The sequence below is a fragment of the Equus asinus genome, chromosome 18, assembly GCF_041296235.1.
Source record: "Equus asinus isolate D_3611 breed Donkey chromosome 18, EquAss-T2T_v2, whole genome shotgun sequence".
NCBI lineage: Eukaryota > Metazoa > Chordata > Mammalia > Perissodactyla > Equidae > Equus > Equus asinus.
Window position 1 is genome coordinate 35571718 of NC_091807.1, and position 236767 is coordinate 35808484.

A 236767-nucleotide genomic window follows, 5' to 3' on the forward strand; every position below is an offset into this window, starting at 1 on the left:
TTGATAAAGAAAGTCGTGTGAGGAAAAATGAGTCTGCCTCTAAACAGGCTGTGTGTTGAGGTGATGGCTGGAGCAGCAGCAGCCGTCTTTCGACCAAGAGAGGACAAAGCTAAGGAGAAGCCAACTCAAAGAGGGAAGGGATCCCAGTCCTTGATGACATCCCAGAGCCACTGAACCCCAGAAGTGCTGCCTTTGAGCTTTACAATGTGGTTTTTTGGTATGTAAGGCTTTTTTTCACTACGATTCTCCATGGCTCACAGCCCAAAGCTTCCTAATGACAATGAACCCTTCCCAGCTCCTACGTGGACAGTTTCTTTTTTGCAAAGGGACTTCACATCTTTGTTTTTCCTGGAGAAAGCATAGGGAGGGCAAGCAGATCACCACCAAACATCAACATGCTTTGTGAGAAGAAATTGTCTCAGCAAGGATGGTTCTTTCAAGAGAGAAAAATCCTTGAAAGTACTGGATGAAACAACGGGCATCCGGGTAGACGGCAGCTCTGATGGAGGCAGCAGGGGAAGAGTAGCGAGGAAAAGAGGAAGAAACAGTGAGGATGCCCCGAGTACGCTGGCTCCTGAACTGAGATGTGTGGCAGACGTTGTGTCTCCTTCAGAATCCCGGCACCAGGATGCCGAGGGAGGCTGAGCAAGCGCAGCAAGCGCTCTGAGCCGCCACGTTTCCATCTCCAAATTGGGAATAATTACAACACTGGCCCTGTCCATGGCACGCGGGTGAAGAGACGTGAAGAGACATGAGTTTTCCCCAGAGCCCAGGGATGCAGAGCTACGATCACCGTCCACACCAACAACCGCCATCTAATAAACCAAGGGCCGTGGGGTGTTACTGCGCCCATCGTGACGAGGACAACGAGCTGGATGAAGAAGGCTCCTAGTAACTGCTCCCCAACACCAGCTGGCCACGCGCTGTCTTAGAGCCACCCTCCCAGTCATGCCCCTGCCCCCTACCTGGGGTCATGGGGCTCTTGGGAATGTCCCACCCATTCTGTGAACGAGTCTGGTCAGACGTCCACTCACCACCACTCGTGCCAACTGTTTCCTCCCTCGGCTCCCCCTCCGGGCCCAGGTCCAGGTCCCACTGCAGCCGTCAGGCCCCACCTTCCCCCGAATTCTTTCCTTCCCGCCATGTGTGCGAGGCCACACAGGTGGGACGTCTGCACTGCCCAGTGATTGTGCACATTCGGCACTGAGATGCTCTGATCTAACCTAAGAACTCATCTCAATATGCACAGCAACATGCCTGAGGGGAACCGGTTAAAAAAAAATCCACGTAGACTCCAAACATGGGTTGGTATTCATGCTACAGGGTGTTTGCAGGTGTTTAAAAACACAGTTGGAAAAAAAGCAACCAGCCTTCACAGCCCTTGGTCGGTGAAGCCAACAAGGACGCTCCCCATGGGTTTTGTTTTTAACTTTGCCGTGAAGATGGAAGCAATATCGGGTGCAGCGACTAACTGCAGCTTTCACACTGAATATTTTCTTATATCCCCCAAATTATAAATTCTGTGTTGAATCAGATATCATTCCTTTAGAAAATACCCCTGATTGATACAGAGAAAGAAAATGCACTGCCCAAGAAAATGGAGCCTGGGCAGTGCCCGACACGTGGAGGATGCTCAAGAAAGATGTGGTGTCAATTGCAACACACAACTACAGTCGTGCACCGCATAAGGACATGTTGGTCAATGACGGACCACGTGTACGACGGTGGTCCCTTAAGATCGGCACCCTAGAGCCTAGGTGTGCAGTAGGCTGGACCCTCCAGGTTTGTGCAAGCCCACTCTACGATGTTCACACAATGACAAAGTCGCCTAACAATGCGTTTCTCACAACGTGTGCCTCTCGTTAAGCGACTCATGACGACAGTGCCACCCTGAGGACAAACGATGGGAGCTACCTGGGGGTACATGGCGCCTGCAAAATTTACAACTAAGTAAGAAAAATAAATAAAACTAATACATGAAGACCATCCACGGGTCTTGCCATCCACCATCTCCGGCTCTCCAAGAAGACGGATGAGGTGGGCGCAGGAATAGTGCGTGGATTCATTTCATCCCAGCCTCTCTGCGTTTGCCATCTGAATAACACACACTGGTCTTGCAAGTTGCACAGGAAAGTCTGCAAAGCGAGAGGGACAAAGAACACCCTTGGACAAAACGCCGCCGCCGAGCTGAAAGGCTAGGCCGTAGGCATGTCTCTATGTGGGTTGAAATCTATTTTCTCCAGGTTCGATGGATTATTATAGCACCCAAAGTTTTCCCAAAAACGTCAGACGAGTTTACCACAGCAATTAAGCTGTCTGCCATCTGCAGGAGGCTTGGCTTAAGGTTTACTGAAGTTAAATATATTTTGAAAAGAAAAAATTAAGACTTTCAATGTTTTGCGTACCAGTCACGCTCTGCAGCTGAGGCCTTGGAGACCCACTTCAGAACCCAAGGAACATTCTGGAATTTCAGAACCCAAGGAACACTCTGAAAATTAATTATTCCTTAAGAAACGCTGTGCCCAATCTCGGGATTGGCAAAGTCAAACGTTTACTAGGAAATTCAGCCAAGCGACGGAGATTAACGCGCTTGATCATCTTCCCAAAGGGCGAGTTATTTTCAGAAAACCAGACTTGAATACGCACCGAATTTCACACTCCGCCCCACAGTTTCTTTAAAGTAAATAAGTGTCTAAAATGATGACAGTAAAACCTGTGGTTTCACATCGTGAGTGTCTGCAAAGTCTCATATTCTCTTGGTGAAATTTCCTGGCAGAAGCAAAGCTTTCCCGAGGAGGGGAGGAGGACAGGCCGTCTGGCTCCTGACTGCACGTGTGTCTGGGAATATTAGGATCATTTTCAACTGCCCATCTTTAGCCCAGAGCTACTTTTTATTCTTTCTTAAGAGAAAAAAACATTCCAAGAAGCGAAAAAGTATAGTCAAATCTTATCCTCTGTGCAAGGGGGCAAAATCAACGCGTCTTCCCCACTTTCCTCCGGGAACGAACCACAGGAGATATGTCTCATCTTCAAGCAGTGCTGTGCTGGCAAACCAGCTCTTGAGAGGAAGACCAAAATCCTGATCTGTAGCATTTGCCAATTTCCGTGGTATAAATATTCCTACCATGGCTCATTTGAAGGCATCCAGAGATTACCACCAGCTCCCCAAATTCCTGAATGTTTAACAATTAGTTCTCAGAAAATGGGATAAGCCAGCTTCCGCTTACCAGTCTCTTGAAGAAAAGTATCATTATTGGCCACAACATGCATTATTCGTGCAGTGTATGTAGATAGCTCTACCAGGCATTGATAAAGTCGCAATGGAAAAGATAAACAATAGAAATGATCTCTTCCATTAAGAAACTTACAATTGAACAAAAGGAAAAAAACCCACAACAACGAAGCACTGCAAAGACACAGCTGGACAGAGCCCTCTTTTTCTGCTACATCAGTTTGAAATAGTCTCTCCCTTCTGGACACAACTTTTCAGACAGTCAGGGTCTCCAGGAGAGGCCAGGCAGTGCAACCAAGATGGTGCCAGGCATTGAGACCACATGGTTTGGGGATGGGGGGGAGAACCAAGCGTGTCCGGCATGGGATCGAGGAGATATGGAGGAACAAGAAGCACTTTACAAATCCAAGGGCTCCCAAGGGGGGTGTCACTCGAAAGTTTGTACAAGTGATTTTCTCCTGTTGCAAAGCGGTGAACTAGATCTACTGGGTGTGAGCCACAAGGAAGCAGATCCCTGTCCACCCGAGGAAATCTTTCCAAAAACGGGAGACGTAAGTCACGAGACCATAATAATTCATAACTTCTTACTTATAACACTTCAATCAGTTGATATTATTTCACACACAATCTCTTGTCTAATTCTCCCAAGGACCTCATGACACAGGTATTAGCTACTCCTTCAGAGATGAGGAAACCGAGGCTTGGAGAGGCCACGTAACTTCCCCGAGGTCCTCCACGGCAGAAGCAGAATGCAAACCGCATCTCCTAATTCAAGTGTTTTTTCTCAGAATGATTTTAGAACGTGCCGCGTGGAAAGGCGAACAGCTGGTTAAAGAAGCTGAAGGATGTGCTTCTGCCAGGAGCCCCTGGGCCAGGCACCATCCCAGGCACTGGACTAGGGGTTTGAGCTGGACACAGAGTCCATTCTGTGCTACTTCAGGTTTCTAAATAAGTAAAAGAGTGTTGTCCCAGAGATGGTCATAATTTACCTACTTAGACACCCTGAGGGGGAAACTTAGAGTCAGAAATCATACATATGAATGGAGTTTGCAGACCACCTTGGACATCTTCCCTCTACAGAAGAGGACGGGGTGAGTCTACCAAGGACGGCTCAGAACAAAAGTATCCCGCTCCTGGGGAAATGTCGTGGTAAATGCTCTCTATGTAGTGGCACGTATTTTTCATTCAAAGCTCATAGAACATAGCTTGGGGGGAATGATGATTTCTTCCCTGGGGGTTGTTAAGGGTTGTCACAGATGCAAGGAGCTTCCAGATGAAGGTAGACATTCCCGTGTCTGCATTGGTCCAGCCACCGCCCTCCAACCACCTGAGTCCCCAGGCCTGCCCTTAGCCCGGGGTACAGATACAGGCTCTCGTCGTGGACCCACTGTCCCTGGATTTTCTCCCACAAACAACTATCACTTTGTGGATATAAATTGCAAGCCACAAACTCATCTGTAGACCTCATCATAAAACCTGAAGACCTTTCAAGTAGTTCTTTAAGCTGCACCCCTAGTTGGGATCATCATGCAGATACTGGACTATTTGAGTTGACCATGAACCCGAGACCTACCAGGCCAGCTTCACCAGGAGGTCATCTCTGTAGGCCCTGCCTCTCCTTTGACAGTACCACCCCCTTGGGATGCACAGCTTCCTCTCGGGGGTTGACATTCTTGGCTGGTGAGCGCTGGCAGTCAAGCTTGCCTACAGCCACGCAGCCCGCCGAGCATCACTCCCAGCATCACACTTCAGGGCCTCCCGCAGGCCTGCCCTGCTGCCCAAGGCTTAAGTGTGGAGTGAGTATCTTATTGTCTCAAAGATGACAGGCGTGATCGCCCACAGCTTGGGGAGCTCTGAGCCCTTTCGGACAAGAGGGGGTGAGTGGAAAATGGAACCTTGCCATGAAGAGATTGAATGGCCTCCAAACAACACAGTGGGAACCAACTCAGAAAACCAGAATGTTCTCTACGCACATGTGCAGACCCACAGCTGGCTCCTGGGGGAAACAAGCCCGCACCCCACTCCACCCTGGGCAAGCTTTTCCTTCTCTGTGGATTTGGGCGTCTGGAGGTGGTCCCTTGTGTGACTTTCTCGGGAGGATGGTGGGGCAGGAATGAGCCCCCCACTCAGGCCAGTATGCTATCAATCAATCCAATATTTTCCTCCCCTCCCCCCACCAGGAGAAGGCAGGAGAGCTGTCAGAAAGTCACCGGGCTTTGGGGCCGGGGCAGCTTTCCACCAGCCTTACCCTGACCTTGTCTCCAGCCGGGGCACACTATGTATCCAGGACGGATGTCTCAGCACTCCTGCGGTGAACTCACCCCGGGCTCAGGGTTCTGGAACCTCAGCCCTCAGTTCTCGAGAGCCCAGCACTGGGGCCGCTGTGGATTCTCTGTGCATAGCACCGCTGCACGTGGACCTGCGGGCCCCTCCCCCACAGCAAGCCCCAGGGTCTTTCTCATCCCCAGCTCCTCGGTGGCCCATGCCAGAGGTGATGGTTGGGGATGAAGGATGGAGGCCGGGAACCTCCTCACCACCCATCACGTGTCAGGCCTAATGTGAGGCACTCCTCCTCCAAACATCACCTCCTCTTATAAGCAGTTCTTCCCACTCCCCAGAGAAACTGAGTCCTTGGGCCCCCACGCACTCCCAGCCGATCATGCATTTGTTGCATTCAATCTTTTTGACGGTTACTGGTTGTGATGGTAAATTTCATGTGTCAACGACTTGGCTAGGCCACAGTGCCCAGGTGTTTGGTCAATCAGTCTACATGAGGCTGTGAAGGTAATTTTTAGACATGATTGACATTTAAATCAGTACCCTTTGAGTACTGCAGATTATCCTCCACAATGTGGTGGGCCTCATCCAATCAGTTGAAGGTCTCAAGAGAAAAAACTGAGTCTTTTTGAGGAAGAAGGAATCCTGCCTCCCGCTGCTTTGGGACTCCAGCTGCCACATCAACTTTTCCACGGGTCTCCGGCCTGCCAGCTTGCCCTGCAAATTTTAGATGTGCAGGTTATAGATCGATGATGATGATGATAGATAGATAGATGGATAGTTGATAGATGATAGAAAGATAGACGATAGATAGATAGTAGATACAGAGACGTAAAGATAGAGATACACACATCCCATTTGTTCAGTTTCTCTGGAGAACCCCGACTAACACACTACTAGACATATGGGCCTTTCCAAATGTTCTCTGGCTAGTAAGTCATGAAGAGGTGGAAGTTGAGTTTCTTCAGCCTCCATGACCCCCAGCAGTGCCCAGTCGATGGCCCTCAATAAACAAGGTGGATAGACAGAGCCCACGGCCTGGATGGGGACAGGGTGACATGCAGGAGACAGGGAAGTGGAGGTGGACCACCCCAAAAGGGAGGGCCCCCTCCAGCGTTGCATCCAGGCGCCCGGCCGGCCTCACACGTGGTCTGTGGGGAGAAGTTGTTGGTCTACATGTACCCATGGTGGCCGTCCCCACCTCGGCACCCACACCCCACAGGGCCAAGGGCCTGGCTGGCACCAAGTGAGCATCTTGACACGCTCGGGGGCATGAACGAGGACTAGAGGTCATTCGCAAATTGCGGTTAAGCACACTCTCCCACAGAGCCAGAATCTTGCAGACGCCTGGCCTGCACACTCTGTCCCAAGACTGAAGCTTCTTGCCGATGGCCAGGAGCACGACTGCTCGGCCTTTCCAGCTTTAAACATTTCTCCTCCACTGTTGAGGCCCAGCGTCCTTTCTCCCCAAGTCCGCTCCATCCTACTGATCTGGGAGGAAACAGCCCCTCCTGGATGACCGGGCTATAAAACTTAAAGTGTGTGAAACATTGGGTGGTGATATGACACCCCAGCGTGCCCAGGGCCCTGAAAGGCACAGCTCACACTGCCCCCGGGACGTCGTCTAGGCACCTCCTCCAGGCACACGCAGCCGCTCTTAGCTTTTCCCGTCTGAAACCCCAACAGTGGCCCCGGCTCGGTCCCCGGGCCTCAATGCTGGTTCTTCTTGAATCCGCGTCCATTGCACCCGCTGCTGTTCAGACAGAACCACGGAGTCTCGGGCAACAGATGCAAGAGCCACCCCTGCACACAGGACAGGTCCCTGCCCCAGTGCAGCCTTGGGACCAGCACGTGGCTTGTCCTGTATGTGAGCCGTCGTCCCCCTGCGCCCTCCCATCACCAGCACAGAAGAAACAAGGTCCAGACAAGAAGTACCAACGCCTCTGGCTGTCCAGTGTCCACACAGGCACTACTCAGGGACCCAGCACATCTCAGAGCACGGCGTCCATGAACGAGAGTCCCGACTTGTTGGAAGAGCTTTGTGGGCCAAGTGAAGTGGAGGACTGCGGGGCTGCCAGGCCCCCACAGAGCCCCCCCCCCCCGCCCCCAGCCGAGAGGAAGCAGCTGATGGGAGAAGTCGGCACAGACAGACCAGCCGGGAGCAGCCCCTGGGGACGGACAGTGGGCCGGTGTGGGTTGCGGGGCGGGAGAGGAGCAGGGTCTGGAGGGGCGCTCACAGGCCGGGAGTCTCACGTCGAGGCTGCGAAGGTGCTTTCGCCTTGTGGCCTGTTCTCCCCCAGGAACAATCAGGGCGGCCCCCTCCCTGCTCCCCATGGCACCTGCATTGCTCGCTGAGGACCACGGGCTGCACAGGGAATTCAGGGGACTCGGGACCCCGGAAAATAGAGGAAGTTAAGAAGCAACCACTGTGCAGGCCCAGCCTTGGAGCCTGGAGCCCCAGGATCCCCGGTCACCCTTGCCATTCCCCCTCAGGGACGAGGCCTCGGTGCCGGTGCCAGATGGGGCAGACCTGGGCAGCTCTGGGGTCTGACCCCAATGGAGCCCCAGCAAAGGCTGCCCTCCCCAGGACAGTTAGTTGGGGCTGGCTTCTCCAAGAAGAGAAGAGTGTAAAAGGAAGGGAGAGAGGGACTGGGGGTGAAAGAGGAGGCTGGTGAGCCCCGTGCATGCTGGAAGCTTCCATCTTGCTAAAACTCACCCTCAAAACCCCAGTTAGGCCTTTTATTCAACCCCCAGGAAGACAACACCAACTCGCTGATCATCAGGAGTGAGCGGATCGTCAGGGGCTCAAGAGAAGGAGCGGGAGGGGGCAGGACCAAACGGGGGAGGCTGTGGGCAGCTGGAATGCAGCTCTCACATGCTTACCTGGGCATCACTGGTTAAAGGCTGCCCAGGGGAGACAGCCCTAGGGGGACAGCCCAGGGGCGCCCTGGGAGCCATTAGCAGGCAGCTCTCTCGGCTCTCTGAAGGGATCCCATGGGGTGCCAGCAGCGTCTACTCCACAGACTAATGTGGAAATAAACTCCAGATGAAAACCATGCGTGGTGAGCAGTGTGGGGGTCTCTAGGGCAAGAAGCAGTGGGAAGGGGAGGGCGAGACCACAGGGAGGTCAGAGGACATTGTTGTCTCATTTGGAGAAAAGACGAACAAGCAATAAGCTTTAAATATTGAAAGAAAAAAAACATGTAGAAGGAGTGGTCTGAATAAGTCAGGGGTGACAGACAAAGGAGGAAATTAGGACGCATACCTTTCAAACCAGCTGCACGCAGGACAGCTACGAGCCAGTTGTCCGGGCCCCTGAGCGGGATCTCCCAAACCTTGACAAGGAGCAGGGGCCATGCTCCGGCGACAGGTGGTGAAGGCTGTGCGCAGAGAAGGGCAGGGGACACCCCTCCCCAGAGGGACCTCACAGGACCACGGACACCTGGGCTGGCATGCTCTCCACCTGTGGTCCAGAGTGGTCAAGTTGACCCCCGGGCTGTCTGCTCCCTCACTCCAGAGGACCCCTGAGGGACAAGTCGCCAAGGGCACTTGAGGACTGCAAAGAGGCATCCTGTTGAATGCCTCCTAAGACACGATCGTTTTTTAACCAACGCCTTAAATGTATTCACATCTTAGACCCAACAATTCTGCTTCCAGAAACTTCCACATCCAGAAACAGTCAGAAAGGTGCTCAAAGATTTATGTGTACAGAGTTCTGTCATAATGTTATTTATAATATTAAAACAAATCCAGCCCACATGTCCAAGAGCAGGAGCTTGCTTAGATCGATTATGTGAAGCAATGGAGAGGGAGGGCTGAGCGGGGCAGGAAGGGGCCAAGCCCGCCTCTGGGGAGGCCCAGCAGACCACGGAGCCCACCCTGGCCCGGCGTCCAACAGGCACCCCCCACAGCCCCGTGAGAGCCACTTGACATGTTCAGTTCCATTTTCTCATCTGTAAAATAGAGACAAAAATAACACCTTCCGGTTTTAGTCCTATCTTCCCATTAAATGCTGCTATGAAACCCGGACAGAATCATGGGGGCTCCAAAAAGCCAAGAGCAGCAGACGGATGACAGAACAGAAGGCAGGAATTCGAAGGACCACCAAACCGGTGGGGAGTTTACCATTTCTTTTTCCCACCAGTGGACTGAACTCAACTAGCAGCGTGGGCGGGGAGAGCTCCGGGGTCTCCTAAGGCTCGAGAGCATGGGAGAAAGCTCTCTGGGGTTTGCTCTTTTTTTCTTTTCTCCCTCCTCTAGGCCCTGGGCTCCAAGCAATTCCAAGTCCCTGACAGCAACGGGGCTGCAGGCGCTAACACTGAGTGGGAGGGACCAGAAAGCCACACCTGCCTCAGAGCTTTGCAGAGGCTGTTCCCCTGCCTACACTGCCCTTCCCCAGTGTCCCAATGGCTCCCTTCTGGCTTTGTTCAGGTCCCTGAGCAAATGCACTTATTGGAGAGGACATCACTCCTGTGCGGTGTAAAACCAGTCACCACCCCACTACCACCTGTCTACCCAGAAAGTCTCAATTCCCAACGTCCTGAGTCACCTGGGAGCTTTCACTTCCTTGGGCCTGGGCTTTGATTCGGCTTGTCCAAGATGGGGCCCTGGATGTTTCTGAAGCTCCACAGGAGTCTCTGACCTGTATTCAGGTTGCAAACCTCAGGTCCTCCCCTCCCCCTCACCCGTGGGCACTTACCACTCGCTGCCAGATCTGCTTATTGCTTGCTTGTCTATTCTCTGTCCTTCCCACCCACACATGAACTCTGTGGAGATGAGGAGCCTTGTCTATCTGGTTCTCCTCTGTAGCCCCACAGCTAGAAGGGCTCTAGGACCCAGCAGGCACTTAATAAACTGGCGTTCAGTGAATAAATACGGGGATTGTTGGCATTTTTAAATAAGCACTAATTGCTTTGGTGATAAAAAGTTATTCTAAAATAAAGATTTTAATCTCAAGCTGAGAACAATAATTAAAATAATGAAATCCAAATTAAAGGGTCATTGGGAAATGGACACATTTCTACATTCCGTGTGGCGTCACATATGTAACGTGCATGTCAAGCATGGTGGCAATGTGTAAGGAAAATTATAAAGGCATCCATACCATTTGCTCCGACTCCAATGAAATAATGGAATAAAGGAGAGAGAGGTTGTGCGAAGATGCTCCAGCAGTGGATTTGGAGGGTAGTGTAACTATTCTGTGTGATACTGTGATGGCGGATACATGTCATCGCGCATTTATCAAAACCCATAGAAAGTACAAGGCAAAGAGTGACCCTAATGTAAACTATAGACTTTAGTTAATACTAATGTATCAGTATGGGCTCATCGACTGCAACACACGTAGCACAGGAATGCAAGATGCTAACAACAGGAGGAGCTGTGGGGGGAGCCAGTGAAGGGGCATACGGGAACTCTGCACTTTCTGCTCATTTTTCTGTAAACCTAAAACTGGTCTAAAAAATAAAGTCCATTGATAATTTTTTTTTAATTTTTAAGCTACAGCATTGTTTATAAGCATTACCAGTTGGAAACAACTTAACCTAATGCTAGACAAATGATGCGGGACCCACTAAGATGGAATGGTAATGTTAGCTTTGCAGAAGGCACGACATGGTTTTTTCCTAACCTCATACATACTGATTTTATTTGAGACTCGAAGCCCCTGAGGAAGGTGGGGTTATCAGCCCTCACTCCCAAAGGAGGCAAAAGGCTCCAGTGGAGAATGGGAGGAGGGTCCCGTGCTGGTCCCCGAAGCCTCAAGGGGCTCGCACCAGGAGCCTGGCTCCAAGTCCATAGCTTTCTCCATTGCACCATATCGCACAAAAAAGGACCATCGAAGTGGATTGTGCTGCTGTGTGAAAAACAAGATAGCGCTGACATATAAGTCAATAAAGCGGGATTCAAGGAGAAAATCTAAACCGAGGCTGGAGGAGATTCTGAAGCTAGAGTGGTGAATAGAGTTCAGTGTTTGTCAGCTTGTTGGTTGAGTCTTACGAAGTTGGTCAAGTTTATGACGACCACCTTTTAAAGATCCAAAGCCAGGCCGGCACTCTGACTAGTGCTGGAAGGCCGACTCGCCAGCAACTTCTCTGTGGTCTTTCTTTTCTTCTCTGTTGAGCACATCCTCACAGGGCTGGCCCTCAGGCATGGGGTCAGGATCCTAACTCAGCAATTCTTCTGCAAGGATCGTGCCTCCCTCGGCGCACGTGCCTCCCCTCCAGGCTGGCACTACTGTACTTGCAGACTTAGATGAAATATTGGATGATGATGAGACTTTGCCAGTCAGAAGGGCTCGCTAAAAATGATTCAGTAGCTGGCAGGGGAAGCAGCCTTGTGACTCAGATATGCCTGGCTCTCCCGAGCGGGTCATCTGGGAACACAGCATGGATTTCCATGGAAGCCTGTTGGGGTTCCCCAGTCAATCCGGGAGAAGAACGGAGCTGAGGGTGTGCAGCTGCTGGCACTGGCCATGTCTCTGGGTCCTGCCACTTACCTTCGCACGCTAGCAGAGCGGGCAGGAACGAGCAGTTACAAAGAGGTGGCCATGATAATGTGGAGGGTCACCATCAGCCCCCTGTTAAAGATGAGGTCTGAGGCTCAGGGCTGTTCAGTGAGTTACTCAAGGTTACAGGCTTTTGAGCGGAGCAGCTCAGAGCCAAGATCCTCTCCCAGCTCTGGGGGCATGAGATGACCACTCTCCCACAGAAGCAGTTCCCCCTTGCTTTGAGGCCAGCACTGGGTTCCAGAGGCTTGTGAGACCCCCCAGATACCTTACAAGCAACACCGCCCTCAAAAGTTGCACCATGACGTGGCGCTGGAGCAGGGCTGGGGGGTAGCCCTCCTGGCAGCGGGTCGAGGTGTGGATGCCAAGAGACAACTGTCTTCAAAGTCTCTTATGTGTTTCATTGTAAGAAAATGGAACTAACTTGTTTCTGGCAACTTGAGCCCATGTAGACACTTCTTCATGCACCCCCGTCAGCCGATCTGTCAGAAGTAAAGACATTGGAGAAACAGAAGACTCGCCCCAACTTACAGCCAAAAGACGTTGTAGTGTGATCCAAAAAACGCACGAAGGGCTCAGACAGCATCACTCCTGGCTCACGGTCAACCAAGGCGGGGGGCTTCTTTCCCACCCTCGCTGGCAATGACTGCTCTCCCCTGAATTCTTTCCCCCAAATCGTAACAGACCTTTTAAAACACACGCACTCAGGTGCACACAGGCAGCAGATCTGTGTTCCCAGGAGAGCGTGTCCAGTGTGCACGGAGCTGGGTGGGGGCCATGCCTGCCAGCACCTGCCCCGCTGGGTGACGACTGGCGTGGAAAATGCCAAAATGGAAACTCTAATTAAAGAAAGCCCACCTTAGGTTCCTCAAATAATTTGGGGGCAAAAGTACATGCTAATTCTTTCTCTGAGTATATTTATGATATTTTTCCATTTGCAAAAGCATCAACAAAGGAAAAGGAAACAGTGCTAAGAACCAACCTTTCCATCTCCAAGGGTCCGTTTTGGAGGGACTCCGCCCAAATAAACCCATGAATCGCCAACCACAGAATAAACGCCAGAGGAACCCAGTGTGTGTGCCTGTGTGTGAGTGTGGGTGTGTGTGCAAGTGTGCATGTGGTGGGGGGAGGGGGAGCCTTAGCCTTCCAGAACGTCCCCCATCCCTGTTATGGCAGCCAGAACCCATCTATGGTGTGAGGGGCCTGCAGACCACCAGGACTCAGGTGGGAAGAGCTGCCCCGGGGACCAGGGAAGACCCTCTCCCAGCACCATGCGCGCGCACACACACACACACACACACACACAATCATATATGTTCCATTTCACTGTGTTTAAACCATTTCCCCTGCAGGAAAGGGACAGTAGAGGCTGGGGAGAGAATGGAACGGACACTTGCTTTACACTGTGTGTCTCTTTGTGCCTTTTGTACTTGAAAACATTAATGTGTGTGTCCTGAGGGTGAGCTGTTGACTCCTAAGCAATTTTGGCAGAACTTCTTAATCTCCAGCAAAAACCCACTCTCCTTCAGGGTCATACCACACCCTCCCCTCCCCGCCCACCCCCCACACACACACCACATACCACACACAACACACACACACAACTGCATACACACACTTCACACATACCACACAACACACATATCCAACACCCCCCACACTCCTCACACATACCATATACAACACATAGGCACACCTCACACACCACATACAATACACATACACCACGTATAACACACACCCCACACATACACACATCATACATGCACACGCACACATATGCGTGCGTTTGTCAAGGAGGCCTCTTTCACCCCACCCCCACCCCTGCCTCTCAGGACGCCTCCACAGCATTTCTGAACCCAGGTGCAGGGCTGGGCTCCCAGCCGAGCAGGTCAGAGTTGGGTCACGATGCCTGCATCATGCCTGTTTGGTCTGGAACGGCCATGCCCTCTAAACCTCCAGGATCCAGTGCCACCTCCAGGCCCCTCTGTGGCACTGTTTCTCAGTTCTGAGTAAAAAGGGAAGGCCCAGCGGTTGGCATCGTGAAGGGGGTTGGGGGAGAGGGGGTGGGGACCTGTGATGTACAAGGAAGGCGCCCACACTTCCTATTAGGACTTAGGGGCTGGGGCTGCCCATTCGAGCTGCTGGCCGGGCCACCAAGACAGTGGAAGTGCCCGGCCGCCTGTGCTTTAGCTACTCCACCCTACTCGCACAACACATCCCTTACATGCACCTACACACACACAAACATTTATGCACATAGATTTAATTTTTGCCTACTGGTAAAGCATTTGAAAAGATGCTAAACATCATTAGTCATCAGAAAATGCAACCTAAGATCATACACACCCACCAAGATGTTCTTATGAGCAATACCGAGGGTTGCCGAGACCGTGGAGTGACGGGAACCCTCCAGCCCACTCGGAGGGACGTGAGTGGGTCAGTCACTTGGGAAAACTATTTGACACTAAAGCCCTCTGCACTGCAGTTCCCTCTGGTATACACTCAACACATCCGTGGACACCAAGACCCTGCCCGACCAGGGGAGTGAAATAAGGGCCCAAGGCCCCCCGCCCCTCCACTGAGCCCTTCACGCTTGCGGGGACACTTACGGCACGTGGGCAGGGTGGGAGGTAGGTCACGGAGCCAGGGCTGCTCCCAGGTGCAGTGGCATGTATGGCGGGTGTGGATGGGCCCCTCCACCCTGTGCTTTCTCCAACAGCATCCTCTAAGCAGCAGTTCTCAACCAGGGACAATTTGGCCCCCAGGGGACATCTGGCAATGTCTGGAGATGTCTTTGGTGTGTGCAACTGGGGAAAAGGTGCTACTGGCATCTAGTGGGTGGAGGCCAGGGTGCTGCTCAGCATCCTACAGTGCGCAGGGCAGCCCCCAAAGGAAGGATTATTGGACCAAAATGTCAATAGCATGGTGTTGAGAAAGCCCGCCTTAAATGCTCGACTGTGGAGCAGTGGTGTAAATTATTAGCTTTTAAATAAATGGACGTTTTAGCTAAAAATTGAGAATCAAAAATTAAGTAAAGGAGAACTTTGTTATGATGTAAATGCATTCAGCCTGTATTGAAAAGAACAAAGGTGCCTGAAAATGTGAAGGAAGGAAATCACGTGTTTTCCAGGGCTTAAATGCATCTTTGAAAACTTCCTTTACCGGCGGTGGAGTCGCTCTGTTCTCCAGCTGACACGGCTCCGTCACCTATGGACTTGGGAGCACACCCACATCCAAATGTTTTTATGTGGAACCGTTCAAGGAGGTGAAAATAGAGTTCTACGTATTCTTTTCTCCCCTAACGGTAATGTCTTATTCAACATTCCTTTTGCCTAATTGGGTAATTTAATTATTTTTAACTCTGAGATTGAGGATTAAATGGCCAACATAGTCAAAATGAACTAGTCATATGATCTATTACCGTCAACATTAGCCATGAAAATTGTTTCTACCTACCATGGATTTATTAAACATTTACTTAACATTGCCTAGAATTTGCTGGATGCCATGGGATCACAAAGAAGTACCACATCTCTACAAATGAGGAATTCTATGTATCCATTTTTTGCCAAACGCTTTCTTGATTGTGGCTCTATTCGGGCGTTTCAGAAACACTGAAGTTCTGTTGACAAACTGGTTTGTTATTAATCCACATCATTCAAACACAATCCAACTAAATTTCAAAACTTACTCTGGCTGTTCTGCTTTTGAAGAATTAAGTAGTATCCTCTGGAAAACAGAGTTTTATAGAAGAAACCAAAACCCAACAGCTCAAAACATCTCAGCAGAAACCAACGTGTGGAGCCAGTACGATGCTCGGTGGCTGCCCCCAGAGTCACTTAGGGAATCAGTGTGGGAGGAAACCTGACCCACTCGTCAATAATTTGCTTTCAATTTAAAAAGTAAGACATGTACATCGTAAACTAAAATCCCAAACAGCACCAGAAGGTTTACAATGAAAACGCAGGTCTCCCTCTCGTCTGCTTTCCCAATCGCCCCGTGGTCAACAGTGTTTTTGTGTATTCTTTCAGAAGTTCCTTATGCACACAGCAAACAAACACATGCATTTTTATAAATTGGGATTGTGCTATATACACATTGTTTTTTCAAGTTGCTTTTTTCTCAATTTTTTTATTGTGGTAAAATACACGTAACATAAAATTTACCATCTTAACCATTTTTAAGCGTAGAGTTCGGTGGCATCAAGTATATTCACATTGTTGTGCAGCCGTCACCACCATCCATGTCCAGAGCTCTTTTCCTCTTGTGACACTGAAACTCTGTCCCTGTTAAACAACTTATTGCTCCTCCCCTAGCCCCTGGCAGCTGCCATTCTACTTTCTGTCCCTATGAATTTGATTATTTTAGATACCTGATGTATTCTTTTTTGTGACTGGCTTATTTCACTTAGCATTATGTCCTCAAGGCTCATCCATATTATCCATGTGTCAGGATTTCCTTCCTTCCTTTTTGAAGCTGAATAATATTCCATTGCACATATACCACAATTTGCTTATCTGTCCATCCGTCAGTGGACACTTGAGTTGCTTTCCACCTATTAGCTATTGTGAACAATGCTGCTATGAACATGAGTTTATAGATATCTCTTCGAGACCCTTCTTTCAATTCTTTCAGGTGTATACTCAGAAGTGGAATAGCTGGATCATATTACAGTTCTATTTTTAATTTTTTGAGGAACCTCCATGCTGTTTTCACAGCAGCTGCACCAATTTACATTCCCACCAACAGTGCACGAGGGTCCCAATTTCTCCACATGCTCCCCAACACTTGTTATTTTTTCACAGTAACTGTCTTTATGGGTATGAGTTGGTACCTTGTTGTGGTTTTGAGCCGCATTTCCCTAATGATTAGTGATGTTGAGCATCTTTTCATGTGCTTATTGGCCATTTGCACATCTTCTGTTCACATTCTGCGGATTCGAACTTAGTCATATGGCAACATCTGACGACAAGGAAGGCCGGGAGACGCGGCGTAGTTAGACTATGCATTAGCTATCTATCCTGCCTAACAATCTTCCCACTAACTTAGCATCTTAAAACTGAACGTTTCTTATCTCACAGTTTCTGCAGGTCAGGAGCTTGGGCACGGCTCAACTGAGCCCTTTGCAAGGCTGCAATTAAGGCATTGGCCAGGGCTGCAGTCTCGCCTGAGGATCAGCTGAAGAAGGATGTGCTTCCAAACTCACTCTGGTTGTTGGCAGAATTCAGTTCCTTGCAGTTGTTGAAAAGATGCCTTGAATTTCTTGCTGGCTATCCGTCAGAAGCTTCCCTCAGCTCCTAGAAGCCACCCTCAGCTCCTTGTCATATGGAATTTCCTCAAAGCCAACAAGAGAAGGACTCCAGCAACATGGGTGCCATAATCTTATATACACAATTACATACCACAATCATGCATGTCCTTCTACCTTTGACACATTGTATTGGTTTGAAGCAAGTCACATGTCCTGCCCACACTGAAGGGGAGGTGACTCTGTAAGGCCTTGAACATTGGGAGGCAGGGGTTGTAGGCACCCTATTTAGGCCTCCCAAAATTCCACGACAATGGAAGAAAGAAAATAGATTTCAGAGGACAACTAGCTATCAGCCTCCACAACACATTGCAAATATTTTTCTTAGCAGCAGCAAATTGCTAGGTTGAAGATTGGCTTCATATTTTAATTTGCTGATTATTTTGTGGTTGGTACTTTAAATTTCTTTATGGTATTCTTGACATACAGAAGCCTTCAATTTGTGTGAAGTCAGATTTATCAGTATTTTCCTTTTACAGCTTCTGAATTTTGTCATGACTAATGAAGGTCTTCCCCCTCCAAGGTTATATAAAATTCCATCCACGTTGTCTCCTAAGATAACTCATGTCATTATGGCCAAGCATCCCATTTTGAGGGGAATTTTTCTTCACTACGGGAGTAATTTGTTTATATAAACTATTTTGCTGCTGACTTGCCTGAAAAGCTATTTGTTCACAATTTTGCTAATCAGTGACTTTTTAAGGGGAAGAAGTGGGATTTCAGCAAATTATTTCACCCTTTAATATACAGTCCTTAGTATGGCTCTAAGCTAAGCAATAAAATTTCATGGAAAGCTCTTTTTTGGTGCAAAGTCAGCACCGTGCACATGTAGCCAATGATACAGTTTATTCCAGTTCTTCTCGGCCTTTCTTCTGCAGGGCATAACTTTTTGTGGTCTCAGATGTTTACCCTCCGAGGTCACTCTCTTGCTGTGTGTTTACTTCCAAATAGAAAATGATGATTGTGTTAACAGGATTCATTCACTTAAAGTCACCTGCCTCTCGAGAGGCTGTCATTGGGAAATCACAGAGTAACACAGCGTCCTTCTTTTCCTTCAGCAAATATTTAGTGCACCCCCTTCTCTGGGTAAAGCATCCAGTGCTAAGTGCACAGCTGCTAGAAAAAATTACTTTGCAACATCACCACCAGCTAAGGAAACCTATATTTTAGTTCTACAGATTCTACGCTTGTGATAATATTATAATATTCCAGAATTCTTCAGACAACCAAGTAGCATCAAGACCTTCAAAGACAGCCACTAGGGCCCTGGTGGCTGGAGCAGTGAGTGAAAGGATGGAAAGAAGGGACCCATGTCTATGCATCCTTGTATCTGCAACAGTTTTTGAATCTGCAGTTGTCATTATGTCACCAGGCCCGGAACTGATGCCCGTAAGCGTTTGTGTAGTAGACACAAGTCTCTGCTGATAAATGCAGATGTGTGAGAAACGTGACTCTGTTCACTTCTCCACAGCTAGGCACGACTTCCACCCGTCCAACCCGGGTCCCCTCCACTCTCCCGAGCTGCAGCTGCATCCTAGGGGACTTGCATGGTCCCTGGGTGTTGGGGAGGAGCCTGAGGTCATTTGTCCACGCTCACCCCCGTGAGGTGCCGCATGCCCATGAGTCCTGCTGGGGCCTCCCTCTCCCCACCTTGGGCCTCCAGGGCCCGGCTCTCTCTGGGTGTGTCTCTCTCCTGCCTGCCTCCCCACTCAGTGGCCTGTGCACAGGAGCTCTGTCTGGATATCAGAAGCCCAGACCGGACTCCAGTTTCTCCTTTCTGGGGTCCCATCCCTTTCCTGGAACAACAAAAACTCACCTGAGTGAAGAGTCGGAGGGTCAAAGGGAAGCGTGAACTGCTCTCTCCAAATACCAGCCCACCGCACGCGGCAGGCGGACCGACACGCCCCGGGGGATTCAGACTCAAGAAACAAGCTGGATCCCCAGCCAGTCTGGTGCAGAAAACTCCCTTTTTACAAAGGAAGCCGTAAATTGTTCCCTAACAACGCAAGGCTAAGTAAGCATTGGCTTAGTTAAGTATGATTAAAGCAGCTTTCAGGAGACACTAAAAACTTATTACTTTTATTTATAATATAGGCTGATAGCTTTAACAAAGCAGTAACCACATTAATACTGGTTTAGACAAGAGAGCCTTTTCTTCTCTCTCATACAACAGTCCAATGTGGAGTCTGCATTGGCCAAGACTGTGTCCCTCTGTCTCATTGCTTCACCACTCCCAGGGGGTGGCTTCCGCCATGTCTTCCAAAATGGCTCAGCACCACCTTGTCCGCATGCAAGTCAGTAGAAAGAGGAAAAAGGGAAGGGGCCCCAGAAATAAAACCACATCTACAGACAGCTAATCCTCAACAAAGGAGCTGAGAATACACACTGGAGAAAGGAAGGTCTCTTCAACAAATGGTGTTGGGAAAACTGGACAGCCACATGTAAAAGAATGAAGATAGACCATTCTCTTACGCTATTCTCAAAAATAAGCTCAAAATGGATCAAAGACTTAAAGGTAAGACCTGAAACCATAATACTTCCAGAAGAAAATATAGGCAGTACACTCCTTGACATCAGTCTTAAAAGGATCCTTTCAGACACCATGTCTCCTCGGACAAGGGGAATAATAGAAAGAATAAACAAGTGGGACTTCATCAGACTAAAGAGCTTCTACAAGGCAAGGGAAAACAGGATGGAAACAAAAAGACAACCCACCAACTGGGAAAAAGTATTTGTAAATCATATATCAAACAAAGGGTTAATCTCCATAATATATAAAGAACTCACACAACTCAACAACAAAAAATCAAAAAACCCGATCAAAAAGTGGGCAGGAGATATGAACAGACATTTCTCCAAAGAAGATATACATATGGCCAACAGGCACATGAAAAGATGCTCAACATCACTGATCATCAGGGAAACGCAAATCAAAGCTACACTAAGATATCACCCTACACCTGTTAGAATGGCTAAAATAATCAAAACAAAAAATAACAAATGTTGGAGAGGTTGTTGAGAAAAAGGAACCCTCGTACACTGCTGGTGGGAATGCAAACTGGTGCAGCCATTGTGGAAAACAGTATAGAGATTTCTCCAAAAAATTAAAAATAGAAATACCTTATGATCCAGCTATCCCACCACTGGGTATTTAGCCAAAGAACTTAAGTCATCAATTCAAAGAGACTTATGCACCCCTATGTTCACTGCAGCATTATTCACAATAGCCAAGACGTGGAAGCAACCCAAGTGCCCATCGACTGATGATTGGATAAAGAAGATATGGTATATATACACAATGGAATACTACTCAGCCATAAAAAATGATAAAATCGTCCCATTCGCAACAACATGAATGGACCTTGAGGGTATTATGTTAAGCGAAATAAGCCAGATAGAGAAAGACAAACTCTGTATGATTCCGCTCATATGTGGAAGATAAACAAACACATGGGCAAAGAGAACAGATTAGGGTTACCAGGGGGAACCTACCAGGGGGAGTCCTATAAGATGACTGACAAATAATAATGTACAACTGAAATTTCACAAGGTTGTAAACTATCATAACCTCAATAAAAAATTTTAAAAATTAGAACACAAAATACAAATTATATTATGATTATCGAATTTTAAATAAAAATTATTTAAATAAATCTACAATGTATATATATATATATAAAGGACTCAAAAAAAAAAAGGAAGGGCGCCCAGTCCCTTGGAGGGCACAACTCAGAAGTTCCATTGAATGCCTCCGTTTACCTCCCCTTGGCCATACCTCGCTGCAAGAGAGGCTGGACAGCGTGGTCCTTACATAGCCCAAAATTGGGGCTGCTATTACTGTAGAAGATGGGGCAAGTGGATATTAAAGGACACTTAGCAATCTTTGATGCTCTTATATAATCAAACATCTATTTTTTTAATTCTATCCATCCTCAATGCTTAGTTCTATCATCTCCTCCATCATCAGTTTTCTGAACTAACAGGGATTCCTTCTGCCTCCAAAGTTTATCCGTACCACTCGTGTGACAATTAATCTTCAAAGGCCTCCTCCCCACAAGCTCACTTCTGAGTCTCTTCTCCACCCCTAGATGCCTCCAGGGGAGCGAGTGCCCCTTTTCCTGACCAGCTCATTCCATTTCCTGCCAGGAAAAGGGTCTTTTTATTGACCATTTGGCCCACAAACACCTTCCATTACCTACTCAATGCCAATTCAACACACACACTCACACACTCAGATACATACGCACACGCACTCACACATATATATACACTCACGCACTTCTCCACTAATAGACCCCCAGTGTGTTCTGTAAGACCCCACCCGGCACTGGAGTGAGCCATGGATTGGTCTCAATCAGTCGTGGCAATTTCTTTCCTGTTTGCCATCCAGAGGTGGCCACACGACCCAGTTCTGGCCCATGAGACATACGTGGACACTCCCTGCAGAGCCTCCTAGGAAAGCTTTTGCTTTCCTGCACAAAGGGCACAACCTTGGCTGGCAATGCCCTTCCCCTCTGCCTTTCCCGCTTCCTCCTCCCTTAGCCTGGGAGGAACTTCCAGGAGGCGCAGCTGCCCCTGCAACCACAAGGGGTAAGGCGACCAGCTGGAGACGGCGGAACCCAGAGACTGGTGGGCCAGGTCTTTGCTGAGCCCCTGCAGCAGCCCGAGACCGCCCCACTGCAGGCTTCTCGACTATTATGACCATTCAGTTATTCAGCACTAGAAAGAAACGTGCTATCAAGCCACGGAAAGACATGCTTCTTGTTTATCGCTAAGTGACAGAAGCCAATCTGAAACGACTACATACTGTACGATTCCAACTATACGACGTTCTGGACAAGGCAAAACTATGGAGACAGTGAAGAGATTGGGCGTCTCCAGGGGTTCGGGAGGACGGAGGGATGAAAGGTGGAGCACAGAGGACATGTGGGGCAGTGAAACTGCTCTGTATGACACCACAAGGCTGGATGCACGTCTTTATACGTTTGTCCAAACCCAGAGAATGTACGACACCCAGAGTGAACTGTAATGTAAACTATGGATGCTGGGTGATATGACGCATCAACGCAGGTTCATTGATTGCAGCAAACGCACACTCTGGTGGGGGATGTCGATAATGAGGGAAGTTACGCATGAGCAGGGGCAGGGAGTATATGGGCAGTCTCTGTACCTTCTGCTCATTTCACTGTGAACCTAAAACTGCTCTAAAAACTGCTCTATTCATTTAAAATATATGCATATATGACTCTTCCTCCCAAGTTGTTTCCCCCTCTGCAGGCAGGTGTTCTGATACTCGCAAACAAATGCCCTTCCACCTGGTGCGATCGGCCACCTGCCTTCTCTCCGCCATTGTGAACTCACAGAGCCCCTCCGATTCCCCTCCCAGCATGCAGGTCTGGGAGACAACCCGCCTGAGGCCACGAGCCCGCTGCTTCCTTTGGCTGACCCACTCCTCTTCGTGGCCACGGATGGGATGGCCCTGGGTTTTGTGGACAAGAGCTGGGAGCCAGGTTGGCCATGTGCTGCCGACAAGAGCAGACCCGAGAGACCAGACAGCTCCCAAGCTACAGCCCCGGGTCTCCCAGGGCCCCCGAGTCTAAGATGACCCAGGACTTACCTCCCGGCTGAAATCTGAACTCTCTGGCCAAGTGGGCCACCCACCACCAGGATCCACTGGCCAGCCTGCAACTGGTGGCCCAAGAGGTGCTGGCCTTAGTTAAGGGACTGGAACCCCTGGACTGTGGGCCTGAGGGCAGGCAGGAGCTGCTCGTCTCCACCTGCAGGTCCTCAGGGCTCCACACTCAGCCTGGCACCACGTGGGGATTCCCTCAGTGTTCCTTAAACCATATGAAGCCCCTGTTGAAATCCTGCCATGGCCTCAGCCCACAGAAGAGCACTCTCAGCGGGCCATGTGGCAAACACCAGAGAGAAGGCAGGGCCTGTCACCTTCTGTACGGGACGCGGATTCGGGATGCGGATTCGGCTTCCTGACTCAGCAGAGTCTTTGATGGCTCGCAAGGTGGCCAAGCATGAGGTGGAAAAGCTGGCTGGAAGGAAGCCTGGTAGACGCAGACAATTTATTGCTCCCGGGAGGGCACCTGGAGGGCCAGCTTCTTCAGAGGTGGCCGCGGAGAGCACGCGGGTCACATATGGAAACCATATCAGGGGAGGGAGCCGGGCATCTGGAGCCGTGGCCCTGTGAGGGGCTGTGCAATCAGCAAAAGCGGGAAGCCTGGTGAATGGGGCCTGGAAACAGCACGGGCGGGCCCAGGGCTCCTGGACCCAGTGAACCACTTCACAGTCCACTGATTTTTAGGTAAGACACCTTAAAAAGGGACAGTGAAGAAACCCATGCCCTTTCAGTTTTAAGAGATGTCACAGGATAATAAGAGACTCATTCAGACTGATATCCATGAGGATGTGACAGGGCCCAGAACGCCAAGGCCTAAATTCCGGACAGGCGAGGTGGACAAGGGAAGCGGCAGCATTCTAGGAGAGCAGGACCTTTGGCTCTGCAGTCCCTTTAACTAGTGGCCGTGTCCACTCAGAAGAAACTGAGGCAACAGCTGAGACGTTCAAAATAACACAACATTGAGCTTCTAAAAAATAGGCTTCCCCACAGATCACTGTATCCTCAGACAACAAAAACTCCCGAATCTTAAGAACATCCGTGTCTCCAGGGCTGAAAGTTCCAGCATTGCTGATAAAGAACAGCATCTTCCAGAAAAGGGTCACTGTCTCATCTTTGTAATGACTAGCTTAACATGTCAAGAGAAAAACACATTCTTAAAAATATATTTAGGGGCCGGTCCGGGTGTGCAGTGGTTAAGTTCGCACGTTCTGCTTCTCTGTGGCCTGGGGTTTGCAGGTTTGGATCCTAGGTGCAGACACAGCACCGCTTGGCAAAAGCCATGCTGTGGTAGGCATCCCACATATAAAGGAGAGGAAGATGGGCACGGATGTTAGCTCAGGGCCAGTCTTCCTCAGCAAAAAGAGGAGGATTGGCAGCAGTTAGCTCAGGGCTAATCTTCCTCAAAAAAAGAAGATAAAAAAGAAATATATATATATATATATATATATTTAAAAACAGTCAATAGAGATTTTAAAGGTTTGATGCATACAGACTTTTTTGGTATGTTTTTAATTGCTTACGGGTCCTCGGAGAAAGAGGAACAAAGAGTGTTATTGATATATAGACATATTTAGAAAGAGCAGGTTCTCAACTCCAGGGTCACCAGCTGCAGCAAAGAATCTATGTGTGGCAATACTGCCCCCTTGTGCCCAATTTTTACTAAACTATTTCTGTAAACTGACTACAAAATGGCAAAGCTACCGTCATGACTGTGTCCTCTGCAGTAATGACGACTCCACAGTTTGCACCCCCTTTAACTCTCCGCCCTCCTGAAGGAAGTGTGCAGAGGCGGGACCCCTTCCAAGTGAGGGTAAATTTCCCTTAAGAACACTGCCATCAGATATGCACGATGGGGTTCCCAGTAGGACTTGGGAAAATGTGGGTCACGGTGCGGTGACAAAAGCTTCACTTCCATCCCATTTTTTTTTAACACTCCCCACAAAGAAGTGAGCTACAGATGCCCGAGGGAGGTGAGATGTAAATCCCTTCCAGCCCATAGAACTTGCCTGCTGGATTTTTTGCAGTAACAAGAGACTGCTGTTGGAAGATTTCCAGTGACTTTTAAGACTCTCCGTAAAGGGAAGTTCATTTTTTCCCTCTTAATGATGTGTGATCACTGGTACTATCCCATATTGCCCTTCATCCTAAGTCACCAAATATTGACCCGATTTGACAGGGACTTACTAAGCATCTACTGTGTGCCACACACCGCTGGGGCTCCAGGCCCTCGCTCCTCAGCTGACGTCTTCCCACAGCACCAGCAGCATCACCTGGGAGCTTGCGAGAGAGGCAGCGTCGCAGCCCCACCTGAGCCACTGGGGCTGACTCTACGTTTTGACAAGATCCTCACTGGTTTGCACTAGGGTTTGAGGTGCTGAGCAAGGGTTCTCAGACTCGTCCGGAGGGCAGGGTAACACACACTGCTGGGCCCCACCCCAGGGTGTCTGACTCGGGGGGTCCGAGGTGAACGCGAGAATTGGCCTGTCTGACAAGTCCTGGTGATGCTGGTCTGAGGACCACACTGGTTCTCAAACTTGCCTGCATGTTGGCATTATTTGGGAGTTGTGAACAATGCAGATACCTGGGTCCCACCTCCAGAAACTGGCTTCAGTAGTGTGGTGTGTGGCTTGGGCACTGAGCATTTGAAAAGCTCCCTGGGCGATTCTGATAGGCAGCAAAGTTTGGGAACCCCTGCTCTAAGGGATCAAAAGGGAGACAGTAGAGCTCCTTTATCATCGAGTCTCACTGATCTCCGTGATTAGTTGATGGAAACATCTTGAGCCCGTGGTAAGGGCACTGCGGGAGCCCACATACATCCTCTTTGAGAGAGAACACAGCATAGCAGGTGTGCGGAGTAGAGGGCAGGTGATGTCTGTCCAGCGGGACAGAATCAGCAGGCTCACCTGAGCTTCCAAGAAGGCTGGGATGTCCTAGGGTAGCGAGCAGACCGTCATGGTGCATGCAAACCCCCAGAGCCTCGAGCCGGGGCTGGATTCTATCCCAAAAAAAGCCAGTCGAGGAGCCACATCCGTTCCACGGAAACTGCATTTCAAACCACTCCTCTGAATCTTTGGTTTCCAAATATCTGAAAGTTGTGGTCCTCACCCTTTTAAGGTGGCAGCTGTACAGGTGGCTCACAGGTGTTACTGCTGCATTCCTGGAAACGCATCATCACCTGGATCTGTGCAGCCTTTTTTTCCGGAACCGAGGCATAATGGGCAAGGTTTGTTTTCCTGACCAAGAACCCTGCGACAAAGAAATAGATAGGACCAGCACGACGTCTCAGAAGAGATGCAGCCAGAACAACCATCCAGCATCACTTGAAACAGCAAGATTCGCCTGCAGTATGGCAGACTGGGCTGAGGGGTCGGGGACCGAAGGACGGAACGATGCTGTGGACAGGCTCTGAGCTAGCATCAGATGGCCGGCTCTGCGAGTCACCTGTACATTGAGTAAGAACCGTTGCCTGCCTCACCAGGCTGCTGTGGAAAGCACATGGGGACGTCTGTGCAAAGACTGTAAATTAGAAAGCACCAATAAAGTGTTTTCTTACCATAAAAAAGACAATTAAGTAAACAGACAATTCTTGAAATACAGCTGTGTGATAAATTTTAACTAAAAATAGTGCAACGCAAACACTGCATCGTTCCTCAATGATTTTTTTCTTAAAATTTAGAAGGGCTTTTTGGGAAATTTTTCAATGCAAGGTGTTTCCAGAAGGTTGTCCAGGAGACTCTGCTTCCGTACTTTTTTCATTCAACAGCATTTTATTGAATGGCGGCTTCGTGCCGACTGAAGCAATGTTTCCTTTATTCTATGTAAATTTCTTTATGACAATAACATTCAAGGTATTTATGGGGAAATAAATACAGAAAGTTCTGTAAAAGAACAAGACCGGTGACTAGGGACGCGCTTATTTTTCTCCTTTTCAAGAAGACATTGAAATGAAAGCACAGGATGTGTAAAAGCCATAATCCCAGAGAAGCAGAGGTGGGGAGTCACCCAGGAGCCCCTCCCTGCATGAAGCTGAGACCAGTCGTGGTGGAAACGAAGCAGACTCCCTAGGAGATCCTCATGAAAGGGAATTCTTAGGAACATACTTCACATAGGAGGGATGTGATTTCAGATAAAAGGTCTAAACAGTGCAACAAGGGGTGGAGGACAGGGGAAGTGGTGAATGCGTGGGTAGATTTCAATGAACACCCATTATATAAAAGGGTGATAATAATGGCCACTGGGTTTTTCAATTTGTGCACATAGACCTGAAATCCCAGTCGATAATTATATAAGTCAGGGGCACAATGAATAATGAATGTTTTCTAAGATCCACGTATTGTCTAGAAGGGTAAAGGTTTTAATTAACTTTAAACAATGATAACTTAATTTGCATGTTGTAATTTCTATGGAAACCACTAGAAGAATAAAAACAGTGTAACTTACAAACCAGTGAATGGAAAAAAATGGAATGACATAGAGAAAAACTCAGCAGATCCCAAAAAAGGCAAAAAACAGAACATTGACAGCACAAAATAAGATGGCAGAAATAACCCAAATATAGTAATTACATTCAGTACAAATGAAGTAAATGCCTCATTTAAAAGGTAAAGATGCCATTTTTTAAATCCAATTGCATATTGTTTACAAGAAACACAAGAGAAAAAATGGATATATACTATGCAAATACTAGCTAAAAGAGAGCTGATGTTGCTAATTAACATTAGTTAAAATATAATTTTAGTCCAAGGCATTTTTAAAGACAGATAAAATCACAGTGAGACCCGACCTTGGGGCATCCTTTTTTGACCCGGGTGGTCACATGAATGTGGTCACTTTGTGGCAGTGTGTTCAGGGTCAGTGCACGTGTCTGTGTATCAGAAGGGAGGGCTGCTCCGGCCACTCCTGCCTCAAGTCGCATTTCCCTCCCCAAGATGGCTAAAAGAGGACTCTAACTTAAGGTCAGACTTTGTGCTCTGTGAAAGGGCAGAATCTGCTGTGTATCTAAGGCCTGAGGGCTTGGGATCCTAAAATCTCTCCTCTGGGAGCCCCTCAAATGCCTTGTATTACCGCCTGTCTGGCTTTGCCTAATTAAGACTCTCCGGATTTATGTGACAGGTGCATATGGTAATGAAGTACATAAACTCTCAGAAAAGCACCAGAAGTCAGAAGTAGACTTTTCTAATAAGGTGAGACTTAAAATCCCTATTTATTAAAAAAAAAATCTTTTTAAAGAGGCATACATACCATAAACGTTCTAGCTCACTGAATTTATAAGGTGATTGAAATATAAGATGACTTCACAAATAGTTTATGGATTGGGCCGCTACCTGACTTGGTTCTATTCTCATTTCATGAGCAGGAAGAGTGAGATCAGAAAAACCAGGGCCTGAACTCTCCTTGCAAGTCCTTGGCATCAAAGCCTCATCAGTAAGCCCCAGCCCCACGTCAGCTCCCCAGGAGCATGAGCAACAGTCATGTGGTCCCGGGTGGAGGGGGCAGGGTCCTTTGTCTAGAACTGCAATACCAACATGTCAAATTAATGCCAATATCAACGTGTTTAATTAATACCAATATCAGCCTCTTTGTATTATAGGTGACTTTGTCTCTACCTGCCTGGAGACACATGAAAATGCTCAGACTTCACAACAAGGACCCTCAGGAAAGCAGCATGGACACCTCAGAGCCTACTGGTTTCAACCTGCTAGGAGGGAGACCCAGGGGTCTTTGGGTCTGAGGTCCCCTGATGGAGGGAACGTAGGGCCAGAGAGGGAGTGCAACCATCCTCTTCCTCCTCTAGTTCGGCCAGAGCCCAGGTACCCAGGAAGGCAAAAAGATGCTACAGAAAAAGCTCTTTGCACAGAACTAACTAAACTCAGGTTCAGATCCTGAGTCTGTCACTTACTGGCTGGTGATGGGCAAGCTACTCCTCTGGTCTGCAGTTTCCTCAGTCATAACAATGAGGAAATGCTTACCTGAGAGAATTGTTATGAGTGTTAAATACACCTGACACACCTAGAGATCGGCTCATAGCAGAAACTTGACTAAAGCAATCTTTCTCCTACTTGCTGATGACGAAGGAAGTGGGTAGACAGACAAACAACCAGCATTTCTGAGAGTCCCAACACCCTTTTGGGGATCTTTCAAGACTGAAAACCACTCCCCTCCCAACCTACCAGCCCTGCCTGCTCTCTATCCCAAAGCTAATGGAACTTTCTGTAATCCTGGAAATGGCCTACATTTCTATTGTCCAAAAGCCACATGGGGCTACTGAGCACTTGAAACGTGGCTAGGGCAACTGAGGAACTGAATTTTTAGTTTCATTCTAAGTAATTTAAATGGAAATAGCCATATGTGACCAGTGGCCACCACACCGGACCGCTCAGTCTTCACAATGTCCACTTGGACGCACATGGCTCGTTGGGAAGGTGGGGCTAATTCCAAGCTAGGGCAGCCCAACATGAGTTAAATTAAGCAGCTCATTCAGGGTGACGTCCACACGAAATGCTGGATTCTGTGGCTGGGACTGCAGAGTTAAGACGAATATTTATCTTTACACTTTTATAAAGCAAGCAGTCCTGATCGGACATAAACCCAAGCCCCAGTGGAGTCTGTTTTTGATTCCTTGGGTAATTATGTCTAAACCATTTTTTGTTTCTCTCTTCATTGTTTCATATCACACATGCCCCCCTGCACACACGCACACGCACACACACAAAACCTCACACACTCAGTACTTTGATGTTCCAGCCTCCACCATCTGCTCTTCAGCTGGTGGCCAAGGTTGTTCAGAGTGTGGGAGCTGGAGCTGCTGAAAACTGGAACTGCCCTTCTTGTGAAAGCATTCGGGGTGAGTCTGTTAGCCTTGCCTCCTTCTTCAACCCCAGAGCCTGGAAGGCCTTCCAAGACTGGCGTGGGGAAGGGTCTGCTTCTCAGGAACTGGAGCACAGTCATGTGCTGCATAATGATGTTCCGGTCAAGGAAGGGCCACATACAGGATTTTGGTCCCATAAGCTTAGTACCATATTGTCTAGATGTGTAGTAGGCTGCACCACCTAGGTTTGTGTAAATATACTTTGTGATGTTTGTACAACAACGAAGCATCTAAGGACGCATTTCTCAGAACACATCCCCGTCGTCAAGCAATGCATGACTGTAATTACAAGATTTCATTTGCTTTTAGAAGAAATCGGTTATCACTCTGAGTCACTGATGCATTCAGCAAATCCTATTGGGAGCTGAGCGTCCATAGGCACTGGTGTAGGTGGCAGTGTCTCATGGTGGGCAGCACAGACAGGGTCTCCCCCTTCATGAACTTTCAGTGGGGGAGGCAACAAACAAGCAAACAGATAATAAATTCAAGGTAGTGATGGAGTTATCATGAAAGATCAAGTGGCTGGTGTGATAGAGAATGACTGGGTGGGGCAGGCTCCATCACAAAATGCCACAGGCTGGGGGCCTGTGAGAGAAGACAAGATCTATTACATAGACCCTTGTAGGCCAGATTAGATTTTTTTTAACAGCTTTATTGAGGTATAATTTACATACCAAAAAAAATTTATCCACGTTAAGTGTATAGGTCGAGTTTTGATAAGCTTATACTCCATCATACAACCACCAACGCAATCAAGTTTTAGGACACTTCCACTACCCTAAGAGTTTCCATCCTGCCCCCTTGCATTCAGTCCAGATCCCGACCCTGCCTCAGGCCAGTGGTCTGCTTTCTGCCTCCATAGTTTGGCCTTTTCTAGAATTTAATAAAAATGGATTCATACAGTGTGTAGCCTTTCATGTCCAGCTTCTTTCACTCAGTGTAACATTTTTTAGACTCATCCATGTCCTTGCATGGTCAACAACTTGTTCTCTTCCAATTGCTCAGGAATATTCCATTGTATAAATATGCAGCCTCTCACTTGTGCATGCGCCAGTTGATGGACATTTGGGTTGTTTTCACCTTTTGGCTATTCTGAATAAAGCTGCTATCACCATTTATGTACAAGTCTTTTTTTTTGGACATACGTTTTTACTACTCTTGGATAGATACCCAGGAGTAGAATTGTGGGGTTGTATGGCAAGCTTAATGTTTACGGTATGTTTAACTATGTAAGAAACTACAAGACTTTACCCAACCATTTTGCATTCCCACCAGCAGTGTTGGAGGGTTCCAATTTCTCCACATTCCTGCCAACACTTGGCATTTTAATTTTAGCTATTCCACTAGATTTGTAGGAGCTTCTCATTTGTGGTCTTCATCTGCACTTCCTGAAGAACAATAATGTTGAGCATCCTTTCATGTGTTTATTGACCGCTCATATATCTTCTTTTGTGAAGTATCTCTTCAAATCATTTGTCCATTTTTTATTGAATTATTTTTATTACTATTATTGAATTGTAAGTGTTCTTCATACAATTCAGTGAATTACCTTGGCACCTTTGTCAAAAATCAGTTGACGTCTATGTGCGGACCCAGTTTCAGACTTTCTATTCTGTTCCCTTGATCTACATTTTTACCCTTATGTTGACCCCATACTGTCTCAATTACCACAGGTTTTTGGTAAATCTTGAAATCGAGTCATTTAAGTCCTCCACTTTTGTCCTTCTCTTTCACAATTGTTTTGGCTATTCTTTGCTTCTCCTATAAATTTTCGAATCGGCTTATGGTTTCTACACAAAATCCTGCTGGGATATTTATTGGGATTGTGTTGAATCTATAGACAAATCTGGGGGTAACTCTCATCTTAATAATACTGTGTCTTACAGATGAACATGGTATATCCCTCCATTCTATACAGGATTTAACTTCATTTCTTTCACTAACGTGTTTTAAGCTTCAGAGTAGATTGTTAGTAATATTTTCTTACTATCCACTTAACGTTTGTAAGATCTGTAATGATGGTCCCTCTTTCATTCCTAATTGGTGATTTGTGTTTTCTCTCCATCTAGATAAAGGTTTGTCAATTTTATTGATCTTTGCAAAGAACCAACTTGGTTTCCTTCATTCTCTCTTTTGTTTTTCCATCTTGTATTTTAGTGATTTCCATATTGATCTTTATAATTGCCTTCCTTCGACTTATTTGCATTTAATTTTCTCTTCCTTTTTTGCTTCCTAAATTGGAAGCTTAGTTCACTGATTTTAGACCTGTCTTCTTTCATAACATAAGTTCTTAAAGCTATAAATTTTGTTCAAACCACTGCTTTAGCTACATCCCACAAATTTGAGTATATTATGTTCTCATTTTCATTAAGTTTGATACATTTTTTAATTTCTGTTGTGATTTCTTCTTTGACTCATGAGTTATTTAGAAGTGTGTTGTTTACTATCCCCATGTTTTAGGATTTCTCAGCTTTTGCCTGTTATAGATTTCTAAGTTATTTCCATTGTCATCAAAGAGCTTGCTAGTGGGGCCGGCCTGGTGGCATAGTGGTTAAGTGTGTGTGCTCTGCTCCAGCAGCCCGGAGTTCACAGGTTCAGATCCTGGGCACAGACCTATACATTGCTCATCAAGCCACACTGTAGTGGCATCCCACATACAAAATAGAGAAAGATTGGCACAGACGTTAACTTAGGGACAGTCTTCCTCACACACACACAAAAAAAACATGCCATGTGTGATAGCAATCTTTTTAAGCATATTGACACTTGTTTTCTCATCCAGCACTTGGTTTGTTTTGTGAACATTCCGTGTACATTTGAAAAGAACAGGTGTTCTGGGGCTGTTGGATGAAGTCTTCTATAGAGGTCATTTAGGTCAAGTTAGTTGATAGCGCTCTTCAAGTTTTCTATATTCTTGCTGATTTTTATGGCTACTTGTTCTATCAACTACTGAGAGAAGAGTATTGAAATCTTCAGCTATAATTGTTGATTTTTCCGTTCTTTCAATTCTGTCAGTTTTTCCTTCATTTATTTTGGAGCTCTCTTATTAGGTACAAATAAATTTATAATACTTAATTTCTTTCTGTTGTATTGACCCTTTTATTATTATGAAATAGCCCTCTTTGTTTCCAGTAATATTCATTTTCTTAAAGTCTATTTTGTCTTACATTAATAAAAATTACTCCAACTCCCTTCTGATTATGGTTTGTGTGTTTGCATCATATATATATTTTTCCATTCTTTTACTTTAGTCCATTTGTGCTTGAGATATAGATATATGCAGAAAACCTACACATTTTTTATACTTTGGGTGTTCTTCAGTCCTTCTTGTGTCTCTGAGTTACCATCCAAGTTACTATCGATATCATTTCTCTTTAGCTGTTCTTTTAACACAGGTCTGCTGGCAACAAATTCTCTCAGTTTTCTCTTTTTTGTAAATCTAGAAATGGCTTTATTTTTGTCTTCAGTTTTGAAAGACAACTTCACTGGAGGCAGGTTTGTTTTCCCTTTCAGCATTTTGCATATGTCATTAAATGGAACAGAAAGCTACTAAAAAAAACAAACAAACAGGAAATCACTGTTCTTTCATGAAAAGTGCAGTAAAGGCACAAAGTCTCTTGGGCTTTCAGTGTCTTTTGGCTTCTACTGTTTCTATGAGAAGTTAGCAATAAGTCATATCATTCATTGTTCCCTGTATACGAGGTAACATTTTTCTTTTGTTACCTTAAAAACGTTTTCTTTCTCTTTGGATTTTGACAATTTGACTGTCAGGGGCTTTTCTTTTGTTCTTTGGATTGCACAATTTCTGTCTTTCTATCAAATTCAATGAGTCACTCTTCTGACTTCTCAACTCAGCTCGTGCCGTGAATTTTTCCTTTCAGTTAGTGTGATTTTAAGCTCTAGAATTTCTATTTGCTTTTTTCCATTTCTGTTAAGCTTCCTTACTTGTTTATGCATTGTTAACATATTTTCCTTGAATTCTTTGAACATATTTTTAATAGCAACTTTGAAGTCTTTGCGAGATAGAACCTCTGAGCTCCCTCAGAGTCAGTTTTTGACTAGTTTCCCCCCACTTCCCCTCCCTGAGCTGGGGAAATACTTTTTTCTTTGCATGTCTAGCAATTTTTTAATTTAAAACTAGACCTTGTAGGTTATACATTGTAGCAAGCCTGGATTCTGTTTTATCCTGAGTGTTGCTGGCTTTAGGAGACAACTAACTTGCCTGGACTCAACCTGCAAATCTCACTTTCGATGCACAGCCATTGATATCTTTGCTCATTTTTTTGTTTTAAGTCTGGTCCCTAGAGGTTTTCCCTTCACTTGTATAGTTTTGTCGTCAGGCAATGATTTGGGCAGAGATTATACTCAGACACTTCAAGCCAGTATGTCTTCCACCCTCTGCTGCCTATGCTGTGTGTGGATTGAGGGACGTTTGTGAAAGTGTGGTGAATTCACACATCTCCCAGACTTTCCACTTTTGCTGCACCCCCTGGGGCTCCTGTGTGCCTGCGTCCTTGAGCAGTCAACCAGGGATGTGTGAGAGTTCATCATCTGTGCTCTTCTTCGGCTCTCTCACTTACAAAATCTCACTCTTACATTTCTAGCTGCTCTGTCAACTCCCTGAATCAAATTGGTCACATCCAGCTGCAGGTTTTTACCACCCATGCTGGGTGAGATGGGAATGCCTCCAGGCCAGAAGGCCACAGACCCACCATTCTTACCCAAGGCCATAGCGGTTTTCATGAGTAAATTCTTCTCAAGTTGTTGCCTATCTGGTCACTTCTCAATGGCCTGAAATGATTCTCCTTAATAATTTTGTCAATTTTGCACTTATTTTCTACAGAGGGAAATCACCTGCCTGTCTCACACCACGATTACCAGAAGTAGTCTCTAGATTTTATCCTAAACGGGACAGGAAGCCACTAAAAGGACCCAAGCTACAAACTGGTATGAATTAGCTTTGTAATTTTTTTCTTTTTTTTTTAAAGATTGGTACCTGAGCTAACATCTGTTGCCAATCTTTTTTTTTTCCTCTTCTCTTTCTCCCCAAAGCCCCCCAGTACATAGTTGTATATTCTAGTTGCAGGTCCTTCTGGTTGTGCTATGTGGGATGCTGCCTCAGCATGGCTTGATGAGCAGTGCTAGGTCCACACCCAGGATCCAAACCGGCGAAACCCTGGCCTGTGAAAGTGGAGTGCGTGAACTTAACCACTCGTCCACGGGGTGGCCCCAGCTTCATATTCTTAAAAGTTCACCCTGACTGCCGTGTGGGAAATCAATTGGTGGGCGAGAGTTCCAGTAAGATGCATTTAGAGGCAGGTCACAAGAAACACAACACAATTAGCTAGAACAATAGAAGAGATCTGTTGTCAACTAACTGAAAAGTCCAGAGCTGGGACAGTGCCTTTAGGGCTGGATATTCATAATGTCTTCAGGACTGTACTTCCCTTTCTCTGGGACACCACTGGATCTGTCTCAAGCCCTCATGGTGATGAGCTGTCTGTCAGGAGCCTCCAGGCTCCGTGAGTCCTCATTTAGATCCAAAGAGAGGGATTTTCTCTCTCCTCAACCACTGAACAAAAACCCTGGGCTTTCCTCTGATGGGACCAATATGCTCACTCCTGAACCAATCACCACGGCCCAAAGATTTCAATGTACAGATTAGCTTCAGGTGATCAGGAGTGACCCCACCCGAACCCTAGAACTGGGTATTTCTGGGTCCTATGAGAAAGGGGGTACAGCTAAGTCGGGGCTGAGGAGGCAACCCACAAGGCCTGCTCCAAGACACAAAGTGGGGTGGCCCTGATTCCACTCCTCATTACCAGGTGTATTAGTCAGCTCGGGCTGCCATAACAAAACACCACAGACGGGGTGACTTACACCACAGACATTATTTTCTCACCATTCTGCAGGCTGAAGTCCAACATCGAGATGTCAGTGGCATGGCTTTCTGGTGAGAACTGTCTCCTTGTCTTGTAGGAGGCCACCTTCCTGTCCCCACGTGGCCTTTGCTCTGTGCACAGGTGCAGAGGAAGAAAGCTCTGGCGTCTCCTCTTCTTCTTCCAAGGACACCAGTCTTAGTAGATGAGGGCCCCACCCCTACGACCTCATTTAACCTTACTCAGCCTTAGAAGCCTAGTCTCCAAATACAGTCACTTTGGAGGTTAGAGCTTCAACATGTAAATTGGGCGGGGAGTAGTAGGGGGACACAATTCAGTCCAAAACACCAGACAAGGGGCAGGGCTTTGCACCACCACCTGCTCCCCTCAGTTCTGGGCAGCATTGCTGCAGAAGGCCAGCAAGGAGACCGAACTCCAGCCCCGACGGTTTGCAGTGGACTCCCAGGCCAGCCTGGTAGGGAAAAGAGGAAGAGACAGCCACAGAAACCAGCAATTCTATTAAATATTCCACTCAGCTAAGATTGAAGACTTGGGAAAATAAATCTCTCCCTGGTAATGAAGGATTTAGATAGTGGTTGTCGGCTATGACGCAGATGCAGTGGCCACATCCCAAGAGCTGTTCTTTTAAGCTCCAAAGCATCCATAAGTCAGGGGGAAAAATGGTAATTGAAAATGAAAATAAAACCATATCTAAAAAAATAACTCAATTTTTATCCCAGGGAAGAAGTTATAAATATAACTGAATTTACGCTCCTGCAACGCGGTGTTGGTGCGGCAGCTGGAGGGCTGCTCGCCACGCCATGGAAACGTGTGTCCTCAGCAGCCTCCATCTCCCTCTCCGCACCTTCTCCCCATTTCTCCCCAAGTGCTGAACGCCTTATCAGCTTCCCTGACCCCCCGGATGTCTCTCTCTCTCTCCTTATCCAGGACTGCCTGCAGGGCAACGGTTCTCTCTCCTTGCGATGGACTGAATCTTTGCGTTCCTCCCAAACTCATATAGTGAAGCCCACTCCCCATTGGGATGCTATTTGGAGATGGGGCCTTTGAGAGGTTATTAGGTCATGAGGGTGGAGCCCTCATGATGGGATTAGTGGCTTATAAGAAGAGACAGGAAAGCTTACTTCCTCTCCCTCTCTCTCTCTCCATCATATGAGGATACGAGGGGAACACAGCCGTCTGCGAGCCAGAAAGAGTCTCACCAGGAACCGAATCAGCTGGCATCTTGATCTTGGACTCCGCAGCCTCCAGAATGTTAAGACACACATTTCTGTTGTTTCAGCCGCCCAGTCTGTGATATTTTGTTAGAGCAGCCTGAGCCAACCAAGACATTCCTCAGCATTTCTCCTCCTCCTGCCCCACACAACCCCCAGTCCTCAGGGGACAGAACTGTCACCCTGTGAGATGTCCACCCAACAGGCTCCTCTTTGGCTGGAGACCTCCAAGCCAAGTAGAGTCGATTCTCATTCTTCTCATTAGTTAGAGTCCATAAAGTCGTCATGAACGCTGAATGAGTGGATACAGAACCATGCTCCTAGGGGAGGCAGGAACATATACACAGCATAATCATATCTCGCATCGATTGTAATCCTCAATCCTAAAAACGACTCATCCAGGCAGATCCTACTTTATTTTACAAAAGAAAAAGCAAACGAGGTTCAGAAGTGTTAAATGACTTGCCTGAGGCCGTCCCACTAACAGGTGCCAGAGTTGGGATTCGAACCCCATCCAGCTGGCCCCCAAGCTGGAGCTTCTTACTCTCCACTGCCCTGCCCCTCCCGTCTCCATCCTCCGGTCCTCTGTGTATGAGGCCAAGACAAGAAGGCAGAGTGTCGCCTTGCTCAACCTCAGCTGGAATCGTGTGCATCAGGCAACTCAAATTTTTGGCCACTCTGCACACGTCCACACAAATGATGAAAAAATTATCGGGAGTATTGATTTGGAGCTTACAAATAAACTTTAGTGAATAGGTAAATTGGCAAATATGGAATCCGCAAATAATAAGGATTGGCTGTACTTTTCTGCTACTGTTACATGTAATAGCATGGAGAAAAATTAGCCTCATGAGCATACCATCCATCATGGGGCTGTTCCCAGGTTTGCCTGTTCAGAACCGGGACTCCAGTGGTCAGGTCCAGACATCCACCAGGTTGGGCCCTCAAAGACCACAAACTCCACGAGGACAGAAACTATTTACCTTGCCGGTTGCTGCATTCCGAGTCCCCGGAAGTAGGTATACGCTGACTGGTGGCCAGAGGGAGATGAATGATCAGATTTGGAATCAGTTCTTCAACTTGGGTCTTTACGAAGATGAAACGAAAGATTGGATGGGCATTTCTGAATGCACACGCTGCAATCAGGTCCAAACCAGACGCACTGAAGAATGAAACACAGTGGGTCTTTTTTATAATTCATTGGTGTGGGGGTTTTTTTCCTCCTAATTATAAAAGTAATTCATGTTCAATGTTGAAAAAAATTTTTTTAAGTAAAAGACAAAGAAAACCAGATCCCCACCACCTAAAAACAAGTCCACTAAAATTTAAGCAAACATTCCCCCAGTGTTCTTTGCCCACGATTTTCTGCAGTTTGACTAAGCCTTGTTTTCTTCGTAGATCCCTGGACCCCATGGTCCCTCCAGCATCCCCTGCTTCCTGCCTCAGAGAACGGATGACACCACAGAGCTCAGAGAACAGGAGTCAGACTGTGGCATTTCAAGATCCAAAATGTAAGGTCTTGGCCTAAAGAGGAAGACGGAAATATAAGGTCAGTCTGAGCTGGTCCTTGCTGTCCCCAGAGATAAGATGACAGGGTATCTGGATGAGGAGGGGGAGACAAAGAGCATGATGTTGTTGGGGTCCCCGACTTCTGAAGTCAGGACCGAGATGGTAGGACACCAGGGTTGCAGGGCAGAGGGAGCCTCCCCAGGTAGGGCCCAGCCACGTGTCCACACCCAAAGTTTGTACCAGACATGTTTACAAGTGAACCACAAAAGAAATAGAGTGGGCCTCCGAAGGTAGGAGCAGAAGAAATGCCCCCTGCAGGGTCAGGAAGCCACGTGAAACAGCCGTCACCATCCCTGGACGCCCCAGCGAGCAGAGCACTTTCCACTGCATCCCACGTGGCTGAGGTGGCCCCAAGAGAACAGAGGACATGGATCAGGAAGAAGGCCATGTCCAGAGACACCAGCGAGAAAAGGTGGGGACAAGCCTTCCAGTGGGATGACTTCCCTGAGGCCCTGGCCCTGGGTCAGCCCCTGACATGGAGACACAGCCCAGGGACAGGGCCATCTCTGGATTGATGGAGATTTAGTTCCTGTCACTGGTGGAATGTGGGCCCAAAAGAGAAACTAAAGCCCAATTACAGCAAAGTAAAGAACGTGCACAACCACTCGGGTCTGGGCACTGAGATCTGACCCCACCATTCATATATACCTGCGACCTTTTTCCTCGTCAAAGATGCACCACACCTGCACAGTGTCTTCTGATATTTCTAATTCCTCCTCACCGATAAACTCATGGTGATCCTGAACTGCTGGGGCTAAAATTCTGCCTCCAAATGGTAGGAACCCCTGTGGCTTTTCTCCTGTTCTCTGCACGATGCTGGCTTCTGGCTGTAGGGCCCTAAGTCTTACCTGCAGAGAATTCTGATCTTTTTGTGGCTGCACGTTCAGGGCGGAGTCTTCCAGGGCCGAGTTCTAATTCTCTCCCTGTTACAGATATCTTTGCTCCCGCCCAGTGGATTCTCCAAAATCCTGATGGAGCATCACCCTGCCCTTGAAGGCCTTCAGTAGCGGCAATGCCCACAGATCGCTCAGTTTCTAGGTAGACAGTCGACCGGGCCGCACACTCTGTGAAAGTCCAGAGGCAGAGTAGACAGGTGACTGGCGGGGTTGGCTTTTGGACCAGGCAGCCTGTAGCTCAGTTTTGAGGAAAGGGGAGAGGGAAGGTGGGAAAGATGAATTCGATCTAGACCAAGAAGGAGCCTGAATGAGGATCAGATGTTTGGAGTTTATCTGATTAACAACAGGCAGGACTCCCAAGTTGATGTGCTGGGTGTCCTCTGGCGGCACGGTGAGCGGGGACAGCCACGCCCCGAAGCTGATGAAAAGACCCATGTGGTTATGAAATGAGCCTTCTGCTTACCTGAGACCCACTTCTCTACGAAGAGCTAATCTGGGAAGAGGCGATCGAGTATTTGGGAGGAGCTGGACCTGGTGAGCTGGGGTAGCTGGACTGCATCGCGCCCCCAGACACACTATCGTTCCAGAAGTGCCAGAGGAAGGAGGACCAGAGATGGGACAGTAGCTTCAAGGAACACCCGATCTGAAGGTTGACGAGTTCTAGAAGAGGGGAGAAATCAGCGTGTTTGTTGATGGAAGATTAGAATCCGAGGGAGAGAAACAGAAGGAAGATTTAGTCAAAAATCTAAGCAGAGTGTGAGCCAAAAAGCAGAAATGCTTTTGTGGTTATAAATAACATTTACACATTTTTCAATAAAAAGGACTTCATCTCTTAAACGTCCAAACATTTCTGTGAACTTGCAGTAATAATTGCATGGCTTTTCATCCTTTTCTCAGGATATCTTTAAAATTCACTGCAGTCATGAAGATTCAGATGTAAATCGCTCTATTTCCTTTGAAATAAATACACCTTGAGCTATTTTGGTATCAGTTTAATATCGCCTTCACAACCTATAGACACGAATATAGGAACAATTTCACATTTAATATTAAGAGACAGAGCAGGCAGCCAAGTTATTAATATGTGGTTCGAATCCAGTACTCCAGCCGTTTGAGAACGCGCTGCGGAATTTCTGAGTAATCGCCAGCAGTCTGGCAGCCACATGGCAACCCGGGATGCAGGTTGTTTTGTTACAAACATCAAAGGCTCACATTTGACCTGATGGACATACCCAGTGTTTGGAGCACTCGCAGAGCAAGACCACCATGCAGAGCTGGACGTCCGTGGCGAGAGGCCGTGGAGCTGCCCCGAGCCCAGCCTGGCCTGTGCACCCTGCTGTGGACCTGCACCTCATGGACGGGGGGCAGGGCCCTCAGCCCATTCTGGGGCCTCTGCCCAGCCCCAGTATCTCTTAGAGTTGGAGGCATTCTGGAACCAGTGAGAGAAACCCAACCTCTTCTGGGGAGAGCCCAGAATCCAGCCTGGACCACCAGGCCTGAAGGCAGGGTTTGTCTTGGCTGAGTGGGCTGGCACCAAGTGTTCGCCATCAGTTTATGCCAGGCCTAGTGGGTGACACTGTCTGGATTCTGACTCGATACGGCGGGTGGACATGCCCTGGGACGGCCGCCCAGGCACTTCAGCGGCTTCTGGCTGGGCCTCACCAGGCCCAGGAGGAGTTGACATTCCCAAAAGACAGGCTTCCAAATACCGTTTTGTGTCTAGAGCCCAGTTCTGCTGCCAGTTCTCCGATTTCCAGCGTATCCTGCCCTCAACACCTGCAGAGCTCTGGAGCTGACACATAGCTGAGCCACAGCCCACACGCCCTCTGATTTCCTCTCTGCCATCACTGGAGTCTAGGACCAGGGCCCTTGCTCTGCCCAGGCTCCTGCCCATGGTTTTCAAATGGGCACAGCAGTCTGACAGAGACTTTTGAATTCAGGCCAAGGAGGATGAGTGTCAGGAGGGCCAGGCCCAGAGTTAAGAGCACGGCATCCACAGACGCTTGGGGGGATCCCAGCTCGCCAGCCTTGCCGCATGTCAGTCTGGTCTGGCCCAAGGCTGCCGCTCTGCGCCAGGTCCACCAGCCGTGACCTGAGACGTGGAGGTGTTGAGCTTGAGAAGCAGATTCTTTTGGACCATTCGCCTCCCTACAAGGCTGAGCTCAGGCTCTGGTGGCCACAGGGTTTCTAGTCTTCTGGGTGGTTCCAGCTGTGAGGCCCCAGAACCTCGCATGCCCAGCCTCAGGGCAGGGCAGGGCAGGGCAGGGCAGGGCTACAGAAAAAGCAGAGCACAGCACAGAGCGGGGTTTGAATCCACTCCGCACCAGGGGCCAGCTCTGTCCTCCTCAACGTCCACGAGCCATGGTGTCTTCATTTGTAAATCAGGCTGTCCCTCAGCCTGTTTCAAGAATGATTTGAAACGACAGACACAAAACGGTCTAGACACCGTCAAGTACACTGTGTGGATTAAACAAGCACAGTCCCCTCCTCTTCTGGTTAATCACAGTAGCTTCTTTTTAGGATGGAATTCAGGTGAACGCATCTAAACGCACCTACAAATGGCGACGAAGATGGAGAAGGGAGAGGGGGTTTAGGTCACACTCTTTGTCCTTTGTCTAAATAAGTAAAACTGACACTCCTGGATTTTTAAATTATCATTTCACACAAGTAACTACACTGACCTGGCTTCCTGGCAAAGCTTGCCCTCCCACTCTCTCTCATGGACCTGACGCAGTGAAACCAAAGACGGCGCAGATAAATTTGCGGGGAACTTGGGATCGCCTTTGCGAGACGTGTTACCAATCATCAAAATGGCTTGACTTTCCTCTCCCCTCCTTCCCTTTTCTAAGGCTCTAATGAAGAGTGACAGTGCCATGGGACTTCACTAAAGATAAAACAGAACTTGCAGAGAATGCTGAGACAAGGCTCCTATTTGTGGTCGTAATGGGGTTTATTTAAGCAGCGTCAGATAGTTCTTAGTTAAATAGGTCACCAGATAGGGGCTGGTGAGATTTTTCATATTCGAAAATGCTTGTGGGGACCGTATTTAATTTAATGGGAGGGGGTGGACCAAAGATTGGATAACCAGCCCCGAGACAGTCTAAAGTCGGGTTATTAAATCAAGAAGCTACCCAGAATTGGATGGCATGACATGCAAACTGAGTTCCTCCTGTTATTGGAGCCTCTTGACCAAGCCTAATCTATCTGAGCTTTTCTTGAAACCTGACAGGACCGTCCGAATTTGGAATCCATGCTGAATGTACTCATCCGTCTTCCCTAAAAAAAGAACAGAATTCCAGGCAGCCATCAATGCAATAACTCTTTCTCTTTTCATCTTTCTGGGGTTTTTTTTGAGGAAGATTAGCCCTGCGCTAACATCTGCCGCCAATCCTCCTCTTTTTGCTGAGGAAGACTGGCCCTGAGCTAACATCCATGCCCATCTTCCTCTACTTTGTATGTGAGATGCCTACCACAGCATGGCTTGCCAAGCAGTGCCATGTCCACACCCAGGATCCCAACCAGCGAATCCTGGGCCACCGAAGGAGAACATGCTAACTTAACTGCTACGCCACCGGGCCGGCCCCTCTTTTTGTCTTTCTTGCACATCCTTCTCTCTGCCCCTCTCCCCAGACCAAACTACAATTGCAAGATTTGAATACAATCCAGAAATCAGTCTCCGTTGGCATTAAAAAGAGAATTCAGAATTATAGGTAACCACTTGTGTTCATTCTGCAGCTTACTTTTCTCCAGAAACCACCACTATTCAAATTAGTGATTTATCAGCATGAATATAATTACAAATTCTATACTTCTAAATTATTAATCCATTACTTTTTTTTTTTTTGCTGGGAAAGATTTGCCCTCAGCTAACATCTGTTGCCAATCTTCCCCTCTTTATTTTTTTTCTCTCCCCAAAGCCCCAGTACATAGTTGTATATTCTAGTTGCAGGTCCTTCTGGTTGTTCTATGTGAGCTGCTACCACAGCATGGCTACTGATGGACAAGTGGTGCGGTTCCATGCCTGGGAACCAAACCTGGGCCGCCAAAGCAGAGCAGGGCCAAACTTTAACCACCAGGCCATCAGGGCTGGCTCAGTCCACTACTCTTAATTAATCTCAGTGCAAAGTAGGGAATATACAACTCATTCAACCAACCCCCACACTGCTAAATCCAACCGTTAGGCATCGGTCTTCACTTTCCTTGATGTGTCAGCAGCATGAAGCCCAGACAGCAATTCTTCCTGCTTCAAGCACTGTCTTCACAGACTTCCAGGAAACCATGGGCCCCTGCTTCCATCCCACCTTACAGAGTGCCCTTCTCCATCTCCTGTCGTCTCCCTGACCACCGACACTACACGGCCTCGAGGCTCATCCCTTGGCCTTGTCTGCACCCATGCCTGGTGATCTCACCCAGGCCCAAGGCACTAAATAGTCCCTTTGCAGATGACTCCCATCTTTAACCTCCAGCTGGGATCTGTCTCCCAAACGCCAGGCTCTATGTCCAACTGCCTACTAAACATCTCCACCTGGATGTCTAGTTGACCTCTCAAACTTATATCCAAAACCACCCTGAGTTTCTCTCCCTAGCCTGCAGTGTCCCTCATCTTAAAGGATGCAACTCCATTCTTCTAGTTGCTCAGACCACAGACCTGGGATTCATCCTGGCTCCACTCTTTCATACCAACATCCAAACTGTTAGCAAATCCTATGGATCAAATTAATGAGTGGCCAGGAGGGTGGTGCAGATACAAGGGGTGAATGTTATTGGGAGACAGTCCCTCATGGGTCTGCACTTGTTGAAAGTGGAGGTGCTATCTTTTCAACACTGTAGAGCAAACAGTCTTGGAAGATAGTGATCAGGTCTCCCTGAGCAAAGGGCATATGTGCTTAATGTACACTAAAATAATGTCTCCTACAGAAAAAAGGCAGGTTTGCTTGCAGCCACCATAAAAGATTCAGATTCCCTAAGCTCGATGTTCCTCAGCTGTGACACAGACTTACTGCAAGCGTAGCATCCACCTGGACAGGTTCTGCATCATCCTCATGGGGCTTGGGGGACAAGTGGAACTGACGCAGACATGAAGCACTCACTTCTCGCTATGTTGTAATAAAGTCCTTTGTCTCTAACCTGGAAGTCTCATGTCTTATACCACGATCCATGAAATTGTGGCAGGCTTACCTGTAAGTTTGCAAGTCAGCAAAAGCCCAGACCCTTCGCAGTTCTTCACAGTGCTACATTTGGAGCACAGAGTGGACTATAATTAGATACATAGAAAGCCCTCAGTGTTTTTAAGGGTGTTGTATTTCAAGCACTCATCTTTCTACGGATCAGAAAGCTACTGAGCTGCTAACAAAGGTCATTCCTTTGGGAGTCAGCAAAGCATGTGATGAAAAAAGGACATCTTAGAGACGGGCCAAAAACGAGACTACAGACGCTTTGCCAAAGAACAGAAACTGGGCCACACCAAGGAACAGTTTTCACTCCCAAGGCAGGGGAGTCTGGCGCTATTTGCCCAATGGAGTATCAGAATTGGTACAGACCAGTAACACTCTTGTGTCCTCGTCTTCACCTTTGCAAATGGAAACATTTCTTGCAGATAGCCTGTCTCTGTCTCACCATCATGCATCGCGTGTGTAGAGAGCTAACAACTTGTCTCTAGTTTGTAGGCTTCTGTAGATGATGCATCTAGCCCTGATTACAAGATCCTGGACTTCAAGCCTGTTATCGTAACTGGATGAGACTTTGGGTGTGCTAGGACGGGGGTGCGCATGTTTTGCACGTAGGAGGGGCATGAGTAATTGTGGTCAGACGTTAGACCGGCAGACTGATTGTATTAATGGCCCCAGTTTGTCATGCCCCCTGTCCGTGCCTTTTGGTGGTGCCCTTCCTTACTGCCTGTGGATGTGACCATTGGGGCTACAGCAAACTTGGTACAGAAGCTTGAAAAAGCACTTGCAAGTTTACGTTCCTTCTCTTGCTCCCCTGCAATCACCATAAGAAATGCTCGGGCAGGTCTGAGAACATACCCAGGCTTGCCTGCTAGGGGGAACAAGAGTGACACATGGAAGAAAGCCAAATCATGCCAGCCAAGGCCATCCTAGACCAGCCAGGCCCCAGCCAACTCACATCAGACGCAGGACCATAGATGAAAGAGCCAAGACCAGCCATGCACGGCACAGACTGGCAAGGGCACCCATCCAACTGCAGATTCATGAGAAATGGGTGGTGGGTGCTTTAAGGCTCCAAGTTGAAGCGTAGTTATTAGGCAGTAAAGGCTAATGGACAAGTTTGTAACCATTTTTTCCTTATCTGCCTGGATACTCTGGCCTTAAAATTCAGTACATCTAGCTTTTTATGTCTTCTCATTCTGACAACTGATGGGGTTCTTTTGATTTATACTCTCAAGCGTATGATTTACACACACAGGTGTGTATACGTGGAAATATCTACTTTCTGCATTTAGGAAGACTCTCCGTTCCTTGTCATTAATAACTGTTTCTGATCTGGTCCCTTCTCCAGGAAACTCAATTACCTACATGTTGGGTGCACATTGTCTTGTCACCTTGTGCTTTTTTTTTTTTTTGCTGAGGAAGATTAGCCCTGAGCTAACATCTGTGCCAATCTTCCTCCACTTTATATGGGGGTCACCACCACAGCATGGCTGCTGAGTGGTATAGGACTGTGCCCAGGATCTAAACTCACAAACCTGGGCTGCCAAAGCAGAGCATGCCAAACTTAACCACTATGCCACAGAGCCAGCCCCACCTTGTGTTATCTTCCCATTTCTGTCCTGCATCTAAGGACACCACCTCTTTGGTTCTCTACATAACAGCTTTGTATTATATACTATATGTGTATTATACACACTTTAGATTACATACTGTATTTGTTCTGCTTTTACTACTATACAATGCCAATTTTAATTCTAAAGTTAAACTTTTGTTTCTTTCAAAATCCTCTTTTGGGGCCAGCCTGGTGGCAGTGGTTAAGTTTGCGCAATCTGCTTTGGCGGCCCAGGGTTCACAGGTTCAGATCCCAGGCGCAGACCTGGCACCACTGGTCAAGCCATGCTGTGGCAGCATCACACATAAAATAGAGGATGATTGACTCAGATGTTAGCTCAGGGACAATGTTCCTCAGACACACACAAAAAAATCCTTTTTTTCTGCAGTTCTTAAAATTTCCTTTCAGCTAGCATGTTTATCTCATACATTCTCATTTATACTTTTAGAAAAATCAGAAGTTCCTGCTTTTTAAAAAATAGTTGTTTCCTCTATTTTTCAATAGAATGAGCTTCTACCTTTTTTTTTTTTTTGAGGAAGATTAGCCCTGAGCTAACATCTGCCACCAACCCTCTTCTTTTTGCTGAGGAAGACTGGCCCTGAGCTAAGATCTGTGCCCATCTTCCTCTACTTTATATGTGGGACGCCTACCACAGCATGGCTTGCCAAGCAGTGCCATGTCTGCACCCAGGATCCGAACCGGCGAACCCTGGGCTGCTGAAGCAGAATGTGCAAACTTAACCACTGCACCACCGGGCCAGCCCCTCTTCTACTGTCTTTTTAATGCTGTTTTCTATCCTTTATGTTGCCAGTTCATTTCAAAGGTCATCCCACGTACACTGTTTCTGCTACTCCCTTTTCAATGGAGAACCTACCCGATCTAAAGTTTGCCTGTAAAAGGGTGTGTGATTCTCCCTCGCTCTCTTCAAAGTCCACGAGCTCTAAATCTGCCCCACACACACTCCCACTGCTCACAGTGGGGGCTGTGGTTACGCACACCCCAAACCAAGTTCCTGGTATTCCAGTTTTCACCGTGACTCCACTGCAGACGACCACTCTCCTGGCTCCTTAAACTGCTGCTTCTTGCAGGAGGCTTATCCCTAGACAGGCTAAGCCGTCTGTAATTCTCTCCTCACTAAATCAATGAGAAACCACCATCCCCAAGTACCTATGGTTTTCCAGGATCGCTCCTGATACAAAACTTCTTCCCCAACTATTCCATTCTTGGCCACATCATATTGCCAAGAATTGTGGTTCTGGAATTGGTGTGAGGCGTACTGAGAAGGAATGGGGAAGGAGAGCCCTGTCGCTCCTCCCTGGCTGCACCACTAAGTCTCTATCTTTGGGATGTGTGTACACAGGTGTGCTATGTGGAAATACCACTCTCCAAGGTCCAGACCCCAAGGGCCCCGAGGGCTCTGCAAACACATTTCTGAATGGATGCATACATTTTTGCAACGAGGAAAACGCTTCCATTTCCAGCGCCAGGGCATGGTCACATGCACCATGCACCAGGCTTCCAGCACTTGGTCATTCAGAGGAAACCAAGCTCACTCAAGAGGAGTTAGCAGAGTGTCCCACCACTCCACCTCCAACCATAACCAAGAACAGTAAATAAACTGAGTCTAGAAGACATAAATGGATAAGCTGTCTAAATCTATAATGTATAATATATAAATGATTCAATAACTAAAAAGGAAGAAAAAGAAGGGAGAGATGAGAAGCATTTCTCGACTCCAGCATTTTAAAATTTATTTTCATTAACGCAGTTTAGTTTGAGGTTTTCTGAAGTCGTATGGCTACTTCGAGTCATGACTCAAGTCACGCTCCAATGATAACATTCTTTCACAGAAGAGCTGGTGATATCCACACAGCTAACCTTGCAAAAGAGCTCGGAAAAGTCTGGATGGAGAGGCTATCTGTCAGATGTTACTGAAAAGAGATGAAATATAAAATCTCTTCCTTTCATTTTGAGCAAATACCGAACTTCGTCACCTTATTGATTTTTATCTACAAAACAAACTGAAAAACTCATAAAATAGAAACTTTCCACATTTTAAGAATCACCAACAGATCAAGTGATAAATATCATACAGAATTTTTACCCCAAAGTAACTATACTTTGCCATGTTAATAAAACCTGTTGTTATCTGTAGTTTTTAAAAATTTTAAATATATTACCTTAAAACATTCTAACAGAACAACACTCCCACCTAGTGGATAAAGAAAAACACCCAGCTTATTTCAGTTGTGAACAGTACCACCATGAAAAAGGAACTAAAACTACAATGAATTCAAAGTAAGTTTATTCTCTTCTTAACACCCTCAGAACACCCCTTTGGAAAAAAGCACCCTACAAAACAGGGCAGCTCCTCCCCTTAAAGGAACGGACGGATAACACACTTCACAAAACCATTTCTGGAATCATGTGTAAATGTTACTCTGAATCTCATTCGTTGTCATCAATCTCTTCAGTATCTCTGTGCTCTGGGGGATATTCTGGAAGCAGAGAAAAAAGCTCTTAATACAGTGAGACCAAGAATTCAGGTAGAAGCACCATACACACCCCAACCCCACACTCTCAAGACAGGGGGAAGCACGGCACCGCCTGGCACACGCCTGCCTCACCGCTCCTCTTTCAGCAGGCGAAACCCCCTCGCCAAAATGCCAAGGCACCTCCGGCCTCTGAAGGCAGTGTAAGCCCCCGGACGGACCTACCGCCCCAGCTTGACCTCTCTCTGCCACGTGAGCTCTCCCGTCCCCCCGCCAACACCATGCTCACCACCGTTCTCCGCAATGCACCCTGAGCTTGTCCCCTTCTGTGTCACATTGCTGCGCTCTGCACACGTCCACCCACGAGGGTTCATGCACCTTTCACACCCCGCTCAAGAGCCCCTTTCCCCGAGGGGCCTCTCCTCACACTAAGCTCTCCCCGCTTGGCTGGCACACAACTGTGCTCTTCTCGGGCGGCCGGGCAGGCCAGTCCCCTGCACCACCCGCAGGTTGTGGCGCTAACATGGCTCCAGAGGGTCCACACAGCGGGCACTCAAGAGAATTCCATTTTGTTGCCCAAATACCACTTTTAGATAGACTGAAACTATAAACTAACTGAGGAGGATGATATCTGATCACTAAAAAAACTGCACTCCTCAAACAGCCACTTCACCCTCCCACAGCTCACTGTTTAAAGCAAGGAATGAAAAGACTAAAAAACATTACTTCAAACTTCCCCTTCAAAGAAGATTCTTAAAAGCTGAAAGTTGATAAACTCGGACAGATGATGTACAATTCTCAGAACAAGTCCCAGTGTCTTTGGAGCGCCTGTGCACTTCTGGCCATACTACCCCATGTGCAAAACAGCCCTGCCTGCTCTCGATGAGGCGGGAACAGCCGGTCAGCCAGCTACAGAAGCAAACAAGGAATGCAAAGCAACTCAACTTGTCGGAAAGACTACCCATGACTCTAGCTAACTTGAAAGACGTACTTGAATTATACTATATTAGTTTTACGGTTTTACTCATTAATTCAACAAATGGCTGCAGATCTTCCGCATGCCAGGTACGTGATGAACTGGGGACATCAAAATGGAAAAACGCAGTGCGTTCCCACAGAGCTGACAATCTAGCAAGCAAATTTATGAGACTTGTGCAATGAGCTAACTCTAACAGAACTTATCAGAAAAGCCGTCTTAACACTAATGGTCATTCTAGAACAACAGAGGGCTGTGGAACAAGGTCATTACAACCTCTCCCCTTTAAGGAAGACGTTCTCAAACTGGGAGTCCCAGACTTTCAGCAAATCCCTAGGGAAAGGAGCGCTTCCTAACGCACCTGCAAGCACAGGCAGGACCGTCTGCGGACATGTTCCCACGTGTGTACTTCTGGGGAAACAGCCACAGACACACACGAACTGAGCGGGGAACGGACTTAGCTCGTCCTCACGTGGTATCTCAACTAACAGACACCTTCATCTAGTCCCATGTAAAATCAAGTGAACACACGTTACGATAATCCGATCCATACTGTGCTCAAAAATGCCTTCCCCAAAATTACCACCTTCCAAATTAATTAGATACAGCAACTTCTTCAACAGGAAAACACTTTCTACATAGACATCTGGGATTTAGATGCACGGCCCTGATCTATCGTGAACAAAACATTGCTCAAGTTACAGAAGCACATCTAGAAGGGAGGGTGACAGTCAAGTTCACACTGCCAGACTAGGGAGCTTTATTTTGAGAAAAAAGGATCTCTCAGTGTCGCCTGGGTTTTAAATTGCTACCACACATTTATGTTTGTCATTAAGCTCATTATAATAACTCGGCTAGGAAGTCAACGAGTTAAACCCTTACCTTAACCAAACCTTTCCAGCTTCTGGAAGAAAGTATAGGCTTAAACGCTTCAACCGTAACTAGGTCCAACTTCATCACGTCGGTGTAACACAAGTACAGCACTGCGGGGATTCCCCACACCTGACAGTAACTGAGAACTAGGAACGGACAGGAAAGAGCATTTAAGGTTCCTACTAAATGACTGTTAAACACCTCGAAATAACAAAGGCTGCTTATAAAAGCAGTCACCTCTGTTGCCTCTTTTAATCAAAGTATTTACTGCCATTTTGAACCATTTATAATGCATATTTTCTATCAAAGCCAGTTTATTCTCCTAAGTAATTTCTTGATTTGCAAAAATTATGTTTACTTTCCTGTGCATTACATGCATTTCCTGAACATACTGCTGAGATACATCTTAAGTAGCTCCAAGATTAAAATGTTGCTGACTATAATAAACAAAGCAAATTAAATGTAAATAATAAATATATAATGCATAATGTAAAATATTTAGCCACAATTCTAGTAAACTTAACATTTAAGGGAAAAAAAACCTTTTACTTATTAAGAAACAATAATTAATTATATGTTATAACATTAACTACTGGAAGGTAAATGACAATCTGATTTTGATTTAGTGCTAGGGTATAATTAGTAACATAAATAAAAATATTAAAGCAACTACCAAGATTCAATATCTGAAACTTCTATTTTGACAATTAAAACATACTTTACCAACCTTTCATACACCAACAATTTACATCTAACACTGGGTTGCACGACGGGTTATCAAAGACCAAAAAGAAAGAGAGCAACTGCGAGGCACAGCCGCCAAGAACTCTGAGCTGCTCTCACATAACTGTGTCTGGACAATTTTAAAACTCAAACCAAATATAATGCACTAGCAACTACAGATACTGAGGATTAACGGCAATACACTGGAATCATCATCAACAAACTACCTCAAAAAGCTCTCTAACAGTCAGGTAACAACTGTCAATAGGCACTAACAAGGTACAACGTAAACGCCACGAACTGTAACCCCACCTGCTGCAGGAAGGTCGTGCGCGATATTCGGCTGTTCTAGCAGCGAACAGCACGGAGGCTCTTTGAAATTCTGTGTTTTCAGGGCTTTCAGGAAAGGAGAATGAAGGCTGCTAGTGGATTCTGAAGTTTTATAGTCGGTAACATGTCGACATGTGAGAATAGTTACTTGCATGTTCTTCCTTGGACAAGAGCCAAAAACCTAACAAAATTGATTTCAAATTAAAAAATATATATATGATTTTGTTACAGACTAGAAACGTTCCTCTAGTTGTTTATCTAACACCACTCACGGTAAGATCATACCTTGCAGGGGTGGGAGTGTCCCTGGAAAAACAGAACACATGCTTTCCTGTCCCCTCACCTAATTCGATCTTGGATCTGCTCCCTTCTGGTTGGGTGACCTTCTCTAAGTCAGGAACCAAGGAGAGCACCACCTACCTAAGGCAGCTGCGATCTGGAGTCAATGCAGTCAGGAACAAAGACGGCCAGAGCAGCTGTTGTAGCAGCCAGCAATGGCATCCACAGCAAACGAGTGGTTCCACTATGAGCCCCTGTCAAACGTCGCGTTCCCTCCCCCTCCCACCTGCCGATGATGTCTGCAAATGATTTCTGTGTGTTTCTGTAAGCGCTACTCACAAGCTGTGCTGAGAACAGTGTTACATCAGTCAACGAAGATAATTCCTGTTCTGTAACGCATGTGGTGAAGTGTTTACAAACACTTGTTAGAAAGATGTTTCTCAGACGCCACTTGCAAGCAGTGTTGAGAACAGTGTTATATTAATGAATGGAAGTGACACCCATTCTTTAATGGATATAGCGAAGTGATTAAGATCTCTTCTAATACAGCTATTTCTAAGAATGCTACTTGCAAGCTGCATTCAGACAAGAGTTCTATTGGCAAATGGAAGTGACCCTCTTTCTCTAATGCATGTATTGATGCGTTCAAGACCACTTTAATACAGATGTTTCGAAGAAGGCTACTTGCAAGCTGCATTCACAACAGTGTTATATCAGTGCAAATGATTCTTAAGTTCACTTTTAAGTTACTTTGATTGTAGGCAAGTTTCAATCACGCTAGACTTCAATGCCCCAAGTTTGTATTTCATGGATTTCCAAGGACCCTTCCAGCTTTTAAAATCTATAGTGATGTAAACAAAGAAAGCAGATATTTTTTAAAGAAAAAAGTAGATTTTAGGCCACTGCACACTGTTTGAAAATATTTTATGAAGAGAATGACTACTTTAAATAACAACAGAACAGAAGATTTTATATTATGTGCCATAAATGATTTGTAAAACTAATTTCATTATATCCCAGCTTTGTAAATAAACAGGGAAAAGTTAACACCATATATGTTTGTGAGCAGGTACATACCATTTAAGAGCTACAACATTATCCTCCCTATAATACTTATAGTCTGAATCCACAACATTTGACAACTCTGCTAGACTGCGTGTGATTAACAGGATTACGTGGCTGACATGAACCAAACAGCAGAGAGACCCAAAGAGTGCTCCCAGGGAAAAAACGTTGATTAAAAAACTGTGTTTTGGAAATACATAATTGTATATTTTCTCAAGCCTAGAAGAGAAAGTTGTTCCACAGTACAAAAATAATACAATATTTTTGATGTAACAGTCATCCCACATAAATTAAAAAAACAAATACAAACAAGATCTGATGAAAGCTATGGACTCTCTCCCCAGAAAAACGCACATGGGTACACAATATAAAATCAAGTATACAATTATCAGAAGGGTCACAGACCTTCTTAAACAACTGCTAATTTAATAAAATGCATTTAATAACTTTCAATAAATATTTCTAAGTATGCCAATCTGGTTTAAAACAGGTATACACAAAATTTCTTTCTTTTTTTTTTTTTAAAGATTGGCACCTGAGCTAACATCTGTTAGCAATCTTCTTTTTTTCATCTTCTCCCTAAAGCCCCCCAGTACACAGTTGTATATTCTAGTTGTAGGTCCCTCTGGTCGTGGCATGTGGGACAACCGTCTCAACATGGCCTGATGAGCGGTGCCATGTCCACGCCCAGGATCCAAACTGGCAAAACCCTGGGCCACTGAAGCAGAGCACCTGAACTTAACCACTTGGCCACGGGGCCGGCCCCAAAATTTATTTCTAATGAATTTAATGGTAATACCTATATAAAAATATACCGAGGTTTAAGCTGAAATGTTGCTAAGATGTATATAAAAGGCCTACTTCATTTAAAAATAACACAACTGCCGAAATTATGATTATTCTCTAAAATTCCCAGTTGAGTTAAATTCTTCACTGAAAAATTTGTTTTATTGGGCACATACTATGTGCACAATTTTCTCACAAAATGAGGCCTAAATTAATTCATCCTAACGCTAAGAAAATGGATACAGTATTTGGCGTCTGGAGTGCGTGGCAGCTGAGTGCCAAGCGTCTGACTCCAGTTCACCCCTGCTCCTGCCTCGCACCCCACGCTTTTCCAGCCTGTAGCATCAGCACGGCCATTTCTCATCCTCAGCTCTGACCTTGTTCTCTTCCATGCGGGTAGCTTGTTTTTCTTCCAAAAAAAATAAGAAGGTGAATGGAAGAATCCAACTACGTTTTTATGCTTCCAGGACCTACAAACTTTAGCACATTGCTGATTACATTTGCTAAATGAGTTTATTCTTTATATTCTGTAATGAATTCCTACAATATTTTTAAGAAAAAGTGAATACTTCCCCCGCTTCAATATTTGACTACATAGGTTTAATAAAGACACTGACCCCTTAAAAAATGGCCACTCGTGGCCCTAACAATGTCTGGTCTTCATGTCTCTCTTACCTTTTCCAGCCACTGATACTGCTGATCTTCAGCAACGTAGCAAGTGCACTGACAGAGGAAAACCTGAAAATCACATTCCAAGTCCGCTGTCAGGTCAAATAAATTTTACACACACCCCAAACTGTCACCATATACATAGCATGTGAAGCCTAATAGGACACTTAGAAAACACCTGATTTCTTGAATTTGCTATCAGCTTATTTTCCTTTAAAATATAAAATTTAAGAATCAAGCCACTATTGGTGGTTACTATCAGAATACAGTGCACAATGACAGAGAAACTGGGAGAGCTGGCATGTGAGATACTGAGGTCCACTCCCAGTAAAGACTACCAGGATCCCCTTTATAAAACAGGGATGACACCAGTCCTGCTACCCTTCTGGGGGTCACAGATGGTGAAGACAAACTCAAAATACGCACTCTGTAAAACGTAAGCATTAGATAAACACGAGGTGCTATCAGAGGAAACGATAGAAGCCTGACAGCATCTCAGCCCAGTGGTATCCTACAACAGGCGAAGATGATACCGTCTCAGAAACCAAGTTCCACATGCTCGAAGTGAAATAACGTGCGATGCCACATGCCATAAAAGGATGAGATTCCTGATTATTAATGCTCACGAAATGAGATTATCTGTAGAAGTCAACAAGGTCTTCTCTTAAATACTGCCAGAATCGCTAACAGTTAATTACACCAAGGAAGCACACACGGGAAAACAGGGGCCCAAGGACAGGAGAGAAGAATAAGACTGGATATATAATTAGCTACACACATAGGTCCTGAACAACCAAGAGATGTCTAACCAATAAATGGTACAACGAGATACAGTAAAAGAAACTTCTACTTGACCTTCACAACCTAGTTTAAAGTGAAACCTTTCCACTAAGGAACAGATAAAGAACATGCTTAGTTTCTTTATTGTTTATTTCCTATAAGTAGTGGATGTTTATAAAAATCCTTATGTAAACTTAAACAACTTGGGATTACATGTTAGAGAAACAAACTGTAAGTATGGCAAAATCAAATTTTACCGTTTTCTCGGCTAACATTTGGTCCTTGCCTTTTGAAGCAAGCAACACTACAATATTATAGAACTACTGACTTCTTCCATTGTTTGAAACCCTGCCCCGGGCCTTTGCTCAAGCGGTCGGCAGCCGTGGAACAGTACTCCGTCACACGAGCAGATGCGGAGACTCACCTCACCTGCTTGACACCTCATCTGCCTGACTTGTCTCCCAAGTTGCTCAGGACACTGTGTTCTCTGAATGGACCCAAGATTAGGATTAGGACAAACGAATCCAGTGAAATCACTCAGCATCAGCTACAGAATGTCTTTTGTGACTTAAAAAACCAGGACAAACCAGGTTAGATGAACGCTGGATGTCAACAGAATTGTATTTAGAACGCATAAAGCACTCATTTGTTCAACAAACACTGACTGAGCTTCCAGCAGGTACCAGGCCTTGGCTAACTACTGGTATACAGCAACAAAGAGGACTCCCTGCTCCGTGGAGTGAACACTGGTGCCCGTTTAGAGCTGCCAGCTGAAATAACTGGTTGGATGAGGGCAAGGTTTAAACATGTAAGGTTCATGGTTTGTTTCTAACAAAGTCACTCCAGAATTTCCTAAGAACTTTACCCACACATTGTATATGCCGCATTAATATTTATATAAACAAAGAAGTGGTACCTGCAGACAGAATTCCTCAGGCCCAAAGTAGCTACTACGGAACGCGGAATTCAGATGGCGACTATATAAATGACGCCTAAATAACTACTTCTTAAACATGCAAGGTAAGACCCACGTACCGAGGGATTTGATTTTAGATGATAAAACACACAAAACGCCTCTGCGGGGGACAGATGAGTGGTGTCCGTTGTTCTACACCATTCATTCCAGAGCTTAGCACAACCAACTTCTTCCCAGACCCCTGAATTCATGACAAACGATGACAAAAATGCTGTGAAAAACAATTCACATGTTAGTGTTTGGTTCTGCAACTTGCAATTGCTATTCAATAAAAAACAAGTCCAAGTTACTCTCGAATTTTAGAGCTAAAAGAGCCATTGTGCAGAAAAGGAAAGTAAGGCCCTCAAGAAGTTAAAGGCCACACCAAGTACAGCTGGTATTGGAGCCAGGAATTGAGAAGACAGGTTTACTGACAAACTTCACCATACTCTCACAGTATAACACACTTCTGGAAAATTCTAAGTTAGCAGAACTTTATACAAATGAGTCAGTAGTCATTCACCATGTTCTTTCTATGTTCTACAAGCACCAGGGGTACCTGAGAGGGCAAGGAACCCTAACTGGAGGTCCCGAATGCCCCCCTCAGAGCCTGCGAACCCCCTAAAATTAGACAGGTTTGGGGGCGTCCTTGCACGTGTACATTGGTCTAGCTGAACTCTACTCTGTTCTAACTTTAAGTTGTCAAATGGATTCATATACATAAAGATCTTAGAACTTAAGTGCTCAAAAATGTTAGCAACTATTACCATTATTTTTAGAGTTCTCCTTAGGTTCTCAAAAGGAGTCTGTCAAATCAAAAACATTTAAGAACCACTGCTACAAGCCGGGGGGTGGTCTACAGCCTCCACCTCTGCCCCTCCAAGTCTGGCCAAAACAAGCCCAGGAGCCTAAGGAAAGCTGGATACCTCAACACACTAGAAACAGTTCCTCAGGTTTGTAAGTTCCTGAAGCCAAGAACATTTCCTTTAAATCTTACCTTTGTTTTTCGCTAGGAACGTTCACCCTGAGCTAAGATCTCTGCCAGTCTCCCTCTATTTTGCATGTGGGTCGCTGCCACAGCATGGCCACCAACAAGTGGTGTAGGTCCACACCCAGGAACCAAGCCTGGGCCGCCTAAGCAGAACAAGCCAAACCTAACCACTAGGCCACAGGGCAGGCCCCCTAAGCTTACTTTTTAAGTTTATCAAAAAGACAGACCCAGGAGCAAGGACAGATTTTACTCAGATACAAAGTTACTCTGCTACAACTTTTCCTAACAAAGTAACAGACATTTGAAATCTTGTACAACGAAAAAGAAATAAGTAACTTCAGATTTTGCTCTTTTCAACAAAATGCCTGGTCATCAGCATTTCCACTTACCTACTGCATTGTTTCCTATAGCAATTATAAACTTGGAGCAAGGATATTTTTCTAGCAGAGCAACTTCCAGAGATGTTTTTGTCTGTCTTCGAAAGAGCCGCACCTCCCTAACACGAGAAACAAAAGACGAAACTAAAGCAACTTGAACATAATTGGTACCATATTATGATAAAAACAATATTATAAGCATGATTTTGTAACAAGTAAAATGCACACTTTAATTTTGTAAAGAACATAATTATAATCCTAAGAAAACAACGGATTCAGACAATGATAACTAACGGATGAAACCACCGGATACAAAGCTCACGGAGACTCTACAACAGAGATCAGGCTGTCAGCATCCCTAAAAGTGCAACAGCTGGGCAGAGTGTGCAACAAGAAACAGCAAGCACCACCTTCAAGGCATTCTCACCTGCCAAACACTGAACCTGAATCTCACCAATCCTCTAGAAGGAGCTTCCATCCAGAGGAAAGGCGGGCGATGGACACACGTTAAATGACAACAGGAGGAAACAAGGAGACAAATCCAGAGTGTGGGATACCCTGCAGGACAACCAGTCTCCCCACAGGGTGGCAAGGAGAGGGGCTGCTCCAAGCGATATAGGAAGCTCAAGAGACAAGACGTCTGAATGCAGTGTGGGCCTTGTCAGGATTCTGATTTACACAAACGCACTCTAAAACGTCAAGTTTGAGACAACTGGATAAATTTGATCATGGACTGGCTATTAAATAGCGTCCAAAAATTATCAATAATTTTGTTGGCGGTGAGAAGAGCATACGTAAGAAAACGGCTACATCGCTTGAGATGCATTCTGAAAAATGTAGAGGTGAAAGGCCACGGTGACAGGGACTCGCTTAGGGGTAGCGGGAGAGAAAAGAACTGTGGCCAAACCTTCGTAATTGTTGACTTTACACGAGTGGGTGGCGGTGACGGGTCATTTTACTATTTTCTCCAATTTCTGTGCGTCTGGGAATAAGGCTCCTTACAAAGGACATATATTATCCATCTGCTCCTGACACACAACGCTAATTGAAGCGTGGGGCGGAGAATCAAACAAGTTTTAAGCGAGTTGTCTCAAGTCCGTGACCCGAACACCTGACACACGTGGGGCAGGAAGACAGCCCTGGAGAAGTCACAGTCCGCAGACAGCACCGCAGTCAACCTGAAGGAAGCCGGGAGGCGATCCTTCAAAGAACCTATCGGAGCCCACGCTTCCACCGAAACCGCTGCGGGCCGAGGCCCGGGGAGAGCGGGGCGCGCACGAGGGCCACGCCGGGGCCGTGACCGCCCGCTGCTCCGCTCGGCGGGGCCCGGGCAGCCACCGCAGCCGCAGGCCCGAGCGCGCCGCCGGGGCCCGCGCCCAGCACCTTACCTCTTCCGCGCCAGCTGCCGCCGCGCCTCCCTGTCCTCGGGAGTCTCCCTCCTCTCCTCTTCGTCCTCCTCCTCCTCCTCCGTCCCGGCTCGGCACGGTGCCTTCACCACCTCCCCAAAGAAAGTGGCTGCCATGGCCTCCTTCCCGGCCCAACCGCGGCCCCACAGGACGGCGCACGCGCCCCGTGCACTGTCACGCCCCCTGCCCCGCCCCCGCGCACGCGCGCCTAGGCACCGCCCCGCCCCCGAGCCCCTGAGCGTCCCCACACAGCCCACGCACCTCAGGCTCCGCCTCTGGGCCCCGCCACGCCCCCTGCACCGCCCCCGCGCACGCGCGCCCGGGCACCACGCCCCCTGCACCGCCCCCGCGCCTCTGAGCGTCCCTACACTCCCCACGCCCCTCACGCCCCGCCTCTGAGCACCGCCCCCGCGCCTCTGCGCGTCCCCACCCACACACACCCCGCCCCTCACGCCCCGCCTCTGAGCGCCGCCACGCCCCCTGCCCCGCCCCCGAGTCCCTGAGCGTCCCCACACACCCCGCCCCTCGCGCCCCGCCTCTGAGCACTGCCACGCCCCCTGCCCCGCCCCCGAGCCCCTGAGCGTTCCCACACCCCCCACGCCACTCGTGCCTCGCCGCTGAGCACCGCCACGCCCCCTGCACCACCCCGGCGCATGCGCCCTCGGCCCGTAAGGCCGCACAAACCCGGGGCGCTTTCTTCCCAGGCGTGAGCTCGGCAGGGAGACCGAGGCGGGATGACTGCGGGCTAGAGAGGCAAGAGGCGAGCTGAGGGCCGGGCCCGCGAGGGGTGCGCGGGGCCTCGGGTCCGGACAGGTAACGGACCCGGGAGTAGGGGCTCGGCCGCCGCTGCCGCAGTCTGTAGCGCTCCGGAACGAGGCCACCCCGCCGCCTTTCCTTCCTTCTCTGCGTGCCTGCTTCCCTTGTCCGGTAGGGGTGACAGGGTGAGCTTGGTTTATTGAGCACCGGCTCCACACCGCGACCGCCCCCAGGTAGGTGCCGGCCCGGGCCCGGCGCGTCCTCGGGACGAGGACAGAGGGCGGATGGACGGGCAGCAAGAAATACAGTGCTTCGTGGTGTTATAAAAGTGAGACCTTTACTCTGGCAATAGGAATTCACATTTCAAAAGCTGATGATTGTCAAGCTGATCTAAAAGACTTTATGAGAATGCAAAAATAGTTGTTTTTTAAAACTTGGCAATTTAAATACAAAATTCGCTTTCGCTTTAAATAGCCTTTCATTAGTAAGCAAAGTATATAATTGTTTTTGAATTGGTTCTCTTTAAAATGTGCTGGAAGACAAAGTTCACAGAGCACTGTTCTAAGCAGGAGAAAAAAGGAAAAATTATACGACAGTTTAAATGAAAATGAAAACATCCAGTATTGCAATGAAAAATAAAAATCCATTTACCTAGATTTAGTTGAGCTGAAAAGAGATGGCATGGCTTACATTCTGGAACCCTTTCAATAAATAGTCACAAAGTTAAGGACTAATTTCGGGTCAGGAAGAGCCTCTTGAGATAATCTAAAAAAATCTCAAAATTGGTAGAAACATCTTGTTTTAAGATGTGGAGAAACGATCAAAATCATTTACATAAAATTAGTATTTAGCAATTTTACACACTACTGCAAAATAAAAGATTGGGTTTTGAAGCAAAATGTGAACATTTACATACAAACAATAATAGCAAATTGCCATCGAGTAAGAGCTTAGGAAACTTTGGGTAGGGTTTGTGAGCTAGAATATACAAGATTACCAATGTGATATTTTAAAACTGCGTAAGACTCCTGCGTTAATTGGTTTTATAGAATGACTGAATTGCAGAATAAAAAGGTTGTTTGGGTATCACTTTGTCTTAGTCCTTTTGTTGAATAAAATGTAATTTTTATCAAGATCCTCCGTTTCACAAGTACATTATGAATAAATCATTTCTGGAAAGCTGATTAAAATTATAAATAGGGTAATGATAATACATTTGGCTGTGGTTTAAATTCTGCATACATTTCAGAGCGAGAGTTTTACAAGAATGTTAAGTTTTAAACAAATGGTAATTTCATGCGGTTACAACAAATTTAGGCCGAGCACTTAAAAAAAGGCATAAATATTCAAATTAAATACTAAACCGGAAAAGGGATTCCATTATAAAAGGTTGATGCTACAATCTCAAGTGCTGACAGAAATTAACCCCACCACAGTAAATTTTAAATTCAGAATTGAAATCCTCTCATTAAACTGAAATAGTCAAATTTTGCATACAGTAGTCTTGAGACAAATATTTTCATTTTATGGTATTTGTTGAGGATATAATATACCCAGTAAGAAATTTCTATGAAATTAAGTGTAAATATGGGGACTGGAAATAAGTTTACACATTTCAGTAGAGATCAAAAATCAAACCCCGTGCACCTAAAAATACTAGCCGTTTATTAGGAATTCTTCCCTTTCTCATCTATACTAGTAACAGGATACTGGTATCAGTGTTTCAAATGGAGTATGCTATACACAGAGCAAAGGACACAGCCTCTGTAGGTTAGAAATATTCTGGCTTATACTAAGAAAAAGAAAAAGACAACAAAAAGCCTTTTTTTAAGCAGACATGCAACCACAAATTTCTTAAGTAATCTAGACACTCGGTCAATCTGTATAACCAAAAAATATGCATTACATTAATCTTTTAATGAAAAATAGAAACCCTCAGGTTTCTCTATTTTACTTTTTCAGATTTACACATGCAAATCATATATTAATATTCACAGATATTTTTAAATGGGAAAGCAACTTGTTCTAACAATTCATTTTTCCAATAGCATGTTACTATATTAAAAAGGTTTGACAGTGCGTTCATTTAATCTGGTGGTTTTAATTTCAACAAATACCTATTAACAACGAATTAAACTTCATTGCAAAGAAATTCTTTAATAGTATCAAGACCAGATTTTCTAAGCCTAGTGAAGGCCACAATGAAACAGCCCAGACATGCTGCCATTCAAGTTTGTTGTGATGAGATTGTAATAAATTTGCTCAAAGTGTTCATAAAGTTCTAACTTTTAAGGTGCTGTAGAGAAACATAAGAGGATGTCACTGTATCATCTAAAAATATGATTGTTTTGATCTTAATTTATACTTTTATCCTAAATGATTAAAACTAAGACCTGCCTCATAATGAGGCACATTTTGGCATCTCTGTAAATGCTGCTACATGAAAGTAAAAATGAGGAAAAGAAGTTGTGATAGTCACATTCATAGCTTTCATAGAAAAATATATATTCCCTGAATAAGTCATATCAAGTGGTCATCATTCAGTATGAATTCCAATATTAAAACAAAATAAGACGTTGATAGGTTTTCTCTATATTGCTCATTCCAACATTCTGCCTCACAAATCGATTATCAACATCCCCATCACTGAATCCCTGGGTCCTTCTAGTTGTTTTTGACCTGTTATAGGGACTGGATCTTGTTAAAAATATCTGCTTCAGTCGAAAGTGAGATAAGCTCAGTGGCACTTACTCTTACAATGTACCTAATGTCTTTTTCTCATTTCAGTAATGATACCATAGTCATGGTGGTCCAAATTTTTATACTCTAATGCAGAACCCTTAAAATTAACAATAGTTTGAGATTTTGAAATTTTTTCAGTCCTTGAAGTTTTTGCTACAGACCCTGTGCACTTCTCAGTATTTTCTTCCTCTATGGAACCAAGAGATTTCTTCAAGGCCCTTCCTTTCTGAAAAGGAATAATCTTAGGACAGGCCATTTGTCTTTTCTTCCCGCCTCTCCACCTACAGGCTTCATGATCTATTTCCTCCTCAGAATTCTCTGTGGTGTGTGTCTGTACCACAGCTGACTGGGAGGAAGCCATCCTCCCACTTTGACCCACTGGATTATGGCTTTTAGAAAATTCCTCAAAAGGTGCCAACAAGGGATTAACTTTACAGCTAGGAGCAGAATGCAACTGCCAGTTGACTTGTGGCCCCTGACTGTTTTCAGTTCCACTTCTACATTTTCATAGTCACTACTGTGCTTTTTCTTTCCAGGATCTGAACCGCCTAAAAAAAAACATCTTGCTATGAATATCTTCTAGCTCTTTTTCACTTTCAGAATTTATGGTTGTATCATCCTCTTTATAAACATTCAGTAATTTTTTCTTAGCCGCAGCAGAAGCATTTCGATGGGGCAGTTTTCTGCTACTCTTCCTAATCCAGACATTTTCTGGTCCTGAAATCGTTTCCTTTAGATTACTCATTATCTTTATTTTATTTGCAGCAACAGTAGCACATCTGCGGGGAACTTTCTCAGGTACCATTTTTGCTTTCAGAGTGTCACTAGGCATTTGCACTGCATCCTTCTGATTATGCATACATGTTCTCATATTTGTATTGGGTTCTCTGTCTCTAGGAACAGATTCTGAAAAATGAGTGAAAGTTCATGTAAATGCAAAAATCTTGTAACACAAGATTTTACTACTAACATTCCTCAGCAGTACATTCCTAAACAGTAAATTTTAAAACTACTTACATTGCTAAAGAACATTAAGTGATCATCATCAATGATACTACACGTTTTTGACATTGATATAACCTTCCATTTCCTTTATCTACAAAAGGAAGTCTTAGGTAGAAGCTAAGGCCCCTCCCACCTGGCATATTTTATAATCTGTAGGGATAAATCACTTAAAAATAGTAGCAGACTTGTAAGAATGGGCTTAAGTACCTTAAGTATCATAAAGCCACTACTCTAAAAGCACTTTTAAAAATCTGAGTTTTAAAAACAGAACCATAAATTTTAAATTTTTGCTATCATTTCTAATACTCTATGTTGAACTACTTTAGAATATTCAATAGGAGTTCTGAAAGTTTTCCTAGAACCTGAACAAGGAAATGCCACCATGACTATGACGACACAGCATCAGCTCTGCTTCAAGATCCTTAAGATTTTAATTCCAACACCAGTATTTCCTTTAGTCAAAAACAAACCCATTAAATTGCTAATAGATAAAATGGAATTGTATATTAGTTTTATATAACTAAAATGTGGTTTTAAGCCTATATTCCTTTTTTTCAAATATTTGAGCATTTTATATAACTGGAATTACTAAATCCTAGTTTCATTATTTTTCAGGTATTTTTTGAGCCAAGTATGTGCAGAGCACACAAAAACTAATTCTGCACGTGTAAGCATAGTTGCTGTAAGGTTCAGGTGCCATGAGAACAGATTCTAGGAACTGAACCTAGCCTAAGGGCAAGGAAGGCTTCCTTTGAGGAAGTGCTATGGTAGCAGAGAGCTGGAAACTGAAGGGATCCACCATAGGACAGAAAGCACCTGGAGAGGCAAGTCCTTCACGAAGACTCAGGCAATTTTCCACCGTGGCTTGCCATGGATCACACTGGAGTTGTGCTGAAGAGCTGTGTGATGCTGGGCCTACAACCCCACTTTTACCAGCTTAAGTGGACTCAAATCATTTTTACGTCTCAAAGCCAGATTTTCAAATTTCAAATACAAGAATAATTAGTACTCTTCTAGGACATAAGTACTTCTCGATAAAAATGCACCTGAAGTCTATCAGCCACTGAATGTTAGGCAGGCCTGATCTGTTGGCAATCTAGTCTTACAGTCATTAAGAGTCAATCTAAAACTGTCTTAACGGTACACACATCTTGCTTGGGGGTGAATTTTTAGGACCCTGCCTCAAGTTTCCAAACATGTAGCAGATGTAAGGACAGTCTGTAGATCACTGAAATAACCACACCTGACATCTGAACACTCACTCCCATGATATCCTTTTCACTACGGATTAGAAAATAAGGGGTTTTGTCGGCTGTCAAGTAATGCTCTAATTCTGTGGCAGTGAAACTACCAACCACCAATCTTAGTAGCTTTTCCTTTCGTGAATGGAGATGTTTGCCCTTCTGTCACCAAGGGCAAATGAGTACATGAAAATGGCTTCTGTGGATTAACATGTTTGTTAACAACATAGCAAGAATTATGAGGAAAGCCTTCCACCCTCAAAGGAAAGCCCTTGAGATTTTAGTCTATGAAACTCACTTCAAAGGTGTGCTTGTGCTTTCGCTAAGACTATAAGAGTTCTATCAAAATATGTCAAGAACTAGTGTACTAGAAGCAACCCCTCCAAAATACATCAGTCCCTTTTGCCAATTATGTGATTCACATGCTTTTCCAGTGAAATTGTTTCTAAAGATATGTTTTGTTCAATCTAAGTCACCAGGCATTGCAAAAATGGCATCTTAGCAGGCTGAGCTGATCAGCATGGCTGCGCCCCATGCAGCAGAGCCTTCCCCCCTCCTACTTGGGCTCTGTGGAGTCACATGCACACGAAGTTGGGGGAGTGATGTAAAGTGCAGGGTTTTTACCACGTCATAGAAAGTTTTCTTAGGAATTTTTAAATTATGAACTAATGGCTCTGCAAACCACCCGTAGATCCAAAGTGAATCTTTAGCACATTAAATCAATGTTAGGCGAATGCTAGAATATGATTTAATATGCTACAACAGATAAATGAAAATAGTTTTTAAAAATATAAACTTTTTTAGTACATTACATTTGTACTTTATGGTAGGATGAAGATACACTAGTATCACACTCAACTAACCATCCATTTGCATGCTGAAAAACATTAAACAACTGGTTCATTCCCAACAACACAGCCAGTTAGTATAGATAAAGTCCTATTACAACTAAATATTTGTTGAGCAAAATGATTTAAGTTGCAGCAATTAAGTCCTTTTTGATGTAGCGATGGAAGTACCTATACTGACCATTTAGGAACCTAGTAAGTACTAACTCTAAGACATTTTAATAAATGCTTATTTGTAATCCAAAATAAGGGAAAATAGTTAAGGTTCTACAGAAGAAACTATAATTAGGCTTTTAAAAATGCTTTAAGGAAATTTGAACTTCAAAGAAATAACTACGTCCAGAGGGAGGAGAAATGGGAATAGATTATATTGTGTGTATCAACTCCAATTTGATAAAGTTGTATCTGTAAAGTCTTAGACCATAAAATGGGAATTTCATAGAATAAAGATAAAAACAGAATCTGAGGCAGATAGACAAGTGATAATGTAGGGAATTTAAAAAAAAATACATACATGTAAGTCAGTGTTAATTTTATTACTGAGAACTTGGTAAATTATAAAGTGCTTTATTCTCCTTGAGAAAACTACAAACAGTTTTTAGAAATATATACAGGATAATTCAGAGTTAGAAGTCCAATTTATGTGTTAGGGTACAAGGTTAAAAATCTTGGAGGATACTGGTCTAACAATACATTTGTGAACAGTGTCACGTAATACTAACAAGTCAGTACAATTCCACAAGTCCTACCGTCCCAGATGGTCTTGGGTCAGTCGTGTGTTACAACCGTCACTGAGTGCTTGAGGCATTGTTGCTTTCCTGTAAATGATTCCCTATCTGGGTATGGCGGAAGACCTCATTAGTAGAGTGAAAACCTCTATCTTTAATAGTACTCCATCATAGTTTACCTAGATGACCACTTTAACTCACAAATCACTGTATTCTAAGATGGTCTGTGGTGAATAGAAACTTGGATATAGACATTGCAGTTTTGATTCAAAGCAGTAATCTCTAGCTTCTATATTTTAGGGATTATTCATATTCCAATTATGATACTTCATTATACAAAACTGTTTTCCAAAATCCAAAGTAAACTTCACATCAATGCTAGAAGAGGCATAAAAAATTTTAATCTCATCAGCATTTTAACTGGAGTATTAAAAACAAATTTGAGAATGGAAAATGAGATGAAAGAATGTCAACCGAAATGAAAACAATATGCTAGCCTATTTCGTATACTTTTTAAGTACTGGCATTATTGCTTGCCGTGGTCGGTGGAGAAATCAAATCCACACAGAGGGAAAACCTTTTAGTTGCAAATCATAACCTCTCTCAAAAAAGCCTTTTTCAGAGCTAGTCTGAGATGTCTTTCTTCATTGTCTGCCCTTCACTGATGAGCAATGAAAAGACCAAAACTCAGGCAGCAAACAGCATTTATCACTGATACTGATCCTTCCTAAAGCCTACGTTTCCAAAAGGATCCCATCAACTGAAGTCTCTTTAGAGAATGACTGTGGTAGGATAAGGTGTTTTCTGTAACTTGCTGGGTTTAACATTTTTCTATTCTTTTCTAGGGGGAGTTAGTTACACTAACAAGTCAACTTCTACAGTATGGCACTGTCAGCTCAAGAGACTGTCAGAAATAACTGCATACTCCAGAGCTGTTCTTTGCCCGTTTCCTCACCGCTCTGGTTCAGTCGATGAGTTCAGTCCATCTATTAAGTCTCCAGCACACTCAGTGGTGGGCCCCAGAGCCTTCGACCGCTTTGTTTTGCAGCTGCAGCTAATCTAGCTCATCACTACACAGTTTTCTCTCATCTCTAGGAGACAGTTAATCTGTTACAGTCATTCTTAGGATTCTCACAAGATTTGTGATGGCTCTTGCAATTTTCTTCTAAAAATCTGATAAAAGCTCTATGAAGTATGAATTCAGGGATCTCATACTTATCTACTTAATGAACTTTTATTTTTTTAAAGATTTTATTTTTCTCCTTTTTCTCCCCAAAGCCCCCCAGTACATAGTTGTATATTTCGTTGTGGGTCCTTCTAGTTGTGGCATGTGGGACGCTGCCTCAGCGTGGTCTGATGAGCAGTGCCATGTCCGCGCCCAGGATTCGAACCAACGAAACACTGGGCCGCCTGCAGCGGAGCGCGCGAACTTAACCACTCGGCCACGGGGCCAGCCCCTACTTAATGAACTTTTTAAGAGATATTTCAAAGCATCTCAAACTAACCTAGGCAGGATAAGGTACAAGAAGTAAATAACAGGTTTTCAATCTACTTTATTACTTTACTAATGAAAAGCAGCACGATCACAGACAATCCAGTGACACCCCTTTTCATGCACACCTCATGACTCCCTTCAGTTTCCCAATTCATACAACAATGTGTGGCCCTGCACTCTGCCTGCATGAGAAGAAATCACAAATAGATAAAGGTTAGGGGGCAGCTTAAGACAAGAGGTAAAGATGAGTTGCATGAGAAATTGATTGCATACTGCAGACCTTACAGAATTAACCAGCTTTAGCTTTTTACTTGGGCTTAAGTAGTTTTAAAAAAAGCCTTTTGTCATTAGAATGACTATATTAAATTTATAATAAAGCAGTAATAAATTATTACTATATATTATGTAGTAATAAATTATTACTACTTTAGGTAGTAATGGACTAAAAAACGGGCTCCTAAGACTCAGATGTGGTAATGAGTTAATTTAGAAAATTAAAGTAGAGATCTTATGTGGGAGTGGAAAACTTCCTTTTGACAGGCTCCAGTTAGACTTTTACAGGTGAACTCAATGTGTACATACAGTGCAAGGACTAAGTATAGAGCAATACAAAAAATTACCTTCGCTATATTAAAAATTAAAGATTCCCTTAGCATTCGATACTGTACAAACTCATCATGGGTGGATCCTTTCCCCGTGGAAGCACGGTGGGCAGGGCTGGCTACGGCAATCGGAACAGTCTGTAATTGGGCCTCTCATTTCAGTTAGGTCAGTCAGAATGCCTCTTTCTCTTTCACAGTCCAAATGCCATTACAGGTTTTAATAAATGATAAAACTTACCTTAAGGTTAACTTTAAAACTAAAGTATGACCAGAAAATATGCTGTAGCACTGGTAATTAAATTCAATGAAACTATCAGTCTTGACAAATAAATACAGAGTCTATAGTTAACTTACGTGCTGCCAAAGATAGAGCCTGGAGATTTGTAGGACCCAAATGTTGTGACTGGTCCCCCTACCCATATCTCCCCCCTTCCATCAAATCCATAAAAGCAATCCTTGAGGAGATGCCAAGTAAGAGTCTTGATATTTTCCTACCAAATTAACAATATATTCAGAACAAGCTTGGCAGATTATGAGGGGCTGGTAAAAATCTCTTAACTTTGAGAATTCCCATGTATCCTTATGCAACATCTATAATTTAAGAAGACAGCTATAAAAACTTTCTTTAAAATGTGAGAAAAGACAACACAGCCCTCACCATTATACTCTTTACACTTCAATCCTTTCCATTAATTCCATTTTGAGCTAAAAGGATTAGCACTTACTAATCTAGTTGTACTAGATTTTTCCACAATGCTCCATCTTCTCCTTAGCTTTGACCAATTTATTTGGTTTGGTCTGTATGTTCCCAAATACTAGAATAGGAGACAGTCTTTAAACTGTTCAGTTGAAAATTCTTAGGGTTTCTGCTTTATTATTCCCTGATATCCACAGCAGAAGTTGAGAGGTATAACTTAAATAATAATCAACAGAAAGTTCTACAATGAAGGTGCTCTGTTGCACTCCATCATACTAGAATAACTGAATATAATTTCCATACAATATAAGAAAACTATTTAGGGACCACTACAAGATACCTGATAAAGAAAATATACTGACTTAATATCAACGAAAAGAACGGCACTGGTATTTCAGCTATAAAAGTGCAAGGCAAAAAGACCTTTTCTAGCCTTGTAGAAGTTACTCAAAAGAATCAACACAACTGAGTAAAAAGGAAAACCAACATTACTGCACACACCTTTAACAATGTTCTTGCATTCTGATACATAAACCTCTCTTTTTTTCAGGTGGCACAATCAAATTCAATTTGTACTAACAGAAGAGGTTAAAATCCTTTCAATTTAGTTTTTAATACCATACAGTGAAGTTAATAAATTCTTTGTTCTGATTATTAAAGGACAGAAGAGGGACAGGGAATGTAGTATGGACCCAGTGTTATTCTAAATAATAATTTTTACTTAAGAGTAATTAACCAGTGGAATGCGAAGGATTTAGTGACGTGTCTTATTTTTACTTTTGGATAGTAGTACCTTCAAACAATCTTTTTATTGGTTTGTTTTATGTCTCCTTTTTCCATGTGCACTTCTGGGTTTTGAAGTGCCTTTTCCTAAAACTAAGTTCTTTCTCCCTATTTTCTTATTATAAAAGTAATTTCCTTTTTAGGTGCAACTCTCCACTATTCAGAAAAAAGCTTTTGTGTTGTAACTTAAGAGCTGTAAGTGCTTTATCACTCTTTCCAAGGATTACTAAATTGAGAGAGGATTTAATCAGAGAGTTTCCCCTAAAGCAAAAGAGGGAGAATGATCAACCTAGGAATCATCTGAAAATGGGATAAACTTTTCCTTTTATTCAGAAGTTACTACACATTGTCAGTATACCCTTTTATAATAAGTAGGTTATGAAAAATATGCTTTTTAAACTTCACCTTTTTAAATGTTTGAAATCGTTTTTTTCTAATATGCTTGATAAAATTATTCTTTCAAAGGAATCAAAACTCAAATCTAAACACCTCAAACCTTTTTTAACCATAAATGAATAAAATCATAGGACTTTGGACATACATAACCACAGTAGTCTTTTTTTCACATACACCATTAAGTTACTTCAAGTGCAATGGAAAGCTGTAGCACTTACTTGTGGATCAGTTCACATTCAATGTGTAATCTTTTGTCTTTTTTCACAAGATACACACCGATCCCAAACATACTAAAGTACACCTGTGCATTAAATCCCTGCACGTTTCGCATAAAGTAGAAAAGAAGTCAAACATGTTCTAGTGCTCAATGTAAACATTTTGAACTATTAATTATTTATTAATTTTCCTTAAAGGTACTTAGGAGTGTGTGTCACATATTCAAAATTAACCTTAGGAATAGCACCATGACCAAAAAAACCCATAAAAATGAGTCTCTAATTCCTTAGTTTTACTTCAGAACTTGAGAAGCTACCACTGTCAACCATGCTTTCAAAGTCACCAGGTCAATTCTTGTTTTTTTCAGATGAAACCAAAATACTGCTTCTATACACCAGGGTCTAACCATTTTGTACAAAATGAAAACAGTAATTGGTTGACCAGCCAATCAACGACCAGTTAATTCAGTCCAAAAGATAAGAATAGTTCTATTGACGAAGCCTAAACGGTCAAAATATCATTTTACCAAAAGAATTTAGGTATTTATGAATGTATTCCATATTTATTTATGGATTTTTTTGGTACCTTTTTGCAGATGATGGTAAACACGGAGTTATAACCCTGAGAATAGATATAAAACAGAGAAGCTTAAGAAGCATTTAAATAAATTAATGGACAAGACATCTATTACCATTTCTTAAAATTAGGGAAGTAAAGAGTATGCCATTAATTTTTTCAGGTCAATAGTTAAGGACAATTATCCTAAATCAATCTGTCTACTATACACTTAACGTGAGCTTTGAGAAGAAGAGCATCATAGCTTTGAAGTGGTGATAGCTCTCTAAACAACCAAAGGAGAGGTAGGTATCCTGCTTATCTAAGTTGGTAATGTCCAAAAACATCCTTTCTCTTACATCAGAATAGAAAGAGAAAGTACCTTCTACCATGTCAAGTGGAACAGATAACTAAAAAGTAACAACGCTTAGGAACATTCTCTAACACTGATATCAGAATCTGATGCTTTTCCTTATCTGCCACCTGAAGGATACAGAGGAGAAAAGGGTTAATTTTGTCTGAAACCAAACAGTTAGGGCCAATAAATAACAAGGTGGGAGTACTGTAACATACTCCTTAGCTACAAAATATGTAAACCATTTGAATCAAGTCCATCTTCAGGCACAATCAAGCTAGAAACGGGCACCTATACTGTTTGGAGTAGCACAACCTATCAAGTAAAAATATTTGGCTCAAAAATAAGTGTACTATGGTATTTGATGATGTGACACAAGTTTCACTTTAAAGGGATTCCAAAATTATTTTCCCACAACACTTGACAGTTTCTTAGATTTAAACTAGAGGTCACTAAGAAAGATACACTTAGTTGCCCCAGCAAAGAATGCTTGGGATTGCACATGGCAGCAGTAAACTAAAACGAAGAGATGAAGAATGACATTGAACTATTTTCCTATATAGATGAGATTTGTGATTGCACTTTTAACAAAACTCAACTCTACAATTTCAATAGAAATTGGGGAAAACTACATATAATTTAAATACTCTTTTAGCCCCGTACACTCTATTAAAGAACACACTTTTCCTAAATCTAAGGCACACAAACTCCTCTATTTCACAGAGTAAGACTATGGAAGACCAAGATTTTGGTTAAATCCCTTATATGGAAACCAGGAGATCTTGGAAAGACAAATTATATAGCATTTTGTTAGTGCACAATTTAAAAAGAAAATGCTAGGACTATGGTCTGGCCTTAGCGGTTTAAAATATACAATCAAAAATATTAAAAAAAAATAATTTACCAGCACTTTATAAATTCAAGTTTATAAAATAAAAGTGATATTTTCCTTAAAAATAAAGAGAGAGAAAGACTCAACAGCATTTGGAAAGAAAACTGGAAACCATTTCAATGAAGATTACTAAATCTGGTATAATGCATTCTACTCAAGTAGCCAGGGAAAGAAAAAAAAAAAAAGTGGTAGGTACCTTGCCTACTAATCATGGTTACACCTCCCATGATTGTAATTATGCACATAATATTTATGGAGAATCTGTAAACATAGGTCACATAAAATTGTTACACTACAATAGAGCTGGGGTTAGAAACTACCACCTCTTGATGAATTCAGAAAATAACTGTGTGACACTTGCTACCAAGAAAGTAATGCTCATTGGTTTTGATAACCAGGATATTTAGTGTTTAACATATTTCAAAATCTTGCTATATGTAGTTAAATACTGTCAAAGTAGATCTGCCCCCAAAATGAAGCATATTTTGGCACCTGTGCTGAAAGCTGCTACAAAGGCAAGCAAGTGCAAATAAAAATAACAGTCATGATTTAGTCACATTCATAACTTTTCATAGAAAAATATAAATATATTCCCTGAATTGTAGGACACAAATAATTTCAACAGCCAACTTTCACCATAAATTCCAGTCCATTTCCTCTAAATGAACTGGTTTTCCCTCAAGGTCATAAGGTGCAATCATCAAAATCTAACACATTTTCTAAGCTTCTATCATCATCCCCATCATGGTATCTCACGGTCCTTCTACCCTGATTTCTCGTTTTTATTTTTGAACGTCGGAGAACTCTCTTAGATTTTGCATAGTCCAAATCCTCCCAGTCATTATCATCCAAATTTAACCTAGGACGTTTGCTTTGTCTTTGTCGTCTCACAGTTTTAGATATGTTAGCTGTAAAAGTTTTACCTTTTCTAACTACTTTTGCTTTTCCTCTCATTTTCCTCTTTTTGGTTTTTGTATCATCAGTACAGTCAACATCTGATTCAGTTACAGATCCCAAATCTGAATCAGATTTGGGACTAGTGTCAGGTCCACACTTTGAACTCCCTGTTGTTTCAGAAATTTTCACATTTTCCAATTCAGGATGCAGTCTTTTCCTTTTTATTTCCGTCTCGGCTGCTTCCTGAGAATCACGAATAACTTCTGTCTTACTGAAAGGAGCCTTCCCATAGGTCCTGAGTCTTCTGCCATTCCACCTGCGCAGCCCATAATTCAGTTCCTCTTCAAAGTTATTCTCTGCAGTAGTTTTTTGCACCAAAGTTGACTCAGAAGAAAATTTTCTACCAATCTCACCCCCTGGAATATGGCTTTTTGAATCTTCCTCTGAAGACCCAATCATAGAATTCTTTGTTTTAGAAGGTGCAACATTTGTTTTGTGACGACTGGTGTGCCTGTTCTTGTGTTCTGAATTTAAAATACCTTCGGAGTCCGAGTCTCCATTTAAAGACTGGTGAATACTTTTTGTACTACCTTCTGAGTCAGCTTCTGGTGGCTTCCTTTCACAGGCATACTGTTCATTTGGCACTTCACAGTTTCCATCTCCCTCAGAATCACTCACTATCTTCTTAGCTGTCATAGATGCAAAATGGAGCCTTTTCCTTCCATTTCTGCTTCTAGTACACACATTTTCTAAACTAACATCTTCCACATCACTCATGAGCTTAATCTTACTGGCAGCGGTGGTTGCACATCTTCGAGGAATCCTTTGGAGACCTGTTTTGGCTTTTGGTGATTTCTTAACCACTTTTGAATTGCTGTCTGAGTCACTGGAACAGACCCTTTTTCTGGAAACTTTTCTGCTTTGTCCATGGTCTTGTGATGTAGAATCTAAAAATTAAAAGTATTCCTTTAATCTTTAATAGAAGAGTAAGTCTAAAGGAATTAAATGTTCAACATTTTAAACAACTAAGTCCAGAATTCTTATTCACCTGGAAGGAGGATGGCAGTGAATGGGGTGGGTTCTTAATACTTTAGAGCAGTGATTTCAGCCTCGGTGTCACTCACCAGTATAACATATTCTCATCAATAATACCCCATGCCTTTCTATCTACGAACACAAAACACTTGACACTCGAGTATTTTATTTACATGAATACAGACTAAACTCTCGTTCCCACTGCACTAAGGTATCCCAACTAATCACTTACTCTCAGCCTCCCTGAAATGTTTCTTAACTTCACAAATTCCAATCACACCAACTACTTTTAAATCTCAGCTTTAGTTGCCTCCTGCTCTTTAATATTTTTCTTCAATTCCCATTTACCAGGAGTACAATCTTAATTCAGCAAGTTATTTCATCTCTCCATGGTCCAGTATCATCAGTAAAATGGCCAATAATAATAGTTCCTATCTCATAAAAGATATGAAAACTAAACTGATTAATAAATGTAAATCATTTAAAAAGACTTCCTGATACGTAGACACAGCTTGGTAACTGTTCTGTTAGCTGCTATTATTACTTACCACATTCTTTTCAACCAGTCCTACCCTTTTCTTTCCTCTTCTCAATCTGTTATCACCACAGCTTACAAATGTGCTTGCCTCTGCTCTTCTTAAACCCATAGCCAATACAATATTCCCATCACCAATACAAGGAAGTGAAATCTTTAGTAGAAATAGTCATTAAGGCCAAGACTTCCTGTTACGTGAATAAAACTTAACGTGCCCGACAAATAGGTAGGCATGCAAACAGGAATATAGAGATGCACAGAAAAGACTCATGGAGAATGTGTGGGGTAGAGAAAACAGCTGGCAAAGAGATGTTTCATAGAAAAGAAAAAGCATTGTTTGCTGTAAGGAAAGGACAGTGAGAATAATCAGTGAACCAGGGTTAAATGTTTTGAATTACCTTTCGTAGAACTGCTTGATTTTTGTTTTGTCTTGTCATCGTCTGAATCCACATCAGTTTCAGATACATGATCTGAGAAACACTGGGACCCAGCAATAGGTTCACACTTCAAATTCCCTGAAATCTGCTTTGTTTCCATTTTGTGACATGTGCCATCTTCTCTATCTTGTTCTTCAGATTCAGAGTCCTCTGAATCACTGAAGATCTTTGCTTTTTTAAGGAAAGTAGCGTTCTTGCGACTTGCGTTGTATTTCCTACCAATATATTTTCTTGGTTCAGAATCTGCTTCCTCCTCTTCTTCTGAGATGCGTTCTGCCTTAAGTTTCTGCCCAGACGTTGATGGGCCAGCAGTTCTATCATGTCCATTATCTGAATCATGACTTTTAGAGTCTTCCTCAGAAGACTCTATTTTAAGAAATTTTGTTTTAGAAGTTGCCGGAGTATAGGACTTGTAACCATTAGCATGCCAATTTTTCCGGGCTACCCGTAGATCACTTTCTGACTCTGAATCGCCGTCTTCAGATTCACTGCCAGTACTCTGGGCAGCATGAGAAGTGGACAATGGTGATGCGTGATTTTGATTTTTTAGCTCCTCTTCTTCAATTTCTGACTTTAAGCTCTGATCATCTTCAGAATTATGTAGTAACTTTTTTCTAGCTACGGCAGAAGCATTGCGGTGAGGCAGCTTGCGGCCAGAACAGACACTCTCAGAGCTAGAATTCTCCTCTACGTCACTCATTAACTTTATCTTATTGGCAGCCACAGCAGCACACTTTCGTAGAACTTTCCGGTTATTTCTAGCTCTGGCTTTTAAACTTTCAGCAGTCTCCACTGAATTGTTATCAGAGTCACTTAAATAGACTCTCTTTCGAGTGGCTTTTCGGCCACATCCATTTTCTAAAGAAACAGGACCTAGAAATAAAGTAACAGTAAGATTAAAAAGATCCTCATTTCAACATTTCCTAGTGACTTGATTATTTTAGTACTGATGTTCCTTGTTTTTTAATGCTGAACTAGATTTCCTTTCTAAATCCAAAAAGCCTAAAGGATGAAACAGAGAACCCAGAAATAAACCCATGTATATGGTCATTTAATTCATGACAAAGGAGGCAAGAATATACAATGGGGAAAGGACAGTCTCTTCAATAAATGGTGCTGGAAAAATTGGACAGCCACATGCAAAAGAATGAAACTAGACTACTGTCTTACACTATACATAAAAATTAACTCAAAATGGATTAAGACTTGAATGTGAGACCTCAAACCATGAAACTCCTAGAAGGAAGCACAGGCAATGAGCTCCTTGACATCGGTCTTGGTGATGAGATTTTGGAACTGACTCCAAAAGCAAAGGCAACAAAAGCAAAATAAACTAGTAAGACTACATCAAATTTAAAAAGCTCTGCACAGCAAAGGAAATCATCAACAAAATGAAAAGGCAACCTACCAAATGGGAAAAAATATCTGTAAGTCAAAGAAGACATACAGATGGCCAAGAGGCACATGAAAAGATGCTCAATATCACTAATCATCAGGGAAAGGCAAATCAAAACTACAATGAGATATCACCTAAACCCTTTTAGAATGGCTATTATCAAAAAGACAAGAAATAACAAGTGTTGGTGAGAATGCAGAAAAATGGGAACCTTTGTGCACTGTTGGCGGCAATGTAAACTGCTGCAGCCACTATGGAAAATAGTGTGGAGGTTCACCCAAAAAATTAAAAATAGAACTAGCATATGATCCAGAAATTCCACTTCTGGATATTTAGCCAAAGAAACAAAAACTAACTCAGAAAGATATATGCCCTCCCATGTTCACTGCAGCATTATTCATATAGCCAAGATAAGGACACCTAAGTGTCCATCGATGGATGAATGGATAAAGAAGAGGTGGTATAGCTACACAAAGTAATACTGTTCAGTCATAAAAAAAGAATGGAATCTTGCCATTCGAACGACATGGATGGACCTTGAGGGCATTATGCTACGTGAAATAAGTCAGAGAAAGACAAATACCATATGATCTCACTTATAAATGGAAGTCTAAAAAAAAAAACCCAAGCTCTTAAATATAGAGAACAGACTGGAGGGCGGGGGTGAAATGGGTAAAGGAGGTCAAAAGGTACAAAATTCCACTTATAAAATAAATAAGTCACAGAGGGGCCAGCCCAGTGGGTAGTGGTTAAGTTCGCATGCTCCACTTCGGCCCACGTTTGTGAATTCAGATCCAAGGCACAGGCCTACACACCGCTCATTAGGCCATGCTGTGGAAGCATCCCACATACTAAACAGAGGAAGACTGGCAGAGATGTTAGCTCAGGGACAATCTTCCTCAAGCAAAAAGAGGAAGATTGGCAACAGATGTTAGTTCAGGGCCAATCTTCCTCACAAAAAAAATTAAATAAATAAGTCATGGGGATGTAATGTACAGCACAATGACTACAGTTAATAATACTGTGCTGCATATTTGAAAGTTGCTAACAGAATAATTCTTAAAAGTCCTCATCACAAGAAAGAAATATTTTTGGTAACTATGTAGAGTGACAGATGGTAACTAGACTTATTGAGGTGATCATTTTGCAATGTATACAAATATTGAATCATTTTGTTGTACACTTGCAACTAACAATGTTATATGTCAATTATAGCTCAATTTAAAAAAAAACAAAAAGCCTAAAGGACATTTAATCATATGTAGACATATTAAATCAATACGCCATTCAATGTTGAGCTTTTGGATCCTCTTGATATACGTTCCTGCGAAGTACCACTGAGTCTCTTACCAGTTTTCCTTTGAGCTGCTCTGGTTCTGGTCACCCTGAGATTGCTGTTTCTGGCCAGCCCACTACGTAAAGAGGGTTCACGAGCTCTTAAACTCTCTTTGCTTTCCTCTGAACTATGTGAAGCTGAAGATGATGAAGAGGTACCTAACGAATCTTCCATTTCGCTTTCTAAGAAAAATAAAGCATCAACAGTTCATTAAATATTCTCCTATGTTTACTACACACACAACAGATATTTCATAACAGACTAAAAAGGAGATTCTTAAAATACTTAGAAGAGAATATGTTTTTAAAAATTGTTTCAAAGAACACCTGATAAAATTTTGGTAATAAAAGGTACATAATCAGCATTCCAAATCAAGAGTCTCCTCTTATTTCTGAAAGGAACATATTAATCCTGGTTTGCATTCAGAAAATACAGTTTATATACTTTATAAATAAAACCTTCCATTTAAAAATTTCATTAGCCCCACTATCCACTTCCTTCTGTTATATGAGACAGTCATTTCAAGTCCAGCATATCAGTAGACATACTTAACAATTCTCCAGTAGCCCTTCCTAACAGCAGAGTTGTACCGTACATGCTTTCAGCTCAAGAAAGGTCATTTCTACATGTTCCACAAAAAAAAAAAGTATAAAAAGTGAGATAAATAATGTAAATAGTACAGGTCATTTTCCTTCACTATTCCACTTAACGAGTGTTTAGCCCAGTGTGAACACAAGACAGGAAACTCAGATTTCCTGTTCCTTCATCCAGATTCAGTTCTTAACATGTCTAGCACAGAATGAAAACTTCATCAAAATGAGGAGGAATGTATTGTTAAAAGACAAAATTTTGCTCCATAACCCCACTCAGCTCTATGTTAGAGAAGAAAGTGGCTGTGTTAGGAGAATATCATCAGTCACCAAATTGTGTTTCTTCCTTTGAAATTGCTCTGCTGTTTGGCTACTTTGACTGTTTTAACTTTATTCCACTCCCCAGCACTTGGACGCTGTTTCCTGACTCCTCCCCTTCCCTGCATTATTATTACCAAAATGATTAATCTTCCTGGAACAGAAATCATCCTTCGATTCCCTTACTCAATGAGGGACCCAATTAAGTAATCCAAACTCTTCTGTAAGGCGTGCCAGACCTCTAAAACATGACTGCATTCTACCTATTTGATGCTATTATTTTAAATTACAACAATAATTATACTATCATCATGAGTCACCAAAATCATACAGAAGCACAAACACACCAAAGCTTCATTCACACAATGCTAATAAAGGGATCAGTTATACCACCAAACAGCAATAACATAAACAGTTTAGAATTTACTAGGTCATTGGCTTTAAACTTAGAAGATTACCATGCCCTTTTTTAACTTAAAGAAATACAAAAATGTCAAATTTTACAATCTGGGATATTCATACTACATTATTTAAAATTTGGAAGATTTAAATTTGCATAAAACGTGGTTTCACCATTTGTAAAGAACAGTACTTGCTGAAACATATTCTAATTGTCCCTATTTGTTACTTTTGCCTCTTCCGTTGAATTGCAAATTCTGGGGTTTTTTTTTGAAGATCAGCACCTGACCTAACATCTGTTATCAATCTTTTTTTAAATTTTTCGCCTCCTCCTCCTTCTTCTCCTCCCCAAAGTCCCCCCGTACACAGCTGTATATTCTAGCTGCAGGTCCTTCTAGTTGTGCTTTGTGGTACACTGTCTCAGCATGGCCTGATAAGCGGTGCTAGGTCTGCCTCCAGGATCCAAACCCATGAAACCCTGGGCCAGCAAAGCAGAGCACAAACTTAACCACTCCGCCATGAGGCTGGCCCCAGAATTGTAAATTCTTGAATGCCAAGGCCGTGTCTTCTTTATTTGTTCTTTCGTCTAAACCCATAGTAACTAGCAGTGTTACCCACTTGAGTGCTCAACACTTGAAATGTCAACATAACATTCCACTTCTCACCAGATAATGTAGAGCCATTTGTTAGAGTGACAGGTCTATTTCTTCTCATTCTTTCTGATGATCCTGCTGAATCTGAAGAGTTACCAGATGTAACACCCGAAGAGAGACTAGCACTCATCTTGTGGCTTGCAGAATAAGCAGCCCTACTTGAGGTAGACTGGGTAGGAGAACCTATCAACTCAGGAATTACTTTCGTCTGAGATTTTGACCGCTTCTGCTTGATATTTCTGGTCAAAGATATAAACAAAAGAAACAATATTTAATACAACAGAGAATGTCTAAATAAAAGTGTATTATTACCTAATCTGAGAATAATTTATGATAAGGACATTAAAATATTCATTACTAACAATTTACTCTGGCATGGAAAATTCTCTCTTACTCTAAATTTGACATCGTTTTATTCCAAACTGGAGTAATGAACAAATGATCCAAGTAATAGAGTTACAGACAATCATGCTGAATACTTTAGGTTCTTTGGATTAAATGTAGAGGGGAACCAACATTTATGTAATACAGGCATTCATTCATATTACAAATTTGAGTCTTAATACGACATGACTTTGTCTCTCATCTCCTGTATCTTCCTAAAGACAGCAGAAAATTAACAGAAGGAATCAACAAAACCTAAACAGAAAACAGGCTAAAAAGAGATCAGAACAAGTTGTTTTTTCCTAAAACAAATCTGTTTACATCCAAGTACCAGTTCACCATGGCTGGCCCCTGAGCCATGGATTACAGGGAAAGGAATGGATGTTTACTGACAAGATAGTCTGTAGTTTTAAGTTACACATCTGGGTAACAGAAAGATGGAGATAATCCTATTTTTCTTTAAGACAAAAGGATAAAGGAGCTTTTCGACTATCTAAGGCATCTGAGCTTAAAGATAACCACAATTCTTAAAGAACTAATTGTTTATCATAAGAAAATTCAAGCTTGTTATGTCAAAATTGTAACTGCCATCATCTGGAGGGCAGACCCATAAAATACAAAAGAGAATAATTACATACTTATACTTATCATAAACTTGATTTTTAACAGTAGACAAGACAGTAATACCTCAAGAGTGAAAACTTTCCCTTTTTATCCTATGTCTTTCTGAATTGTTAGACTCTTCCCTAGTTCAAAGAAAAAGTAGTTTTTAAAAGTAAACAAAACAAGGGGCTGGCCCCGTGGCCGAGTGGTTAAGTTCGCGTGCTCCACTGCAGGCGGCCCAGTGTTTCGTTGGTTCGAATCCTGGGCGCGGACATGGCACTGCTCGTCAAACCACGCTGAGGCAGCGTCCCACATGCCACAACTAGAAGGACCCACAACGAAGAATGTACAACTATGTACCGGGGGGCTTTGGGGAGAAAAAGGAAAAAATACAATAAAAAAAATGGACTTGGAGGAGCTATGGAAAGACTTAAATATTCCTGTCAAAGACCTTGAATATAGAAGAGATCACAATTAAGTGCAGGAGTGGACTGCAGACTATGAGCTGTCTTGAATAAAAAAAAAATAAAAAAAAAATAAAAAAAAAAAGTAAACAAAACAAGTTAAAAATTTATACAGTAAGACAAACCCAAACTGAGGGTCATTTATAACATAAATGACCCATACCCTTCAGAAATGTCAATCAAGAAGACAAAGGTGAAAAATAAAATTCCAGATTAAAAGAGACTAAAGAGACAAAGCAACTAAACGCAATGCATGATCTTAATTGGATCTGGATTAGGGAAAAAAATTGTCCTAAGGACATTATTGGGTCAACTGTAGAAATACAAACAAGGTGTGACAGGAACCTTGTTCCTAGCAAATCCATACTAAGTATTTAGGGGTAAAGAAAGGAGCATGATGTCAGAAATATCCTTTTCAATGATTTAAAAGAAAAAGCTATTGATAAAGTAACAATAAAGCAAATGTGACATCATGTGAGCAACTGGTGAATCCAAGTAAAAAGTATGCAGCAGTCCTTTGAAATTACTCTTCAACTTTTCTAGAATTCTGAAATTATTTCAAAATGAAAAGTTTTAAAAAAGAGGTGGGGGAGGACTCACATAGTACATTGTAACGTATGTACTTGAATTACAGATCACAAAACAGTTGCACAGGAGTAAATCATTTACCTAATGAGTATGTTTATCTGTTTCAACAAGGCTCTGCTATTCTAATATAGAGGGCAGGAATGCCATGAGGACAACTTCAATAAATCCTCTCACCCAAAAAGCAAAAAAAAAGCTGGAAAATAATCCAAAACAACCATTTCAGAAGTCTAGAAAGTAATCAAAGGCATGTAACAAATTAAAAAGTGTTTATTCAAGATAAACTTCTGAAGCTAAGTAAAAACAGCGGAGCCTTTGGCATTTTTAACTTGAGGCTGCTCCCAGTCATACACACCTCCCAATTCTTGTGACACGAAAGCCTTGAAGACCAGAATTAGCAGGTGGAGGAAGCTGGCCTGATCTGGGAACTCCCCAGAAAAGCTGCATGCCCAAGAGCACTACAAACATTGCCAGCACTCCAGTAAGGCCAACAGCATGGCTGCCTAAGGCTGTCATACTGGTTAGAGTTAAGAGTTAAACCAGAAATTTAAAGGAGAGATCTAGGAAATGAGACACTCATAGGAGTCTTTGAAAAGCTCCAACATCTTCCTGGGAAAGTGGAAGATTCCACATAAATTCAAGAAAGACTGGAGAGAATCCAGTTATCTACTGACCGTTGGCTGACCTTGAGACTCTTTTTTTTTTTTTTTTTGAGGAAGATTAGCCCTGAGCTAACATCTGCTGCCAATCCTCCTCTTTTTGCTGAGGAAGACTGGCCCTGAGCTAACATCCATGCCCATCCTCCTCTACTTTATACGTGGGATGCCTACCACAGCACGGCTTGCCAAGTGGTGCCACATCTGCATCCAGGATCCATACCAGCAAACCCCGGGCCACCAAAGTGAAATATGCGCACTTAACCACTGTGCCACCAGGCTGGCCCGGGACCCAAATGTTGGACTCAAGACTTTTAAATCAATTATAAACATGTTTGAAGAACTAAATGAAATCATGTTTACAGAATTAAAGGAAATTATGACAAATAATATTGATAAAGAGGTAGAAATTATAAAAAATAACCAACTAAAATTTCTGCAGTTTAAAATACAGTAACTGAAATAAATATTCACAAAATGGGCCCAACAGCAGATCTGAGCTGGTACAAGAACCAGTGACCTTGAAAACTGTCAATACAGATTATCTAGTATGAAGAACAGAAAGAAAAACAAGTAAATGAAGAGAGCCTCAGAGAGCCCCAAAAAAAAGGCACAGGAAAAAAACCTCAAAGAAATAATGGCTGGAAATAACCCAAATTTGATGAAAAACTTTCCTCTACACATCCACAAAACTGGACAAATTCCAAGAAGGAAAAATCCACACCTGCACGGCTCACAATTAGTTGCAAGATAAAGACAAAGGGAAAATCTTGAAAGCAGCAAGAGAAAAACACTTTATGCAGTATGTACAAGGGAGGGAACCTCAATAAGATTAACAGCTGACTTCTCATCAGAAACAAGGGAGGGCAGTGGGATGAAATGCTCAAAATGTCAAATGAAAAACACCATCAAGTAAGAATTCTGTATCCAACACAACTAGTCTTAAAGAAAGAAAGTGGAATCAAGACATTCCCAGATAAACAAAGACTAACAGAATTTACTGCTAGCACATCTGCCTTACAAGAAGTACTAAAAGACTTCAGACTAAAAAGAAATGACAGCAGATGTTAACTGAAATCCACAAAAATAAAGACCACTGGGGAAAGGCAATTTACGCAGGAAAATATAAATAACAGTATAAATAATTTTTTATTCTTTATTAACTGATTTAAAAGACAACTGCATAAAACATAACAAAGCTGCAATCTGTTTGACAATAATAGCACAAATAATGGGGAAAAGGGAGCTAAACTAGAACAAAATTCTTATAACTATGGGAACTAAATAGTATTAATCTAAGTAGATTGTTCTGAATTGAGATGCACAATGTAATCCCCAGAACAACCATGAAGAAGCCCATCAAGGGCACAGTGCACAGTCAAACTGTACATGGAAACAAAGTGAACATTGAATGACTTCATTTTCGCATTTCCACACTTCAAAATACCTGTAAATTTGATGTTAACGTAAGCTACACAAAGAAGACAGAATATAAATATTAAATTACTGATGAACACACTAAACCTTGCATTTTATATTTCTTCTTTACAACTAATCCTCTTGTAAAAATAGGGTGCATTATATCTAATTGACATTTTCCCTTACATAATCAAATGTTCAATTGCCATACACAGTAATCATTGTACTCTCTGCATTAAAAAAAAAGTTTCTTATGAAAAAGGTAAATGACACTTTAAATAATTAAGATTTTAAAAACTGATGCTTTTCATCAAACTTACAAATTTATGTAATGGCAAATCAATGCAACAGCTCTACATACACAGAATGCTTTAAAGCCATAAAAAAAATGGCTAGTCTTTTCTGAATATGCTGTACACTAAAATCATTAACAATTTTTAGCATAATAAAACCAAAGAAATAGCACCTGAAATTTTAAAAATTGCACACAAAGCCTACAATAACCAATTCACCTGATACTTCTGTTAGCCTGACTGACACGATTACATTTTCGCCGTCTCTTGAACCTCTGGCTTCTTCGAAGTTTTTCATTGAATTTCTGACCAAGTTTAAAATCAGAGGAGATTTTCTTCATTTTTTCTTCAAATAAGGCTGACAATCTCAAAGTCATACTGTAAATCTGCAAGAATGTGAGAGCAAAACTAGAACTACAAAATATCTTAGAAAATATTTTTATAAAACAAATTGTATAATTACTGAAGCTACTTGCAATCTATTATATCACTGTTACAGATAATGGCTGTTACTTATTTTACCTATTTCCCACTCCTTCTCTTCAGTGATATCTGCAAGAAACAGGCAGTGTCAAACATATACCTCTCAGATGAAAAGAATGTAGTTTTAAATCAAGCAACTCTCTAGAATTGAGGGCTTATGTCTATGTCAGTGGTTCTCAATTGGCTTTTCCCTTTTTCACATGTACATATACAAACCCCCATCATCTCCCCTTCTCCTAAAGTTAAGGTGGGAAGTTGGCTGGTTTGAAGACTGCTATTTAGGCAGCAAAAGAACAGTGTCTCCTTGGGCAACAGAACAAAAGCACTTTTACACCAGTCTGTACTTGTAATTTGACTGCCTTTGGTGCTACTTAGATCTAAATATGAATTACAGACAAAAGGATACGTTGCATCCAGTAGAAGAAAAAAATATAACCTAGAACTTAAATATATGTCAAAAGTTGTGTTTTTAACAATTTTTATAATTAAATAACATCAAATCTTTAAAAGAACAGCAACGTGATCTTCAGTGCCACTAAAAATTACTTCTGGTCTGACTATGTATTTACTGGATGTACTCTTTACTCATCTACAATCATCCCTAAAAATAAGTGTAAAAGTATCAATATCAATAAAATAAAATATCAATCACTCTAATGCATGGCAGAGGAGGGTGGTGGAAACTATAACACTAGAGAACTTAAAAAAAAAAGTATGTGAGATACATGAATTTCCTATATAATTCATATATACACATACATATGTAAAGTGAATATAACTGAAATTTGTAAAACCAGGTACAATTTTTAAGTCATAAGAGAAATGCAAATCAAAACCACAATGATGTAATACTTCATACTCATTAGGATGGCTACAATTTAAAAAAAAAAAAAAAGAAGTTGGCAAGGATGTGAAGAAATTGGAATCCTCATATATTGCCAGTGGGAATGTAAAATGGAGCAGCCCTTATGGAATACAGTTCTGTAACATATTCCTGAAAACACTAAAAACAAAATTACCCTATGAAACAGCAATTCCACCCTTAGGTATATACCCAAGGAAACTGAGAGAAAGAACTCTTACAGACACCTTGTATTCCAACATTCATGGCAGAATTAATCACAATAGCTAAAAAGTAGGAATAACTCAAGTGGCAATCAAGGGATGAATGGATAAAACAAAATGTCACATCTACACAATGCAATATGATTCAACGATAAAAATGAATAATGTAGACAGATGCTACAACATGGATGAACCTTTAAGACATTTTGCTGAGTAAAATAAGCCAGACACAAAAGGACCAACATTGTATGATTCAACTTATATTACATATCTAGAAAAGGCAAATTCATTGAGATACAAAGTAGATTAGAGCTTACCAAGGGCTGAGGGAAGGGCAGAATATAGTTATTGCTTTATGGTTACAAAGTTTCTGTTTGGAGTGATGAAACAGCTTTGGAAATAGATAGCAGTGATAGCTGAATAACTTTGTGAATATAAGTAATGCCACTAAATTGTACACTTAAAAACTGCTAACATGATAAATTTTATGTTATATATATTTAACCACAATTTTGAAAATTTGAATAATATACCAAAAACCATTAAACTGTACACTTTAAACGGGTGAGTTGTACAATGTATCCTCAAACATGTATTTTAAACAAAAGGGGGGAAAAACTTTTAATTATTCTCTCTAGAAATAAACAGTCTCATAAATGGTGAATATTGACAATAACAGAAGCTTGGAAAAAATGTTAGATTTTAATGTTAAACTGATCCAAAAAGCAATTCAAATATTGAGTGCAACGAAAGAGTTCCCAAATTGAGACAAGAATTAATAAAGCAGGAGGTGGGGTAATAAGTAATGAGGGGAAAGTGAAATTAAGGCAAAATGGTTAATTAGCAGCAATAATTCACTGATGATAGAGAAAGTGCTATAATATCAAGCAAGTGCTTTACTTTTAAAATCTTACTTCTCATTACTCTTGTTTATTTTTAATTACCCAGCACACTGGCTATAATGGGTGCGTTTTTGAAAATTCACCGAGAGTACATGAGCACTTTTGTATATTTATTATACTTCAACAAGTTTTGAAAAGTTATCCAATATATAACATTTTCACAAAAATTGAGGAGTGTATTCACTACTTGTGTTCCTAAATAATCAAATAGCTCATGCACTTCTCCTTCAGATCCAAAATATGAGTATGTTGTCAGAAGTCAAACCCTCACTTCAGATTTCCCTTTTCTTACTTTTAATATTGTTCTAGACTTTATCAGTAAGTTTCCCACCACTTTTCAAAATTCCCATATATATGAAAACATAGATTTTTCTCATCCTATATAACAAATCCAAATTTGTTCATTACACTGGTGCCCTCACGCCCATCAACCCTCATTTATTCATAAAACTTTAGGAAAGATAAACATTACTAGTTGTAAGGTAACAACAGCACATATCTGAGCAGTGGCAAAAGCTCTATTCTCAACAGCAAACTTGCTCTACTCACTTATCTTTAGTATTCCAACCTTTACAAGGAAGTAGAAAATTAGCATCTACACAGATCATGTATACTTTGTTATTTATACACCACTTTAAAAATTACCTTTGATCTTTTGTTCGGTGTATATGCTTTTGCATTGCTAAATATCAACCGGATGTCTTTGCAGAATTCCAAAGGGCTGTCATAATTTCCCGCTTCTAAAGTTTCCCTTACTGTTCCAAAATCCATTGGAGTATCTATAATATCTCGGTAGTCCTAGGTTTTAAAAATAATAATTAGTTCTAAGATTTGATTCCTACTTTTAGAAATATAAATGCATCAGATCTCTAAAATATTCAAAATGACAGAAGAGAAAAAGGTTAGAAGGATATTAAGAATCAGTAATTTTTAAAAAGAGGTCCAGACATACAGACAAGAAATGTACCAAAATGTTATACTTGGTAGCAAGATATGGAATGGTTTTTATTTCCTTCTTACACTCTTCTGTAATTTCCAAGCTTCCTACAGTAAATTTGTGCTTTATAATCTGACTTTTGGTTTTTACAATCATTTTCCATTCCACTACTGGAGGACCGAAGATAAACACTTCTAATCAACTTACAGTTTTACCGGGGCTGGGCCTACTTAGATAATAAATAACCACGTAGAATGCTCTCATTATTATGTAACACTGGTTAACTAAGTCTTTTTTTTTTTGGCAGGGAAGGAGTCGCCCTGAGTTAACATCTGTTGCCAATTTTCCTTTTGTCCCCCTCCCCAAAGCCCCAGCACATGGTTGTATATCCTAGTTGTGAGTACTTGTAGTTCATCTATGTGAGCTGCCACCACAGCATGGCAACTGACAGACAGGAAGTGTGGTTCCAGGACCAGAAAATGAACCCAGGCCGCCAAAGCAGTGAGAGCCAAACTTTAACCACCAGGCCATCAGGGCTGGCTCTGGTTAACTAAGTCTTAACGTGAGTCACAGAGGTGTCCACAAATTCAAGAAAATTGCGTATAAAACTCTTCTACAGCTGACTTAGTGGTAAAAGAAGTTAACATAAAGCATAGACATCTTATTCTTTAAAATTTAATTCAAATACCTCTACCCCACTCTCCACTATACAAAACAAGAAAAGCCCCAAACATTCAAATAATGGTAACTTACTGGATATTCAACCAAATCAACAGGTTGTCTAAAAGGTTCAGAATCTTCACACTGAAAAATTAAGTTCACTAATTCCTTACACTGTTTCTTCCAGTTGCTTTCAACATAGTTGACTGCTTTGATACTCCTTTTTTTCCAATCATGGACCTAAAAATATATTCACAACATTAAAACATTTTTCAGTCTTGTAAAATCACACTCTGGTATGGTACAGTATGGTGGTAAAAACGCATCTGAGCTGTTGTCTTCCATATTATGCTATAAGAATGTGGCTACTTTGATCTTCCATGCACTTAGAAAAAATCCACTTTTTTGTAAAAAATCAACAACGTCACATCTGTTACTCTAAAAATATTTTTCATTCCAGCAGTTATCTCCCAAATTTAGAAAACATTTTCACAGAATGTGAAGTATCACACTGGATAATGTGGTAGGGAGAATAATGGCCCCCAAAGATGTCTACATCCTAATCTCAAGAACCTGTGAATATGTCACTTTACGTGGCAAAACGGACTATGGAGATGTGACTAAAGGTACAATCTTGAGATAAGGAGACGGTCCTGGATTATCAGGGCCTGCCTAATGTCATCACAAGGGTCCTTATAAGAGGGAGGAAGAGGGTTAGTCAGAGACTGGAAGATGATACACTGCTGACTTGACGATGGAAGAAGGGTACCATGAGCTTCCAGAAGCTGGAAAATGCAAAGAAACAGAACCAACCCTAAAATTTCCAGAAAGGAACAGAGCCATGCCAACACTCTGATTTTAGCACAGTGAGACCCATATCAAACTTCTAATCCACAGAACTGTAAAATAATACTTTTATTGTTTAAACCACTAGATTTGTAATTTGCTACAGCAGCCATGGCAAACAAATATTAAACAGATACTAAACATCTGAGAATCTGTTTAGAAATGAAATTATAAGAAAATGACAATCAGATGCTAATAATTTAAATCTAACTTTTCAATGTTATTTGGGGCAAGCACATTATGAAAATTAACATGATAAAAAGCTTAAATTTAAGCAGCATTTGGATAAAACATAAAACGTTAACATTTTTAAGCATTGTCAGATTAATAACCTTTACTTTTAATTAAGCGACTACATTAGAACTTCAAGAGCTGCTGGTGACACCACAATTCTAACTATCCATATGAAAAACTTATTTCCATACAACCTTCTGCTTAAACTCTTCTAACAAATCCTCATTATGGAAAAAGGTTGCTACCAAATGCTAGTTAATTTTCCCCTTAAAAGGTCTCATCTTCTTCCCTTCCTCTCCATTCCAAGCAAACACTATCATTGACTAGGTGCTCATCCTTTACTCCTAGATTCTTCCAATGAACTCCTAACTAACTTCCTTTAATGCCTCTCCTCTTATCCCTCAAAATCTATTTATCTTTTGGCTGTGCAATTGATTCTCTACTTTAAGTTTAAAAGAAATCCTTGGTTATCAGTATCACCATAATCTGCTCCCAACATAACAGCCAAACACAGCCACTTTGGTCACTAGTTCTAAGACTCAACCTCTACCCTAGTCAGGCCAGTGCCCTCACCAGTCCAGCGACATGCCACACATTCCTACTTTTTTGGCTTGGATCATAATATCCCCAGCTTTTTGAATGTCCTCTTCTTACTCCATCTCATTCAGAGAACACAGTTCAAATCAAAACTCTTTACGAAACCTTACCTAACTATCCACCTTTCAGTGGTTTCTCCCCTTTCTCTTATATAGTATTCAATATCTGTATCAACATAACTTTCCAAAGACAACATCTAAAATCTTACGTTGATTTTAAAACAAAGAGTAAGTAAACAAGAAAGGTCAATCAGGCAGATTAACTTACTCTCCTTCTTCTAGAAGATGTTTTAGGAAGATCACTATCATCCTAGGAATAAAATCAGAGCACATTACCTGTTAAAATTCTCATTAGAAATGTAATAATCTTAATAGGTCTCAGGAGGTTATAACTTAGCAAAATCTCAAAAGACAGACTCTATCACAGGATCTTTGTGGCACACAGACTCCAACAAACCAATCATTCTTAATAACCCTTTACATTCCCTAAGAACATGTAGTAATTCCTAAACGTAGCTATAAAAAGTTGCTTCGTGCATGTCTTAAATAGTACATTTAAAGCAGCTTTAAATTTGTATTTTATGTCTATCCAGAAAACCCTAGAAAGAGTCTCCTACAGTTCCTGGATTTCATACTTTATATATTTTCTTATTCTCTAAATCACTTACTAGTATATCCATTTTTATTCCAATATAAATTAGCATGAAAATCAGTGAACTACATAAGAGTTTGTGTAGAAAGTGACACTGTTTTTAAGAATATCCTTCCTACAAAGCTTGACTCCATATGAAGTGAAATTACACATCACTGATCATCTGCCTTACTTACACTTCAATACCATCTTGAGTGAAGGACTTTAGGGGACTGTGAGTAAAGTTCATTAATTGTTAATTACAATTAAATTCAACTTCCAGATACTGGTTTTACCAAAACTATTTCAGAAGTACCTTATAATACACCTTTCTCTAGCTAAAATTTGGAAAGAGAACGTATTCTGCACGTGTTATTCACTTAGATATATTTTGTTTATTTGATATCAATTACTGGCTAACACAAATTACCTCATTGACCAGCTAGATAAAAAATACTACCTTTATCAGGAGCCCTATTTTCATAATTTATTGGCATATAGCAAGAATTGACATAGATAACCAGCATTTTCTACTTCACTCATTATTTTTAAGTTACCATTTAAAATTTACAAAAATGATTATAAAATTGACAAACTTCATACCAAATCCTCGGCATTTTGTTCATCATTTTCAGAAGTGTTAGAAAGTTCAGAGATATTTGTACAGTCTTGATTCCTAAAAAACAATTTTTCACTTTTTTAACAGCATGCAGACTTAGTTACTGTTGCTAAAGATTCAAACTACAGGTTAAGATAAAATAGTCCCCAACTACGCATGCCCAATCTCAAGCAGAGGACTACCAGGTTTTCACTCTACCCTCTCTGGAAAGAACTAACCCCCTTACAGTATTGAAACTAAATTTGGGGTTTTTTTTCCAGTTAAGTATGTATGGAAATTAAGCTGGTAATCCACAAATAACATATGTATGGCCTCAACTGGATGAATACAACAATGATTTTTTTCTAAGTATCTCACGAGTAATATTTATGCAGTGAGCCAAGAAAATGGTTGATTTGAGAAAAAGGGGAATAGAAAGAAAGAGGAAGTAGAAATTAAAGCATATTATATCTTAAGCTCACTATACATACAGAAGAAGAAAGTATGCTAAAGTATGGATATATCTAGGCATGAAAGAGATGAGAATGCGTATGTGATCTTCCTGAAAGAGAACAGAAGAGAGTTCTGGGCAAAAGGTAGTAAGTCCTCCAGACATGGGACAGATTCAACCCAGGAAAGTGAGACAGACTGGAGTTAGTAATTTCATAGTTTGTAGCTGGATAGTGAAAATCATGGCACAGCTTATAAATTATCCTCTCTGACATATGATTCTTTCAAAGAATTTTTATAGCTATGGGAAAATGCATATAAATCATACAGCAAAACTCATTAATTTTAAAGGAAACAGGCAGAGTAATCTGTCCAAAGTCACCCAGAATGTTCACTAGAAGAGACTACGTTATAACTTGGGTCTCAATTTCCAGGTCAGTTTTCACCCCACTAATTAGTTCCCAATGCAAGAAAATACGTGGAATATGCACTCTCACAGGATATAATCCAAAACAGATTAAACTGTCATTCATTTACTGAAATCATAATCACAGTAAGGAGTAAAATGTCATTCAAAGTAACACATTAAAAGGGTATAATTCAGACCAAAAAAATTAAGAAAGGATGGCTACAAGAGCATAATATGCAAATACACTTTTTCATAAGAACTATATGAGGTCACTTACTTGATAAATTTTAAAAGTTGGTCAGTTATCTTCTTAGCTGATCTTGCAATTACACTCTCAGGTTCATTAAATGTTCTGGCATTATGTTCTATATATCTCACTTCCCAAATTAATGCAGATAGCCTCCTTCAAAACAAAAAGTAGGCAATTTAGGGCTTAGAAAATGAAAAGACAGAAAAGAAACCACATTTAAAAATCCAACATATTTAGCCAGCATGACATATTAATTAAACCATAAATGCAAAGTTACAACTAATAACCTTGCACTGCTCTCATCTTGATCATGGTCATAAGCAATTATACTGGATGCTGAACTGCAGAGAACAAATTTAAGGACCAAAAATCTTAACAGATGACATCATCACATCCAGAAAACCAAAAGAGTAACATTTCATTTTCACAATGCCTATAGATACATTTGAAGCTGTTGAGACTTAATGAAGAAAATGTGTTAAATACCATCCTAAGAGAGTCAATGTCACCGTAAACTGGCAAAGTGGTTTTTGATCAAATGCACAAGCCAATGTCCAACTACATATAAAATTATACCAACAAGGCGGACTCAAGAAAAAGGTTTTAGTAATGGTAATTTCTTGAAGTAGTTAAATTACAAAAAATAAAATACCATCAATTGAAAAAAAAAAAAAAAACCATTTGGAATAGGAAATTTTACAGTTAGCAGTGCTCTAGAAGCCAAAGGTAAAAAGTTCATAATGCTGTAGAATTAATCTTTCAAAGGCCAAAGTTCAATTAACTAAATTTCATTCTTAAATGGAGCAGCTCAAAAGAGGAATGTTAACATACATTAATAAACAAATACAATTTCTAACTACTTAACACAATTTGTAAGACAGACTACTAAAGATTCAGGAATGAAACATCATACATCGTATTTTTTCTTACCCACCAGGATCTTGCCCTACCTACCCACACGCATCTAGCACAATGTCTTACACAGAGGACCAAGAAATCACTATTATGAAAGAAGAGAATGAAATAGAAAATAATGTTAATCAGCCCCCCTCTCCACCAATGTCACTATCAACCAACACTACCTCTGTATACTCTAGTTGGTATGGCCAAATATCTTTTCAAACTATTTTTGAAGTAGGTTTCTACCAACCTGTAAAATCGATTAACAAGTCTCATTCGAATTGTGTAAAGATCAGTTGGATAAGCTACCACAGTACAGTACTTCGGATACGTACATAGGTCAACTGGACCTGCAAAAGCTGCTGCTATATCTGTGAGGGCAGACAGAAGAATTTTTATCAATAAATCCATTACCTCTGAGTGATATTTCTCTACAAATCATTCATAAAATAGAGTTACATTTAACACTGCAGGGATAACTAAAAGGTAACAAATAGAAATTGCAGTAAAGAACATAACCAAAATTATGGTACTATTTTAAAACACTTTTTGGAAAAGAAAACTTGAGCATGAAACTTTTCACCCTAAAAAAACTTACCGAGATTCAAAAGTTGATCTATACCACTAATAATTCGTTCACATTCTTCGTCTCTTGATTTCTGACCCCATTCACCATCTTCTGGTTTGTACAGCAATTTCTCTAGCTCATCTGAAGTGACGGAAATACTAGCTCCTAATTCTTCAGGGGGATCAACTATGAATTCCACCAAAAAAAGAAAAAGAAAAAAAATCAATTGAAAAACAAACGTACACAATACTTAAATTCAATTGTCAAAGTTCATCAACAAGACACTAATTGTAAAGACAAAGCAGTTACTATACAGCAGATAAATCTGACAGACACCACCTAAATCCAATGATTAAAGTTGACACCCCCCAGAGCCACAATGGCCCAGCAGTTAAAGTTCAGTGTGCTACACTTCAGCAGCACGGGTTTGGTTCCTGGGCGCAGAGACACACCACTTGTCTGCCAGTAGCAATGCTGTAACAGCAGCTCACATAGAAGAACCAGAAGTTTTGTACATATACACAACTATGTACTGGAGCTTTGGGGAGAAAAAGGAAGAAAAACAGATGAAGACTGGCAACAGACGTTAGCTTAGGGTGAATCTTTACCTGCAAAATAGAGGAAATACTGGTCACATCAGCGTCATGGTGGAGTGACCACTCATGGTGGAGTGACCTTGCCCGAGAGTCTCTCCCCTCCAACATACAACAAAAAGGAGCAACCATATTCCAACAAAAAATATCCCAATAGCACAGGAATCCTTGGAGATTCACAGCAGTCATAGGACATAGGGCAGAGAGGCTGGAGCCCCCCCCTCAGAGGAGAAGCTTGAACTGGGAGAGAGAGAACTTTGCTCCCTTCCCTGAAGACTGTGGTCGCTGCCGTGGGAGGTTCCGTGACAGAAGGACTAGGAGAGGGGTTGCGCATGGCAGGATCACCCAGGACTCCCTAGAGCCCTTGCAGCCTAGAGCGAAGCCCTCTAATGGAGAGACAGTTTTCACATGGGGTGACCTCATCAAGCCAAGACTCCAGGAGACCAGAGTGCGAGAACTGATTGGGAAACCAGGTCTGCAGGAAAGAGAAAGCACTCTCCACCCCAGCCAGCGCTGCGCCACGCCATCTCGGCTGAAGGCAGAGGGCCCAAAATACGGGGCTCTCAGCCCCCATCTAGTGGTGATAGGCTGTAACTGCAACTGAATAATATCACAATGAGAAAAAATCGTTACTTCCAGCATCAGGCAATTCATTAAATCTCCAGACCAGAGAGAAAATAAATACCTAGAATTATGTCCTGAAGACCCAGAAATAAGTAAACTAAACGACAATGAATTCAGAATAGCTATTGTCAGAAAACTCAATGAGGTGAAAGAAAACACAGAGAAACAATTCAACACGTTCTGGAGATACTTCACAAAAGAGATTGAAACCATAAAGAAGAATCAATCAGAAATAGTAGAGATGAAAAAAAAAGGAAGAGAGAAAACAAAATACAGATTCCCTGAATGCTCATGTGGACACCATAGAGGGGCAAATCAGCATAATCGAAGATAGACATGTAGAATGGCTCCAGACAGAGGAGGACAGAGAACTAAGACTAAAACAGAAATGACGAAAATCTCCAAGAAATAGCCAACTCAATGAGGAAATGCAACATAAGAATTATAGGTACCCAAGAAGGTGAAGAGAAGCAGAATGGAGGACAAAGCATGCTCAAAGAAATAAGAGCAGAGAAGTTCCCAAATTTAGGGAATGAGAGAGAAATGTGTGTGGAGGAAGCTTTCAGATCTCCTAGATTTCTCAATGTAAAAAGACCTACTGCAAGGCATATAGTAGCAAAACTGGCAAAAATGAATGACCAAGAAAGAATACTCACGGCAGCAAGGCAGAAGAAAATGACCTACAAAGGAACCCCTATCAGACTTTCAGCAGACTTCTCTGCAGAAACCTTACAAGCTAGGAGAGAATGGAATGACATATTTAGAACTATAAAAGATAAAAATCTTCAGCCAAGAATACTCTATCCAGCAAAAATATCCTTCAGATGTGAGGCAGAAATTAAATCTTTCCCAAACAAAAGCTAAGGGACTTCGTAGCCCTGAGACCTCCCCCACAACACGAAATCCTCAAGAAGGCCCTCACACCTAACAAAAGGAAAAAAGGGAGAAAGGGGTGGCAAAACACAGAGGAAGGAGACAGATAGAATCAGAATAGGATAGCAAATACTCAACTATAGCATTAGGATAAAGGCAAGGAAAACACCAAAAAAAAGACAGTCTTGTCACTATAAGCACAAACTCACAACACAAGTTGGAATAAGATATGAAAATAATAACTTAGGAGGAGAGGAGGAAAGGGACTGATTCAGTTTAGGCTAAGGAAGTAAGAGGCCATCAGAAAATGGACTATGTTATGCACGACATTCTCAATACAAACTTCAGGGTAGCCACTAAACTGAAAAGCAGAACACAGACACAAAAAGTAAATACGGAAAAAAACTAAGAAACACAGCATAAGAAACTGCAGAAGCCAAATGGGTAGACCAAACCACACAGGACAAGAAACAAAGGAAATGCAGGAAAACCAGAAAACGAGTGACAGAATGACAACATTAGGCCCTCATACATCAATAATCACCCTCAATGTAAATGCAGTGAACTCTCCAATAAAAAGACACAGAAGGTCAAGATGGATTACAGAACAAGATCCAACAATTCGTTGTCTCCAGGAAACGCACCTCAGCTCCAATGACAAATACATGCTCAGAGTGAAGGGGTAGAAGACGATACTCCAAGCTAATGGCAAACAAAAGAAAGCAAGTGTCACAATACTTATATAAGACAAAGTAGATTTCAAGATAAGGCAGGTAAACAGAGACAAAGAGGGTCAGTATATAATGATCAAAGGGACGCTTTATCAAGAAACAATGCTTATAAATATCTATGCACCCAACACAGGAGCACCAAAGTTCATAAAGCAACTATTAACAAACCTAAAAGAAGATATCAAAAATAACAGAATAATAGTAGGGGACCTCAACACCCCACTCACATCATTGGACAGATCATCCAGACAGATAATCAACAAGGAAACAGTGGAATTAAACGAAAAGCTAGAACAGTTAGACTTAATAGACATACATAGAACACTTCATCTAAAAACTGCAGAATACACATTCTTCTCAAGTGCTCATGGAACATTCCCAAGGATACACCATATGTTGGGAAACAAAGCAAGCATCTATAAATTCAAAAAAATTGAAACAACAACAAGCATCTTCTCCGATCATAATGCTATAAAGCTAGAAATTACAAGAAAAAAGGTGAGAAAGGGACAAAGATGTGGAGACTAAGCAATATGCTACTGAAGAAGCAATGGATCATTGAAGAAATTAAAGAAGAAATAAAAAAATATCTGGATAAATGAAAATGATAACACGCCATACCAACTCATATGGGATACAGTAAAAGCTGTATTAAGAGGGAAATTCATCGCAATACAGGCACACCTTAACAAACAAGAAAAATCCCAAAATAAGCAATCTCAAATTACACCTAACTGAATTAGAGAAAGAAGAACAAACGTAGCTGAAAGTCAGCAGGAGAGAAACAATAAAAATCACAGAAATAAATGCTATTGAAACAAAAAAGGCATAGAAAGGATCAATGAAACAAAGAGCTAGTTCTTTGAGAAGATAGATAAAATTGATAAACCCCTAGCCAGACTTACAAAGAAAGGAAGAGAGAAAGCTCAAATAAACAAAATCAGAAATGAAAGAAGACAAGTAACAACAGACTCCACAGAAACACAATGGATTATAAGAGAATACTATGAAAAACTATATGCCAACACAATGGATAACCTAGAGGAAATGGATAAACTGTTAGACTCTTACAATTTCCCAAAGCTAAGTCAAGAAAAAGCAGACAATCTGAAAAGACAAATCACAAGGAAAGAGATTGAAGCAGCAATCAAAAGCATCCTGAAGAATAAACTCCCAGGACCAGACACCTTTCCTGGGGAATTGTACCAAACTTTCAGAGAGGATTTAATACCTATCCTTTTCAAGCTATTCCAAAAAATTAGGGGGGATGGAACACTTCCTAACACATTCTACGAGGACGACATCACGCTGAAACCAAAGCCTGACAAGGACAACACAAGAAAGGAGAACTACAGGCCAATATCACTGATCAACATAGATGCAAAAACTCTCAACAAAATTTTGGCAACTCGAATTCAGCAATACATCAAAAGGATCATATACCATGATCAAGTGGGATTCATAGCAGGGACACAGGGATGGTTCAACATCTGCAAATCAATCAACGTGATACACCACATCAACAAACTGAGGAATAAAAACCACACGATCATGTCAATAGATGCAGAGAAAGCATTTGACAAGATCCAACAGCCACTTATGATAAAAACTCAGAACCAAATGGGGATAGAAGGAAATTACCTCAACATAATAAAGGCCATATACGACAAACCCACAGCCAAAAACTGAGCACCATCCCTCTGAAAACAGGAACGAGACAAGGATGCCCTCTATCACCACTCTTATTCAACACAGTACTGGAGGTTTTGGCCAGAGCAATTAGGCAAGAGAAAGGAATAAAAGGAATCCAAATAGGGAGGGAAGAAGTGAAACTCTCGCTGTTTGCAGACAACATGATCTTATATAAAGAAAACCCCAAATAATCCTTTGGAAAACTTTTAGAAATAATCAACAACTACAGCAAAGTTGCAGGGTATAAAATCAACTTACATAAATCAGTAGCATTTCTATACTCTAATAACGAACTAACAGAAAAAGAACTCAAGAACACAATACCATTCACAATCCCAACAAAAAGAATAAAATACCTTGGGGTGAATTTAACTAAGGAAGTGAAAGACCTACACAACGAAAACTACAGGACTTTCCTGAAAAAAAATGGATGATGACTTTAAGAGATGGAAAGACATTCCACGCATATAGATTGGAAGAATAAACATAGTTAAAATGTCCATACTACCTAAAGCAATCTACAGATTCAACACAATCTCAATCAGAATCCCAATGACATTCTTTACAGAAACAGAACAAACAATCCTAAAATTCAAATGGGGCAGCAAAAGATGCCAAATTGCTAAAGCAATCCTGAGAAAAAAGAACAAAGGTGGAGGCATCACAATCCTTGACTTCAAAACATACTACAAAGCTACACTAATCAAAACAGCATGGTACTGATACAAAAAAAGGTGCACAGCTCAATGGAACAGAACTGAAAGCCCAGAAATAAAACCACACATCTTTGGACAGCTAATCTTTGACAAAAGAGCTGAGGGCATACAATGGAGAAAAGAAAGTCTTTTCAACAAATGGTGCTGGGAAAACTGGACAGCCACATGTAAAAGAATGAAAATTGACCATTCTTTTTCACCATTCACCAAAATAAACTCAAAATGGATCAAAGACCTAAAGCTGAGACCTGAAATCATAAGGCTTCTAGAAGAAAATGTAGGCAGTACACTCTTTGACATCACTATTAAAAGGATCTTTTCGGACACCATGTCTTCTCAGACAAGGGAAACATAGAAAGAATAAACAAATGGGACTTCATCAGACTAAAGAGCTTCTTCAACGCAAATGAAAACAAGACTGAAACAAAAAACCCACAAAGTGGGAAGAAATATTTGCAAGTCATACATCCGACAAAGGGTTAATCTCCATAATATATAAAGAACTCGCACAACAACAAAAAATCAAACAGCCCAATCAAACAATGGGCAGGAGACATGAACAGATATTTCTGCAAAGGAGATATACGTATGGCCAACAGGCACATGAAAAGATGCTCAACATCGCTGATCATCAGGGAAATGCAAATCAAAACTACACTAAGATATAACCTTACACCCATTAGAATGACAAAAATAACTAAAACTAATAGTAACAAATGTTGGAGAGGTTGTGGAGAAAAAGAAACCCTCATACACTGCTGGTGGGAATGCAAACTGGTGCAGCCACTATGGAAAACAGCATGGAGATTCCTCAAAAAATTAAAAATAGAACTACCATACAACCCAGCTATCCCACTAGGGGGATCTATCCAAAGAGCTTCAAGTCAGTAATTCCAAAAGTCCCATGCACCCCAATGTTCACTGCAGCATTATTCACAATAGCCAAGACATGGAAGCAACCTAAGTGCCCATCAACTGATGACTGGATAAAGAAGATGTGGTGTATATATACAATGGAATACTACTCAGCCATAAAAAAGAACAAAATCATCCCATTTGCAACAACATGGATGGAACTTGAGGGAATGAGGTTAAGTGAAATAAACCAGACAGAGAAGAACAATCTCTGTATGACTCCACTCATATGAGGAATTCAAAATGTAGACAAAGAGAACAGATTAGTGGTTAGCAGGGAAAGGTGGGGTGGGGAGTGAACACAAAGGGTGAAGGGGTGCACCTACAACACAACTGACAAACAATATACAACTGGAATTTCACAATATTGTAACCTATCATTAACTCAACAAAAATTAAAAAAAAAATGGTGAGGGTAAAGGACAGAAGTTTTTTCATGTTTTATGGGGCTGGCACAGTGGCACAGTGGTTAAGTTCACAAACTCCACATCGGTGGCCTGGGGTTCGCATCCCACGCAAGGACGTACACACCAATCATCAAGCCATGCTGCGGCGGCATCCTACATACAAAATAGAGGAAGAATGACAAAGATGTTAGCTCAGGGACGATCTTCCTCAAGCAAAAAAGAAGCAGATTGGCAACAGATGTTAGCTCAGGATCAATCTTCCTCATTTAAAAAAAAGTTTTTGCATGTTTTTATGTTGAATAAACATTAATATAAAAGAAAGCTTGATAGTGAAGAAATGGAAGCAAGAAATACAGAGCACCCCTTCAAAAAGTTTAGCAAGAGGTGGGGCTGGCCCCATGGCCAAGTGGTTAAGTTCATGCTCTCTGCTTTGGCGGTACAGGCTTTCGCCGGTTTGAATCTTGGACACAGACATGGCACCGCTCGTCAAACCATGCTGAGGTAGCATCCCCCATGCCACAACTAGAAGGACCCACAACTAAAAATACACAACTATGTATCAAAGGGCTTTGGGAGAAAAAGGAAAAATTTTAAAAATCTTAAAAAAAAAAAAAGTTTAGCAAGAGGGAACTAATTCAGTAGCTAAAATGTTCAATAAAGCCAACGGAAAGATATTTTAAGGTACAAGAGACAAGTTCAAACTTGAATGCAGAAAGGAGAAAACTAACATTGTTGAAGGGAATAAATTAGGTCTAAGTACCACCAAGTCCAACAGAAGTTAAAAGCAGTGGGATGGCAAGCACGGGAGGAAGGGGCTGGATCTGGAACAGAGACATCTCCCTCTCACAGGAAAGGAACGGACAAGCCTGAGTAAGACAGACCAGTTGAGGTAAAGCAGAAGAGAGATGGAAGTCAAGTTAGTTTTTCTTTGAAGGAAGAACAAGGGTAACAGAGTAAGGATGAGGAGAAGGAAATGGAGGCTATGTGAAGGAAATCAGGAAGTTTAAAGAAGGGTCACATAAGAAATGACACGGGCTACAAAGATACAGCCAGCATCCAGCTCGAAACTTAGGATAAGAATCAATGAACCAGAAACACATAATTCTACTAATTTCTTTTAGTAAAGCTCACTGTTACCATAATAATTTGAAAACATTTCTCAAAAAATACAAATGCACTCTAAGTACATTAGTAAGATAAAAAATTGAAAACATAAAGGTAAAATATTTTCATTATTTAACAATTACATACCATTATCAGGAATCGGTTCCATGTCCCATGGGCTAAGTTTTTCAATTTCAGTATTGTCCCACCTGTTAAAACCAAAAAAAAAGTCTGGTTAGGCTTTCATCAAGACAACTGGTGGCTAATAACTAGATATCCACTACAACAGTAAACGAAATGTGAAAATTAACCTCATTGTTGCAATGAAAGTTTAAATATTAACAGTAAAATATTTTTAGAAGGCTACACTATAGGAAAGAAGTATAAACCTGTAATGGTGGGTTCAAGGACAAAACCAGAAATACTGCATGGCCTACAGCCAGAGTAAGTGAAGAAAAACTCAAAGACAGTGTGAAGGCCTTGAATGCCATGCTTCAGAACGTGGACTTCATTCCACAGCCAATGGAAATAAAGCAGAAAAAAAAAAAAAAATCTGTGCTGTATCTTCCCAACCCCCTCACCCTTACATAGTTGTATATCTTAGTTGCAGGTCCTTCTAGTTGTGGGATGTGGGACGCCGCCTCAACGTGGCCTGACGAGCGGTGCCATGTCAGCGCCCAGCATCTGAACCCTGGGCCGCCACAGCAGAGCACGCGAACTTAACCACTCGGCCAAGGAGCCAGCCCCAGCACAGATTTTTTTGAACAAGGGAAACTATGTAATATATGCTCCTGAAAAATGATGCACTCTTAGGTTGAGGAAACAGGTGGCTACAGAAATGGTCCCAGGCAAATTAGCAGAACCTGCTCCAAGGGGGGCACTAGTGAAAAGCAAATAACAGGGGCATGCTAGAGAGACACTGCAGAGGTGAAACTGACATGACTTAATGACAAAGTAAATAGTCATTTTTTAACCTGAAACATATTAGTTATTCATTCAATATGCCACAATGAACAAACGTTTGTAGATGATTTATTTTCATCTGCATACAGACCTAACAATGTAACACTGGAAATGACTATCAGGGTACTGTCGCTGATAAGGCTCTTGACTTAGCACCGTTCCAAACCACCAAGCATCATCAATGATAGAACGGAACCTGTCACCTATGAGAGAGATGACGGAGTCTAAGACATTAATTTGCTAACATTAACATTTTTAATTTATAAAAACCGTATGATACAGATAAAAACAGAAATCAAAGTATATTTTTATCTTGAAATTAGCCATCCTTCCCCACTTCCCAGAATCTTCAGTGATAAAATAGATGTAAAAAAAGAAACGTTACACTCAGCAATTTATTGTAGAGTATATAACCATATCACATATAGATTAAAAGGGTTTATGACTAGGTTCCGTTGCTTAGTGAATGCAAACACCCACTCCAAAATAAGTTATACCACATTTTACAACATGAAACAAGAACAAAGTTCAACAAAACTCAAAAACCTTTTACAATAATGTATACTATCAATAAATACTTGTTTAATAATTAAATATACACTTATGAAATATAACATTTCCTAAGGAATAACACAAATTATAAAAGTAACTATGATTAGAATTTAACCCATGATTATTCTAAAGTTGTTCCTATATAAATATCTCCACATAAACAGTGCTCTAATTCTTAAGATCTCATAATAAAAATCAGGTCTAAATGTACCCTCAAAAATGCTTATTTATTATTTAAAAGAATTAAACATCTACGTATTCCATCATCTTGGCATAAGAGAAACACAAGCAATATGATCTTAGGAGGGCTCCTATACAAACCAAAATAACTAAAACTAATATTTCAACTGAGTTCAGTGATTTTAGATTATACACATTTCTATGTATTCTACAACAATAGCACTTCTAGAGAAATGAACTGCATTTGATCTTTTACATATATTACAAAAGAAACAGAGTGCCATAAGAACCCTCTCTCTTCTTTCCCATCCATCCTACTGTTTTCAAAACAAAATCAATAAGGAAAAAAAAAAGTCACTTATCCAGCATTAAGAATTCTTTGGTAGATTAACAATTCTTTCTTCAAGGAAAGTTTTACCGAAACAATATTTCGCCCCTAAGAATGAGAATATTTACATAACAAAATACCACAAATAGTCTTCATTAATAAAGTATGCTTACAGTGAATTCTCCACAAAACTGAAAAAACAATAGCAATATCAGAACTATCAGAGCTACATGTTTGAAGGTTCTTAACATATTTTCAAATTCATGTAAACAAGACTTTTGTATACACTTTCCTTAAAAATCACTAGAAACCCATAAGCCCCTCATCCCGATACCCATCTACCATTGATAAGATTCTACTTTTGATAGTATTTCATTAATACAGATATCCTAAAACAACACTTCAACTGCAGAAAGAAATCTAAGTTCATTTTTTTCATGAAAAGCATATACTAAAACTTTGATATAATACCATGTTTTCTGTCATGTAAACAACCTAATTTAGCACAAATGTCAATTACAATATTTTTTACAATATTCTTGTAATAATAATAAATCCAGCAGCTTCAATTTGAGAAGCCTAATATAAAAACATATGGTTATAAGAGAGTCAGTTCTCTGATAACAAGAACTCACTTTATATTGTTTTTCTTCCCTATTCATCTAATACTAGAAGATACTTTCAGTTTAGACAAAAGTTTCTTCAGTGTAAAACTAAGACTTTAAATTAAAAGGAGCCCTAAAAAACTACTTTTCTCATGGTAAACTGGCCCTCCTATTACATTAAGAATTTTCAAATAAACCTATTTTGACTATTCAAGAGTAGGATAAACAGCTGCTGCGTAAAGTTCTCAACATAGTAAAAATAGAAACAAGAAACTTCCTCTAACAGCACTGCTCAAACTTTAGGAAAATAAGTAAGATTTTATGGAGGAGCAAAAATGAATTAATTAGTAAAGAAGATCTGGTACAAAAATTTATCTACCACAAAATAAAACAAAAACTACTAAAATACAAGAGGCAACTGGGAATCCCTCTTTAGAGTTTCGCTGTACAGATTTAATTTTAAAAAGAATTCTGTATGAACATGTTGGCAGAACAAAATGAGAGCTTCTATCTTACAGATCATGGGGGTTGAAAAAACGTAACAGACGGGAAACTTTAAAGTTCTTTGAGTCTTGACTACATGACTTGTTAACTCCCACATATTCCAGCTGTCTCATCTTTATTTTTTTGTGGCTAAATGTTTTTCTTCAAGAAAACTTTCCTTTACCTCTGGTCCCAAAATAACCTTGATTACTTGTGAGAACACTAACTTTAAAAAGAGTCAACTAAGAGCAACCACACTTTCTGACAATCTTTTATTTCCAACAGAGATGGCTCAGGGAATTTATCTCAAATTTACCTATGTGTAGCACCTGTAGAAAAAGGCAGCAGTAACCAGGAAAATTAATGAGGGCTTAACATCATTTATGAATGTGTGCAAGAGATGACACAGCCTGAGTAAAACTTAATATTTCTAATAAAAGATAAAAGCCAAATAAGCTATCCTAAGTGACTAAAGTCAAACTCAACACATGAGCTCCCCAGATAGCATTACATACTGACAAGCAATATATGACACTTTTCATATATTTTTATATAGTGAGTAATCTATGAAGCAGATGCTACAGTTGCTAACTGACACAATGTCGTCTTGAGATTAGTGCTCTACACAAGTCCAAGCAAGGGAGCCCAGCAGCCCACCTTACATGGGCACCATGAACACAACATTCAAGTGAGTTAGTGCCTACATTGAAGTGATTTTATTTTTTCTGTCCGCCATACATTTCATGGTTATAAAGCATAAGTGTTACATAATTTTTTTATTTTTTTTAAAGGAATGGTTTCCTCAAGTCAACCTGTTTAAGTTTGGGTTGATATGACAGCAAAGGTAAAATATTCTGGTATGCCAGAATATCACCAGTGTGAAACCTGCATTATTTTTCAACTTCCTGATTATTTTACATCATAGGATAATTTTATGAATTCCACCAGTGTCACATTAAAGATAATGAGAGATAATGCAGTGTGGGGAAGTCTGAAGGAAATAAAAGGTCTACTCTAGCCTATAGTCAATGACTAAGAAAGAATCCTTTCTGAATGTCACATACCCTAAGAACAGAAGAAATGTTGCTTGGCTAAAAAGTCTAAGGAGCAGTAAGTACCAAGCCCTAAGCAAAACATACTTATCACTCACTTATATGTCTTTCCAGAATTTACATGTTTGCATTCACCATAATAAGCAGCACCACAACCAAAAACTTAGACCAATAAAATGAGAGATTAATTTTTCTTTTTTTTTTGAGGAAGATTAGCCCTGAGCTAACTGCCACCAGTAGTACTCTTTTTTCTGAGGAAGACTGGCCCTGAGCTCACATCCGTGCCCATCTTCCTCTACTTTATATGTGGGATGCCTACCACAGCACGGCTGGCCAAGCAGTGCCATGTCCGCACCGGGGATCCGAACCTGGGAACCCCGGGCCACCAGAGAGGAACATGCACACTTAACCTCTGCGCCACTGGGCCAGCCCCAAAAGATTAATTTCTAAGGGTACATAAAACTCAATAAAAACAGACTTACAAGACTGCCAATTCCTCTGTCTTGCTTCATCGTAAAATTGACGCAATACAAGAAAGTCAATAACATCTGGCATGTCATGATATCTAAACAAAAATAAAAGATGATTAAATTACTTGTGAAGCCAGTTATAGTCCAGAGCAACACTGTCCAAAAGAGAAACAATGGGAGGTGCATACGCTAATTTTTAATTTTTGACTAGCCTTATTAAAAAAAAGTAAAATGAAACCACTGAAATTTAATAATGTATTTTATTTAACTCAATATATCCTAAAACTGTTGCAAATAACCAATACAAAATAATGAGATATTTTACATTCCTTTTCTTCATACCAAGTCTTCAAAATCCAGTGTGTACAATTCTATCAAACTCAATTCGAAGCAGCCACACTTCAAGTGCTCAACAGCCACTAGTGGCTAATAGCTACCATACTGGACAGGTTTAGCAAATTATTTATTCTCAATTTTCTCAAAACAAAAGTAAAAGCAATTTCGCCTACGGCCAGAATTCTTCACTCATTTAAGTGGCATGGAAAAGTGGATAAAACATGTTAACACTTAATTGTTGCTGTAGCACCCCTATTTTTACTTCTAATAGGTTCCCATCTATCAGAACTTCAACCAACATCTTAGGCTGTCCACAACGTTTTACTATCTACCCTGCAGCTAAATGGAAAAGGCATGCTAATCAGCCAGAGGGAAAAATCTAAATTTCAATAATTCCATGAAAACAATAACACATACCTAATAGAGAAAGATTTGTCGGTAAGTTTTCCAGTTGCGGGATCTATAAATGCTAGTTTGAGGCAACAGAGTGTAGGGGGCCCAACTTCGTATCGTATTCCAACTATTTTGACCAATTCTTGATCCTTTAACAGACATTTTTAAAAGAATATATGTTTAAAATAGTTAAAGCAATTCCTCAAGAATGTAATTCTCACATATTGCTAAATTAAGTCATCACATCAAACCAACAGACAGGTTTAATTGACCATTAATTACAATCATTTTTAAGTTAATTTTCACATTTTTTTGAAGATAGACATTGCTACTATTTCTAATATAAGAAATATACTCACATAAGAAAATATACCACAAAAGTATAAAAAGGAACACACAAATCACCAATCAGCTCAGTATCTAAAGACAACCACTGTTGGACAGTTTGAATTTCCTTCTGGCTTTCTTCTCTTCCTAGAGACATATTTTCATTTACATAATTTTGTATTATGCAGATCAAAATGTGTAAGCATTTAATTTATTAAATATTCTTCAAAATCCTGATATTGAAATTTCTACCTAAAACATTTCGATAAATACTTGAGGATCTACCACGTGCCATGACCTATGCCAGGCAGTGGGGATAGGACAGTGAACAGGAGAAAGTCCCTATCATATTGGAGTACCCATCAATAGATGTGCCATAATTAGCCTTCCCCCAGTATCTGTTTCCCTAATACTAGGAATACAAGAAATCATTCATCCATTTATTCATTGCACAAATATGACTGTTATAATGGACCAAACAAAGTGCTAACTACAGTTGATTTTCATTATTCACAGTAGTTATGTTGTACAGAGTCAACTCGAACACTGAATTAGTGAATACTTAACCATTGCTCCTAGAGGAAATACAGGGTTAGGTTGCTACAGGCCTCTGGTCACAACAATGCAGTCACCCAATCAACAGATAATCTTACGTTTATATAATCTTATGTGTTTCTGTTTAAAGATACTTCATTTAACATATGTTATTAACACTGAATTCACAGGCAAAAGTACTACAACTCATGCCCAAACAAAGCGTATCTAAAACACATATTTCCTCCAAAGGTACATCACCACTTTCTTATGCTTAGGAACATAAGAAAGCATTTTAGCACTACATTTGGGGGCCATTTTAAAATACCTAAGTCACTAAAAAAGCACAAAAATGCAAAAAATTTTTAACGTGGCATTAAACAGACCACAAAAGGAAGACTTAATTACAATGAGAGCCTTCAAAACAGAAGGTGTCAACCTTGGTCAACCTCAGCTGAGAACATGCTGGCCACACAAATCAAATTTTTTGCAACTTTGTGCATGTCTGCAAGTGACCAGAAAAGCACCCTGAGTATTGATTTCGGGGTTACAAATAACATACAGCAAGTAGGCAAATTCACAAATGTGGAATCAGTGAATAATGAGGATCAACTCTACTTAGGTACACAGTAATAAATGAATTTATTTATGAGACACAAATAAATCCAAACATATCTAAAGCCAAATTCATAGAAGTACAGCTACTAAGTTGAATGAGTGTTAAAACTTTGTTAAAAGTTTTTTTCATCTTCCAAGAGTTATTAAAAGTATCAAAAACATTTAAATATATAAAGAAAAAAATAATCAGCTGTGATGCTATTCCACACATAATCACAAGGACACCTTGATGTATTTATTTTCATTAACTACATATCTTTAAATTTTTACTATCATAAACACAAAGAGCATCTCACATCACATTTTCCTCTTAGTAATACATTGTGAAAATTTAACCATCATTCATTCAACAAATATGTTGAAAGCCTCAATTACATGGTGGGCTCTACAGAGTAGTCAATTGTGTGAATGTACCATGGTTTGATTTATTCAATATTGTAGGAAATTGTGGATTTTTTCCAATTTTTTGTTTTTATAAACAGTGACTAAGAATTGCCTTGCACATAGATTTACATGTATTTCTGGTTGTTTCCTAAATTACCAGAAGTAAGATCACTGATTTAAAAAGTCTAAATATTTTTGGTTTCAATTCTAATTGCCAAGATATCCTCTAGAAAGCTTGGACTGTTTCATGTACCCTATCACACCAATCCAAACAACTGTTAACAAAGCAAAACCATTGCTAATCGCTAAATATAAAAAAACGTAAACGTAAAAGAAAAATTACAAAATTGGTTAAATACAGGAGAGCTAAAATGTTTTTGTGTTTTGTTTTTTGTTTGGAGAAGAAGACTGTTGCTGAGCTAACATCTGTGCCATCTTCCTCTATTTTGTATGTGGGACACTGCCACAGCACGGCTTGATGAGCAGTGTGTAGGTCTGTGCCCTGGATCCAAACCCACAAACCCCAGGGCCACTGAAGGAGAGCATGCAAACTTGACTACTACACCACCAGGCCAGCCCTTCAAGTTTTTTCCTTATTTTATTATGCATGTGAGGCTGACCTTTTTTCCAACTTATATTTCTTCTTTTGAAAACTTGCACTTCTTTTGAAAATCTGTCCTGGGTATACTTATTTTAAGATTAACAATATATATTACAAAGCTGCCTTCCTGAGGGACTCTAACACACTTAAAGGTGTACACACCAATCAGCAATACACAAAGACTGCCCACTGACAAAGAGAAGTCTTCCTACTGCATCTTAGAGCTTAGCAGTTAAGAGCAGAAATGTTTTAAGTAGAAAATTAAAGGAAAGATAGTAATGAAATACGCCTTCAGTAGTTTAATGGCTTTATAAATAATTTAACAATATATGTGCTAAATATTTAATGATTTAATAATACCATCATCTTACCCTGAGATCCATTTTTCTCCAAGGCTCCTTGTTAGGGTTCAGTTCATAAATGTTATTTCTTCTGACAGCCTCAATATAAGCTTCATGACCCTGACGAAAATATATTACCTACAGAAGGGAAGTACACGTTTAAAAATAAATAAAAATCTAAGAGTAATATAAATTTTGTTTTATGGTCCATATTTGTGCTTTTAAATTTTATTACTCTCACCTCATCACCCATTTGAGGAACAAAAGGAGACCTTCGAAGTGTGGTATCAGTTATCCAAACTGGAGGATGAAATTCATATAAATGTTCCATATTTGCAAGCTCTCCTGGAGTCACCCTCCTCAAGTTCTGCCAAGCAGAAAAAACAAAGTTTAGAAGAAGACAAAGGGGCAGCATGTACTATTTGACTGAAAAACAAAAGAACCCTCACCATTCAGAATGACTATTTATTGGCATTAGTTCTTAGACAGCATACATATTTGGTTCCTTAAGATACACAGGAATATATCACTTATTTGCATTGTACATCTACCTAGCACTCTCCTAGCATCTCCTGAATTTCTATAGATTCTTTATAACACTTTACATCCTATGGAAGGGGACTAACTTCCAACCTAAATCCTCTTCAATACACAGCCTGGCCTGCTGGGACTCCTCTGAATTTCACCAGAGTAACGATCACACGGAGTCTCCTCTTGATTTGACATATTAAGACTGGTGATTTTAAAACATGACCATAAATTCTTTAATACTCCTCCTCTTGTTTTCAAAAGGTGGAGCCCAAGTCTCCTCCGCTTGAGTATGAGCTCAACTTGCTTCTAAGAAACGGAATAAAGCAGATAGGACAACGTGCAACTTCTAAACCTGGGTCACAAACAGCATCAGGGCTTTGCCCTTGCTTACACTTTTGGACTTGCTCTTGGGGAAAGTCATCTACGATGTCAGAAAGATACTCAAGCAGCCCTATGGAGAGGCCCAGTGATGAGGAACTGAGGCCACCAGCCAAGTGCCATATGAATAAGTTTCAAAGAAGATCATCCAGCCCCATTCAAGCCTTCACACAACTTCAACCCCAGCGAACATGAAGACTGCAACCTTATAAGCCGAAAATCACCTAGCTAGTCAGCTCCCAAATTCCTGATCCATCAAACATGGAAAAATACTGTTTCTGTTTTAAGCAGCTAAGTTTAGGGTGATGTGTTACACAGCAATAGATAACTAATACAAAGAGGGAGCATCTTTAAATAATGACAGCTAGCTACACAACACATGCAGATGCACTGTACATACAATAAAGAATAGGGATACCACAATCAGGAGAAGAGTATGAAGATAAAACATGTCAAATAAAAATGAGAAACATGGCAATAACAGACAAAACAAGAAGAAAGTGCCGTAAAATGCCTTAAAGTATATTTTTGGTGTTGAAATTGATGATAAGAGACGATAAGTTATAGTAGGATTCTGAGCAAAATACAGTTTTCTCTTAGCTTCAGATTCAGAAACGTGTAAGTTGCCAAACACAACTCAGAGCAGACAGAGAAGTTTTAATCATAAAGTACCTTTTCCAAAAATAAGTTTGCATTTTACATTTGATTCCTCATAACCTAACACTGTCAATGAAAAAAAATAAGCCTCCAATTTCCCAAATATTTCTAATTTCTAAATATGGACAGAAACGCCTCCATGATAATGTAGATAAATATTACTTTTAAAGATATACTTTTCTTACCTCTTTTTTAGGCTTATTTTCTTTCTTCCTCTTTCGTCTCCTTTTTGGAGGAGATAAATTCTCAGTAGACATTTCATCCTCTGAACTACTGCAAAATCGGGTAATCCGCCGACGAGATGATGTTCGTAAAGGAGGCTGCAAATTGATGCCTGCATCAGCTGTCCAATCAGAATATCTAGAGGAAGAGTCACTAGAAAAGGAAAACATTTTAAGTTGTACGGAACCAGAATCTAAGCCCTAATACCGAAGTAATCATATAACCTTAAGAGGAGAGAAGGAGAGACAAGGACGAGGAAAGGAAAGGGCCAAGGAAGATTCAACTTGAACATTCTGCCCTATCAACAAATACCGAAATGACTAAAGATCATGAGAGACAGAGAGACTTTTACTGACACTGGAAATTATGAAAGGATGTAAGCCTGAGGAAGTTTTTTTAAGTATAATATAGATGAGACCTCATGGAAGACAACATCTAGAGCCAACTATTCCTCTTTCAAAAAATGAAGTGTAGTTATAAAAACAGTAGAGATCATGCAGAACCGTAAGAGTAAGAACCCCTCTAACTTGCAGGAGGCTCAGGAACAGAGTATAGAAATTTTAACTGGAATGACAAACCATCAGTTAATACACAGAGAAGCCCAAGAAGACCAGAGCCACACCAAACAGAAAGCTATAACTGGTCAGAGCTTCTTGCCAAGAGGAGGACTCTCTCTGATATGACAGAAGATCCAACAGAGGGACTAGTCCTAACCGACTCTGAAGCAAAAGCAGAGTCAAAAGGAAACTAGATCTAGAAAACTAGTCCCTGGACCACTATTAGCTTCAGCAAACACAGAAAAGGATGGTGAGGGTCTCTACAGGGGCCACCACTGGCCAACCACATACCTCTCAGGCTCAAGCCAACAAACACACACATTTCCAAAAGCTATTTACTTTTAAAAAGAGCTGTTTAGGGGCCGGCCCAGCGGTTAAGTTCACACGTTCCACTTCTCAGTGGCCCGGGGTTCACCGGTTCAGATACCAGGTGCGGACACGGCACTGCGTGGCAAAAGCCATGCAGTAGGCATCCCACATATAAAGTAGAGGAAGATGGGCATGGACGTTAGCTCAGGGCCAGTCTTCCTCAGCAAAAAGAGGAGGATTCACAGTAGTTAGCTCAGGGCTAATCTTCCTCAAAAAATTTTAAAAAACAGAGCTCTTTAAAAAATTTTTAAGAGCATATGCTTTGTATATTCAAGGAAAGTTGAATTAAAAGACAATGACTATAGAGGTAGAAAGGAGAACGGTGATTGCCAGGGTGGGAGGGGTGAAGCGGAGAACTGCTGTTTAATGGGTACACAGTTTTGCAAGACGAAAAGAGTTCTGGAGAGTGGTTGCACAACACACTGTGAATGTACTTAATACTATTGAACTGTACGGTTAAAAGTGGTTAAAATGGTCAATTTCATGAAATGTATATTTTACCACAATTTAAAAAAAAAATAAGAGTAGACGTGTTCTAAAACTCACTCCAGCTCCTAATCATAATGGAATAAAGGAAGACAAGAAAGGAAGCAGAGAGGACAGTAGAATGGTTTGGACCAGGATAGTATCAATACAAACAGAAATAATTTGAGCCATATTTAGAAGGGAGAATTTTCTAGACTTGGGGATGGATACGTTGTGAAGAGACACTGATGTCCAGTTTTCTGGCTTGAGCATCTGGCAGACGAAGCTGACATTTACCAAGATGAGAAACAGATGTTAATACCTTGTTCCCATAAAATTTGGATATCAAAATTAAACAAAACATTAGCACGCGCAATAACTAATAATAAATATAACAAGTGCCTCACCATACATACTTTGGATACGACTCTTTATAAATGCAGCCCAAGACTAAATGGATATTTTGATACTACACTTGATCTTAGCCAAAGGCCGAGAAGCGATAAAATGGATATTTTGAGTGTGCATACTTTACATTGCTGGCTCAAATGTTTACAGTCAAACAAAAATATCCCAAGTGTTTCTATAGAAACAGCTGTTAATCCAGTTTTCTTCTCCTTTTGAATGTAGTACATCTTGAATGGCAGTCAAGTACGGCTCCATCCAAGGCTATGACGAAAATGCTTAAAAGATCAAAACAATTAAAAACAGATACCTTGAACTTTCACTGTCACTTTCACTTCTTCTATCACTTTTCCATTCTTCCTCTTCGGAAGAACAAGAACCTTCACTTTGATCACAGGAAGTCTCCTAATATGTGAGGACGAAAAAACTAAAATAAAAATCTTGATCTCTGAGGTTAAATAACACAAGTCAAGAAAAACCAGTTATCCTAATCATCTCAGAAGCAAGCAGATAATCAAGTGATAAAATATAATTAGATAAACGTAAGCAGCAACTGTCTTTACTACATATTTTTTATCAAAGCATAAGGCAATAGAGAATGTTTATGAGACTTAACACTACTACTATTAACAAAAGAAACTGATGCAACGGGCCATTCTCTAAGTTAACAGGTCAATGTAAAGGTTCTCAGTGTTCTGGACTTAAGCTATTGTCATATGTGTGTAGCAGTATCTTAACTTTCAATTCCCTAATGAAATGTGATGCTGAGCACCTTTTCATATGCTTATTTGCCATCTGTATGTCTTCTTTGTTGAGGTGTCTGTTAGCTCTTTTGCTGATTTTTAAACTGGGTTTGTTTTCCTATTGAGATAAGGTTTAAAAATATGTAGTATATTTTGAATACAAGTCCTTTATCAGATATGAGTTTTACAAGTATTTCCTCCCAGTTGTGGCTTGTCTTTTCATTCTCTTAAGATCTTTCCAAGTGCAGTAGATTTTAATTTCAATTAAGTCCAACTTGTTGAGTTTTTCTTTCAGGGATCATGTTTTTCACAGTGTATCTAAAAAGTCATCACCACACCCCCAAGGTCACCTAGATTTTCTTCTATGTTATCTCCCAGCAATTTTATAGTTTTGCGTTTTACATTGGTTTATTTCTGGGTTCCTATTCTGTTCCACTGATCTCTTTCTCTATTCTTTCACCAATACCACGTTGTCTTGAAAACTGTAGATTTATACTGTCTTTGTCAAGTAGTTCAGTCCTCCAACTTCCTTGTTTGTCAGTATTCTATTAACTATTCTGGGTCTTTTTCCTCTCCATATAAACTTTAGAATCACTTTGTCAATATCCACAAAATTTACTTGCTGGAATTTTGATTGGGATTGTGTTGAATCTATAAATGAGGTCAGGAAGAACTGACATTTTTTTAATTGAAGTATAACTGACAAACATCATATTAGTTTCAGGTGTACAACATAATGATTTTGTATTCGTATACACTGAAAAATGATCACCACAGTAAGTCTGGTTAACATCTGTCACCTTACATAGTTTTTTTCTTGCTATGAGAACTTTTAAGATTTACTCTCTTAGGAACCTTCAAATATGCAACAGAATATTATTAACTACAGTCATCATGCTGTGCATTACACCCCCATGACTTATTTACGACAGATATTTTGTACCTTTTGACTCCTTTCACACATTTTGCCCAGCCCCAAGAACTGACTTCTTAAAGATATGGAGCAACAGGAACCCTCATTCATTGTTAAGAATGGGGTTTTTTACAAAGCTAAACATAGACTTATAATCACACTCTTCCGTATTTACACAAATGCAGTGAAAAGTTATGTTCTCCAAAAACCTGCATATGGATGTTTATAGCAGTTTTATTCACAACTGCCAAAACTTGGAAGCAACCAACATGTGCTTCAGTAGGTGAATAGATAAATTAACTGTGGCAAATCCAGACAATGGAATATTACTCAGCACTAAAAAGAAATGAGCTACTGAGCCATGAAAAAACATAGAGGAAACTTAAACTCATATCTAAAAAGGCTACACACTGTATGATCCAACTATATGATATTCTAGAAATGTCAAAACTATGGAAACAGTAGTAAGATCAGTGGTTGTAGTGGCTCAGTAGGAGGGAGGGCAGGAGGGGTGATTAAGTATAGCACAAGGGGTTTTTAGGGCCATGAAACTATTCTGTATGATAGTGTCATGGTAGATACATAACATTATGCATTGGTCAAAACCCAGAGAACTGTACAACACAGAACGATCCCTAATGTAAACTATGGAATCTGGTTAATGGTAATGTATAAAAATTGGTTCATCAGCTGTAGCAAATGTACCACACGTCTTCAAAATGTTACTCAGAGGAGAGACTGTGTGCAGGGGAGAGGAAGTTTACGGGAACTTGCTGTACTTACTGTGCAATATTTCTGTAAACCTGAATCTGCTCTAAGACAAAGTCTTTCTTTTTTTTAAGTCAATAAAGGGAAGAGAAGGGAACAAACAACTATCTGATTCCCACAACCCTAATAGTTACAGTCTACTTTAAGTTCTGGTCATGCATACTAGGCAGGCACTTTCAAATTGAGACATGACCTTTTCCTCTAACAGCCATTTACATTAGGTGTATCAATAATGGATAATGAAAATGCCATCGAGAACGAGACCTTGAAAGACCAAATCTCAAGTTTACTTCAGCTGAACAGGCAAAATGCAAAGTCAACATATTCTAAAAGAATATTTCTCAAAATGTAAACTCAGTGATGTTTCAGGAGTACAGATTCCTGGGCCTGTCACACTAGACCTACTGAACAGAAATCTGCTTTTTCTGCTCAAAATGAACTTTGAAAAAAAATCACAGTAATTCAAGAAACTCTTAAAAGCTACTATCTAAGGGCCAATCCCACAGCCTAGTAGTGGCTAAGTTCAGTGTGGTCCGCTTTGGTGGCCTGGGTACATGCCCAAATGCAGACCTACACCACTCCTCAGCGGACATGCTGCAGCAGCATCCCACACACAAAATAGAGGAAGACTGGCACAGATGTTAGCTCAAGGCAAACCCTCCTCATGCAAAAAGAGGAAGATCAGCAACAGATGGTAGCTCAGAGCCAATCTCCCTCAGCCAAAAAAAAAGGAAAAAAGAAAAAAAAGCTACTATCTGGAAACCAGCCACTCTGTGAAATGTTTAAATGTATTATCTCAACTAACTCTCAAAACACTCCTGTAAACAGAGGTAGGGTTAACATAAAGCTAATGAAACAAGTTTCAGAGGCTTTCCATTTAAATTGCCAAGGCCCTATGCCTAAAGAACTTTTGAGTTCTTTTTCGTAAGGAAGGTCCCTAAAATTCAACAAGCTTCAAACCCCACAAAACTTGGACCCATCCTGCCTACGAATTTTGTATCATCTCTCAAGTCCCTATCTGCCCACTACTACCTCTTTATATACAGGGAAACCCAAGGCTAAGAAATGTAAATTATGCCTGGGGGGGTCACAGGAGACTAAGTACAAACACTGGAATTAGAAATCAGTCCAGCTCTATCTACTATCAGTGCTTTACAAATCAAAATAGAAGGGAACTAACACATACACACCCAGCCACACACACAGAGACAGCCATCGCCACCACTCTGCAACAACACAGGAGAATGAATTTCACACCACTGTAAGAGGTAAAACAAACTACCACAGCATGACATTACGATTTATTTTAAAAGGTCAAAGTGATTTACCATCCTACATTATCTACATGTGTTAGCTTCAAAGTTCCCCATTAACTGAAAATACATCAAATTAACAGCTATAAAGAGAAAAATCGTAAGATTAACACCCCTGATGATTTAAAAAGAGAAAACTTATAATGATTCCTGATTTTTCAAAAAGAACACTTAAGAAAATAAGCATTAGTTATTTCCCTAACATACTCTAGGGACCTAAAATAAAGCATCTTACTTCATGTGAAAATGGGAGGCACATTTCCACCAACAACAGGAATATTGCTCCATTTTCTCCACTACTATTCAATATTGTATGAGAAATATTAAACCATACAATTAAACTACAGAAATTGATCAGAGGTCTAAAAACTACAAGAGAAGTAGTAAAACTACGTATATGTTTAAATGAGAACACACCTGGAAAACTGCAGAGTTCAATGATAACATTTACTCAAAAATTCAGTTAACACAGCAAGATACGTAAAACATTAAGCCTAGTGAAATCAACAGTCTTCATATATACAAATAATCACTACTTAGAAGATATAATGGCAGAGAAAACCCCACTAACTTAGAAGCCAGGAGAAAATATTTTCTATACATATCAAAGATAAAGAACTAACATACCTAATATATAAAGAACTTTTAAAAATTGAGGGGGGATAAAAGACCAAGAAAATAACCAAAAAAACGATAAATAAAAAAAAAGGGGGCCAGCCCTGCGGCCAAGTGGTTAGGTTCGTGTGCTCCACCTTAGCGGCCCAGGGTTTCACTGGTTCGGATCCCGGGCACGGACATGGCACCGCCTGTCAGGCCACATTGAGGCAGCATTCCACATGCCACAGCTAGAAGGACCCACAACTAAAAGATACAACTAAGTACCAGGGGGATTTGGGGAGAAAATGCAGGAAAAAAAAAACAATCAAAAGACAGACAATGCACAAAAATGAAAAAAAGAGACTCTAAATATATGAAAAGATGTTCAACTTCATGAATAACAGAAACTCAAAATAAAACTACACTGTGAACTAAACCAAAGAAAAAGAAGAAATACCGCATGATTTCACTTACATGAGGTACCCAGAATAGGTAAATTCATAGAGACAGAAAGTAGAAAAGAAGTTACCAGGGGCTGAAGAGAGAGAAAAATAGGGAGTTACTGTTTAATGAGTACAGTTATGCACCCCATGAGGACGCTTCAGTCAATGACAGACTGCAAGTACAACAGTAGCCCCCAAGATCAGTTATCACATAGCCTAGGTGTGTAGTAGGCTATACCATCTGGGTTTGCCTAAGCACACTCCATGATGTTCACACGACGACGACATCACCTAATGACACATTCCTCCGAAAGTATCTCCGTCATTAAGCAACACATGACTATACAGAGTTTCTGTTTGGGAAGATGAAAAAGAGCCAGAAATGTATAGTGATGGATGATTACACACACTGTAAATGTAGTCATGCCACTGAACAGTACACTTAAAAAGTGAAAATAGCAAATTTTATGTTATATATATATTTTATCACTTTAAAAAAAATAGCCAAAGCATAAAAAATAAAATTACACTAAGATATTATCTCTCACCTATTCATCTGACAAAATTTAGAAAGTATAACACACTCTGTAGGCTAAAGGGTAGAGAAAAATGCACTCTCATACAGCACAGGTAGACAGAAATGCAAGGCGGAAGTCTCCTTTAGGAGTAATTTTTATCACTATCTCATAAAACTCTTATGCATTTATCTTTTGACCCAAAAATCTCACTTCAAGAAACGTATCCCCAAGTTGCATCTCCAAGTGTAGAAAAATACATACATAATACAAAAGATTATTCACATAGCATTATTCCTAACAGAAACATCCTAAATGGCCACAACCAGGGGAGTGGTTAAATAAACTGTTAGAATCACACAATTAAGTATGATGCAACTCTTAAAAAAACATAAGCAAGATATTTATAAACTGATAGGGAGTGATTTCAAAAGTATTTTAAGGGAAAAAACCAAGTGCACAAGAGCATCTGCAATATGCCATATTTTGTGTAGAAACAGAGAAATAATATAATATGTACATATCTGATTGAATATATGGGGAAAAACACAGAAAGGATAAACTAGTGAAATGGGTTATCTAGAGAGGATGGGTGGGAATGTTTATCATAACTACCCAAAATCATTAAGTAAAACATGCTCAATACATTATAAATAAGAAAAGAATAATGTAAAAATAGTCCCACTATATAAAACAAAATTATTTAAATGAACAGTTTTGATGATAATAGATAACATTACTGGATATTAGGCACTGTTTTAAACAATTTACATGATTAATTAATTCACACAACACCTCTGAGGGACACGCTGCTATTAATTACTTTTACAGATATAGGCAGAGGCACAGAAAGGTTACACAACCTGTCAAAGTGGAAGAATTTGGATTTAAACTCAAACCCTATGCCTGACAACTATCCTATTGTTGTATAAAGGAATTAGATGAATTGTTCGTCCACAACCATCAAAGAAGTGAAAAAGACACACTAATTAGGAGAAGATACTTGCAAGTCACAAATCTGATAAAGGTCTTGAATTCAGAAAATATAAAGAACTCTTACAGCAATAAAAAAAGACAACCAGCGGCTGGCCCCATAGCTGAGTGATTAAGTGCACGCACTCTGCTTTGGCGGCCCACGGTTTCACCAGTTCAGATTCTAGGAACAGACATGGCACTGCTCGTCAGGCCATGCTGAGGCGGCGTCCCACATAGCACAGCCAGAGGCACTCAAAACTAGAATCTACATCTATGTACTGGGGGCCTTAGAGGAGAAGAATAAGAAAAGAAAAAAAAAAAAAGATTGGCAACAGATGTTAGCTCAGGTGCCAATCTTTAATAAAAAAACAGACAAATTGAAAAATGGGCAACAGATTTGCATAGATTTCCCCAAAGATATACAAATAGAAAATGAGCACATAAACATGTTCAACACCCTTAGTCATTAGGAAAAATGAAATGCAAATAAAAACCAGTGACACGTCACTTTATACCAACTAGGAGAGCTAAAATCAAAAAGACAGACAACAACAAATGTTGACAACGATGTGGAGAAACTGGAACCCTCATACATTACAGACAGGAATATAAAATAGTGCAACCACTTTGGGAAACAATGTAGCAATTCCCCAAAATGCTAAACACAGAGTTAACATATGACTCAACAAATTGACTCCTAGATACAAACACAAATGAACTGAAAACTTATATCCAAACAAAAACCCATACACAAACGTTGATAAGCAGTATTATTCCTAACAGCCAAAAATTGGAAATAAAACAAATGTCCATCAGCTGATAAGTGGATAAACAAAATGTGGTCTATTCATACAATGGTATATTGGGCAATGAAAAAGAATCAAGTTTTGATACATGCTATACGTGGGTCAGCCTTGTGGGTCAGCCTTGAAAACATTACGCTAAGTGAAAAAAGCCAGTTACAAATCATATTGTATGATTTCATTGATATGAAAATGTCAGGAACAGGCAAATCCATAGAGACAGAAAGATCAGTGGCTGCCAGGGGCTGGGTGAGGTGGGAAGGTGGAGTAACAGCAAATGAGTTCTGTATAGGGTTTCTTTTTAGAGGTGATGAAAATATTTTGAAATTAAATACTGGTGATGCTGGCACAATTCCACTAATATGCTAAAACCACTGCACTGTATATCTGTATAAATAAATATCTCAAAACAAAGCTGTTCAAAATTTTTGTTAAAATTCAAAATCTAAAATTTCATCTTAATCTCTACAGAATACTGTATTTTCCCTTAATTTCCAGGTAGATTCAAATTCAAGAATTAAGACAAATTATTTAAGATTATTTAATAGGGGCCAGCCCCGTGGCCAAGTGGTTAAGTTCGTGCATTCTGCTCCAGCAGCCCAGAGTTTTGCAGGTTCGGATCCCAGGCACTGACCTAGACCACTCATCAAGCCACGCTGAGACAGCAGCCCACATGCCACAACTAGAAGGACTCACAAATAAAATAGACAACTATGTACTGGGGGGCTTTGCGGGGAAGAAAGAAAAAGTTTTATAAAATTTTTTTAAAACAAAAAAAATTACTTCATATATTTTAAAGTTATGAAACTCACATGTCTGACAGAGCTTGAAGATTCATTCTCAGAAGATAACTCAAGCCGTCCAAGATTTCTTCTACCATAATTTGGATATTTACGTCTACATGTCCTCTGCCTAGACTGGGACATCATAACAACCGAATCAGACTGAAATATAAAGAAAACACACAGATGAAAATCAACACCTAAATAAGTACAATCTTCAACAAAACAAGCATTCTATCAAATTTCCAAAAAGATTTAAGGCAAAAAATAAAAAAGAGTAATAGTTAAAAAAAAAAAAGAAAGAAAGAAAATATTCTGGAGTGGATAGTATTTTTGCCATATCCTGTTAAATCAACCTCGGTCTTTTTAATTTTAAGATACTCAGAAGAAATGGCTAAATTAGGCACATCAGATCAGTGTTTTCCAAATTAAACTATAAGTTAATTGGTTTACCATGAATAAGATAATAGTAACAATAACCGAAAAAAGACATCACTTCAAAAATATGCATCTCAGAAGTGAAAATATATATTCATACATTATGATGCAGTAACCAACCTTAACGAATATATCACTGTGTGAATATACAGGTATAGAAAAACACCTGAAATAATCCTCAAACATTATCCCTAGTTATTTCCAGGTTTTTGGATGATTTGTTGTTGTCAGTACTTTTCAGTTCTTGAATTTTTTAAATATCATATTTTTAATCAAAACAAATAATCTTTAAAAATCAGCCAAAAAAAACAGGTAGACTGAATTTTTTTTTAAAGAGGAGGGGTGTATGCTACTCCTCAAACACCAAAGTCATACATGAAATCAACAAAGTACATCTTTCTTGAATTGATAAACAAATCAATTTTTACATTAGCACCATCTGTTTGATAGCAGTGTCTTTTAACATCTCAACGTATCACTGGCTGATTTTAAAATGAATTGTGCTTTCCTTAATTTGTCAGTACTGACTTGTGTTAAAGTAAAAACTCATACTGATGAATTTCACAACTGATAATATATAAACCCAAGTGGACCAAAACAACCACTCTGAAGAACAAGAAAATCAGTCAAAATACGTATTTTTTTAAAATATCAGTTTGAGGGCATTACACACCTAACAAGGCTATGAAGAATTACAGGACCAAGACAAGAAAAAAAGATAAACAATAAAAAGAGCTCTAGAATTTCACTCTAGGCGAGGAACCTGAAAGTTTTAGCAGGGAGCAAACAACTGACAGACTAAACTCATGAGTTAGGCCAACAAAATCGCAATTCAGAGCCTCCTATGTTTAGAACACCCCAGGCTTTGGCTGTTACCCCAAAGGGCTACAGCCTAGACCTATAGGTAAACTACAGAAGAACAGTAATTTCAAGGAACGAAAGCCCATCCTTGTTTGGATTAAGGCAACACAGGCTTGACGGTGGCCCTAGAAGCTTACCAGAAGCAAATTTAAATCTTCTCTGGGAAGAAATAACATCCTAGGCTTTGAATCTCTAACATTTAACATGTAATCAAAAACATAGGCAACAAAAATAATGTGACTGTAAAAACTGAGAAAAATATCAACAGGGAATGGAAACAGATCCCCTCTGTTGAGGGGAGCAAGACACCAAAATAAGGAAATTACCAGACACAGGTTTTTTAAATAACTATGACTGATTTTCAAGGAATTAAAATAATGAGAACTTTAGCAGAAAACTGAAAACTCTAAAAAAGAACCAAATGAAAATTCTGAACTAAAAGATACAATAACTAAAACAAAGAACACCACAACAGGTTTAACAGCAGATTGTTAGTGTGAACTAACAAAGTGGAATACAGGTCAGAAAAAAGTTCGTAACAGCAGAAAAAAGCCTAAGAAACAAAAGGGAATCGACACTAAATGTCTAGAGTTGGCTGGGTGACACAGTGGTTAAGTGCGCACATTCTGCTTCGGCAGCCTAGGGTTCACCAGTTCAGATCCCGGGTGCAGACATGGCACCACTTGGCAAGCCATGCTGTGGCAGGCGTCCCACGTATAAGGCAGAGGAAGACTGGCGGCAGATATTAGCTCAGGGCTAATCTCCCCGGCCCACCCCCCCCCCCCAAAAAAAACAGTAAATGTCTAATATATAGGTGACTGGAGTCTCAGAAGGAGAGAGAGAAAGTAAAGGATAGAATCATACTACGCAAACACCAGCCAAAAGAAAGCTAGCACAGCTATATTAATATAAAACAGTTTGAAGAATAAACCATTACTAGAGATAAGGGGTGAAAATTCATAATGATAAAAGTTTCAATTCAGTAGGAACATGGGAAATTCTAAATTTGTACATACCCAATGACATAGCTTCGAATTACATGAGCCAACAAGTAGAAACAGAAAAATCTAAGTAGTGAGATTTTAACACATGTCTCACCATAGGTAAGAATGCAACCATTTTGAAACCACATGCGGCATTAATTACAAAAGTTAAATATACATGTATACTATGATCCAACAATTTCACTCCAAGACATATTTCTCAAAAGAAATACATATACAGATATCAAGAGATATGCACAAAATGTTGAAAGCAGTCTGATTCTTAATATTAAAAATATGAAAATGACCCAAATGTCCTTCTAGAATAGGCTGATTAAACAGAAGTATGTTCAAGGGAATACTATACAACAATGAAAATGAATGAACTTCAACTACTCACAACACAGATAAATCTCACAAGGTCAAATGATCAAAGCCAGATACAAAAGATTACATACTGTGGGGTTCCATTCAGATCGGTGTTTCCCAACATTTTTGCATGATTGCTACCCTACAGGAAAACTTCAGACTTTTTCCTAATTCCCCCCCATGAAATTTTAATACCACAGATATAGTATGTAAGTGTTTATGTACTATGTGTATATCAGTGCCTTGTACATAAAAAGACAAGCATAAAGCTTAGTTTTTTAATTCAATACAGGGTTAACAATAATTAAAATTTTTGAGATAAAAGTTAAATTGAAAATTTTAAAGCTCTTCAGATTTAACTTTAACTATTTCTTAATTTTAATGTGATTTAATATACATGGATTGTAATGCATCACATTACATATATAAATTAGAAATTTATGAATACATACCAGCAATATAATCAAGTTTTTAAAAATCTTTCAAAACTTATTTTTCCAGCAAAAGGAAAGCAACTGAAAACACATTAATTTCTTAAAAATTTTAGTAAACTTTTAAATTTTTCACATGAGAAAATATCCTAACTATACCAAAGATACTCATTCAGCTGATCAACATTTTTTCTTCTCGGTACTCGACAACTAAGTTGAATCACTTTTAAATTAAGTAATAAGATAAAAACTATTTTTACTTAATTCTCAAAGCCCAAGTCATATACAAAAGCACTGAGCATCAAGTTTAAACAACAAGGCAGCTGATGGCAGCCAGGCATGACTAAGTAATCTCTCACAATAGGACTTCAAGACTGAGTGATCAACTGAGAGAAAACTTTCCAAACACAACCACTTTTCACCACAACGTTGTGGCACTAATCTTGCATACATCTTGTGTGCCTTCCATGAATTCAGTGCTAATGCCATTCATGTGATGTTCAAAAAATCCAAATAGAGAAATTAAACACTAAGGAATAAGAATTTCTTGAGTAAGGCTGAGCTTTCACAAACCATTGTAACATCTAAGATTTTCAATAAATGCATGATTTGGATAAACTTCAGGAACAAAGCTAACCAGCAGTTTTAGAAGACAGCTGGTTACCTATGGGAGAAAGGAGAGAAAGAAGTAAAACGCTTTTGATGGGCTAGTCATGTTCTGTTCTTGACCTGAGTGGTCATTAGACAATTTTCCAGAACCCTTTAGCACTGTTAGGCATTAGGCTACTTCCCTAAGTTTTCAAACTACCCTTTCCTAACAGCTGTACAACCTTATGTCTTACTATTTTAAATTCCAAACAGGAGGCTTTAAGCAAGATCTATTATTCAAGTTTGGGTGAAAGTTACTAACATTCTCACTGCTCAAAAAGAAAACTATAAATTTCAGTTTAAGTTCTAATTTGGTCATTGTTAAGAAAACAGAATTTAGGGTACCTTTTGTGAGAGCTGGAGAGTCTTCCTTTTTCTTCCAATTACATAAAGATTTCTTTCCTCTTCACCTTTCTCTATTCTGAAGTCTTCCAACTTCCTACAAATTTAAGTATCCAGTTATATTCGTTACTGAACTCATAAGTAAAGGATACACAGAGGAAAAATTAATCATTATGATTCTAGGAATCATAAGCTTATACACTTCTTAAATTAATACAGAAAACTCCTAAAGATATAACAAAACTTAGGTCAAGCTGTACTTTATGTTAGAAACATAAAATCTCAGCAGCAACTAGGAGGTCCTATTTTTCATATTTAACACAGAAATACTCATTCGTTTGTACTTTGGCCCTATTAAGACCAACTCGAACAAGACCTCACATTACCTACTCAAAAGGTCCCTAGGATTTTCCAAGATTGCCAATTCCTTTCTCTAAAGAAAAAAGCAGAATCCTGTTCCAAACTTATTAAAACTGCATGTTCTATAATTTGTAGAAAACGAGAAATGTTACTAGTTCTTCTACCTATATTTCACTTATATGATACAAAAGAAAGATTATAACGTTACTGTGACCAATTTCAAAAGCAAGGGAACTTCTACTATGAGAAGAGTACTGAAGATCATTTTTCCTTCTCCAGAGTGAAGGAATTCAAGTGACTGAATGCTCTTTTTCTCCAATTTGAATACTGTTGAAAATACATAGCTTTATGTTTTGCATTCAATTTAAAACCTGCTGGACATTTCAAAACTGACATGTTGGCCATGCTCCAAGATATAACTGGACAATCAAATAAGCATAAACGCTGTAAGGGCAAAAACTGATTCTAATGAAATCGTTTTTTTCTGAAGGTTCATCTGCAGCCCACATTCAGATTACAGTGGAACATTATTCTATCCACAGGAAGTTCTGAATCAGACTCAACCCTTCAGTTGTCTATTTCACCAGCTTTACGTGTATTTAAGGAACTCGATAAGGTTTTTCACTTGCAGCCAAATGAAATTCCTAACCCATATCTGTATGCTTCTCTGTTTTGACAATGAAACACTACATACAATTCATTCACAACCAATAACAAAGCAAAGGAACACTCCAGGCTTTCATAAGTATCGTCTTCAACTGTGTGCAATTCCATGCCTAATAAGATGGTCAGCTAAGAAAAGTGATTTTGTAAAAGATCACAGAGTAGATACGCAATTCATTCATTCATTCTTTTAGAATGAATAATTTCTACTATTGTTAGGTTAAGACAAACTACATGACTGAACTCTAGCCCCTAAAAAAATTACCTCTACTGGGAAACAACATTGTGTGCTCACCTTTTTGCACAGTAGGATTATTTATCTTCTCACACTTTGACCTATCACCTAATTTTTCACAATAGATATGTACTATTTTTACAGTCAGAAAACCAATTTTTAATTTCTCTTGACCCTTATCAAATGACAGCCTAATAAACAGTTGTGTAAAATTTGCCATTCCTCCCACTACAAAGATTGTTGTCAAGGGTGCTGACCACTACTACACCACTCAGCATCCCCTTTATAAAATCTCATGTATATTTTAGAATACCACACTAGAAAGAGCTATGCCCTTCTTTAGGAAAATTATATTGTGGCAGACAGCTAGCTGTCTCCTTTTCTTCCTTAGAACAGAATCTCAATTTTTACCTAGCCTCTTTGCTGGCCTAAATAAACTGTACTACCTAGCCTCCTCTGTAGCTAAGCATGGCCGTATGACAACACTCTGGTCAATAAGTTATGAACAAAAATGTCATATGGGAGCATTAAGGCTGCTTAAATGAAGCTCCCTCAACTAAAAATGTGCTTTTTGCCTTCTGCCCCTCTTCCTTCTTCTAGTCTAAATCTCAGCCTCCCTCACAGATGCAGATGTGTGATCGCTAACATACATAAAGCCCAGCTATGTTGGACTTTGAGGTGACCTTAAGATTGGAAGCCACACTCTAAGATGGAAATGAGAAACATGGGAGCCTGAGTCCCTGATTAACTGAGGAACCATGATTCTCGCCTTAAATTATTTCCAGTCTTCCTTTATGTTAAGAGAATAAAGCCTTGTTTAAGAAACTACTCTTCAGGTCTTTCATTCTTGTTCCCTGTTTATTTCCCTTGGTTTTGAAAATGAAAAATATCCCAAAATGACACTTTCAGTTCTCATGACCATGCAACTCAGACACAATATTAAGGCTTAATTTCAGCATAACTACATACACAATGGTGATTCTGTATTTCTCATCTCAATTCCAGATTTTGCTTTTCACTGTTTTATTGTGTGCTTATAAACATTCTCAAATTCATTGTACATTATAAGTATTATCCAATATTACTCCAATCACTGAAACTCTTCTGGCTAAACACATGAAGGAAACACTTCTACAAAATTATCTTCAAGGTATTAGTTATTATAAGACACAAACATGACAGAATGCTGAAATATATTTTAGATATCAATGAAAAACAGTATTTGCTGCCTCTATTTCAGTAACTCAAAAATCAGTCTGTTACAACTCAGCAGCAAGTAACCCCCTACTGCCCAGACTATAATTATGATATACCATTTCCACTAAAAGAAAATAGGGCTGCTTAAGAGAAAAGTGATGTCAGTTCTAGGTTAAGAAATTTACAAGTTGAACCTGTAACACTTGACCATGCCTGAGAGCAGAGATGCTGTGGAATGCTACCATAGTCATTTCAAAAGGACTTAGGAGCTGGGGCTGGCCCCGTGGCCGAGTGGTTAAGTTCGCGCGCTCCGCTGCAGGCGGCCCAGTGTTTCGTTGGTTCGAATCCTGGGCGCGGACATGGCACTGCTCATCAAACCACGCTGAGGCAGCGTCCCACGTGCCACAACTAGAAGGACCCACAACGAAGAATATACAACTATGTACCGGGGGGCTTTGGGGAGAAAAAGGAAAAAATAAAATCTTTAAAAAAAAAAAAAATGGAAAAAAAAAAAAGGAATTAGGAGCTAACTTGAAGAGGCTCCTCCTGGCCAGGGATAGAACAATTTAACTATCAATAAGGAATACTAGAAATAAGCTAAATCACAGCAGTGTAATTGATACAGTGAAAAACACAACACATACAAATTGGTCATTGCTGGAGGATGAAAGGGAATAAATCTTTATTTTGAAGGTAAATAAAGCAAAATAATCCAGCCTCTATCCTGTCTTTTAAATATGAACCATACCACTAGATAATCAAATAGAAAATTTCTTTTTCACAAGTATCTACGATAATAAATGACTTCACAGAGTTGAACTATCACTATTTTATAACCCCTAATGAATTAATGAATCTAGGCAGTGCGCATCAATGCCTGCTAGCATCACAAAGAGAATAGATACTACATGCCTTACAACAGAATTATACCACTTACAAAATAAGTCCTGCAAAAAAACTACAAATATGCCATTTGAGACAATCAGAAATTTAAACACTGATTGGGTATTTGGTTCTACTGAGGTATCGTTTGTTTTTCTAAAGTATGATAACGGCATTGTGGTTATATTTTAAGACAATTCTTTATCTTTTAGAAACAGATACTGACATGCTTTCGGACAAAATGATATTACATCTGGGATTTCTTTCAAAATAGTACTAATGGGAGAAAAATGGGTGTTTGTATAGACGAAACAAGACCAGTTCTGAAAAGATTTACCATAGTAAAAAACGTTAGAACAATTTTGACATTTTCCTACCACAATTAAAATAGATTCTAATCCATTACTAAAATATATTTATATGATTATTTACACAACTAATGGATTAGAAGATGAGTAAATAACCATATAGATATATTTTCATAGATAGAAACAATATTAATAGATATCCTAAAACAAACCTAAATATGCCTAGTGGTACCTCTGGTACAACCACTCTTCGTTTCCAAGCCTGCAGGTCACGTTCTGTAGCAATCTGACTACGTGGAGCATTCTGATGCATCTGACGAACACCTTCAACTTGTCCACTACGACGCAGACCAATATTTGGAGGGGAATGGATGTCTAAGCTTAGTCTTCTAAAACCTAGGGAAAAATGGTCAAGAAGTGATTCCAAAATAAATTTCAATCTAATGCATTTAACAGATAATCAGCATATACATTCCTCCTAATAAGACACAAACCAAAAATAAAGACCTACTGAAAAAACTTTGGAAAAAAGAATCTTAATGTGACTGAGATCAAAGTGTAGAATACAGAACAAACATTAACATAACTATTAACCTCAATTTCCATTTTTTACTAGACTTTCTGAACTCTTTTAATGTACAGGTATTTTTCTATTATAATGTTATATTTACAGTCTTAAAAACCTTGTCTTCTTCAAAATTGCATACTAAAAACTCATCTTTCTCGAAAAATTAGCACTGAAGATAGACTCCTCGACCTGTAGTGGCTTTATAACAAGAGCTCTAACAAAAACATTAATTGCGACCTCAAGAGAATCTGAGCCACTAAGGCAGGCAGAGTGGGGTTTTAAAGATTCACAAAAACGCAAAGTGGGGAAATGCTGGCAGCACCTCTAGTGGAGCTGGGTGAGTGGGCGACAGGGCAATGCAGACAACAGTGAACCCTGAGCCTGCAGAGCTAATCACATGGGCACAGGAGACAAGGCAACCTCCCATGAGCCAGAAGTCACAGAGGATGGACACTAGCCTTGAGGGGAGGGAAGAAAGCCCCAAGCAAAATACTTGTTTTCTCAAAACACAGAGTAAAGGGGCTTCTGCTACTAATGCAACAGAGAAATTGGGAGCTATATACTTTCCTACAGGAGGCTATAAAATTCCACTCCAGCTATGCCAGCTCTCTTTGCCTAGGGTAAAATCCACATGAGTAAATACAACTTCTGCATTCTTCTACAGACAACACTCTGTTTACCATTCAAATGTGAACCAATTTGCATTGCACAACAGACTATATTTCACCTACTAACAACAGCACTAAATATCCCTGCTATTAATCCAAACATTTATATTAAAATATGTATCATATGTATAAAAGATATTCATTTTGTCTCTGATTTTCGGCAGTTTTACTATGATGTATTGTAGTCATCTGTTGCTACATAACAAATTACCCCAAAAGACTGTATTATGATTACATAAAAGAATGTGCATGTTCTTGGAAGACTTAGGATGAAGCATTAAGGGATAAAAGTCACAATGTCTCCAACTCAATCTAAAAAGGTTTAGAAAAAACATACCAGAGAGAAAGAGAGACTGTATGTACACAAAAGGAGACAAAACAAATGTAGCAAAACAATGAATCTAGGTAAAGGGTATATGGGTATCTATTGTATTATTCCTGCAACTTTACTATAGGATTTTTTTCAAAATAAAACACTGGAAGAAATAAGGTCTTATGCTATAAATTTAAGGGGAAAAAACTTTAATTCCTCATATTAGTTTTTGTTTTTTACAGTCCTAGTCCATAGGCAGCAGGAATTCACCAAAAAATTTTTAAATTCATCTGTACTTAGCTGTAAAGGTCCTTAAAGCTCAGCAAGCCCAAGGGAAAGTAACCAAGCAAAGTAGAAGAAACTCAATTTGCCAAGTCAAATAAGATTTAATGTAACTTGAAAGCTCTTCCTCCATAGACACCTAGAAATGCCTTGTAAAATATAACAAATACCCTTAAATGAATCATGGAACTGGCAAATCACCTTGGGAAACAGGAAACTAAATGAGATCATGAGCTGAAACTATGGCAGCCTGACAAAGTTGTCCAAATCAGTAATCCAAGGGTTTGAGTTTTTACGCCCACATGGAAAAGAAAAATTAGGCCTTGGGCCTGTGTCAGGCACACAGCTCTAAATGAAAAATAGCCCTCCTGCCCCAACAACCCCTTCCCCCTCCCCGAAAAAAAAGCCTCTCAAATCCTTGCACTGCTATACCCCAAACAAAATTTTAATTCACCTATAGGCATAAGGAGATAATTAGAAAACTTGCCTATGTCTGCCTGAATCCAGATCGGGGCCGGGGGGGGGACAACACATCTTGCCTGGGAATTCATAAACATAGCCTGTACTTCACCTCAGTTAGGGGTTCAAATTTATATTACTCATGTGGTCCAAAAACCACAAAAAGGGTAAATTAAAGTAAGAAGTGGTCCTAGCAGGGCCTGCATATCCCAATGCCATCTTCCACTAAGATTACTGTGTGTGCAGTGACTACCTGTCTTTGGGCTAGCCTGATTTTTATACCGTTTTGTTCTTTTCAGTAAAGGCAATTTGTCAGATATTTAATCCACTGTTTTATAAAACTTCTTAAAGAGACAAGATCATAGGTTAAACAAAACATTTTACTTATAAAAGGCCCTAGATTAGTGATAACCTTGGGTACCTTACAGAATCATTTGTAAAACCATTCTGGAAAGACAAGCTCTCAACTTTGGCTGTACATCATTCCCACTGACCATTTCCTCCTAAAGATAAACTCATAATCCAAACTAACACATGATGATATATAACAATATAGATTAGGCTACTCAGTGAAATTTCAATAGTAAGAAATATTTTAAACACTGTAAAATACATAACTTAGAGGGAAGAAGAAAGAGAAAATATATCCAAAAAATAGGTATTCAACTTCATTAGTGACATTTAAAAATTTCAAATTAAGACTGCATTACCATTTGACACCCACTTGAATGGCAAATCAAGAAATCCACCAAATCCTGGAGAAGTGAATCAACAGCACCCTTTATATACTGCTGGTGGGAGTACAAAGTGTACAACCACTGGGGACAATAGATTGACATAATGTATCTATACCCAGCAATTCCACTCCTAGATTAACATTCAAGAGAAATTCTTTCAAATGTATAGAGTACCCACACAAGACTATTAACGTCATTTCTGTTCATGATTAACGTCATTTCTGTTCATGATTAGCAAAATCTCAAAGCTACCCAAAGCCCATAGAATGAATAAATAAAATCAGATATATTCATAATACATAATAGTCAAAATAAATCTGATCTAACAATGGAGCAATCTTAAAAATATATTATTATGCAAAAAGTTAAGTCCCAAATAAATACATAGAACCTAATAACGTTTTTAGAAAGTTTTAAAACAAATGCTTTTTAGTAAGACATAAGAATGTCAAACCTATATTTTTAAAAAGGCAAAGGAAGGACCAACACAAGATTTGGAACAACTGTTCTCTTGGGAGAGGGAAACTGGGGAGGACCACACAAATATATGTAGGTTATTATCATGATTTAATACAAGTAAAAGAGCACCACGTGTGAACAAATGATAAAAACCACGTCACCAACAAAGGATTGACAGACCTAATTCTGTGCACCTAGAATCCAAAACAATGAAGTATATAAAACTTAAAGCATAAGGCACTAATTTTAAAGTCAGCTTTTAAGGAGAATCAACAGAACTTCCAGACATAATAGTCACTACAAGTAAAAATCTAAAGACCAGTTACGTGGCAGACTAGATGAAAGAGATCAAGAGTGACAGGGGAGACAGATCTGAAGAAACTATCCAGAGTACAGCACTGAGTGATAAAGAGATAAGAAAGTAAACTTGGCAAGTATATTTTAAATAGCTTCCCTTTACAAATAAAAGTGTACCTTTCCCAGTTATAAATTAATTTGTTAGAAGTAGATTCCCGTGAAATGAATTATTTTACTATTAGTTGCCATTACAAAACAAAAACTGAGAGTCTACATGAAAGAAAAAACAAATTCTCCAACAGACAAGTAGAAACATTTGGCAAAAAAGAGAAGCTACTGAAAACGTGTGGCCAAGTGCCCTGTGCAGCTGTGATATGGGAGGGATTACCTCTGTGGCACTGCCGGGATTTTAGACTCTCAAAGCTTCTCTCATCTTTCACAGTCATTACTCTTTCATCGGCATAACAACCGCCAGTCTCCTCTAGATTATTTCCACTTAATGTAATTACTATTTCATTCCAGTATCAACTACTTCACCCTGAAAGTTCACTTCGAGCCTTCTGATTCAGTAAGAAATATCAGTACTTGACTCAATTCAGTTTTTTAAAAGGTAAAATGTTTACAGCAAAGGAAACCTAAAAGTGTAGTCTTCCTTTAAAGAACACTTTGCTCTCTACTCTCGTTTACTTAATATGATTTTGTAAATTCTCTTATTTTAGAGCCAAAAAGGTTTCAAGAGCCGTTCATAGTACTTGAAACTCAAACGTCCATTTGTTAATACATCAACTTTATATCTAATAAAGCTACCTCCAGACTACCGCTTGAACTGTAAAAGTACACTGCTTACTTAAAGTGTTTCACATTGCATGTACCTGACAATGACTTTACTTACTCCTCAATTTCAATCCAGTCATATTAAAGCAAAATATTTCCCATCTATTTATTACCTCTTCGAGGTGTTTCTTCCCCATTTGGAAGTCCACTTGGAATAGTATCCTGACCTGCTCCCATTCTCTGATCTTGCTGCTGCTGCAACTCTCTTATCATTCCATCAAGAACACTGGACTCTGGGCTTCGTTCACCATTATCATTGGTTTGTAAGCTTATAATTTGTTCGATTACCTCTCCATCACCTGCAAATTCAATGAATGAATATAAAATCATAATATATATATAATAAAGGGGAAAAAGCACTTTCGGTAGTCTACAATTAAAATCACATTAGTAACTGTCAGAGTTCCTGCTTTTAAAAAAATAATTAAAGATATCCTATATATTCATAACTAATTAAATCAGAGAAAAGGTTCAAAACAAAACCTTTCCTTTAGAGTACTAAGTACCACAAAAACCTCCTCAACAGAGCCTCTGAAATCCCTAGAAGTGAACACATGGAAACACCTTTCAGTAGCAGCTTCATTTTGCTGTTTCATACTACCACCCTTCATTTACACAAGATACGTTTTTTAGAATTTTCCAAGGTTATTTCCCAAGGTCCCAGTATTTCCCAAGGTCTCTGACCAGAACAGAGAAACAATGTATGATTTCTGTTGTAGAGGAAAGCAGTAGTATTGGTTCTCTTCTGTCTTAAGAAATAAAAAAGAGAGAATAATACCTTTTAGGCCTTCAACAAACTACAGCTCTAGCTCTCCCCTGCGCCAAGCACCCTGAGACAGCGCGCACAGCTGAGGGGCGAGCTACACACGCCTCTTCCACCAAGCTTAAGTTACTCTCTCTTACATATGCTATTTTAGCATAGCCAGGACCCATAATTCTTCAAGTACAAAACCAGATTTTTTTAAAGTGTCTTTGCTTCTTTATTTTTCAAATAATACATTTTCAGAGACATTTAATAGGTTTAGAGTTAGTGTTAATGGATAAAAAGTGTCAGATGGTTGTGGGGTCTGGAAATAAAACATTAACATTTTCATGCAAACAATTCCTTACATAACCTCCCACCATAATACACATCTTCTTTGAACATTTTATATATGTAACACAGAGCATCTTATAAGCCATCAACTTATAAGCATAACCCTAACAAATTGAAATTAATGGAGTATTAAGCAAAAAAGAATACAAAGATATAACTTGCCTCCATAGTAACAGATCCAGAAACTGAGAAATGCCTTATACTATTTCAGGGGGAAAAAATCCTTCCATCCTACTCCCCGAGTTAGATTCTCTTACATCTCACAAATGGAGATGGATAACATCTCCACTTTACTATGGAAATCAATGGAAAACTTATAAGAAATGGCATAACTCAGATTAACTGTCTTAAAAAATCACTAAAAATTTTGGATCACTAGCGAAAAAGCAGCTAACAAAGCACGAAGTGGAGCCCTAACCTAAAAAGATAAAAAGATTCTAATGAGAAGTGGGTATAACATAAAATTCCTATGATCACAACATGGAACCAAAGGGAAAACAGCAGAAAAAGAAACTTCTAAACCTCTCCCCTCCGCTCAAGAAACCTAGGTCTATGTACCTTTTCCTTCATGCACAGAACACTTAAATCTAACTTGGCAAATATCATCAGAATGGTAACTGTATGTATTTGGCATAATGCAGTCACTATTCAAACATTAAAGGAGGGTCCCACTCATGAAGTCTTAAATGCCACAGGAACTACCCTCCCACTACCAACTACTACAACACTGGCAAAAATACTATCTGAAACAAGGCCTTGAGACATTGGACAGCAGACAGCACAGGACTGTGATCCCTGAGAGAAGACACCCAGTGGAGTCCAGGCTTTAGACTGCTCCAGGTAACATCCTGGAGGCAGTTTCCAGGTTGCAGAACAATGAGAGGAGAACCCAAATAGCGTCCAGCGGTCTCACTGAGTTGAGGAGACAGTGGTCGGAGCCTGGGAGCACGGGGGAAGACTAAAATATGTAGGGCTGAATATAAGAGAGCAGTGACTTGCACAGAAAGCTCAGAAATATATAGTGAGGTCCAATCAATTCTTTGACTAAAATGATGCTATGTGCACATATTGGGGAAAAATTGTACCATGCTGTGGGAAAAAATATGAAAAATCAGTAGGCAAAAAAACTCCCAGCACAGGGCTGGAAATAGTTCATGTTCCTGTCAGCCAGACTAAAGACTTTAGAATACACAGTAGAATTGCTTTATGCCTGCTTCTAATTTTAACACTTAGAATATTTTTTGAATGTTTGTTCAAAGTAATGAAGAATACAACGACTGCTAGTACTTAGGTGCCATGGCCTGGATTTGCAGTAAGGTGACAAAAGTTTTACCCACTATTGCTTCTGTAGATCAGTGCAAATGTCAACATTATAAAAAAGGCAAATAATATTTCTATATTATTATGAAGATAGCTATGATCTCAAAGCCCACAAAAGGTCATGGATAAAACTATGGGTCTGCAAACCACACACTGATAATTCCTGCCCTAGAGCAACCATTAGAAATAAATAAGACAAACAGGTACTACTAAGTAGACATTAGTGGCAATAATATGAAATACTAAAAAATAATTTCTAAGAAGGCAGGAAAAAAATGAAAAGGCACAAAGAACAGAAAGGATAAAGAGAAAACAAATAGCAATATGGTAGAGATTTAAGACTGACCATACTAATAACTGTATTAAATGTAAATGGTCTACATATTCCAATTAAAAGGCTGTCAGATTGGATTGCTGCCTGCAAAAAAACCTGTTTTAATTTAAAGACACAGATCGGTTAGAAGTAAAGAATAGAAAAGATACACCAGGGCAACACTAATCCAAAACGGCTGGATTACTTAATATTAGTATGAAGCAAAGTAACAGTCTTCAAAACAAGAAATACTACCAAGGAAAAAATGGGACATTTTATAACTATTAAAGAATTAATTACAAAAAGGACAATCTGAAATGTGTATGCATCTAAAAATAGAACTTTAAAATACACAAAGCAAAAATTCATAGAACCAGTGGGAGAAATAAGACAAACCCACATGATAACTGAGTATTTCAGCACTCCCTATAACCCCCAAATGGAAAAAAGCCAAATGTCCTTCAACTGTTACTGCATATAGATGAGAGATGATATACCGTACAATGGAGCACTACCTATCAATAAACAGAAACAAACAACTGACATACGTGACAACAGGAATGAATCTCAAAAGCGTCCTGCTAAGTTAAAGAAGCCAGATACAAAAGACTACGTATTGTACAATTCCATTTTTACAAAATTCCTTTAAAAAGTAAAATTAAAGTGACAAAATAGAACAGTCGTTACAAGGAGCAAGGAGAAGGGAAAGAACTGACTTCAAATACATTCCGCCCAAGAAAACTTTTTTGGAGCGCTGGAAATATTCTGTGTCTTGATCATCGTGGTGGTTAAAGGACTACGTAACATTTGTGAAAACTCACTTGAACTGATACTTAAAATTTTGGTGAATTTTGTTCCATGTAAAGTATACCTCAATCAAACTAATAAAAAATTAACATTCAAAACAGTAAACATAGTAATTTACATTAAGCTTTAACCTTAAATATAACTGTTGATTTAGTTTCAGTAAATCAATTCTCATCCAAACAAAATAGAAGCATTTTTCTTCTTTGCTTAATAATATCTGTAGGGAGTTACATTGCACTGCTATGAACAAATACAAAAAAACAATACAAAACTCTGTACTTGGCTAGGATAAGCAAAGTACAAGATGGGACTGGAACATCCTGTGCCAGCAAGTAAGAAACTGTTCGAGGAATGATGGGGACTTGGGGAAAGGACACAAAACTCAACTTGAAGAGTCTCTCATACTCAAATATAAGGATATCATAACAAAATAAAGACGGCAATGGATTATAACCCACTATATAGCAACTCTAAGTCCATACTAAAACTTAATGAACTATGTAAATAAAAAGAATAGTAGTAGATGGCCAACTACCAAAATGCAGATTCAATGATGACCGAGTTAGAAAAGAACCATTTTGCAACCTTCATAGTAACAACTGATTCAGGCAAAAATCATATAAATGGATCCTAAAACTCATGGGTAAGGTTTGGTAAGGAACAGGTTATTTATATCATCTCTCACCACAAATCACTTACTAATTACAAAGAGAAAAGTAACTTTATAGTAGAGCAACTTGGCAGACACTGCCTTAATCAAGTGTTCCAAGACAACACTACCACTAATTGGACAAAACAGAATCATCAGCATCCTGATATGAAGGAAGGCTACAACATCATTTATGTTGTATTCTGTCAAAAATGCATAACCAGAACTTAATCAATGACAACTAAATCAAATGTGCAGTCCCAAATTGAAATCTACATCGAGAGAACAAAACCTGTAACATGCATTATTAAACAAAATTTGATTACAGACTATAGACTAGATAACAGTACTATATAAGTATTACATGTCCTAATTTTAATAACTGTTTATGATTATGTAAGAAAATATCTTTGTTCTTAGAAATACATATTGAAGTATTTAGGGGTGAACGGACATGAGGTCCAGAACTTAAGTCTCAAATGGTTCGAAACAATAATATATAGCTAGTGACAGAATGATAAATTAAATACTGGAAAATATCAACACTGATGAATCTGAAAGTATAGTTCTTTGTATTATTCTTTACATTTTTCAAATAAAAAGTTAAAAGAAAAAGACTTTGCTCTTACTTGTTGCCACATAGCCTAGCTGTGGAACCAAATGTTCATCTGCGGAATTCTCTCGGCCTGGCACTAATCTCTGATACTTAGTTGGATGAGGATTTCCATCTACATCTACCAAGAATGGTGGAGGCATAAGATGAGGAGCCTGCTGAGTTTGTTCATCTAACACATAATTATTAGAATCTCTAATCAGTGGTCGATAGTCAGTATGGAAGAACATCTGATCAGGAATCTAGAAAAGGAAAGTTTACAGATTGATATTTTGACATTTATATATGTTAAAGAAAACAAATATTAAACAGCAACTTTATAATTAGAAAAAATAAGGATATCAAATTAATACATCTAACCTATTTTTAAAACATCCCCCCTAACTACTTATTTTACATGCTATATAAAAGTATTAAAAATGACCTTTTCATATGGCTTGCTGCATCCAAAACCAAATATCAAAAGATGCCCATGAGAATCTGTGCAGGCAAAATGCTGTCCATCTTGTGAAAACTTACAGTCAAATACAGCTCCATGTCCTTGTCCTTCAATCTAGGAAACACGGAGAAAGTTATGACTAATTCTACACAAGTGCTTTTGCTATATAACCTGTTTTCATGTCGACAGCCTGCTACAATATATCACTTCTAAAAAAAATACTTAAAAGCAAATTTTGCATTAAGCATGTCAATTGATATTTTCAGAAAATAAAATTCATTTTAGATATCACTAGCCTAGAAAAAAATCTTGAGACATCTTCTAAGAATTAGTTCTCAAAAGGACCAAAGGAAGGATCACAAACCATCCAAAGTAAAGGCTTTCTTCTGACAAGTGAGTGACAAGCAATTTCATAAACTTTTGTTTTAACATATAACAAAAGGCTATTGACTAATAACCTACAAGGTAAATGATTAAAGATTAACAAAGTTTGATATTCATGAACTAAAATCAATACTTTTCTGTAGTTTAACCTTTCTAACACAACAGACCACCATGCAAAATCTGTAAAACTTCAAAGTATCAAGGGTGCATATGTAAATGCCTGCACCTGCAACTACCTTATTTCAACCTGCCACGAATTTCAGGAAGGATGCCCTAAGTGCACAGTGAACACTGTCTTAATGAGATTAAACTGTTTTATTCTTGCTTTTTAGCTGTAAATTATATTAGTTTAGTAGCAATTTATAGTTAAATGAGTTTTGATTAACTCAACGTTGAGCTATGCGTATTTGTTGTCTGAGCCTCTAACTTTCCAGTAACTAAACTTTACGACAAGTCTGATCAGTGTTAGAAAAATAATCCACCCTCTAATTGCCAAAACAAACTCACACACATGCCTAAATACCTGCTTGAAAAGTGACACTTCAATACTGCCATATTGCACATGAATGGGTGCCAATTAACAAACTTGGATAAAAATTAAGTTACTGGGATATTTGGGCACTGCTGAATAATATGTATACAAATTTGTATTCTCTCACAACATTTAAAAGAATGTATAAATATATTTCCTCCAATTCTTTGTTAAAACACAGAACACATAAAACACTGTCCTTGGAGGAGCCACCCCCACCACAGCCTGACCTACACCTTCGCCCTTCACATTCCTGCCCTTGGACCTCCAGTCTAAGTAAAGCAGACGTGAACAAGGAGGGAGGAGAAAGAGCCCTCAGATCCCAAGGTGAAGATGGGAGCAGCTACCGTCCTGTCATACACGTGGACCTAACTGCACCAAGGGCTTAGCTAAGGGGACTTGCTGAGAAGGAAATTTTCCCAAGTGGTCAAACTGATCTAAGCAGAGCAAGCCAGACTTGGTTTTTACCTGTAGTCTGAAGAGTCCTACACAATGATTCCTGACAAAATGCAACCTGCAACTGTGCCTGGAGAACAATTCAGTGTCACAATAAAGTTTATTGTGTATTTGATGAAATATTGTTCTGTTAGTAATTCACAGCCCCTATGTAATCTGTCTAGCCTTAAGAGAATCAGGAGCCTCTCAGCTGAGCAGTGAAGAGCTCCGTATACGAGGACAATTTCTGGTGTCTGACGGAAAATAAGATCATCGTTGCCCACTTGAGACTATTCTCAGATTATTCTTTGGCTTAGAGGTTGTTTAGCTCCTTGAGAATCAAAATGAACGACAACCTATTCGCCTCTCTCGCTTCCCCAACAATAACTGGTCTACCCATTGTTATTTTAATCATCATATTTCCAAGTATCATATTCCCCTCATCCAACCGACTAATCAATAATCATCTTATCTCCACTCAACAGTCTCTACTTCTTATTCTACACGTTAGTGGAATCCCTCCCATTCGTGGTTGCATTAATCTTCATTCAAAACCTTACCTATAGTCTACATAAAGCCTGAATGTTGATTTGTTCTGATAAGTTAAATTTCAGGATTTAATGTTCTTACTGTGCTTTAATGGATAATTAAGAAGATGGATGTATGAATTTTATGACTACAGAAAAGTTGTTGAAGAAGGCTTGATTCTTTCTCCAATAATTTGACCACACAGATATACAACTTTCAGAGATGCTTAATATCTGCAATTCGGTCATACTATTTCAGTTGCCTTAGTGCATTTAATGTTAATAAATAAAATACTGCAATATAAACTGTTTGTTAAGAAATTGTCCAGAATAAGCACATTGAAATAGAAATTTTAAACTAAAAAAAAACAAACTGAACACAAGCACTAAGACTGCCTTCAATCAAAGGTCCAAGAACCACTCATCTACAGGCTGCTACTACACTGCCTCTAAAATTAATTACACTTTAAATTCGAACTTAGTATAAACTGCAGAGTAATTATACAAAATGTATCACAAATGTCAATCAAAAGCCTTAATAACATTCAAACTCTTTTACATAATAATTAACTGACAGTTTATTCCAAGGAAATAATCAGGGTTCTACATAAACAGCCACATACAAGAATATTCAAAGTGTTACTGCTGTGCATACTTTAGAAACGACTTAAATACTCAACAAATTAACTATATAAGTAAGATTCTTCTGAGAAAGGTTGAATTCACAGTCAAAAATACATTTGCAGGGGCTGGCCCAAGGGCATGGTGGTTAGGTTTGCATGCTCTGCTTCGGTGGCCCAGGGTTCAAGGGTTCAGATCCCGAGCACGGACCTACACACCACTCATCAAGGTATGCTGTGGCGGCATCCCACATACAAAATAGACGAAGACTGGTACAGATGTTAGCTCAGGGCCCATCTTCCTCCCACTTCCCCAAAAAATAAAAAATAAAAATATATTTGGAAATTCTTAAAAAAATATTTAAGGCTGTGAAAAACATCCTTTACACAAAATGAAGAAAGATTACAAAACTTGCAAGAATGCCAACTAATAAATATGGAAAGAATAATATCATTAGAAACTCTTCAATGGATGTTAGTACTTATAAGTGAATATGAGGAACAAGATATTTACACAGTCTGAAAACAGCTCCTGAAAAAATTAGTTTAACAATTACAAAGAGGAAAAACAACTATTTTATAGTGAGGAAACCTGGCAGATGCTACCTTAACCAAAGTGAAATTATCACCAACAGCAGGACAAATAAATATCATGTGTCTCCTAATATATGGAGGGAACATTATCATTTATGTTTTATTCCATCAAAAAGAAAACGTATAAAAGAATCGACTCATGAGGAAACATCAGACACAACAGAGATCCTCTATAATATTACTTGCCTGTACTCATCAAAAAGTCAAAGGGCAAGAAATAGAAAAAAAGATGGAAAGAGTGTTGAAGACTAAAGAAAACTAGAGACATATAACCACTTAACACATTGTATCAGCCTGAATTAGATTCTGGTCCAAGGGGCTAAAATGCAACTACAAAGGCATTATTATGACAACTGACAAAATTTGAATATAAACCTAGATTAGATAATGCTATTTTATCAATGTTAAATTTGCTGATTTTGTTAACTATATTGTAGTTAGGTATAAGAAATTTTTGTCTTTCTTTTTATTTGAGGAAGATTAGCCCTGAGCTAACATCTGCTGCCAATCCTCCTCCTTTTCCCGAGGAAGACTGGCCCTGAGTTAACATCCGTGCCCATCTTCCTCTACTTTATACGTGGGACGCCTGCCACAGCATGGCTTAACAAACGGTGCATAGGTCCGCACCTGGGATCCAAACCAGCGAACCCTGGGCCATCCAAGCAGAACGTGCGAACTTCACTGCTGCGCCACCAGGCCGGCCCCAGAAATTTCAAAAATATGCAATGGGGGGGCTGGCCCCATGGCCAAGTGGCTGGGTTCACGCACTCCACCACAGGCAGACCAGTTTCGTTGGTTTGGGTCCTGGGCACGGACATGGCACTGCTCATTGGACCACTCTGGGGTGGTGTCCCACATGCCACAACTAGAAGGACCCACAACAAAGAATATACAACTATGTACCGGGGGGCTTTGGGGAGAAAAAGGAAAAAAATAAAAAATAAAAAAATATGCCATGGATCCTAATTTGACTTTAGAATACACACGTGCAAAAAGAAAAAAGGCTAGAAAAGCCCAGTGACATCTGATTCCCTAGATGACTTTGAGTATTACTTACATTTTTATCAAATATTTTAATAAATTTAAATATTCAAAAAGTTGTATAAAATTTCCATAATTTTGCCAATTTAAACAGACACAGGAACACATTCACACATATACACAAAGCTATGTAGATAACTTTCAAAATCTTTCCCTCATATGAATCAGTTACACAGAGAAGTTCACGTATGTGTATCTGTCAGGTATTTATTAGGCTTTAAGTTCCCTGATTTCTAGAAATATAAACTGCCAAAACATACAGATCAGTTTCCCGCTAACTTCATAATCCAAATACTGGAAACAAATGCAAGCATGCATGAAGATACATCTCACTTCACTTACCATATTAAAATAATGTTTCATCTTGGTGCCTTTTGTAATATCCCATATAAATATGCTGCCATCGTGTCCTGCAGATAACATAATTCTGGAATCAAAGGGATGTGTCTCCAAAACAAATACTTCATCAGCATGTCCCTTTATTCAATAAAGTCATATAGTTAAGGAGAGCTTGCAAGTTAGAAATTTAAAATTAAAAACCCATATTGTCATAATGTATAAGGGCTTTTAAAAATGCATTGACAGTAATTTATACATTAGTATATATATAAATTTCTGTTCACTTGATAATATAAAAGAAACATATTTAATGTATTAATTTTATAGCTTTAAAAATAAAATTATAGTTAAAAAAAATCTTGATTTGTTATACTGTACAAACATGACCTACCAGTAAGTTATGAAGCAGCTGTCCGGTATAAGAATTCCACACTTTGAGGACATGATCATTCACAGCTGTGACAACAATACTATCATTCTGATTCCAAGCTATCATTGTTACTTTGGGTTTCATAAACCTTTCCTCTTCGGAAGATAAGTCCCTAAGTAAAAAATACACAAGGTGTAAATTCATTTAGATGCTAGGCTATACAATGTATACAATCCCTCATCAATACAAAAACAACTACAGTAATCCAGTTCATGTGCATATGTTATCTACTCTATAGAGGGTTCCACATATCTGACCCATAATAGATTATCTATAAACAGATGGGGCAAAACCCAGAGGAGTTGGAGTTGATTTAAAGCAGTTCAGAGACCGAATAAAAGGAAGATTTTAGGACACCACTGCTGCTCATGAAAGCAAAGCTTTTTCTCTCTTTTCAGTTTCTCTCCTTTTCATCCCCAGAAGATAAAAAATTTTAGGAAGACAAAAAGAAGGTAATTCACTTTCATATCCCCAATGTCTACAAAAGTGCCTGACACACCGACACTCAATTTGTTGAACTGTAAATGAGACTGTCGTCATCTCTTTATACTTCCCTATAGACCGTTTCTATGGGTCCCTTGGCAAAAAATGGTCTTGGATGCACATGTCTGCAATGTTTTGCAGCCTTTACAAAAGTGATATGCCAAGTTTCTCTGTAAAATATAGCAGTCAGTAGTAAACAGTGGAGAAAGGCCTAGCTGCTTCTGAAATCACAGAACACATTCAAAGAAACTATAAACGTATAATAAACTAAATATACACTTTAAAGAAAACAGCTATAAGAATATGGACTAAGCATATATAACAGCTGTCTATGTAAGCATAAGGGAACACACATGAGAAAATAATTCTAACTAGACTGGTTAGCGGAAAGTGTAACCTAAGAGGTGAAATGGAATAAAGGCTAAGACTCCACACTGCACTTTAACCCAAAATGCATTCCCTGTTAAGAACTTTGAATTTATTAATAACCATGTTGAATTCCATCAAGTTGATCAGCCAAGATTAGAACACTAAAACAAATATACCCACCAATTTTACAAACAGAAAATTCTGTTTTTCAAGATTTGCAAGAGGTAAAACTTTAAATGAGAAAAGAACATTTCTATCACGAAGGGAATTAGAGGAAAAATTTTCTCCATGAAGAGAGTATGGTAGCAAGAAACCTAAGCAGTTTTCAGGCTCACTAAAAATTTTTTTATTCAAGTTCTTAGACTAATGCTCCTATTTTGCCTACTAAAAACTGTGCACAGGTGAATGTGATTCAAATTATCTTCACTCCCATTCTCCTTTATTATTTCAAATAATCAAAGACTGAGAAGATTCACTTTCACATTAAGATGGTTTTGAATATCAGATGTAACATTTTTAAATAATGGTAAAGATTTAGTTTGTGAACAAGGATTACCAGATTTCCAGTGTATATTCTTTTCCATTCTCTACCACAAATCATTCCACAAAAATATTAAGATAAAATTTATTTTGAAACCCAATACAATTGTTTGAGCCACAGCAGAGAATATGAATTAATTTCTCCTACAATTACTGAAAATGAGCCAGACATTTAAAATTCCCAGTAATACTTAAAGTAGTCTTATTTTCCAAATGATAAAACACATTAATATTAAATAATATTCTCAAAATTATATAGCTATAAACAGTACAGTAGTCCTCTCCTTATCTACAGTTTTGCTTTCCAGTTTCAGTTACCTGCAGTCCAAAAACACAGTACAATAAGACATTTTGAGAGAGACCACATTCACTTAACTTTTATTACAGTATATTGTTTTAACTGCTCTATTTTATTATTGTTGTTGCTAATCTCTTATTCTGTCTAACGTATAAATTAAACTTTATCATAGGTATGTATGTATGGGGAAAAATATAGTATATATCAGGCTCAGTACTATCCACAGTTTCAGGCATCCACTGGGGGTCGTGGAACGTATCCGCCACAGATAAGGGAGGACTACTGTGAGAGTGATACTTGAGCAAAGGTCTGATTCCAAAATGCGTATTCCTCCCACCACCCGTACTGCCTCCCGATGCAGACTAAACCAAAAACAGCAGCGTATTTCAAATGTGTAACATTTACTTGGGAAGTACTACACTTACCTCAGAAAGGCTCAAAAAAACGTCTGAAACTTTGGAGCGCTGGGGGAGGGGGGCAAGTTGGACAACCCTGCCTTCAAAGAAATTTTACACGCCAAAATTTTAACATGCAAAAAAGGTCACTACAGCCAAGTCAAATTTCCACACTTGACATACAAGAATTATTTTTATAATTGTTTTAAAGTATAGGTGGTTTTAAATGCAACACCTAAGAGGAAGTCAAAGCTTTGGGCAACAATAGAATAAATATGTTGTTCTTTCCTACATAAATGTAAGGATAAATTCCTCTGGATATCGACTTAAGTTCCAATTTATCAGATATGTCGGAGGTAACCATTCACTCAGATCACTGCTCTTTTTAACAGGAGGTGGCTCCAATCCCCCCTGAACAAAGCAATCAACCAAGCAGGCAAAGAGAGATCAAGTACTTACGACGTCCCTACTTAGCTCACTCCATCTCAACTCACCCTGAGATTCTGGTAGCCATATCCAATAAAATGCTTCTCCATTCTAACTGCTCAAATCGCCAGATACGTGCTGTTCCATCTCTGCTACCACTTAAGAACCTTAAAATATTCAGAGAAAGATCTTATACTCACATACATGCCAAGGGCTACAGTTAAAATCACAAGCACAAAAATTTTTAATGTAGCTATCTTCACTGCAGGTAAATCTTTATGTATGAACTCAAAAGATAGGGATTTAGGGCATATCTGAACGGAAAAACTCTGGTTTACTACGATCTGCCTGGCTCTATGAAGTAATGGACATTTCAAACTCAATGACTAGCTTGTCAAATAGATTGAGTTTTGAGAAGACAATGTACAAGTAGTACCTGGAGAGGGAAAAAAACAGGAAGAATTAAAGACATGGGAAAACTAGTAAGAGCTAAAGCTCCATTATAAGCATCTTAACTCTAAACTCAAATTAATTCATGCTGCCCATTATGTGAAAAGCAATCTCTTAACAAGGTAAAGGGTTAAAAACTGCAGTTTAGGAAAGGCATCTGAAAGACACTGGGGACCACAAAGAAGGATATATTTTAGGTGATAATTTCATTGGAGGATACATCACAGTGGTGAATTTAAAAAGATTTTTTTTAACTACTCAAACATAAGGAATTTTGTTATCCTCATACCTAATTTTTCTGTAAATGAAACATTTAGCCAATGGTGAGATAAAGGAGAACTACTTTTGGTCATAGGAACCAACAGCAACTACAATTCTAAAAACTTACTATGTTGCCCCCACCACAAACACTTTTCATTCAATTAGTATATTTACTAATAAGTGTCTGCAATACACCAAGTGATATATTAGCTACACTAATATGAACCACAGTATATTCGCCTGGAAACACACACAAATACAAACATACACTTACTCACCGATCACCATTGTTACAAAACTGAATACTATCAACTTTATCCTAAACGAGTGGGGGAAAAAACAAACACAAAAGTGATCATCTACATAGTTTGTAAACAAACAAAAAAGCACTCAGTTTTAGAGCTAGAAGCACATTTGGTTTAAAGCAAGAGATCTGTACTTGTGCTGCTTAGCTCTGTCATTTGAACCTGTATTGTATGTTTAAGTGCAAAGAATCTATGAATCTAACAAGACTACTAAGATATAGCTCTTGTCTCAAAGACATATGCAGTAAAAAAAGACTTGCTTCTAAAATTAAAGCTGAATTTACAATTATATCTGTATAAAAACTTATACATGTGGAAAGTGATCAAAATAAAGGTTTAAGCAGCTAAAAACAAGGTATATTCACTCTGATGATTAAGTGCAAAAATTTTTTTTTCTTTAAAAGTGATTTTAAACTGTGTTAATGAAATAACCTCACAGAACTTCCTATAGAAGAAAATATGACCTGACCATTGACCAGCAGTCCAGAATACTGTGTTATCTATATTACACATTAATAGCATTCTCATTCCATGAGTGTGGTTAAGATTAATAGGCCCACTTGAACCTAACCCATGCACATCAACAGTCATAATCCAGATTTTAGATATAAAGCTGAAACAACCACTGCAAAGTGTTAGTAAGCACTGTCAACACGGTGAGTTGTCAATGTCCTTCACCTTTAAGGGCAATTCCTCCTACTTTATGTAAAAATTAGAGTCAATAAAAATTTCCATTAGCAATATTTAACAATGTACCAACAGGAATATTATTAACAATTCATCTACAGAATTTTAAAACATGAATACTTACAGTGTGGCTCTCAAGTTCTGCTATTTTTTCAGGTGCTTCAAAACCCAAAAAATACATTCTGATTACATGATCAGTACTACCTGTGGCTAAAAACATACCACCTGAAATAAAAATGTTAAGGTTTAAAAATCAGTTTATAACAAATATTTGAACAAACCAAATTTCTATATTAAATTAAGCAAGATTTCTTATTCCAAAACTAAGTTTATCTCAACAGATCCATCTTCTAACTCACTACATAAAAACCATTTTAAAATTAATAAAATGCAGTATGATGTGATTTATACTAAGAAATATATATTTGGTCTTCATCCTCATTTCTAGCACAGAGCTCCTAAAAACCTTTGGAATTTCTTAAGTGGTAAGAGCAATAAAGGAATCTTGATATTCTTAAAGCCATTTCAACCACACCAGAGTTTACACAAACAAGGTACCTTTCGAAAGGCACCTAAATATGGGGGTACTGATTGCCAGGGGAACCAATCATGTGATTAGAGGTTTGGAACTTTCAGTCCAACCTGGGGTGACAGGAAGGAGGAGAGAGTTGGATCATAATGAAATCAATCATGCCTATGTAACAAAGCCTTCATATAAACCCAAAAGGATGGGATTCGGAGAGCTTCCTGGTTGGTGAACAAGTGGAGATTAGGGGACAGTGGCATGCCCACAGAGTGTCCCCTCCTACATACTTTATCCTATGCATATCTTTTATTCAGCTGTTCCCAAATTACATCCTTTTATAATTAACTGGAAATCTAGTAAGTAAAATGTCTGAGTTCTGTGAGGTGTTCTAGCCAATTAATTGACCCCAAAGAGGGGGTTGTGGTAACCTCCAATCTGTAGCCGGTTGGTCAGCACAGGTGACAACCTAGTCTGAAGTTTGCAGGAGGAGGGGACTCTCGTAAGACTGAGCCCTTAACCTGTGATATCTCACCCTACTCTCTAGATACATAGTGTCGGAACTGATTTGAACTGTAGGAAACTCAGATCGTGTCAGAAAATTGTTTGACAGTGTTAAAAAGAAAAAAAAAAAGAACACACATTGGATGAGGCATTAATAATAAGAAAAATAGTTAATTCAATCTGGAAATATTTACTCTCTCCCTCTGCTTTATTACTTGTGGCAATGACTTCAAGTGCCACTGCTCTAAAAATGCTTCACAAAACGGACTCTGCTTTCTAAACAAGTTTACATACCGGAACTTAGCTAAGGAATATAAAGTTCACTTGCTGAAGTTTTCAGACTTTTACGGGGGAAAAAATCTTTGACCTTTAAAAAGAAAGGTTACCACATAAGTTCACTGTGTAAGAAAAGAAAATGGGAAATAATTTCACCAAGATGTGTGGAAAACAAATTTAAACTATCAAAAATATACAGGTTAGCCTATTAAAAGAAAATCACAGTTTGGGCACCTGGCACACTACTCATGTGGACACACCTTAAGCCTCCTCTTCTCTTCTATCTGTCTCTCACATCACTGATTCTAATTACCATTGGAAATCAGAGAAAGGCAGAATGGGGGAGTGAAAGAAGAAAAAGGCTAATTAAATGAAGATCATAGATTAAACCTAATGAAATGAACATAAGTCATTTACCATGTATCTGATAAAAGTTCGTAGCAATAATGTGGCCACTCAATAAAATGCTAAATTGAAACTAAGAAAAAAAATTACTAAAGTTATCTTACCAACACTAAAAGAAGAACAAAGCATTTGAACACCTGGTCTAGGCTTTTCAGTGAACTTCAGGGGACGCGGGCTTCAAAAGAAGATGTTTTAAAATACATTAGTTTAACACATTAACACAATTTAAATTATTGGTTTTAATCTAGTATATTTAAATATTATAATCATTTCTATAGTACATCATAGTACACCAAATATTTCTACATATGCTATTATAGCTGGATAGATTTTAGAAGACTGTTCAAACCCCACCTTCATACCGATCCTACTACATAGAAGGAGCAGGCCTACCAACCCGTGTTCTGTAACTGAGGGGACTAAAGCTCAGAGAGTGTTAAGTGAACCCATCATCAAGGCTACAGAGCAGGCTCTAAAACCACCAGGCTATACCACCAGCCCACAGAAATAGAATGCAAGCCACATGTATACCTTTAAACTTTTTAGTAGCCACATTAAAAATAAAAAGAAATAAAATTAGTTTTATTTCATTTAATCCAATTTATCAAAAAGGTCACATCAACATTAATAAAATTTTCAGGGCTGGCCCTGCAGCCAAGTGGTTAAGTTCACGTATTCTGCTGCGGCAGCCCAGGGTTTCGCTGGTTCAGATCCTGGGCGCAGACATGGCACCACTCGTCAGGCCATGCTGAGGCGGTGTCCCACGTGCCACAACTAGAAGGACCCACAACTAAAATACACTACTATGTACTGGGGGTATTTGGGGAGAAAAGGCAGAAAGAAAAGGAAAAAGAAGAAGACGATTGGCAACATTTGTTAGCTCAGGCGCCAATCTTTAAAAAAAAAGAAATGTAATAAAATTTTAATGAGAACTTTAGATCCTTTCTTTCATATTAAATCTTTGAAATCTTCCAGAGTGTACCAGACACTTATAATACATCTCAATTTGAACAAAGTTTCCATCAACAATACGTGACCTGTATTCAGATTTTAAAAAGATTCACATAAGTTGTTTGAAATATGCTCAAAAGTTAATAACTTTTAAAAGTTACTAACTGACTCAAGTATCAGTTTTTAAATGTAAATTCACAATTCAGTTGACCAATTGCACTAGCTACCTCTAAAGTGCCCAAGAGGCACATGCAGCTAGTCAACAGCACAGGTCTGTAATCCAGGTCTTCTGATTCTTAATGATCCTGCCTAAATTTCTGACTATGTTATCTAATTATACATTTCTAACATTTTTCAAAATGTTTCACATACATACTCTCTCACTTTTTCTTCACAAAAATGTGTCCACTCAGATAGAATAGCTATGCTTCTTTTACACATCCAACCATCTAAACAGTAAACTGCAAACAGTAAATAGTCAATATAGCACATATGCTATATATAATAAAAATTAAGTTCAAAAGTAAAAAGGCAACCACAATACATAATGTAGCAATCAGACTTCATTTCATTAGACTAAATCGTTAACAACATTAAAAAAGAAAACTTATTACACAATTCAAGTCACTTACCTGAATTTCAGGGATTCTAAATCCCACTGCCAAAAGCAAACTGTCCCATCAGCACCAGTAGAAACCATGTATCTTTGAGAGCCCTTGGCCATTGGGCTAAACTAAGAAGCAGTAAAATATACAAATCAGTTTCTTAAACTTCTACTAAAGTTACAGGTTAATTTTCAATGTTAACTTCAATTGACACTTGAAGAAAAACATGAGAAATCCAAAATACAGGTGATACTATTGTAGTGAAAAATTATAACCTATAAAAAAAAGGAAAGGGCTGGCCCCGTGGCCGAGTGGTTAAGTTGGCGCGCTCCGCTGCAGGCGGCCCAGTGTTTCGTTGGTTCAAATCCTGGGCACGGACATGGCACTGCTCATCAAACCACGCTGAGGCAGCATCCCACATGCCACAACTAGAAGGACCCACAACGAAGAATATACAACTACGTACCGGGGGGCTTTGGGGAGAAAAAGGAAAAAATAAAATCTTAAAAAAAAGGAAAGTCTATCGCTGTTAGGGAGTTGTAACGTGATTGATCTCAATAAAAGATTATTTTCAAAATTAACAAAAATTACCAGAAAAACTTTTACAAAGATAAAGTGAAGATCCAGTCCTATCAATATGAAAGCATATCACAGTCTTGATAATTAAAAGTATGGAGTCCAGTACGTACATTGACAGAATGACCAACAGAAAAAATAGGACATCCAAAATGGACCCTAATACAAGATTTAAGTAAGATAAAAGTGTCATCTCAAATCAGTTGGGGAAACAATGGATCACTGCATACTGCAACAATCCAGGAAACTTTTGACTGTACACCAGGATAAATTCCAAGTGGATCAACAATTTAAATATTTTTTTTAAAAATCAGGGGCCGGTCCAGCAGCGCAGCGGTTAAGTTCGCACATTCCGCTTTGGTAGCCCGGGGTTCGCTGGTGTGGATCCCGGTGTAGACAGGGCACCCCTTTGCACACTATGCCATGGCAGGCATCCCACACATAAAGTAGAGGAAGATGGGCACAGATGTGAGCTCGGGGCCAGTCTTTCTCAGTAAAAAGAGGAGGACTGGCAGCAAATGTTGGCTCAGGGCTAATCTTCCTCAAAAAAAAACCCCAACAAAATCATTAAAATATTATTAAAAAACACAAGAATTACATTGTAACTTCAGAATAGGGCTGACATTTGTGTTTAATAAAGTACCAACTGTGCTATACAAACAAGCTAGAGAGGAGATCAATTTGGTCCAGAGACATTCAAGAAAGCTTAAAAGATGGAGAAGAAAATACAAAGAACACAAGAAAAACTAGGTAAAGGAATATGAACAAATATAAAAGTGAGAGAGAATACGGGATTTGACAACCACAAAAAGATCTATATGACTCAAGTGTTCATTTTTGGAAGTGGTGGCCAAATGGGTTAAATGGGTAGAGAATCTGTACCCGATAGCACCAAGTTAAGACTATTGTAGTTCACAAGAAAAACACTAAGGCAAGCCAAAGATTTCTCTGACAGCAGTCCACAATCCTGATTGAAAGGAAGAGATAAGATGTAACAAAGAGCCAAAATCAATCCAATTAATCTAAGAACCTTAACTGGAAGGCAGTACCCTCATCCTTCCCCCTAAAACGGGGAGGAAAGCCAGAAGAATGAAGCAACACAGCTTGCTGACTCATGAGACATTCTAGACAGAGGAGCTTACTAGCAAATGAAGCCCAGTACTGCCATTACAGAAGAGGAAGAGTTAGGAAGAAGTGATTTTTTGTTAGACATAAATGCTTATTTAGTTCATCATTAAAACATCCCAGAGAGATAGCTTATTATCCGTTTCGTGGTTTTTCCCAAGGTTATACACTTTGTAAGGGAGGTAGGATGTGAACCTATGCCATCTTCGAAAAAGCTTCTTCCAAGCTCCACCTCCTCAAGTGTACAAATAAAGGGTTTTTAAAATGTTGAAAGTGATTATTTACATCTAAGTAGATATATTCCAGAATATGGACTAAAACTGAGTTTTGGAGAATATTCCATTAAAAGTAATAACAAGTTATATTAATAATTGTATAGTCTTGTCAATTAAAATTAAAGCATCATGGTAAAATTTGAATCTTGCATACACAGAGTACTTTAGAAATCCTAAACCTCAACACCTACGGAAGGACAATTTTACTTTCAGTCATCTGAGTTATAACTCAATCAACTCCCCGGATATACAAGGGGTTTGCTGCTCTCTATTTTTTCTCACTGGTATCTTCGGCTATCCCTGGGTTGACACCATACTATTTTCTCTCTAACACCTTTAAAGCATTTTTAAATACCCAGCATGGCAAAAAGTTGTGGGTTTCACGTTTGGGGGGTTTTTTGGCTGTGTGTGCTTATTTTTCTCTTCTAAATGAACTTGACGGCATACTAAGTTTCACCAAAACAAAGCAAATGGGATTTCAAAAGTAAGTACACTGACTTGATACCATAATTTGGAAAAATCTGACATCTTTGCAACACTGAGTCTTCTGATTCAGGGCACAGTAGACATTTGCACTTATTTAGACCGTTCCCTCCCCCCTCACCCAAGGTTCTGTCATTATTTTTAAGACCTTTCTTCATACAGACTTTCCCCATTTCCTGGTAAGTTTATTCCTACATGCTTGAAGGCTTTTGTTGCTATCATAAATTAAGTTATTTTTCCAATATATTTGCTAATTGGTTATTTGATAGTTTATAGGCAAGTTTTGATTTTAGGACGTGGGTCCTATATCTGTCCATTTTACTAAGCTCTCAGGAGTCCTAATAGGTTTTAACAGAATTCACCTGTGAATCCTCTGAGCTTGGAGTTTTCTTGAGGTTTTTTTTTTTTTTTTTCTGCCTGACAGGCATTTTTCAACCCTTGAAGCCTCCCTTTTACTGTTCCTACGTACCAACATTTCCTCAAATGCAGTATCACTGACATACAGTATGTTTTATTAATCACCCTCAAAGCTACTCATCAATGACTATAATATGCATTTCTGGATATTAAAAATAATGAGTCTCATTTTTCTAAGATGGGTTAGATGAATCAGGCATAAAGGAAACAGAACTATAATTTACCAAAGTCCCTTTTGGCTTTATGATTCTGTACCACAATCTCACATGTCTACTTTCAAAGCCAAAATGATTGTCTTGAAATCTACACATTCTGAGTAACTATCTAATATATAACATATGCCTAGGAGCATAATAACTTCTACTTTCACAACTTGTTCAGTGACAAAATAAGGAGTCCTTAATGCATGCTGATCCTCTATTTCGCTATTAAAGAATGCATTATTCAAGAGTAGTTAACTGTCTCATGAACTGTTAAAATGCAAATCCTTTCCATGTGCTCACATGTGCATTCCAGACAGAGCTATTAGAGAGAGTGAGACGGGGGGGGGCGGGGGGGAGAATGTGTGTGCATGGTAAAATCCACACAACATAAAATTCACCATGTTAACCACTTTAAAATGTACAATTCAGTGGCATTTAGTACATTCACAAGGCTGTGCAGCCATTCTGACTATCTGGTCCCAAAACTATTATTTTGTAAGATAAATTGTAACCTATTCAAGGCATGTTCAATTGATTCTCTTGGGTTTTTTAAGCAGGCAACCAAACTGAAAATAAGAATTTTGTCTCTTCCTTTCCAATAATTATACATTTTTGTCCTTTCTTGCCTGGTAGTACTCGCTAATGTTGAACAGATGCAGTAATAGTATATAGTTCACTTTCCCAAACATTTAATTTTGCAATATTTCAGTCTGCATACAAGTTGCCAGAAGAGTACAATGAACACTCATTTATTGGTCAGCAAGATTCACTAATCATTAACACTTTGCCGTACTTGCCTCATGCTATAGATGGATAGACATGAACCATCTGAATCTGGACTGCAGACACCATGCTTCAGCCCTACAATACTCAGCATCTCTCTCTAAGAACAGACATTCTCCTAGATAACTATAATACACTAATCAGCACTCAAGAAATTTATTATCAGTACAATACTATTACGTAATATAAAATTCATATTGAAATTTCCCCCAACTTCTCAAATGTGCTTTATAAGTTTTTTCCTCTCTGCAAGCCAGGACTGAAACCAAGGCTCACACATTACATTTACATTTGTCACATTTTCTTAGTTTCCTTATAAACCAATTCTACCACCTTTTTCTGCCTTTCTTGAAACTAAACTTTTAAAAGATACAGATTTATTTCACAGATTGCTTCAAATTTGGATTTGTCTGACCACTTCATGATGAGATTCAGGTTAAACATTTTTGACAGAAATACTAATAAGTAGAGAAATAATTTTAACTACAGAACAATGCATTTTATACTTACAGGCCTATTCATATTTTCTTTCTTTGTGCCAGTCTTAGTAAGTGTTTTTCTGAGTATTTACCTGTTTCATCTAAATTTTCTAATTTCCTCTATAAAGTTTTAAAATATCCTTTTTTTTTTTTTTGAGGAAGATTAGCCCTGAGCTAACATCTGCCGCCAATCCCCCTCCTTTCGCTGAGGAAGGCTGGCCCTGAGCTAACATCCGCGCCCATCCTCCTCTACTTTATATGTGGGACACCTGCCACAGCATGGCTTAACAAGCAGTGCCATGTCTGCGCCCAGGATCCAAACCAGTGAACCCCAGGCCGCCGAAGCGGAACGTGCGCAGTTAACCACTGCGCCACCGGGCCAGCCCCCCAAAAATACCCTCTTTTCAAAGTCTGAAGGGTTTATAGTGGTGCCCCTTTTTCAGATTTGATAATGGTTATTTGTGACATTTCCTTTTTGTTCTTTGATTAATCTCAGTCATATACCAACATTTTCAGTCTTTCAAAGAACTTTTGCCTTTGCTGATCCTCTCTACTGCTATGCTTATTTTTTCTATCCTTAATTTCTGTACTTCCTAACTTCCTCCTTCTCTGTTGTTTCTTGTTATTTTTCTAACTTCCTAAGAAATATATTTGATCACTGAATTTCAGTCTTTCTTTTTTAATATATGCAATGAGGGCTACAAATTCCCCTTTCAGTACAGCTTCAGCTGTGTATTAATTATACTACTGTGTAACAAATTATCCCAAAATTTAGCTACAAAAACAGTAAACACTCATCATCTCAGTCTCCAAGGGTTAAGAATTCAGAAACAGCTTAGGTGGGTGGTTCTGGCTCAGGGTCTCAGGAGGTTGCAGTCAAAATCAGGTTGGGCTTAACTGGGGATGGAGGACCTGCTTCCAAAACGGCTGACTCACACACCTATGTTAGAGACTTCAGTTATTTGCTATGAAGACCTTTCCATAGGGCTGCTTGAGTGTCCTATCAACATGAGAGCTGGCTTCCCTTAAGACAAGTGAATCAAGACACTAAGACAGAAGCTTCCATGTGTTCCACTATCTAGCACCGGAAGTCACACTATACCACTTTCCCAACACCCCACAGGTTACACAAGTCAACCCTATTCAACATGGGGACTACCAAGGGGTGTGAGTACCAGGAAGCAAGAATCACTGGGCACCATCTTGGTGGCTGGTTACCAAACTCTATGTCCCACAAGTTATAACATACAATATTTTCATTATTAATCAGTTCAAAATATTTGCTAATTTTTACCGTGATTTCTTCTTTGATGCATGGGTATTTAAAAGTATATTGCTTGGGGCCAGCCCAGTGGCGCAGCAGTTAAGTTCGCACGTTCCACTTCAGCAGCCCAGGGTTCACTGGTTTGGATCCCAGGACCTATGCACCACTTGTCAAGCCATGCTGTGGCAGGTGTCCCACACATAAAATAGAGGAAGATGAGCATAGATGTTAGCTCAGGGCTAGTCTTCCTCAGCAAAAAAAAAAACAAAAAACAAAAAAAAAAAACAAAAAAAAAAGGGGAAGGACTGGCAGCAGACGTTAGCTCAGGGCTAATTTTCCTCAAAAGAAAAAAAGGACATTGCTTAATTTAAAAAGTGAGGATTGGGGCTGGCCCCCTGGCCAAGTGGTTAAGTTCGCACACTCTGCTTCGGTGGCCCAGGGTTTTGCCAGTCTGGATCCTGGGTGCAGACATGGCACCGCTCATCAGGCCATGCTGAGGAGGCATCCCACATGCCACAACCAGAAGGACCCACAACTAAAAATATACAACTATGTACGAGGGGGTTTTGGGGAGAAAAAGGAAAAATAAAATCTTTAAAAAATAAGAAAAAATAAAAAAATAAAAAGTGAGGACTGTTCTATTAATTCTGTTAGTAATTTCTGGCTTAAATGCACTATTGTCACAGAATATACTTAGGATTACCTCAGTATTTTCAAATCTGTTGAGAACTTGCTTTCAGGTTTGAAATGTTGACAATATTTACATAATAGACATCCCACTTATGACTGAAAAGAAACGATGCAAATATTATACGCAATGTTCTAATGTATCATCCAGGTCAAGTTTATTATTTATATTGTTCAAACCTACATTCTTAATGATATAGTTTGTTCTTTTACAGTTACTGAGAGACACAGAGGTGTGCTAATCTCCCATTACGATTACAGAGGTCTATTTTTCCTCATAGGTTCTATTTTTGCTTTATGTATCCTGAGTCTGTGTTACTGAACAGATAAAAATTTAGAACTCGTCTTCCTGTCTAACGAAACCTTTTATCATTATAAATTGTCCCTCTTTATCTCTAAAAATATTATTTGCCTTAAAGCCTATTTAATATTACTATACCAGCACTAGTCTGCTTATGGTTACATGTTTGCCAGATTTTTTCTATCCTTTACTCTCAGCCTCCCTATACACTTATACTGAAGGAGGGGCTTTGTTTAGTAATTATGTCCAAATTCTTTGTCTCTCATTTGGACCATTCGATGCATTTCCAAATAATATGATTATACTGCCTTTTAATGACTCCTACTATCATCTTAGGACTTTCCCACATTTCTTTTTCTCTCCTTGCCTTTTCAATTTTTTTCACTTTTCCGTATGTCCCCCTCCATTAGCTTGGTAATTATGCATTCTCTTGCTAGTCTTTTAGCTGTTCTTTTAGAGATTACAAAATGTATCTTCGTCTTATTAAAAGTCTAATGTAAATTTATATTTTTCAGTTCTTGAATAATGCAAAGATCTTAGAATAAAGTTACCTCCTCCTGATATACAAGCTATTATCACTATTTGTTATTTTAATTCCATATATATTTTAAAACTCCTAAGATACTAAACCTGTATATAGTCAATGTTTATTTCCAATTATCCACATACTTCTTTTTAATTCTTGCATCTCCAAATCCGGGATCCCATCCGTTCTCTGCCTCAAAAATGCTATTTAGAATTCTCCTTAGTGCTGATCCATGGGTAAAAAATTCTCACTTTGTCTGAAAATGTGTTTACTGCACTTCAACGATATTTTGAACAGGTTCAGAATTCTTGACTGGCAGTTGTTTTCTATTATCACTGTAAAAAGATTACTCCTTTGTCTATCAAGTTCCATTACTTCTACTGAAAAGCCAGCTGTCAGTCTTAGGGCTTCTTTATTTTTCCCTCTGGCTACTTGAAGATTTCTCCTTATCTTCGGTTTTAAGTTTTATTGTGATGTTCAGCAGTTGTAGTTTTCTGTATACTTATTCTGCTCAGGGTCCTTATTGTTTCTTCAATCTGTGGCTTTATTTCTTCAGTGAATTTTGCAAAATTCTCAGCTATTATCACTTCAAGTCTAGCTTTTGCTTCATTCTCTTCTCTTCTTCAGGAATTCCAATTACACGCATGGCATATATGTATGTATACTCATGTGCTATCTTTCCAGTATATCCTAACTATCTCTTAAAACTCTTTTCTGTATAATCCAACCTTTATCCCTCTGTGCTTCAATCTATTTTCTTCTGACGTCACTTTATTAATTTTCTCTGACTTCTCCAGTGGTATCTAATCTGCTGTTAAAACCATGGGCTGAATTCTAAATTCTATTTCAATTTTAGAATTTCCTTTTTACTAACTTTCAGTTCTCTGTTGCAATTTTTTCCATTTCTTTTAATTAGCTGAACTTATGTGTAGATAACTCCCAAGATATATCCTCCCTAACCGTAAAAGTCTGTCAAAAGTTCTGCTAAGCTTCTCAGCCACCTCTTATGTGGAACTGACAAATGCCTTCAAAACTCAAGGCTCCTATCTCTGGACCTTCCTCATCTACTGTATCTTGGCTCCACAATTCCTCATTATATTAGTACCTCAGGTATTTTTCACCTTTGTCCAGCTTTTATAGTTGTTGTTAAAAAGGTTAGTCCAAGCCAGCTACTCATTATGTCTTTCATTCCTGAGGAATGTTCACTTGCTACTCTTTTATTTAAACAAAAGGTTCTACTTCTGGTTGAACCTGGCTATGTCTAATACTAACATTCTTAAGAAAGTAAGTATTAAGCGACATTATATAATGCTACCCTTGAGAAAGGTATATTCTAAAATATTGACAGTGATTATTTCTAGAGGGTAAGATTATGGAGGTTTTTTAATTTTCTTATTTGCTATTAACTACTGTATAATTTTTCTGCAAATACTACTACTTGTACTTTTTTTATGAATTAAAAAAACCTTTACTAAAATTAAAAATGGTTTCTATATGCCAGTAACAAGGTAAAGAACAGGAAACAGAATAATTAAAATCATGCATTTGTTTGACTTTGAAATTCAAAGCAACCACTAACAAAGCACAGATGTACCTTCTGATGTATAAAAACTTACTACCACCCAAATAGATTTTTCAGATATATTTAGTAAATGGTAATCACGTGTAGGCTCCCATTACCTAAAAGAATGGGTTTCAGGGAAGACCAGAGCTCCACTTGCATGCTGAAGAACTCCCGAATGGTTTAAAGACAGACACCCTCACAAAGTATAAGTTTTCTTATTTGCTGCTATATCTGTAAGTTTATTATCAAATAAAATGTCAACTGTGGAACACAGCTCGGATGTGAATTAATTTCAAACTATGAAACCTTCCAGAGAACAACATACTCTTTGCCTAAAAACAAACAAGGAAACCAAAAATCTTGCTTAACTTTCAAAATAAAAGACAATCCCAACTATAACTGTCTTCCTTCAAAAATAAGTCTGCAAACTCTATTCTTCAAGAATACTGACGAGAAGAGTTGAAAAAAGCCACTTTTATCACAGAACTTCATACCAAATCTATTTAGAGACCATTTCACATACACCCTGCGTAAATTCACTTAAGAAAATGGAACCACTCTCACAGTTTTAACCAAACTCAAATTGGAGGCACCACTGTGTCTTAAAAAGCTTTACAAATCATTATCTCCTAACAAAAGGTGATTTTCAAAAAACTGCCTGACTGGCACCATTTTCAGTCCTTAATAAACTAATGGATCTAAGGCAGTGATCATCAGTGCCTACTACCGAGAGACCACCAGACATTTTACGCCGGGAAGAGCATACACCTCAAGGTAATCAAGCCTCTAGATCAGTGACCTCGAAATTGTGGTCCCTGGAGCAGCAGCAGCAGAACCTGGGAAACTTGTTCTAAACGCAAATTCTCAGGGCCCACCTCCACCATTCTGAATCGGAACCTTTGGCTGCAGGGCCTAGCAACCTGTGCTTTAAACAAGGCCTCAAAGTGATTCTCGTGCACATTAAATACAAATAGCACTCTGGATCCAATAACCAATTTACAGGAAACGCGGAGGAACATGTTAATCTACTCCACAAAGACGGAAATGGTAACATCCAAACTGTCGGAACTCCACAGATAAACAACTCAATTCCTTCCAAAAACAAACTTCAAGGTGATTTTTTTTTTAAATTGGGCAAAGGGGTGCAATTTGTTTTAAGCTTCTTTTAATCTAGAGCAACCAAGTGTAAGGTGTAGATTTTGTCTGTTTCCTAATTCAAACAACCTAAATAAAATAATGCTATTTATGAGACAATTAGAAATTTGAACATCAAGAAGTATAACATCACATTTTGATGTTTTTTTTAAAAAAAGAATCCTTATCTTTTAAAAAGACATACTATATGAAATCTATGATTTGCTTTAGGTACAAGGTGAAGTGGTTGAGGAAGAACTGGCCACGGGTTGATGGTCACACAAGGGTTTATTATATACTATTCTGTTCACTTCGTATATGTTCAAAATTATCCTCCACAATAAAGTGAAAAAAATTTTTTAATATATTTCAGGAAATTTAATCAACTTACCAAAATCCACAAGTTTTAAAGTAGAAAAATTGTTAGCCTATCACCAGTTTGTAACTGACACTCATTCAGTTCGGCCATAAACTTAAAGGAAGTAATAAGACTTCCACCAAGACTTCATATAAAGCTCTAACTGCATTCGACATTTATTACGGCACCCTTCCAAGGTTCATGGAATTATGATTAATTATATTTTCTCTTGATTATTAAATTTAAAATACATCATATAGTTACTAAGCATCTTACTATTTCTCATCTCCAAAGAGAAAAGCGTTTTAAAGGAAAATGAGATAATACACAAACATGCACACTAAAGCTAGTTTACCTGTAAAGATGTAATGGATCCCGTGTGCCCTTGGAGCACAGCAACTGGGGCACAAGTTCTCAAGCACCACACTCTAATTATTTTATCACAGCTCCCTGCAGCAATCATTGTATTTTCATAGTTTACTGCCATATCTGAAATTTCTGCAGAATGACCTCTTAATGTAGACAATAAGCGACCATTGTGTGTTGACCAAATCTTCACCAAACAATCATCTGAACCCTAAAAAAAGAAATACACCCAAAAATAAACGTTAATTCAGCAACTCTTCTATATCATTTAAAAGAATACTATTTACATGTCACTCAGATTAAGTATCTATAACAATTCCTCTCTTTCCAACCATAGAATACTCTGTAAATCATGAATCTTACGGTCAGAACACTTTTGAAATAATAGCTTTTTTTTGAAATCACATGTCAGATACTGTGAAATTTTCATTTCTATGAATTAGAACACAGTATAAATACTATTTTTCCAAAATTCTCTTCCAAGTCATAGTCCAACTAAAATTCATGGCTCACCTATGTCAATGTGCAATGGTTAAATGTCAGGTTAGTGTACATGAAGCTAAATAATTTATGAGTGTTAAGACAGATATATATCTCACAGGCTAAGAAACAAGAGTAAGTGGTAATCCCAAAACCAGCTACAAAATAACAGGACTAGCACCCTCATTTTAAATAACCAGAGTCTCAAATTTATAGTACCAGTAAGCATCCATCCATTCAGCAAATATATGAGTATTTATTTTGAATCTCACAACTGAAAAATTAAACTTCTTACCCATCCTATTTTTCCCTTAAAACATTAAAATGGTAAATTACCATTTTAGTTTTATAATATATATAGTTTTATAATAATTATAAAATATTTCAGTGTTCAAGTAATCAATCAATTTCCCTGGATCAGTGGCTAATTACTGTGAATATGAATCACCTGTAGAGATCTGGATTTTTGCGGGGATTTTTTTGATTTATTTTTGGTTAATACACATATATAAATTAACCTAATTCAGCAGGTCTAGAATGGACTGGAGAAGAAGTATTAGGCATGCATATTTTTAAGCATCCTTGATGATCATGCCCAAGAAGCACTCCTGTAAACCAACATCTCACAAACCCACACAAAGCCTGACAATCCGCATCTGAATCACCTGGGATACTTAATAAACATGCAAATTCATGGGCCCCACACTGGACCTACTGAGTCAAAACTCCTGAGAATGGGAAACATAGAATCTACATGTTTTGTAAGATTTCTTAAATGATTCTGATGCACGCTGAAGTGCTCCAGATGATATCAAATTGAGTTTAAAATATTAACTCACTGTAAAGATTCTATGTCCTGTCCTATCAAATGCTACACAGTAAACAGCTGACAGATGTCCGAGAATCCTTCTGTGCATTTTTATATGCTGATACATAGTTCCTGGAAATGCTGTGCTAAAAGTGGAACACCCTGTGAGTTGTTTTCCTCGATGTATCTCCACTAGGAAATAAAAACAACGAAAATGGTTAAGGGGGAGTCAATACGTAAAACATTAAGAAAAACTCCGAAACAATTTCTAGAGGATCACAAGATCAATATTTGAGAAATCATGGAACACAAACTTTTTCCCAATTTTATTCCACTATAATCACTAGTACAGACTTCTTATTACAACAAGATTGGTTTTCACTACTTTTTATTACTTTTAGCAATTATTTTGGAAAAACAAATCTGAAAATTGATACTTGTTACTAACGAAACAACAAACACTACTAGTATTTCCTTTTAAATTTTAATATAGCAGTTACAAAGTTGGTCAAGAAATTAAAAGAATGGTTTGGGTATCTAAAAGGCCAACCTCACTTACCAAGACTGGGTGGGGAACCATAATTCACCGGCATTTCAGGAGGTCTTCCTCTATGAAGAGCAGCAAAGGCAGAGCCCTTCCAAACTGTGTGCCTGCAGTCTTTAAAATGAATTTTAGATACACATAAAATCTTGAAAGTTAACCCCAAGAAAGATTTTATAGAATACTTACGTATATTGTAATAAACTGTTTATTCAAAGTTTTACCAACTAATATACTTTAACAGAAAAGCCCTAGAGGTTTATTAGACTATTTTCTGAAGGAAAAAAAAAAATTAAGACATCTCAGATACAACAACAACTAACATTTGAGTAGCACTTTACAATTTACAAAGTGCTTTCAACATACATTATCTCATTGAATCCTCACAACAACCCTGTGAGGTAGGTATTATCGCCAATTTACAAATGAGGTAACTGAGGCTCAAAGGTTCCAGGGACCTTTAAAGAGATCCACTGCAAATGATTACTCAAGATGGACCATAAAACCAGATTTTTAACTCAAGTCTCATTCAATGTCAAGTTAAGTTTTTATTTTTCAATGCAGAATTATACCATACAATACTAGTGATAAAAGCTCTTAATCACAACTGAGCCAACTTTCCAAAATTGGAAATTTTTATAAGGAAAACTTTAATTTCTTTGATTTATATGAAAACCCTTGACTTAACTATTTAAATGTTACTGAGTTTTAAAATTAATTTTGGCCAATATTACCATGACTTCAATCTCCTCTGGAAGTACTGAGGAAATTAAATGGCTTTCCTCTTGTTTTAGGATCATAAATAATCCTTTACACAAGAGCACATACATAGGATCTGTTGAGTCTGAACACTAATTCTTAAGTCCCATCCTTCTTTGACCTACCAGCAAATATACTAAGAAAAATTATCTGCCCCCTCTATAGGAGACAGCAGCAGAACACAGATTATGCTGTGCTACAAATTAGCTTCTTCATAACTTGAAAGAGGAAGGGAAGGAAGGCATCATACTAAACCTCTACTGAGCCTCGGGTGCCCCAAACTAACAGGCATATTATGTTTTACATGAATGAATTCATTACCACTATCATGATCAAAGAGCAGTTACAAGGCATCCTCTCGTGGAACTAGTACAAAACAAACAGAGAAATATGGTCCCTACCCTAGGGCAGCTTGCTGAAGTCTCTTCTAAGGTCTGCCAGTTTTTAAGCAGTGCTCATCACAAAACGACATTGAGCTTGACACAAGTAAAGAAAACAGAGGAAAACAGGCTACCCAGGCAACTACTATAGAACAACCTAAAACAGAATAATTACAAGGTGAATAGGGACACAAAAGAAGGAAGAATATGAACAATTTCCTGATCCAAGCCACAGTGTGGCATGGCCATAGAGCACTAAGAAACAACTAAAGCTGACAAACCAGTCTGGCATGGAACCAAGAGGGAGGCTTGTTCTTTCTCAGTCAAGCTTTATACTGGTGGTACATCTAAGAGGCAGCATCACATCAACAAATCTTATAAATAATCACGAGGGATGAACTTGACGTATGCTCAGGATCAGAAGAGCAAACATTCTTGCCATTAGCAGTTAAGCCACGTTGTATACACAGATCATATCACATACATATACTTAGTCTAAGTGATTTATACCAAGCTAACAGAAAGAGAACAGCAATTTCAAACATTTCACTACCACATAACTTCGCAAAAAAATTAAATTGGTGAAAAAAGAACCATGCAATTGTACATTTTTGGTGCTTGTTTTCAAATAGCTACCAAATTTAGAAAATCACTTCCCCTTATAACAAAGGGCTTTCAGAACCTAAATATCAAATGAAATACTTCTGGCATTTAAAGAGTTTATTAGACACATACAATTACATTCAATGAAGTTATAAAGTGAGCTACAAAATGGAAAATTAAAAACTCACATTGATAAAACCTCAAACACATCTCAATAAATTCAAGCTTTTTACCTTAACATCTATACCTTTATCATTTTTTTAAATGCAGAAGGACCCATTAAACACTTATGTAATAAAATTCAATGTCTACGCTAAATGCAGAGAATTTTATAGTCCACAGCATGGTTTATAGTTACATATCACCTTTCTTCCACAATGCTTACATAACTTCACAATTATAATAATTATTAAGCTAGTAATACAAAGCAGAACACTTCTTCAAATTAAGGTACCTTTTGCTGTACGTAGCAAAGACTGCCTTCCTGCACCAAGTAAAGAAGTGACTCTTGAAATACTGGGTGGAATTTCCTTATCCAACATGGGACCGATGCGCTGGCAGATTTGCAACAGATGATCAGGAGCCACATGCTTATTGGACAAGACCTGATTGGAGAGCAAGTTTTAAAAATAACATTGTTTAAAATAGTATCAAAAATATTAAATACTTGGGGATAAGTCTGACAAAACGTGAAAAACACGTACAATTAAAATTATGAAACACTGCTGAGAGAAATTTAATAAGACCTAAATAAACAGTAAACTGATCTATAGATTCAAAGCCATCTCAATCAAAATCCCAGCAGGCTTTTTTTATAGAAATTGACAATTTTATTCTAAAATTCATAAGCAAATGCAAATGACCTGGAAAAGCCAAAGTAGCTTTGAAAAAGAACAAAGTCAAGAGCTAACAAAACCTAATTTCAGGACCTGTTACATAACGACAACTGATTTTTGACAAAGGTGCAAACGAGAAAAGATGACCTTTTCAACAAATGGTGCCAAAACAACTGGATATCCATTTGCCAAAGGAAAAATAAATTAACTTTGATCCATACATCGCACCATAAACAAAAATTACCTCAATGCAGATCATAGATCTAAATGTATAATCTAAAACCATAAAACTTTTTATAAAAGAAAACACTGGACAAAATTTTCATGACCTGAAGTTAGGCCAAGATTTCTAACATGACAATAAAAGCACAATCCACAAAAGAACAAATGAATAAATTGGACTTGATCAGGGGGCCAGCCCGGTGGCAGAGCAGTTAAGTTCGCACGTTCTGCTTCTCGGTGGCCCAGGGTTCGCCACTTTGGATCAAGGGTGCAGACATGGCACCGCTTGGCACACCATGCTGTGGCAGGCGTCCCACATATAAAGTAGAGGAAGATGGGCATGGATGTTAGCTCAGGGCCAGTCTTCCTCAGCAAAAAGAGGAGGATTGGCAGCAGTTAGCTCAGGGTTGAGCTTCCTCAAAAAACTAAATAAATAAAAATTTAAAAAATTAAAAAAATAAATTGGACTTGATCAAAACTAAGAACTTCTGTTTTTTCAAAACAGAATGAAAAGACAACCCACAGACTGAAAGAAAATACTTGCAAAGTATGTACCTGATAAAGGACTTGTACCCAGAATATATATAAAGAACTCTCAAAACAATAAAAAAAAAAATCTAACTGATTCTGGCCCAGTGGCATAGAGGTTAGGTTCGTGCACTCTGCTTTGGTGGACCAGGGTGTGCAGGTTTGGATCCCAGGCATGGACCTACACATCACTCATCGAACCATGCTAGCAGGCGTCCCACATACAAAATAGAGGAAGACTGGCACAGATGTTAGCTCAGGGCCCATCTTCCTCATCAAAAAAAAGAAAAAATGTAATTTTTAAAAATAGGCAAAAGATTTGAACAGACACTTCACCAAAGAAGATAAACAAATGGCAAACAAACGCATGAAAAGATGATCAACATCATTGGTAACTGGTGAAATACAAATTAAAACCATAATATCACTACACACCTATTAGAACGGTTAAAATTAAAAAGACTGACCAGACCAAAATTGGCAAGAATGTGGAGAAACTGCTGGTGGGGACATACAGCACAACCACTTCAGAAAACAGCCAGGCAATTTCCTTAATACATACATCTACCATATTATCCAGCTATTCTACTCCTAGGTATTTACCCAAGAATGAAAGCCTATGTTCATATAAAGGCTTATTCTGAATGTTCTCAAACAGGTTCCTTTTTAAAAGCTCAAAAGCGGACACAATCCAAATGTCCATTAAAAGATGAATGAATACAGACTAATGTATATCTGCACAGTGGAATACTATTCAGCAATGAAAAGAAACAAACTATTAATAACACAATGACAAGGATGAATCTCAAAATAATTATGCTGCAAGAAGCCAAAAGAAAGAGTACAGCACTGTATGACTGCATTTATATAAAACTCCAGAAAATACAACCTAATATACAGCTACAGAGAGCAGATGAGAAGTTGCTGGAAGCAGGCGGAGAAGCAGGAGGAATCACAAAGGGGAAGAGGAAACTTTGCTCACTCTCTTCATTGTGGTGATGGGTTCATGGGTATGAGACATCCAGATTTATCAACTGGAATACTATCAATATGTGCAGTTTACTGTATGTCAATTATAGCTCAAAAAATAAAACAAAAACGGTAACGTGTAAGTGTCACTCATGAATATGTCCAATGTTACATTATATGAATCTACTTGGCATCAACTTTGATGCTGCATCCCTAGGGTTTCTCAACTGTGATGTTGCCAGCCTTTGAGGAAGGACAAAACATCACTGTACAGGACTAACCCCACTTGCAGGACATATGGTATCCCTGGTTCCCCTCCATTAATGCCAAGTACTCCCCTTGCCACTCTGACACCAACAATGCCCCACACATTTTCAAACTCCTGAGAAACGCTGCTCCAACGAAAATTTAAAACATGGTTCTAGATCTCACTTTTGGTTCTTAATCATGAATTCAAATATAACATAAGCCTGGATTCAGTATAAGGTTTTTGTTTATAAGCCCTGATGACAGAAAAGGATAAACATACTATCTTCAGCTTTTCAACATGACTTACATTTCCCATCATGACAGACATTCCAAGGCAAAGCTCAAAAGATATATCAAAGCTCAGGAGACCTCAAGAGTATTTCTTAAAACTAATTAACACGCTGTGCTTCAAAGTGTCAGTATGTAAAAGGCCAGAAACTACTGTAGCTAATTAGCTCATCACAGGAAGGCTGAGGGAGACAGGAGAACTAGAAGGTAATTCCCATAGAACCAAGAAAATTATATATCTAAAAGCTTGTCAGTAATGCAAATCTGAAAACCAAAAGTCCCACTAACTTAACTGCACTGATCAACCTAAACCATATATATAAAAGGTTTAAATATTTAAGATAAAACGATGTTGGGCAACAGCAACATGGCTTCTGGAAAGTGGAAAATCACTCTTTCCTAATAGTTTTGAGAATTTCACTATTCGGGTGGATAGAGAACTTATAGTTACACTGACTTAAAGTTTTGAGGTTACACAACCAAGCCTAGGTAGAAATGGAGACTTGTTTTTGAAGATCAGATATAAAAGCTATGGATAAAAAAAATTTCTCTAGATAGAAACGGTATGTATAGGAAATTTTAAACAGAATGTTTACCAGTGCTACACATATTTTCTCTCTCAAATGATCTGAAAGAACTTTACAAACATGCAGATTCTAGGGCCCAGCCTGATGGTGCAGCAGTTAAGTGCGCACATTCTGCTTCGGCGGCCCAGGGTTCGCCAGCTGGGATCTCAGGTGCAGACATGGCACCGCTAGGCAAGCCATGCTGTGGCAGGTGTCCCACATATAAAGTGGAGGAAGATGGGCATGGATATTAGCTCAGGGCCAGTCTTCCTCAGCAAAAAGAGGAGGATTGGCAGATGTTAGCTCAGGGCTAATCTTCCTCAAAAAAGAAAAATTTGAAAAAATAATAAAATAGTAAGAGGCTTCAACATAGGCAAGTATATTTAGGAAAAGTCCAGATATTATAGGAACATGGATTCCATGCAGAAAATCCCATGAATTTTCTCATAAAGAGAATTACAGGTTCATTGCATTTCTAAGGATTCTAACATAACTAACAAATATGGGGATAGGAGAGGTAATTCTAGTTTTGTACAAAATAAGGTACACCTGGAAAATAATGTGGTTCTAAGTCTCAATATAGCAACAAAAAAAATCAACAGAAAAATGGCTCTGGATTATTGAAAATTAACAGCATAGTGACCAGTAAGTACTGTTCCTTCAGCATTTTCAAGTCCTAGACAGGAATATTAGTAACAGTCTCTATCAGCAACTTCAATGATATACAAGGTCCTCAGGAATCAGGCCAGACTGAAGTTGCTCCAACAGTCAATCTAACATCTTGTTTTTTGTGGCCATATTAAATGTCAGAAAGTTTATCAGCTAAAATCCTAGGTTCACTCTATTACTACTGCCAAACACTGCTGTGAGCCTCTTCAAGAACAGGGTAGCAGTTACAGAAAGTGGTAAGGCGGCTTTATATATCCTAATTGGAAAGTTATAGGAGAAAGCAGCTTTTTCCGTAAAGGTTGGGGTGCTGTAATCTAGTCAGGCTCTAGAATGAATATTTAATATCTTTAATATATACATATCTGACCCGTAGCTTTCTCTCAAATTATTTTAAACTACATCTAGAAACCTTGCAATGGGAAAACATACAAGTAAACTATCATATCATATAACAATTCCTATAGAATGAGAAGCACAGTGTGACAGAGAGCCCATTTATACAAAATAAAAAATTTGGTGTCTTCCTTGCTTAAGTAACTCCCCTCAGCTTCTGATGAGATGAATGTTCTTGGCCTCTTTTCTAAGTTTTATCAAGGAGTGAAAGTTTAATAGTCAACGGCAGGATAAATATTCCTATAGCAGTAAGAGGGGGAAAAAAGCTTGACATTCAGTTTATACAAAAGGACCTAGGCAGAGAAATGTTCTAGTGTTGGTGTAAACATTCTTCATTTAAAAGTATTTTGGTGGAGTTCAGGAGCTATGTCACAAAAGAGCTTGATACTATAAAGAAGAACCAATTAGAAATACTGGAGATGAAGAACACAATGGAGGAGATTAAGAAAAATCTGGACTCTCTGAACAGTAGGGTCGATAATATGGAAGACAGAATTAGCAATTTGGAGGATAGGAATATAGAAATGCCGCAGACAGAGGAGGAGAGAGAACTAAGACTAAAAAGAAATGAAGAAATTCTCCCAGAATTATCTGACTCAATTAGGAGATGCAACATAAGGGTTATAGGTATACCAGAGAGAGAAGAGAAGGAGAAGGGGGCAGAAGGCCTGTTCAAAGAAATAATGGCTGAGAACTTCCCAAACTTGGGAAGAGAGATGGAACTTCATGTGACAGAAGCCAATAGATCTCCAAATTTTATTAACGCAAGAAGACCAACCCCAAGGCATATAGTAGTGAAGCTAGCAAAAGTCAACGACAAAGAGAAAATACTAAGGGCAGCCAGGCAGAAGAAAATAACTTACAAAGGAAACCCCATAAGGCTATCAGCAGATTTCTCTGGAGATTTGCTACAGGCTAGAAGAGATTGGAATGAAATACGAAATATTCAAAACTCCGAAGGACAAAAACCTGCAGCCAAGAATACTCTACCCAGCGAAAATATCCTTCAAATACAATGGAGAAATAAAAACTTTCCCAGATAAACAAAAGTTAAGGGAGTTCATTGCCACAAAACCTCCTCTTCAAGAAATGCTCAGGAAGTACCTCATACCTGAAAAATCAAAAAAAGGGGTTACAAAATCCAGAACAAAGGAGATAAGCAGAAGGACAATAACAGAAAGTAGCAGCTCTCCATCAGAACAGGTTAGCAAAAGTTAAATAAAACATTAAAGATAAACGGAACGGAAACACCAAGAATAAATATAACCTAGTCATTTTAACCACAAACTCACAACACAAAAAAGAAGAGAAAAAAAAAAATCTGACAATAACAACCTAGAAGGGAAGAGAAAAGGGATGGAACGTTTTAATTTAAGGAAATAAGAGGCTATCAGAAAAAGGACTATCTCATCTACGAGATGTGTTATACAAACCACCTGGTAACCACTAAACAAACAACAAGAATAAAGACACAAATTACAAATAAGAAGAAAGCCAATACAGAAATTTACCTACTTGAATTAGGAATCCAAAAATCATGGGACGAGAAACAAAGGAAATGCAAAAGAACAGGAAAACAAGTGATAAAATGGCAGCAGTAGGCCCCCACGTTTCAATAATCACTCTAAATGTAAATGGATTGAACTCTCCAATCAAAAGACACAGAGTAGCAGGATGGATCAAAGAACAAGATCCAACAATATGCTGCCTCCAGGAAACACACCTCAGCCCCAAAGACAAACAGAGACTCAAAGTGAAGGGACGGAAGACAATACTCCAAGCTAATAATGAATAAAAGAAAGCAGGCGTTGCCATACTTATATCAAACAAAAGTAGACTTCAAAGCAAAACAGATAAAGACAGACAAAGAGGGGCAGGATATAATGATAAAAGGGACACTCCACCAAGATGACATAACACTTATAAATATATATGCACCCAACACAGGAGCACCAAAATTTGTAAAGAAACTATTAACAAAACTAAAAGGAGACATCAACAACAATACAATAATAGTAGGGGACCTCAACACCCCATTAACACCAATGGATGGATCATCCAGACAGAAAATCAACAGGGAAATTATAGAATTAAATGAAAAATTAGACCAGATGGACTTAATAGATATATATAGAACACTTCATCCAAAAACAGGTTACACATTCTTCTCAGGCGCTCATGGAACATTCTCAAGGATAGACCATATCTTGGGAAACAAAGCAAGCATCAGTAAGTTCAAGAGGGTTGAAATAATATCAAGCATCTTTTCGGATCATAATGCTATGAAACTAGAAATCAACTACAAGAATAAAGCTGGGGAAGGGCCAAAAACGTGGAGACTAAACAACATGCTACTGAATAAACAATGGATTATTGAAGAAATTAAAGAAGCAATCAAATATTATCTGGAGACAAATGAAAATGAAAACACACCATACCAACTTATTTGGTACGCAGCAAAGGCAGTCCTAAGAGGGAAATTCATTGCAATACAGGCTCACCTCAATAAGCAAGAAAAATCTTACATAAACAACCTCAAACAACACCTAACAGAAGTAGAAAAAGAAGAACAAACACAGCCCAAAGTCAGCAGAAGGAGGGAAATAATAAAAATTAGAGCAGAAATAAACGCTAGTGAAACAAAAAAGACAGTAGAAAGGATCAATGAAACAAAGAGTTGGTTCTTTGAAACAATTAACAAAATCGATAAACCCTTAGCCAGACTAAGAAAAAAAGAGAGATGTCTCAAATAAATAAAACTAGAAATGAAAGAGGAGAAATCACAACCAGATACCGAAGAAATACAAAGGATCATAAGAGAATACTATGAAAAACTATATGCCAACAAATTGAACAACCTAGAAGAAATGGATAAATTCCTAGACTCATACAACCTCCCCAAAGTGAATCAGGAAGAAATAGAAAATCTGAATAGACCAATCACAAGTAAAGACATAGAAACGGTAATCAAAAACCTCCCCAAAAATAAGAGTCCAGGACCAGACGGCTTCTCTGGAGAATTCTACCAAACATTTAAAGAAGATTTAATACCTATCCTTCTCAAACTACTCCAGAAAATAGAGGAAGATGGAGCACTCCCTAATACATTCTATGAAGCCAACAGCACCCTGATCACCAAACCTGACAAGGACAACACAAAGAAGGAAAACTACAGGCCAATATCACTGATGAACATAGATGCAAAAATCCTCAACAAAATTTTGGCAAACCGAATACAGCAATACATCAAAAACATTATACACCACGATCAAGTGGGATTTATACCAGGGACACAGGGATGTTCAACATCCCCAAGTCAATCAACGTGATTCACTACATTAACAAAATGAGAAATAAAAGTATTTTGGTGCCAGCCCGGTGGTGCAGCAGTTAAGTTCACATGTTCTGCTTCAGCAGCCCGGGGTTCGCCGGTTCAGATCATGGGTGAGGACAGGGCACCGCTTGGCAAAAGCCATGCTGTGGCAGGCGTCCCACATACAAAGTAGAGGAAGATGGGCACAGATGTTAGCTCAGGGCCAGCCTTCTTCAGCAAAAAGAGGAGGATTGGCAGCAGTTAGCTCAGGGCTAATCTTCCTCAAAAAAAAAAAGTATTTATTTTAATTCAGAAACATTAGTTTTAGCTTCCCAGAGCAGACAGTGATCACCTACCCAACAGCCATTACCTCCCCAGTTTGGCAGAACCTCACTTTTCCAGACTTCTTTATAACTAGGTCATATTACCTAGTTCTGGCCAATGAAACTGAGAAGAAACCTGCTGGGGCAGAGGAACATTCCTGGAAAAATTCTCCTCCCTAATAAAAGAGTCACAGGAAGAACGAACACTTCCCTCCTATCATTTCTAGGATAAGATGGTAAGAGCTCCAAGAGCCATCTAGCAACCACAAAACTGAAAGTTTGAGGGAAAAAAGCCAAAATGTCGAGACTGCCCATACAGAAAGACAAAGACTGAATCTTTCATGACACCGTTAAATCACTGCAGCAATCCCAACAACAGCCTTGTAAAGCATCACTATCTATCTTTATCATTTCAGCCACTGCTTCTAAGCAAATGAAATATTCCATAAGCCTATTTTCACGTGCTATACAATCACACAAATCATAACAGCACGCCCACCAACCTGACTATCTGTAGGAAAGTCACCCGCCAACCATCCTGGTAAAGTGAGGCTTGCCTGGAAAATGCTATTAATGCTGACTCCAATACTAAGTGGGGTCATATCCCAAGTCAGCATTTCTATGCAATCTATTAGTATCATTTTCTTCCTCTGTTAGCAAAGGGTGAGCCCTATTTCCAGACTATAAAAGCTTTTCCAAATTACAAATTATTCAGAAGAAAAACAATCTAACATTTCTTATATTCTTGATAGGGAGGTTCTCCTATCATCAGATCACCTGAAAGGAATAAAACACAGAATGCAAAATTCTCAGCAGCTTTATCCATAAATCAGCTGACATCTGAAAAGAAAACACTGAACTTGAGATTTTTTTTGTTGTACCCAATCAAAATAACTGAATTTTCTAAGCAGACTATAATCAAAATAAAACTTGTGCAAAGATTAATTAAAGTCTGGAATTAAAGTCTATCTGGAACTTAATGAAGAGTCAAATATTACGGAAAAAAGTCAAACTTTATGTTTCAAAAATCTTGTGAAACAATAAGTATTACAAGAGACAAGCACACTTCAAAATGCACATATTTTAAACATGCTACAGCCTACAGAAGATATGAAGTAGTAAAATACTTGATTAAATAATTTCAGCCACATGAACATAGTACAGACTGTAGATTTCAACATTAATGCAAAACATCTCCTAGACAGACTTAGTTCATCATTTCATCAAGAGATTTATCATACTCCAAACGACCAAAGGAAAGAGAACCTATTCATTTTAGTTCTATCTTTAAAACAATTCAGAAAACTCAATACAAACATAAAACAAGAGTTTACAAAAATGTTCTGCAAGAACTGTTAGGATCTTAAGATTACAAAAGAGTCCAACGAAAGCACTGTGCTTGATGCAGATTCTAGGTTCAAGAGCTGAGTCCTGCAATGTCTGAAATAAGAAGTAAATACAATTCAAATCATTCAGAACATAAATATTATTTCCCAAATGAATAGGGAATTAAAAGCCAGAAAACACCCACAGGTACACAGGTATCAGTTCAAAGTATAGTTCAGAACTAATTCCTTAACAGCTTAAAGCATAAGATTGTATATTTAATGACCACCCTAAAATGCTAAAGCTAAAATGCTAAGCAAAGAGAATGTGATAAAACATTTTTAATATATAATAAAACATATTATAAAAGTTCAATCATTAAAATAGTTCAGCCTGTCACAGGAACAGAAAAGAAAGTCCACAGATGAAAGTTAGCAAGAATTTAGTAAATGATAATGACCGAATTCTCTGTGGAGAAAGGAGAGATAACGCAAACAGTATTTCCAAACTGACCGACAACTTTGAAAAGGCCAGATCCATACCTCATACCAACAAAATGCTAACATAAACTCCATATAAAGGCCTTAAAAATAAACTATAAACAGACTAGGAAAACACACACGTGAATAGATACATAATATTTGCCTTTTATAATCTTCAAGAACAGAAGAGCTTTAAGGATAACCATAAAGGCAAAAACAAAGATTAACAGATGTAAAAAAATTAAAAATCCTAAACTTTTGTAAAAACAAAACCTCTGAACAAAACTAAAAAGCAAACTGGGAAAAAGAATTCTAACATGTGAGTCTAAAGAATAACCCAGATATATGGAGAATTCTTACAAAACGGTTAAGACAGACAGCAGTAAAAAAGAAGTAAAAGATGTCAAACGGCAATTCAGAAAAGATGAATTAACAACAGCCAATAAACAAACTTCCTCAAAAAAATGTCCTAGGCATTTAACTGCAAGGTCAGAGGTTACAAAGGTTTTTAAGGCTAAAAGCAACCGCTCTTTCCTCTGATCTTCACATAACTGGCTTCCTTTGCATCCTTCAGGTCAAATAATAAACAAAAGTTTCCCTTGAGCATCCATCTAAAATAACCTGTACCTCGTAACCCTCTCTTCCCAATCCCGTCTAACTGGTATTCCAGTAACTTGTCGGCAGCTTGTGGTCAGTTTCACCCCTAGGGTGTAAACTCCATGAACACGGGAGCCTCATCCACCTCATCCACGCCAGTATCCTCGGAACTTTAAACATGGTAGGCATTCATTTACTGAATAAATGCATCATGCATGAGTGAATGAATAAACAACACAAAGTGGGGCCTGCAGCCTGGATCTGCTCCGTATGAATATCACCTCATTCAAGTTACTTGTCTCCTCTGGTTTCATTTCAAAAGGAAAATCATGATACATTCAAGGTAATAGGGTTACTGAGAAAAGAAAATGAGATTATATAGGTTAAAGCTCTTAACTTCTGTACAGTACTAGACAAAAAATGACTCAAACATTAGCTACCGATACTATTTCATCCATTAGATTGGCAAAGATTAAAAAGATTAACTGGGTAAGAAATCAGTCTCTCTCATTTTTGGTAGTTGAGTTTTAAACTGGCAGAGCTTAAAGAGAACAAATTTATAATAAACATTAAAAACAACCATTTTATTCAATAATTAAGTGTCTAGAAATTTATTACAAGTGACAATTATATAAGATATAGATAAATAAAAGCATAGATTTGTTGTTGTTAGTGCCATGAAGTCAATTCCAACTCCAAGCGACCCTGTGTATGGGAGGGCGGAACCCTGCCTGGTCTTTTTGCACCATCCTCTCACCTTCTGGTGCTCTAACAAACAATGTTCCACTGCTATTCATAGGGTTTTCACGGTCAATTTTTCCAGATGTGGGTGGCCAGGTCCTTCTTCCTAGTCTGTCTTACTGTGGAAGCTCCGCTGAAACCTGTCCTCCATGAATGACCCTACTGGTATTGGAAATCCTGGTGGCATAAACTTTCAGCATCACAGCAACACATAGTCACCAGAGTATGACAACTGACAGATAGATGGTGTGGTTCCCTGCCCGGGAAATGAACCCGGCCAGCAGCAGTGAGAGCGGGAATCTTAACTGTAGACCCCCACGGCAGACTAAATGCATAGATATATAGATCTTATTTTGATATCAATACAATCAGTAATAGAAAAAAACTGGAAACCAACCAAATGTTCAACAAGCAAATCGTCAGACACAATTTTCCAGAGAAATGGAAAGGAACTCACAACATAATTTTTTTAAAGATCTTATTTTTGTTCGAGTATATGCACAAAAAATAAACACTTCTCACTGTAGAGACTTGTCTAGTTCCTCTTTGCTTTTGCATTTTCTAAATATTTCACACTGAACATAAGGACTTTTTATTTAACATTAGGACAATTTTTAGTCACAATTTACAGAGAAAAGATTAATGAATTAATTACATATAACTTGTTGGTTACATTCCTATAGAAAGGCCAGTATCAACATCTTCAAACATTTACTTATAAATATAGGCAAATTTTAAGACTTTAAATTGAGGCTGTCCCAACAAGTTCTCTCTCAAACAAAAGTCTCTCAATTTGGAATCCAGCCTCAAATATAGCAGTGATAATTTAACTAAAGGACACCAGAACAAAGTGAGTAAGGGACTCTCCTGGCCCACAGGAAATGTGACTGACAGTCCTAGCCCTACATCTAACTAGTTATGGAACTTTGGACAAGATACATTCTAAGACTTCGGATTCCACATTTGCAAAAATAACAATAGGTAATACTGTGCACTTACAATGTACAAAGTACACTTCTATTTTAAGGTTTTGACTAATTCCTCATTACCTTAATAATAGCTAACATTTAATATAGTGATTACTATTTGACACTGTTCTAAGAACTTTATATACACTAACTTACCATACCTCCCAACTATCTTCATTTTAGAGACAAGAAAACACAGACAAAGGCATTAAATAACCTGCCCAGAACCAAAGAGCTAATAAACGGCAGAGCTAAAAATATAAACCCAGGCTGCCTAGTTCCGCAACTCTCCATCATCTCTGAATAACTGTAATCAGCTATACTGCATCTTAAAAATGGCAAGTAATGAGATAATGGAGTGTTTAAGAATTTTAGAGTCGAACTTGTCTCCAGAAGTTTTCTAAGCCACATATCTGCAAACTGATTAAAATATAGAGAATTTTTTTCTAAGCAGTTAGATTCTCACCTCCAAATCTCACTTACCCACCCCATTACAAACACTAAAATGAAAAGCCTCAGCCAAACTCTGAAGCAACACTGCAAACATAATTCATCCTACACTGCTACAGTCATTATATAATTTTAACACAAAAGTTTAGCGTTCAAAATGCGACTTCCCCATTTCTACATAAAAAAGGAAAGGAAGTCAACAATCACTGAAAGATTCTATTTTGTACATTCCTATGAAATGAATTTAGGAGCTTTAAAAAAAGGGATATATAATTTTCATGTATCTCATGGCCATTCACTGCTAAACATTGTTCTAACTGACCTAAAATGAAGCACACATCTGACAGAGATTTTTAAGAAATCAAAGATGATAGAAAACATCATTTAATAACCAAACTGTTGATGACTGGATCTCAACAAAAAAATATCCTAAGCATTAAACAACACTAATTTCTTTCAATAAATATCGAGAGGCTACTACGTGTCAGGAAGTACAATTTGGTATACCCACAGGTAACTACAAACAGTTATATGTCCTACATAATTTTTAAAGGTTAAAAGTAATCATTTATTCCAACTATTAAAAGGAGATAATCTAAGAAACTATTACTCACTTTGACAATGAGAACAAGCTGGATTAGTTTAGAAATAATTTGTAAACCCATCAGAGCTGAGGAAACAAATCTAAATGAACTACACCCCAGAAACTGATGAGCCTTTCTGTAAACAGAAAAAAAAAAAGACTCACAGTTCCTTTCATCCCCAGCACAGAGGCAGAAGAACTGACCACAGAAAAAAACAAGAAAAAACCTACCAAACTTTTCAACTTAACAGCCACCTGTGGGCTGGCATGACTGATTAGAATGCTGAGGAGCCGCAGTCTGAGCCTGCACCCACCCCAAAGCTCTCCCACTCCTCCACCGACTTCACAGGGCCAAAAGCTGGATGTGGAGCAGCTGGAGGAGAACCCCTACAATACAAGCGCACTGCAGAGGCCCTCCTAAGGCCAGAAACAGACAACAGAGCAGAAACCCAAGGGCAGGACTGGCGAGTAAAGAGAACGCTTCAGCAACACAAAAGCTGGCAGGTGCGCTATAAAGGAGAGCAAGATCTTACAAAGTTTTGGAAAGAGAGCAACTCGGCTACAAAGTATAGATTTCTCAAGAATCTCACCAGTTCTCAAATCCAAAACTCTGCTGGAAGGGAAAAATCTTGGTCCCACCCTCAAAACATACGAAGGCTAGGGCAGAGGCCCGTGGCCACGTGGTTAAGTTCAAGCACTCCACTTCTGCAGCCCAGGGTTGGCCAGCTTGGATCCGGGTGCAGACCTACACTCTGCTCATCATGCCATGCTGTGGCGGCATCCCACAAGGAGAAACCAGAATGACTTGCAACTAGGATACACAACTACATACCAGTGCTTTGGGGAGAAAAAAATGAAGAGGAAGATTGGGAACAGATGTTAGCTCAGGGCCACTCTTCCTTACCAAAAAGCATACGTTAAAAAAAAAAAAAAGCGAGTGATGAACTTAATGTAACTAAAGCTGCAACAAAACCCAGAGAAGATCCTATACAAATTACATTGACCCAGCCCCACACACTAACAGCCTGAGAGAAAAAAGAGCACATCCTTTACTGGGGCTAATTACACTACTTCAGCCTCTACTCTTTTAAGACAAAAAGGCCCAGCATATTTCAAAAGATGATGAGATACAACAAGGTAAAATGTGAGAATATCTAATGTGACTCATGGTCAAGAGGGGAAGTAGTCAATCGAAGCAGACCCAGGGACTGCCCAGATGCTGGAAAATGCTCAGCCATTATCTCCTAAAAATATTTCTTCTACTCCATTCTTCTATTCTTCCCATTTGGGACTTTAATTCCACTTTAGACTGTTTGGTATCCTACAGACGCAAGAAGCTCAAAGAGGGCCAGCCCAGTGGTGCAGCGCTTATGTACACATGTTCCACTTCGGCGGCCCAGGGTTCGCCAGTTCAGATCCCGGGTGCAGACACGACACTGCTTGGCAAGCCATGCTGTGGCAGGCGTCCCACATATAAAGTAGAGGAAGATGGGCACAGATCTTAGCTCAGGGCCAGTCTTCCTCAGCAAAAAGAGGAGGATTGGCAGCAGATGTTAGCTCAGGGCTAATCTTCCTCAAAAAAAAAAAAAAAGCAGCAACTCAAAGAATCCCAAACAATGTAAATACAAAGAATTCTACCTGGGTACACGTGGTAGGCAGCTTCTGGAGCTCTCCCAAACCATCCTCACCTCCTGGTATTCACAGCTTGTGAAATCCCCTCCATTTGGGTAAGTTACTTCTAACCAACAGAATACAGTGACACCAAGGGGATCCCACTTCCAGTACTAGGTTACAAAATATCGTGGTTTCTGTCTTGCTAGCAGACTACTGCCTTCTCAGTTTTCATCTTTTGATGATGAAAGGTGCAATGTTGGAGAGACCAATGTGGCAAGGAACCAAGGGTAGCCAATAGCCAGCTAGGAACTGAGGCTCTCAGTCCAAGAATCCCCTCCAGGAACTGAATCCAGCCAAAACCTACGTGAGCTTGGAAACAGATCCTTCCACAGTCAAGCCTTCAGCTGCAACCCCAGGTCTGGCCAGTAGTTTTACTGCAGCCTTGAGAGACTGAGACAAGACTCAGCTCAGCTGTGCCTGGACTCCTGACTTACAGAAATTGTGAGAATGAATCTATGTTGCTTTAAGCCATGGGTTTTGGGTTGATTTGTTAAGCGGCAGTAGCTAACAACTAGAATACATCACAGTAAAACTGCTGAAAATCAAAGACAAAATGAAAATCTTAAGAAGCAGCCAGAGGGAAAAACACTGTCTTGAAAGGCACGATAGTAAGACTGTTGACTTTTCAATATTCATGTGTTGAAAGGGGAAAAAAAAAACCAACCAATCAGAATTTCACAGCTAACAAAAACAATCTTCAAAAATAAAGACAGGGGCCAGCCGTGGCCGAGTGGTTAAGTTCACTTGCTCCACTTTGGCGGCCCAGGGTTTTGCCAGTTTGGATCCTGGGCAGGGACATGGACCATTCATCAGGCCACGCTGAGGCAGCATCTCACATAGCACAACCAGAAGGACCTACAACTAGAATATACAACTATGTACTGGGGGGATTTGGGGAGAAAAAGCAGGGAAAAAAACAAGATTGGCAACAGTTCTTAGCTCAGGTGCCAATCTTAAAAATAAAGAAATAAAGACAAAAGGATATTTTCAAACCAAAGAAATAGTAAAAAGTGGGGGCCAGCTCCATGGCCGAGTGGTTAAGTTTGTGCACTCCGCTGCGGCGGCCCAGGGTTTGGATCCTGGCCGCGGACATGGCACCGCTTGTCAGGCCACGTTGAGGTGGTGTCCCACATCCCACAACTAGACGGACCTGCAACTAAGATATACAACTGTGTATGGGGTCGGGGGTTTGGGGCGATAAAGCAGAAAAAAAAAAAAGAAGACTGGCAACAGTTGTTAGCTCAGGTGCCAATCTTTAAAAAAAAAAAAGAAAAAGTGAAGTCATTGTCAACAAATCTCTTCATTAAAAGAAATACCAAAATAACTTGTGTGGCCTGAAAAAAAATGATCACACAAAAGAGGCATGAAAAGACAGGAAGAATTAAAATAACAGCACTAAGATCTGTAAAAATTTATAACATATGTAAAAGTAAAACATGATAATGGGCCAAAGGACAGGAAGGTGACAATTAACAGTTCTAACTTCACTTATCTGGGAAAGGGGTAAGTAACTATAGTATATGGTAATACATATTATAATCTCTAGACAATACAAGGACTCTAAGAATAATAAAAGGACACATAACTAAAAAACAATAGGGGGCTAGACCGGTGGTGTAGTGGTTAAGTTTGTGCACTCCACTTCAGTGGCCCAGGGTTCACGGGTTAAGATCCTGGGCACCGACCTACAGACCATTCATCAAGCTGTGCTGTGGCAGTGCCCCACATACAAAGTAGGCAAAAACTGGCACAGATGTTGCTCGGGGCCAATCTCTCTCACAAAAATAAATAAATAACAATAAAGAGAGGCAGGCCCAGTAGCATAGCGGTTAAGTCCGTGTGCTCTGCTTCAGCAGCCTGGGGTCCATGGGTTCGGATCCCGGCAGCGGACCTATGCCATTCATCAAGCCAAGCTACAGCAGCAACCCACATACAAAATGGAGGAAGACTGACACAGATGTTAGCTCAGGTACAATCTTCCTCAAGCAAAAAGGGGAAGATTGGCAACAGATGTTAGCTCAGGGCCAATTCTCCTCACCAAAAATAAACAGAACACTCGATTAAGCCAAAAGAAAGTGAGAGAGGAGAAATAAATAAGAGATAGGACAGATACCTGGTAGACTTAACACAATTATATTTAAATAATTATATTAAATGCAAATGGTTTAAACACTCCAACTAAAATATTGACTAATAAAACTATAAGCTGTTCACAGGAGACACTTTAAAAATTAGAACATAGGAAGACTAAAGGTAAAAGGACAGAAAAAGATATAATACACCATCAATAATGAAAAGAAAGCTGGGGTGGCTATAGTAATGTGAAGCAAAGTTAGACTTTAGGCAAGAAGTATTATGAGAGAAAGAACATTTCCCAATTTTTAAAAAAGAGTTAAATTCTGGAAAGGGCCAAACCACGGAGACAATAAAAACATCAGTGTTTAGGAGGGAGGGATAATTAGGCGGAAAACAGAGGATTTTTAGGGCAGTAAAATTACTCTGTATGATACATACCGCTGGAGATGTGTCATTATACATTTGTCCAAACCCACAGAATGTACAACACCAAGAGTACCTAACATAAATAGAACCCTAATGTAAACTATGGACTTTGGGTGATTACGCTGTCACTATAGGTTTACCAATTGTAACAAATGTACTACTCTGGTGAAGGATGTTGATAATGAGAGAGACTATAGATTTATGGGGGCAGAGCTATACAGGAAATCTGTTATATTCTACCCAATTTTGCTGTGAACCTAAAACTGCTCTAAAAAAATTTAAGTCTATTAAAAAAAGGGGGATCAATTCAAGAAGAAAACAATTCTGAATTTGTATGTATTTACCCATTATATATAACCAACAACATAATACAGCTCCAAAATAACTGAAAAAAGAGACAAAACTCCACCATCACAGTTGGAGATTTTAACAATCTTTCCAAGAAACCAACAGAGTAAGATGGCATACATCTGTAAGGATTTAGATGTTTGAAAGAAAAGTCACAGGACTTTTGTCTCCTAGATGAAAATAACTGTTATGATTAAATAAGCTTAGGAAAACAAAGTAATAACTATTCTCCTTTAAAGTAGCACAGTCAAGGTTAACTGACTCATAGATAGCAACACCACTACCATTTATTCAGCACTGAGCTTTAGAGGCTGCCATTAGTTCTCCATCCCACATTCTGGTCATCCATTAATGCGTAAATTAGTCAGGTATCATTCATTCAGGCATTAAAACTCATAGAGACCGTATTTTGCTGTCTCATGAGACCTTACAATATAAATTAAGTGAAGGGGAAGTCTACATTAATTATGACATCAGTCTATCAGCACTGTTATTAATAAATACTACTGATTATTACTGTGTGCCAGGCACTGTAAAGCCCTATTTTCCCACATAACAACAACCCTTTGATACAATTATTATCCTTGTTATAGAGATCAAGAAACTAAGGTAGAGATTAAATAATTTGCTTAAGATTAGAACGTCTAGTACGCAACACAAGTCAGGATTACAGCCCAGCCACCTGGCACCAAAACCCAAGCTTCTAATTTCTTTACTGTTATAGTGCTAGACTATAACTTGTCACCACAGTGACATGATCATTAGGTGTTCCCAAGTTATCAATGAAATGCCTACAGAATGATACATCTCTATAGTCAACTACAAAGAAAATGCAGAATCCATACAGAAAGGAAAGGTCAGCTATGCCCATGATGAAATATCTTTAGAATCTCACAATGACAATGATATAGTAATGGGATTAGTTGCAGTACAGGTGGTAAATACAAAGTTGTTTTTGTTTTAAATGGGCAAATAAGTAGTCTTGCTACAAAAAAGGCTCAATGTGAGACTCAACTAAAGTCTATATGGCAGTGCACCCAAGTTCCAAGTCTTGGCTTATAATACTACCTCTACCATAAACTGATTCCTTAATCCAGTAGGGAGCTCAAGATGGTAATACTGCTCTCCCCTTGATTTGGGGAGTTAATTCATAAGGAAGGAAGGTTGATAAATAAGAGACGAAGAAGAAGGTATCAATACATTTGTGCAAGTTACAGTTATTCTGATATAGTAACAAGTTTTGTAATTGCTGAACTACTTTGATAGAATAAAAAGATAACTTACAACAATAAATTTAAAATACTATATTTACAAGAGAAATTCTTAGATTACGCTTAGATCCAAGTTTGCCATCTTGAGGGGACTACAACAATCATATATTTGTAAATATAGTGTGAAACGACTGAAGAAATTTAAGAATATTAAGTGGTGCTAAATATTTTAAGATTAAATTTTCATTACAAATTAAACACGAATCAAAAAGTAAAACTACACTTGTTTCTATAAATATTACTAGATTTCTAAGTATAACCTCACAGTCTAAGAAAAATGACTTACAACTCTAATAAACCAAATACTGATTTCAACACAAATAACTTCTATGTCTTTTTTTTTTTTACACAAAAGGCCTACTCAAACATTATTTAAAAAAAAAAACAAAGGCAATAAATCCCATAATGATAGACTACAATGGAAGGATCTTCTGATTTTTTTTTTCTGGTTAAGGAAGAAACTTACCTGCAAAAACGTATCATGTTATTCAATTACTAAGTGTATCAAATCTCTTTCCCCCTTGGGGGGGGGGGGGGGTGCGTGTGTGCAAGCCTGTCCCTGAGCTAAGAGCTGTTGCCAATCTTCCTCTTTTTGCTTGAGGAAGACTGCTGCTGAGCCAACATCCAGGCCAATCTTCTTCTATTTTAATGTGGGAAGCCACCACAGCGTGGCCACGTCCATGCCCAGGATCCCAAATGAGGAACCTCAGGCTGCCAAAGCAGAGCGCATGAACTCAACCACTACACCACTGGGCTGGCCCCTCTTTTCCCCTTTCTAAATACATCTCTCTTTTACAAATCTAGTCCTTCCCAATTCCCATGCCCAATTCTATAGTTATATTTCCCTTTTCCTCTTTTTCCACCATCAGTAACTCATGAAAATTCCAATTAATTTTTATAAATTCACAGGCCCAACTACTAATGCAAGATTAGGTATTGAGAGATAACTAGTCTCAATTCTTCTAAAAAGTATCAAAAATATTCCTGCTTCCAAAGTACATGCAGGAGTAACAGCACGGTCACAAGCCTAAAATAAACTGTAGCTCTGTAAACAGTGCCATTGGAATCACCTGAAAGGTTTTTAAAAAAGAGTGATGTCCAGTCCCACCACAAAAATTCTGATTTAACTGGTCACGGGCAAGGCCTGGCCATCCAGACTTTATGAAGCTCCCCAGATGATTCTGATTCAAGAATGAGAACTACTGAGAAACAGAAGTTAAACAACACAAGAAAACAACATCATAAGAAAACAACCAGACAAAACCAGAATGTGAAACATTCTACAGCATAACTGACTCAGGCTCTTCAGTAAATCAATGGCACAGCAAAGAAAACTATGCAAGATAAAAAGACACAACGTAATTTCACAGCAATGTATGGACCTTGTCTAAAGCCCAATTCAAACTAAACATAAAAAGACATCCAAAAAACAAGAAAAAAAATCTGAATATGGACCAAATATATGTGTCTGTACATACTATCAAGGAATTATGGGTTATTTTATGAACCTGATACTGGCACTGCAGTGGTATAAGAAATGCTTTGTAAATTTTTTTAGAGATGCACTCTGCAGAATTTAGAGATGAAATGCAATGTCTGGAATGTATTTTTAAATACTTCAGCTTATTAACCAACGGAATGAAGGAATGTTTGGAATTTGCTTAAAAACAATACAGCCTAGGGGAGAGAGGTAACAGATGCAATATTCTTCAATAATCACTGAAGGCGATAAGGGGTACTGGTGAATGGTTCATTTCTATTTTTCTATGTTTGAAGATTTCCACTGATTGTTTATAAATTATATCTCAAATAGAAACCAAAGTAAACATAGCAAATTGGTAATGAATTTGTCCATGGTATATGGGGGTTCACTACATTATTCTCATTTGTCTATATCTGAAATACTTAATCAAATATTTTAAAAAGGAGGGCTGGGCCCGTGGCCTAGTGGTTAACTTTGGTCTGCTCCACTTCAGGAGCCCAGGTTCAGTTCCTGGGCACAGACCTACACCACTCATCGGCAGCCATGCTGTGGCGGTGGCCCACGTACGAAAGAGAGGAAGACTGGCAATAGATATTAGCTCAGGGTGAACCTTTTTCAGCAAAAAAGAGGAAAAGGAGATTTTCTCTAGAAACTAGAAGTTACCCATATACCCTCAACAAAAGAATAATCCTCTTCTACACAGGCAGCTCATCCTCCACCACTTAGTGTTGGGGGAGAGAGAAAGGTAAAGATGAACAGGATACCCACCAGACAGACCCACTCAGCCATGCGACGAGAAATGACATACGTCATAGCCACATCACAGGGATGTATCACAGAGATTTTGAAAAACTTTAAGCAGAATTTCAAGTAGAGTTTTAAGCCATTCTAACAGCAAAAGCCAAAAAATACATAAATCTATTTAAAACGTAACTTTTCTGGTAGTTATGCACCACATTTGTTTCAAAATCTAAGCAATGCTCTCTTCAGTAGCCTGACTGCACTGGCACGTCAATAACGTTTTTGTGCTTCACTGAAAACACTATTTTCTCTCATCAACAGAAATAAAACAATAAAACAGAGCAGTTGTTTAAACATTTCCTTGACTTAAATCTCAAAATATCAAACTCAAGAAAACATAAAAACTCTGCCATGATGCAGAATTTTTAAAACTCACTTTCTTGAAAATATTACTCACTTTGAAATGTTTACTTCAAAAAAACTCTAAGGCGGCAAATATTAAAACTGACAATTGAAACAGAACCCTTTGTTATTTTCACCCGACTTTAAGCATTAACATTGAACTGTTCACATACGGAAAACAAACCCCTTTGTTTACTTTCTGTTCTTTTGCTTAGCTCAGGAATGGCGACCATATCCTACCAACTTCTACTTACAGGTACCACAACTGTGGTAAAAGACCATTCAGAAGCTCTTCCCGCCCCCCCACCCCCAGCTGTTTTGCTCATACAAGATGATAAATATGGCCTGGCAACTAAAAAAATCCTTTGTCCTAATACACAAACTGGCAAAAATATCTCCCTGAAAAGAGTTTTAACGCACTGAAGACAAACGAGTGGATAAAGCCGAATTACACACTGCCAGGGCAACTACAAAAGTCGACAAAGCACAATAAACAGAGAACTGTAACCTTGCCTAACGTTGCTCCAAAAAGAGAAACTGCACAGTTAGAGCCTCTACTAAGCTATGCCCCGCAAGATCGACATCAAAAGTCATCAAAAAATGTCCGTTTCCCTATCAACAAGCGTTGGGCAGTTTAGAGGAGCAAAAGGACTGGAAGAGTGGCACATTCCCACGACAGCAACATTTTTATTACGCTGCTGACGGAAAAAATAAAAAATGCTAAAGATAGGAACACTCCTCCACCTTTCCGACGGCGAGGACTCTATTCCCTGGGAAGAAGCGGTGGGAAGGCCTGGGCGGGGCTGGAGGACGGCGGCCAATCAGAGGGCGCGTTACAAGTCGGGTCCGGGAGAACAGCGGCTGAGAGCCGCCCGCCGAGTGGCTGGCGCGCCCCCGCCCGCAAGCACTCGCCCCCGGCTCCGCCACCGGCCGCGCACCTGGGGACCCACCCTGCCTCACCCCGAGGGCTCCACCGCCCCCGCCGCCCCCCCGCGGCCGTGTCCTCCCCGAACCACCCCAGCCGCCCCAAATCCAAAGCAAACCAAACCAAACCTCCCGGGGGCGGGGGGTAGGGGGGTGCCGCTGCCCCGGCGACGCCCCCGAGCGCGGCGAGCTCCCTCCGCCCCACGAGGGGAGCCCCGACCAGGGGGCGGGGGGCGGACGCTGGGAACCCGGGAGGGAGAGGCCAGAGTCTCACCAATTCCTCGTAGCTCCTGCTGTGCTCGTTGCCCTCCCAGTCCAACCTCTTCGGCAGCAGCTGCAAAGACACGGGACGCGCACGAGTGACCACCGCGCGGGGCCGGGACCGGGACTGGGACTGGGTGGGGGCGGCGGGCGGGGTGGGACCGGGGGCCGGGCGCGCGGCCCCGGGCAAGGTCGCAGGGGGTCCGAGGACGCGAGAGGACGCGGCGGGGCGGGCGGGGGACGCGGCGAGCACAGACCTGGTACTGCTCCAGCTCCTGCACCAGCACCTGCACCGATGAGACGCGCAGTCAGGGGGCGGGGGTGCACCCGGCCCTCCGCACCCTCCTCCCGCGACCCCCGGCGGCGGCGGGCCGGGCCTGGGGCCCCGCACCTCGGCCGCCGCCGCCGCCGCCCGCGCGCGCACTCACCTGGGCGGCTCTCCGACACGGGCCGGCCGAGAGGTACCGGGCGATGAGGAAGTACAGCTCTGCGGGGAGATGGGGAGACGGGGCTCGGGTCAGGGGGGCGCCGCGGCGGGGGCCGGGGGCGCCGTGGGGAGGGCGCGGGCGGCGCGGCTTACCCGACTCGATGAGGGGCACCGGGCGTCGGGCGGGCGAGGGCTCCGCCATGGCCGGGCGCGGGGCGCGGGGCGCGGGGCTGCAGCGAGCGAGGTAAGCGTGTAGGCCGCGCCGAGGCCTGAGCGGGCCGGCGTCCCTCTACCTCAGGCGCGCCGCCGCCGCCATGCCGTGCGCGCCGCCAGACGACGCCTCCGCGGAAGTAGTCCCTCCGCGACCTGAAAAGTAGTCCCTCCGCGGGGGCCGCCGGGCGCCACGGGACGACCAGAGGTCGGGCACCGCCGCGAAAAGGGGGCCTCGCCGCCCGCTCCTCTGTCTCAGGGGGCGCAGGGAGGGGAATCTAGAGGCTAGTCCAAGACCCGGGCCTCGGGGAGGCGGCGAGTGGGGGAGGGGCGCGCGCGTGGCCGGGATCCGTGCGCGCGGTGAGGCGGCCGCCGGCCATTGTGAGGCGGCGGCGCGGCGGCCGGCGGCGCGGGGGTGGGCCGGGGGCCGCAGTGGGGGTGGGGGTGATCCCCGCGCCCTGGCTGGAACGGAACTCCTCGACGCGGAACCGCAGCGCCACGGGTCCGGCGGGGTCGCCGGCCGCGGGCTCCAGAAGGGCCGTGTCACAGACGGCCGCCCGCGACCCGTGTGTCTGCCCCCACGGAAGGTCGCTCGCTCGCAGGACGCGAGCCCCCGAAGATGAGACTGGCGACACCCACGGAGGAGAACGTCGGCCCGAGAAGCCCTCCGCGGGGAGGGGAGGAGGACGGCGGGGAAGCCGCAGGCTCGGGGAGGCGCGGGGGCTCGGAGGGCACAGCGAACGTTCCCCGAGAGGCTGCGGGGCCTCACGCAGTGGGGAGCGGAGGCGTGAACCAGCCCGGGCCGCGGTCCTGGGGAGACCCCGCAGTCGGGCACAGAGAGGGTTAAAGCAAATGCAGTACCGCGCGGAGGATGTGACCCTCCCCGGTCGCGGAGAGCAGCCCGGAGCCGCGATGACTTAGCCGGATAGGAACAGCGATGGGAGGAAGCGGGCAGTGCAGGCAGGCAGCAGCCCGTTCCAAGGAGGAGAAGCAGGAAACGAGGAAACCGTGTGTCGTCAGCATTCCTTTGGAAGACGGTTGTAGGACTTGAGGTTGGAGCAGTGGACAAGGGCCCAAAAAATTCCATTACATGCCATGCTAGGCTTCTGCCCTAACCGGATTCATTTACTCAGCACATCCGGTGTGTCCTATTCTGAACCCTAAAGTACAGCAGTGAGCAAAGCAAATATCCCTGCCCTCGTGGAGTGTACGTGGTCGTTCTAAGTTTTGCTCGGTGTGATATCCTCCACAGCATGTAGTGGTTCAGATCCCACTGGGGTAGGATCAACCCTGAGCTGTCAGATGTGCGACTTAACCTCTGAGCCTCAGGTTTCCTCACCTCTAAACTGTAGGTAATATCGTGCCTACTTGCAGGGTTGTAAGGATTGAATGGGTTGCTATGTGTTCCTAGCATATAGTAAGCACTATACACATGCTAGCTTTTATAATTATTTACACCAAATAGCAAAAGGTGTTGTATATATTTGTGAGGGGACAAATTCAAACATGTTTGGACGATTGCATCACTACTGTGATCTCATGTCTGTTAATTCAGCAAACACCTATCAAGTGGTGGAGATAAAAAGATGAATAAGCCACAGCTTTGCCATCAAAGACTTAGTGTGTTTTTAGAGGAAACAGATGTAAGCAAATAATGACAAGATATAGGGCAGAGATGGAAGGGACGTGAAGCTGTCTGTGGCAGAGGAAGATGTCAGAGAAGTTTGCCTCTTCCAGACTAAAGTGCCTGCAAAGGGATCCAGGCATGTGAACAGCAAAGAGCCAAGACAATGAAGAACATTTCAAGTTTAAGGAACTCAAGTTTACTGTGACTATTTGGGTGACTTTAGAGGTGTGGATGGGACCCATTAAGTCAGAAGTTAAAATTGGGAGCAACTGAAGGGTTCTAAGCCAGGAAGGATCCATTTTCATTTTAGGATAGATTTGAGAAAGTTAAGACCTAGACGCAGGAAAACCACTTAGACCCCTGAAATAGGAAAGAAATGAAGATGCATTAGGGCAATGGTTATGAGGATGGGAAGAAACAAGTTCAGAAATATATAGGAGGTTAAATCAACAAGATGAAGTGGAATGAGAAGGAAGAGTCACAAAAAAAACTCAGTTTGTGGCTTAGTAGGTCAAGGTTGTGCCACCAACTGAGACAGAGCGTACAGGCTGTAGCTAAATTGTTAAGATGGATAATGACCTGGAACAACCTGATTATTTGAAGTTATGGCTCCTGTGTTCCCATGGACAGTATGATCTGATGCTACAAGATTACCAAAGTTAACAAATGACAAAGACAAGACATAAAGAGAGGAAAAGGTAAGCTTTAAAAGATTGACCAAGGAGTTGGGTATTGCATTTTGTAACAATACCATAAAAGTAAAAGATAGCTGTCAAAAGATGTTACGAGAGTTCGTATCCCAAGCACTGGTTCTCGTCCAAAACTATAGTTCTGGTGTAGGCAGCACGGTAACCATTACCAGAGCTCAGAAATGATGAGTTTTCTTTTGCAAGAGCCTTAGTAGTTCCTTTACAGCCTATTCTGACCTCCGTGACAAATGCTGTTTCTAGATTTGAAATAGAGACTCAAAGATTTCCGACAAGAGGCAGAATATCTTCCCCATTCAGTTCTCAAGTCACAGAGACCCAGCTTTGATTCCCACATATTCTAATGAAGAGGAAAAGGGGACATGCCATCCATCAGCAACTCCATAGGGGTACCTGCCAGCAGTGCTCTCCAAACAAGGCCAGGTTTGCTTTTGGAAAAATGGAAATAACTTGAGTTTCACCACAGGAAAGCTACATGGAGAGCTAAATTATTGAAAAATTGCTTGTTAAACAAAGGTCAGAAGATATTAACGACTGGTGACATCACCTGTAGTGCTGTCACCCATCTCCACCACAAGGGAACTATGATGTTTTAGTCTTTGGCAAGCAACGCCACTCCTGGATAAACAACACTGATCCTCACAACAGTTCCTAGTCAGGTGCCATTAGTATGCTCCCTTCACAGCTGAGAAAGCTGAGGCCCAGAGAGTTTGAGAAGGGCTCAAAGGCACACAGCCGGGCTGCAAGCCCAGGTGGGACCCTGCTGCCTGAGACTGAACACCAGCACTGCAGAATCCCTTCTCCCCTGCCACACTTACAAAGGAGGAAATTAGGGCCTGAAAAGGAGGAGCCTTACACAAGGTCACACAGCTGGAACAGGAGAGAACTGAAATTTGAAAACACATGTCGTAAATTCATGCGTGATCTCATTCATCACAGGAACTCTGAGTTGGGGTCTGTTCTCATTTTAAAGATGAGGAAACATGCTTAGAAAGTAAGAATTTGTCTAACAGTGAAAAATCTTTTTTTAAAAAAAATGTAGAATTCAGTGGGGCCTTCCAAGTCACCACTTAAGAGGCACAGAAGCTTTAAGTGTAAAACTCATATCTGGAAATTGGTGAGCAAATCAGTCTGTTTCTGACAATTCACATGGGAGATTGGTCAAATGTGAGCCTTAAAGAGTAGATTAGGGTCAACTTTGATTTTGAAAAATAAATCTATGAGCAGTAGAGATCATGCAAGTAAAATTACATACATAATTCAAATTCTAATATCAATATGTTCATGCAAATGTATGTCAACTGAATCTAGGTTCATCCAGCTGTCATCACTGATGCATGCACAGTATCAGCACAGTTCTGAGAGACATCAGGAAGAAGCAGATGACATTAGATGTACAGAAAAGTAATACCACAAAACTGAACACATACATGGAGATGAAACCAAGTGCAAACAAAAAGCTGCATCAGGGGCCAGCCAAGTGGAGCAGTGGTTAAGTGCACACGTTCCACTTCGGCGGCCCGGGATTCACCAGTTCGGATCCCGGGTGCAGACATGGCACCGCTTGGCAAGTCATGCTGTGGTAGGCATCCTACATATAAAGTAGAGGAAGATGGGCACGGATGTGAGCTCAGGGCCAGTCTTCCTCAAAAAAAAAAAAGCTTCATTATTTCATTCGTTCCACAAAAATTGCATTGAAGGCCTTCTCTAAGGCAGGCACTACGTGGTGTACACTGCCTCCTGGGCTTTGGTAAAATCAATCCCCTAGAAAAAGAAGAGTTAACAGCTTGATAGATTTCCAGGGGACTTTGAATAAAATGAAGGAAGGGATTGGAGTTTTTTGATGAGCCCTCAGGCACTACTAGAGGACCTTGCTCCTGCATCTAATTCCTGAGGCCCCTCCTCCACCTCCTGGCAGTATCGTCTTTCCCTCAGGACCTTCTCTTCCTTTAAGTCTAACCCAACCAGCTGTCCCCTTAATGCTACTTGTCCCTCCCTCCCTCAGCAAATTGTTTCCACATTTATCTCTTCCCTCTTCAGCTTCTGCCTCTCCCTGTCGTTGGCTTCTATCGCTGTGTGTTCCCACATTGCGGCCATTGGCCCGTGTCCATCTCCAGGTCTTAGCAGTTCTTTGAAGTGTTTCTCAGGGTACTGGAGAAAGCACAGTGTGGTTGGACAAGACCTTGGGAACGTGGGAGCTGGAGTCAGAATACGTGTGTTTGAACACCACCTACTAGTTGAGCAACCTCTCTGTGGCCCAGTGTTTGGTTTTGGTTTTTTATCATCTTTAAAATGGGGATTACAACTAATAGATAACATTCATTGAAAGTTTTTGTATCCTGAACACTGTGCTAAACCATCTACGTGTATTATTTAAGGCTGATGAGATAGCTAGAATGCAGGAGTTGCTTGTGAGCGTTTCCAGAGAGCATGCCTGGCCCGCCCTTTGAACAATGCCTAGCTCACAACATGATGCTGCTATGTAAAAATGAGTATTTTTCTCCCCATTCCCTCCCTCACCAAAGAGCCTCCTCAAAGGTCTCCTTGACTCCACACCCAATTCATCCTGTCACTACTTTTAAATTTCCTTAAGTACAACTTGACGTGTTCTCTATTCAAGCCTTTCTCCTTCTCTATCGCCTAAAGCCAAAGTGCTGGCTTTGTTTTTAAAGCTGTGCGGGGGTATTCTGCTCTCTACCCTTCCCACCCCGCTGTGTCTCCAGGAAGGCTGACTGCTCTACCGCAATGGGCTCTCTAGCCCTCTGGCCTCCTCCAGTAGGAGGCCCCAGCGGGAGGTAGAAGGGTGGGAGGAGAGTGGGGTTGGGTTTCTATTTTCCCAGTGCCTTCCTGCCAAGCCACAGGTTGGTGATGGCTGCTGTTCCTCTACTGAAGGCCACAGTTTAAGTGGGACAGCCGGCTCTCCATACAGGCACCTTCTCTGGGTTTTAATGGCCCTACCTCCCCTGGCCCTTCAGGACTTGGGCTTCTCTTCTGAGTCAGATGGGAGCCGTTGGAGGGAGACAATGGTGCTTCACCGTCCCTTGCTGATTTATTTTAACCCTGCCTACACCCTTGTAAATCGTTGTGTCATTGTCTCCTCAGTTATCCCAATGGATTATGCCTTCTGTTTTCTTCCAGAACTTAATAGATACTAAGACTGTCCACTCTAACTCTATCCCCTGTGGCTGTCCAGAACACCCCCTCTCCAGTTCCCTCTCCCCTCTGCCCTCCTATTTCTTATCTAGATACATCTTGTTCTCTAGTTTGAAAGGATCCACCTAGTTTCCTAAACTCCTTCCTTCACAAAACTTCTCCTAAGTCATTTCGGCCCTGGTTAGTCTCTTTTCAAAAATCTTAGAATCAACTCTCTTTTAATCATACGTGCAATCCAGCAGTGAGCCCCAAAGAGCTCACCTGCAAAATATAGCTAGAGTCTAAGGACTTCTCACCTGGATGAGCACAACCACCTCCTAAATGTCCTTCTGCTTCTGTCTTCATCCTGTTACTACCTGTTCTCCACAGATAGCTGGAGAGATCCTGTAAAACTGAAGTCAGATCTGTTCTCCTTGCTCAAAGCCGTCTGATGGCTCCCATCTGATCCAGAGGAGAAGCCCAAGTCCTATGAGACCCCCATGAGCTGGGCTCCCTGGTACTTCTCTGACCTCTTGTCCCAGCATTTTCCCCTTCTCTCACTCTGCTCCAGCCACATTGGCCACCCTGATGGTCCCCAGACATGCCAGGCACACTGCTGCCTCAGGACATTTGTACTTGCTGTTCCTTCTGCCAGGAAGGCTCTTCCCCTAGAAAACCATGCAGCTCAGTCCCTCACCTCCTTCAAGTCTTGGCTCAGATGTTACATTTGCAGTGAGATCTTCCTTGACTACCCTAAATACAAGTATAACCCACCCTCCCTCTGTACCCCCATTTCCCTTTTCTCCTTCCTGCTTCCTTTTTCTCCACAGCCCTTTTGACCTTCTGACCTACTATAAGATTTGCTCATCTTTGTTTATTGCCTGTGTTCTCCCGCTCTATGAAGGCAGGCAGAGATCTGTGTCTGTCTCACTCCCTGATCTTATCTCTAGAGCTATGAAGCCTCACATATGGTAGATACACAATAAATATTTGTTGGATGTTTAAGGAAAAACCTCAACCAGACAGTCCCTCAGATCTGAGAGAGTTATGCTGTCAACATTCACTCATAAATCTTTAGGATGGGGTGGTAGTTTAATCAGAGGACAGCCCACAAAAACCTGTTGGCCCATGACATACCTGGAGTCTGGGCCACGCCCGGGTTACAGTGCTGCCGTGAAGACAAGCCAGCGGAGATGGAGTTTGGAAGGCCATGCCTTCTCCCTCTCCATAACTTTCTCCTCTGGGAGAAAGGCCCACCTGGCTTCTCTCAAAGGCAGGAAGAAAGTAGAGGCTCGAGAGAGAAAGGGTGAGTGGAAAGAGGGTGTTCAGGAGCAGGAATGGAGGCTGTTTCAGGGAGAGGACCAGAGCGCTCTAGGGACGGGACACCCTGTCATGCCTTTCCCATGGATGTGGCCTGGCCTCTGCCTCCTCCCTGGCCACACAGCACCCCCGTGTCCTCTGAGGCCAGCCCGCTTCACCTGGCTGCCAGCAGCCTCTGTCCTGAGCCCCCACAGAAGAGAGCACACAGCCCTGGCTTCCCCCAGCCTCTGGTGGTTTCCTCGGGCTTCACTGACTGAGAAGAGGAGGAGACAAAACCGGCCTCGCCTGCGAGGTGAGCCTCTGGAGCTGCTGGCAGGGAGGGGAAACCCCACACGCCCAAGAGGAAGTCTGTACAGAGGAAAGTACAAAGGGTGGCGAGAAATGCAAAGTGGGCGGATGGGGAAGAAGGGAGTGCTCCAAGGTCCCTGTGTCACCTGGCTGCTGAATATTCCCCTTGTGACTGTTTATGCAAGGGCTGAGTGTGAGCTGGGCGCCTAAGGCAAGGCCTTCGCATTTTCTCAGATGACACTGGACTCCTAATTGCAGTAATAACTCCCCTGTTGGCAACCTGGAGAAAACTCCCTGGTTCCTCTTTTTCACTTAGGGGCAAGTCTGGCTGAGAGAGGGTAAAGAAACCCACAGTCTAACACAAAATAGCCGTCCTTAACCAGGCACTTCCTCCCTTGGGGTCTCCATGGAAAGCATGTGCATGGAGGACATGGGCTGCGAGGGGCCCTTGATTAACCCTGAGCCCATCCGCTGGTGATTGAGGCTCATGGGCACAGAGGATTCTTTGTTCAGACCAGACAGTCTCGGAGACCAACTGCAGCCCAGAAGTGCCAAAGCAGAGCAGGGGACCCAGGGTCCCAAGAGCCAGAGTGTGCACCCAAGGCTTGGAGAGGCCCATCTTTGCCGAGGCTGGAACTTCTGGAGCTACAGCTTCTACGTCCAGCAGATCTTTCCAGAGAACAAAGGACTTGATCACCTGTTCTCCCCACAGGACCCAGCCTGTACTCTGGGAGAAATGGGCCTTGGTGGGGTTACACGTGGGTTGGTTTGTTTCCAACAGGCCTTTGGGACAGCAGAGGCCAGCATGTTGACCAGCCAGTGTATTCCTGCTACTTATACAGAGGAGATAACAAAATCAACACAATCAGAGGTAGTGCAAGAATTATCACAAAGTGGATATGTCCGTTACGATTTTTGTGAGTAGATACATTTTCTATAACAACAACAACAGCTAAAAGATACCATTTCCTGCAACAAGCCTATAAGACAGGCTCTGCCAAAATCTAACCTTCCAAGATGACAGTGCATTCCACAGAATTTAATCATAAAGCCTTTGCAGAGAACAGAATATGACAGGAAATCATTCAGCAACTCAATTTCATGATGACAAAGTATATAAAATATACAGATTTACCTTGAACCAAATCTTGCTTCCACATGGCTAATGCTTTTTTTTTATCTTTTTTAAAATTTTTCCTTCTTCTCCCTAAAGCCCCCCAGTACATAGTTGTGTATTTTAGTTGTAGGTCCTTCTAGTTGAGCTATGTGGGACGCCCCCTCAGCATGCCCTGATGAGCGGAGCCGTGTCGGCAGCCACGATCCGAACTGGCAAAACCCTGGGCCACCCAAGCCGAGCTCCCGAACTTAACCACTTGGCCACGGGGCCAGCCCACATGGCTAATGCTTTCTAATTAATAACCTTGAAATTACTAGGATATAAGTTCTTCAGCTTTCTCTTTTGTCTTTATAAAAAAGAGTAACGACAAGCCCACTACTTTGAATTCTTTATAATCTTACAACTTTTCCAGGATTCTAATTGCACAGTTGTCTCATTAAGATGGGGATAGATTGACCTGTAGGTATAAAGTTTCCTCAGTGGCAAAGAACACAGATGTAAACTTTGACAGTTACGTAAAGCAGGAGACATAACCTGTCTGCTTGTTCCCAGTCAAGCATAAAGCTATGCCAGAGCTGCCTGCGTTCCCCACAAGAACCCATGGCTGCAGAATATATCACCTGCAACCATCAGGTGCAAGAAGCTCTTTTTCTGCCATTCTCCTGGGTTTTTTTTTTTTTTTTTTTTGGTGAGGAAGTTTGGTCCTGAGCTAACATCTGTTGCCAATCTTCCTCTTTTTGCTTGAGGAAGATTGTTGCTGAGCTAACATCTGTGCGTCTTCCTCTATATTTATGTGGGATGCTGCCACAGCATGGCTTGATGAGCGGTGCTAGGTCCGCACCCAGGATCCAAACCTGCAAATCCTGGGCTGCTGAAGCAAAGCACACAAACTTAACCACTATGCCACCGGGCCGGCCCCATCTCCTGGTTTTTTTTTTTTTTAAAGATTTTATTTTTTCCTTTTTTCTCCCCGAAGCCCCCCGGTACATAGTTGTATATTCTTCGTTGTGGGTCCTTCTAGTTGTGGCATGTGGGACGCTGCCTCAGCGTGGTTTGATTAGCAGTGCCATGTCTGCACCCAGGATTCGAACCAACGAAACACTGGGTCGCCGGCAGCGGAGCGCACGGACTAAACCACTCGGCCACGGGGCCTGCCCCTCCTGGGTTTTTTTAACCTTTCCGACCCTCATTCCCACCTGACACTTCTGGAGGCTCTATTGTCCAGCCACCAAGTATAAAACACCCCAGTATTTTTCTGAATACATCCTGTAATGCAGCCATCTTGGAGCAGCCACTTTAACACACAATTTTGACCCAAAATACACCATTTTGATAGCCCACAGCAAAATAGACCATTAGAGTTGCATCATTTTGAAAACCAACCAAGTCATAGATGAAGTAGATCTGTTCATCTGCTCCCTCAGCCCCATTCCAATAGTGAACTGCACCCCATCACCAATTCCTGGGGCATGGGGTGGGGAATAACAGGGAGCCTGGGGATAAGGGGCAGGGACAGGAATGGGAGGGATGTGGGTGGAGCTGGATTGTGGTTTGTGCAGTCCCTGCTAAAGCTGAATGTATGCATATCCCGTGACCCAGCAGCTCCATTTCTCAGGTATACCAACAGAAACGCAGATATGTGTTCATCAAGAGACGTGTGCGAGGATGTTCATAGCAGAGCTACTGTTTATAGCCCCAAATTGGAAACAACCAAATGCCCATCAACTGTAGAATGGATAGATAAATTGGAGTTTATTCATAATAATGGTAAACTATACAGACGTGGAAATGAATGTACAACATAAATGACTCCGATAAACATAGGGATTGAACCAAAGAAGTCACACATGAAAGGGTACATACTGTATGCCTCCATCGATGGGCAGTTCAAAGCCAGGCAAAACTAGCCTATGGCATTGTAAGTAAGGATAGTGGTTATGCCTGGTGGGGATGGTGACCAGAGGGACGCTTCTGGAGTTCTGGGTATGGGCCAGCAGGTAAACGATGATGCTCGTGAACTCCAGCAGCACCTGGATGCCGTGCACGGCCTGTTGAGTGTTAAGAGGTGATCTGGCTCTGGCTCCGCTCCTGCCTTCCCACTCTGATGCAAAAACACACAGGGAGGAGAATTCTGGGAAATGCAGTTCAGGTCACCAAGTTGGCCTGTTAGAAAGCCACCACGTGGCTGTACTCTTATTAGCTGGCGTACCTTGGAGAAAATTTCTTCATCTGAAAAATTTAAATGATAATAATTACTCCTGGACTTTCATAAGAATTAAATGAAATATATATGTTCTAGGCATCATACCTAGAAAATAAGACCCTCAAATTTTTGTTGAATTGGTTCATTGATCCCATTACTAACTTAGACCCTCAAAGAACGTGCTTTTGGTTTAAATGTTTCACTCATAAAGTTAATTAGCTCTTTGACATGGTAAAAGAGAATTATTACATAACTGCAAATTTAAGATTAGGGATAACATCATAAATCTTTTTTCCATTTCTGTAGAACAAAATCCCAATGCCACAAATACAGATACTTAAATTTCATCCCCCCTTATAGCGACTGCTTATTTTAAAAAGCAGATTACAAAACAGAATTCGATGCTCGGTTCCTTTTTTTGTGAAAAAAAAAAGTATTTTAGTATTTTATAGAAAATGGCTGTGTGGTCAGACAGCATGGATTTGTCTCTGAGCTCCACCTCGTACCAGCCGAGGGGGCCAGTTCGGTGAACATGGTGACTGTGTTGCTAGTAAAAGCAGAGAGTGATCGTTCTTACCCACCTCATAGGGTCGTCGTATGACGACTTAGAGAATGTAAGTACCTGCTTAAAATAGTTGCTGGCTCACGGCAAGCCCACAGTAAACATGTGCTCATTGTCATTGTTATTGTTCATGTGTAGAGAACAGCCTGACAGCATTTTTAGACCTAAATGCTGGCCTTTGTGGGGGAATGTCAGTGGTGTGTTTTCTTCTTTGAGTTTTTCTGTGTCTTCCAAGTCATGCACAATAAACTTCCACGTAATTTTTAAAACAACTGCACCCCAATAAAACCTTTGTCTTTTTTCACAAGCCCTTTCTTTTGACTCCAATTAAAAGGTCCTCAATCTACCTTCTGCTCCTCCACATGTGAATAAATATTTAGAATTAGGGGCCGGCCCTGTGGCCGAGTGGTTAAATTCACACAATCGGCTTCAGCAGCCCAGGGTTTTGCTGGTTCGGATCCTGGGCGCGGACATGGCACCACTCATCAGGCCCTGCTGAGGCGGCGTCCCACATGACACAACTAGAAGGACCCACAACTAAAATATACAACTATGTACCGGGGGGATTTGGGGAGAAGAAGAAGAAAGCAAATTACACTGAAATATTTAGAATCCTTTCTGTGTTTCCAAGCCTAAGCATGCATGTCACCCTCTCCATAAAGTTTTCTATCCTTATCTCCTCTTTTGGACTCCTCTTGATTCTCCGTTCAAGAAGAGTGATGACTTATGTCCTAACTCCCAACTGTTAGGTAAATAGTAAACATGCCTTCTGAATAGTTGTACTGTAAAATTCAAACATGATTAGCATAAAGAGAACATTTTCTTCTAGCCAGTAGGTCAGGTCCCCCTGCCAAAATCAACTCTACCTTTTCAACATCTTAATTCAAAGGGCAAATATTTCTCCATGGCTACCTGGTAATCTAAATTTAGATACCTCAGCAAAAGTATCCAGATTTTTAAAGTATTTATTTCAAGATTCCAAATAAATGCAATGCCAAGTTTAGCAATGTCAAAGCACAAGCATAAGTGTTTTATTAACTGAGTGATGTTCTTTTTGTGTTGTTTTGCTTTTTTCCCCCTCAAATTCTTATCTTGAACATTCTCAAGCCTACAGAAAAGTTGAAAGAATGGTACAAAGAAATCTTATATATCCTTCATGTGGTTTATCAGTTGTTAACTTTTTGCCACACTTGCTTATTTTTACTTATTTATTTTACCAAACCATTTGAAATTAAGCTGCACACATCATGACTTTTCACTTCCAACAATTCCATATGTACCCACTAAGAATAAGGACATTGTCCTACATGATCCCAATACCATAACCACACCCGAGAAAATGAACAATAATCTTTCAAGGTTATCTACTAATAAGGGATTACTATGCAGTATGTAGATAACTCCTAAAATGGAACAACAACAAAAAAACCCAATTCAAAAACAGGCAAAGAACTTTAATAGACATTTCTCCAAAGAAGACATTCAGATGGCCAATAAGCACATGAAAAGATGCTCAACGTCACCTATCACTAGAGAAATGCAAATCAAAACTGCAATGAGATACTACCTCACAGCCATTAGGATGGCTACTATCAAAAAAACAGAAAATAACAAGTGTTAGCAAGGATGTAGAGAAATTGGAACCCTGGTGTACGATTGATAGGAATGTACAATGCTACAACCACTATGGAAAACGGTATGGGAGTTCCTCAGAAAAATTAAAAATAGAATTACCATATGATCCAGCAATTCAACTGCTGGGTATATACCCAAAAGAATTGAAAGCAGGAACGTAGCAGCATTATTTTTTTTAAGATTTTATTTTTCCTTTTTCTCCCAAAGCCCCCCTGTACAAAGTTGTGTATTTCTAGTTGTGGGGCCTTCTACTTGTAGCATGTGGGATGCCACCTCAGCAGGGCTTAGATGAACAGTGCTGTGTCCGTGCCCAGGATTCGAACTGGCAAAACCCTGGGCCGCCGAAGCAGAGTGCGTGAACTTTACCACTCGGCCACAGGGCCGGCCCCCTCCAGTGGGATTTTTTTTGCAGAAATTGACAAATTCATTCTAAAATTTATATATAAAATCACAGGAATTAAAATAACAATTAAGCAATTTGTTTAGTTGTTTAATAACAATTTAACAACTAAAAAAATAGTTTGAAAAAAACACAAAGTTGGAGGATTTACTTACTTGATTTTAAGACTTCCCGTAGTAAATTATAGTAACTGAGACAGTGTAGGATTGGTGAAAGGATAGACACATAGATCAAACAGACAGAATAGAAAGTCCAGAAAGAGACTTGTACAAATATGGCCAATTGATTTCCAACAAAGTGCAAAGGAAATTCGATGGAGAAAGGATAGTCTTTGAAAACAGCGCTGCAACAAGTGGCCATCCAGATCCTAAAGTACCTCACGCCATATATAAAACTAACACAAAATGGAGAATAGATCTAAATGTAAAACCTAAAATTATGAAATTTCTAGGAGCCAATCTTCATATTCTTCAGTTAGGCAGATTTCATAGATACCAAAAAATTTAAAATAGCATGATCCACAAAATAAAAACTAGATAAGTCAAACTTTTTATTAGTCATTTATTGCTGCATAACAAATTATCCCAGACCTTAGTGGCTTAAAACAATCCACATCTATTATCTCACCGTATCTATGGATCAGAAATCTGGGTATGGCTTAGCTGGATCTTCTGTCTCAGAGTCTCTCTCAAGGTTGCAATCAAAGTGTTGGCCAGGGTTGGGGTCTCATCTGAAGGCACAACTGGGGACGAAGCCATTCCAGGCTCATGTGGTTTGGGGCAGATTCAGTTCCTGGAGGGCTTTTGGTCTAAGGGCCGTGGTTGCTAGCCAGGTGTTGGCCAGAGGCTGTCCTCAGTTCCTTGACACATGGGTTTCTACAACATGGCTGCTTCCTTCATCAAACTGTGCAAGCCAAGAAGGCAACGGTGTCTACTAGCAAGATAGAAATTACAGTCTTTTGTAACATAATCATAAAGTGATAACCTGTCACCTTTACTGTATTCTATTGGGTAGAAGTATGTCACAGATCTTGGCTACTCTCAAGGAGAGGCGATCACACAAAGGCATGAATACCAAGAGACTAGGATCACCGAGGGCTGTCTTAAAGTCTGCCCTCCTCAGACTGCATCAAAATTAAAGAGCTCTGCACTTTGAAAGACACTGTTAACCAAATGAAAAGACAAGCCACAACCTGAGAGGAAATACTTGTGACACACGTGTGTGATACAGGACTTGTATCCTGAATATATAAAGAACACTTGAAATGTAATAATAAATAATAACCAATTTTAATAATAGACAAAAGAGTGAATAGATACTTCACCGAGGATGGCAAAGAAGTACATAAAAGATGTTTGACATCACTAATCATTAGGAAAATTAAAACTAAAACCACAATGGAAAAAGACAAAATAGCCCCATTTGCAACAACATGGATGGCCCTTGAGGGTATTATGTCAAGCAAATATGCCAGATAGAGAATGACAAACACTGCATGACATCACTCATATGTGGAAGATAAACCAACACATGGACAAAGAGAACAGATTGGTGGTTACCAGAGGGGAAGGGGGTTGGGGGGTAGGCAAAAGGGTAAACGGGCACCTATATATGGTGATGGACAAAAATTAGACTATTGGTGGTAATCATGATGCAGTCTATACAGAAACTGATAAATAATGTACACCTGAAATTTCACAATGCTATAAACCACTATGACCTCAATAAAATAATAAAAAGAAATTAAAAAAATACAATGAGATGCCACCACACCCATTATTAGTATGGCTGAAATTAAAAAAAATACTAATTATAACAAATGCTGGCAAGGACGTAAAGCAAATGGAATTCTCACATATTGATGGTTGGAATGCAAAATGATACAGCCACTTTGAAAAACAGTTTGGCAGTTTCTTATAAAGTTAAACACGCGCTTACATTATGTGTGGAAAACGTTAACTCAGCAGGCCTGGGCTGCTCAAACCCTGAATGTTCCCAGGGCTTCAGGACTGGCCTTAGTCCAGCTCCTGGGAGATGACCTCTGAGCCCTCAGAGTACCTCACCTGATAAGAGTGTCTTTGTGTGCTGGAGGTCTTGGACCCCAGCAGATAGTTTATGCTAATCACCAAGGCCCTTATCTATGATGGACACTCCTTTTTGGGTGCCTAAGGATTTGGGCCATGTTTTACCAACTTGACCTCGGGGCAGCTGAGTTCTGAGAAGCTGAGGTCAGTCACCTGAGTTCTGCCTGCCTACATGACTGACCTCCAATAAAAATCCCGGACATCAAGGCTCAAGTGAGCTTCTTGAGTTGGCAACACTTTGCACATGTTGTCACACATCATTGCTGGGAGAATTAAGGGCTGTCTGTGAGAGTCCACTGGGAGAGGACAACTGGAAGCTTGTGCCTGGTTTCCCCCAGACCCCACCCCCTGCACGTTTTCCCTTTGATGATTTTAATCTGTATCTTTCACTGCAATAAAATAAACCACAAGTGGGGCCAGCCCAGTGGCACAAGGTTTAAGTTCACACATTCCGCTTTGGCAGCCCAGGGTTCCTGGTTTGGATCCTGGCTGTGGACCTACGCACTGCTTGTCAAGCCATGCTGTGGCAGGCGTCCCACATATAAAAAGTAAAGGAAGATGGGGACAGATGTTAGCTCAGGGCCAGTCTTCCTCAGCAGAAAGAGGAGGATTGGTGGCAGATGTTAACTCAGGGCTAATCTTCCTCAAAAGTAAATAAATAAATAAATAAACCATCAGTGCAACAGCTTTTCTGAATCCCATGAGTCCTTCTAGTAAATCATCAGGCCTGAGGGTTGTCTTGGGGACCCCCAACACACGGCAGGACCCTGCTATTTCACTCCTAGGTGGAAAAACATGAAAATACATCTTGTCACAGAAACCTATGTGTGAATATTTATAAGGGCCTTGGTGATGAAATCATCAAAAACTGGAAACAACCAACTCAAATGTCCTTCAACTCGTGAATGGATAAACAAATTGTGGTACAACCACGTAACACAAATAGTACTCAGGAGTAAAAACGAAGGAACTGATGACACACTCAACAACCTGGCCTTATCTCAAAAGCATTATGCTAAGTGAAAGAAGCCAGACTCAACAACCTACATACTTAACAATTCCACACATAGCACTTTTTGCAAAGGCACAACTATAAGGACAGAGAACAGATTAGTGGTTGACAGAGGCTGGGGGTGGGAGGAGGGGTTGAACACAAAGTAGCATGAAGGAAGCTTTTGGGGGTAATTGAAATATTCTACATCTTGACTGTCATTACATGACTGTGTGTGTTTGTCAAAACTCATCAAGGGGCTGGCCCTGTGGCTGAGTGGTTAAGTTCGTGTGCTCCGCTTCGGCGGCCCAGGGTTTCGCTGGTTTGGATCCTGGGCGTGGACATGGCATGGCTCATCAAGCCATACTGAGGTGGCATCTCACATGCCACAACTAGAAGGACCCACAACTAAAAATATACAACTATGTACTGAGGGGCTTTGGAGAGAAAAAGGAAAAATAAAAATAAAAACATCAAACTTTGGTTAACAAGAGTGAATTTTAGTATACATTAATGATGTAATAAACATGATTTTTTAAAAAATAGCAGTGAGACAGACAATAATGTACAACTGAAATTTCACAAGATTGTAACCTATCATTAACTCAATAAAAAATTTAAAAAAAAAATAGCAGTGAGTTGGAAAGTTCAGGAAATCAAATAACCTCGACATTAGTCAAAGGATTTTTCTTCTGCCTCTGGGCTGTACCAAATACTTTATTGCATAACATGTTATGGCACTTATTTCATTCTTCTGCTTGGGAGATTTTTTTTTTAAAGATTGGCACCTGAGCTAACATCTGCTACCAATCTTCTCTTATTCTTTTTTTCCTTCTTCTTCTCCCCAGAGCACCACCCAGTACATAGTTGTATACTCTAGTTGCAGATCCTTCTAGTTGTGGCATGTGGGATGCCGCCTCAGCATGGCCTGATGAGCAGTGCCATGTCCACGCCCAGGATCCAAACCAGCGAAACCCTGCGCCGCCTAAGGGGAGCACGTGAACTTAACCACTCAGCCACGGGGTCGCCCCTGTGAGATTTTTATTTCTTTTTTATACTTTAGCAGATCTGACCCCCCCAAACCTTTTGACTTTTAAATTTGACTCATATAAGAGAATATATGTACTATAGATGTAAGTTATGAAGCCCAATATTAAAATGAACGCACTTGAACCCACCATCCAACTAAAGAATTAGAACCTTATGGACAGTGTTGAAGTTACCCTCCCAATTTTGCACCCCTGTTGGCCCCTAGAGGCACCCACTGGCCTGAACTGTATGTTTATCAGCCATTTGCTTGCTTTTTATAACAAGTTTTATTAGGGACGTGGAATTCCTTCAGTAACATACTGTTTAGTTTCCTTGGTTTTGAGCTTTGTAAAAATGAGATCATCCCATATGTAGATTGTCTCAGTTGGGATGTCTCCAGAAAACAAATGTCCACTCTTATGGTTCAAATGAAAAGACTGTGTTGAAGGAGCTACAAGTTGTGGCCAAAGTTGAGGGAACTGACAAAGGACACTGGGCTCCCACAGACTAGCAGCAGTGGAAGCCATTACCTGCCTAGGTCCGATGGAGCAGGGGACACACCTGTTCCCAGATCCAGTGAGAGCTGGCTCATGGACGAGGAGCTGGAGCTGCAGACCGTCTCGCAGCCACTGCCAAAATTCTTCACTGGAAAAAATACTCCAGCTTCTCTCTCCTCTTGCCCTGTGGTGTCCTGCTGGCGTCTCCCTTTGGAGGAATCTAGCTGGAACCCAGCTGCAAAAAAGGCCCCAGCGCTCCAGTTCATCGGATTCAGCCTCTTGGGACACAGATCAGAGCAAAGAAAAACACGGTGATCTGGGTGGGCAGATGGAAGCAAACAGAGGAAAACCCATCTATCTTTAGTCAATGTTTTTTCACTCAATACAGTATTGTTTCTTAGGTTCATCCTTGTGTGTGGCTGTGGTTAATTCATTTTTAATTCTTATTTAATAAGCCATTGGGTGGCTACACCACCATTTATTAATCCATTCTCTCGTGGGTGGATCTCTGGGCTTTTTCTAGCTTTTCACTGTTATGAACAATGAATGCTGCTGTGAAGATTTCCAGGATGATGGGAGAAGGGCTTTGCCTGCAACCCAGTCTCATCAAAGGTGGGAAGGTTACTGGGTTTTTTATAACCTTTCCTGGAGCAGAGGTGACCTGATCAGGTTGCCCCACCTCATTCCAGGTGGGATTCATTAGCAGGACAACTGTTTTTGTTTTTCATCGTGGTGAAATATACCATTTTAACACAAAATTTACCATTTTAACCATTTTTAGTGTACAACTCAATGGCATTAAGTGCATTCAAAAGGCAACTGTTTATTTAAAAGTAGTGAAGTTGAACAGTTAGCTGGCACAATTTTTAATTTTTTAATTTTTATTTATATATTTATCCATTTTTTGAGGAAGATCAGCCCTGAGCTAACTTCTGCTGCCGATCCTCCTCTTTTTGCTGAGGAAGACTGGCCCTGAGCTGACATCCGTGCCCATCTTCCTCTACTTTATATGTGGGACGCCTGCCACAGCATGGCCTGACAAGTGGTGCATAGATCCACACCCGGGATCTGAACCGGCAAACCCCAGGCCACCGAAACAGAATGTGGGAACTTAACCACTGCGCCACTGGGCCGACCCCTGGCATAATTTTTAAACTAAGATTTCTCCCACAAATTTTACATACATAATAGGTTCCATTTGTCACCATTTCTTGGTTTATTTATGAGAAAGGTACACACAGTTCTTGGTGGAATTGACTTGAGAATGAGAGTACAAGTGTTTGGGGTTTAAAAAAGAAAATCTCCTTAATAGCTTTTATTTTTTTAGAGCAGTTTTAGGTTTACAGCAAAATTGAGGGGAAAGTACAGAGATTTCCCATACATCCCCTGCCCCAACACATGCACAGCCTCCCCCACTATCCACATCCCCACCACAGTGGCACATTTGTTACAACTGATGAACCTACATTGACAGATCATAATCACCCAAAGCCCATAGTTTACACTGGGGTTCGCTCTTGGTGTTGCACATTCTGTGGCTTTGGACAAATGTATAATGACATGTATCCACCATTATAGTATCATACAGAGTAGTTTCATTGCCCTACAAATCCCCTGTGCTCTGCCTGTTCATCCCTCCATTTTTTTTCCTAAGGGGCCCCCAAAACATCACAGCAGTGATGAATGCAGAGGAGGTCCTGGGCCTATAAAGCAGGATTTGATGAAGTTAATTTAGCCACTGTCCTATGGAGAGACATTGGGTCTAGCGACTTCCACCGTCATAAACACTTCTGCCGTTAACATCTTTGTCATTTCCTCCCTGTGCTTTCTCGTGTTTCTTTAGGGTAGGTACTGAAACATGGCATTGCTGGGACATAGGAAATACTGCATTTTAATTTAATAGGTTCTGGTGAATTCCTCAGCCAATTCTTCAAACCTCTAAAATGGTTAGACGAGTGGCATAATGTAGTATTGCAGTCATTTTCCAGAGCCCTGAAGATCTAAAAGCAGGTTTGGGCAGCTCCTTCTAAAACATGTAAGTTAGGTCATGGCTCTCCCAAGCCTGTTTGAGTAACCGGTACAGAAATCTTTCAGATCTTTTAATTCACCCAAGAAGTATTTATTGAATATCTATGATGTGCTGGTGCGGTCCTAAGCTCTAGGGACGAAGAGGTGTGAAATGCAGACAAGTTCCTCCCTTCTCGTGAGGAGTGTGCAGTCTCACTGTTGTACACTCAGGATGTTCTGAACAGCACCTGACCCATAATAGCAACTCATCACGTGTGTGTTCATGCTGGTCATGTCTTGAACAAGATAACCTTTCTTGGTTTACTGGTTGAAACAAACAGTTTTCCTATTAATAAGAACCATGTTTTCACCTTTCTAAAAATACACCATCTCCAATTCAGTCCATAATTACAGAAACTCAAAATTGTACCATGTTTATCTGAGAGAAATGAAAACATGTCCACAAAAAACTCTTGGTATCAGAATGTTTACGGCAGCTTTATTTATAACAGTCAAAAAATGGAAAAAGCCCAGCTGTCCATCAATAGGAAAATGGGTCAACAAACTGTGGTGTATTCATACATTGGACTCCTACTCAGCAGTAAAAAGGAATGAACAACTGATACATACAATCACATGGATGAATCTCAAAAACATTATTCTGAGTGAAAGAAGCTTGAGACAAGAGCACACACCACATGAGTCCATTGATATGAAGTTCTGCAATAGGCACAACCAATCTATGGTGGGTCGGGCAAGGCTGGAGGTAGGGGCAAGGATGGAGTGGGAAGGCCCATGAGAGACCTCTGCGGTGATGATGATTTTCCATATCTTGAGAGGGGTTTGGGTTACACAGGTGTAGCTCATCAGTCAGTACAGTTGAGATTTGTGTATTTCCTCAGATGCAAATTTTACCTCAAAAGAAAAAAATAGAACCATAAACAAATATTGAATGCTAATTAATAATGTGCATGCTGAAGTACGAGGGGGAAGTGTACTGATGCCTGCAACTTCCTCTGAAACAAAAGAAAAAAGTAAGATGAATGGACAGGTGGATGGAGGAATGGGTAGACGGGCAGAAAGATGTGGAACAAAGCAAGTTTAGTGAAAACATAAATTGTACAATCCAGGTGGTGGGTACATGGGTGTTCTCTATAAAATGTTTCAACTTTTCTGTATATTTGGAACTTTCATAAGAAAACATGGGGACAAAAACTGTACCACGAATTGGGGAAACTTAACTAATCTTTTATTGGAAGGTTAAAGTTTAGCCAGATAAAACCAAGTTCAAATTCTAGCCGTGCAGTTTTCCAGCTGGTTGCTTAATCTGGTCCACAACAGTTTTCTCATATAATGTGGAGACAACTCCTCTTTTGGAAGGTTTTGTAAGAATCAAATTAGATAATATACTTAAAGCATATTAAAGATGTAGCAGATGAACGAAGAATAGGGGCTTTTATATTATTAGTGTCTATAAGGTAAGACTTCAAAGATGATAGCCCTCAATGTGCGCTAGAAAAATCTAAGGAGGCTTCCTAGAAAAGGAGTGATTTTAAAAGAGTAGAATTCAGACAGAGCAAATTGAGGGCATTCCTGGTGGGAGAAAAATCCTGAGGAAAGGCCTAGAAACAAGAATGAGTACATGTAAGCAAGTTTGATGGGGAGAAGATCCTGTATTTTGTTTTTTTCAAGATAAAATAAAAATACCTGCATACGTGAATCTCCAGATAAAGACTGTTGTTGAGTGATTTAATACGCCCCCAATGAGCAGGGTCTTTAAATCGTAAAGTGAAGACAATTTTCAATTCTGTTGTTTGAGAGTAGCTTTACTGTCTACTGCTTTACAACTTTTCTTGAAACAAATTTCATTCTCTTTATCCTCTTTGCCAAAAGATGCACTGGTCAACCGGACCTGGCAGGAACTGAAGCTTTCGATGAGTCTTTTCTCTAGTGGGGCAAAAACTCCTCCAGGCCAATCTCATCCTAAAGGATTGAAGAAGCTCCCCAGGAACAGAGCACTGGGAGGCGGGACCACTCCACACACCCCAAATCTGAGTACCTCTCCCCACTCATCCCCACTACGCCCACCAAGGTGCAGGTCATCTCCTCTCAGCGCGACTATGCCATGGCCTCCTGCACTGCCTCTCGCTTCCACTCTGGTCCTGTGTAGTGGGCAGAATCATGGCCTCCAAAGGCGTCCACTTTCTTATCCCCAGGAAGCTTGAATTCGGTACTTTATAGGGCAAAATGGGTTCCGCAGGTGGGATTAAGTTAAGGACTTGAGGGTGGGGAGTCCCCAAACTAGTCATGAACTAGTTAAAAAAGTAACCCAATCCCAAAATATCTCCCCTACATCCTGCAGCTGGAGATGTAAAACAAAATTATCTTTGGAGATTCAGATGCCTTTCCTCCTCACCAGCCATGGTAAGCCCTTTCACACGTTTTTGTCAGTCTAAGTGGAAACTGTAGCCCTCTGTGAAAGGGACTTCTTCATGAAGGGATTTAGAGAAGCGTGAAGGAGGACTGTAAGAGATTGGAATCGACTCTTTTCAAGTGGCCCTCATCTCCTTGAATGCCTCCCAACTCATCCTTGACAACATTTCTGTGGAACCTTGAAGACTTCTTTCCAGAACCTTTCATCCAAAAGGAGCTGTGACAGAGCAGATGGTTGAGACATCCATATTCAAACACAGATGGCACATTACAGTTTCCTAACAAACTGTCTTGAAGAATACCGGTCCTCTTAGCTGCCAAGGCATGGGTCAGCAGTGGGTGACTGCAAGATTTTTTTCGGAAACTTCCTCAACTTATCAATAAATTGGTGCTGCTGCTGGAGTATGTAACTTCACACCATGTGCAACTCAGTTCAGTGCTCTGAGGACGGAATCCTGCTCTCCTCAACCCTCACTGCTCCGATTCTTGGCCAGTTCTGGGTGCGGTGAGGGGGGGGTAGTGATGGGGGTAGGGTGGGGGGTTGGAATTACTCTAGAGAAGGTCCACAGCTCCAGTTTTGTTCAGGACCCTCAGACCCCATGAGGGATGTGTCCAATTTGTTCTCAAACAGGAACCCCAACCTCTTGACCTTTTTTGAGAATCTTTGGTTCAGCTCTAAACTGAAAAAAACTAATCCTGACTTGGATTTTGTTTTCTCTCCTTGGTTTCAAAAAATTTTTACAAAATTGTTATATGCCTATTTTAACAAATTCAAATCATATAGTCATAAATAAATTTAAAAGTTAAACTCCCTTTTTTTTAATTGTGGTAACATCGGTTTATAACATTATATAAATTTCAAGTGTACATTGTTATATATTTCGATTCCTGTGTAGATTACATCATGTTCACCACCCAAAGATTAATTACCATCCATCACCACATACATGTGCCTAATCACCCCTTTTGGCCTCCTCCCTCCCCCTTTCCCTCTGGGAACCACCAATCCAATGTCCGTTTCTATGTGTTTGTTTGTTGTTGTTTTCATCTTCTACTTATGAGTGAGATCATATGGTATTTGACTTTCTCCCTCTGACTTATTTCATTTAGCATAATGGCCTTGAAGTCCATCCATGTTTTCACAAATGGTCAGATTTCATCATTTCCTATGGCTGAGTAGTATTCCATTGTGTATATATTCCACATCTTCTTTATCCATTCCTTCCTTGATGGGCACCTAGGTTGCTTCCAAGTCTTGACTATTGTGAATAATGCTGCGATAGGGGTGCATGTGTCTTTATGCATTGTGTTTTCATGTTCTTTGGAAAAATACTCAGCAGTGGAATAGCTGGGTCATATGGTAGATCTATTCTGAATTTTGTGAGGAATCTCCGTACGGTTTTCCGCAGTGGCTGCACCACTTTGCACTCCCACGAGGAGTATATGAGGGTTCCCTTCTCTCCACATTCTCTCCAACACTTATTGTCTCCTGTCTTGTTAATTATAGCCATTCTGATGGGAGTGAGGTGATATCTCATTGTAGTTTTGATTTGCATTTCCCTGATAGTTAATGATGTCAAACATCTTTTCATTTGCCTGTTGGCCATCCATATATCTTCTTTGGAGAAATGTCTCTTCAGAACTTTTGCCCATTTTTAAATTGTGTTGTTAGTTTTTTTGTTTTGAGATGTATGAGTTCTTCGTATATTTTGGGTATTAACCCCCTATCTGATACATGGTTTGCAAATATCTTCTCCCAATTGTTAAGTTGTCTTTTCATTTTGTTAATGGTTTCCTTTGCTGTGCAGAAGCTCTTTAGTTTGATGTAGTCCCATTTGTTTATTTTTTCTATTGTTTCTCTCGCCTGGTCAGAAGGGTACTTGAAAATATGCTGCTAAGACGGATGTCGAAGAGCATACTGCCTATGTTTTCTTCTAGAAGTTTCATGTCTTACATGTAAGTCTTTAATCCATTTTGAGGTAGTTTTTGTGTATGGTGTAAGATAATGGTCTACTTTCATTCTTTTGCATGTGGCTGTCCAGTTCTCCCAACACAAGTTGTTGAAGAGACTCTCCTTTCTCCATTGTATATTCTTGGCTCCTTTGTTGAAAATTAGCTGTCCATAGATGTGTGGGTTTATTTCTGGGTTAAATTCCCTTTCTAACCATTGTTCCCTTCGTCTTCAAGTCCCACTCCCTTGGGGATAGCCAGGTTAACAGCTTGTGAGTGCCCTTATTTCACGCTCATATAAATGTACTTATGACAGGGGAATTTTGTGCATATTGTTTTGCAACTGGCATTACTTAACTATGTATTCTGCACCTTCTTCCATGTCAACATATGGAGGTTTGTCATCTTTTTTAGCCAAGAGTTATATCACAATATGGATTGTTGATGATGTACTACAATCTTTTTTGGATATTTGGACGCTATTACAAATTATATTACAGGGGATGTTCTTGTACATATATCCTTAAGCAATTGTAATTTTCTTATGAGTAGGTTCACAGAAAATAAATTATTAGGTCAAAGGATATATTAGTCAGGTTCTCCAGAGAAAAAGAATAGGATGTGTAATATATAGAGAGAAATTTATTTTAAGCAATTGGCTCATGTGATTGGTGGAGATTGGCAATTCCAAAATCTGCAGTTCAAGTCTGAAGGCCATATGCTGCACAATTCCCATTTGTTCAGGGGAAGTCAGTCTTTTTGTTCTATCCAAGTCTTCAACTGATTGAATGAGGCCCATCCACATTATGGAGAGCAAGCTCTTTACCCCAAGTCTACCAGTTTAAATGTTAATCTCATCCAAAAACACCTTCACAGAAACATCTAGAGTAATGTTTAACAACGTATATGGGCACCATGGACTAGCTATATTAGCATATAAAATTAACCATCACAAGCAAAAATCCTCAACAAAATATTGGCAAACTGAATACAGCAATACATTAAAAGGATCATACACCATGATCGAGTGGGATTTATACAAGGGATACAGGGATGGTTCGCCATCTGCAAATCAATCAATGTGATACACCACATTAACAAAATGAGGAATAAAAACCACATGATCACCTCAATAGATGCAGAGAAAGCATTTGACAAGAACCAACATCCATTTATGATAAAAACGGTGAAAAAATGGGTATAGAAGGAAAGTACCTCAACATAATAAAGGCCATATATGACAAACCCACAGCTCACATCATACTTAATGGGGAAAAAAGCAATCCCTCTGAGAACAGGAATAAGACAAGGGTGTTCACTCTCACCACTCTTATTCAACATAGTACTGGAGGTTCTGGCCAGAGTAATTAGGCAGGAAAAAGAAATAAAATGTATCCAAATTGGCAAGAAGAAGTGAAACTTTCTCTTGCATGTTTGCAGACAACATGACTTTATACATAGAAAACCCTGAAGAATCTATTGGAAAACTATTAGAAATAATCAACAACTACAGCAAAGTTGCAGGGTACAAAATCAACTTAGAAAAATCAGTTGAATTTCTATACTCTAATAACGAACTAGCAGAAAGAACTCAAGAACACAATCCCATTTACAATGGCAACAAAAAGAATAAAATATCTAGGAATAAATTTAACCAAGGAGATGAAAGACCTGTACAATGAAAACTACAAGATGTTACTGAAAGAAATCAGTGAAGACATAAAGAAATGGAAGGAGATTCCAGGCACATGAATTGGAAGAATAAACATAGTTAAAATGTCCATACTACCTAAAGCAATCTACAGATTAAATGCAATCCCAATCAGAATCCCAATGACATTCTTCACAGATTTAGAACAAAAAAATCCTTGTTTAGGGGCAACAAAAGACCCTGATTAGCTAAAGGAACCCTGAGAAAAAAGAAAAAAGCTGGAGGCATCACAATCCCTGACTTCAAAATATACTACAATGCTATAGTAATCAAAATAGCATGGTACTGGCACAAAAACGCACAGATCAATGGAAGATAATTGAAAGCCCAGAAATAAAACCATACATCTATGGACAGCTGATCTTCAACAAAGGAGCTAAGAACATACAATGGAGAAAAGAAAGTCTCTTCAATAAGCGGTGTTGGGAAAACTGGACAGTCACATGTAAAAGAATGAAAGTAGACCATTATCTTACACCATACACAAAAATTAACTCAAAATGGATTAAAGACTAAGGTAAGACATGAAAACATAAAACTCCTAGAAGAAATTATAGGCAGTACACTCTTTGACATTGGTCTTAGAAGGATCTTTTTGAATACCATGTCTACTTGGGCAAGGGAAACAAAAGAAAAAATAAACAAGTGGGACTTCATCAGACTAAAGAGCTTCTGCAAGGCAAAAGAAACCAGGAACAAAACTAAAATACAACCCACCAGCTGGGAGAAAATATTTGCAAATCATCTATCTGACAAGGGGTTAATTTCCAAAATACATAAAGAACTCATACAACTCGATAACAGAAAAACAAACAACCCAATCAAAAAACGGGCAGAGGATATGAACAGACATTTTTCCAAATAAGATATACAGATGGCCAACAGGCACATGAAAAGATGTTCAACATGACTAATCATCAGGAAATGCAAATCAAAACTACGATGAGATATCATCTTATACCTGTTAGAATGGCTATAATTACCAAGACAAAAAACAACAAACGTTGGAGAGGATGTGGAGAAAAAGGAACCCTCATACACTGCTGGTGGGAATGCAAACTGGTGCAGCCACTATGGAAAACAGTATGGAGATGTCTCAAAAAGTTAAAAATAGAAATATCATATGACCCAGCTATCCCACTACTGGGTATTTATCCAAAGAACTTGCAATCAACAATTCAAAGAGATTTGTGCACCCCTCTGTCTACTGCAGCATTATTCACAATAGCCAAGACATGGAAGCAACCCAAGTTTCCACTGACTGATGAATGGATAAAGAAGATGTGGTGCGTACACACACACACACAAACACACACTGGAATACTACTCAGCCATAAAAAAGACAAAATTAGTCCCATTTGCAACAACATGGATGGAACTTTAGGGTATTATGTTAACCAAAATAACCCAGACAGAGAAAGACAAACACTGCATGATTTCACTCATATGTGGGAGATAAACAAATGCATGGACAAAGAGAACAGATTAGTGGTTACCAGAAGGGAAGGGGGTTGGGAGGTGGGCAGAAGGGGTAAATGGGCACATATATATAGTGACTGATAAATAATAGTGTACAACTGAAATTTCACAATGTTGTAAACTATTATGACATCAATAAAATTTTAAAAAAAGTAACCATCACAAAGGATATGTTCATTTAAAATTTTGAAAAGTACTACCAACTTGCCCTCTAAAAAGGCCATTCCAATTTACACTTCCACTCAGCAAGTGTATAGGCACGCCCTTTAACCCACATCGTTACCAAAATGAACTGTTATCATTCTTTGAAATTTTTACCAATCCATAGGCAAAAATGGTATCTTTGCTGTTTTTATTTGCACTAATCTCTAATGCAGTTAAAACTATTTTTTATAGAAAATAACAAATGTCGATGAAGACAGTGGGGGGATGTCAGAACCCTGGTGCACTGGTCGTAACGTAAAATGGTGCAGCCACTGTGGAAAATGGTATGACAATTCCTCAAAAACTTAAACTTAGATTTGCCATATAATCCAGCAATTCCACTGCCGGGTATTTACCCAAAAGAACTGAAAGCAAGAACGGGAACAGATATTTGTATACTTGTGTACCTAGCAGTATTATTCACAGTAGTCAAAAGTATCCATCAACAGATAAACAAAATGTGGTCTATCCATACAATGGAACATTATTCACCTTTAAAAGGAAAGAAATTTTGACACATGCCACAATGTGGATGGACCTTGAAGACACTAAGTAAAATAAGCCAGTCACAAAAGGACAAATACTGTATGATTTTACTTATACGAGGCACTTATGATAGTCAAATCCATAAAGGCAGAAAGCAGGAGGGTGGGTACCAGGAGATGGGGGGTGGAGGATGGGGAGTTAGTGTCTAGTGGGGACAGGGTCTCAGTGGGAGAAGATGAAAAAGTTCTCGAGCTGGACAGTGGTGACAGTGCACAACAATGTGAATGTGCTCAATGCCGCAGAACTCTACTCTTAAAAATGAAGGAACATAACTTTTACGTTATGTTTTACCACAATAAAAACCCAACTGTTTTTAAAATTTATGTTTCTTTTGCGAATCGTCTTTTTATACCATTTGCTCCTAGTTTTACTGAGTTCTTCCTCCTATTGACCATAGGAGTTCTTTCTGCACTTTGGACAGTTAGCCTTTGTTATACATATTGCAAATATTCTCTCTCAATCTAACATTTCTCAGATATTTGTTTAAATAAAACCATGTAAAAGTTAAAAATATTATGAGATCAAATATTGAGACTTTACCTTTATGGCTTCTGGATTTATTACTTTGCAGAGAAAGAAAAGTCTTCTCCAGTTCATAATTATAAAACGATTTTACACTTTTCTCCAATAGTTTTAGAGTTTTCCTATATTTGGATTTTTATTTTTATTTTTTTAAAGATTGGCATCTGAGCTAACATCTGTTGCCAATCTTCTTTTTTTTCTCCTTCTTCTCCCCAAATCCCCAGTACATTGTTGTATATTCTAGTTGTGGGTCCTTCTAGTTGTGACATGTGGGGACACTGCCTCAGCATGGCTTGATGAGCGGTGCCATGTCGGCGCCCAGGATCCGAACCCGTGAAACGCTGGGCCGCCGAAGCGGAGCGCTCGAACTTAACCACTCAGCCAGAGGGCGGGCCCCTGAAACTCTTTTTTGAATGGTCTCTTCCTCAGGGATTTGGAGTGCCACCTTTACTGTAAACATATTAAATGTTTCGGCCTATTCTGTTTCATGGATCTTTTTGTCTGTTTCTGCTCCAAAATCACATTGCCTTTATTACTGTAGTTTCATAGGACCTTTTGATATCTGGTAGGGCAAGGTTCTTCTTATTCATATTATCAAAGAATTCTTGGCTAAATACTCAGGTGTCAGCTATTGAAAATATTATACTTTAAAATGTTCAGTAGATTACAGATAATTTTATATTCATCAACAATATCCATGGAAATTAAAACATAAGGCATTGTGGAGAAAACTCTCCTGACCCACCTAACATTAAACCATAACCATGTTTGATTGTATGGCAAAAAAAAAATTCTTGGCTAGTCTCACAGTTCTCTTTCTGATGATCCTTAGAATCAGCTTTCCAATTCCTAAGGGAAATTCTACTGGGATTCTGATTGGAATTGCATTACATTTTTAGATAGAAAACAGACACCCTTAAACATTGACTTTTAGGAACACGGTGTCCCTCGTCTATTCAGTTCTTTTATGTCCTCCAGTCAAGTCTTATATTTTTCTTTGTGGAGAAAAATGCTCATTTTTGATGCTGACCCAGACCATTTTGAGTCCCAGAAGTTCAGAAGAGCAGTGCGCTCCCCTGCCAAGTACGAGGATCTGTTTATCACGATATCTAAGAGCCCACTTTATTCCTCTTAGCTCAATTGAGGTGTTGAACTTAATATTTTGGCTTCAAAGATAAATGAAATAAGGAGAAATGAAGCAAAAAGTGAGAAATCATGCTGCGACAGTTAAGACTGTCTTTAAATACATTTCTTGTGAAAACCCAAACCAGCACTGGTAGGAATTATAATCTAGCACATTTTAATATGCAGCCACATCCTTACCCAGACACATCCAAGCACGCAAGACTTTCAATGTTTCCTCTCTATGAACCATGCGTAACAGATCAGTGTATTCTAAAATTTTCACACATAACTTGAATTTATTACTAGTCTTCGTATGCAGTTTTCAACTTGAATTTTCTACGGGTAACAAAGTGCTTTCCGAAATAAAATTTAATATTAACATAATTTATAGTTATGAATTAAACCTAAGATGCAAAAGTAATCTTTACAGTAAGGATGTCAGGGAGCACCAAAGGACTTAACAAACGCCATGTTCTAGTAAGAGTCCACAGCCAGATCTTAGGAGAGAGAGTTCTCAACTACAATGCTCAACTTAAAGTTGGTGAGATCAAATGTATTTTCCAAGGCTTTCCTCAACAATATATTGCTGTAAAGAGGGAAAATCCACCAGGAATGTAGTTCTCATAAGCTCTGAAAGTCACTGAGGAACAGCATCCTTCATAGGGCACCTTGTGCCAGGCACTGCATTGCTCCTCAGACCCTCCAACACAGGCATTATTGTCACTTCAATTAAGCCCCATGCTGTCTCTCTCACCCCTTCCCCTGCGGGGTGACATTCACCTGCAGTAGAAGGCGGTGCGCCGGGAGCAGCAGCTGCTGGCACGCCCTGCTCCCACCTGCAGTGGCACCACGTGGAGAGGATGTCTTGGGCCCCTGTGCTGTTTTCCCTCCTCCCCAGGGCCTTTCAACCATTAATCACATCGTTTCACATTTCCATGTTCTCAGAACATTTCAAAACACCCACTTACTCTTTTTAAAGCAACGTGGAATCAGCATCTGCAAGGTAGTATGTTGATTCTAAAGGTGGAAGTAGCCACAGTGTAAAAAAAAGCAGCTTCTTGTTAAACTGAATCCGCATCCAACTATAACAAAATGTGTAAAACTTCCAAGATAAATTTAGAATTTTTACTATTAATGTAAATATTTGCTTCCTGTGCGTTTTGTTCACTTTTAATTTCTTATTTATAGTTATTTTTAAAATATCCATTCTTATTTGCTTCAAAATAATATGGCCGGGCAGGATTGGCAATAGTTTGAGGGCTATTGGGACTGGCTGACCGCAACGTGGGGGTTCAGTGTACTGTCGGGCTTTGGAGTACAGGTAAAATTATCCCAAATAAAAAACAAACAAAACAACTGTAATGGCCAAATTATGGCATAGCCACACGATGAACTATTATTACACAAGTATTAAAACATTTTACAAATAAAGAAAAAATGCAAGCACGTATGAAGAAAATTCACCATGTCTAAAATAATTACTTTTAGCTTCTGGGATTAAATGATTTTACTTTATTTTTCAGTTTTTTTCTTAATGTAATCCTAAACTTTCAAGATCTAAAACCAATTTGTTACTGAGTTGCTTCCCATTATCTAAAACTCTTCACCTATTTAAGCCTAAGGTTTTGAAACTTTCAACTGTTTTGCAATTAAGTATTTTTACTGCAAACTCATAGAACACATCTTTAGTATCTGTGTGTAAGGATTAGAAGTAACCTCTATTTTAGTTGTGCAATGCTTGTTTTAACAGGAAAAATGCCTAACAAATTACATTCACAAAATAAAGCACTGTGCAGTGCTTACAAATGCCACGGAAGTATACTCATTAACACAGACGAAGGCTCTCTGAGAAAGATTACAAAATAGGATGTATAATGACACCATTTTTGTAAAATCATATAAACATAGAAAAGGATCTGAGGAAAAATGCATCTTTAAATAGTAGTCTAGCAACTGAATAACGGGTTTTTGGCTGGTCTGCATTTTCTGAGTTTTCCCCCCTATGAGTATGAATTGCTCCTGTCCTTAAATCACACACACACTTCTGCTTCACTGGCCCGATCCCCCTAATTCCTGTCCCCACTCCCAAAAACACTTTTGTACACACTTCCTGCACTCCGCTTCAACAGAGGATCTTTTCTCCTGGGGCCTCCATGATTATCGTGAGTCTTTATACTAGGCCCCAGGTTCTGTGCCTTCAGCCCTCTGATTAATCCACATTTGGAAGGTCAAATTCAACCCCTGACAAGCCAAGAGAACACATGGCTCTCGTTTGCTGGTTTTTCTAGTTAACAAACTGCAGATTGGTTTGTCTGCACCATGAGTAGAAAGTGATCTGCCTTGTCCTTTCAGGGTGTCTGCATGGACGCGCAGTCCACCATTCTGATCACTCGGTTCTCGCTGTTCAGAACTAGTTGTTGAAAGGACAAGAGATTAACTTTTTCTAAGTACTGATCTCAGAAAATATGCCTCAAAGTGGGTTTTTCTTTTTTTAGAGTAACTGTTTTCCTTTGACAGCTGAACAGAGCATTCTGCTGAGGGTTCATTTTATCACAGAAGGATAAAGCTCAAGGCAAGCATGGAATGGAAGTATTTCCATTCCAATTTTCTCCAGAGAAGCCAATTTCTTTTAAGTATCAATATATAAGTCAAAAAACTCCCTTATACGATTTTTTAGAAAAAATAATACATCTCTTCAAAGGTATTACTAGCAATGAGTTCACAACAATTGAGAAAACCTGTGAGTGTAAACATTTATCACCATTCCTAGGGGTGAGAGGGTTGGGCAGCACAAACAAATGGTGCGAGAAGAGTTAGAGGTTAAGACTCGTTAGTTTCCCTCCCATCAGTTTGTTTTTTAGATATCCCTTCTAGCTGCCCCATCACTCTTTGAAATTTTAAGAAAACTATGCCCCCCAGTACATAGTCGTGTTTTAGTCATGGGTCCTTCTAGTTGTGGCATGTGGGATGCCTCCTCAGTATGGCCTGATCAGCAGTGCCATGTCTGCATCCAGGATCTGAACTAACCAAACCGAGGGCTGCCAAAGCAGAGCATGCAACTTAATCACTCGGCCCTGGGGCCGGCCCCTGGAAATTCTTTAAATAAAACTTAAGCCAGAACTTAATTCATCTGCTTCAAGAAATTCTTTCATAATTCAGATTTTATTGGTTGTTTTGAGAATCAGCACACAGACATATTAATCTGTACACAATTCTTAACATACGTACCAAAAAATCTAAAAACTCATGTAGTTGTGATTCTTTTCTAAATGGTTATTCCAGTGACTTTCCAGCTTACAATTTGGAGGCAAATTTCCCTTAACAGGATATCAAGTCCAAGGATACCAAGTACCACTATCTTCAAATGTTGACACCTGTAACATCATAAGTCCCACTAATTCACAATTTAATATCATATACACTACAAATTTTCAATTTTTCACAGCACATTGACGAAATTACTAGGAAAACTGGACTATCACGACCAAAGATGTTATAGAGTGCACAAAATTCTGACAGGGAGAGCCAAGATCAAGGAGTGGTTTTCTTTAGCAAACACTTCTACCAAAAATAACCTGGGAACAGAAGTAATTTAAAACGTTCAAGACATATTAAATGCACGACTGACTCCAAATTGCCATTTAGTATGCTTTGTATTACAGGATATAAAAACTACCCCCATCTATGGAATGTCGAGCTGATGCCTGAGACAATCAAAGCCTCCCATAGTCAATATCCCACTATTTTCTGGTTGTACCAAAAAATAAACAACCAGCAAATGATTTCACCTCTTAAAAAAAAGCATTTACACTTAAAAAATGGGATGAGGCAGGGTTCCCTCCTTCTTAAAAATGTTTCTAGAGCTACTAAAAAACTTGCATTTACAAAATAGTTGATAAAAATATTCCTCTGGATTGTACAAGAAGGGAGACAGGGACCACTGATAAGACATGGTATATGACATTAATCAGACTTGGCTTCTTTCTCTCCTGCTTCATCAGAGGCTGCACTCTGCAAAGCAAAGAAAAAATAAGGATCAAACATTTGATTTCTCTGTTATTGCTATGATCTTTGAGATCTTCAGCATTTAACAACCTAAGCTTTACTTTATATATATAACTACTAGGTATTAAGAAGTTGATCCTCATTATTTGTAGATTCTGCACTTGTAAATTGACCTACTCACTAAAATTTTTAACCCCAAATTAATAGCCATGGCACTTTCCAAGGTATGGTGCAGACAGAGCAGCAAAAACTGAGTCGCCCAACATGCACATTCCCAGCTGAGGCTGCTCTGCCTTCCTGTTTCAGCTCTAACAGTGTCAACAAGCGCCCTCTCTGCAGCCTGTTTACTACTACACACTTCACATTTGTTTGTTCATGATGCTGACGAGACAATTGTAGTGTTGTCTAGCACTGCTAAGTGCAAGGTTGTGATGTGCCTTACAGAGAAAACACATATGTCGGATAGCTTCACTCGGGCATGAGTTATCGTGCTGTTTCTGTTGGCCCCGAGTTCAACGCTAATCATCATCATCATCAACAGGAACACACATAAATAACGTAATGTATTGATCTGCTGATGGAAATCTGATTAGTGATGTAGGAATCTAACCCTGTATTTCTCCTAGATGCAACTGTTCAGGCAACCTTAGAGAACATAACCATCATGAATACCAACAATCAACCATAGTTTGATAACACGTATTAGAAAGTCAAATTCTTCCCTTATAACTGGATTAGTAACGTCATCCTAGTTATCACATACTATATGATGTGTGGTTAGAATTAGGAATTAAAAGAAAATTGCGATTGCAAACTTCACAATTTAGGAATAAGTAGTTGATTATACCTTAAAATTTGATGTGTAAACATAGAAATTTTAAAATTAATACCCTCAATTATTTGTTCTAGTTTAGCCAATATAATGTAAAAAGAGACTTAGCTTAAGAAAAGTTGTTTATCAAAATGTTGCAGCTCATTTTTTAAGAAAAACTCTTTTCCGCATAGATTAATGACAAAGATTAATGACACCAGTCTTTTTGCTTGATCTAAATTACTACTTAGTCCTAGACAACCAACTACTTCTAGGAAAAATAAACCTTCACTAGAAATGAAAGTGGGACAAATGTGCCAAATGAATGGAATGAATTAAAAAAATATATTAAAGCCAATATTCAGAACATAAAAACAAAACGAGAACATTTGTTTAAACAAAGTCCCAAGGTCATGTGAAAGAAGAAAGTTATACCATTTAGTAAATTACACCTTTTAAAAACTCACAGCAGGATTATATTAATGAATCCTGTGTATGACATAGACAGCGGATCTGTTACTGCCAAAATTCGAAATATATTAAAATTTCTTGTTCACTCGCTTAAAAAAGGACTATTTACATACATATTTTCAAATATGATCTAATTCGTAAAATAATGTCTATTCACTGAGGATTACTGTACAAAACTGTTCAATATTGTAAACACTGTCTTATCTGCGACATTAAAGGCATACAATTTATTATCTCCTGTCCATTCAGCATCAGCCACACACACTGCTGACCTCCTCGTTTTTAGTCTCTCCGTTTTCTGCAGGTAAGTCTTCTTTAGTCTCTTGGTTAGCCACTTCGGCTTGTTTTCCCTTTGCTCCCCTTTTCCCTTTTGTTTGCACTTTTTTGTCTGAAGATTTATCCTATGATAGAGTAAAAGCATATTTTAAATAAAACCTTCACACTTGCCAACATTTTCTGACTTGCTATAGAGACAGCATCCACAACAGTTGCGATGTTAATACTATGTCACACGTCAGCCTGAGTTATGTGACACGCCTGTACACGAGACACCTTAAAGTCCACCCCAGGACTCAGGACAACAAAGTACGCTCAGGAGCACTGGGACAGTCGGTGCCTGTCAAGCCTCATTAGCCGTGTGAGGGTTAAGCCTAAAGCCTGTGCCATACCACCTCTCCATCACCCACTCTTCTCCCACGTTCCACAAGACGGAACAAGCGAGGTGAAGAACAGCTGGAGTAATCTCTTCCCACCATAACCCCACCCACCCCCAAACTTCTTTTAAGCTCTACAATAATCCAACTGTCAAATAACCACTGTCCTGACGAGACGTTTCCCCTCACAGTAAGACCATTCACCTGGACAAAGCACCATGCTGTATGGTCAGCTTGACTATTCTGCTACAGTTAATCCCTTGATATCATCTAATGAGTAGCTAAAAGGATCAATTTTGAGTTTATCGTTTTCATTTAGGTGTTTGAAGAATCTGAAAAGCACAGGTATTAGTATGACGATAAAAGAGGTTCAAAACTTAAGCCACTTTAAAGCAATATAGAACAGTATTTTCGGATACCATCCATCAATGGAGAAGCAGAAGGTTGACAAATATTTACGTGTATATCCTGTAAATAAAGAATGTAGCAACAGCTAAATTACGTTGGATTGCCACCGAGTTGTAAAAAAGACCCCTGTAGGTACTGAGCAATACTTGAGTTACATAGCAACAAAGACACACAGGTAGATTCGAGACTTCAATACTAAGGGGGGGAAAATCAGCGCAATGTACTCTGCACCGCTGGTGGCATTCCACCTAGAAGGACCACGTGACAACTACTATTCAATGTCTTTAAGATACTAAGTTATGTGAAATAAACATATTTGGAACAACACTGCTACATATATTGCTACCATAAAGTGTCACAAGCGCTTCTGTACTTAAAACTTCGTCATCTGATTTCTTCAGCTTTCTAATTTTATAAGTACTATCACAGTAACAAAAAAATGTAAAACTTTAAAAGTGAAAACAGAATACACAATAACAACCTGGACGGAAATAATACCACTTTTAACTATTAATAGCTGGAAAGCTGGATGAAACAAATCACCCTGTTTTCCTAAACATAGTTCAATCTTCAAAATATTTACTTCTAATGATATTATTATACAAGTCAGAAGCACACACTGGGATATACATGCTTTGAAAACAGTGACTATTCTGTAACATTATAATCAATACATCCAACGCTTTACCTTCTGTTTAAGGCTTTAAAATGGATCAACTACGAAAAGAAAGGTGTTAGACAAACTAAAGGGGAAAAAAGACCCTCCACCCCCCCTCATCATTTTTCCTTTGGGAAAACGGAACGGACAGGTTTGCTCCTCAAGGAACACTGACATTCTGAAGACTTACCTGCTGGCCTCTCACTGAGAGGAAGAAAAATCCTGATCACATCTGACGTCCCAAACCCAACTGGAGCTAAAATTTGAACTGTTTTCATTAAAAAAAAAAAAACTTTAAGGCAGATCAAAACAAAGACAGAGGTAAACAGCAAAAGGAAGAAAAACAAGAGGGAAACAGGCATGGTATTTCAGCTCACTGGTCTATAAAAAAAGCAAAAATAAAAGATGGATAATAGTACACTGCTCACGCCAACATTTTGCAACAAGAGCAGCTATTTTTTTGGCCCTCAAAAACTGTGTGAAGTACTTTACTTTGTAGGCAGAGAATTACTCGATTATCTTCTCACATGAGAAATTCTAAGCAACGTACTAGGCTGATTCCTCCTTAAACACTTTAAATAAAAAAAAAAAGACCACAGAACAACTTTCTATTAAAGAGAAATTAAGATTTTTACACTCAGCTCTGTACAATGTTTAAAAAAATAAATGGAGAACAAAACCCAGCTTCGATCATGCAGCGCTAAGCTTCCTCCACGCTTTTAGGAAAGAGATGCTGGTGTTAAAAGATTTTTGGGGGGAGGAGACCTCAAACAGCAAATTCTTACTTAAGCTTTGAGGTAACAGAAATTAACCACACCATGAATTTTCCCCGAAGAACACGAACAGCGCCACATTCATAGAGGGCAGGTTCAACACTAACCCCCCCAAAAAGTTACAAACGATTTATAACTATTTTGCTTTTCCAACTTAAGTTTTCAACCGACAGACACCCAAGCACTCCCTCCCAGAGACCTGCAACGTGAACGATGCAACCAGGAATCTATTCCACAGCAACGGTGCCACCACGCTACTTATGATAAACCAAAATCTGCTAGCACAAGAGGGTTTAGTGAACTCCGGTACACACAATTGCACACAACACGCTTTCAGAACGCCGTTACTTAGGATCTGAGAGCACACCTCTTGATCCACCCGCGCACATAAGATATCACTCCCTACCTTGGCTTGCGGACTTTGCACCCCACACTTTCACGTACCCCTTTCCTCCTGGGCTCAGTCCTAACTTTGCTGTTACCTTGAAAGGAGGAAACGCGCGCACGGAGCGGACCAGCCCTAACCACCACGTACCCAACACAAAGAATGGATCTCCTTCGGAAGCTCGCATTAGTAGTATTTCCAGACGTCTTAAGTCTCCTAAATCCTGCAGCAGCATCACCGTCTGACATTAGATTCCCGTAAGCCAGCCTGACTGCATCCATTACCTCTTACCCAGAACAGAAACTGTTCACTCAAGTTATTAAAATAGAAATTCTAAATATGTAAGTAAGAAAAAACCTCGACTTTCCAAGACTACGGTATGACACCTAACTTGATTATTTCGAGACACTCAAAGTCCGGATCTCGGTCGCCGGCCGGGGCGCAGCATGGAAGCCACCTCGGTTCCCACGGGGAAGTTGGAAACCTACCTTTCCCGCCACCTTTTTGGGCTTCGTTTCCACTTTTGCAGGCGCGGGTTTCTGCAAGGCAAGGAGGTGGCACTGAGTCTCCTTCCCCGGGAAGGATCCCGCGGGAAGGACACGGGGACGGGGCGGGTTTACTTACAGCCGACAACCTCGCCGATCTCCGCTTGGGCTTGGGGAGAGAAAAGAACAGTGAGCGAACGAGCGCGGCGCTCAGCGCGGACCCCCCCGGGGCGCGGGCGGGCTCTTACCTCCTCCTTCGCCGCGCCCTCGGCGGAGCTGACCTGCGGGGGGAAGCACACGGCCGAGTGGGCGCAGCCCGCACACCCGGCGCCCGCCCGCCCGCGAGAACAATGCCCGGCCGCGTGACGTCAGCGGCTTCCCGCCGCCGCCGCCGCGTTCGAATCTCCCACCCGGCTCCTCCGGCCGCCGAACGTTCCAGAAGACAGCGCTCCGGCCGCTGTGCGTGCGGCCCCGCCAGCCCGCCCGCCGTAGGTCCGGGGGCGCCTCCCGGGCCCAGCGCCACCGTGGACGCGGCGGGGGCCTGGGGCGCCGCGGGAGGCCGGGGCGGGGAAGGGGAGGGGGGCGTTGCGGGCCCCGGCCGCCGCTCACCTTCCTCTTGGGCATCGTGGCGGCGGGCCGGGCGCGTGCCGGGTGCCTGCGGGCCGCCGCGCGCCGAGAGCCTTCGCGAAGCTGGGCTGCCTGGCCGCTGCCGCTCCTCCCGCCGCCCGAGCTGCTGGGACCCGCGGCGGGGGCGGTGGGAGAACCGGATGGAACCGGATTGGGAGACCGCCCCCTCCTCCCCCCGCGTCCCCCGGCCGCGGGCTCCCCCTCCTCGCCGGCCGGGCCGCCCCCCGCCCCCGCCCATTGGCTGAGGGGTCCACCCCGCCGCGGCCCTCGCCCGGAATAGGTGAGAAGGGCCGTCACTCGACCACTATGCCCCGCCCCCGCCCTCGGCGCCCCCACCCCCTCCCGCTGTCTCGCGGGGCCCCCGACCCAGGCGAGGGGGGCGGGGCCCCAGAGGCCGCTCTCGCCTCACGGTAGTTTGTTTGAAGCCGAGCCGCAAAGTGCGGTCTGCGCGCTGATTGGCGGAGGCCTGCCACGTGATCTCACCCACAACCCTCCTGGATAGCTGGGCTCCCGCCAGCACCCTGAAATCCGAAAGCATCGAATCCCTCCCCTCTAGGGTGAATTGGAATGGAGCATTTATAGTCTCGTAGACTGGGAAGGGACGGACAATGGATTTAAGCACAAGCCAATTTCTCCCACTGCAGTGGGCAAGAAAGGCTATCTAGGGATCCCAATTCCGCAGGCCTGCGGGAAACGGCCCTAGTGCGCAGGCGCCAGAGCGGAGGTCGTGGGAAGTAAAGCCGGCTCCGGCGCCGGCGCCACTGCGCAGGCGCGGGTCTTTGCGACGCCCCCGGGTTGGTGGTTGGCGGGCGGCCGGGCTCGTCTGCTGGCTTGCTTGGGGTCATCTGTTTGTGTAGTTTTCTTTAGGTCGTCGGTTCTATGAGGGGTCTCAGGAGTGGTGCATTCCTAAGTGCTGGCCCCCATCGTCCCCTCTCGTGTCCTCTCGCAGACCCCGTGCTGGCCGACCCCTGATGCGCAGAAGTGAAGCGGGAAGCACGCCCACCCAGCTCCAGCCTGTTGTTAACCACGTGCTCACCTGAGCACCTTTTTAAAGTAGCAAAAGGCTCGGCGGCCGGGGGTTCTGAGCTGGGAACCCCGAAACCTGTGAGATCGCAAGTTACCCTGTTTCTTTAATGAAGAAGAAAATTAGATTTAAAAGGCCGAATTGAGTTGGGTTGCTACAGAAAACGTGTTTCATCGGAAAATTGCCAGCTGGACTTCTTGGGGAGGAAGAAATGCTGGAGTACTTTTTGAGTCCAAAAGATTGGAAACAGACCAAACGTCCATCATTTGAGAGGCCCAGATAAACTATGGTACCTCTACATAGTGGCATACTGAGCTCCTGCAAAAAAGAATGAGGCAGCTGTTTACGTAGGCAGTGAGTTTTGAAAACCACTAGTCAGATTATGTAACTTGATCAATAGCTCAAGTGCCTTACCTTCTCGCTGAAGGAGGTGGGAAATCCTTAGAGTGGATTATAAAACCTTCTGCATTCGGCCCACTTCAGTGATTTTACCGCTGCTTACCCTGTCTCACCTTCCCTGCCTCAGGGCCTTGTCACCTGCTGTTCCACCAGTGCGGCTCTCTCCGTCACCTCCTCCAGGTCTTTGTGCAAATGTCACCTTCTCCATGAGGCCTTTCCTGACTTTCTATTTAAAATTGCAACACCCCCATCTTCGTTCTCTGCCTTGTTTTCCCCATAACGTCCATTGAGTATAAAATTATACGTTTGTTGTATATCTCAGGAAGAATACACAAGAAGGTGGTACAAGTGTTTGCCTCCGGGGAGTACGATAGGGGAAAGTTGGGTAAGACTAAAATTTATCTTTTTCTCTCATCTGCATTTAAAAAAAATTAACATCAGAAGAGTGCCCAAGTTTGTGGCACAAACATATACAGAGTGCCTGCCCTGTGCCAGGCATTATGATAGTCTCTGGGGTAGAGAGACTGCAGACAGGGCACGTATCCCAAAGCCTGGGGGTGGTAGGTTAGTGAGAAGAGCAAGTCCGCAATTTGGCGTGGTAAGGGAAAGGGGAAGCCACAGGTAGGGGGCAGCACATTCCAAGGCCTGCAGACTTAGAATGTTTCTGCCCTCCAGGGCCTTCAAAGGGGCAGGGACGGAGAAGGGACAGTGAAGATTATAGAAAAGAGGCAGGAAAGATTGGAAGGGCAGCCTGCAGAAGGCCTTTGATGCCAGGCGAAGGAGTTTGGCCATTTTCCAAGGATTGGGAGCCGTTGCAAAGTCTTAATCAAGGGAATGGCTGTTGAGAGCTGAACTCACCTCAACCAGATCCTTCTCCCGTAAGAAATGAAGATGCACTAGGCCAGAGGTGACAAACTGGTGGGGTACGGATTTGTTTTTTTAAGCTGCCAACACAAGCATGTGGAGCAACTGGAACTCAGTAGGAAAACTTGCAGCCTCTTTTAACAGACACTTAGTCTATGACTCAGTGATTCCACTCCTAGAAATATACCCAACAGAAATGCTTACATCTGTTCACCAGAACACATGAAGTAGAATATTTATAGCTGAACTATTTTTATAGGCCCAAACTGGGAGCAACTTTAAATGAATCTCACTAGCACAGTGTCGAGAGAAAGATGCCAAACCCTGAGGGATACATACTGTGTGCTTCCATTCATATGATGTACAAAGTCAGGCAAAACGAATCTAGTCTGTTGGAAGTCAAGACGGTGGTTCCTGATTGGGGGTGGGGAGCTAGTGACTGGGAGAGTGCACTGAGGACTTAGGGAGCTTGTCATGTTCTGTTTCTTGATCGGGATGTTGACTGCACTGTTGTATTCACTTTGTGAATATTAATTGAGCTCTGCATTTACATATATATTTCTGGATACATCAATAACACTTTAAAGTTTTTTTTTTTTTTTGCCAACATGTCAAAAATCAGAGGATTTCACATCCAAATTCAGCTCTTCAACTTCCAGCTGCCTTTGCGCACACATTCCACAGGCAGCACTTGACCTTGTCACTTGTAAGGAGGCATCCTTTCTCCAGTTTGCCAGGGTCCCAGCCCTGCTGATTCGTCTCACCTGTATTTCCTGCCTGGCCTCTAAAGGCATTTCAGCTTGTGATGCTGTGTGTAAGTGTGGGTAATTATAGACACCACCTTTTATATTTCTGTTTATTTTTCGAAAAAATATTTATGTGGTTTGAAATTCCCAAGGTACAAAATAATTTCCAGAGATGTCTCTGTTCCACTTCTGTCGCCCCAGATATCTAGTTCTCCCAAGAAGAAACCAATGCTGCTGCTGCTTCTGTATCCTTCTGGAGATTTTTTAGGCATATGCAAACAAATGTGTGTGTGTGTGTGTATATATATATATATATATATATATATATATATATATTCTTTCTTTCCCTTATATTTTTCTTGCCATTTGGCACTTTGCATTTTTCACTTAATAATGGGGATTATCTCCTACTAGTGCTTTTAAGATTCCTCCTCCTTTTTATTGTTGCATCGTATTCCACTGTCTAGAGGTACCAAATATTTTTAAACCAATTCCCTATCGATTAGACATTCAAGTTGTATCCAGTCTTTTGCTCCTACAAAGGATGCTTCAGGGGCTGGCCCAGTGGCACAGCGGTTAAGTGTGCACGTTCCGATTCTCGGCAGCCCGGGGTTTCCCGGTTCAGATCCCAGGTGCGGACATGGCACCGCTTGGCAAAAGCCATGCTGTGGTAGGCGTCGCATGTATAAAGTAGAGGAAGATGGGCATGGATGTTAGCTCAGGGCCAGTCTTCCTCAGCAAAAAGAGGAGGATTGGCGGCAGTTAGCTCAGGGCTAATCTTCCTCAAAACAAAAAACAAAGGATGCTGCAGTGATTAACCATGTACATATATGTCATTTGGCACACTGTTTCAAACAGCAGAATGTTCTTGCAGACCCCAATGTTGACTTATTTTTAATATAAAGTTCACGCAAAACTTTGAAACTTAAAATGACATTAAAACATTTGATGCTTAGGGCTTTTAAACAATTATAAAGCCAAAATTAATTTTTCCATCCAAAAATCCTTGCAAAACTAATGAAATTCAAATCAACAGCATTAATATGAAAAATGAGTTTTGCTGAGAGCAAATTCCTGCATGCATATGGTAAAGATTCATATGATCTAAGTGGAGATTGTTCTGGCGCTTTCTCCATCTGCACAATTGACAAGCCATTCACTCAGCCCTTTGTAGTGTGATTTGGTTGTCACGTGATACAGATATTTATGAATTAAAGTTATCTCTGTGCGTTTCCTGTAAAACTTTGGAAAGCTGGTCCTGTTTGGTGCTAAACCTAAACACACACCCAGCACAGGCCCTAAAAATAGGCAGTGCTCGCTCAAAAGTGAGACTGTCGGATGATCACGTGAAAACATAAAATTTAAAACAGTCCCCAAAGAACCCCCAGGGCCTTTGTATACATTCACACGCGTAGCCTCATCACCACTCCACCCTGAGGTCCACATGCCCCACTTTGGAAAATCCTGCATTGATTCAGGCTGCTTGACTGGTGAGGAGGCGATGGCAGGAACTGGAGAGAGGAGAATCCGGAGCCTCATCTAGGGCAGAACTGGTGGTGAGAGACAGGGTTCAGAGGGAAATCGAGGAGGTGCAATCAATAACTCCAGGCAGCAGTTGGCCGACCCCATGCCAGGCGCTGTCCTATGTGCTGGGGATATAGCGGTGCACACAAGAGTCAAGCTGCCTGTCCTCAGTGGGGCTTTCGTTCTCGTGGGAGAACAACAAAGAAACAAATGAGATACTGTCACATAGTGACCGTGCCTTGGAGGAAGAAAAAGTGTCACAATGTAGAGTGTGGGGAAGGCAAACTGACGGGCTGCTGTAGACGGGACGGTCAGGGAGGGCCTCTGGGGAGACGTGAAGGGTGAGATGATCTGGGCCTTTGGGGTATCTGAGGGAGGGACCTTCTGCACAGAGGAAACAGTACAAGGGTCCTGAGAGGATCACCTCGGTGCCTTGAAGGAGGGAAATGTGTTGTGGTTAGAAAAGAAAGCAGTGGCCAGGACGTGCAGGGCAGCGAGGAAGCAGTGAAGGGCGGTAGCGGGGACTGATGTCAGTGATCTGGACTCCAAGTAGAGGCCAGGCTGAGAGGTCAGGATGTGAAGTCAGGTTGTTGGGAAGAAGCATAGGAGACCAGAATGGGACATTCTGAAGTTGTCTGGGCAACAGATGGCTAGGATGTTGCCTCTGGGGGTGGAGATCTGTGGAGGGGGAGTTTGAGATATATTTTGGTGAGGGGAACTGACAGGACACTTCGGTGGGTCCAGTGCGAGGGAGAGGAGAGAGACTTTTGGCTATTAGTGACAGAAACCCAAATTAGCGTAAAAAATGAGAAAATGGATTATCTCCCACTATAGAATGTTCTCGACAGGGGGATTCAGCAGCTTAATGTGTTCACACAGTCCCAGGTTCTTTTCTCCCTTTTGTTGTGCCTCTTTCCAAGTTGACTTCATCCTCAGTTTGGAAGTGAAATTCTAGGTGTCACATCCGGTTTATAGCATCCAGGGAAAGAACGTCTCTTCTCCCAGAATCCTTCAGCCGGTTGGCTTTACTCATTGACTAGAATCGGGTCACATACAAGGGGAATGGACCACTTTGACCAAATCAAGCCCACCCATGGAGTTGGGGGTAGGGACAGGAGTGGAGGGAGTAGATGCCTAAACAACATAAGGGCTCTGTCAGGAAGGACAAGAGGGGAATTGATGTGGGCTGATAATCATCTGTGTCCACTAGGCTGTGTGGATGGCGAGCCAGGGATACAGGGGGCTTGAGAGGATGTAAATGGGTTTTCTGTTGACATAGTGAGTTTGAAATGCTTAGGGAACATCCAGTATCCAGCAGGCAGTTGGATCTACAGGCCTGGAGCTTTAGGGAAGGATGTAGGTGAAAGAAGACATGTGCAGGTAAGGGCTGAAATGACAGGCAAGTGGGTAGGTCAAATAGGGATTGTAAAGTGCCTACTACATTGAAAACTAAGGATGTCACCCATTGTCCTGATGGAGCAGTTTCAGTGAGTGGTAGAGTGGAAACAAGACAGAAGTTATGGAGTTGAAGGGAGGGGAAGACATGGAAACAGTGCTAGACCCTGCTGTGCTGGGCTGTACCTGACTGCATCTCAAGAAGCCCAGTTTCTGGGCCAATTTGTTCATGGGTGAAGATGGAAGATAAACTAGGGTAGGTGTGTGACAGGCCTGTGAGCAAGAGGAGGTGTGAGGGGAGGTGATGTCAGAACACTTGAATGCCTACTGTTCACCACCTTGTTGCACATCCAGGCTGCTGCAGAAGGATGAGATGCAAGGGACACAGAGGAGAGCAAAAATACAGGCTCTGATACGGGAGTTCTCCATGGTCACGATGATGAGTGAGTTGGCCAGAAACACCAGAACACAAAGAGGGAGCCAAAAGACCACCAAAAGACATAGAACTCGGCAGGCAGGGTATGTTTCTAGCCTTTATGGATACATGACTTTATAACTGTTATTGGATAAGATTGTTGGAGTTATTATTTTTGCAAGCTTTCCCTTCCAGCAGTCCATAGCACTGATTGGCGTTTCAGAAAGAATTCTAAGCCAGTTAGAAATTGGTCACATTATTCATTCCTGTTCTCGAGTGAAGCCTGGCTTTCCAAATATGGAAAGGAAGTGTCTTAGTCTGTTCAGGGCTGCTGTAACAAAAATATCATAGACTGGGTAGCCTATAAACAACAGCAATCTATTTCTCACAGTTGTGGAGTGTGGGAAGTCCAAGATCAAGGTGCTGGCAGATTCGGTGTCTGGTGAGAGCCCACTTCCTAGGTCACAGAAGGCTGTCTTTTCACTGTGTCCTCAGGTGGATGAAAGAGGAAGGCAGCTCCCTGGAGTCTCTTTTATAAGGAAGGGTACTAATCACCTCCCACAGACCGACCCCACCTCCGAATACCATCACATTGGGAGTTAGGTTTCAACTTTTGAATTTTGGGGGAACACAGACATTCAGTCTACAGCAGGAACACTCTCTGCGTCTCTTCCAGCTCACTCAGCTTCTGTGGCTTCAGAAGAGAATCAGCCCCTCGAACGGACAGCCCCTTCATGATATTCCAGACTTGAGCAAAAACAATCTACTGCAGTGTTAAGCGCACTTTTTGTACCCGATTCTTGAAATCACGTGAGAGGGTTCAGGGTTTCCCTGGCTTCTGTAGAAGCAGAGGCAATGGTATAGACGTGTTCAGCTGACACGGTTTGAGGGATGCCCCATTCATAAATCTACAGGAGGAAGCTGTCTCAAGTCTGGTTGGATGTTGTCCCACCTCTGTGGTTAGGAGTGTTGGCCAGAACAACAAAAGCAGAAAAAAAATGTTCTCCTAATGCTACTTTTCTATTTTTCAAAAAAATAAATAAAAAAGGTTTCTTTCTGAATCCTTTCTTAATAGCATTGTAATTGATGAAGAGTTCACTTTGGTGTAATTTTCATTAAGGTAAAAAATAAGGAGAGGGAACATAACGTGACATTTCATTATAGTTAAATGATTATAAAATGTTATTTCCATCTGAATGACTTCTCATTTTCCTTTCCATTCAGAGAAACCAGAGACAGCATAATTAGCAAAAATAGATGAGTCTTACATACTTTTTCCTGCTGAGAGAGCTTAAGTGTAATCTGGTTTTATTTTGTGACTTATGGTCTTGATTGTCCCACGGTTTTTCTGTCATCTTCCTTTTGCTAGTATTGATCACATGTGCACATTGTAAAATGCTCTTTGCTCCTTTCGGTGGTGCCAGGCTATGTAGTCAGCTCGGCCTACCACTTGTTTGTGAAATACCATAAATTTAGGTTTGATCTAAAAAAAGCTTTCTCGTCATCAAAGTATACCTGTCCTGTTGGCTGGGCCAGCAGAGTTATTCTTGCCATTAATAACGCTAAGTGGGATGAGTGGTCTCAGACTTGTAGATTAGTTTATTTTACTTGTGTGCTTGTCTTGTATACCCTCATAGTCTTGGTGAAACTCAGCGTGGAAAATTCCAGCTCGCTCATCTGAGCCAATCTAAAGGGAAAGGAGAATTGCCTCTTCCAGTGCAACAATAGTGAGTTCATGGTTGGGGGGAAGCCACGGGAATCAGTAGGTTGCATTTTTCTCTTGGAAATTTCTAACACCCATTAATAAATCTGGTGTATTTTTCCCTGCGCGTGAGAAGAAAAAAGTGAAGTATATGAAATCCTTTGTTAATCCCCGAGTGCTCAACCCCCACATTAGATCAAACTCCTCCGTATTTAATAGCATCCTGTACAGCATTTTTGAAAAAAGTTTTAAACGGTGCGCATACCATCATTATTTCATGCATAATCCTCTTTTATTTTATATTATTTACTAACAATCTAATGAGCATCCATTAACCCATCACGCACTGTTGGAACAAGGTCATAGACAGTTACCTAGATACATCTATGTGTCCCCTCTAAACGCTTTGCATGCTGGCATTTATTTACTGTACTTAGAGTCATTTGTTTTTTTGTTTTGTTTGTTTTTTTAAGATTTTATTTTTTCCTTTTTCTCCCCAAAGCCCCCCGGTACATAGTTGTATATTCTTTGTTGTGGGTCCTTCTAGTTGTGGCATGTGGGATGCTGCCTCAGTGTGGTTTGATGAGCAGTGCCATGTCTGTGCCCAGGATTCGAACCAACGAAACACCGGGCCGCCTGCAGCAGAGCGCACGAACTTAACCACTCTGCCACGGGGCCAGCCCCTATAGTCATTTGTTTAGTTAAGCCCCAGGAGAACAAAGACTGGGGACGTTTGGTTCACCATGGCATTACACCCTGCTGATGGTAAAGTGCCTGACACTGAAGGTTTAAAAAATGCCTTAAAAAATTTTATTCTTAAATTTTTAATTGTAGTAAAAAACCATTGCATAAAACTCACCTGCTGTAAGTGTAAAATTCAATGGTTCTTAGTAATCTACAGAGTTTTACAATCATCACCACAATCCAGTTTTAGAACACACAAATCTTCTGGGAAAGATTCCTCCTGTCCATTTCAGCCAGTCTTGGTCACACCCTCAGCCTCAGGCAATCACCGATCTGTTTTCTGTTACTGCAGTTTAAAATCTTCTGATCCTTAAAA

General features: G+C 40.6%; 3 protein-coding genes, 1 long non-coding RNA gene and 1 other non-coding gene across 6 annotated transcripts; all 5 read right to left on the reverse strand.

The window, feature by feature from the left end:
• Nucleotides 1-35700: 35700 nt before the first annotated feature.
• Nucleotides 35701-38167, reverse strand: LOC139040992 (uncharacterized). Its single transcript, XR_011495416.1, has 3 exons — nt 37920-38167; nt 36847-37256; nt 35701-35838 (listed from the first exon to the last, which is right to left on the reverse strand). It is a non-coding gene; the product is annotated as an uncharacterized lncRNA (long non-coding RNA).
• A 10305-nt stretch (nt 38168-48472) lies between these two features.
• PSMG1 (proteasome assembly chaperone 1) lies at nt 48473-59102 on the reverse strand. 2 transcript variants are annotated; one of them, XM_044750654.2, is made up of 8 exons: nt 58869-59057; nt 57493-57599; nt 56193-56344; nt 55582-55644; nt 54384-54446; nt 51561-51759; nt 50535-50671; nt 48473-48682 (listed from the first exon to the last, which is right to left on the reverse strand). In XM_044750654.2, exons 1-8 carry the CDS (start codon nt 59000-59002, stop codon nt 48608-48610), a joined length of 930 nt encoding a protein of 309 aa, XP_044606589.2. In that variant the 5' UTR covers nt 59003-59057; the 3' UTR covers nt 48473-48607. The 2 variants fall into 2 exon arrangements, with proteins under 2 accessions (XP_044606589.2, XP_044606590.2); XM_044750655.2 differs by lacking the exon at nt 55582-55644 and having other exon boundaries at nt 58869-59102.
• Nucleotides 59103-59964: 862 nt separating this feature from the next.
• Nucleotides 59965-189107, reverse strand: BRWD1 (bromodomain and WD repeat domain containing 1). Its single transcript, XM_044751005.2, has 42 exons — nt 188737-189107; nt 188585-188643; nt 188414-188443; nt 188170-188229; nt 165502-165652; nt 163324-163422; nt 162796-162956; nt 161466-161687; nt 150963-151063; nt 149484-149554; nt 147796-147896; nt 146958-146998; nt 146037-146135; nt 143419-143569; nt 143031-143165; nt 138541-138669; nt 138133-138358; nt 133432-133617; nt 128914-129097; nt 125060-125153; nt 121015-121146; nt 113443-113537; nt 111300-111489; nt 109790-109915; nt 109579-109686; nt 106768-106892; nt 106027-106109; nt 102436-102547; nt 101529-101590; nt 93757-93912; nt 93409-93529; nt 92286-92411; nt 91155-91227; nt 90189-90230; nt 88338-88484; nt 87293-87445; nt 84417-84583; nt 79806-80032; nt 77848-78015; nt 75063-75974; nt 73121-74041; nt 59965-63290 (listed from the first exon to the last, which is right to left on the reverse strand). Exons 1-42 carry the CDS (start codon nt 188783-188785, stop codon nt 62899-62901), a joined length of 6987 nt encoding a protein of 2328 aa, XP_044606940.2. The 5' UTR covers nt 188786-189107; the 3' UTR covers nt 59965-62898.
• Nucleotides 113045-113231, reverse strand: LOC123278399 (U2 spliceosomal RNA). The gene has a single exon (XR_006515761.1). It is a non-coding gene; the product is annotated as a U2 spliceosomal RNA (small nuclear RNA).
• A 32398-nt stretch (nt 189108-221505) lies between the features above and the next one.
• HMGN1 (high mobility group nucleosome binding domain 1) lies at nt 221506-227851 on the reverse strand. Its single transcript, XM_044750898.2, has 6 exons — nt 227621-227851; nt 227260-227292; nt 227151-227180; nt 227015-227065; nt 223922-224050; nt 221506-222373 (listed from the first exon to the last, which is right to left on the reverse strand). Exons 1-6 carry the CDS (start codon nt 227633-227635, stop codon nt 222326-222328), a joined length of 306 nt encoding a protein of 101 aa, XP_044606833.1. The 5' UTR covers nt 227636-227851; the 3' UTR covers nt 221506-222325.
• Between the last annotated feature and the right edge of the window lie 8916 nt (nt 227852-236767).

Excerpts from the sequence above, each read along its gene's own strand:
- PSMG1 (XM_044750654.2), bottom strand. The coding sequence starts at position 59,002 with ATGGCAGCCACTTTCTTTGGGGAGGTGGTGAAGGCACCGTGCCGAGCC. Across the intron at positions 56,345-57,492 it reads TATAGGAAACAATGCAGTAG|CATTTTTGTCATCGTTTGTC; the intron begins GTAAGTGGAAAT and ends TGTTTTTCACAG. Across the intron at positions 55,645-56,192 it reads ATCTAAAATCAAATCCCTCG|AGAACACAGTGTCCTGAGCA; the intron begins GTACGTGGGTCT and ends GGGTCCATTCAG.
- BRWD1 (XM_044751005.2), bottom strand. The coding sequence starts at position 188,785 with ATGGCGGAGCCCTCGCCCGCCCGACGCCCGGTGCCCCTCATCGAGTCG. Across the intron at positions 146,136-146,957 it reads TTTTGTAACAATGGTGATCG|GTTCTTAAGTGGTAGCAGAG; the intron begins GTGAGTAAGTGT and ends GAATATTTTAAG. Across the intron at positions 80,033-84,416 it reads CAGGCTAACAGAAGTATCAG|AAATATCAAGCAGAAGCGGT; the intron begins GTGAATTGGTTA and ends ATCTTTGACCAG.
- HMGN1 (XM_044750898.2), bottom strand. Across the intron at positions 227,181-227,259 it reads AGGGCGCGGCGAAGGAGGAG|CCCAAGCGGAGATCGGCGAG; the intron begins GTAAGAGCCCGC and ends TCTCTCCCCAAG. Across the intron at positions 224,051-227,014 it reads CCAAAAAGGTGGCGGGAAAG|GATAAATCTTCAGACAAAAA; the intron begins GTAGGTTTCCAA and ends ACTCTATCATAG.